This window comes from Synchiropus splendidus, chromosome 15, assembly GCF_027744825.2.
Source record: "Synchiropus splendidus isolate RoL2022-P1 chromosome 15, RoL_Sspl_1.0, whole genome shotgun sequence".
In the NCBI taxonomy this organism is placed as follows: Eukaryota; Metazoa; Chordata; class Actinopteri; order Syngnathiformes; family Callionymidae; genus Synchiropus; species Synchiropus splendidus.
Window position 1 is genome coordinate 10531762 of NC_071348.1, and position 288358 is coordinate 10820119.

Below are 288358 nucleotides of genomic sequence, written 5' to 3' on the forward strand. Positions count from 1 at the left end.
GTCTTTTTTTTTTTTTGACTCCAATACAGAATCCATATGCATTTTCAAGCTGGGCTTCTTGATTTTATTATTATCTTCTGGCCCGAGCTGACGCGGAACAAGTGGCCGCTACAGTAGGAGGTCGCTAATGTTTTCCTTTTTCAGTCACTTCTAAATCTGGACAACAATATGTCACCGTGCAGGCACACAGTGGGACTAAAGAAGCACCTGACTGCTGCCAACGACTCTCCTAAGAATGTGCACATGTCACCATAGCAGAGCACGCAGCACGACTCCATCCAGCATGTGTTAGTCGGGAAGCGTGTTTGCTAATTCAATTAGGCTCACTCTAGTCGATATCAAGTCGATAGAAAAACATGTCCGACTCGGTAGTGAGAATCTCAAATATCTGAAGCCAGTTGCCTCCCTCTGCCTTTTTATCGCCACACATTGTCCTGTGTTTGTGGTAAACACACACATGCCGACACACACAGCTGCCACCCAGGAACCAAAGCTTAACTGTCAAAAGTCTTAAGTTTCACAACTGAAGTCGATGCCATCTCTATTTGGCCCGCTGAGGCGGTAATGTCCGCTATCATCGCCCTTCAGAGATTAACAAAAATCCCACAATTGTTTTCCATACGGTGCGACAACAACAAAGCGCAGTTGTAATTTGGCGTCCAGCGGATGGTGTCTGACCACCGTCCGATTAATCCGGGCAGAAACAATGTTGCGACCGAGAAAGGGATTTCCAGCGTCTCACCTTCTCTCAGCATGCCCACAGCCAGACATTTCACAAATCGACATGCTTGGCAGGACTTCCTCCTCCGCTTGGTGATTTCACATTCATTGGACGCAGGGCAGCTGTATTCAATGTTACCTGAAGGAGAAACACACAGGAAATACTGAAACACAATTGGGTGCTATTGTTGAAACCACAGGTAGCTAATGGTTTAGAATACGCTATCAGACGCCTTACTGTGGCGTGTGAGCAAAATACAGTGGAATTATTTATTTATGTTGAGAGAAAATATACCACATTTAACATGCAAATAAAACCGCTTTTATATTGTAATCATTTCTGTATCTCTTTTTGTGCATTTAAAAAAATACACAGTGTTTTCAGTAATCGACAGCAATACATTTTTTTTATAAATTGAATGTACTCAGAGATGTTCGTGGCTGGTGAGTTGTTTCTGCCTTTATTTCTCTCTGAAATACAACATTTTAGAGACAAAAAAGCCACTGTAAATAGTTAAATAATAATCACACACTTCACCATAGTGTGTAAACATAATACAGTATTTATTTATTTCTAAAATCCTTTTATGTTTAGAGAAAATATGCAACATTTAAGTAAGTAAATGTAAGTGAGTAAGTAGATGAAACTGTATTTAAAAAACATCCAGAACTAGAAAACAAAACAACTTTTAATAAAGGTGAACGTGTTCATAGATGTTTACTGACCATTATTGCAATAAATAAATAAAATAAAACAAAATTATATGTATATCATTTTCGAGACAAAAATAGTAACTGTAAATAGTTAAATAATTATCACACTCTTCACCGTGGTGTGTAAACATAATACAGTATTTATTTATTTCTAAAATCCTTCTATGTTTAGAGAAAATATGCAACATTTAACTATGTAAATGTAAGTGAGTAAGTAGACAAAACTGTTTTTAAAAAACAGCCAGAACTAGAAAACAAAACAACTTTTAATAAAGGTGAACGTGTTCATAGATGTTTACTGACCATTATTGCAATAAATAAATAAAATAAGACAAAATTATATGTATATCATTTTCAAGACAAAAATAGTAACTGTAAATAGTTTAAAAATTATCACACTCTTCACCGTGGTGTGTGAACACAATACAGTGGAATTATTTATCTTTAAAATCCTTTTAAGTTTAGAGAAAACATTCATATTTTTATATGTAAACTAAACTATTTTTATGTTCATTGTGTATCTCTTTATGAGCATTTAAAAAACAAATAAAAGCAAGAGAAAACAAAAGAAAAAATGATGTTACGTTTTCAGTAATTTATAGCAATTCATTTTTGTTGTTTTCAACATTTTTTTTTAAAATAAAACGAATGTACTCTATTACTGTGTTGTTATTCATAGGCATAACAATTCAACTATCCCAAATTATACAGTCATGGTTTAACCAGAGTTTTGTAGTAAATAATAATGTTCTGTATATTTATTTAGTGTTGAAAAAAGACCCTCAAGCTACCTGCTGGTTCTGTTACCGTGCCAAACAGCTTGTGCGTCACGGTTTGTGTTGAATGGTGGGCGCTAGATTGAAGGGGTATTTGTGCTAAAAGAAGCTTAAAGGAACCTGGTGGTATCTTAAATAATGTCATTTTGTATCTCCTCCAGAAGACCTAAGCCAACCTGTTTCCTACTGTGAGTACCAGCGATGGAAGCCAAGTGAGCATGTTAAGCCCGGTGGAGGGGAGCCAGTCGCTCTCAGCTGCCGCGTTCGATCACAAACAGGACGTATCTGATGAGCCACTTACAAATCTCCGTCCAGTGTCTTTTATGTCTCAACACAACGTGTCCTGCCAGGTCCTTGACTAGGACACCGGCTTTAAAACACCTACAGTGCGCTTCATTGACTCCCGCTGCGTCGGCTTGCGGAGAATTAACACTTTCAGCAAGGTGTTATCTGAACCTCAAACATGTTGACTATACACACAACACGCGGCTGATAGCTTACAGACATTGCTAATAGGTATTTATTACAAAACCTTTCAAGCGGAGGGAAGCTGCGAACTGTGTTTATCCCACAACAAGAGATTTGTGTTTGTCTGTTTCTGGCAAAACAGGTTCCTGCAGTGTGTGGATAGGTGTGCGCTCCTACCCTGGATGGTTCTCTTGAAGAAAGCCTTGCAGGCTTCACAGGAGGCCACGCCATAGTGGTACCCCGAGGCAACGTCGCCGCACACCAGGCACAGCCGCTTCGCCACCGATCCGAGGATGAACTCACACTTTACCGGTCCCTCTTCTTCTTGGAACCGCCTTGGAATGACAAAGCAAATGAACCCAAAAATGCAATTGAAAGGGCGACTCAGACTTTCAACTCTCCTCTTTTCCCGATTGACTTGATTTTGTGCGGTCGTGCACATGGCCATGTTTAAAGGTTGGCTAAAAGAAGGGAGCAGTTGCCCACCTGTTTGCTACAGTGTTGCTGGTTAGCGCCGGCGTGTTCCCGTAGAGCCCTGGGGAGTCCAGCCCATTGCTGTGACCCTTGTTCAGAGGCCCAAAGCTGGAGTTAGTGTCTGAAGAAGAGCTGGCAGGACTGGGCTGAGCCGGGCTCACGTCGCCTTGAGAGCTGGGACTGGACGGCTCACGCTTGATGGAAGTGGGACAGGTGGGGTCTAGGCCCCTCACCGACATCCTGCCCAGAAGTCTGAGAGGAGGAGAGAGCAGAAATGAGGATCCATATTCATGATGGCGGGTCACCTTGCTGCGGTTATTAATATTAATGATGTGAGCCACGATTAGTTTTATAAGATCTGCTTCATTTGCCGCCGCTGTTTTGAGGTCGTACACAACCAAAGATAAAGATGCCTGGTCCTGGCTAGCCAGGGTCGCAGGTCAGTGGAGTGATACACCAATTTCTCATGGTACATCATCTTGAATACAAAGGTCTCTTGTGTTAGCAGTGTCTTTTTTTATTTTAGACAGAAAGAAGGCTGAGCAACAAAGAGGGAGGAAGAGAAGGACGTACCGAAGGAAGGAAGCGAGGGAGGATAAATGGAGATGGGGAAAGGAGGAACCAAAGAGGAGGGAAAATAGAAGAAGAACCCTGGTGGAATCAAATTTGAACTTCTGCTTGATGAATTATAGAAGATCAATTCTAGTCCAGGACGAAGTGCAGCAGGGTGATGCACAGCTGGAGATGGTTAATAATTGAAACTACAAGTTGTTTGTGAGTTTAGATTTCAGTCTCAAGCACTCTCGACCGAACCCCGACATGGACCCGAGGACGCCCAAATAAGCAGCAGCTCGCTTCCAAAAGCAGCTCCGTCACCGGTGCGTCCATCCGTCCGGCGGCTGTCCAAACAGCCGTTTGTGATTTCCAACATATGCAAAGCTTCTGTGTGATGCACTGCTTTGTTTTCAGAGGAGGAGTGAGCTTAAGCAAACGTAGGGAAATCTCCAAACCAGAGAGCAACCGCAACGTCCGCATCACGCCGCCGCCTTTTCTCACTTTACTGATCACAGTTCATCGCGAGAATGTGACCCAAAACTAGGGTCACTCGTCCTACAGTTCACCAAGCGTTTGTTTAAATCATTTTTTCAAGAAAATATGGACACAATCATATATATATATATATATATATATATATATCTCAAGAGATTTATCTTAAAATCACACACACAAGCAAATAAACACAAAATAATTCATGATTTTGTTCATATATTATTAAAAAGAATCAAAATATTTTTCAGCGCAAAGCCATCATGCTTTCCCCTCTTTCTATTTTCATGTGAATACCAGGTCTTCAGTTTCATTTGAGTGTCTACCTCATTGGACTTAAATGGCTTGTGAGCACAAGTGGAACGCACCATAAGAACAAGGAAGTGTGTTTTCTAATGATTTGGAAGTGAAGAAAAGCCATAGAAAGGTGGGCTGTTACACCTGCACGAGTCGGAAATGTAGTATTTTACAACACACCATCACATTGCATTGAAGGAAACATATTTTTAGCCGATGAGCTGAAACAAGTGCTTTAATATGATGGCAAACTTCATCTTATCATATTTTGTGAGAATCAATAAAGTCAATATCAGTATATATTATCGTCATAAATGGTCATTCCTGTAATATATACATATACTGTTTAAATATAAATCAGTCCAGACATTTTGGCTTCGGAACAGCTCCTCTGTCAGCACTCCGGAGGCGGCGGTGGAGAACAGTGAGCTCACAGCAATCTGATCTCCTCTCTCTCACACACACCTCCTGAAGACTCATTGTGTGCTCATGTGTGGATGTAAAAATAACAATCATCGGCAGATTCACGTGACGGGGAACACGTATGGCCACGGATATTCTCCGGCCCGCTGAAAGCATGTGTGTTCATTAACACCCTGACACATACTCGCGTGCAACTGTGTGTCGCCAGGCTAACTTTAAAAACTGTAGACTCCACGCACACACACATGCAGGGGTCTAATCTTGGCGAGCTGGGCTGGATGTCTGTTTCCTGCCATGTAAATCGAAGTTGTCTCAGCCACAAGCGATTTGGTAGGCAAAGAGTCTGGCTGCTTCTGACCACCGCCTGTGTAAACCATGGACACGGGCTGGTGACCCCTCTACATAGCCGCAGAGCCACAGACACTCAAGCCTGGACAAACCGACGACACCTAAAGATAACAAGACAACGGGATGAGGAGCTGATGGCACTGAGGCAGACCAGCGTCACATAGCAGCAAAAAAAGAAGCAAAATAAGTTTTTAAAAGTCCAATAAATTTAAGGTGTGGTGCTCACTTTGGGTGGAAATCATGAAACAAGGTTGAAGAGATGAGTCTTGTAAAGAGAGCTGAGCCAGAAGCTGTGACCAGGACCATTATTTTTACTTTCATCTGCACCATTTTAAATGCCAAAAAAGAGTGTCACGTTAATTCCTAGTGTTGAAACATGGGTTCATTTCATTTGTTTATTTAGAGTATTAAAGCATGTCTTTTTCTAGAACAAACTACACAACAATAAACCACAAAAAACAAATAACCAGACTCAATTCTATGTCAATAAACACAACAACAAATAATAAATACAATTACCCAACTGACTAGCAAACTGCCATGCAGAACAAACATGATAAATTGTAAAAAAAAAAAAAAAAAAAAGGAAATACATATAATGATAAATTATAACATTTTTAGAGGAGGCAAAGACGAAAGTGCCGACAGGGTGAAAAAGGTGGAGACAGCAGCAAAAGTAGGACATACAGTGGAAGGGAAGCAGTGAGACCTGCCACGATGTTTGGTTCAGAGACAGTAGCTCTGACAGTGTGACAGGAAGCAAGAGTTGAAGCTCTTGCCATTGAGAGTGACTGGAAAGGATCAGGTTAGAAAGCTGTGCACTTTATAGAGAAGTAGAGAAGAAGGTTAAAGTGAAGGAGGCCGACCACAAGCGAATGGCTTCACCTCAACAAATCACCAGCAACGTCGGAAGTCATGTAACAGATGAACCTACGTACGTGCTCGGCACATTGGAGTCAACACGACAACAAATGAATACATTAACTAATTATAAGAGGCATCAACAAATTACGGAACGCATCAACTAATTACCTAAGGAGGAACATAGTATTGATGTCGGCAGCAAATTACCTCACGCGGCAACAAATCATTAAACACGTAAACAAATCGGGAGTCATATAATTGCTGAACAAATTAGCAACGGAGAGGCGACGAAGCCGGTTATTAAACAGCCATCGACACCCGTTATTAACAGCGCAGCAATGCCACTGGTTAAAGAAGTGAAAAGGTTGCGATGGAATGGTGCAGGGGGGATGAAGTCAGGGGGAAGACCTCCGCTCCTCGACCAGAATTCCTTTTGTTGCTCAGAAACTTTGGTCCTTAGCACCTCAGGCTCCAGAACCTTCACCATCTCCCTTCCATGTTGTGATGCTTGTTTTCACCTTTACATTGTGTATGCAAAAATTTACCTAGAATCTCCTCGAGCATGTGTCCAACTCATGTTCCGGGGGCCAAAAATGGCCGGCCGAGTCATTTTGTGTGGCCCGTTATGAGCTGTAAATAAAATTAAATTGTAATTTAACGTGTGCTAAAAGCTAGATCCAATTCAGTTTTATAGCATAGGCATATCATTTTCACGCAAGGGAGGAAATTGGAAGCATGTTTCAGCTTTAAAGGAATAAAGATATGGGTCCCTTGATTCAGCTTTACAAAAGCTCGTCGCATCCCATTTAAAGCGGAGTTGCAAACAGAAACTAAATTCTCTATGTTTTAATCGCTTCTTCTTGATACTATCAAACAAGCAATAGAAAATCCCACGTATTGGTTCGACCCAATTTACCAAACTCTGTCAACAGGCTGCTAAAATACTCCGAATATTTAACTCTAGATTCAAGTGAAAACATTTTCCTTCATCTCTAATGGCGCTTCTGTTATCAGGTCCACTGTTCGATTTCTCTTTCCCCACCTTTTGGATCCGACCACCTCGACCGAATCCTTTCGACATGGATCTGAAGCAGCTCTTTAAGTTTCCGGCTGGCTGGATTAGCCAGCCTCCCTCCAAAGGAAACCAATTTCTTACGCTTGTATCCTTTATTTAAGACGACCCAGAGTTCCTGATGAACGGTTTGTTAGAGCAAACTAAGGCCGCTGTGATTCTCCAACCAATATCACGACCAATTCTCCCCACTTACACCTTCCTAAGACACCTTTTACTCCCGGCAAGGGCCGACTCGCTTCTCCTCGGGAATTCACTCTGCTTCCTGCTGAGAAGAGATGAACCCAAAAGCGCTGTATCTACCCTCTCCTTCCCCAGCATCATAAATTGACGCTCATTACGGTTCAGGATTAACCGAGTCTTTCTTCTTAGCTTCACTCTTTAGCAGACACCCCACCTCCTCCACAGCTGTCCTACCATGCTGCTTCTAAACGGGATGACTCTTAAGAGCTGGTCAAGGGATACAGTCGCGTTTGCTGCACCGCGAGCTTGTTAAGCACACAGAGTGAGGGTGTGTAACAGGAGCGAGTGGATTGATCACCCGACTCTGCGGATGAAAATATAGTTCCCTCATTGAAATTCACAAGGTGGAGTGGAGTGTTTGGCTTTTCTAATGAAATGGCATTAGAGTGCAGTGATCAGATGTGATGTGCTATTCACACTGACACATTACTAATCTACAAGTGCACATAAAAGCCCATCAACAGGACGACTAGTGCGGTGCAGATAAATCAGCGTGTGCTGGTGTCTCTGCGTCTTCATGTCTATGGGAGTACTCCCGCATATGTCCAGGAATGTGTGCGAATCTGCATAGGAGCAATGGACAGTTTCCTGTGGCCCAAGTGTGTGTGGCATGAGCGCATTTGTGAGTTTGAGCTTCAGTTTGTAGATGGATTTAGTTTCTATCTCTGTTGTGTGAGGTGTTTGTTCTAAGGGTTTTTGTGTATCTTCACGAGAAGTGTTTCGTCCTGTCTACAGTATATGCGATGCTTTTGTCAGGTTATATAAAAGTGTGTGATTTCATGTTGGTTGTGTTTGCCTTCTCAATTGGTGCCTATGTGTCAGGTGGGTTTGTGCAATTGGCCACAAGGGTTGTCAGTGTTTATGACCGTCTATGGAGGTGTGGTTTTGTGGTATATCTCTTTGACAGAGTGTCGGTGTGATGGTGGGTGTCTTTGCAGAGGCGCATGTCGGTGTGCGTGCCGCAGACGTGGCACGGAATGTCCATAAGCACGTGTTGCTTTGGTGTTGTTTAGCGCTTGCAGAGCGTGTGTTCTTGGGAGTACTCAAACTTATCAAACCTTCTCCCTCTTTTGTGTGCAAGTATCCAAAACAAGTGTAATTGCACCTCGGCAACAAAGACGCGCAAAAATGCCGAGCAGGGGGAGGCAGACGGATGGAGGGAGTGTGAAAGAGCCGAGCGGGGACAGACAGAAAGGGGCCGTCCTGCGGCTCATTAAGCTGCGGGTGAGAGACGGAAGCACTCACTTTCAAATGAGAGGAGTCATAATGCAGACAATGAAGGAGGAAGACCGGGGGAGGGAGGCGAGGGACGGGAGGAAAATAACAAGAATCTGTCAGCCGCTGATTTGTTGTCTTCTTCAGAACTTCACCTGAGGTGCTGGTTTTAGGTCAGCGGGGGTCCCCTCGTGGTTTGTTTCACTAAGCCACTCAGAGCTGAGCAGGGATCCACCCCGAGCCAGCAGTAAGAGTCTTAGTCGGGCTTTGGACCAAACTGTGAGCTGAGGTGCCTGTGGCTGGAGCCCAGCCCTTCAGCCAACAGGGATAGCGTGGCACGCAAGGGATCATCTGTGACCGCCGGAGCTTCGCCTCACGTTCTTTATCTGGTCGTCTGCGTCGCCACCAATGCTCCGACGTCTTCGGGCACCCGAAAAGTTTTCACAGCTCAACGCACCATACGGAGAACTATTTTGACATCATCTGCATCAGAGTGATGTCATCACAGTCACATTACTTCTCACCATTCTATTGTGTATTCTATTTGTGTGTCAGTCGCTGTTGGCATCTGTGAGGGTTGTCTACATCTCGTGTAATCCAATGGCATTGCCATCTGTTTTTATGATTGCACATTGTCTTTGTCTTCCTGTTAGCTGCAAGTTGTGCAATGCTTGTTGCTGCAGTCTTTTCTCTGTTGCGGATCATCCGTCAGTTGCTGCTGCTGCTTGTTGCACTGTATGTAATTATTGATCACAGAAGATGTGGGTCATTGTCCATCTGCGGATATTTCTCGCACTTGTCTGACAGAACACACCTCTCATGTGTGTTGATGTATCATGATGACATTCTCTTTTGCTGGTCTCATCCGTCACACGTCGCCGTTTTTGTCAGTTTTGGATCTCGGGTATTATTTTGTGGTTAACGCCGTGTCGTGTGTCTGTGTGTTGTCGTCATGGAAGAGACAGGTAAGGTAAACAGGAACTTCAATTTGTTTTTATTTTCCATGGCCGACTGCCGCTGCTCACGTCAGTTTGCGTGATTGTTTTGGAGTCTCCACCTATCGAGCGCCATCGCTGGAGTTTAACATCAAAGCTGCACGAACAAGAGGCGGACAAAGTGCAACAAAGAGATGGATTTTTAGATGAAATTGAAAGTACTTTCCACTGATCAACTGACAAACTAAAGGTATCACTACAACAAATGTAATAGAAAAAACAAAAATATGTATTCAAATTATTTCTGGTTTATAAAGTATCACAATTAATTAAAATGTATTGCACCTGCTTTCAATCAGGTTTTATTGAGTGCATTTTTATGATCTATGTTCATGCAGTAAGTCTATTACTGTATCAACAAGAAGCTGCTGTAAATACAGAATTTTAACAACAATCAAAAGAGTATAGCGACAGGAGTAAAGGAAAAAAATAGCCTTCTAAACGGAAATTGATCCAGTTATGGAAGTCAATAATGTGATTAATTATGAGTAATATATCACGTTGATAAATTGCAGCCAGGACAAGCACAAATGTGTCAGCAGCATATCAAAAAATTGTGTTTTGATTATCAATTTTCAACATCATAAGCTTCACCACAAAGCAAAAATAGTGTCACTATTGAGTGAAAGTGTCCTCAAATAAGAGCAAAAGAAGTTCCTCCATAATATCAGATGAGATGGTTCAGTACTTACTCAGTATCAGAGTGATAAGTGAAGCACTCCGGGAGGTACAGGTCCACTAAATCCATGTGCTCTCTGCCACCATGCTCTGAAGGAGAGAAAATGTTGTGTCTCTGTGTCCTCCTCACCTTCTCTGTCTCTTATCTTCTTTGTCACTTTCTCTCTATTCTGCCTCCAAACTTCATCTACTGGCCTTCCCTGTGCGCTGTCTCACTCTCAGCTGCTCTCATCGCCCCTCTGTCTGTCAGCCTGTCATTCACACCTCTCACTCGCTGCCCCAGGACACTGGAAAGCCTCTGAAAGTCCTGAGTGTTGTGACTAGCAGGGGTCTCCAAGCAAAGACTCAGGACTGTCCAGACACATGATTTGAATGGGCCTTCCCCCTCAACAGCTGAGCCGGCACGCCATTGGCTCGGCTCTCGGCCAATCAGAGGCTGCAGGACTGAGAGGCAGGTGGATGTAAGGAGTGGATGTTCTGGTCTGAGTGATATGACTAGAGAGGGCAATTTTTATATATATATAGTTGTCAATATGATAGCTGTAGAAGTGAATACATTTGAATACAAAAATAAATAAATAAAAAAAATAATATATATATATATGTGTGTGTGTGTGTGTCTTTTCTATATATATTATTATTATATTATTAATTACAACATAAAGAATTTATTTTAATTTAACAGTTTGCTCTCCAGACAACTGGGAACCTTTGTAAGTTCCTGGTCCACTGATCACACTGATGCACAAGATGCGTCACAGCTAGGATGGTAACAATATGTTTGCTTTTGTTCAGGGATGTTTGGCCAGGGTTTCCACTACTCTGTATGTACTTGAAATTCTTATACCACCTAAAAGAGCTTTAGTTTAAACTAGGTGATATAAAAACTTGAATATAGCCACCATTGTGATTTATTGAGCTGTTAACTGATGCAAAATAAACAATATTTTATCGTTTGAATCTATGTATGGGTCCATCGTTTGATTCAGGAATATACCAAATTCATTCAAATTGAAAAATGTGGCATCTTGTGGCAAAAATTCTTATACGACTGAACCCAATATGAATTTCAGTTAGCCCGATTTGAATACAAATTAATAAATGTTACAGCCCACTCTCAACCAAAAGGTCAGTCTCTGACTGGTTAACACTGAGTTTATGAACTGGAACAGAATTTGAATTTAAGTCTAGTTTGAGGCAGTATTGTACTTATACAACAATATAAGTACAAATTCATTATTTTCCTATAGATTTTACAATCTTTAAGATGCCTCACTTCAGAATCAGACCTCTCCCTCACAAGCTAGCACAGCCGGGTTTTATCAACCTGATCAGTACCTTTATGGGATCAGATGTCTCTAATGTAAAGCTTCCGCCCTTTAACCAGCATCACATGTGCGCGCTCAGATCGAGCGGCTATAAGTCCAATTGGGCACAGTAAAAAGACTTACTTCCCCCAGCAGCTTGATCAGCCTTATGCAACCTTTGGTCACTGCAACTTAATCCACTTGGACGGAGACACGCACGTGAATTGTTCTGCTCCATGCTGACATTTCCTAGACACCACTGGACATGCGCTTTTGTGTGTTTATTCTGGGTCGGGTGGAGACGACTGTCAGGGGTGATCTGTGACTGAAAGGTCGCTGCTCGCCGTCAAAAAGAAAACAAAATACAAAACAAAATTTTTCACTCACAGGTCCATGCTGGTGCGGCTCTGCTCTTTCAGACCCATTCGGTAATGTAACCATTGTAATGCGGAAATGAATGTCAAAAGGTTGTCATGCTCGGCTCAAACAGCGTTTTTGTTTGTGCACTCAATCAAAACCAGGATGTCTGGCGAGCCACTTAAAACAAAAGAATCCTCCAGAGTACTGCACGCGTCTCCGATATTTCATTCATTATGTGTATCTGCAGCAAGCCTTGTTGTCTCGAGAGAGCTACTCTGTCAGAGTCTGATTTAATAAACTTGTCGACTCAGCTTTAAATAACCGAGAAGTTGCCATTATGAAATTAGGGAGAGGACATTTAAAACTAATGTAATGATTTTGAGGTGAACATTTAAAATTCTTAATGGTCTTTGAACAGAGTAAAGAATAGAAAGCCCATTTGAGCAACAAACTTTTTTTTCAGGTGGGAATTTAAGAGAAGAAATTATAAATAAAAAGACTTTTGGCCTTTATTTTCAGAAGGAAACTATTTCCTCAATGTGTGTAGAATGCAGTGTAACATTTGCGAAATACTATCTCAAACTCCCAAATGTTTTCTTTGTGGCTAGTATACCGAGAGGGCAGCCACATTTGATGTATTATTCATATTATATTACATTATTTAAAGAAAATCAGTAATGCAATGGATGCCGAATGAATCAAAACTATACAAAAATATAGCCTTTAAATGGATCTTTGGGATACTATAACATACGTATATATACATATTTGTGATATACTGTGTTTCTGTATAGTTTTCATCCATTCCACACGTATGAAACTCAAGGTCTGGGGGCCGAATCTGGCCTGTTGGGTTATTTTATGTGGTCCATAAGGATGTAACACTGAAACAGTGTCTTCATTTTCTGTGTTCAGAAGAGGGTGCTCTTGATTTAAAAAAAAAGTTCCATTGAAATGATTGTTGAAATCTAAAGATTTTAGAGCAGAGAGTGCCACCTAGTGAGTTCTGCAAATGAGCACACTGTTTCATAAAGCCTCATCATGAAAATGAGTAGCATACTCAGTATAACTATCCAACAGAGGAGCATATACAGTAGCATTCAACATGTACATGCAATATTCTGTGTTGTACCACAAATGCAGCAGCATCTTAAAGTGTTTATATATTAAATACCCTAAATATTGATACAATATTGCGCAATATTTGAGCGCATTAATATCATACACCCGTACTTTTAGCAGCTAGGATTCACGCCCCTGACCACCTTACTATGGAAAAGGTATCTCAGAATACTGCAGGTTAACAGCCATGTGCTCTTTTCGACCCCCTGTTGGTTTCCAAAGCTAAAATTTGTTTTTAAATTTGAGGGTGTAATCACACTCAGCCCAGAAGCAGACAAACAGGATGGCGATCAGAAATATTTTCACACTGCTGCCGCGGAGCTCAATAACTGCTCGCTGGGGAAGCAGCCTGTAACGCTGCACCCAGCTGCCAGATATTGACCACACACCAGATGCTTTTACTTTCTTTGGAAGGCGACTAAAAGGGAGAGTGAATCAGGACTGAAAACAGAGTTTACGCTCAGACAAGCCTCCCCTCTTCCACTGTAACCCCCCACAGTTGAGACTCATCCAGCACCGGTCGGTGTAATCTGCTTAGTTTATGCCTGACTCACAGTCATCCATCAATTAGTGAGACAGAAGGGAAGACTATTGACACTGTGTGCAAACACCATTGTCTGGACCCTAAAAGCCTCACAAAAGACGGAGATGGAAGGAAAGAGTGGGGAAAAGAGAGAGACACAATTCCTGATAGCTTCCATCTTAATTCATCCAGTACACTTTTACCTCCTGAAATAGATGTCTGGAAGGTAAATGATACGCGGAAAATGGACTGACTGACTAAGTACACGGATCAGTTTCATTCTATTGATCAGCCCCGACTCTGCTCAGGGATCAGAGGTCACGCACCGGAGAAAGAAAGTCGCATCCATAATCTGTGTATTGTGAGAAACATTAGAAGGCCTCAGGGAGAGGCTTAAAGTGGCCCAAGCTTCGGGACTGACTGCTGCTATCCTCAGCAGGTCAATAGTCTCAGAATGGTTTTCATTTATCTGTGGATCAGGTTCTCTTGGGAGGGAGCGCCGACACGTGTGCGCTGGAATTAGTCAGAGCTCATTTTATGTATTCTCTGAAACGCTTGAAACCAAGGCTGAACACATCCATCTGTACTAGCGATAATATATCAATATAGGTCAATAACTTGTCTCTACTGCCCCCTAGTGGGGGTGAGTCAGATTAATAAGGATGATGGAAAATATCTCTCTTCAACTGAGAATCACCGCGCTGTCATCTGAGCACCTGGAGAAGCCCAACAAACCCGCAAACAGCGTAACGTGGATTAACACATCTACTCAACAAGATCGTTGGGATTAACCCGTCAGCCTCTGCTGACCTTTTCACCTGCCAGACAGTCAGCTGAGAGCCTACACAGTTATACAGCAGAAATCACCCTCTTTGAGTTATTAAATTGAGCATCTATCGAGACAACAATTCAAAATAATAGTTGCAAATATGTACAAGCCAGTATGGAAGTATGGATAGCAATAACACACCTATATATTATTTTAGTGTATCACATCATGCTTTCATGCCACAAATTAAATGCTTAATTTTTTTTTTCACACAAAAACAACATTTGAAATTGGTTATTTAATTGTGTTCATATTTGAGAAATTAGTACACAACGCTGACAGATATTGATATTTCAATACAATGTAGCTATTAATATTTGGCAAACAAAGACCGACGATAAGGATCTGAGGATACTGACTTAATGGAGAAGTGGCAGAGAAACTAGGTAGAAGAAGAACCGGTGAAAAAAGATTAGTTAAGCATGATTAAATTCCAGACTTCAAAATGAACCCTGATTTACATTTTGATTTTACAGTAATATACACTGTTGCATTCATTTTTAGTAGCTAGGCTTTACATAACAAACGCACCAACAGAGCGACGCAAAAGTTTTCTTCTTTGAGTAGATCTGCTTAATGTAATGTAATGTAATGGGGTGAAACAAAGAGGCACTTTATGAACGTCATAAAAGGAACTCAGTTTGGCGTAGCAGGAGCATTCTCATGGCGTTTGTAATCCCTGCAGATTATGGCTACGCTACATCACTCAGTGAAAGAGTGAAGTTTGAAAGCCTCCTGAAAGGCTACACAAACCGCTATTTTATGTAACAACAATTTATGATTTAACCAATTATTGTGAAGTAATGTTAGCATATTAGCATAGCATCATCACATACCATGCTACAATAGGTCAGATTGCATTTATCCTAAACTCAACCTCAATTTTAAGACACATTTTTTTTTACTGGGTCTTCATTAAAACAGTAATCTAATTCATTTAGAATGAATTAGAATGAATCGCTTATAATATTTGCGACCGCAAATTTAAGATGAATCTGTACACAGCAGCGTATACGTTTTATATTTTTATATATTTTTTGTCCCAGACCTATTTAAAGTACATCTTTTGAGTCTTCAAAATGATCTGTGATAAAAGAGTTGGCCATATTTCTTCTTGAATCAATAGTCGGACTCTGCTTCATCAAGTGAATCGCAAATTTTTGCTCAGCGTCTACAACAAGGTAAGGTGAGGTAAGGTAAGGTAACTTTATTGTCAAATATGCTACAGTACGAGACATATAGCATGGATGAAATATCTGTTCTCTCAGACCTGGACACGACATACAATCACAGACAAACATAAAGATCACAGACAGGAGGATACATGCAACAAAAAAAACAATGACTCATTAGTATTCAAACATGCGTGCAGACCTAAATTGTTTATCTAGAAATTGTGTCATTTATCGTCCTTAATTCAGACCCATCTGGTCTGTTTGAAAACTTCAGTTCTTTTCTGCCTTAAAAACACACACCTGGCTCTTCAACCTGCCTCAGGTGAGAAGCTGTGGGGACTGCACACATTAAGAAGACACACACACACACACACACGCACACACACGTGTAAAACTCAGCGTGTCAGCACCACACACACTCACTGCTGATGTCAGGAACTATCATCGACACACATACACACCGTCTATCTCATTTTTATCTCCACAGGTGGCAAAGTTAGGCCCCTGGCTCACTGTCAGCATGTCTGCAGCACACAAATCACAAACACACGCACACACACACTGGGACAAGCTATTATGGGAAGTTAGAAAATGTGCCCCGCCTTCATGAGATGGCCGTCTGGCTCTCCACCATCTTCCCGTGACCCTCCTCGCCGCTCGCTCCTCAGGTGAGTCCACAGACACCGCCCCACCTCCTGTTCCCTCTCACGCTTCTGATCATCAGCCTCACTGCTGTTCACATTCTCTCTTTTCAGGCGGAATTCAGAGCGTCCGAGTCCGAGGAGAAGACTCAGTAGCTTTTGTCTCTGAGAGGGTCTGTGTTGTTATTGCAGCGCAGCCAGACTGACTCACATGCTGCCACTCTACATTAAAACCGACCATCTAGAGTCGAGCAAAAATAACTTTTTTTGAAAAAAGTGAAAATCCAAAGTAAGGAACAGGGGCCACATGTGGCTCTTGGTATTTAGATTGTGACGTCAGAAACAACAAAAAACTAAAAATAATTTTCACTATTTCATTATTATTTGAACCATTACAACATTATGTCAGAAATTAATTTACCTTTTCAATTTATTTTCATTTTTGTCTCACAGCTATTAAATTATTTTGCAAATGCGCTACATAAAACACTTCCTCCACAAATATTCTGTCTTTTTAACCAAAACTATTGAGTCTGTTGAACATAAAATAAACATTTCTGAATATATATTCCTCTTCCTAATGAGAGCGATGTTGAGGGTAAAAATCTTGTTGTTGCAAGTAGTGTGTATGAGTAACTGTGCACACATGGCTGCAGTGACTGATGTTAAGGACATCAATACAAAACAATGGTGGAGTACATCGGCAGAATATGCTTACTTCCCTTAGCTATCAGTTTAATTTAGGCTTAAACAGTTTGTTTGAAATGTCTTTCCCAAAACAGACCTCAGTTTTTACTTTATTTTAACACATTGGTGCTTATTTTCCTTCATCTGCCTTGTCTTTTGTAATTACACTCAAACAATGACTCTGTTATAACTCTTCAGAGCTTGTACATTCTGACTTTATATTGTGGCCCCTTCAAAGATTGTGTTTATTTATTTGTTTCAATGAAACATTTAGCCCAGTATGGACACACAATTTAGTCTCAAATTGATAACCACATTAATATTGCAGATTATTGACTTTAAATGTTTCTGTTTACGCTGAGCTTCAATATTATTATTTGCAGCAGTAGAATCACTGCTGTGGTCAATCTTGTTATGCTGGTCAGAAAACGCAGACGCAAATGTACATGTTACTTTGTAAGCATTCTGAATGCAGTGGGATTTTTTTTTTTTGTGGAGGATAGATAAATAATAAAAAATAAATAAATAAAAACAAAAATGTACAAAAACAAACAAACATATTTTTTTTTAGAAAAATCTAAATATTGTTTTTTTTTTTTTTTACATTCACTCTGAAAATGTGTATTCAAATAAAGTTAATTTGTGTTTAGATATTGAGGTAATTTGTATCATTATTTTAAAACAATTTATTTGATTCAAGTTAAATAAATGTGAGTAAAAGTGAATTAGGAATTGATTGAAAAATAAATAATACAATTATTTTATTAAAAAGCACACCAGATTCTTCTTTTTTATATACATTTAATCTGAAAATATATCTGTATAATGAAAACTATTTATTAGAGCGTTCCAAAATATTTCTGAAAATGTCGTAGTAGTAGTAGTAGTAGTAGTAAGCAGAAATCTATACATTATGAAAGTACAAGCAAAGAGACTGAGGATGGGCCACTCTATAATGTATGAAATTATCTATCCAAATTCCAATCTTCCGCGTGAAATAAAGCGGGCCTCCTCGCCCCCCCTCACACCCCGCGCCTCCCCTCCTGCGGGACCACTGGGACTCTCCCAGTGACACCAACTCTCCTGTAACTAATGAACTCTCCAGCTAGACCTTCTGGTCAGCCTGCTCAGCACAGTCCAGTGGATCCCGGCCACGCCAAGGTACACCAGTCAAAATGTAATTTTCTGCAAGATTACACATGATAATGACTCGCTTTGGAGGGTCGCCATAAATGACTTCCAATTATAGGCGCATAACTATCGATCTGTCAACAGAGGCTCGCGCAGGAGGGTAGCGCTGGGACGCGGTGCTCCTCAACACACACACACACCGAAACTGCTCACAAAGTCCTGCCCGGGAAACTGAACTACTGCGGTCGCCAGCGGAGGCTTCACCTGGTCACACGCGAACCTGAGCACCACCAGCGCAAACAAACAAACAAAACAAGCCCTACTTCCGCTCGGTGACTTGCTGTCAGTTTCATCCACTGGCGGCTTCCTTCTCCAGCTGCAGTCAGTCTCAAGGACAAACGCTCTGCTCGCCTCCAGCTCTGTGATGCAGCAGCCGCGCGCGCGCGCACACACACACTCTGTCTCACACACACACACACACGCGCGCACTCGCAAGCACGCACGCAGACGTCAACACACACTTCTGCACAGCGTCTGGTTCAGAGCTGGGTTCACCTACCTGCTCGCTCGCGGGGGAGTCCTGGGAGAGAGAGCGCCAGACGGAAGAGGTGGGAGGAGAGCGGGGGGAGGCAGCCAGCGCGCGCTTATATGTGCAGAGGGAGGTGAGCGAGGGAGGGTGGAGGACACGCGGCGCTCCTGTATTCCCATAGATACAAGGGATGCGAGCGAGGGAGAGGGCGCGAGAGAGGGACGAGAGGAGGGCGGTGAGCGGGGGGGTCATATCTCAGCGGTGTTGACTCAGCATGGGAATGTGATGGGGACAGTGATAGTTCTGATGGGGTGGACTCGTCCTGCTGATGGAAAAGTTCTGCTGGGACCACAACTGGCTTCGCTGGAGCTTGCGGCAAAACAAGGCTGTCGAGCAATTGACTTGGAGGAAGTCAACGTTGGTTCAGAATTTCAATTTGGGAATTTATAAAACACAATTCTTCGGGAAATGAAGCGCAAATCTCAAACCTGGAAATAAAAGATGAGCTTCCAGCAAAGTCACATCCCAGGGGTGAGATTAAAAAAACAAACAAAAAAACAAACAAAAAAACAAGATAAAGAAGGTTATAGAACAGATTAGATTATTACGGGTTTTGTAAGTAAATGTCCGAATTTTTAGATACAATTCTATATTATGATTGTCTGTTTTCATCTTCTATAACTCATTATAACTAGCTTACACCGCAATTGCCATGATATTCATATGTCCAATATGGCTTCATTATTGTTGCATTACACAATTCAGTCAATATTACTTCTAAGCTAATATTATATATCAAGGCACCTTATTTATTTTTGTAAAAATAATCTGAACCTTAGACCATCAAAATTCAAATTCTAGTGAAAGAAAAAAAAATCAGTAAAACAAATAGATTTCAATAAATAAATAATAACAATAAACGAAATAATAACTAGTTGTTTGCAATGTTACCAGTCTTGCCTCGAAATCGAATGACTGAATGAATGTTAACATAAGATGTAACAATGCAGCTCCATCTTCAGTAGTTTAGATACTAATTTTACACTAAGAAAATGTTATAAATATGTATATGTGAACTAACATTTGGCAAGTACGCAAACACTGGAACACTGATGAAAACAAGTTCAAGTGTAATTGACATTTGTCTCTGTAGTGAGACCTGCAACATCTGCCAAGATTAACCAGAGCAGGGAGGATTTCGTCACGACTTCCTGTGTGGGCGGAGTCCGAGTTAGAGGCATCTCCACGGTGACCAACAACCTGCACTGATCCCCTTTAAAGTCAGCACCTGGACTGGCCCCAAAAACAAACAAACCAAGTAATAATTTGAGCTACAAAACAAAAGAAATGTGTGTCTAATCTATAAATATACGTTGGAGTTTAACAGGAAAAGTAACTTTAAGCATGATTTAGTAGAAATATATAATGTACAAATATTTATTTTTCCTGTTACAACATCAATTATATTGTCAAAAATGTATTTAAATTTGAATGTACATGCTGACATCTTTTAAAATAGGCTGAACAATAAGACCCTGTATCAAAACAGAAAAATATAGCTTGAAAAGAAAAAAAAAAAATGTTTCCAGGGTGAAGCTGCAACCTATCAGGGAAGTCATTCACCGCTCCATTTGTCCCTGTTCAATAAAATAAATGACAGTTAAGTGGATGCAACAAACAGAAGCACACAGTTGCTTTGAACCTTGGTTTGAATCAAGCGACCAGGTTGATTCAGCTGCAAATAGTTTTAATGTTTCTCTCTGAAGAGAGCCCTCAATGAAACAACAGGTAAAGTGACAGCAGTGAAACATCCGTCTAGATAATGTAGTACACTCAAACTAAAAAGCATAGCTAACCCACCAGTGTCTCAATAAAGGGGTCGCCCTTGTCTTTCATATTTCTAGTTGATAAACTCGAGAACAAAAAAACATCCTGTGGCTTTTCTGACAGAAGGATCCAGCGTCATGAGAACACAGTGCACCTTCACTTGCATTTGAGAGGAATCGAATTAAAATCTTGAGGTACAGCCTCTTCCTCGCCCCCGCGCTCTTGTGCAATATAACAAAATCATCAGTCATTCATGAACCGTCGTCTCGTCGTTGGCAGGTGGTCAACAGGAGAGCTGTTGATGTCTGAGGTAAAGGGGCTGCATGCCAGCTGAGAGCGCCAACGACGAGCAGAAAAACAATCTTTGCTCCACTTCAGTTCGTAGCGCGTCTTATGAAGAACACCGAGGGATTCCTTCCCAATATGGGAGAGCCGTTCCTCATGTCCCTCAGCGCCACTGTTGAATCTGCTAGAATGGAACCTTCAGAATCAGAGTCCTGAGTCTTTAGTTAAAACCTAAACCGGTGCCCTTCGGTCTCTGCGTGGCCCGGACGGGCTCGGTGATGCCTCTCCCCTCAGGGCCCAGGCCCATTCCCGGACTCCATCCCATGCTCTGCAGCATTCGGCTCCCCATGTTGCTCTCAGGGATGGGAGGGGCGTTCTCTCCAACCACTGCACAAGAGGGAAGCCACAGGTAATTAAACATGTGCTCAGGAAACACAACCACAGCTGTAAAATGCAGTTGACAGCGGCCAGTGTTCAAGGCTCAGTATGTTTTATTAGAATCTAAAAATGCAATATCCTATTTCATTCATTTCAAAAGCGTTAAGAATCGTTTAAATTTTTTTGTTTACTTTCATTTCTCATTTGTATTTTACCAGTAAGTGCTGCAAACATTACCATATTTCAATTCACTATTTATTATAAACTCAAGGTAAAATTTTTTATTTGAAATAAATATTTTTTGATAATTATATATTTTTTCACAATTTCTTATAGTGTTAAATGTGTTACAAAAAAGACAGGGGAAAGTAATTAAACTTAAACTAAAGGTAATAAATAAACAAATGATAAAAATATTTACGTATTTACTAAATATACGGTGCTATAAACAATAGCATCACATGCTGGAGGTGCAGACCAAATCATATTTGTAAATTTAACAAATATTAGGACTCAGGAAGCTTCATGAAGCAGTGTCCTGTTTTTTTTTTAGCTCTATTACTTTTGCCTTTTAAATTGACAGTGCAACCAGCAGAGCTCCAAAAATGAGGTTTCATGAAACTTCAACAGCAGTGATGGGCTTGTGAGGCTTCATGACACAGTGTCCTCATTAAACTGGCCTCCAGATGGCACTGTCTGCCCTGGATCTGAACAACCATTTCAATGGAATCTCATGTTTTTTAAACCAATCCTGTCACCTACTGATCTCTGAAAATGAGGACACTGTTTCATGAAGCCTCATCAGCCCATCACATGCTGTTGGACTGTGGATTGAACAAAAGGAAACTGTTTTCCAACATTCAAATATGGTTTGTGTTTTTTTTTTAATGGAAAGGTTTCTTGTCCAAGAAAGACTCTAAGGAGGAAAACAGACCATCACAACAATGACTTACGAGTCACATAAAACAGCCCAAGTGAAACACTTTGGACCACACCATATTAGCTGGATTACTTATCCCTGTCCCCAACACCCCAAATGCACGATAAATCCCTCAAACAGTTTGTCCTCTTTGCCTTTTCAGTCCGCCACACTTCCTCCTCAGCTTGACTCCGAGGCGCTTTGAGGTACGGCGTAATGCAATCATGTAATTGACTTGTGACATTTCAAGTTATCTGGCAGACTTTTCAAGAAACACCTTAGTGGCTGGGCAGTTCCTCAGTCTCATCCAGGAAGTTCAGGGTTCACAGAGAGTTCAGCTCTTTTTTAGCGCGGCTGTGTTAAATTACTAATCATGGCGCTTGAGTCAGACATGGTTTCCGGCTAAAATGTGAGCAGTTTAGACGTGTTGCTCAGGTGCAAAGGCCTACAACACCAAGCTGTGAAGGATGGCACTGTTAGACAACAGTTTGCTGACACGAACTGACATGTAGTGTAAGAGTGAAGCGTGGTATGGTATTGAAGTACAGCTCATGAATACATCTCAAATAAACTCCTTATACATCCGAGGTGCCTGAGATACCAATCATGTTTTCTATTTTCTGTATTCAAACTATTTTATTGATCAATAATCTCCATCTATTATCCAGGACTTCACATAAAATGTACTAGTTTATCCAAAAGATGAAAAATAAATCTGTAAAAACAACCTGCTTACGCTGGTTCACAGTTAATTTTAACATCATTTCGGTACATAGATCATTGGATTTGTAGGACTGAAAACAAATACAACAAATTAAGAGTACATTTAAAGTAATATTTAAATGCATTGAGAATATTGCAACGAACTCTCTGTCATGTACAACATGTTTATGTATTTTGATGTTGCTCAGACCTAGCATGGACATCTTGAATTTGTTTCCCTCTTGTTTTGTTTACCTACGACCAAAAAATAAATCGCTTTAGGCAGACAAAGTCCAGCCTTACAAATATGTAGACAGACTGACAGACTACCATCGTCCTAAACCTGCAAGTCCTCTATATCAGACTCAGTACAGATGTCAATCTCTCTCTTCTCAGCCTTCACAGAATAATTTAAAATATTCTATATTTTAAAGGCATCGACTGAATGCTAGACCAGCGTGAGTAGTTGATGGTGATTTGTATGAAGTGTATTTTATCTTTCATTTTTCATCAGTCATTGTTTAACTTTCATAATGATTTAATGTTATAGTACACGTATACTACATTATTATGGTTCATAACATTACACATTTCATACACTATAGAATGTTGGTACTCTTCTATCCAATTGCAACTGCTGTAATGTATCTACACATTAATAATGCAGGATAACAAATCATTTGATCAGACACAAGATCAGATGAGCATCCAAGTTTTGCAGGACTAACATATAACCTCAAGTGACTCAGAAGTCGGCGGCAAGTGAAGAAAAGGGATAATTATAATCAGAAAAGTGTCATGGTCGGGTTATTGGTACCCATATCAAAACAGACACCACCACAAAAAACTCTTAGTATATCATCCATCCTTCACTCCAACAGAAACTGCACTGGCGCTCTTCGCCCTCCTCCAGAAGCAACTGACCCTGCAGCATGAGTGCTGGTTTGGGGGGAGCGGGTAATACACAAGAGTAACTGGCTAAGAGCTAATCTCTGCTCTGACAGCATGACTACCAGCTGACACTTGTCCAACAAAGCTTAGAGAGGAAAATGGGGTTAAGAGCTAAATCAGGGTTTAATAAAATGTGAAGAGGAGGGAGGAGGGGTAATAACGCCAAGGATGAGAGAGTCTTCTCTCTGATGACCGCAAAAAAAAACTTGTTTGTGCAAAACAGTCTGCAGTGAAGTCTGCTGGTGGGAACATACAGAGAGGAGGAGAAAGAAAATGGAAATTTGGTCCAAAATCAGAGAGTCGGGTGCCAGATGGCTTGTGAGGTGCTGCTAGGTGTGTGTGTGTATGTGTGTGTGTAATACCTGAGGGTGCGGCAGAACCGAGGGGGGCAGCTTTTCGTCTACGCTTGACGTCCCCTGTACACAGTGAGCCGAGGTGACCGCTAGTTTGTCTGCAGAAACAGCCAAGTGGAACAAACGAGTGCAGAAGTTTAAAACCCACCTTGCTATTAGCAACAAATATTAATGCACCATTCTGTATCGCTCGCATAAGATGGATGGGAATGAAAGAGAGGAGGTTATGCAGCTCACCTATTGGCTGTTTTGGCTGAGCAGCTTCTCCGGTGTCCTCTGTCCGACCGAGAGTCCCAGTGCAACTTTATACAGAGAGGACAGACTTTTAACAGTCATAAATTAACAGGTCATTTCACCTGAAAAACAGCATCTGGGGAAAATGGAACTTGGGCACAAATTAAAAAAATTAAAATTAGAATAAATAAAAAAATCATAATAATAATACAAAAACCCAATGCAATAATTTAAATAAAACGCAAACTGGGAAAGTATAAAAATAAACTAATTAAATGAAAACAACAAAACTAAAGCGTAAAAAGGAAAGGATGAAAGTAAACACCTTGTTTATGATCCTCTAAACAATAAAGTAACATCAACGTTAATAAAACACAACATTACAAAATACCTGAAACACAACATTCAAACAAAAACCAAAGCATCTAAATGTCGATACTGCAACTGCAAACAAGGTAAAACTAAAACATAATGATTCAAAACTCAATGGCAAAACGACAAGGGCAAGAAATAAAAGCCTCTCACCTGTGCATGTTCTAGTCTAGTACCAGAACTGAACCACGGGCTGTGGAAATAGAGCATCCATTTGGATTACTGAATTCTCAACCACAACAGTAAGGATTTCTGCAAAAAAAAGGTAAAGAGATGACTCACTCGTCCTGGTTTTGTCGACCCAGTCTATCGTTAAAGCCTTGACTGGAGCTGCCCTGCAACCCGCCCTGAGAGGCTGACTGATGTCCCTGGACACGACTCAGTCGGGCCTGAAACCCTAAAGACATGAAAAACCATTTTATAATAGGACAATGAATTGGTAGTCGACATCAAAGCGTAGTCCATTTTCCAAATGTAATCCGAGCCAATGTGATTTAAAAGGAGAGGGTCCCCACACTGCTGCTATATCCACACACAGTAGTGGTCTGTTGAAACGGCCACAATTGGAAAATGAATGACACTCTGAGTCCTTCATATGTTAATACGGAATGTTATTTCACATTGTTACAGGCTCTGACATGTATGTGCTGAGGAGGACTGAAGTTGAGAGCCTTTCCTTGTTTATGTATTGTGTGCCATCTGCTGGTTAGGAAATAAGAGTGCAACAACAAATGTAAACTTCACCTCTGCGTGAACCGTGGCTCATGAGGGGGAAGGATCCAGTGAGAATGCTGTTGAACACAGGGTCAGCCAGATCCAGATCCTCAGAGCCAGTCTCCTTCTCCCACCACGGGATGACACCTGCTATTCCGCACGCTCCTCCTGGTCCTGCAGATGAACCCGGCTCTCCTTCGTAGAACCAGTCGCTCTGTTCGTCATCGCCTGGTGAAATAGAGCTAGGTTATCAGCAGCAAGTAGATAGATAGATAGATAAATACTTTATCTCCTAAGAGAAATTCCCAAGTAAAGAAGCACTCTGCACCATTGCTGAAAATGAACAAGTAATGATTTCAAATTCGATCTATCAAATGAAAAACATTTTTATCACATCTACAACCAACAACAAAAAACACACAAGAACAAATAGCTGATGCTTCATGTTTGGTTACAGCAACTCTACATGCGATGTAAGACTGTTGATTTCATTGTGTTGAAGCGTTTCATTGAGATGATCAGTTTTTACTTTGTTTTTAGGCACAGAGACACTAATCTATTGAGCGTCCGCCTTGCCTGAGGAGTCAAGTTAATTTGCCTTAATTGAATTGTACAAAAGGCACAAACAGAACTGAAGTCATTAAAGATATTTTCAGATACTTGAGTAGCAGACTGAGACGCCGCTGTTTTAATGTCCTTTAATTCATTTAAAGTTTCAGCTGTGCATCCAATTGGATCAGAAACGTTATTTTCTACTGAAACTTCCTGAAGGAGAGGATTTGCCATCTCAATATTAAACAAAGGTTTTGATGAAACATCAATTGAACTGGATTTTTGACAGAACCACAATGAGACGTTTCCTTAGATTAATATTCCTTACAGCAGAAACACTTGGAGATGAAAAGACATTTCTGAAATACCTTGCCTCCCCTCATCATTGGTGTAGAGACCTCCATCGCTGCTATTACTCACACTGCTAGTTTCACTGGGAAATAAAAAGAAAATAAAACTCAGTTTACAATATTAACCTTTAAAGTAAATTATCTTTATATATGTGTCAGGTTATCGTTGTAGCCTTTAATGCATTACCTGCAACACTGCAAGATTCAAAGATAAATTAAAAAACAGAAACACTAACCACCTGTCACTCATTTCCTCATCTGAGGCCTTTGGCTCCTCTAGCTCCATCTTGTCCTTGGCACCCTCTGTTGGAGAGGATATGGGCTCCTCACTTTCCACCACCACTCCTTCATCCGCAGCTTCCATACCCAGCCTGTGTGTAGCCAGTTTCCTCTTCTTGATCCTGCTCTTTCCCCCAACAGGGCCGACCGTGCTCCCTCCGCAAAGTTCCATAGCATTTCTGCTCTCCCCGGAGCACAGTCTAGTCAGTCTACCGCCAGGTCGGGCTTTGGGGACAGGTGGGGGCCCCAGCATGGTGGAGACAGGGGGCTCTGGTTCAGCTGGAGGGTCCACTGCCATGCGCTTGACCTTACGCCTCCGTCTAAGGCTGCGAGTACCCTCTGCAGAGCCTATCACACCAAGGTCATCTGGCCAGAGAGGCCGTTTGCCTCTGCCTATTTCAGATGACAGGGGAGTCCGACGTTTAGGGCCAAGCTGCTCATCTGAGTCGCTGTTATCCCGGCCGTGGTTGTTGGAGACGCCACCGGTTCCAGCACGATAATCCTTGCAAGAGAAACAAAACTGAGCTACAAGCAAGAATTTGATCATGAAATTTAATCCGTAAAATGAACCTGTATAGAACAAAATAGTTGCTGGGGGCAAGATATTATTCAAATAAATGTTAATAATAACAGCAGACTCATTGACATTACCCTGAGTAATTAGCGGATGCTAAATACACATATGACAATTTAATCCTGTAAGAAAATACGCTTCTGTTAAAAGAGACACGCGATATTTTTGGAACATCACGCTTCCATCAATCAGTTTGTACCTTGTGCTCCTCCACACTGGACTCAGAACCCTCACTAAGGTGTCCTGTCTCCCATGGCGGGTGCGGGTTGTCTGATCGCCGTTTCCTGCCTCGTCGTTTTCGGGCCTGTCTCTTAAGCAAACAGCCCACAGCCAGCGCATGGTCTCCTCCGTCACCAAAGCCACCGCGTGCAGCTTGCTCTGAGCTTTCCTCCAGTGCTGACACCAGGTCATGGACCAGTTCGTCCATTGTCCGGCGAAAGTGCCTGACAGAAGAGATATGACATTTGTGTTTCATTAGAAATAAAACTCAGAGTGCTGTTTACCAAGAAAGCACACCAACAAAGTTAACAATACGTTTTCAGCACTGTTTCATTCTATCAGGAAGTAAACATAAGGCAACTTATGTGTGCGATAACACATTAATACATGAAAGACAAACAGTCACCAGAGGAACAAACAGTTACAAAATTCTGAAATTGTTTTAAAACAAAACAAAGCCACGATTTAAAAAAAATTAATGGTGGACTTCAACAGTACTTAGAGGATTTGACAGAAATTAGTGACAATATATAAAAACCTAGCACGAGCTTAAATGTTAGTAGCTGTATAATTGAGGCCTCCGTTAAAGAATTCTAACAATGCAATCCATGATGGAAAAAACAATGGGAGGAGGGTGTGGAATTCATTGGTTTTAAATTTCAATGCACTCTGATACTACTTGTTTTTGTGAACTACATGACATATATGATCTTTTTTGCAAACCTGACAGTTAAACAGTTTTTTTGTTTTCTGTTCAGATTTGTTTTAAACTACTCACAATGCAAAACACTACAAATTCTTCACGCTACAGTCCCTCTTAAACCCATGCATTTGTTATGCATTTAAGCTATGCATTAGGCGAATTTGATTAATATGCTGTAATAAAGTATTATTACAAAAAGGTTGCATTTGATTAACGAGGTTGGCTTCGTTATTCGGTTCTGGTTTTATGTGAATACTATCTGTCGAACCTAAATGTGACCCTGATCAAAGCCATGAACGATGTTGGAAGACCACAAAATCACGACTGCAATGTATGACGTTAGTGGCGATACAAACAAGAAACTAATAATAGGTTATGATGAGTGGGCGCTACAGAATCACGCGTCAGGTTAGGCTTACGAGGTTTTCCAACATTTACATTAAAAAAAAAACTCCAAGTTTCGGAGAACGAAAACAAAAACGCTTTATTGTTATTAGCTTTCGAGCTAAATAATGCTAGAAGGCTCTTCCAAAACAAACGCTGAACTACGGCAACACGAAGTCGAATTTGTTTAAACTGTGGTTGAACAAAGCTTAGATTAAACTTGCCATTTCGTCGAATATATATTGTAAACATCAGACGACGAAACATACTGTTATTGAGGTTAACTGTGCTACTAGTCTGTTAGCATAGTTAGCTCAGGTTCTGCAGCCGGCTAATTCGGGTTAGTGATTCTACCGTTGTCAGAACAGTCATAACTTACCAGCCGGTTCCTGTTTTGCTTATTCTTTTTCTGTAAGCCGCACGGGACATTAAAGCCGTCAAATGCCGGATACTTTTAACCAGAAACAACGGGCAAACATTGATCCATCACATATACCATCCTCGCACAAAGCAAAAACAGAGTAGGGACCCTGAACGCAAGAGCAGGAGCGAGGTGCATTCACGAGCAGTAAGACAGGCGAATGTTGATGACGTTCCCAACTATTTAACTATTGTAATACTAGAACAACGCGTGTTTCGCAATGTTCAAATTACATTGCAATGACACAATGACTTTCATCTCGGTTAAATTGTACTGTATGGTATGCTCTTTACATCATTAATACTGTATAAAATAAAAATTATTTTTGCGTTAAGCAAATAATAATAATCTGAGATAGTGGATTATTTACTTATATAAGTATTTGGGTATTATTTTCAGTGGTAATGAAATGAGATAGTAGTTATTTATTTATTCATTTAAGCAATTTTTGCTTATCTATAAAATGTTAATATATTATAATTTCATCCTTGAATAATAATAATAATAATAATAATAATAATAATAATAATAATAATAATAATAATAATAATAATAATAATAATAATAATAAATGTGATGTTTATAAAGGCGTTCTTGGTTGTCAAAATATTTTTGGTGTCAAGTAGTGATCAATAATACAATAGAATATAATAATGTCAGTTATTGTCGCGGTATTTTAATGCATGTGTTTTTATTCTAAGTTGTCAAGGGTATAAGGAGGTTCAATGTAGAGACCATAGTGCTTGAAGTCGATGCATTGAAGTGCAATACTTTCCACGTTTCTCAATAAAGGAAAACTCTCACAGTCTCCATGATTCAGACACTAGATGGCAGTGTTGGCTCCGATGTAGTTCACGCAGGGTTAATGGTTTATAAACTCACCAACAGCAGTAACGTATTAATTTCCAGCGGCCACTGGAACACTCTCTGGGTACCAGTGTGACCTTATCCCCTGTGCAACCTGATCTTGTCTGAATGTCGTGAACACTCTACCAAGAGGTTAACAGCAACAACAGGTGTCCGTCCAGCAGACTTGAACTTCTCAGACACATGCAGACGCATGTTCCTGCCCAACATTAAATAGAGTTGCTGATCTCATTTGGGTTCAGGTGTGATGGTGTTTGTCTGTGTTCATGCTGAGGCGAGGTCCAATTTTGCTGCTTTCACGCATGCAGTTCTGACGGGTGCCCCCTTCCCTCCTCTCCTTTCTTTGAATGCCTAAGAGGGTAGATGATGACCGTTGCAGGACAGTGTCAAGTTTCTTACCAGGTAAAATTAGTAAGACACTGTCCTCTCACTCAGAGCAGTGGGACTGTTCACTGAGTGAAGACACGGGTTCTGGACTGTTCTTGTAGAGACGCGTTCTTGCTCATCTATCATTCAAAGAGAGTTAAAATAGGAATCTGTGGCAAGTCCCCTGCAAGATGGAATCATGACATCTACAGAGGAAGGAGAAGACTTAGATGAGGCTGTCGAGCAGTACGGCCCGGACACGACCTGGAGCTGGGTAAAGTGGGACTTCATTTTATAAAAGTAGACAGCGAGAGCAAGTGTATATGATTATCTAGAGTTAAATCTGAGCAGATTGTATATTATAAAAGTATGTCATGTTAAGAAGAAGTGGTGAGGAAATACTAGAAAATACTTATTGCTTTCAGTTTCAAATGAGCACATGCATCCTCTATTTTATTTTTATAGTTACAGTCTGGTTGTTTTCAGAATTTTTATAAACGGAATTTCTTGGTGCAGCCAGGGTGGAGGGGGTCTTTGGTTTTGTGGCATTCTCTTGACGCTGTTTCTCTGGACGATGTGGGCAGAAAAAAAGAGTCTCTAGTGTGGATCAGGGGAAAGTGTGGCCTGAGCCTCTTTGCTGTGGGTGCTGCCCCTGCGACCCAGTTTCAGATAAACAAAGGGAGGGAAGGAAAACATTTCATGTTCAACATTCTCAAATTTGATTACAACAACAACAATAATAATAATAGCGAGGCTCACAGTTTGCCAATTTTTACTTATGAACCACAGCAAACTGTTGCATGAATAGTGCAATAAAATGTGTATTTATATAGAAATTGGAAATCAATACAATTATTATTTTTTAAAATATATTTTTTTAATTCACACTCACTATCTTGGATGATAATTGTAGTGACCATTCTTACCTTTGAATGTAATATTTAACTACGGCTTCATCAAAAAGTAGTTATACTGTATGTTAATATCATAAACTGAATCAATAACAAGGTGAGTAATGATTCAGTATGCTTTCACAAGTTGTTTTGAATGCAATTTCCATTCATGTTTCTTTCACTCCAAACCAGTGACTCTCCTACTGTACCTTCCTCAGTAGTCGCTAAATAATTACATTGAATCTTATGACTGTCAGACCAGAGCAGGTTCAGCCAATCACAGGGCACAATATCAGCCAAGCGTGTAAGAAGATTATGTAATGAGTCTTGTCGCAGCAACAAGTCCCACTGAGTCACCTGGGCTTCCTGGGAAAGTGGGATTCTTGTTAGGATCAGGATCAAGAATGAAAAACAACCTGATATGGGGACAAGGTGTTAGATATGTGCTTCAAAATGGGCAGCAAAAGTTGCTAACATTGTGCTTTAAATCTACATTTTATTTAACAATTTCAGTTTAATATATTAAGAAGGTGAATAGTAGTTATTGTCATACTACTCAACAGATCTCATTCACACTATAAAAATTAAGCATTTTACACCACTGTCACTGCCAAGTTTTTGTGAAAAAAAACCTGCTGATCTATGTAAACTGTGTTAGTCTCAAAGCCTGTAGCAACATGTTCTGTCATTTCTCGTGACTGCATGTATATTTCATAAGTCAAGTCGGTTGAATAACCGTCTCAGCAGCTCATGATAAATATAGAGGTGTTACAAATCCAACAGTTGGGAGGTCGTTATGGCTTTAAAATGCCACTTTCAAAAAAGACACAGCTACTTTGGCGGCAATACGAGCGTCAAGTAAATAGAAAATGACCCATAGTAACTAAAAAGTTGAGGTTGTCTCGTGTTTAACCAACCTGTCTCTGTAGAGCTGCGATTGGCTGGACTGAGAGTGAGGCCATAGAGAGTCACTCCTCCAGGCAGAGGGAGTGCAAATATTGTAAGTCAACATTAGGAGTTGATTTACATCAAATCCCGCTCCTGAAGTGGAATTAAAAGCGCAGATATGTTTTCAGGTCTTCTCCAGCTGCCCCATTTTGAACTTCATGTTTTATGGTCCCTGTCTCTCCCTGGAAAAGCACCCTGTAATGACCCTATCAGATGGCAACAAGTGCCCCGAGATTACCTAATGCCACTGCTATAAAGTAGCCAAAGAGTTGATATAAATATCAAGTAGTTACCGGAGGGGTGTTACAACATTTCAAAACATGGTCGACAATACCGAAGCCACAACTTTAGCAGGCAAACAAAAATAAATTAGTGACCAAAATGTATTGCATTGTCAGGCGATCTTAAATATGCTGTATTTGCCTTCATTCACTGCCTCATTTGTTAACACAGAAACTCAACATTGTGTTTTAGTTGCGTTCAGATTTTCTAAAAATTTCCTGTAATGTTTCCCTATTAAGTCAAAGCAGTCACATGATTAATATTAGCATACATTCTGACTTTGTAAAACACAACAATACAATTGCATCACTGTAATAAATCAATTTCCATGATGGATTTCTCAGTCAATCCCTGCTGCTGACCTCTTCCTCACTTCTCCTGTGTGTGTGCGTGTTAGAGGAGCTCTGTGACCCTACCTTCTGTCTGATTGAGCTTATTGCACGTTGAATGTTATTATATTCTATATGTAAAATGCGCGCCGGGAAAAATTGATGGGTTAAAAAATAATTGCAGTGTGAATAGAAATGACACGGAAAATAACGCGGCATTCATTGTTACAAAATGATGTTAAATAAAGTAAAGAAAAGTAAAATCATCTGTGGTGTAAAAGAGAGAGTGATCGCCATCTACAATATGTATAGAGTCTCTTTATGTCTTGTTCATGTTACATTATATCAATATCTTGCCGGTGAAAAAACAGCTCCAACTGCAGAAATGACAGCATGATTGAAAATAATAATGATAATAATAATATAAAACAAGTCATGAAAAGTAAAGCATATTTTAGTTTCATAAGAATTTTTTTTTATCATTCTTTAAGCTCAAAAAGTTGCTACTTGTTTGGATGTGTTCATATGGAAGTGGGAATAAAAACCAAAAATAAGCCTAATATGCACCAATAATGGTTTGATTCTGATCATAAAAAGCATGTATGGGTGGAAGGTCTTTCTTGGGTGTCTTTTTACAATGCTACTGAATGGCACAGCAGACGAGGCCTTAAGGTCGGCTGCAGGGTCAGAGGTCAGTAGGTTAAAGAGGTAATGCCTCTAACTAAACACACCTCCCACTCACAGGGACAACTACAGTGCAAACAAGTACAGCCTCACCTCGCAGCTGATAGTCATTTTTGTTTTTACGGTCTACAAGAGTAACACTTAAGAAGGAAAAGCAGCTGTCTGCACTCTTCCTTGGCGTGAATGAAAAAGAGCAAGCTATTAAAGAGGTATCAAAAATAGTTTTCCATTAATATAGTAGACTGTTGGTGATGCAAGTTTAACGCAATACAACATTAAGAACGCTGCAAAATGTAAGTTTGGACAGGGGCGATTGTCGAAGGGGCAGTTGCAGTGCGACTCACACAAAGGGCTCCATACTCGGACACATGCATACAATGGTGTGTGCAGTAGCTGCACGTGAGACTGCCACAATATGGAGTACGTCAATTATTTGGGCTGCTGTGTGGGGGGAGCATTTTCCAGGAAAAAAAAAAGCACACACACACACACACACACACACCAGTAGTACACAAAGGCATGTGGTAATGTTCTGTCTATATACAACTGTCATGGTGATTTACATTCAAGGTTCTGAAGGCGGTGTTTTCCAAGGGCAGCAGACTTCAGTCAACCACTTCCTGCTCAACTGAGCACACACACCCCGACGCACACACATCACCGTTTCACATGCCTTGCAAGAATCGCATGTGGCAGCAGGGAGCCCTGTGATTGGTCAGAAAGATCAGCTCACTGCTCGGCCCTTCAAGCGCTGACGTCACACGTATTCTATAGCGCGAAGAGATAAGAGGAAAGAGATCATATTTCCCTCACCCGCGTTTTAAATCGAATGATTTAATCTGTCACCAGTACGGTGTTGATGTGTCAATATTTTCTGTATTGGTATTTTAAAGAGCGAAATAATTCATATTTAATCACATCTCCTTTTATTTTGCGCTACAAAATTCGTCCACAACCCAAGAATGAGTGGGAAACTATCACTATCGGAGTACACTATTAAGTTGAGTTAAGTCGCAAAAAGGTTACGAAAGTACGTAACAGTTGCCACATTTGCACATTTTCCTCAATGTGTTTAACAACACTACATCTCGATCCTGATTGGTCAGTGGGCGGGCTGTGACGTCACAGACCAAGCACTCAGTCTCCTTGGGCTCGTGGAAAGGGGGAGACACCAGGAGAAATGAACGTGGCTTCACATAAATAGTGGATTTAACCATAGTTTTTGCAGTATCCAGCTGAGGATTAGGGCTTTGAAAAGATTACCATCTCTGGTATCATGCCCCTTTTGCCTGTCATTCGCTGTTGAGGAGCCGTTCTTCTACGTAAACGCATCTTGGAGGTGAGAATGCATTTATTCTGTTTATTAAGGTAAATATTTAGTGGAGAATATACGTGTCATGGATAAACGGACGGAAATAAAACTTGCCTATATACGCTGACGTTTATTTAGTACGTGAAAGCTGTTGTACATTTATTGTGGTGCATGTTCTGTCACGTGTACGAGACCTTTCTACTAAACTATCAACGCATCTGTTTTTATTGCCCGACTATGGTTGTAAAGATATTAACCCCTGACTGTTGGTGCTGCATAAAAGACACTGCAATTCAGTCTACTATTTGACACTTAGCTTAAAGCAGCAGCTTGTATTGAACTTCTACTCGTGTGTTCTTCCTCTTTTTCATCTGCAAAATCTATTTTTGGTGGCTTTGCAGCATGTTTCGGACTAGAAAAGAACTTCTTTGATGTCCACTTGGCAGCTCTGTCACTCCACTCCGGGTGGAATTATTCATTTAAGATGATAACGACAAGGCAGTTGAAGATTCAGACTGGGGTTCTGTTGGCTTAGTAGCAACCCTTCTCTTCCCTCACTGCTAGAATTATTTCTGGGACCTCAGCCAAGCCAGTCAAGGCCTGACCCCTTACTTCCCACAATTAGACTGCTGTTGAGACCGAATAGTCTTTGCAGTTCTAAATAGTGATGCACTTTATTGAGACATTCTGGATGCACAGTTGCAATAACAAGGTCCAAAAGTCCACTTATTCTTGAGTACTTTAACTGTAAATATACGTGTGCTGTCGTAGCTTACGTGGGGGTCTTTTAAGTGAAACAGGATACACGAGTGAAAAAAGTACACGAGTGGAATGCAATATGAAAGGCTGTCATCTCAAGCATTGGTTTCTCTATCAAAACTGACTTCCATTGTATGTCTACACACAGTTCCCACATGTTCATGGATGTAAACAGGAACTAAATTTAGTGTCCAGACGCATCAAACTTTTAAACAAAGAAAAAATCATTCCTTTAGTCTTGAAACTGAAATATTAAGTTTAAGGGAAAAAGTACTTTGTGTGTGTCTTTGTTTGTTTACCTCGCATACATTACGACAAAGCTCGCAGCACAGTCTGTAGTCAACACTGAAATGATAACGTGTTATGTCATCATTCACAATGTGTTCATTGTTGGTAGTGCACACTGTACCGCAACACGTCAACATGCTTTGAGCTGATACTGTATCTGCTGCGTCTGTGTCACTTGAAAACATTTGTTTTAACATGTTTCTAAATATATCTTCCTTTGCTTTTGAAAATTGCAGATTCTTTTATGCTATAATAGTAAGCATACATTAGTTAAGGAGTTATTTTTGGATCAACTTTTACGTTCAGGATGCTCACGGTTCATTGTAACATTTTACCTTCACGTTTTGAATCATGAGACTCAGGGCTTCTCTCACCTTGCCTATGCGCATGACATCATCCTGTGCAAACTGGTTTGTCTGTTTTGCACAACAAAGGAAGAAATAAGACAAGACGAAATTTCCTGCTGAGAAGAATCCAGTTCCACGAAACCCTTTTAGACTGAAGTTTCGCCCTCTTTTACATATTCCTGCATGGGTTGTTGCAGTTCCGTTAGCTGTGGTCCCCACCCAGTTGGATTTGAATGATGACTCTTTAAAAGACAACAATGTCATCTGAGGATTGCGGAAACGTTCCCAATTCGTAATGAAGACTCCTACTAACTGCCTCAAGTAATACGTATCTTTTTTCTGTACCTTTCAAGCTTGTCATTTTGATCATGACCAAAGGTGAAGGTGGAGTTATGATTCCTTAAAAGTTTTTTTTAAAAGAGGCTTTTATGAGTTAAAATTGTTAGAATGGTAAACATATTTGTCAAAAACGAAACCAGTTCAAAATCATTTTTCATTGCTTGAAATGAAGTTTTAAGTGTGTAAATGCTTTGCTTGGAGCCTGCTTTTTTCATCGCTCAGAAATGTGCATTTTAAATCCTCCACAAGTAACGTTCCTCAAGATGGTTTGTAACCGAAAGCATGTATTATTTGACCAAAATATTTAGTGTAAAGTGTACTTATTTAGAATCTTTGCTTCAAAATGTTTCATATGACAGCAGTTTGGATCAAGCTGTGAAGTTATACAGAAGACAAAGTTTGTAACTGAATCCAAAAATTTGGATCCATGATGGAACAAATGAGGAAGGTGAAATTCTCAACAGGTTCTTCAAATACACCCCCTGACCACAGACACCCCTGTGTTAAGTTGAGCTGACCTTGATCTAGATTGTACTAATAGCTTGACGCCATTCCACTCAAGGAGACTTGTACACGTTCTCACGCCATGAGAATTGTGATTGAGAGGCAAAGGACTTTATTTAAGTCTCAGCCTGCATTTTCGTAATAAATATATAACTTGTTTAAGTATAGATTCTGTTTTAAAGATGCTAAATTCTCTTTTCTTCTTTTGTGTCTATGTACCTTCCCCTTCACTGCCCCGTCCCACAGACACGTCAGACCATGAACTACGTGGGTCAGTTGGCAGGACAGGTGTTTGTCCAGGTCAAAGAACTGTATCGAGGCCTCAATCCCGCCACCCTCTCAGGCTGCATTGACGTCATAGTTGTTAGGCAGCCTGATGGAACCCTCCAGTGTTCGCCCTTCCACGTCCGCTTTGGGAAGATGGGCGTCCTGCGATCCCGGGAGAAAGTGGTAAGAATATAAACCCACTGAACCCCCTGTTAAAGTTCATGCTCGACACTTACAGTTGTGCTTGGTTGGTTCTCACGCAGGTGGACATAGAGATCAATGGAGAGGCTGTGAATCTACATATGAAGCTGGGGGACAATGGAGAGGCTTTTTTTGTCCAGGAGACAGAAGATGACCAGGTACTAACTGGTTTACACTTTGATGTCGGTATCACTTATGTACATTCCAAAATGATGATTCATAGTAATAATGCATCATGAGAAAGAAAAAAAAAAATATTTTTTTTTAATTTGAATGAATTTGGTATATTACTGAATCAAATGATAGACCCATACATACATTTAAACAACCAAATATTGTTTATTTTGCATCAGTTTCGATGGTGGCTATATTCAAGTTTTTATATAACCTTATTTAAACTAAAGCTCTTGAAAATATTTGTAAGCATTTTATAAGAATTTCAAATACATTCAGAGTAGTGGAAACCCTGGCCATCGTGTAGCGAAAAACACTCTTTTTGTTGTTGTTATCATCTTAGCTGTGACGTGTATGCATATATATATATATATATATATATATATATATATATATATATATATATATATATATCACACTGATGCCCAAGATCTTAGCTGACTCCCTGTGCCGTCTTTTAAAACACATTAAGAGCTCCACCCTCACCAACCGTCCACTGGGCCGCTCCGCCCTTGCAGACACCTGACACCTCTCAAGATGAACTCTGTCTGAATCCCAAGCACCTCCCCGGGATCCTCTTCCTTGGTCCTAATTTACCACCGCAGACAACTGACACCCTCAGTCACCTGTCAGTCAGTGACCTAGGACTAAATGTCCTGAATATAATCTACAAATAAGCAGACATTAAGTGAGTGTACACTGACTGGTGGTTGTGTATAAATTGATTTATTTCACATTTCCCTCCTCCAATTGCAAGAGGAAATATCTATCCCTCGAATATCTTTTTTCTTTATCATAATTTACCCTAAATAAACTGTCTATTTTACTATCATTCAGCTTAGCTCATCATGACATGCTGACATTCTGATCAATGGATCTACCCGCCCCTTTGAACGATTCAAATCATAACAGCGTATTGGAAAAAAAAATCTGTGTGGTGTGGCAATAATCCCAGACACGCCCTTGTTTACAAGCCTGAAGCACTTCTCCGGCTCTTCCTACTCGCCCACACAGGCGTAGTAGCTTCAGAAATGGACATGTGTGTGCAGAGTTGGCAAAGGAGCCCGGAATTTCTTCCTTATGGCCAGACAACATTCTTCTGTTTGCTGCAGCGTGGACTTTCCTCAGCTGCCTGACCTACATTTAATTCACCATGTACATTAAATATACATTGGACTCCTGTCAGGAAGCGTACGCCATGATGGAATGAAGCTCTGTAGGCTCAAAATGTCCTTAGAGTATGAGCTAAAACAACAAAATGTCCTCTCACTTCATAAAAACCTTTTGTTTCCAAACTCATTGAGGCTGGTCATAACAAAGCAACATGTTCATAATCACATGGGAATGAGTACAGCTGCAGTGTAAACAAGCGCTGAACTCTAGTGACTCTCTGAGCTGGCGCTGAAAAGTCATGTGAGTGATTGATATCGACCATAGTGGAGTCAGATTCGCTTCTGTGAGCGCGGAGGAGGAGCAGGAGGACTGTTTGTCTGGATTCCTTTCTTGGAAATGGAAAACGTGAGCGAGTGTTGTCAAGCCACAGACCATAGATTGTTCCTATTTCTTCCCTCTTGGAGTCCTCTCATTACACATTCATTCGTATTCCCCTGAGTCGACAGAACTCCTGGAAAGTCTTCCCTCTTTCCTGGAAGGAAACATTCGGCTGGAACAGTGTTGCAATGGCTCACGCTTTTTTATCTTCAAACAGCTGAGGAGACTATCAGGCTGCACTTTGACAGTGCTTACATGCAGAGTACTCATTCTATTTGCATGTTTTCTTCGAAAGTTTGTTTCATAAAATGAACGTTAAAGTCACATACTGAGAAAATCAGTTGCTTATGTGTCATCACTGTGGTGTCAAATACCCCTCAGCTCTGGCTTGGGGGTTCAGAAAAGTTATGTTGCTGGAGGGGAGTTGCAAATCAGTTCTATTGTTTTCTGGTCACCAGCATGTGTGTTTAAAATATATGCTTCCAAAAGACACTGATGTTTTTGTGATTAAAATTAAAATTTATTTTATTTTAAACACAGGTCATAACCACAAAAAGTGAGTTCCAAAAAGAATAAACATGCAGAAATAAACAACAAATGTGAAAATAATTTATAACAAAGTTTTATTTCACCATTTATTTCAGATTTTCGGCATTCCTGGCATGTTATCTATAACCACAGTACTATGTATTAAAGCCACGTATTTAGCTTAATAATTCAATATCAAGACATTCGTCTTGTTCTAAGACACGAGGCAGAATTGTTTGTCGGTATGTGTGACCAGTATTGGACCAAAACAAACAACCATCTGCCAATAATAATCCATTTCATGGGTTTTTTTGGAGTCATTTTTTGGTCATGATTCAGTGGTGAGCAGCATTATAAAGCAAACTACTTCACAGTGTTCTGGTTCAGGTCCCATGCTCGCTAGCCCCGACTCTCCCTGACTGCTTTTCCCATTCAATTACAATTTTGTTGTGTCCTTTTTAGTAGCTACTGCAAGATAGTTGAATCAATTTGAGGACATTTTACAGAACGTTTGTAATCTCCTTGGTGAAATTGAATTTGTGATGTTGTCGTGTTCAACAATGTTTCTTTATTGTTGTGAAATTAAAGTAAATGTTGCGCTACATTCAGCAGTTATGTGGTGGCATAATGTGTCGGAAAATATTAAGATGTTTATTGGGTCAAAACTTAGTGCTTAATAATTATAATGTAATAAGAAGCAGGTTCCATTTTTTGCTCATCTGACTGTCTTCAACAGGAAGTGGTTCCTTCCTACCTGGCCACCTCTCCCATCCTATCAGACGGCGCCATGCTGTTGAACTCCTCTCTGATGGGGAAAAGCGCCGGAGCGACCATACAGACTTTGGGCTCAGCGGGCACCACCGGAGAGCCCGGCAGCAGTTTGATGAAGAAGAGAAGGAAGAGGAGGAGGAAAACCAGGCCAGACAGCATGAAGAGAGAAGACAGCGGAGACTACTCAGCAGACGAGGACATGTTCACGATAGACATCAGCTCGGATGAAGGCGCGGAGATGGAGGGCAGTAGGTGAGAGGAAAAGACAGGAAATGAGGGAGGAACTACTGAGTTGTTTCAGAGACACGTGAGCCGGGGCGACGTGCCACCACTGGGGAAGTGAGATAAACCGCATATAGCCTCACTCAAATGTGTTTTTGGGGAAGCGCTAATAGAATGCAGTAAGGCCTCCAGCACTGATTAGAAATCCAATTTCATATGGCAAGCAGTCCATTTTCACAATGATTATGCCCTGAGAAGTGAACGCAGAGGTTCGTGTGTGTGTGTGTGTGTGTGAAGCAACAGCGGCCACTGTGGACAGACTGGGCCAATAGAAAAGGATTAAACAAAAATAAGGGAGTTTTGACACTTCTAACTTAAAAATCTATGAGTTGATATTAGTTCCAAACATTTTTAATAAACTATCTTTGTCTCCGCTTGCTAATGCTACTTGTTCCTTGTTGCTGAACTTTTTTCAAATGATCATTTATTCAGGAAAGTGAGGCATATATCTTCACAATTGTTTTTGTTTGTCATTCAGGATGTTCTCTTTGGAAGCGCAGCAAGACGGCTCAGCCAGTGGTTCATTCCAACAGGGCGGCGTCTACACTCGCTCTGATGGAGAGTGGAGTCCAATACAGAGGTGATTCTCACAGTCAGATCAGACTGGGTAGTTGGGAGGTCATTTTTGTTTATAGAGTTGAAAGATAATAAATTATATTTTACTGGCATTTTAAATGCATTATCATGTTTTTTTACGATATATTTTGGTTAATAGATTGTGTTCGTATTTACTGAACTTCTACTTTTAACTTCCTTATATGTAGATGTTTTGATTTTTCTTAATTTTATTTATTAAAAATTGAACCAAACTATGCTTTAGTTTAACTACTCTTAAATATGTAATGTTATTATTATTATTATTAATATTATATTTTCACGATTCATCCATTGCTCAAATACTTTTTCACTTTCCAACCTCAACTATTTTGATGTGAGGTTAAAATACATTCTCATCCTAAGTTGCAGGGACACCTGGTGCTTAAACCTGGCATTGCAATCGAAAAAATATCACTACTGGACTATCCACTCAAGCTAAAAAATACTTATTTTGAAATGTATTGCTTTTTAAATGTTTATTTTTAACCCTCTTTTGTCTGGACTGAGCGGTATATAGTGACAGTGGATTGTTGCTGGTTCCTTCCTCAGCTCAGAGAACTCCCGTCCCACCTCACCTAAAAGCGACTCTGAACTCATGATGAAGCCAACTGAATCTGATGATCCAGCGATGCACTGGGCTTGGGGCGAACTTCCTCAGGCCGCCATTGTAAGCTAAACACAGTCCCCAAACGCACATGCACTTTATCCAACCCATTAACTCATGACATCTCCGTCAATCGTTTGTCTAGCCGTCCTTTCCTTCGGTGAAACCCGACTCTTCCCAAGTCTCCATCCCAGTGTCGGAGAGCACACACTTCCGAGTCATTTCTCACGAGAGCCGCTCCGACCACAGCGGAGGCTGCACTGAAATGTCCACCATGCGAATGCTGGACACCACGGTGGAGTCCATCGGTATGGAGTCCATGACCATAACCTCCGAGACACGGGTGACGACGGTCTCAGGTGGCGCCGCTTGCATGGTGTCAGATACCGAGGAGACTCGCGCCGCAAAGAGCGACTCTCCTTCCAAGAAAAAAGGTGATGCAACACATCAGTTGAGATCAGGTTTACGTCCATATTTGGGGGAATATACTGCTTAAGGTTGTCAAAGCTTACAAGTGCTACTGAAATGCACAAAATCTTTTCTTCATTTTATTTTTAACATTCATGAAAAATTTATTTGGGTATGTCTGGAATGATTTTAAGAATCTCATATAGAGCTCTGGTTTGTTTACATGTTGCTATGGCTTCTTCGCACCAGATAAAAGAAGCCGCCATCTTGGTTCGGATGGAATCTATCTTGATGACATCACAGGTCTGGAGCCAGAGGTTGCAGCCTTGTACTTCCCAAAGAGGTGCATTATTTTTCAAACCTAAAATCATCGCTTCTCTGACACTAGATGAATTAACAAAATATCATTCTCATAGCGATGGAAGTGCAGCACTTAGAAGCCTCTCGGACGCAGGACTCCACGGCGCGAGCCTGTCCCCGCAGTCGGTCAGCTCTGGAGGAGACAGTGGAGTGGACAGCTTCTCAGACCAAATGACTGACCTGCCATCCATTGCTATCTCTCTGTGTGGAGGGCTTTCCGACAACAGGGAGATCACCAACGGTTTGTTCCCTCCGTCGAAGCGCAAAAACAATAAATTACAAGTCTGTTTGTGTACTCACAGAACAGTTCCATGAGAAGATCATCTCATACCAGCAGTTCGTGGAAAACCCCTCAATCATTGATGACCCTAACTTGGTGGTGAAAATCGGCTCCAAGTAAGACATTCGAATTGAAGGAAAACCACTTTGTGTTGCTGTTTGGGAACAGGAGCGATAAGATACACTTTGTTCCACAGGTACTATAACTGGAGCACTGCTGCTCCCCTCATGCTGGCCATGCAAGCCTTCCAGAAACCTCTGCCAAAGGTACGACATGGATACACATCATGGTGATGATGTGTGGGCGTATCTAAACCAAATTTAGAAGAGTTGTGCTTGACAAGTCAGCAACCATACATCAGCAGTCAATGCTTTAAAATATAAGATTTATTGTGCTATTATCCAGCACATTTTAGGTCTTTATTAGACTTAGACTTTTGCACAAAAAACATATCATAATACCATGGCAATGAAATGTCTAAAGCTATATGTCCAAAAATAAATCAAAGATGAACAAATAAACAATTCATTATTAACCCTCTTCAAGATAAATGTAACTAATTTTCCCTCCTGTTTTTTTCCCTCATTCTAACTTCATCATTATTTCACTAGTCTTCCTGCTTCGGTTATGTTTACTCCACTGTGGAATTTCTTCTGTGTTGTCTGAGTGGGTTGCTGGGCTACAGCTCTGTATGTCCAGTCCTTTATTTACTTCTTTTCCATTCCCCTCCTTTCTTTAAGAAATTATGTGTTTTTTATTTAACTTTTACATTTTTTTTTCTTTTTGATTTGTGCGTCTCCTGCTGCAGGCTGCAGTTGAGAACATCATGAAGGAGAAGATGCCCAGAAAGGGAGGGAGATGGTGGTTCTCCTGGAGAGGCAGGAACAGCGGCTCCAAATCGGTAAGATTCATTCTCCAGTGGATCCAGATTTAATCTCAGAGCAATGGGTGAGAGTGATAAGTGGCATACACCTGTGGCATACAGGACTCCGTCTCTGGCCCTTCTGAGGAAGTCGGAGCCTTGACAAGCAGGTACGATTGATTTAGATCAATGTTCCTCTGGACTCCTGCTTCACTGCTCATGGGATTTTTAGAAACATTCCCGTCTGATTTCAGACTAAAAGATGAGTCGTCCTCAAGTGATGAAGATCACCGTTCAGCCTCGCAAACTGTCCAGTCAGAGCCAGGCTTCGCTACAGGGGGCGTGTCCTACAAGAAGACCCTGCGACTCACATCAGAGCAGCTGGTGAGGACTTTGTTAATACGTCTGAATATTATTACCGTGGGGCCAAATGAATGTTTATTTGTGTTGTGCAGGTTTCCCTGCAGCTGCAGGACGGTCCAAATGACATTGTGTTCAGTGTGACCACTCAGTACCAGGGAACCTGCCGATGCCAGGGCACCATTTATCTGTGGAACTGGGACGACAAGATCATCATCTCTGACATCGATGGAACCATCACCAGGTGCGTGTTTGGCGGCGTGTTTGGGTGTTTGCTGGTCAGCTGTTAACATGTATTTGATGTGACCAGGTCAGACACCCTCGGTCACATTCTGCCCACCCTGGGGAAGGACTGGACCCACCAAGGAATTGCACAGCTCTACCACAAAGTCAGCCAGTAAGCAGCAAAAAAAAAATCAATATTCAGAATTCATACATACATTTTCTTGAAAAATATTTTTGCTCTTTTACTCAGAAACGGCTACAAGTTCCTGTACTGCTCTGCCAGAGCCATCGGTATGGCAGACATGACCCGGGGTTACCTCCACTGGGTCAACGAGAGAGGAACCATGCTGCCTGTAGGACCAGTGCTGCTGAGTCCCAGCAGTCTCTTCTCAGCTCTGCACAGGTAGCGGAACAAGCCGGCTTTGCTTCAATATGAACTTCAATATAAAGGCTATTCATGGTTTGTCATGTGGTGTTTGTGGCAGGGAGGTTATCGAGAAGAAGCCAGAGAAGTTCAAGGTGGAGTGTCTGAACGATATCAAGAATCTCTTCTACCCCAACACTGAGCCTTTCTATGCAGCATTTGGAAACAGACCAACGGTAGGAACATGTTTTCACGTACTGTATAGAGCACCGTGATAACAAGTCATTATGCTCTCTACTGTAGTTATGATAACCCGACAATTATTGCATATTGCTTCCCTTTCAGCTAGTCATGAAGCTGAAGGAATTTTACGCAATGTTTATACATTTTTTTATTGAATAGAATTGCAAGTAGGATGCAATGCAATGTCCTCTGTTGTTGGCTAGAACAAAGTCATGTGCTCGGCCGGACTGGAGTCACAAAGAGGCTCTTTCAGGATATGGGGTCAAAACAGGAAGCAGTTGTACAAAATAAAAATAACAGGATGTGGAATTAATTCTTGCAAAGTAATCAAACTTGTCAAGCAGTGCAACTTTATCAGATTATTTACCTTTGGTTTTAACTGTACTTTGATGATTGATTCGTGATGTGCTTTTTATTCTGTACCGTAATTTCCAGACTATAGAGCGCACTGGAATATTAGCCACTAAAATTAAGCAGGAAAACAGATCTTGTTCCTACATAAGCCGTAGCGCTGTATAAGCGGCGGGTGCAGTGGTGCTGTCTGCACTGTAGAAAGGTCAGTGGTACCTGGCTTGAACATGCATGAGGATCACTTCTAAACTAGTTTGGAAAACTGTCATGATGGCTCAGGGGACCAGACCCAAGTGCTAAAATCGAGGACTACAGAAAACTTACACTCATTCATTGAACAAACAAAACTCAAACACGAACGCTCGAAGAAAACAAAGACTTTCTCACCAAAACCTGGAGCGAGAAAAACAGAATGAACAGAACACAGTGTGAGGTGGAAATCCACACACAAACACACACTGACACGCTGATCGGAGCATTAGACACACAGCAAAAACTGCACATTGATGCATGTCTCTATATGCCTTCAGGATGTCTACTCCTACAAAGAAGTTGGGGTGCCGCTGAACCGGATCTTCACAGTGAACCCTAAAGGAGAGCTGGTGCAGGAACATGCCAAGACCAACATCTCATCGTAAGTTCTCTTTGTTAGTGGCGATTTATTTTGGATCAGAACGTAATGACTGGAAACCTTCTCCCTCAGGTACGTCAGACTGGGTGAGGTGGTGGACCATGTGTTCCCTCTGAAGATGCGCTCCTCTTCCTCCGACTTCCCCTGCTCTGATACCTTCAGCCACTTCACATACTGGAGGGAGCAGCTCCCCCAAGTGGAGCATCAGGGAACTCCACTTCCACACACCTCTACCTCCAGCAGCTAGGACTGTTTAATGGCGGCTTGCATTTGAATGTGGTATTTGAGATCCGTGTGACCAGTAGAGCCCTCGATGCTGTACAGGTCCGGATGAGCACAAGCTGGCGCTAGCCTTTTTCGACTGTATGTATGCGAGTAAGAATGTGGCGAGGCAGCTTAGTGCACGTGTGAGCACATTGTTCTTGACAATATATGACAATTTAACAACTAAGAAATGCAATTTGTGCCAAGTCATCGTTGTAGAGTTTATTTTCATACAGTGTTTATAGGAAGTCAGCCAACTATTACTCAGCAATATGTAAAATTAGTGCAATGGTTCACATGAATGTTTGTGTCAAATATAATACGAGATATTTTTACTGGTGTGTTTTCAGAAATGTCTGATAAGAACTGTATTTATTGACAGAGAAAATTCAGAAAACACGACCAGAAAAATCCTTTAAAATCACTCTTTTCTGTATCTGAATGATTTATTTTTTTACAATTACACATCGCTAGATATGTTGTTGACAGCTGCCTTCTAATTTATTCATATACAGTAAACAGTATTTCTAAAACATATACCTCATAGACAGTGACTGATAAAACTACAAACTATTTCACGTATACACATGTATTCATGCATCAGTCGGATCTTTTCTCTACTCACAGATGAAAGGCATTGCAGTGTTGACAGAGAACTAGGGGGCAATGTGTTTTAGCAGCACCTCATACCATGCTGGCCTTTGAAATGTGTATTATCCTTCCAGTATTTGTAATTCTTTCTATGAAAGAGGTGAAGAGTTTCTTTTTATTTGTCAAATCACATCCACTTTTACTCCCTTTTGGTCGACCTGTTCACTGTAATTTAAATAAAAATGCCTTGCTATTAAATTGTCTACTGTTACGTTTTTTATGCTGTGTAAAGGTTTTAATAAATAGAAACACAGTTTGGTTTGAGAGTCCTTTGGTGTCTTTCTTACTGCCTGCTTTTGCTTTTAGTTTACTTATGAAAATACTCATTGGTATGTAAAATTTTAAATTTTGAAACTATAAATCTGACTACTTGGTCTGTGACTGTGTTAATAAATGATAGAGACTGTGTGTTAATAAATAACAAGAGATTAACTGCTAGATGTGATTGTGTCATAATAATTTATCTAAACAACAAATAGATTTAATAAAGTCGCCAGATTTGAAGACTGCAAACAGTCTGCTTCAGCCACAATTTAGTATGATAAAATAATGTACCTAGACACATACCTAAAAGACGTCTTTATATAGGAAACACAATCATACAGATACATAAAGAATATATTTGCTGTTGCGTGTTCGTTGTATAGTCATACTCCGGTTAGTTTTTCTGTAAATGAATGGGTTGTTTTCCCACTAGAGCGGTGTTTTCACGGTTCTCCTCCACCAGGATTGTCATGTAAATGAGCCGCGGGGTTACTGGAGGACGAACGTCTGCGCTTGGCTGAATGCAGGAGGAGTCTCCAGACCTGTTAAGGCCAGGCCTCTCTGCACGCTCCTGTGAGCCAACAGAACCGGAGCAAAGGAAAACGAAAGCTGTGGAAAAGCATCTAGTGCTTCCTGCATGAAATCATGCCGGGGACGGTAAGTTCTAGTCTTGTAAAGTTTCATAGTGTTATTCCTACATTATGACCTGCTTTCAGTAAGTTGCTTCATAGCAGCCGGTGTTAACTGGTCAGAGTGCAAAGCTTGCTGCTGATAAACCACTGAGATCGGGGCCACTGTGACCTGTTCACACACTTTTTTACACTCTAAACTGGAGATTTATACGTTTTTAAACATGCGCTTCTATTGTGATAACACCAGTGATACACCAGTGATGTAGAATTGGATAGAAAAAGTGATGACCCTTGTTATTTTATAACACTTCTCGATTTCTTCATTTTTCCATCCCAGCCTCATATTGCTTTCTTTTCCCCATGTGAAAACTCCTGAGGCTCTGATGGTTGTTTTGAAGGTTTCGTCTGGCTTTCTTTATCAGTAAAAGTCCTTGACTTTGCGTCTTGTTGAAACCCAACCTTCAGTTCTTGGAGTCCAGCTGCACTGGCTTGAACAGTGGTCAGTACTTTGTGGATCTTCTGGAGGAAAGGAGGAGCAGCAGTGACCTTGGCCATGCCCTTCGCACTTACAACCCCCAACCTTACAAAGACGCTTCATCCTGCTCCCCAGCGGAGATCAACGAAGCTGTGCTGGATTCACAGAACCTCCGATACGTCATGAAGGAGGTGAGGTAGTGTTCACTGGCCTGCAGCGTCATATTATATGGGACATAAACAATATATTTTTACATCAACATTCACTGAAGCCGGGACACAAAAGTCATGTGACTTTCAACTTCAACAATTTATTTATGGCAACAGACCAAGTCTACTTTTCGTCTTGTTCAGAGATTCACTCCTCGGGAGCTTTTGATACTTCAGTTCAAAAGTATGACTCTCAGTCCGTCTCTCTCCTCAGATTGCGGCAGAAACGGGTGTAGCAACGGAGGAGCTCAAAGTCTCTGCAAGAGGGATTTTGGAGGAAATGTCTCAGAATCTCCAGCTGCGCTGCATCCGGCTGATGGCCTTCACGCTCACTAAAGTCGTCAAGCGACTCTTCAGCAACATCTACATCAATATGGAGGGACTCAGCATGGTATCATTCATATTTTGGGACTCAACACATAGCGACACATGACTTCTGACCTATTAAAGAACTGTTGTTTTCACCAGCTGCAACAAGCCATTCAAGAGAGTCCAGTCATCCTGATGCCCAACCACAGGAGCTACGTGGACTTTTTAATCATCTCCTACATTCTGTTCACCTACGACCTCCCAGTTCCTGTCATCGCAGCAGGAATTCGCAAGTATCTACTCCATTAAAACAACGTGGTCTCTGAATCAGGACTCACTGTTTTCCTCCTTCAATCGTGAAGCTTTGGCAGGGATGAAGGTTGTGGGGGAGATCCTGCGTCGCTCTGGAGCTTTCTTCATACGCCGGGACATCGGCGCCGATAAGCTCTACTGGGCTGTGCTGTCCGAATACGTCAAGGTGTTGGTGCGGGTAAGGCGGGTTTATCATCTGAGCTGGAGCGAAACATGGTTAATACACTGTCATATCTCTGTTTTTAGAGAGGATGTGCTCCCCTTGAGTTTTACGTGGAAGGTTATCGGAGTCGAGCGCTGAAGTCTCTGACACCGAAACTGGGTGCGTGAAGCTACGAAAAAAAAAAAAAATCTTGGTTTTGTTTGGCTCGATCTAAGGATGGGGTAGTTTGTTGTTTGTTTTGTAGGAGTCGTAAAAGATGGCTGTAAGAATGTCTGTGAGAATGACACACTCACATTCATAACCATTCATAAAAGTTCTCACAAGGAGGTGTTTTCCCAAAAATTGGTCCTCTCTAATATAGATAAGCTAAATACACACACACCAGCCAATGTTTTTATGTTTTGTGGCAACATTTTATTTACTTTCATGCTTTCCCCGGCATCTCACTCTCAACCCTACCATCCAAAACAAATGGCTAGCCTCAACCAGAACTCTTAAATTTGAGTTATAATCACTTATATATATCCATGTACTACTATTATAATGTTATATATATATTATATATATATACATATGTAGAAATAAATAAAAAATAAAATAAAGTAACAAAAGTCTGAATCAAATTTGTTCATATATATATTTAACATTATTATAACATTACGCAAATATAACATTTTAATATATAAAAATTTCATTTGAAAAAAATGTATTCAATTTTCTTTGTATTTCGACAAATCGGTGTAAATTTGCATTACTCGTCTGTTACATTCATCATTTTTCAGACTCAGCTGACTGCTGCGTTGCTTGTTGTTTCTCAGTTGTGTCCCAGCAGGGGTGGAACCGTTCTAAACATGTGGCTTTTGAAAGCAGCGCTTCTCTTGAGAATGAGCCTCAGTTTGAGCCTCTTTATATTCCACTCCTGCTCTCTGACAGGAATGATGCACATGGTGCTGGAGCCCTTCTTCAAAGGGGAGGTGTATGACGTGACGCTGGTGCCCATCAGCATCAGCTACGACCGCGTCCTGGAGGAATCCCTGCTGGCTCATGAGCTACTGGGGGTCCCGAAACCTAAAGAGAGCACCAGAGTGCGTCGCTCACATGTATATGGTTGTGATGTTTTGAACTGACGCTCTTATGTTGGCCGGGCAGGGCCTGCTGAAGGCCACTGGAGTCTTGGAGGAAGACTACGGCTGCATGCATGTGACTTTCTGTCGCCCTCTCTCTGTCAGAGAGCTGTGTTATGGAAGGATCAGCCGCTGGCAGTACAACCTCACACCGAGGTTGGAAGTTTTTCATGTGTTAGAATCTGTTTAAATCACATCGGAAATGTAAAAGCCTGCGTCCTCTTTTGTGCTCTCACTGTAGAGATCTCCCTCAGAGGCCCTCTCTGGAGGCGCAGGCCTGTGTGAGCTGGTTGGCTCATCTGGTGCTTCGAACTCAGGAAGGCGCGTCTTGGATCAGCCCCTGGTCCCTCATGGCGCATGTGCTGCTGCAGACTCCCACCGCAGTCCTCGCTGGTGAGGGTCTGCCCTGGCACCAGCTGATGGAGAAGACCCTCTGGCTCAAGAAGCTGGCCCTGGATCTTGGAGCGCAGCTGAACTGGCCCGGTGGGTTTCAGGAAGGAATCATCCTTAGGTTTACTCTACTGAAAAATCATGAAAAAAAAAAACACTTTTAACACTTTTATTATTTTTTTAAATTATATTTCATACATGTTTCACTATTGGAAAATAGTTTTCTTATGTCCCACAAAGTCAATTGTAATCGCCACTATTTTTTAAACATTTTACATCTAATTTTAAGGACTTTTTTTGTACTGAATAGATCTAGAAATTATGATTTAACTCGTACCAACATTTTTTTAAATATATGTTTTTCCCATAAGAAAAATCTGAAGTGCAATTAAATGTTATCTTTTTTTTTTCTTGAATTGGCACTGCTACTTGGAAAGTAAATTCAAATATATAAGAGAATCAAAGCACATTTAAGAGGGGATTCATCTGGGATTCTCTCTATTCTGTGTAATTGTTATATGTGGAAATGTAGTGCAGAATCAGAAAGGCGTGATGTGGAGGAAGTTCTCTTCAGTGTTATACTGTCGCCCGTCCAGGAGAGGGCGCTAATCCACGAGTGTGAGTGAGTAGGGGAGCGCGTTCGGTCTTAGCCCACGCAGAGGTAGATCAGACAGATTAGATGAAGGTAAGCTGCCAGAAACCTTTGGAGGATTATTGCCGTCCTGACGTCGTCTCCTCAGAAGACCCCTCTAAACCATCTCACTTTACAACCTTTGACATCTATTCATTATGTGTGACACATTCCCCAGCGCAAGTCCCTGACTCTGAGGTCGTGACCTCCAGCTTGGCCCTTCACCACTCCACAGTTCAGCACAGAGCAGGGCACGTGTCCTTGGCTGCAGAGGAGGAGCCCACACCGAAGTGCCCAGCCAGCCCTGAGGAGCGGGTGATCCGGACCGCGGTGCCTTTGCTGATGTTGGCCTCGTACCGGAACCAGTCCATGCATGTGTTCGTCCGGCCTGCTCTGCTCGCCACGGCCATGCGGGTGACAGAGAGCACGAGGAGAGGCAAGTGACGCCACGCGCCAACAACCAGACAAATTCAGTCTTCTAACGTGGGCTGTTCCAGATGAGATCTTCGCCTTCTTCTGCTTCCTCCAGCATGTCTTCTCCGCAGAGTTCATCTTCATTCCTGGCCAAGCTTCGCAGGTGAGCTATGCTCTCAGAAAACCTCACAGATTCTGAAGAGCTTGTGGACATGAATGTTCATCTCCCTCTCAGGACTTCGACGAGGCCTGTCTTCTCCTGAAGAAATGTGCAGCTCTGGAGATCAAGGGTCAAGAACTTACTGTGTCAGACGCCGGTGGGGAGGTGTTGCACTTCCTGCGGTCACTTCTGCTGCCCTTCATCCAGTCTTATGAGGTGGCTTATTGATAAACCAGTATTAAGAAAAAATATATAATTGTTTTTATCTGTATCTTAAATACCTCTAAAAATGAAAAAGAAATATATATTTATATATTTTTTATTTATATATATATTTCTTATTCATTTTGGGACTATATATATCTATATCTATATCTATATCTATATCTATATCTATATCTATATCTATATACTTATATATATAATATACATATATGATGAAAGATACCTCTGAAATGTATTACAATTTGTTAATTTATTACATTTTATATTGTTAAAAAAAGAAATATACATAATATATATTTAAATAAAAATATTTTTAATAAAGATGAAAGTACTTCTAAAAAAGCATATATATATATATATATATATATGCTTTTTTGAAGTACTTAAAAAATTAAATAAAAAAATATACATACATATATAAACATTTTTAGTAAAGATGAAAGTACCTCTAAAAAAAGAAATAATACATCTATTATTTCTTTTTTTAGAGATATAATATAATATATTACATTTTGTATTGTTAAAAAGTGATCTATACATAATATATATATATACATTTTTTTTAAATAAAGTTGAAAGTACTTCTAAAAAAATCATATACAGTATATACATTTAAATAAATACAATAAAACAACAACAATAATTAGGAGGAAAATGCTTCCAAAAATGAAAATACCACAAAACAATAGTCGCGGAGTATTGTTTCCGACTGCCGACTGACCCACTTTTGGCTCCGCACCCAGCAGTTGAGAATCACTGTCTGAGCCCATCCATCAGTTAATGCTGTTGCCTCGTCCATGCATCATGTTGCGGCCCAGTTGAAGAGCAAGTCGCGAGCTCAACCAACCTTGAATCCCTCTGACACAGCGACAAGCTGTGTAAATGAAGGGAGGCAGAGTGGACGCGTCTTAGAGAGAAGCTCATCCGTCTCCCGCTCCTGAGTGTCAGTCTGAGTGATTGCCCTCATGTGCGGACGTCTGCTGGTCATGTCCCCTCATGGATAAAACGCATCTTGACGCTAGCTTGGGAATGTTTCCGTCGTCTGACCTGCTGTGAAACCACTAGTAGCTGTTGAAAACATGCTGTTGAGCGACAAAAAAGTCAGTCCTAAAGCATCCAACTAGTTTGAGCCCATGATGCTTAACTGGTTGCTTATTGACTTATTGGTCTTGAGAACTCATGTTGGTGTCCAGGTGATGTTGAGGTATCTGTGTGAAGGAGGAGGTCAGCAACTCTCCGACAAAACGCTGCTCCCTGCTGTGCGGAGTCTGGCGACGAAGCTCATCCTCTCCGGTAAGTCAAGACGGCGCCATGTGACTTCCACGCTCAAGCACCTGTCGCTGGTTCCTCCCAGGTGAGCTGGGCACGTACGAGGCGCTCTCATCCGACGCACACAAAAACGCCCTGTCGGCGCTGAGGCGGCTGGAGGCCGTGACAAAGCTGCGGCCGTGAGTAATGAGATTAGCTCCGGCAGTACCTGCGCCGCGGCACGATCACGGCCCTGATTTGTGATGGCAGGTCCGAGCGGAGTGAGTACAGGGTCGACACGTCGGCCGTCAGAAGAATTAGAGACGTGCTCTGTAAGTCTATAAAGTTTAAACCCTCTTTCCGGGCGAGTTAGCTGACATGTGCTCTCTCTTCCTGCAGCTGGGAAAATCCCCCCGCAGACTCTTCAGGCCGCACCTGACGCAAGACTGTAGTCTCTGCTAGAACCCGTCCACCTCCTGGATCCACCTGGATCCACCTCCTGACATAGCCATCAAACCTTTGCTAGCTATAAGCTAGTACGCTAGTGAGTCATAGACAGTTAGCCGAGGGCTGCAACCTTAGCGATTTCTTCCTTGTTATGTTAGCAATACTAGTGTCCCGTGGTTTTAAACACACAATTTCACCTTTGACCTTTAAAGCCTTATAGGCCCAGTCCAGACGAGACTGTCAGAGTTTAGCCAAGAGGAGTGTCGCGGTGACACCGGGTTGTAAGGAGATCTTCTTGAGATGGATTACAACCGATGTATATTTCAATTAAATTCAATATATGTTCAACAGACTGTCTTTTTTATTCTTTTAGAGAGAAGAGACTATGGATATCAACAATGAATGAGGAAAGTGAAACTTTGCTTTAAGAAGAAAAAAAAACTAGCCTTAGCTTGATGCTGTTTAAAGTCTGTGTTCGGCTCACGACGTGGACTCGGGTGAAAATCTCAGGACTGGTATTGATCCAAGGAGTATGAAGTGGATCAGGACGGAACATCATGGATAAAGAGGTCACGGGAGGGCAACCGGTGACCCGTACCCGTGTTCAAAGGGGTAGCAGCGAGGTCGAACTTGATCTTGCTGCTGGATTCCAGGGCATAAATCCTGCCTGCCTGGGGACTGAGGGCCAAAGTTCAATTTGGATGAGTCCACTTTTGATGGATGTATCGAGCTGTGTCGCCATCGCGTTTAAGGGGCTACATCTGCAGATCGGGATGTGCTTATGAGGCTTCATGAAACAGTGCCCTCATTTTTAGAGCTCAATAGGGGGTGCTGTTGGTTGAAAAATTATTTGAGGTTTCATTGAAACGGTTGTTCAAAACCTAACAGTTTAGAGCATAGAGTGCCATCTGGTGGCCTCTGGAAACAAGGACACCATTTCATGAAGCCTCATCATTCCATCACTAGCTTTAACCCAAGGATTTACACGTCCTCTGGCTGGATGCTAGCAGTAGGAAAATGAGCAAAGAGAAAGAAAATCCTGGGTTTTGAACTGAAACAGTCAATTGTTTTTCAACTTAAAAAAGCAGAGTGAAGCCCAGCAGTCTGCTTGAACGCCTCTCACCAATATACAAAAGACCTAGCAGATTCTCAAAGTCCTTTATTTTCAGAACATCCGTCAGTAAAATAATGCACCACAGACAGAAAAGGTTAGAAATCGCTTCCTTCAATGAACGACATGTGTTTGATTTGATTCCAGAGAGAGCAGCATCAGAACTCAGAGCCATCAACCCTTAACAGATAAAAGGCCTCTAAAGTATGGTCAGTAGTGATGCGTAGGTGAGGCTTCATGAAACAGTGCCCTGGTTTTCAGAGGCCACCAGATGGCACTTTCTGCTCTAAAATGTTTGAACTTGAAAACTCGCATCATTTCTAAAGCAAGAGCGCCATCTAGTAGCCTCTGAAAATTAGAACACTGTTTCATCGACCCTGCACTTCTGTTTCATGATGCCTCATCTAGCCATCACTAGTGGTCAGCAGGCGCCGGGACGATACCCACAACTATCTCGGTCAAAATGTAAGGAGTGTGTCGGATCCGTGTGGGTGTTTATCTGTAAACAGGTGGCACATCGACCTTGATGCGCAGGGCGCTGACGGGGTCTTGACAGAACACAGAGATGTATTCCAGCACTTTGGAATTCAGCTTCTTCTCGCCCTCCTTGGCCCGGAGCCGCTCCCTGTCCCATCGCTCCCTCTCGCCGTTCATCTGCGAAAACACGTTGACCTGGATCGTTCGTAGCGTGGCGGCTAGAATGTAGAATCCAGCCTGCATCAGGTGGCAGAAGGCGGAGCCCACGCTCAGCAGCGCCCCCATCAGGTTGGGCACCGTCTCGCACACCACGCACATCCCCTCCAGGAAGTGCAGGGCGCCTTTCCGGCCGAGCGGGTGGTCATGGTTCTGGTAGCTCTGCAGGCAGGGCGGCTGCTGGTACTTGTTGATCCAGTACCGAGTGCAGTCGACAAAGTGGGTGACCGCTCTGCGCAGCGGGAGCAGTGCCAGGTACAGGTGACAAGCAGCTTTGGTCAAGGCATGGAAGAGGAGTCGCAGCTCCAGCACGGCGTTGCCTGGGGATCAGAGAGTGACGGGGTCAGATAAAGTCTAATTTAACTCCGGAGCTAATGTCACCAGCCATTACAAACAACGTCTGCAACTGGATTACAGTCTCTTTAGGCCCTGTGGGAGCTGAGATCTCGCCCAAACACACGCAGGGATCCAGCCCGTTGCATAACTGAATATCACACAGGACCTTTGTGACACAACACAAACTATCATGACACATATCGTGTCTTAACCGCCCTACCATTCGGACTGAGTTAGCAAGGTCAAGAGGTCAGCAGAGCCTCAAACGCTCTGCTAAAGAAGGAACATTCGGCTGGTCTTCAGGCCTTTCCGTCTAACTAGCCCCTTGCTTCTTCCTCTTACCGTCGATGAAGCAAAAAATCCAGAGAAGGACAATGCTGGCTGCCAACCACGTCCACCAATCCATGTGGTCTCCTTCGGTCCTGCAGCCGGCACCAGAAAGAAAGCAAGGGACGGCAAGCTGTGATTTTTTTTTTTTAATCCAGGGAAGCCCCGCCCCTTCTTTACGCACTTAATTCCTGACATTAAGCAGGCCTTGCACCTCTAGGTGTCAACATGAGTTTAACCTAGTTCACCCTGAATCGTCTCACACCAGAGTTCCACTCCTCTCTGATCCTGAAACCCTCAGGGGAAGACTCATCTCCTCCTCATCTGGAGGTTTTCGCTTTACTTCCCCAGTCAAATCAAGAGCTCTTCTTACCGTCAATAAAGCAGAGAATCCAGATCATGAAAATCCAAGTCATCCAATCCATCTGGTCTGGAGTGCAGTCCACCTTGTTGCACGATGAGCTCGAGCCTGGTTTCAAATTCCGTCCTCATACTTTTGTGCAATTACAGTGAAGCGAAACCGAAGGTCAATGCAGCCAGTTTAACTGGATTAACACGTACATCAAAGAGGACACCGTCTCCCAGACTCACTGCCAGAACCAACGGGTTGTGTTGCAAAGACATGTTTTTAAACGCTTGTGCCAGAGACCCCATGTCTAGAAGGGGTCATGTTCAAGTGTGGCCAGAAATAGGTGGCAAGCGCACCCCCTGCTGTAAGCAACCAGAACTACAAATAAGTGTTCACTTATTCCTCTTCTTCTTCTTTCTCTTTGGGCTTCTCCCTTCAGGGGTGGCCACAGCGGATCATCTTCCTCCATCTCCCCCTGTCCTCTGCCTCCTCTTCTCTCAAACCTACAAACCTCATGTTCTCCTTCACCACCTCCATCAATCTCCTCTTTGGTCTTCCTCTCCACCTTCTGCCTGGCAGGTCCAACCTCAACATCTTCATCTACCAATGTACTGGCTCTCTCTCCTCTGTACATGTCCAAACCATCTCCATCTAGCCTCTCTGACTTGGTCTCCTAAACACCTGACCACATGTCCTGTCCCTCTGATCTACTGCTTCCTGATCCTATCCATCCTGCTCACTCCCAGAAAGAAGCTCAGCATCTTCATCTCTGCTACCTCCAGCTCTGCCTCCTGCCTTTTCCTCAGTGCCACTGTTTCCCAACCATACAACATTGCTGGCCTCACCACCCTTTTGGACACTTTCCCTTTCATCCTTGCCGACACCCTTTTGTCACACACCACACCTGACACTCTTCTCCAATGATTCCATCCTGCCTGCACCCGCTTCTTCACCTCTTTCTCACACACTCCATGACCATGGGCAGTTGAGCCTCAGTACTTCAACCCCCCCATCTTCTTCATCTCTGCATCCTGTAACTTCACCTGTCCACTTGGCTCCCTCTCATTCACACACATGTATTCCGTCTTTCTGCGGCTAACCTTCATTCCTGTCCTTTCTAAGTCACACCTCCACCTCTCTAACTTCCACTTGCTCCCTGCTCTCACCACAGATCACAATGTCATCAGCAAACATCATCGTCCAAGGGGCTTCTTGTCTAACCTCATCTGTCAACCTGTCCCTCACCATGGCAAACAAGAAGGGGCTCAGAGCTTGGCCTTGGTGCCTTCCCACCTCCACCTTGAACTCCTCTGTTCCACCTGCAGCACACCTCACCACTGTCTCACACCTGGCCCGCACCACTCCAGACTTCCTCAGACAATACCACAACTCTTCTCTTAGCGCATTCCAGGTCCACAAAGACTCAATTAAACTGCAAGGTTCAGAGACTTTATTGAATGGTGGTCTCGTTTTTGACGTCTGGTGCAGGACAGTGAAGAAAAAAACAGCATTTACCAGCTGCTTTGGAAGCACTGCACACATCAAGTTTGATCTCAAAAAGGGAAAAAAAGATGTAAAAATGTTTTAAATTTTCTGATTCTTTTCAACAATATTAACGTCTGCAGTTGGCATTGTGAATAGGCTCTATGGTGGAGCAGGAGTCTGATGCCAGCTCTCACTTGCTCGGCTCGTACAGCTGTAAGTCCAGTTTGACCCAAACTTCACCGGTGGGAACCTCGTGCAGGAGAAGGTGCCGGTTCGCTGCGCCTTTGCTCTCCATCTCCTTCTTAATGGTGGCCACCGGGACTTCGGTGCGGCCCAGAAAATCTGTTAAATCAGACCCAAAAATGTCTCCTCTGATGTTGCTGAAACGTGTGTACGCTTTGGTGTGTTTGGACTGACCGTCTGGCGAGAACTGGTCCTTCTCGAACACAGTGATACACAGGACGTCCTGGTACAGGTCTTTGATGAAGAACTGGCAGTTGAAGTTCCACTTGGGATTCAGGGTGTCGCTGATGGGCCGAGACGTGTAGCATTGCGCCCCCATCGTCAGCTCGCAGTACGGATTGCTCTTGCCTGCCGGGAAAAAGTGGTGAACGGGAACAGAACCATCGGCGTGTAAACACAGGTAAAATAAAGACGCACCATTGGGTTTGCACGCTTTCAGCTCCTTTGCTTCCGAGACCGTGACCAGTAGTCGGCCGATCCCGCTGGTTTTGAGGGAGCGAGCTGAAATGGAAACCATTAAGACTTGTCAATGTGTTTTTGATACCCTTTGATATAGTCTATTTTTCACCTTGGTAGGCCTTTTCTCTTCTCTTTTTCTCTGTCTCAATGAAATGTTCAGATGCCGACTTGATTTTCTGGACCCACGCTGCCCTGCTCAACAGTCAAGAACCTCCAGTCATATAGCTTCAAGACAGTTGTCCTTGCTACAATGGTGGTTTGTACCTTTCATTTAAAGTCTCCGTCTTGAGAGTGTAGACGCGATCGATGTGCGAGACATGGAATATCGGCTCGTCGCTGGACGGATCTGGAGGCATCTTCACCAATACTTCGTTCAGGAAGAGCGGCTACGATGAGAGAAGTCTAGTGAGGTGACGCCTGTCAAACATCCTCTGCCTCATACCGTTTTGTACATCTTCAGCATGATGTTGGTCTTGGGGCCGAACAGTTTGTCCGTTCCTGAGGAGGAGAAGGACTTTGCGCTGTGTGTGAGCAGCAGGAAGTCGCTGAAGAGGAAGGACCAGAGCTCCCGGCTGCTTTTGGTTTTGTAGAGGCGGCCGCTGTGCAGGAGCTTACGAGGCCCGAGGCAGTTGGTCAGCGAGTTGAAGACCAAGTGCTGGGAGAGGAGGAGATGAGGAAAGAAAGTATTATCAACTCTGAGCTAATGGAGTCATTCAAAAGTGAGCAGATTCACCTCGATAGCTCCCTCACACTGCACGTGGCTCTGAATCCACTCCAGTCGATCCGAGTTCTCCTTCTCCCGGACTCCCTCATTGACCTGAGAGCAGAGCTCCTCGGCTCGCTCCAGAGCTTCTCTGAGCGGGCCATGGTCTGCGTGGGTCTCCAGTGTGTGCTCCAGGATCTAATGTGGATGGAGAAAAGGAAAAAAAATCTCACTCGGAGTCACCCAGGAAAGTCCGACCTGTGTGATTGACAGACGTTTTTTATGAGGAGAGGGTAGCGTGTGATCCTCTGCATGGGCTTGAGGAGGAAACTGGACAGTGGCATTCCCTTGCAGCGGTAGTTAGTGGCGATCTTCTGCTGGGCCCAAGAGAAAAACGATGAACTGGTCACCCGACAGGGGCTTTAGCAAACCTCCCACCTTGAGAAAGTCCTTGAAATCCGGATGGCTGTGAGTTTTGCTTTGCAGCAGTGCGGCAGCGTTGAGTTGGCAGGAGCAGAACCGGATGTAAGGCTGCATGTGCGCCAGTTCGGAGGCCAGCAGATCCCCGATCAGTTGGACCGGCATGTTCTCTCCCCCGGTCTTCTTACGGACTCTGAGAGCTCTGGGGAGAAGAAGAGTCAGAAGAAGCCTTTAGGAGAGAGGGCAGCTCTTAGGAGGAGAGGATGAGGAAGATGATGATGAAGATGGAATAGAGGAAAAAGATACGGAGGGGTGAAAAGAAATCAGACGAAGAAGGTGAAGATGATGAGATGAGGAAGACGATGAAGATGACAATTATGAAGATGGGGTCGAAGAAGACAAGAAAGATGACAGAAGATGATGAAGACAAAGATGGCGAAGATGAAGACATTAAGCAAGGTGAGGACGCAGATGCTGAAGATCAAGACACCAAGGATGAAAAAGGTGATAAAGATGAGATGAAGAAAACAAGGAAGATGACTAAGAAGATTAAGAAGACAAAGGTGAGTAAGCTGAAAATAAAGATGAAGAAGAGAGAAAGATGTGAAGAGGAAGGTCAGGAAGACCAGGAAGATAAAGCTGGTAAAAAAACCACATGAAAATTGAAGAAAACAAAGATGAAGATGATTTCTATCTGCCAAGTGTTTGTAACTTAAGCACATCGACCTCCTGGTCACCCTCAGATCAAGAGGTTTGGGGTTAGCTGTGACTTAGCAAAGACGCCCCCCTTCCATTGCAACACAGTTCAGCTGTGAGCAGAGACGTGTTTGCTCACACGCAGATGAAAACATAGGGTATTTAAAAGTAGCTGAGGAGTTACAGGTTAAACCTTCAGTGACCCAGTCACCCAGTGGTCAGGACCTCACACCCTCCAGCCGTTTCTCAAGTGCCTACTTGAGCAGTTTGGTGTTGCACATGATGAGCTCCCTCCAGTTGACGAAGATCACTCCCATCTCTGCTTCGGTCAGGCGGCCGGACTCAGACATGGGCTTGTGGAACACCTGGACAGGAGCAGAAGGGAAACCCTCACGTCACTGGATGTTCTGTTGAAGATGCTTCTCTGAGGTAGAGTCGCGGGGACAGTAGCGTGACTAAGACTTCCCTCTCACCAGGAGGAGGACTACCTTGGTGTTCCCAAACCAGGGGGGGGCCACACCCAGCATACCTCACCAGGGATGATGCTGGCCGAATGAAGAGGTGCTCTACTCCAAGTCTCTCCTGGATGACTGAGTTACTCTCCCTCTTTATTAGGGGGTCTAGCCATAGCAAAGAGAGTAGGAATGAAGGTCCACCAGTAAATTCTGAATCTTTTGGCTCAGCTCTTTCATCTCCATGACAACCAAAGACACGACTGATCTCATGCTTGGTCTTCCCCTCACTTGAACACCTCCAATCTGGGCATTCAGACCTTCTCCAACCTCTTTCATCTCAAAGACTGTGCAACTTGTAAGCTACAGATATTTTTTGAATGACCTCAGGCAGTGACAAAACCACCTCAAGACCTGGACAACTTTCACACACAGTCACACAAGTGCTGCGATGAGGCTAAAACTTTTCATTACCCACCTAATTTCACCTATCAAAGCAAGGTTGAGATGTGTGTGTCGTTCACCTCCAGCACCAGCTCCAGATCCTCCACGTAGGTCTCCTCCGTCTGGATGAGCTCATGGATGTAGCCCTGCCGCTTCCTCTCCTGAGGAGTCATCGTGTCCAGGGTCATCAAGTCTGCACACCCTAACTCACACACACACACACACGCGAGAATGGCGTCACACAAACCGACACTGGAGACGCTACAGTGTTAAAATCTCCCTTTATTGTCCAGGCTGTGATTCGTATGTCCACTGAATGCACGGACAGGAGTGAGGCACGTCGTCGCTGCTGCGGCACACGGAGGGTCAGACGGGAAAGAAGCACCTCTTATGAGCGAGTGATTGCATAGTGAATGAGTGAAGTGGCTGGAGTGAGATCGATGGAAGACTCGGCCCTTCAAACGTGGCTTCGCTGTGTAACTGCGCTTGCTGGTAATATCGCAGTAGTCGGTTCGAGACGGGAACACAAGACGGATTGCCGTAAAGCAAGGCATATATTAGCAGCAGTTCAAGCAACAGTGAGAGTTCACAGTGTGTGTATCATTCTTCATTCATGAGGAACCTGGCAGCAAAACATGACTTTATTGTTAACTAACAAATATAGTGATGGACGCCACGCTAAACTCACTACTTTGCAGGTCCTGATGAGTTAGAAAAGTATTATCTGGAATTTAATCTAAAGTGAACACAGCAAATGATACACAGACTCTAAACGTTGGTCCGATGAGGTTAGAGAATCTTCAAACTACAGCAAACAAAACATCTGTTTCTTCACTCGCTGGTCGGAAACCTCAACATCAGAGTGCAGAACAGAAAGTTAGAAACAGGAAAAACATAGACATGAAATTGATGACAAAGGGAGCGCAGAAGATCCGAATCAAGAGAGGCGGAAAAGTGCAGTTCTGGGCCGTTCTTGCCAACTGCTGGGCTTCTGGTGGCAGCCAGAAGGGGTGAGGAAGAGGAGGAAGAGGAGGGGAAGAGAGGAAAGCCAGCGTTACTGTCCTACAGAGGAAACAAAAAAAAATGAGGCGGAGGAGAGGGAACGATGAGAGAGATGAAGGACAGATGAAGAGACATTAATAAAGCAGGAATATTAATGCCGACATGCTGTTGCATTAATAATGTACTTCTGAAAATGTAGTCAGTCGAGCAGGGGATCGATTTAAGAATTTCAGATGTTAATGAGTGACACCGGGAATAATTCCAACTCATTCCTGACTTGCTCTCCTCTCTGTTCACAGCACAATGTACTGGAAAGCTGCCGACTGTCAATGCTACTGTTGCATCTCTGTCATGAGGAAAAGACACTCAGGTTTCACTTCATACTAGACCATATGACACTGTTAGATAATAAAATTAAGTAAAATTACTGTCAACATTTTTACTTGTTCAAGTATTAAAAACATATGTGTGACCCAACGTGGACCCGTGAAACACTCACCCAGCCTCCCTCCTCAGTGACTTGAACAAAACAAGTTGGATTTAAGTGAATTTGTGATTATAGTGGAACACATAAAAATATGGGGAATGTTATTGAAATAATTTTGTAACTCAATGATTTGTGATCACTTTTTAGATACAGTTGACCATCTTGCCAAAATGTGGATTTTTTTTTCAGATTATTGCTATTTTTAAAAAAATAGTACCGGTATATTGAAAGTTCACAGTGGAATCACCATCCAGATTTTGGCAAAAAAAAAAGTCTGTTATAATCACTTGACTGTGACTTTACAGCACCAGTGGTGGTGCTTTTAATTCAACAAACAAATCATGGAATGGATTCAGTCTTGTCCCACGGTATTATGTCAGACTCCAGACTAAAGCAATACATTTCGACTCCATTATGTTATGTAACTTTGATTTATCATCTGAAGTGCTGCGTTAATCCTAGCCACATTGCACAATTAGTAAACTGTAAAAATAATATTTTTTTTAAATGGTTCTCAGCCATAGCAATGGACGAGTGACAAAAAACAAAATACTTATTATATAATAATAAGAATAATAATTCAATAATTAATTAGAAAATAAAAAAAAGTTTTATCAATGACCAATGTCTATATAAATTAGTTTTAAGAATATATTCAATAAATGGTCAATATAAAAAAATTATTAAATTACAGTTATAATATAATAAGGCGATAGGTTAGGTCTTTTACGGTAAATAAAAGGTCACTTCATGCTGGAAAATCTGGGCTGTATATTTTGCAGGCATTGCAGCAGCATTCATGACTGGAACACCTTCTGCTCGCACCCCAACTCTACGGGCGCGCCTGGAACCGACCAGCATCTCGTGTCCCGTGAGACTCTTTTTTTTGGTTAAATTTCACTTAATGTTAACGGGAAAACAGTTTAGAACTGAGCTACTGTGCATAGGACAAGGAAACCGGCAACATATCATGGGGCAGCACGTGTCAACGAAACACAATGTAGTCGACATGTATTACTTTGGGTGATTTCATTCGTACATAATGCGATGTTAACTGAGGTTCAAGGTCACCCGTGATTCTCAACAATTTCCAAAAACTCTTACCGTTGTCCGACCTGGGTAAGGACTCTACTGTACCTAAAGTGAACCAAGTCACGAAAGAAACATCATCACATTCCTTTTGTGTTCTCACTCTACTTCCCCCCGCAGGCAGTTTGTTTGCTGCAGAATGACTTTTGAGGAACTGAGTGAAGGTTTACTCACATTTCTGGCTGGGGTCGCACTCTGTGGTCATTTTAACATAGTTGGTGGGGAGCAGGCCTGTGACCCCATTGGTTTCCCCTTTCCACCAGTCAGCGTTGGTCTTGTCCAGGACGCTGATCAGCTGACCCTTGGAGAAGCTCAGCTCATCCTGATTCGCAGCCGTGTAGTCGTACATGGCTATCACTTGGCACACTGGGAGGAAGGAGGAAGACATGAGGAGCATCAGGGGAAAGGACCAGGGAAGTGACCCATCAAGTTTGACATCTGGTGGTGGTGAAGATACTAGATTTCCTCCTCCTCACTGACAGTATTTTATCTTATGAGCACAAGATTTTAAATTCCCATCACAGGCTCCACAACCCACAGTGGAGTCGAGACCTCTAGTTTCGGTTCCGGAGCAGTGACTGCGAACAATCACCTGGCAGAGGGGAAGGGGACGACTTGCTGCTGGAGGGGCCGAGGAGCTTGACGTGAGACGAATGGAACCAGCCGCGCTGACGCTTCTTACCACGGGCCTGGGGGAAAGAGAAACCGAGGTTATAAACATAACACTAATCTGAACAATTAATCACAAACTTCCTCCAGGTTTGCCCTCGGTAAACAAAGAAAATTTGAATCGCATCACTGATAAAAACTTGTATCCCCAAACACTATCACCCCATTGCGCTAATGAAGGACGAACCTGCAGTTCCCCCAGCCACCAGTCGGTGGAGTTCTTGGCCAGCACCACGATGAGCTGCCCAGGAGACAAATGCAGTTGATGCATCTTAGGGACGGAGGCGGTGATGGCCTGAGCGATCTCTGTGGACAGAACAGCATTACTGATGACTGAATCAACATCACTGCCTCGAGTCGAAAATATCAGTGAGTCCTCACCGGGTTTCTTGGGCGGAACACCGGGTCTTGAGATCTACATCGAATAATATATATATATTCAGTGGTGTGATTATAACATAAGCAGAAGAAGTCCAGCTCACCTCCGGCTCCACTGGTCTCACATAGTTGGAAGGGAATACGCCCACTTTGTCGCCGATGCAGCCTCGCCACCACTCTCCCTCCCGCTCCGTCACCATGACAACATCCCCCTCAACAAACGTCAGATCACCAGCTTCCGGGCTTTCATACGTGTACAAAGCCACATACTCTGTTTGGTGGGCAGAAAGCTTCGGATTTAACTCCGGGAGGAAGGTACTGAACACATTTGTGCTCACCTTCCAGCTGGACCAGGTCAGTCGAGTCTGAAGCGTCCAAGCTGGAAAAGGAGAAACTTGGATTTAGCAGCGGTGTAGTGGCTCAATGTATCTGTGAGTGTGTCGTACTCAATGGCGCCTCCTGGCTCCACAGTGACATAGCTTTTGGGAAACCACCCCTGGCTGCCGTTGAGCTGGCCCAACCACCAGTCATCCTTCTGCTGCAGCACGCTGACAACGTCGCCCTGTGAGAAGCTCAGCAGCGCGCTGATGCCGTCGCCCTCGCTGGAGGAGAAGCTGAGGTGCGTCTCTGAGGTTGGAGACCAGGGAGACACAGCCCGAGCCAACAGCGGAGACTGACAAACAAGCACAGAATGAATTGGATTTTAGAGCTCTGGCGGCTTCAAAGTCATTATCTCACTCAGAGGACTGCAGTCGGAGATACAGGAGCCACACAGAGGCAATGTGATTTCAGAGTGTCGACAAACCAAAGCGAGACCTGGCCAAGTCGAAGCCCACCAGACCACAGAAGCCACATTACATACCGACAATCACCTTGCAAATCTATTCACACAAGACCACAACTGAGAAAGACACAAGAGGTTCCAGTCGATGAGGCTGGCTAGCTCCAGCAGGGGAAGAAGACATTCAGAATTAGAGACACACAAGAGATACATGTGGGTTAATTAACAAGGTAGTTGTGCTTCTCCTACTCATTGCTTTATGTGACATAACAAGCTCTTCCATCCGTACCATCACTAGACACATACACTTGCACATTTCACTCTGTTAAAATGTTAGTTTAATGATACTTGTTCAGACAACAGAATTTTTATTTTGTCATCCTGAAAGAGTATAGTATTAGAGAAATATTGCATAAATAAATGTTAACAATACTACTACCACTACTACTACTGCTACTACTAATAATAATGTATCAGGAAAACAACAGCATTTTATGTCACAAAATTCATGCTTAAAAAAAAAAAAAAATCAAGTAATCAATTCTCACTCAACTGTCGACTGACTACTACCAGTTACTGTCCAGGTGCCTTTACGTTGTCTTGCTTTTTATTCTGGTAAGTATAGAATAAGTCACGAGAATAGTAACTGTTTTATACAGTCTGTATAATGCATTTCTATGGGTTTTGTCTACACATAGTATATATACATATACTATATTGACAGGCTTAAGTAAACTTCCATAACTAAATACAATTTTCATTGACTAAAACTGGACCAAAATAAGACGAACTATATGAAGACGAAAACAGTCATGCTTAGGCTTTTAGTTTGATTTACTGTCAATAATTTATTATATTTCTCAACTCATTATGGAGCTAATGAAGTCTATCCAGAGGTGTTATGTGAGAACCTAAAGAAAAAGCCTGGGTCTGTGACCCATTTTGGTGGAGAGAAAAACACTATAACAGGATGAAGCTGCAGGTCGAAGAGGTTCCAAGATGGCTAATACACACACCTGATTCTTTCAGAAATCTGTGGCAGTTTTATTAGTTTTGTTTGACATTTTTCCAGCCTCACTTTTCTTTTTGCAGCCAACATGACAAGCACGATCTCCTTCTTACCAGTGATGGTTCCGACCGGAGCAAAATACCGCTGTCACTTAGTGCGACTCCATCATGAACCCTACGAAACAGAGGAAATCCCATTGAATCTACAGTGAGGCAGGTTTAAACACTTGCTGCTCTGCGTTTACCCAGTGACCAGCAGCTGTGGTGGGCTGGCTGGTTCTCCCAATGACGGTGGAGCTGCGTCAGCAGAGTCGGGGGACGGGCATTTCTCTGCGTAACTTTGAGGGAACCAGCCCTTGTTTCCACGGTAACTCCCACACAACCAACCTGGTTCGCCGACACTCTGTTCATCCACCTGCACCGAAGAATCAAGGTTTCAAAAGTACAAGATGATGAGGTGGAGCAGAATCAAATAAGAACTCAAAACAGAAGCTCTTTTTCACAAAAACATCTTAGTCATCTGTGAAAACCCTAGTCAAGTGTGAAAATAACAATCTGGACCGTGTACTGCACCTCTATCAAACAGTCGGCATCGATGCTCAGCTCGTCCTTGTTGCGGGCCGTGAATGCGTACAGCGCTCTGTAAGTGGTCTGCTTGGTGGCCAGCAGAGGAAACAACACCAACTGCTGTACTCTTTTTTCAACTGCTTCCTTCCTCTTCTCCTCCTCCTCTTCTTTATTTCTCCGCCGTGCCTCCTCCTCTTCTTCTTCCCTCCTCTTTCTCTCCTCCAGCTCCTGCAGCTCTCGTCTCCTCCTCTCCTCCTCCTGTGCCTTCTCCTGAGCAGCCCGGAGTCGAGCCTGCGCCTCCCGCTCCTCCTCCTCCCTCTGGCGGGCTCTCTGCTCCTCCAGCAGCCTCCTCTGCCGTGCCTCCTCCTCTTCCTTCTCTCTCCTTTCCCGCTCTCGTTGTTCCTGCTCTCTCCGCTCTTGCTCCAATTTTGCTTGCCTGTGCAGACAATAACCCGCAACATTTAAAAATGTCTGCTCACTCACACACGTGTTCGACACGCTCACCTGGCCGCCTCCTCTTCCTCCCTCCGCTTCCTTTCCCTCTCCTCCTCACGGAGTAACTGCAGCTCCCGCAGCTTCTCCTCCTTCACTCTGTACAGGTCGTCCAGCACCGACTGCTGTTTCACCTGCTTCTCCCTCAGCTCCTGACGTGACATAGAAGTTGTGATGAGGCTTAACAGCACAGCTGCACCGCACAGCCAAATGATGATGATGAGTCTGAAGTGTTCGGACACATTCAATATCGCCATGGACTAAAAGGGGGGGGAAAATCAACATAAATGGCAACTTAAGACAGAAAAACAGAAGGACAGAGAGCAGTAATGATTACTGAGGGGGAGGGGAAAGCGATTACGCAGCATGAGATCGAGGGATGGAGAGGAAGGAGGATAACCTTGATGAGGAGGAAGAGCCGAGAGAGGCAGGCCAGCAGGGACAGAAGAGCCCGCAGGACACAGTCATCCATTTCCCCAAGCTACCAAGGGTTAGGAAAAATGAGGAGGGTGGAAACAACAGCAAGAGGGAGGAGTGTAGTATTGAGAATAAGGAAGAGGAAGCAGAGAGGAAAAACATCCGTGCAGCAGGAAGAAAAAGAAAAATAGAGAATAAGGGGTTAATGCTGTAAAAATGGAAAGTTAATATTAGGGATTATTTTCACTGTGGGATAGAAAGGAATTGACAAACCTCAGAACATTATCACAATAGCAACCACAATAAACTATATTTATTTTAAAATTTAACATAGGCTGTAGGAAAGACATGTTGCTGCACAAGTATAGGATTTAAAAGTGACTTAAGAAATGAATGAACCAGAGGAAAATAATCCAATAAGAGCAACTTGAAGCTTCAGATGAAAATAAATAAATATAAGACCAGAATTAAGAACATGAGAACATAGTAGGATATGTATGAAAAATACTACTACTACTACTACTAATAATAATAATAATAATGATAAATAAATACAATTATTTTCTGCCATGTTATAAGATAAATATCAATTAAATTTGAAACACAATCGTAATTTAGTTGGACGCTTGACAAAATAAAAATGTTGAAAATGTCCTTATTAAAATTGATCTTAAAAAAGTTGATGCTGTTACACATGAATGAAGTCGTGACAGCACCCAAAAGGTTTTATTCTGAAAACTTCAATGAGAAGAATAATCCAGTGTTTCCAAACTAGCTGTCCTTCACTGTGAGTGAGGCAACACTGACCTTCAGCTCCTTGTTGTACTGCTCCATTTCAGACAGTTTGTCAGTGGTTTCTCGCTCCAAAGTATCCAGCTGGTCTTTCAGTCTCCGACAGCTGACACCTTTTTCTGCCACGTTCCCATTCAGAGACGTCAGATTGACTGCAGGAAAGAATCACCAGTCAGAGAAATAAACTCCAAATGTTGACTGTTGCATGTTCTCTTCATCACCAGAGAATTTTTTCAGGTTCAGGTCCTGGAGCTTTTCAGCCAGTCTCTGCTGTTCTGGGACCAGTAGTGAGAGCTTCTTCTGCCAGTCCTGTGACAGAACATGCAGGTTATAGAAATATTGAATTCACCCCAGAAATAAAACATTTGTTTCCTTCATTCACATCAAACTGAAGCTGGAGGGTATTGATCTCTATGATCCGGGCGTCTCTCTTCTGATTGATCAGGTCCAGTTCCGACTTTTGAATCCGCCTCCTGCTTTTGGCATCGCGCAGGCGGTCTGAGATCAGCTTGTGCTTGTTTCCCTGTGAGAGGTCAAAGTGCTTATCCATTTGTATCGTCAATAATACAGAAAGCGTTAAGTGTACTTCAGTTTGTATGTATGATGTAATTGATGAATAAATATTGAATGACAATTATAATATCTAGCAAAAAAAATTACAGCATTGAATTATTGAATTATTTTACTCATAATCTGTCAATAAATTGCATGTGCAGTGAGCACAAGCGGACAGCAGGTGGCAGCAGCGCCAGTGAGCACCCATTTAAGAGAAGTGAAGAAGAGTCCAGCAGTTTTAGTAACAGCTCTGAAATGTTGGTAAATCCATATTTTGTCACCAAAGCCCCAAGAAAGTTGATTTATTACAGTGATTCAATAGGATATTGTGTTTTTAGAAGTCGTAATGTCTTGTTTTTGGCTGTTCTAACTGGTGCTTGGCGGGGTAATCGGCCCAATGGAAAACAATGGGGAAGCTAAAATCGATTTCATTTATCAAATTAATATGAAGGGCAAAAATGAATAAACCCAGTTGCAAAATGTATGGTACAGATGCAGGCTCACCACAGCCTCCAGTTCCAGCTCCAGGCTCCTCTTTCTGGCCCTGAGCTGAGAGATCTCCTCCTGCTCTCCATCCCTCCTCCGGCCCAGCTCCTCTCTCTTGTCCCGCTCCCATTGCTCCCTCAGCTGTCGCTCCAGCTCCTGCTTTGCTGCCTACAACAAAACATTGAGCCATCCATAGCCTATAATCATCCAAAGGTGAGTTGGTACCTCTTTCCTCTCCAGCTCCCTCAGCCTCTCCTCCTCCCTTTGTCTCTCCATCTCTCGCTGCCTCTCCAGGCGTCGTTCTTCCTCCAACCTTCTCTGGTTTTCCTTCTCCCTGGCTTCCCTTTCTCTGCGCTCTTGAGCCTCCCGCTCTTTTTTCTCTCTCCTCTCCCGCTCTTTTCTTTGCTCTTCCGCTAACGCCAGCCGGCGTTTCTCCAGCTCGGCGCTCCCTTTCGCAAAGTTTTCCTTCAGCTTGTCCTCGAAGGAGACTGGGAAGAGAAGAGGAGGATGACATGTCAAACAAAGGAGAAGAAATAAAGACAAATATCAAAAGCCTTTACCACCACTTTTACTCTTCTGCTGAAGCTCGATCTCAGCCGTCTCGATTAAACAAGGAGAGATATAAGGCCCACTCCCGTTGACCATCTCAGTGGACTTGCTCGGCGGTCTGAAAGAAGCAAATGATGGCTACCTCCTACCTTCCTCTCAATGAATCAGTGTCACTTGGTACCTCAGTGGAGGCGGGACCAGATCTTGAGGCAGTGTCAGCGGGAGAGGCCGGCCAGTTTTAGCCATGTCCACCAGGTGCATGGCCAGAATGAACTCATCAGCCCGAAGTTGACCGTCTTTGTCTACATCTGCCAGAGTCCTGAAAGACACATTAAAGAACTTAGAGATCTGAACAAATATAAGAAGTGTCAAGTGGGAAGTAAGAACAGACATTATCATACCACAAATGCAAATCAAAAAGTAAGTAAGTAGATGTTTAATATATAAAAAGAGTGGCATAGAGTAGCTAAACAGGCACTAAAACAATAAACCTTTGACAACATGAACACCACACACACTCACCATATGGTGGCGAGTTGAGTCTGGGTCAAGTTGGATGCAATCAGAGCATTTCTAACTTGAGGACCTGCAATACACAACAAAGATACATGAGAAAAGATGAAGGAGTATCTGCTGATGTTAACTGAAATGAAGCTGTGTCCACACTCAGGAGTAGCCCTGAGAAACTTCCTGTTTGCGTAAGCTGCTGTGTGTGCATGTGTCTGTGTGCACCTGACAAGTAGCCACTCATGAGTTTATCCAGCGTGTTGAACTGCTGCCGGTACTTGAGTCGAGAAGCTTGCGGGACGGCCCAGTCACTGGAGCCTGTTTTTGGGGAGTTGCTGGTCAATGACGTGGTGGATGAAGAGTTTGAACTGCAGAGACACAAAAAACGATATGACCTGAGAGAAAATGACACAATGATGACGTAATAGTTTCCTCTCTGGTGTTTGAACTTCTACTGCTAATTGGGCTGTGACTCCCTGCTGTTGTTTCCCGTCTGTTAATTAGCTTTAAAAATCGGAGCAGTGTTCAGAGACACAGACAGAAAATACATGTATTTGGAAAAATAACATTCACTTCAGAAGAAATACTTTTAATGTCGCTGTCCACTGTGTACTACAACACAAGACCAAAACAACGGACGGACAGACACACAGAAAGAGAGATATACATACATACATACATATCTGAGCGAGGTCAGGTTGTTATATCTGAACATTAAACCGTTCAAGACGATGACATGAGAAACTTCCCAAACCTGCTCAGAGTTGACACAAAACACCAGGAGCAGTATCAAGGATATTAGATACTTGGGTTGACTCCCACTGCTGCACTCTCAGATTCTTTCTTTGTTCTGCTAACCCCTCCCTGGAGGGGTCGAGTCCGGTGTCCGGACTGAAAATCTGCTTTACAGGTTAGTTTGAACCTGAAAACTGCTTTACTTTGAATGCTGACATCCATGACTGCCAACCTGTGGGCAGCCAGGGCCAAAATCGAAGGCTGAAATCCCACAGTGTAATACACTGTCTTCTATGACCTCACTTAGAAATAACTTCTGCAGCCTTCTCACTGTTTATGTCACTGAATGCATCCACTTCCTCTGGTTGCCCACCACACAATCTGATTTGACAATACCCTTCCTGCTGCCTCTCTAATCTAGCATTTCTATCTCAGTCGGCACTTGGCACCCTCTGCCCTTTCCTGTACATGAAACTTGATTTCTGTCTGCTTCATTTTCATTTTACTGCTAAATAAAAAGACCCTCATGGACATGCAACAGAGAGGATCAGGATTACTCTACCTGATTTAATCTCATTTTAATTCAAGAAGTTGTGACAATGTGCAATTTCAGATTTAAAAAAATGTCCCGTCATGTGAACTCTGGTCTTCACAGAAATGTTCTCAGACACAAAGGCAACGTGAGTTCAGAAAACCCACAGAATATTGATACAATGTCATTATTTTGTTCAGTTTTCATCCTGTTAGTTCTCCCTATCTTTAGGAAGCACCATGAGTGAGGTGTCCCTGAAGGCACCGCCAGAATACCCAGACTCGGATCTCACTTGTTTCCTACAGTCTTGCGGACAATTTTGTACAGGGATTTTTCACATTGAGACCACATCGAGGTTGCTTAAACTACTAAGTAATATTTGTAAAATACTTTACTAATCCATTTTTGTTGTTGTTATAGTTATGACTAAATGTTTTGAACTTGAAAAAAATACACATTTTGGATTGTTGTCGACCATGTACTGCAGCATGAGATCTCACTATAACAACTCAATTTAAACTTTTTTTTCTTATAGTAGTGATGTGGTTGGGTGTGTTGCGGTTTATCGCCGATGAAGTCACTGTCTCAAATATGTGTCTTCTATTTCCTTTCATTGTACAAAACTCCACACTCAACCCACTTAAATTGCACTGACGTGAGAATTAGTAGTTTTGTACCCAAAACAAGATCAAATTAACTGCATGAATACATCTATTTAGATCTATTTAGAAGCACGATTACATGTGATTAACCTGACCTGCTGGATCCAAGGTCAAGAAGGGAGTTGGCCTTGGAGACACTGTTTGGAGGGGAGAAAGTCATCGGAGATGAGAAGCCGGACAGAGGCAGAGCTGGAAAACACAGGAGGAGCAGAGACAGATTCAACATTTCTATCCCACTTGTGAGTGATTTCAGCTGTCATCACAGCACAGGAAGGAAACGATAAATCTCAAAAAGATGATGGTGTCAACCTCAGTGAATTCAGTTTAGAAATGCCCTCTCAGTCTTGACTGAAGCGGCGAGGTGACCTTTTGTCACGTGCTAATCTTATCTTTCATATTTTATAGAGTCAAAACAAAGCTTACCGCGACAAGGTCTTTGACATCAGGATATAAACCAAGCTATTGCCCCTCTGTAAAAGTGCTTGACATTGACACAAAGTCATAGACACATGTGAGGATTTCACAATGTAGACTGGGATAACTTACACTATATGTGAGGTATGTTGAATTTTAACAGCGCCATTGAAATCTGAAGGGATAAACTCTTGAAACTGGAAAGTGCTTAATATTAGTGAAAATATCTGTCGATGTTTTATGAGAATTATACTTTAATTTAAAGATTTCTACACAAGTTGCGGCTTGATAATGAACTCAAAACTGATAGGAAGAATAAAAATAATATTAATAAAAATATCCCTGTCATAAGATCAAAATGTAGTGCCTTTGCTAGAATCAATTAAAATCTCTTCCTTTAGATGTTTTTGGTAAAATACATCTTGAAATCAGCAGGAAAATCGTTTGGACAAATGCTTTTTTATCTCTATATATATGTTTTGCATCGCAATATACATTGTGCCGTATTACTTTTACGTGAGTAAGTACGTATTACACTGTTATGATTCAAAAGCACAAGCAGATACTGTATAATCAATACGGCTAAATACATAATCGAGATGTTTACTCTCTTCTACTCATGACAAAAGCATGTCAATGTTCAATGTAAGCCATAAACCAACCTGCATTGTTGGGTACAAGAGGTGACGTCAGGAGATTCATATTCCCATTTGGGAGTCCACAGTTGCCATAGGCAGGCATGAGAGGCAGAGTCATGGGCATCAGTGGTTGGACAGAGGGCATGGGGGAGTTAGCCGGGATGGGTGTTAGGATGGGCATGGAGGACATGGATGAATAACCGACTGTGAGGTTAGGCATAGAGCCCATCCCTAAGAAGGAGAGACACATGAACTGTTAGTTTCTACTGGGTTATTTCCATGTCTGACATCAACACAGGACCATCATAGAGGTTTGGGTGTTAGACAGCAAAACAATTTTCTGTGAGCGAAGAGTGACGCAAGAACAGGAGCAAGAAAACCCTCGGCTGTGAGCTCTGCAGAGGCTCATTTGAGTGACAGGTTACTGACGTGTGAAGAACAGCGCACACTGACCGGGCGTTTTTGCATGACACTTAATTATGAAAAGAGAAGGAATTAAGTAAAAGAAAAAAAGGATCAACAAAGCGTGAGGCAGAAAGCGTCACAACTTTTTACATACAACAACATGAATTCATGAAATAAATAATTGAAAAGGAAAAAAATTCCACCACGACAATAAAAGCTTAAAATATATCTGATTAAGCATGTATTGATTTTTTGATACATTTACTGTGAATATGGCTCATAAATACAAACTAAATAAATAAAAAACTTTTTACATTTTTTTGCAAATATCTTGGTAACAAAAACAATGATATAAAGGTCATTTTTCTATATCTTACTAATTGATTTTGAGGGACAGGAAATGATGCAGCTTTGCTTTGACCTTATGAGGGCCACATAAGTGAAGGCAAAAGACCACATGTGGCCCTTGGGCTGTACTTTGCTCACCTCTGCTCAAAGGCACAACTACACTACATGGCATTCTGCTCTTGAATCATCACTTTTAAACTCTCTTGCTGGTTCGAAAACTGCTGAATCAAGACTGTGGATGCCATAAAACCTGCTGTTAAAGCTTTGTTTTCGTTGACTGATCTAGCCTCCATGAGTCTCTTCCTCATATAGCAATAAATCACGTCGGTTTATTGAAGCTTTATAAGCGTATGTTATGAGCAAGCTGGGGACCAAAGTGAAGCTGAGACTGGGCAAGCAGGATGTTATTGTATTCTTGAAAACTGGCAGGTGGTGTGCAACATAACATCTGATAAGGTTGAGGTGAGGAACTGAGATATGATTTACCAAAACGCGCCGATGAAGAAATGTTGGAAGCAGAGTTGGACACAGGCTGCTGCTTCATTGCGATGGGCAGGACGGTGGGCAAGTTCCGTCCCTGCAGTGTGAGTTTAATAAGCTTCATGGCGATGGAGAACTCCAACCGGTCCATTTTTCCGTCGCTGTCCATGTCAGCCAGATTCCTGGTGCAGAAAAGAGGGTTGATTTGCAGGATGTGGTCGGACAGCTTTGAATTTCACAGACTTATTTACACATGCGAGTCCTCGCACTAATTTGAGAAACACTTTCGCCGCGCTTCTAAAGCAAACAGTATCCTGGGTGGGGCTGCATAAGGCGGAAATTGGAGCATAACAGGAAGGTCAAAGTTGACTTAAAGATCTCGAATATTTGCCCTTTTTTGTTTGACTTTAAGAAATAATTTAGCATAATGACATCCTGAGTGGCTGATTAATACTCACCAGATCTCTGCCAGGACAGACGCGGGGAGTCCAGACTGCAGGAAGAATTTCCTGGCTTGTTCCCCTGTAGATTAGGAATAGACGATATGCTACAGCTGGAGCGACCAGATGTCAGTAAACTGCATATGAACGCCTACCTGAGACATATCCAAGGATGGGGGAGAGGGTGTCGAACTGTTTGTCATGTTTGCCTCGCTCCTCTGGAGTGATGGACCACACACTAGCAGAGCCTACGATGCAGTAACAAAACATTTTTAGTTGGACAACTACTTGACCTTCAAACACCCGTCGTTTCATTTATTTATTTATTTATTTCCTTCCAGATTTTGCTGAAAGTTGACCAAGACGAATTATTATTTGAGAGAATGTTTCATTAACCAAGGCAGGGGAAAAAATTAAATAAAAATAATAATAATTAAAAAAAAAAAAAATATATATATATATATATATAGATAGATAGATAGATAGATAGATAGATAGATAGATAGATATGGGGAAAGTATGTATTTTTTCTTCATTATTTTCACCTTTCTATAGGATATTTGGTTACACTTCAGATTAGGGAACATACTTTACCATATAGAAACTACTTATTCATGGGTGCATTAGCAGCATATTAGCCAGCTAGCATCATGTTAAACCTGCCCATATTTTACATGGCAATATTAAAAGTAAATAAACAAGGGATTGTTCCCCAATCTAAAGTGTTTTGGTTTATTCCGTTATTACACTTAATTAATAGTTTGTTTTTTGAAAGAGTTTGGTTTTTGAGTGAGGGGGTAATTGACAGGATCAGAGAATGAAACCAGCGGTTAGATTGACATTTTTTTTTGTGTTAAATATTGGTAATTATTTATCCTGACTGAAGACACAGATATGAGTTTTGAGGAGTATAACTGGGTCGGAGCCCACAAAAATGTAACATTTATTATTTCATTTTTGAATCATTTTCACTGGATAAGAGATGATATTTAGGGAATCGACAACATATTTTATTGAAGGATGGAGATAGTGCTACTGCAAGATACAGCTCTCAGGTTGCTAATAAAACGTCCTTGAGAGACAGTGCAAAGATATCCATCATCATTTGTGAAAATTGCTTCTCAATTCCTGTCTTTCCAACGTAAATTAAGCCTCCCGCAGATAAAATCTTGTCTCACCGACTTCTGACCGTGATGAATTTATAAAAATGTCCTGTCAGCTTCTTCTACACCCCCGAATCCTGCCTACTTCAAGGTAAGTTCAGGCTAGATCATGAATTAAACATGGAGTCAGATGTGCCGAACCACATTCTGACTTGATTTCAAGAGACATTCTCTTGCAGATGATGTAAAGGCAGTTAAGCCAGAGCAGTAGAATAGTCAACTCGGGTGAAGAACGATTGATCGAAATAACAATCAAACCACAGGATTATGATGAGTCTGCAAAGCGGCGTGTATTTCTACACAGCTGAAAACCTACATCCACAAATATCTGAAAAGCAGAACCATTTGGCAGCATGCTGAGAACAATAAAACAATTGGAGCCAGCTAAAAACAGTTTGAGGATATTTGTGTGCTGGGATTGATCAGAGACGTCTTCCAGAACCAGCAGAAAAATCCATTCTTGTTTCAAGTGTGGAAGTATCAGCACCAGACTGACAATAAACAATCTTCAGACATGTGATCGGTTCAACTATGTTTGCATGACTCATTGGCTCAAAAACCTGTACCACCCGGGCCTTTTAGAACCGGTTTGAAGACCCCTGGACTGGAGAATCACGACATTATACAGGTACTTGGTCTGTACTCTTCATGTAGAGCTACTCATTGATATACTTCAATTTAACACACATTTAAAAATGCATATACACATCTAAACAAACGAAAAATAAATGATTTTTTTAAATCTGTTGATTTTATTCAAGTTAAATGTGCATGATATATTAAATTCCTATTAGTTATTAATACATTAGTAACAATAATAGAATAGAATAATAGAACTATATCCAGTTATACGAAAGTAATTAAATTAATATGATAATATTATTTATATTTAAATTAATTATTGTTATTTAGAACATTTGGGGACCATTTCTGGGTAAATTGCTGTTATGCTAAACAACAACTTGATGAATTATAGACTAATCTGCTGCTAACACAGTTAGCAACCATAAGATTATTTGTGGTAATATATGTTGCACCTACCGTGTGACAATATATACACATATGCTTGAGCTCCTTCCTTTCTTCCTTTGCTGAGGTAAACACAGATGAGCCCATTTTAAAATGGATACAAACAACAATGGCTCTGTAACCTGGAGCAGCTTTTGGATATCCGTGTGAAAACAGCCAAGCAACTCCTGAGCAGGTAGACGTGTCACCAGCGCTGAAGCATCTGTTAGTTCCTGACCTACTTCCTCTGGTTTTGTCAGCAAAGAAAACCACTGAAAGTAATTAATCATCTGCATGAGATGAGAGAATTCCTCACACCGTGTTGACAAACCAGATTTAGAAGCTAATGTAAGTGATATTTAGCACAGCACCACGGGGACGCCCAGCCAGCACGGCCACATCACACACACAGGCCAGACGGTTGATGCATCGGCCTGAAAGCTAGAGGAAGAAGTGGGGCAGCGCTAAGCTCCTTACACAGCTGTGGCAATACCGCGGACGGATAAAGTCCTTATTGTCCTGCGGGACATTTGGATTCATGGCCAACAATCGCACTGAAACCACACATGCCAAGTGCTCATCCTCAGTATGAGTTTGTGAACACGTTGTAGACGCTGACAGATCGCCAGAAGGGAGAGGATTCTGTCAGATTTTCTACACTTCATGGTCTCCAGCTTGATGGTGAGAGTAACGGACCGGTGTATTTAACTAAAACAGTCTTTCAAGTGGTGAGAAAGAGGGGATCCATTCTAAAGCAGGATCGCCGAGTAAGCTCAGGTAGAAAGTTATTATCATCTGATTGATGGCTTGATGTTCCCCAGCCAGAGTACAAATACATTCTGTCCTCATCCAGAGACTTGGAATGTAGATGTAGAATGAAAATTTACTCTGAACTTCAACGATGGACATGAGCGTTGATGGCAACACAAACACTTTTATCATTTAGTATGAAAGTAGAAGTAAAGGCCCTTGGGATTTGCTACCAGTTACCAATAGTTGAAGTCCAGTGCAGCTTATATATATTTTGTTCTTCATTTTAATGAATGCAGAGAAACCAAAATAAAGACAGCCAATCACAATGTGTCACGTGATGAAACACAACCAATGATGTATCCCTATGCCATCATCAGGGAACACCCCAAGTGGATCAGACAGGCAACAACACCGGTACTCCGACACCTGGCGGACATATTACGAAAGCCTATGTGTGCTAAGTTGTGTGTGGGTTCACACACCCAAAGTTTTGGGAGGTTTCAGTGTGGCATATAACAACAAAAAAAGCAACACCATTAAGACTGAGAAACCCAGGATTTTAACATTCCAACCGACTCTGGTTGCATCGAAGTGTCATCATGTGTAACCCTGACTAATGTTGGAGGTCGCAGTAAGGCAAAAACATAGGAGGCTTAGGATTATGACTCCGTATCACACCAACAGGAAATGAGTTTCCAACTGGTGGGTGCAGATAAAATTTTATGAAACACTGATAGAAATAGAAGTGGTGCTACCTTACAGCGATGCCTGCTGTTTTTGCCCAAATTCTCATTATGCGACTGCACAGAAATAAACCATCTCATAATGTGCATGATTCGTCGTCTCCTGAACTACAATACATTGCATACGATATACTTTATCTCCGTGCACAGCAACCCACAAAACAAACCACACAGGTCCTTCAGCCAATATTGGAAAACCAAAACACACAGAGAAAAATAAACTCCAGCATGCGCTCAAGGAAAAGACTCCTCAGAAGTCTCTCCTGTAAAGGCTTCAACACAGTAGATGACCTAATTTGTGACGCTGGTATCTGTTGTCTTGGTGCAGGACTGTGTTTAGGAGGCTCTGGAGTCCAACCTCTAGACACTTAGCGTCTCTCAGTCTACAGAGACGACCGCATTGCTGCTTCCTGAAGTGTTTGTAGATCAAATAGAAAGCATGCTGACGTCTAACAGCTAAAATAGATTCATATTCTCTTCAGCTCACTGTTTAAAAATAATCATTTTATTGCTGCAACATTGCGTTACAGTGAGAGATGATACAGCAAGCGTAATGAGCCCTTTTCTTGCAGTATATTTTCCCAGGTGAGCTGTCCAGATGAGGATGGTATCATTAGCCAAAAAACCAGCGAATGAAAGGTATCCACCAACACAGAACAGTGAGGCATTTCCCAATGGAAATAGTCAGACTTTAGTTTCATCATCCAAAAGGCATGTGCACACAGAACTGAAGGTGAGTCACTTCAGGCAGGTAATAAGATAGTAATGACATTAAAGTGGCTACAAAACAAACATAGTGTAATCAGCTTGCATTACGATGTAATTACTTAACAAATACAGGAGGGGGACTTAGGATTGGTGCAACAATATCGACTGATACAGCCTGAGAAAGCCAGCATGTCTTCTTCTTGTCTTGATTTTCGCATGTCCCTCCTCCTCCTCTTCATTTCTTTTTGTCATCCACCTTGTCTTCTACTCATTCTCCACCACTTACTCTTATTCTTTTCTTCGTCCTCCTCCTCTTCTTCTTCTTATTTGAAACCCAGTTGTAAATTACTTTCTTATTCTCCCCCTCTTCATTTCATTCTCATGCACTTCTTCGTCTCATCATCCTCTTCTTATCCAACTTATCTTCATCTTATCCTCCTCCACTTCCTTTTATTTCCTTCTTCTCATTCTCCTCTGCTTCCTCTTCTTCTGACCCCTCCTCTTCTTCCTCTCATCCTCGTGCTCTTCCTTTGTTAAGAATCATTGCACCCTGCTTGCACTTTCTTTTTCATCGTCATTGACCTCTGTCTATTACACTGTAACTACCTCCTCACCCAGAATCTTCACAGTGACCTTCCTACTTCCTGTGATCCTTTCATTTACACACACAGATATTCTGTCTGGCTTATACTGACGAGCAAAAGTCCTTTTGATAGTGATCACAGGCCATGTTACTTTACGATAAGAGGACCACAAATAAGTGAAAACTGAAAACTCAAAAAGACACACAAACTAAAAAGGACAAATAATTAAATGAGTCCCAGTTTAAAAGATCTTCCTGTCAGTTTAATACAGTTTCAGTCTTCCAGTTTATCTCTTTTCTAAAAGGCTTCCCACACACACGAGCAAAAACTATATGCTTTCATACGCACGCACACCCCACAGGCACGACTTAAACAGATTCCTCTTACCGTTCATGGCTGCAGGTGGAATAGCACTAGCAGCGAGGGAACTCCTCCACTGAGCTGCTTAGCTTACAGACATCTGCAGAGACAGAGATGTAAGTGAACACTACAGAGCGATGTGTGCGAGCCAGCTTGTATACAGATGTAAGCAGAGGAGGGAGTAATGATGTAAATAAACCGTCTCTATTCACAATGGCAGTTGGATGACAGAAAGAGGGAGGAGAATGAACAGAGAAAGACGGGAGACACGTTGGCAGAGAGTAGGAGGGATGCAGAGGAGAGAGGGGGAGCAGAAGCAGGGACAATACCGACAACACTGAAGGAGGCAGAATGACAGTGGCTGGACAAGGAGGCAGCGGTTCTCTCTCATTCACATCAGCCAGGAGGCTGCTACACAGTGGTGCATCTTTGCTCACTGTCACTTGAACACACAGCAGGCAAGAGGTGTCATTATTTAAAAATCATTTTATCTCCAGTTCTGCAGTGAAGCTTCCAAACTATTCCAAATATCTAAAAACACCATATTAGCTTGAACTCTTCTTTGAGTTGAATGCATTTTGAAGTTGACATCCATAGATTAATAATCCATGTGTTAGTTGGAATGCAATTCTCTGTTTAAAGTGGTGCATTGTCATTGATGGAGCCAGATGTAAAAAGCTCCACAGCTGAGAATGATTCAGCATCAAGCACCTGTTCTGGTTCCACCGAGGCGAGCTATTTCTGTTTGTCAACAAACACGCTTGTACCACTGCACATTTGGAGGGATCACTTATTTATGACAGAGATGGAAAGAGTATGACTCTCTCTGGAAGCTTTTACAGAAAACCATCCCACAAACAAACACTATATTAATTCAAAAATATTATAAAAATATATATATATATAAATTACCCGGCGCTACAAACTTATTTCAGTGTTGCTGAAAAAATGAAAACTGAAAAAAAAAAAAAAGGTAAAAAAATAAAGACATAGAGACCATAGAGAGAGAGAGAGAACACATATAAGAATCTTCAATGACCATGGCACAGGCCACAACTTTTACATTTGAATTAAACTGAGAAATAAAAACCCCAGCTAGTGGTAGTATAAATGAGCATCTCTTTTATTGAACTGATATTGTTATTTTGATCCTTCTGTGTTCTCAATGCATTAACAATTGGGTGTGAATCCATGCACTGCTTGTGTAATTTATTGCTTAGCGTCAGCACCAACTGTAGCCAAAGCAATCGATTGCAGCCCACCTGAAGAGATTACTCCGTAGCAACTCTGGAGCAGGGGTTGTCATACCTCTAGGGGTATATGAATGTACCCCTGGGCGTATGTGCAATTAAATTAAATTAAATTAAATTAAATTAAATTAAATTAAATTAAATTAATACTCACAAATTCCAGTTCACAAATCTATTTATAACTCATTTTTTCTTTTATTTTCATTATTTGTTCATTAATATTTTAGTTCTAAAATTGTATTTTTTTATTTAGAATAATTGGAGGAACATATCGAGAAGAATGTAATATTATGCTGATATACAGGCTAATAAATCCCTTTTTTTCCAACAAAAATGTTTTGAGTTATTTCACAAGGTGCACATAAAGCAAAACAAACAACAGGTAGCAAAGACATTGCACTAGAGAGCTACTGTATAATAGGCAGATAAATCTGTCCTGAGTCATGAAGTAACATTATATGACATAACACTTTAACTAGTCTCCAAATAAACCACAGAGCATCAATTAAATAAAATAAATTAATGCATGGATGCATCATAATAAAACAATGAATAGAGGTCAACCAATCCATTTATTCATTAAATGGCATCTATTTGGTAAAAGCAGGACAAAACACATATATTACTAGATTAACAACAGTAAAAAAGTGTGTCCCTTTCCAAATATGACACGCTCAGAACACTCCTCCCTGCAGTTTCTCTGTTATTCAATATTCCTGAAGCGTTTTCCATCTTCTATTTTAAAACCCGAACACAGATTTCCGCTCCCATCATCAGTCTCCAGGACTCTGATAGCTAACAAGCAATGTTTCCCTTGTCAGGTCTGGCCGCCGTTCCACCCATCAAACCTTAAAAAACCTTCCTCTCCTGGTCACTCCCTTTTTGCTCTCATCCATTTTTACCAGCCGCCTCCTTTGACTCCATCCTCACCCCTCTCCCTCTCCCTCTTTCCTCTATCACCACTGTGAACTCCTGCCGGTGCACGGGCCATGAGTTGTCGTATAAATCACCCACAACTCACATCGACACTGCCAATTACTTAAGAGCAATGAACCGCTCACAGAAGCACTTTGCCTGGCGATGCACTAGTATATGACCAGCTGTGTGTGGAAAGGGAGCAAACAACACACGCACAAACAAACTGTAATTACATTCAGTGGGAAACCATGAATGCAGAGCATGTAAAGGGAATCAGGAATCGCACAGGAGCAGTGATTCTGAACAGCAAATTTAAGATAGACAGCAAAACAGATGTAAAGACTGAACATTGAGGACAATATATTAGCACTAAAACTTCAGCTGTATTGGGCAAAATCAATGACACAAAGAAAACAAGAAAGAATATTTTTATTTTAATTGGGATATATAAAATATTATACACATATGTATTAGAAAACTATGTGAGGACCATCCTGCTGTCAAGTGTGTGTGATTACAAACATCTTTTTTAAAGCAGCCCCTGTTCAAACAAGTCATATCCGGGATTAAAATAAGACAGAATAAACACGGGACGGCCTGCAAATGAACGTTCCGCAATCCAAAGGTGGCTTGACTTTCGAAATAATCCATGCATTGCAGACTGAAGAAATATTCTGTGATGGCATGGAGCTCACTCAGGGCACTGAACACACCCTAGATATAAACATCAACCTTACTTTTTGCTAAGAAGATCACAGCTTCCGTAGCTTTAATGTCACAATGGTGGCATGAATCTACTAAAATGCTGGTCAGAGTCAGCTTCCAGGCTTGACCTTACATCCTTAACATACTTTATATCAGGGGTTCAAAAACTGCACCCCACCTTGAATATAATCTGCCAGAAGAAGCCAACGGGTTGTCAGCAGGAAACCCTCTATAGGTTTAGCAACTACAGAGACACAACTGGCAAGTTGAAGCAAACACCAGGTCAGAGACATAGCTTCAACAAAAGATTATAATATTTATATAGTATAAAATTTACCAACACAGTAAACACAGGGATGGACTAGCTTTGTCCAGCCTATTTAGCCGGTAAACAATTCTATTAATTGTCAACAACTATAAAAACAAGTCTAATTCGACCTCTGAGGGCATTTTCCTTTTCCTGATGCTTAGTGTGCACACATTTACTTGTTACTGGCCACAAGAAAATTTCACTTGATGGCATCATTGTCTAGTTTTTGGGAAAGCATGGCTGCCATCACAACTCAATGCACTCAACGCAAGCAAGGCGGGTCCAGTCGGTTATTTTGCCCCACTTTGGTGGTAGAAGGGTAAATGGCTCTCTATGAACCCGCTGCCGCAAATAAAGAGCAAGCGAATGAGACGTAAGTTGGACTGTTTCGGCGCCGCTCACCTCTAGCTAGCACCATCTATCCCGCAAAGTTGCACTCCTCCGTGCATGACGGGGGAAATTGAGCTGTTCTCCAGCCACGGATGGTGTGATGGTACCAGGCAGCAAGAGCCGCAGCATTATGGTACTTCAGTAGTGCGAAGCAGCTACATTTCGCAAAGCTTCCATGGAAAGTGGGAGCAAAAAAATATGGCATCTAATTTCAAACTCGCAAAAAGCATGAGGTACCGGGAATGTTTGTGTCATTGAAGACTGACCTGGAACTACAGAAGCGCCTTTTCAAATGCTGATAATATCTCAATGCTGGGCGCAGCAAAATTGTGCCATTCAAGCCATTGAATTACAGACAATTCTCAGACCTGGATAAATATTAAAAACACATATGAAATGTAAACACTTCATTAATGCTCAAGATTGAAAAGGGACTTAATATAATACAGGTCTATCATTACACAGCAATCCATTAGTTTCCTGCAGGTTGCTTTGACGGAAACCAAAATATCCGCCGGAACCTCAACGTTTAAAGGTATTAATAAGAGAATAGTTCTCTGCGACGCTCCGGGAAGCAGTTTTTACTTGAGAAGAAAGCGAATCAAAGAAGCTTTGACTCTGCCCTGCATGCTGATTGACACCTGTGTGCAACACACCGGGTCGGTCGGATGTGCGTATCAATGCATCAACTTGTGTGCGGGAGTGTGTCCACACACACTCCGTAAACAGAGGGGCACCCTGTTCCACTTGGCTTTGCAGAGGCTGAGAGGAGAAAAGAAGCCTGTGTGTGTGTGTGTGTGTGTCTGTCTGTGTGCTAGTCACAAGAGGAGTGAGAGAAATAGATACACAAACATGTAACCAGTCTCTGTTATAGAGCAGGTAAAGTGACTGTTTTTGAAAAGCTCATTCAGGTCATGCAACAATTCACCTTTTTACAAATAAAATGCTTAGTGAGCAGCCTTAGCTGCCACATTTAGGCAAAACTCACAACAACCTTTTGACTTCCTGTGTCATCACAATGAGTGTGTGTTATATAATTATGTTGCTCAACTGATGACATGTTGTAAAAGAACTTTGGGAGACTTCAGCAAAGATAAACCTCAGTCAATATGTGTGTCAGCGTCTCGCAGTACTATAAAATCACCACACAACTACCTAGATATAGGACATTGCATGACGTCATCACTGAGCAAGAGAAACTATGCACTAAATTTGTGCTTAAAAACTACAATTCCTCGCACATAATCAACAGTCACAACAGGGACTTTATATACTTACAGATATTGCTCAATAATAGCAGACAAAACAATGCTTACACAAGATAAACTCAACTGGCTAATGCTACTATTCTCAGAATAAGCTAATGCCAAAACAAATGTATTTTGCAATTTATTTCTTCTTCTTCTTTTTTTTTTTTTTAACCCAACATCAGTATTTACTTAAATATGAAAATAAAATCCAAAAGCAATTTCCAAAAATAAATAAAAGTAGTGACATCGGACTGAGAGATATTTCACGCAATATGTTTTTTTTTTATTATTAAAAGCGATTATTTATGAGAGTTGTCAGTCTTAATAGGACTAAAACATTCAGTGACAGATGCCAGATAAATTCGTGAACGAAGGACTGGGAGCTACTGCGGCGTTGTACCCTCGTGTCTCGCTGAATATGTCAAAATAAATCTCAATATTGCTACATTTCGCCTAGTTAAACAAGCAAGAACACAATGGCAGGTTGAAGATAGACTCGAAGGAGTCGTAAAAGCGAGATCTAGCGGTGAGCAGGTTTACCTGTTGCAGAGGGAGTGCGGCGGTGTTGAGACGTCCAGGATGGAAATTGTGTGTGTGGAGGAGGATCAGAACCAGCAGCAGGGAGGGCGTGGTCAGGAGCAGAGCTCGATCAAGTCACACAAAGGGTAAGCGTTTCCTTTAAATTGTTTCAAAATAAAGTAAATTCACCGGATATGAAATTGAGCGAAATGGGTCATAACACTCGCATGTTACAATGTTTTACCGTCATAAAGATATTTAAAACAATATATTATTTTCAGAGAGTTTGACTTATGTACCTAGTGATCTGAACTCAAAGCATATTACTGTGATATAAATGAAATTATTGAGCTTTGTCCTGTCGGTAAAACAAAGCACAAATTCAGTCATTAACTGTGTCAGTGTTTCAAAGTTGAATTTCAGTTCCAGTAATCATTAACATCAGTAATCATAAGTCAAGTGCAACAAATTCATTAGCAATTAGCTGTGAAATTGAGTGTTTATATGTATGTAGTTAATAATACATTGCATGTGCTTGTAATTGAAACAAAGGGGCAACAGGAAATGACTGATGCGGAACAATTTATTTCAGAAATCAGAAAACAATTTAAATACCAACAGAGCAGCTTATCAGCGCATTATTTTTAGGACCACTTTACTATTTCAAGTGCGTCACACTGTAGATTCTGATACGGATTAAACCATCTGCATAACGTGGTCAAAATAAATCCACAACCAAAACCCTTCTTAACAACAACTTTAAAGTTGAACTCAAGGATCTTCTGCATAACAATTTAATGCCCTAGGGGCGAAATAAAAACATTTAAACTGAGGGCTACTGCTCGATCATGTTTAGCATTCTGCTTTTTAATTCGGATGATCGGTTCAGAAGGCTCTGAAAAGCTGGTTGGGCATGTATCCCAGATGAAGGAAGGAGCTCTGGGCTTCTCTCTCCAGGTTGGCCAGCTCATGGACTGTTGGGGCCAGGACATCTACGTGACCTTTGTAGTTTCCCCCTGGACAAACCAAGTCAAAATTAGGAGACTGAGGGCAACCAGTTCAGCTAGTATTAACAAAGCATACCTCCTTGCGCCCTCCTCTGGCCGTACGTGACCTTTCCGTCAAACTCATCCACAGGTACTTTAATATCTGGCTCACACTGGGTAATGGTGCACTTCAAATGTTCCTCTATGCCAGATAGAAGCTGTGGAAAAAAAGGAAATCCTACTTCTCAAATATGCGCCAACATTAATGGCACAAAGCTGTTTTATAAAAGGGTTTTGCCCTCACCTCTTTCTCATTGTACCAGATGGTGCAGCCTCCATCTTCCTTCAGCCGAGTGTTGTAGCAGCCTCGACCTCGGTTTGGACAAACATGATACCACACCTGCACACAGGAAGTAGAGAGTCACTACATTTAGTGATGGCTTAATTTGAGCAGTCACATTTACAACAATTTAGAGGAACATTATGCTCATTACAGAGACATATGCAAAATAAAAATAACCAACTAAAAAAAAAAATGCAACCAGTAAAAACATAGTAGAGTCAAACACAGAGACACATGCTCAAAGGTATGAAACGAAACTCTAACTCTTCTAAACTCTAAATTGCAACAATTTCTCCCACAATTAATATTTTAAAAGTAAATAATGCACTGAGTTGTTCCACAGACCTTAGAGCAGTAACGCAAGTCAGAACTATTGAATGACTGCAAATGCAAAGTGATTTGTGATCCAGAACTTGCCTTGCTTTAATACTGCGATGCATCTTGACACTCTGGTAAGTACATGTTTAACCTGTGATTGCTCCAAGCTGCTGCTTGTTGCTCAACTTAAAATGATGATTTATTCAAACAAGCCATATTTTTACCGTCTTTAGTTCTGTACTCTTACACAGTGCATTCAATAAAGACAAAATATTCAAATTGTGGTGCATAAAACCATGTTTAACAATGTTAAAACCTTGCATAAATATTTTGTACACGTAACAAATAATTTAGGGCCAAACACAGACACTGGGGGACACCACAAGTAAAGCACCAGCAGGTTGAATAATAATAAGCTATAAAAAGTCAGAACCAAGTCTTTGAATCAGAGACAAATCGCCATCTCACAGGCGACCATGTAGCCGTGTGAGGAGAGGTAAAACAAAAACAGTTCAGTGTCTTCCACAAGGAGCAGAAGCTTGCATAAAGGGACGTTCATGAAGAAATCCGTTCTCCATTGTCAAACTTACCTTCTCTTTCTCCATTGCAACCAAGGAGATGGCCAAACCCATTCTACATTCAAGAGAAGACAAAGAATGGTATTAGATTACAACAGCAAACATTACTGGGATTAAGGCTGGGTAGTCTGATTATTAAGTTACTACACATTTGTATGTATATAACTTGCAAAATGACACCACAGAAGCCAGATCTTACAGTCTATATCAATATTAATCTTGCATAAAAGAGACCAGTAACTGCAGCAGAATGCTCTTTGAGCAAGTGTTAAGCGTCTGCCACAGGTAGTACATACATAAAAAAGATAGTTCAAGGTTCAAGTTCACCATCAACATGAACATACTGAACTAATGATGACAAACAAGCTTCAGTATTAAAACTGCCACTCAGGAGATATAGATAGAAAACACAATAAACAAAATGCACATATTTTTAATATTCAAAGCAAGAATAAGTGGAACCTTTCTGCTCTTCCCACTCGCCCAATACGATGGACGTAGTTCTGCTTCTCATCTGGCAAGGTCACGTTGATCACTGGAAGAAAATCGAGGCAACAACCAAGTTGATAAGTGATTAAAACCCAGCATGTGCAATAGAATGACTGAATAGCTCCTTACCGTATGGAACTCCGTGAATGTCGATTCCTCTGGCAGCAACGTCCGTACAGATCAGAAGTCTGACTTCTTTCCTCTTAAAAAGGGAGATATTTAATGATGAAAACAAAAGCAGCGTGTTATGAGGCTTTGTTACCTTGAAGCGATCCAAGTTGCTCTTCCGTTCTTGGGGTTTGCGATCACCATGGAGACAAACGCAGGAGAACTGGTGGTTCTTGCTGTTTGGACCTTTGTAGATGAAATCAAGTTGAGTAAGTGTATGTGAACAAGCTCACAGTTCTGTCTCCTACCTCCTCCTTGCTGGATAAAGTACTGCTCCATGTTGTCGCAGTCGATCTTTGTGCGGCAGAAAATAATGGCCTGGTCCATTTTGTGCTCCTTGATGGCTCTCACTGTGTATTCACCCTTCAACTTCTTGATAGCCTCAGACCACATTTCTGGGATTCAAAGACAACGTTTACGTTTAAGACTTAAGCACATGCAGAGAGAAGGGCTCACCTGAACTATTGGCACCTGGTCTGGTGTTGTCTTTGGCATGAACTTCATCTGTCTGTCACAGCAAAAGTTGATGAAATTATCATTGGAAGCACATGGCACTCCACCATCAAACATCTTCCACACTTACAGTGATGCTGTTCTTTCCGAGACTCTCCCACAGACGGTCCTTCTTTGGGTTGACAGGCACCACCACATGGTGGACTGTCTCGGGAACAGAGTCCTCACCTTTCAAGTCCACCCAGGTTGGGAAGTGCATGATGCGCTCGGACAGTTTCTTCACATCGAAGGAGTGCAGGGTGGCTGAGCACACGATCACCTTCACCCGAAGGATATTGTATTGAAGGATATCAAAATAGAAGCATTAGCATAACACAGCAAAGATATAAGAATTAAATTCAATTCATATTTACTTATTAGTCAACACTATTTATCATAAATCATAAATACGTATTTGCACACACACTTTATATCAAAATCACCTGCAGTCTTTTGCCATCTGAAGTAACCTGTGGGATTTGGTTATGGATCCTGTTAATGAAGTCTGTGTAGCCTGCTGACAGGAGACCATCCTGTAGGCACAGACACACAAAACAGAAGTACTTACTTACTTGACTTCTCCCCCTTAACTACAAAAGCACATTAAAGGACTTACACACTCATCCAGGACTAGAAAGCGAACTTGAGACAGACTGATCTTGCCGGTAGATATAAGGTCGTCCAGCCTGCCAGGAGTTCCCACCACAATGTCGACCTGGTGAAAACCGCAACACAATAAACTAGTATATGTTGACCTTCACTTTGTTCTCTGACACAGATATATCAGACATACCCCTTGCTCAAGTGCTGCCATTTGCTCCTTAGCAGCTACTCCACCGATCACTAGCAGCTCCCTGCAGCCACACAGCAAGGAAGCGTTATGATTATCGTGAAACAATTTATCCCCAGAACACCAAAGACTTGGGTCTTCAACTGCCAGGTGAAATATCTGATGAAGCATATTTAAGAAATGAAAGTAACATCCTTGATCTGACATTCAAATGCATAAGGAAAATAATAACTCATAAGGGCTGTGTAAAAGAAATACAAGTCAGAATGTGACTTTGGCAGACCTCAGAATATTGAATTAGATTCTACATGTTTATGAAAGCAACATGTAGAAGCAAGCAAGATAATGTCCCACCTGAGTTTAGGATTATCCACATATTTCTTAAAATTCGTCACATTGTTGAGAGTCTGCTCTGCCAGCTCCTTCGACGGCTCGATGATCAGAGCTTTGGGCGAGTTGGACGTTGCCTTCACTTGACTGACTTTGGCACTGCCTGCGACAGGGAAAAGGCATTTCACAATAAGCCAGGTAAAAAAAAACCCCACAAAACTCAATATGTCGTACCAGTTTGAGACGATTTGACCGCATGACCATCAGGACTTTTATCCAGGGCAACAAATCCAGTTTTAGGAGGATGTTTAAATTCTGTTCCTCCAAAGTTAAACTTCAGCTCGGCATTCTGACAGACAAATAAACATGAAGACTTTGCAAAACTATTTACAGTAGAAGTTAGCAAGCCAAGCAAGCCGTACCTTCAGCACACAGGAGGCAAAGAAAGCCTGATTCTTCAGTTGTTGTGGAATCTCAAATGCCAAACCCAAATCAATTCCTAAAAAGAGTAAATAAATGTTGTTGCTTTTTACACAGTACAGCGCAAATTCTACATTCTACAGTACCATTCTTTGAGAAGGAAATCTGGCTCTTGTCAAGGTCCAGATAGCAGCCGATCGTATCGTGCATTGTAAATTCCTGAGTAGAAGCATGGTATTGATGAGAGAGTTCCTTTAAACACAAGAGAATACAGTACGCAGCAACTCCTACCTCGCCGTAGCTGTCAAACTGCTTATTGTTGGACTTCTTTCCAGTTCCACCAAACCCAAATCCAAACTTATCCGTTCCTAATGAGATACATTTTTGGAGGCATAAAACAAGGTTGTCATTAGTGTTCATTCTGAAGTGGGTAGTAAGCAAATAAGGTGTCATACCCAAGTCAAGTGCTGCCTGGAGTGTGGACCAACCAACACGACAGAGTCCTTGGTCATGACAGCTCACTTCATAATAGTACTTCCCTGGACATACAAATCCCATATATTGTGACAGGAAAAAGCCACAGCAACTACCTTATAGTGCTAATATTAAAGGAAAAAAATATATGTGCTTATAGTGCATGGGCCTTATAAACATTGAACAAAATAAGATTCAGTTGAATGTTTTACTACCTCCCCAAATTATCAGCCAAATAAAAGTAAAAATATGGGCTGCATGAAACAAGACGTCTTAATTTTTTTCTCCACCTACATTTTAGAACAAAACCATGACAGTCGAAACTTTAAATTACACAGCAATAATAAACCACAAAGATATTATAACTTTAATTATAATGCCAACCTTTGGTGACTCCCTTAGTCGACCGGCAGCCGTGCCACTCTTTGAACTCTCTGCTTTGACAGCACAATCCATCAGGACCGATCGCTACAAAGATTCAAAAGGCAAACTTAATGCAGTATATCTGCACTTGCTCTCCCGTTGATCTGTTCATTTTCTTACCAAACGCTGGACTGCGGTCATATGGATTCATCTGCCAAGTGTTGAAGACTGATGAAGAAGGGGAAATTATGATTTGGAACATACAGATAGACAAATAAATGTTGAAATAAATTCAAATGATGACAAGCAAATTCTGAATCGACGCATGATGACGATACTCATAATTGCTCCACTGAGTTCTGTTATGAATTAAAGGATTGTCGTACTTGCTCCTCCTGTTTTGATGGAAGCTCTGCCCTTTTTACCCTCCTTTTGGTCACTTAGTGTTTCATACACAATCTGGATCACAGGAATACTGAAGGCCTGAGAACAGAAAGCAGTTTTTTTTAGGCATGAATAATCATGAAAACAAGGCATTATTTATGAAAGCAATGTGAGGGACTTACTCCTGTTTTACCACTTCCAGTTTCAGCAGCCTGGTGAGAAAGTAAACATCTTACACTCCATGGTTCAAAACATTGTCAAATCTCAGATTTTTTTTGATTATGTATAGTTAGTATAGTAGTTATTCTGATGAATGTAACAGTGATTAAGGCTTTTTATTATTGAAATGTACAATTAGTGGAGTTACTTTTTGCATTTATCAGGCAGAAAAAGAAACAGACACACATACCATGAGTACGTCTCCCCCACCAAGAATCAGGGGAATGGATTCTGCTTGAATGTCTGTCGGAAGCCTGAAAACGTTGACATTTTAATACAGAGGTAATGCATAATATAATCGTAGAATGTCACAACAAATACAAATAGCAACCAATTACTTCACATTTCGCCGCAATAAAACATAACCTTTTGTGAGGTCATTGCTAATAAAGATATTAAACATAACATTAATTGACAAGTACTCACAGCCAGTCCATTTCCTCAACCGCCTGAGCAATTTCGGGCATAACACCCATTTCTGAAGAACAAACACGATGATTATATTAAAATAAGTGTCATTCGGAAAAGGGAACTATAACTCGTATTGATCTTACCAGAAAACGCTGCCATGACGGCTACGAATGCAACCGGATGTGACAAGCCGACTGGGTGTGTTACTCCTATAATTGTCCGTTTGGCGTATATAGTTCCGCTTTGTTTAGGCTTGGAAAATAAGCTTTAAATTGTACGTGTTCACAAATATGTGAGCTACAAAACTCAACACAAATGTTGTGAATAACATCATACTACAAATATATATATATGAATCTTCTATTTCAATAAGTTCATTTATAGCTTGATTTTGTCCCACTTTGGACGCCGTAGTGTTTGACAGCTCATTCCGCCAACATGGCTGAAGAGAGCCTGATAGATGGAGAAGACGAAAACATTTTGTATGATTTACTTGTCATTACAGAATGGCCGCCGGAGGCTGACACCCAGGTGAGTCGGACGAGCTTTTGTTGAGTTGTTCCTCCACTGTGTCGATCTCTAGAGACCCCGTTTGTCAATGTACAGGCACAACGTCGCTAAGGGTCAAGACCGCTCAAAGCCACGTAGTACAGAAATATGTACACTTGAATTACACGTCTGTGAATGCACCTTTGGCATTTCGTCCCACCACTATTTCTATTCAAGTAGATTAGGAATTTCATCTTGGGGTATCACTTTTTGCAGCGTCATGTGTTTAATAGCCCTTTAAAGTTACATACGTTCGAAAATGTATTTTGCGTGCTTGGCATCAAGTGTTTACTGGACTACTAAGTTGTCGTATGTACGTTGCCATGTACTATTACTTTTATATTAATGATAAACAGTACATGTTTTGAAATGCAGTATTATAATTTCAGCTGCGAGGGAATAAAGAACATAACGGCTCGTTAATTGCCAAAGCTGTTTCAGGTAAGATGTTTTTTTTTATTCATTCAGTAATACTTTTTCCTAGTTTTTTTCAAGAGCAAATTAATATATATACATTTTATTATTGATATACTAATAGAATAACATTAAATAGCATGTAGACGTATTGTGACCATTTCAGACTTACAGTATATGTTGCATTAAACTGTAAAATTCTGTAGCCCTGTTGCAGATGTAATGCATTTCTCGACCATGAGGGGGCACTGCAGACTAAGACTATGGCAGCGTTCTAGCAAAGATTATGGTTATCCTCCTACTACTCATGCTTTAAAAAGCAGATATTTTGGGAATGAATATTTCAACATGCTTGTTCCCCCTGGTGCTGTGACGTAAATGGTTGTTTACTCACTATGAACCATGTATTTCAGGTCCATTTCGACTTATCCTCCATTATTTGTGGTACAGGTAAGGCATCCAACTAAATCATCTTCAGGCGGTGAAACACACAAAATAAAAATGTTGTAATGAATTTTCATACTGACAAATGAAGGACATTGAATCTAATCCTGTTGAGTGACACATTACAGTAATTGATATATCCAGGGTGAAATCCAAATGAATCAAGTATATGTGGTGCAGTGCGCGGCGTCTACCAGCAGAGATCAGTGTTTACGCATTGAAAAGCTTGTCTTGTTTAGAGCGTTTTTTTTTGTTCTAATAGCGTCTTTAAAATGTACCGTTTTAAGGCATATAGTATACTAGGTAACTAAAGCATTTCTCTGTCCTGGGATCTCTAAGGGATTGTTGATCTAAAGAAAACATTTCCATTCTTTACAACCTGAAAGCTTTGTCTTGAATAAGAGTATTATTGCTTCCGCACTGTCCCCTGAAGAAGTCAGTGTCACTCATGCACCCATCATTATTCAACTGGAAGGACTCGACTTGTCAGAAGTTGGACCAGAGTTCTGTTTTTTTGTCAAAGTGCAGAGTGTGTTTCTCTCCAGAATTAATTAAAAACTGCAGCAGCTGCCGCCGGTGTACCCAAAAGGTTAATGTAGTCTTTTTTCCGGGCGCTTCTGTTGTTTCACTGATATATTCTGTGTTAAATTGTGTAACTTTTAACATTTTTTTTGCTTTAAGATGCTGCTACCTAAAAGTACCTCCAAATTTCATTACAATTCTTTTCAACTTCATCATTCTTCTGTCTGGAACTACTTCTTTTCTTGTGTTGAAATGTTCCCCTCGCTGGTTTAACTGCTGCTCCTGTAAAGCTTTTTCTCACCTTCTGCCTCATTTTGTCTTCTTGCCTCTTGTGCAATGACTCTCTTCTTCTGTAATCTATCACCTGTTTCTCTAACTTTTTGCCGCCTCTACTGCTACTTCCCATTGTTTCCCTGCTTTTGCGTTCGTTCCCATTAACCCTTCACCTCCGGGGTTAATAGGAACCACCTTTGTTTTTCCCTTTCCTCCTCCTTCTGTAGATTTTGCCTCTGCTATTCTCTGTCTCTTTCCAATTCTCCCCCTCTAAATGTTCCTTCTCGAAATGTTTCAGCTTCAGTTTTTCTTTGATGCTGTTATTTAGAGGCTTTATTTTCATTATTTTGTATATCTCAAAGCTTGCGACTCTCATTTCAATGTTTATTTGCTCGGAAAAGTCATATGAAAACACCACTTAAACAAAAAAAGAATTTGGCCTCCACAGTCTGATCGAAAGGCTGTATTTCAAGGAAAGCTCCACGGCTGTCGACTTGCTCTGTATCTTGCTGTTGCTCTATACTTAATTTACATTTAATCCCAGCCAACCTTTCATTCCTTTTTCCAATTACCACAGTATTATCTGCGCTGTAAGTTGATCTCTTTCTGTTTGAATTCTGAATAATTTCAGAAGAATCCTTCTTTGAAAATACTATAAGCTCAGATGTTTTAATGAAAATGTCTGCTTGCTTGTTTATTTGCTTGTCTTCATGTTCTCAGTCTCTGCACGCACGTACAGTATAGTACTGTAATTTGTCAAATGATCTTCGTCACCCATCTGTCACTTTAACACCGAGATGAATCACGTCCTACCTGGTGCCTGGAGCTATTGCTGCGAAAGTCTGACAGTTTAACTTCCTGAAAACTGTTGAGCTGAATGATTAACGGCCCTGAAGATGGCACATTTTGTCTGACAATTCATTAGCTCACAGATGGTCAGACAGAAGCAGGAGGTGCAAGATAAATGACAATTGCAATTTTAAACAGAACCTTTCCCCTATGTTCCCCAAAGGTTGCAATTACCAGGTCATTAAAGTGACTCATTTTCTATGATAATGGCGGAGCTTTTTGTTTGGGACAGATTGTCTCACTGCTGGAAACCCTGCTAGAGAGTTAACAAGCGTTTGTCACCATAATATCCTCTGCCTAACACTATTAAATCCTTTTATAAGCGACACCTTCCGTGTAATTATGAGCTTTCCGTTCTAGCCGTTCAGCGGACGAATTAAATAATGTCAGTGCGTTGCCGACACCAACGTGATTTATTTTATAGTGGAACACAAAAATGGATGCTAACACTTGAGCTGATTTGCTAAAAGAGTGTGTGTAGTGAAACCCTTCAAGTCTCACGCTGAATAATGTCCTGATTTATGAAGACAACATTCAATGATTTGTGTGCAAAAATCAACACAGTCGTGAGGTTGAACTCGCAGCCACAATATAAACACAAATTGCATTTTACTTGGTGCAACATGGGTGAAATGAATAAGCCTTATTAAGTCAGCAGATAATTTTGGATCACATGGCTAAATATATCGTTTTTTTTCCCCTCACAAGCTTTGTGATTTGTCATCTAAATCCCTTCAGGAAGGAGGATTACTGACGATGCCGATTTCCATGGAAGCGTGATAGGAAGGGCAGATAGGGACAGTTTCATTAATTTCTCAGGAAATACGACTTGCACTTTGCTCGGGTTACAGAGATCAGAGTAATTCACTGAACATGTTAGCACTCAATGTTGTCCATAAAGCTGAGTGGAAGAGGAAGTCCCAGGGTCGCCAGGATTTTCCCCGTATTCATTTAGTTGCCGGTCCTTGCTGAGCTGGCTGGTTTGAAAAATACAATTAACTTTCAAATGTATTACTTGACATTGGCTTATTCATTGCAGCTACAGATCGAAACAATTAACGCTAGACCTGGCTGCATGCACGACTCTATTCCCCAGAGAAATTGACAGCGTTCCATAAAATGTCTGTTAAAGCTATTTACCAAGAATTTGTTTGCAGTTAGTGAATGAATTCATTGAAAGCCAACGCGAGGGTTTAATAAATAATCTTAGTCTGATCTAAATGTTCCTTCCTCTGCAAACAGTGCTGCTATAAGCTCAGAATTTGAATTAAATATGCTCACTATATACTGTGTTGCAGACTCGATGCATTTATTACTTAGCTGCCAAACACAAATGAATTTCTGTCTTTAAATATTATTTTCTTCATCTTTTGTCAATTCCCATCAGAGTTTCCGCAGCAAGTCTCCTCCATTTTAACCTATCTTCCTCATCTATCTACAGTCAAATCTCACTTCCTCTATTTCCTCTAAAAAAAATAAAATAAGAAAGCTACCTTCCTTTCCAACATTCTTCATCTAACATTCCCCCTGTCTGTCGTCTTCATGTGTCCAAGCCACCTGAGTGAGACCTCCCTAACTCTTGACCTTTGTGTACTGTCCTATAGAGCAGTGGTTCTTACCCTTTTTGAGGTCAGGGCCCACCTTTCCCAGAATAAATGGACCCGGGGCCCATTCTAGTAATAGAACTGATTTATTACTCTTGATTTCATTTGTGATCAATAACCATATATAATCTACTTTCACGTAAACAAACCAAAGCTTTGTGAAATCACATGAAACCGTGTGATTATTGCAAAGATATTTGTCATTGAAAAGTCCAACCAGCAGGAGAACCAGGTGCAAGTCAAATTCATAATATTTACGAAAGGAAAAAATGGAAAAAAATACACTTGATGCAAACTGTTGAGAAAATTGGAAAAACTGAATAAAATTGTCAATAAAAAAAATGTATAACAAAACCATGTCTTAATATCCTAAAATAAAAATATTTTATTTAAACTCCAAAGAAGATATAAGTAAAGTGAACATTTTATGGCGATATTTTCATTTACAAATACATTTTCAAAACTGTTTCAACGGGTGCTTTCATGAACAGTTTTTACTGTTGTGGGCGGCGGCATTACTTTATCAGTTTTTCTTTTCAAGAACTTCGCCATTGTTGATAACTATCACAGATTTGCAGCTGTCAGGTCAATTCAGAGAAACACTCACTCACTTCACTCTTTTGTCAGAGTATTTCGACACTTGTCTCCATCCTTATCAACTCACTACCTTTACTCCCTTACTTCGCACCAGCTCATCCTTACTCTCTACAGATCACCATATCACCAGCAAACATCATGGTCCATGGAGATTCCTCCCTCTTTTACTATTTTGTTCTTCTGATTATGTTTCGTAGTTTGGTGTCATCCATTGTGGAAAAACTGTTTTACTTTCCAGTACAGCTCTGTAAACACATGCTTGGCATGTGCTAGTCATCCAATTGCAATCATGTAAACATATTTCCGCTAGATAAATTTATTGAAGTAGATCTATATTGGTGAAGTTGGTTATTAAAAGTGGACATCCAACAGCAAAATATAGATTTAGCAGTGTTATTTTAATCATGTTGCACTGTCTCACTATTTATCATTTGATTTATCAAAGTGAGTGAATGCTGCCGTGTTTTGTAAACATTTCGTTTCTCATTTATCAAGAAAGACGCAAGTTATTAACTGTTTTGCTTTACTCCTCAGCCCCTCTAGCTCCTCTCTGCCTCCTGCTCTTCTCCGGCTGGCAAACAAGCAAATCAACTGGCAGTTGGTGCTCGCAAGGTGCTACAAAACACATCATGATCAATACTTGACTCACATTATCTCTTTGTGTCGTCCTTCATTTGTGCTCTTAACATCTGAAAGTCCAAAGGGAATTTTTAATTTGGATATCAGGTTGAGTGTGTGTTAGGTATTTGTTGTGCTTGATGTGCGGTTCCTGTTTTTTTTCCCTGTCTATCGAACACTTCTGTCTCATTTCACACCCTCTGAAACTGTTTTCTCCCTTCAGTCCATCCAATGATTATTGTGCCACAGGAGTCTTTTGTCTTGCCTTTATCTGTTTTCTGTCTAAATTACATACATATTGTTTTGTCTTTTCCCTCTCAAACTGGAGTGTTACGTTGGAACAGTCTATGAATTTCCTGAGACAGTCTTCAATGATAAAATTCAGCACTATAAAGTGAGGCATAAACACTATTTTTATATATATAATCAAAAGCAGAGGGACTTAAGGAAGGAGTGGGAGAGAGCAGAATCCCCAGTGAAAAGTAAGTCAGTACCTGACAGTGAGAAATGCCACTCGCCAGTGGCAAGCCCAAGGCTGTAATCTTGACTTTTGACCCCAAGAATGATGACGTGGGATGCCGGTTATTGGCCTCGATGAATTTTAGTTCTAGGTCCCAGATGACAAACCCAAATTAAAACAAGAGCCTGAATGTCTGAACTTTCTAAAACAATATATCGGCAAGTAAGTGAATTGATTCACCCATGCTTCTTCTCCCCTGTTAATGTGTCTTTTTTTTTGGCGGTTCCTGACCAATCTCTTGTTTTCCTTCGCAGTAATGGCAAGCTGCTGGCAGTGGTTCAGGACCAGTGTGTGGAGATTAGGTAATTACTGAACTCTACCCTGCAGTTTGAGGCGCTCCATTTGTGTGTGCCAGTGATAGAGGGCTTTTTAATTAATGGGGTGATTAATCACATCTCCCCTAAGAGGAGCAGCTCTCTCAGCGCGTACCCAAAGAATGTTGTTTTCTCCCTGTTTGAATTAGAGAGTAATGGGAACATTAGGAGGCTTTAATGCTCAAAACAAAACCTTAACACTGCCTGAGAATCTGGGTGTTATTGAATGGACCTTTTAAGAAGAACTTATTATTATTATTTTGGAAACACATTTTTATTCCAGTTCACAATCACAAACATTTTATCTGTAGCAATGAATTCAGTTAAAAAGACTAGTCAAGATCTTTCTGTTGTTGGCTAGTTCTCCAAGCAGAGGGGTACAGGAGTGAAGGGGGATGCATGGGGTCTCAGTACAATGGTGTGAGCTGAAATGAACTGCGTGTGCATGCAGGATGATGGGAAAAACCATGGGTTCACTGAGAAAGTGCAAGATGATGTGGGACAGCTGTTTGAAAACAAGTTAGTGCATGAGTTTATAGGGAAAAGTGAGTCTGAAAATGCTTATATTTCACTTGGAAGGCTAGCTAGGGTGTTGTTTCACATTTCTAAATGGGAGTAGCTGTTTCAAGTCTTACCACACCAGCTAAAAACACCTTAACTTTGGACTGATCAGTAGGATCCAAACGCAATAATAAAAGGTCAGGAGTGAAAGTTTGTTTTTGTGAAAACATATAGTCTATTATAACATCATATATCGTATAACGTATAACATCTCAGTTTGCATGTTTGTGTCCTTTGAGCAGTCAATAGATCAAAACTTTTAATCTCATTCGCCCTAAAGATGAGTTTACTCACGATTAATGGCAACTTAATCCCACATTTTATACCTGTACGAAATGGAACTTAGATTCTACTAACACATATATATATATATATATATATATATATATATATATATATATATATATATATATATATATATATATATATATATATATATATATATATATATATATATATATATATATATATATATATATATATATTTATAAAAAGAAATTGTAATTCACTAACTATAATAGAACTCGATGCTGTTTTAAAAACCTCTGCTTTTTGTTCTTGTTTTTGTTGTTAAACATGTGAAGGTCATATCTAGGGCTGAAACTTGTATCATTGTCATATCAAGATGTGAATTTTCATGATATTTATATCAGTAAAATATATATATTAATTCCCCCATGTATGTGTAGCTTCCCCAGAGGCAAACCCCAAGTTTGTGCTTACCCCAACTACAAACCTCATGTCCTGCTTGAGGTTGATTGACAGCTGAAGCCAGCCAATGGCAGGCATCCTACTTTCTACGTGCTTTTTGTATTACAAACCATTTTTATTTTTCTGGAAAAAAAACATGGTTTTCACTAAACCCATGCATTCTTGTATGGAGATGTCCTTGTCAAAACATGAATCGGTGCTGTCATACTTGGTTTAGAGAGTGAAGTTCATGGCTTACTGTATTTTCTCTTGCAATTTCGGATGCGAATGTTCACGAATCAAATTGTGGCTCAGCATAAAACACTAATGAGGCAAAGCAGAGAATCGCCCTCAGTCCATCTGTACATTCTGCATATGACACCGCGCCTCCTAAAATCAGCTTGTAATTCATTATTCTCCTCTTGTTAAATGTCAGAAGGCGAAGCAAAACACAGTCACCGACAGATGGTAAAAACAGGGTATAATATATTTTTAATATCCAACGCTATCCGCCTCAAACCAGTTAATATCTTTCCATAAATCGTGTATGTTACAAAGACAGGGACCAATATTGTCTCATTTTGAGCAGGAGTAATTATTTTCCGACACAAATCCAATTTCCTCTGAACACAGACAGAATATACACACTCAGCAATGCGCTGCGTTCAAGCCACGTGATTCTCAAAATCGAGCCAAATTGAAATGAAAATCAATAGCAATAAAACAGGTGTACAAATATGTCTTCCCACTCCAGGGACTGCTCCACTCCCGGCCTCCGAGCTGTAATTGTGAATTCCTGCCAATGTTTGACACCCGAAGTGAAAAGTCTCTTGCCCTGTTTTGATTGAAAACAATCATGTTCCTGCTCTCTGGTTCAGTGTTGTCAGCCTCTCTTGTTTCTCCCTTCTCCACGCGAGTCTTGTTTAATCACATTGTTATATAGCTTGGCCTCGTACCATTAGTTTGTGGGAGTGGGTGTTAAGTCAGCTCAAGGCCTTATCCTCTGAGCTCTGTTAAGTGCCTGTCTAAACTCAGCCCGCTCTCAAGGCCCAGTCTTCTTGATCCATTGAGGCACCGCAATTGGCATTCTATCAGACTTAGCCACCTTTTAACAGGTCACATAAGGATATACAGCCCTTTTTCCTATTCTTGCTGTCTCCTCTACAGGTCTGTGAGAGACGACTTTGGCTCCGTCATTGGAAAGTGCCAAGGTAAGTCATGCATCCACTCTGTTTGTCACTTTAAAGACATTGATTTGAACTTGTTTTGAGGTGGAATACATGGTCAATTCCAAGCGAGTTGACTACACAGTAAGTATTTGTTTAGGAGTGTTGTGTCTGTAACACAATAAATAAATAAATATCAATACATTTTAACCAGAACTAATGAGAGGTTGCCCAGTGAAACTCCTTCACCTTTAAGGTAACAGGTAACATTCTGTGCAGAATTGGCCTTTGAGTGAAATGCCCCTGTACGTTACTTTGGGGTGAGCTGTTCCTTTGAAAAGGCAATCCAATCTATGAGAATTTCTCTACTAAATTTGAGCGGAAGTGGCTTTGCATTCTTCAGTTTGCTGAAATAAAGGATTGCGCCTCTTAGTGTGATGACAGGAAATCGATATGTTATGCAGAGGACTGGTTCTTGCCTGAAGTGGGGAAGCCTTATAGACTTATAGATCGGAGACAAGGTCGGCGTCGTCTTGATGACTGTCACGTCCGATGCTAATCGGTGGTGGAGTCTATTGTTTTCCAGGTTCATGTTGGCAGCGGTTTTTGCTACCCCTGCTTAGTTAGAGGACAGAAAACCATCAGGTTTATGGTGGTGCTTTGTGTATGGAAATGTACATATGTTTCAAGTCAGATTTTGCCAGAGAATAAAGTTCTTGTCTTCTTCTGTACCGAAGCATTTGGCCCATCAGCCACAGTTTGGACACCGAATCTTCACATTTACACTCAGAAACAGACTCCGGATTGTATTTGAAAACGTAATATTGATGATCCCAGCTAATTGGAATGTGCAAGAGCGTGGCCGTGAATAACAACGTCGATAATCGCCCTCATCTCCCCCACTGCCTCATTGTGGCTGATGAAAAAGGAAACGTCTTGATGGCTTGATTAGCTTCTGAAATGGCCGGCTTTGTTGAATGTAATTGTTCTGTCCAAATAAGATTAGAGCCAGAGCTCTCAGTATTTGAAGACTGTTTTTTTAATTAACTTAGTCAAATGACGTATTTTGAACTTTAAAGTCTGACTGAATGCAGCAGTCTGTGGCCTTAAAATACCCAAGCTGCTGGTTTGATCATTTATTTTAACTCATTGTAACTTTGGGTTGAATCAAAATAAACTTGAGGGATGGAAGGAGGAGGATGCAAAGCTTAAGCGTAGAATCCTGCAATAACTCGATAAAATGTAGACTGTGTATGTATCCAAAAAGAAGAGGAGAAAATGTAAGGACCCATGAGGAAAAAAAAAAAGCTTATCCTGTAAGAACAGTTTGAGGTTCGCAAGACAAATGCTTTGCTTCTATGATGCCTTTTTACTGTTGAGATACACTGAAGCTTTGCCTTTTGGAACAGCATGGGAAGAATGTTGGGTTCAACAAAATCAGAAGAGAATGATTCCTCACTCCCTTAACAACTTCACATCACTTCAAAAGCAACTCACACTCAGCCCTGACACTGTACATGCTAAGCCTGAACTTGTGCCATAATCAGATCTCATGCTTAGAGTTCCACAATTTTGGCAGCATAACTAATGATAAAAATGCAGTTTTCTTTCCTGAATTCTGGCTATTTAAAAGGTTTATTTGTTGTAGTGGGGTTTGGATTCAGGTCTTTTGTCATGTTTTATATATATATATATATATATATATATATATATATATATATATATATATATATATATATATATATTTCTATTTTGACAAAGATGAAGTGAATGCGACAGTTTTAGAATAATAGTTTTCTGCTCAATTCAGCTCTTAACTGATTATGCATGTTGTAGGTTATAATTTTCCACTTCTTGTTTTGAACTTTATTAGTTCAAACACTGTTCTCTCTCACTTTCACTATGTTTGTTGGCTAGCTGCCATTGTGGACTGGAGCTCTAAAGGTCCGTGGTGTGGATAACAGTAGCCCCCGGGTCTGTGTAAACTCCAGCATCCCTCCCCCCTTTCTTTTCATTCCATTTCATCTCTATTTTTCATTTCAATTTTACTTCATTTCATTTCATGGAGATTTGTCCTAATGGATTTTGCTGTGATCCTGCCTTTAATGGCATTTGCTTTTAATGGAGGCGCGCACTGGTCTGGGTTCTTTTGTGTTTGCATTCTCATCATGTTCTACACTATTTTCAACACCCCCTGCGCCCCCTCCTCCTCCTACTGATCCGGAGAGTCGTCTCCTTCCCCCGTACATAATTCATAACTGTTGAGCCCTGATAAATGTGACTGCGTGGCTTTAGATAGAAGGCTGCTGTTGGGTCATCGGGCGCAAATCTCCCCAACTTACACCCCCGCCATCACTCAGAGGGAAAGGAGGATAAAAGAACAGTAGCATCCAATTTCCACCTCTCCAAAAGCCATCTATGTGGAAATGGAGCTCTTACAGCTGTAGAAAAAAACATGGTGTGTACAATTCATAACGGGAGCAAGATGGCAAAGGAAGCAGCGGGAGAGCAAGACGCAAAAAAGTACAAAAAAAAGAAAAAAACAAGAAAAAGGACAGAAGAGCCACTTGGTACCTATGGGTTTCATAATGACTACATGTTCCTGTCTTTTTTTCCCCTCAGCTGAGCTTCTCAAAGGTGTGTTAATTTTCTTCCTGAGGTGTATTCTTTGATACTCTGCCATTACAATTTAGGCAGCCATTATTCCTCTCAGTGGGTTCTGGATCCTTTGTTTGTCACTCCTCTCCTCCAGCATCTCATTCTGCAGTGCTTCCCACCACTTCCCTTTGTTCTTAATTTAAAATTCTAGTCATACAATAAGCATGGCCTCAGTTAGTTTGCCGTATTGCCCACCAGAGGTTGCAGCTGCATTTCGCAGCCAAGAAATCCAATACAGTAAATGCCTTTGGCGATGTGATGTCAACAAAACACAATGTCCTTTTATAACGTTATTGCTTTGGAGGCATATATTTTGTTTCACTTTGCTAGCCAAATCAGAGGGCATATCAAAGCTTTTACTGCCCACCGTTACACAGCCGATAAATGAAATATACAACTCAGCGTTCCGTTAAGGATTGTGCAATAAAGTTGTCCCACTTTCTGTTTATTGAGTCTTAAGATTATCAGGTATTTAAAGTGGAGCTAGGACCCGAGGCTGGTCTCCCTATCAGAGCCAGGCATGACAGTGAATTCTTGAGAAAGTGCCAGCAGGCAGTAATACGCTTTATCACAGCGGTATGGTTGGAGTCACAGCAGTGCTGAGCCAGCAGATTGGCCAACAGTCGCCTATACTTCAGTTCAAGATGGATTTATGATTTGCTCTCTCCCTCTGTTCACGAGGAGAATGCTCATAGATGGCCATGGTTTTCGAGAGACAATTATTGAGATGTATGACTCCGGCTAGCCTTTGTAGATGAATTGGATAGGTGTTTTGACACACTGTGCTGATATATATCACATTTGCTTTATCTTTTTTTTAATCTTCAATACCAAGGAGAGTTTCGTCCTTGTGATTAATACTACACTTTTTGCTGGTATAAATATCTGGCTGCCCTTTACTTGTTTGGTTGAGTCATGACCATTATTTGTCTGGTACAGTGCCAAGGGATCCAAACCCTCAATGGCGGAGGGTTGCCTGGAGCCATGACTGTGCACTCCTGGCCTTTGCCGACAGCACCGGTACTGTTCGACTGTTTGACCTCGTGGGCAGCGAGTTGTTCGTCATCCCACCGGTAAGCGCGTCTTTGTTTTAATTTATCTCCAACAACCCTATTAAGATTCTATCTCTTCTGCGTACATGATTGTATCGTTCAGTCCAAAGCAAATCAGGGCTGCCCTTTTCTGAACTGGCGATGGGATCTAGAAATCCAGTGTCAAGCTGAGGTTGTATCTACAGTATTTATCTTTCTTAAGATCTCTGTCTAGCACGTATTAAACTTTGCTGTTTTTTGGCGAGAACCAGAAGTAAAACCAGTAGGCTACTCAACATCTGCTGTTGATCAGAGGTCTTGAACTGATACACCGATATGGTTTGTGGTTTGATTCTTTTCAACCAAGGCTATCGACTGATCGGTTGGATCAAACCCACAGCGCCCCTTTTGTGGATCAGTTTGTGAACCCTGAACTTGATGCTTATTTGTTTGGAGAAACACAACCTTCTCCTCTAAGATGCCGAGAGAAGCTTAGCATATTTTTGTAAGGAAGATGGGCCAGACAAAATATAGATTTCACAAATTTGATTTTGATATTCTTGGTCTTTCTGTTGGGGTCATAGCATTGCACAAAACATAAAGGTCCATAATCTGTGAGCATTCAAGACAGCATTGCTTTGTAAAGCAAAAACAAAGGTCACTTACAAGGTCATTCTCCTTCTATACAGTAGAGTCCATCTCAGTGCAAGGCAGATATTTGATGTAATGAATGGTGCTTCAAAGGGTGGAATCATAAATTAGCAGGACACCTTCCACACCCGGAGCCTGAAACAGGAAGTTAACATTGTGCAAAGAAGCAGGTGTACCTTCTGCTTAAACTGGTTTGTTCTGTTAATATTGCATAGATAATTAAAGTATCGGAATCCATTTCAAGTGGTTGAATGCCTGACCAGCAAAGAAGGGATTTTATGATAGTTCAATGAAAGCGTAGACTTTTCTAAACTCATTTTCAATGGCTTTTCCAGGGACTGTTTTGAACAGTCAACGCCCATATCGTCTCCCTCTAGAGATGGTTGGGCTCAGCCATCGTTTTCTAGCTCCATCGAACAGGACACTTTGAGCTGCCTGTCACCTTTGAAGAGAATGTCTCACTGTCAGAAAACCCTCAGTGCTCCCCCCCCTGCTTTCAACTTCATCGCCTGCTGCTCTTTTTCCTGCCAGCCTTTCTCACGTCACCACTCTTAGCTCACATTGTCCTATTCTCTTTCCCTCTGTCTCCATCACCTCCTCTTTTTTTAATTTTTCAGCCGCCTGCTGCTCCTTCTGTCCTCACTTGATCTTCCATTCTTCTCCTTCTCTGCCCATCTTCATGTCTGTCTTTCAGCAGCTCTCTTTTGTGGTCCCTTCCCATGTCCATCTGTCATCCCCCACTCACTTTAATGCCCTCTGTGAGAGGCATCATATCATGCCTCTCACCCCGATCCATCATTTCCTCTGTTCGCGTATCTTGCTGCCCTGCTTGAGACGATAAGCACAGACGGTCGGCCCTCTACCCAGCCGCACTCATCCTTCAAACTCTGTGATCTGCACCCCTGTAGTGCAACAGTACTTTGTTATGCATTTACAGCATGTGCGGCTGTGCTTTTAAATCAGCACTTCTGCCCGCATGCTCTTCTGTTTCTCTTGTTTGTCACTGTTAAGTGCACTCGTCGTGACACGCAGCTATTTCTGGAGAAGCTGAGAAAAAAGTACATTCTGTATGACAGGAAGTCTGTTTCAATCGGAATAGAAAACCACGTCTTCTATTTCCCCCCTCATTTCTGATTCCTGCCTCCTGTTCTCGTTGGAATACTCATTACCTTTAACATGTTTAAGCAGGATCTTTGGTTATGTATGGGCCACACTATCCAAAATAATCAACTGCTTTGTTGCCTAAATCACAGCGTAGATGACCATTTTTTGTTCTTCATTTGATTTCAGAGTGTGAGCTTTCCTGGGGACTTCAGCTGCGCGGTCGCTGGATTAATCTTCCTGGAGTACACGGCCAGAGCTCAGTGGTCCGCTGAGTTACTTGTGATCACTTACGGAGGGGGACTCAAGAGCTACCTGGTCAGGTGAGAAGAAGAGCCGAATAAATGCAGTCAGCACGTCTACATAGTGCAATTGTGGCGTCATTTACCAGTACTTGGTTTAAAGAAAAAATGGGTAGGAAAAAAAAAATGCCAGATGTTGACAAAAATGAAAAATAGCCACAAACTTTGGAGCCTACATGCATCCAAAGGTACGCAGAAACTCACATCAGCTGAAGATGACGTTGCAAGACTTTTCTGGATGTGGGTTTTATTATGTACGTTTAAGATATCATGCGTATAATTGTATTTATTTTGGGTATCTAGCCTGTTAAGTAAATGATAATATTATTCAGTCTTTCCATATATATGTTATCTATTTACTTTTTCAAGTATGTTTGGATCATTTTTGGTACAAGACAAAATTGAGCACTTATGGGCTACTCTTTTTCACAGAAATCTGTAACAAGTAGAGTGTCTCTCCAAGTGCACTTACATTTCCTTTCTTGTCATCTGAATCAGTCCTCTACCATTTCAGACTTCTTTCATCTGGCACATCTGAAATGGCAGTTCACCGACTCTGACATTTGATATAATGTGTCGACTTTGATTTCAATCACTCCCCTTTACCTTCAACTGGCATTTCAAACCAGATCATGGTTCTATTTGACACTCACTGACAGTTTCATTCATTTCACCTCAAGTATTTGGAGGCTGGATTTAAGAACTTCACTCAGATTATTATGTCTTAAAGTATGGACTGCATCAAAGGGGCCTGAGTGAGAGTAATGTGCAACAGTATAGAGCATCTGAAGATCTTAATGGATATTACAGCTCTCTAAAGAATCAACTAATCTTGCATCAGGACATTTTTGTTTTTAATCCTAGAGAGATGTTTTGGATTTTTTTTCTTATCATCTGGTTATCTCTGAATAGTATAAGAAGTTTATCCATCACATTTCCTTTTTACATAAAATAAAATGAGTAAGGAACTAGTTCAATTTTCGCTTAGTTTTCGCTTAGAGCAAGAAGCGTTTGAACAGCGACAGGTGGTTGAGAAGGCCTAATAAAGATTTGATATCATGTGTATATGCTCTTGCTTGCAGTCCAGTTTAACCATATGAAATTGCTAGGTGTTGCTGAAGATGAGCCTTATTAGCTTTCCTTCCGTCTCCCAAACTCCACCTCAGGTGAGCTCCATGCTCATATAACCTGCCAGATGCAGAGACTTCCATTGAAATGGCTGCCTTTGTTTGAATATAGATTAATATATGTCTTTAAAGCTCTAAATGGAAGAATTATTTTGTTCTTATTTTGATGGTTAGAATGTGCCACTTGCTAGTTTGGGTATAAATCTATTTCAATGTCAGAGGGACTCTGACACTGATGAATACCAATTGTGCGTCCTGCCAATCCTGGCTCACATTTGATTCACAGGGTCTGATTGTCATTTATGCCTGCTGGAATAGACATTTATGTTTATTAATTTCTCTCTTAATTAATCCAAATATACCCTGCAGTTATGAAACAGTGGCTTGCTGATCCCCCCCGATGTGTGTGTGTGTGTGTGTAGGAGGTGTGGGGTTGATCATGTATGCATGCTGATTCTGCATCAGACTCCCCTTCACTTGCGCTTTCATGGACATGGCTTGCAAAACTGTCGGAGGGAAATATTTGATTTATTTTAGGTTTTGTACGATGGAAAACGCCATGTGATACAGACGATTTCAGGAAGATGAAAGTTGACACCTTCCTTTGAAGCGTGTGTGGTGAGAGTTTTGAAGCAATTAGGATGTGGGAGACGTTTGCTCCTGATTGGGTCGGAAAGTGCCGTCTTGTCTTTAAAAGGTTTGTTTGTCACTATGGCACATACATTCATCCTCCGTGGTGTGATTGCCTTCCAAATTTGTCCCTAAAACACTTTGAATTGACTCTGAAAGCACTTGCATGCTTCTAAAGGCGCCGTTTCAAATCTGTAGCATCCACTTCCTCCATTTCCTCAAATGACTGAGTAGCAATTTTCTCTTTCAAGCATTTTAAAATTGGATGTAGAAATTGCAGTCAAAGTTGTTTTGTTTTGGGTTTTTGGCTGTACATCGTGAGCTTTTTCCTGGAACCCTGCCTTACTAGCTATGTATTTTAAAGACCTGAAAGAGATGATGGTTGAATAATCATTCATTTATTATTCAGAATCTTACTCATCGATGCATATCTCTGTTGGCATCCATGCTTGAAAGCAGTGGAAAATATCAATTCATTTCTCCACCAGCAATTTAAAGCAACAGTTTTCTGAAGATTGCATATGCTCAGAGCAACTGTGCTTGGCTGAGTACAATTGGTGACTTCATGGTTGTTATGTTGACAAATTGTGGACCGCCTGTTTACCGTCTTACTAGTGATGGGTCGATGAGGTATCATGAAACAGTGTCCTAAATTTCAGAACCCTTGGTATATAAATCATGTGAGGTTTCATCAGAATGGTTGTTCAAATTTAAAGAGTTTAGAGCAGAGAGTGCCATCTTGTGCTCTCTGAAAATCCAAAGGCTGTTTCATGAAGCCTCATCTGCCCATCGCTAGCTCGAGTCCAAAGCAGACAGTGCTATCTTGTGGCCTCTGAAAATCAGAACGTGTCATGAAACTTCTTCAACCCATCACTACTAACTAGATAACAGATGATACAGTCATTTAAACCCCAGACTACTGACAAATTACCATCCAGTGAGATGGCAACACTGCATCGAAATCATTTGCGTAAAGTAAAATGCAGTATTTTCTCTCTGATAGGAACAGGTCCTTATTTTCCTGCCTTTCACCAGGTCTGTTAGCCTATTAAGTAGTGCAAATAAAGAAACAAGTACCGCAAGAAACGGCTCTCTATAAGACCATTAAAGACAGAGCATTGATCCGTAGTGTTTTTAGAGACATACAGAAGGAAAACTTTTCATTAGTGTCAACGGAATTGATTTGGCTTCTCAAATGCTGTAAGGAGGATTAAATGTGCACCATTTGACACAAGTAGGTGGAACAAACCAAGCAGATTAATGCGCACCAATGAATGTTGGTGGTTGGTTTGGCAGGCGGTCTAGAGTGCTTATGTGTGTGCTGAAAGGAGCATTTCTGCAAATGACAAACATGGCAGGGATGGGCATTTTAAGAAGTGCTGGCCTCCCCAAGTAGTGGGGTCATTTGTGTAGTCTTGTCAGATTATATTGATCTTGGGGTGTTTAATCAAAGGTCGATCATCAGCATGCCACTTCTGAATCCACCACAGTGGCTTAGTGATAGCCATTGGGGCAAAAAGGGTGGGTCCAAGGATCGATCCCTGTGGGACGCCTTTCTTGATAAGGAGTGCACTGAAACTAGCTCCGGTCAAGTCAATAGATGAGGCAAAAGCCTGAGCCAAATGTGTAAAAGTTGGAGCCAGTTCCAAAACTGAACATTATATTAGATATTTGGGCTTCAAGATGATCGGTTAGATGGCCATGAACTAGACTTTTCAAGATGGTCACCACAGACAAGTGGTTTGTTAGGATCCAATTTCTTTATTGAAATTCCCCTGAAAATCGCCTTGTGTTTTTTTGGCTACTACGTCAGCACATTTTTTTTTGTGTTGTTTATTTTGAATGATGAGATTGGATGAAATTGTGTTTCACCATTTGTTAGGAACACAGCAGCTTTCCCCTCACGAGGACGCCAATTAGTGAGCAACCTGTCACTATCTGAAGTTTCAGAACCTCAACAGAATTCAATTAGACCAGTGCCCCACACATGCTAGCATGCATTCACTTATTTGTGCTCATATAACCAGTCTTTATTAATACAGTATCATATATCAATATCTAACGCTGTCAATCTTTGCCATTAACAGGTACTGTAATGTGGTTTGATACATCTATTAACACCTCTGCATGTGTCAGTTGAAGACATTGTACTATGTCTGCACTCAGGTTAAGAGGGATTTGGACCCAACTAAAAGCTAGGGTGGTTGCATACTACTGACCACATCTTTCTTTCCTGGACAATGGCATTAGTGTTTGTTTTTTGGTAGGTTAGTTTTCTTTCCCAGACATATGTGAACTCTACACGTTTGTTCATTCTTGCTCTTTGCAATCCAGACATTAACAGGTGTATTTTCAATAACGTATTTCATCATTCCCTTTGTTATGTTTCCCAGCGTGGGGACCAATCAGAATTTCCAAGAAAACCACAGCTTCAGTTTCTCTTCACACTACTCTCATGGAATCACCTCGGCTATCTACCACCCTCATCATCGGTGAGTTGTTTTCAAGCTTCAGTTTCATATGGCTGTGTGGTTACATTTACATTCCCTCTGTTGCATATGTGGTACTTTTCTTTTACTGTAAAGCAGACCAAAACACGGCAAAGCTGAGCCAAGCCAAGCGGAGCTGCCATACTTCTGACAGTGTCTTTTTTTTTATCCTCCTGTTCTTTCCTCCATTGTCTGTTACTTCAGATGTTGTGTGGTTGACATAACTGTGTTGTTCTAAAGTAACCATACCCATTACCCATAGCAGAAAAAAATACTCCTAATAATGTTAGATTATCTATTATCTATTAGATTAGATTAAATGGCCATTTGACCAATGTTGCTTTTGTTTTTGTGCTATGCTATACTATGCTATGCTATTCTATTCTTGCATCTTGGCTTTTATACACTTGGACTTGCAGTGAGTTTCTGTGGAAAAAGCCAAACTAAAAAACAACCGAGTCAGCAAAAAAACAACAACAAAAAAAAAAAACCCAGTCATTTGTTTTTCATCTACAGTCTCCGATCAACCCTAAATTTCATATTTATGATTATTGCATTTGCTCTGCAGTCCTCTCTACCTCATGAGAAATCTAAATTGAAAAGTTGTAGATTTATGACTTACTTTTTTGGGGGAAAACAAGTATACGCTATGGTACCGTCAACAAGTTTGCAAATATGTATTACATTGATCACTGTGAGTCGACTGCATGGCACTTCCACAGTAGCAAACTGACAGAAAATTGTATTCAAGAGGAAATATAAAATTATGTTGAATTAGGATGTAAAAATGTAGATGTACTGTACTTTCTCACCCCAAAAATACATTTATGGCATCAGTGAATCACTACCAGTCATGTTGTGCCTGAAAAAGGGTCATGTTTTCCTCCAAAAAAATTTTGTTTTTTTGTTTTTTTTTCACTCTGTGTCTAATTTGGCTTCCTTTCTACCATGTTGCCTGCTCTCAGGTGCTCAGTTATGTGGCAGTAGCGTTCCACTCTGCTTAATGCAGCTCATTCAACACTATAATATAATTTACAGAAACAGATTAGTTGTGTTCTGGTCATAGGCAGTTGATTTTGTTGCTTATTTTTCTTACTGCTTCACGTTTGATAACTGTCGATGATGGTGTAGCTTAGCCCAAAGAAGTAAAAGTTTCAAGCAGTCACAGGATGAAATGTGTTTTCAGACCAAAAATATTGGCTTTAATATTCAGAAGACAATTTTGAGGGATCTGTACATTTTAAAGCTATTGTGGGCCACACAGTATGAATTAGTGGGCCAGATGTGGCCCCCGGGCCTTGACTTTGACTCTCATGGTCTATCTTATTCTGAGGTTCAAACCTCCCTCTAAATATTTGGGTTGTGTAGCATTGAAAAAAAAAGATGAATAGAAGATGGGCAATCCTGGCCAGAGATTTTTCAAGTGATTGTTATAACTTATGTTATAACAATTTAATAGTCGAAAGGAATATTAATGATGTCTTGGCATCTCAGGAGTGACACAAATTGGGCAGAGAAGTGACTCACTCTAAACACTTTTGGTTAATTACAGTATGTCTGCCTCTCATCCGTGGCCTCTGAGTCTTCACTGCATTTCCCAGTCTGCGGGAACCAGATTTGTTTTGGCCAGTGACGCTCAGCTTGGCAGCTAAATAGATTCTAGCTGGGACTGTCAAGTGTTGAGCGATGATTGAGCATCAGAAATGGAAGCAAGTGTAAAAAAAAAAAAAAAGTCTGAAATATGTGTGCAGATGTGGTAACAGATACTCAAAGTCTCCGCAGATGTGCTCATTATGACCCTGGCTTTGTATGAGCTCCCACAGTCACACACGTGTCTCCATGTCTGAGCGTATGCAGATCATGATTGTTGGATGGAGTCAAGCATCTGCTCTGTGAAGCTGTGATGATCAATGTTCAAAATGTAAAAAAAAAAAGAGGAATTCATTTCATTCAGTTCATTTTATTACTTTTGAAATTGAAGGTCCACTGACGATCACTAGGGGGCAGTGTTGAGCTGGAAAAGTTTGCTGAGATAGTCTTGTTTTGTCTGGATGCGACCTTGTTTGTTACACTCTGCCATGATTGCATGACATCCTGACGTACTGGTTTAATATGGGTTTGTTTTTAAGTTGACAATCTCTGTGTGTTAAAGGATGAGCTGATGGAAAATGTTGTTTACGTGCTCGGTGTCTAGATTGCTGCTGGTGGGGGGGTGCGAGTCAGGCGGTGACAGCACCTCAAAGGCCTCGTCATATGGCATCACAGCCTGGAGAGCTCTGTCTGGGTCACCACACTACAAACAGGTCACAAGCTACGAGGATGATATGAACATGGTGAGGCGACCACACGCATGTGAACATAAAAGACACTATCAAAACCTTTTCACATTTTTTAGAACCAGAAAAGAAGCTTCTTGAAGATCCCCAGCTTCAGGTTGTTTTCGAGGCAAGCAGATGAAAAGGTATGCACACTGAGCTTGTATTTTATCGATCCCTCCCTCTTTCAAGGACACATATCTACGTGTTCATAATATTGAGCTTTCACTGGTATAGGAATGAACATGCATGGCGATTCTCCTGCCAATATTTTCAACATGATCACAGCACAGTATGGATGACATTTCAAAATCCCACTCTAGTTGTAGATTCTGTTTCCAGAGAAATCTATTTTGTCCTGTACATAATTTGAGGAAAATTTGAAGAAAAATGCAGTTATGGGCTCCAATAAAGTTGAAAATTAATATCTTTTCAATCTTTATTTTTGCTGTACAATCAAGTTAATTATTATTGTGTTACTTTTAGTGGTCATTTGGGCCTCCTAACTATTCAAACTGAAACTGACATTGCACTGACATGCATTGTAGAACATCTCTTTTGTCACAGAAGGATCCTGTCTGACATGCTAAGTGTGTTTTCTTGTCACGTCAGGATGGTGTATTTCGTATGAGCCTGAGTCCCGACGGCACATTGTTGGCTGTTATCCACTTCTCTGGTCGTTTGTCTCTCTGGGATGTCCCCTCTCTGAAGCAGAGGGCAGCGTGGGACCAGGATCAGCAGGTTTTCTGCTCTCTTCCATAAAGATATTGAGCATACCCACCTGTTCAGTCTGTACTTGCAGTAATGTGTGTCTGTCTTTGTATATATTTGCACTGTTTTTATCAAGGATTGCCACTGTATTTTGCCTGTTCTTGGTTGATGCCTGTCTGACTGAGTTGGCCAGGATTAATTTTCTCTCTTTTTTTGGCTCCCTCTTCCCTCGTTCCTGCCCACAGCCTGGATTTGAGGAGATCAATCCGGAGTGGAAGACGTCGCTGGAGAGAAGGAAGAAAATAAAAGGTAGCTGCAGCCTGCAGGCTGAAGGAGGAACAAGTTTTTCTGCTGATACAGCCGAGCACACAGTACAATTTTATGATCTTTGACATGCTTTATCCACTGAATGACACAGTTATTTGGTCACACAGCAGCATTTTTTTTACTACTCTGGTTTGTCAGTCGGTGGATTTGTTTTCCAGTGGACCATATATTTGTCAGTTTAATGGCTGCACAGGTTTTCTCTGGCAGTTTGGGGGCAAATATAGTGACATCCTTGGCTGTTTGTGAAGCAGCAAGCTCACTAGTTTATAAGTTTGCTCGATTAAACAAGTGTGCTTCTTTCAAAGTTTTCCGAAAAACCAAACCATATAACACACTCAATGTAAATGATGATCTTCTATTATTGAAAACCATCTAGAGTGTGGTGTTTTTTTTTAGTGTTTACCTCCATTATGGAGGTCTACATCCGTTGTGTAAGGTTGAGCTCAAACGTCACGTGAACCACACGTGAATATCCTCTCTACTGTCCTCAGCACCCATCCTCCATCTCTCCTTCTCTCTCCATCTAGCACAGCCCTTGCACCACTGCCAAGCCATGCCTCAGACACTAAACTCCATCCTCTTCTTCAGCAAGCCCTTACTTTCTAGATTGATGCCCTCATTGACCTTGTGCCTCCCCTGGACTTCCTTGCTCTACTTCTCTTACCTGGTACAGGTCATTATCTCTAATTGGGTGTAGCCTCCCAGGACTGAGGGGTGACAGGCCCTGCCATGCATCGTCCCCAACAATGACCACACACACACAACTCATTTCCTCCATTAGCTTTTTCATGCTGTGTAGCATTATTACTTAGACAGACAGCACCTAATCCAGGACATAGAATGCTGTTTTCCTTTGCCATCACAGTTAAACTCCGAGACTGTTTTTTTTTTTATCTTTATTTCTCCCTGCTGGCAATTCTCGCCTGATATAAGTGCGCACATGCTGAGCAGATAAATGACAAGCTGCAGGATGTTTTCCATCATTTATAGTTTTGTCATGTCACTTCCCGCCTCCACTATTGACAGGCATGTCCAAGAATTTATACTTGTGACTTTGCAAAGTCAGATGAGCATTAAATGATGCTTGCTGAACCAAGATAAATTGCCAAAAGACTTTGGGACTGAAGACGGGAAGCAGTGAGGGACCAACATGTCACCTACATGCTGCTATAGCATGGTGTAATATATAGAAACATGACATATGAATCATGCTGATTTGGAGTATAATCTCTGCAACGATTATTTTCATCTCCTTTCTGTTATGCTTCTTAAACTCCCCAGAAAAGGAACAGTACTATCCACTAGTCGACGTGAGCTGGTGGAATGAAAACGTGCTGATTCTGGCTCGCTGCTCCGGCTCAGTCACAGTCTCTTCTGTCCGGACGCTCCGGAACCTCCTGGGCAAATCCTGCGAGTGGTTCGAGCCTTCTCCACGAGTGACACCTGCACATGATGGAGGATTCCTGAGTCTGGAGGTAAATACATTTTCATTTTCCATTATGCGTTTCAGTTTGACTTCCTGATGCAACGGTGTGCTGATGCTATATCTTCATGAACCTTAAAAGTGACTGGGATCGAATACTCATTTACAGCAGTCTGCAGGCTGCACAGGTTGCGAGCTGATTATGGTGTTGAAAGTAAAAGTACTTTATAAGTATATGAATATAACCTGTGTTTTGCGCAGGATACACCTGGACACTGTTCTTTATAGCTAATGAATATTTCACCAATAATGTATTCATAATTTTGCCAAAGTATGTGTGGCTTAACAGTTCATTACTCGTGGTTTGTAGCTTACACTTTCAGGTTTACACATACATGTAATGCCACAAAATGATGTTATATATCTTTCCTCCGCCATTTTTATGGATTATGCTTGTCCTCTGATGTCATCATTTAATGGTGCATGTTTGAACCTCGCTGGTTGTGTTTCTTGCCTGGTATCTCCAACATGTGAACTGTTTTCACCTGCTTCTCTCTTTAAACCATAGATCATGGCATGTCTGTCTACCGTCCTGTAAAGCTTTTATTTCACTCTAGCGCTCTCTTTACTCCTGACAGTCATTGTCGCCCACCAGCCTTCACTCTAATCTTCACCTCTGTCGATCTCTGTCTAGTACTGTCTTCACTAACTCAACTCCTAGTGTCTTCCTCGTCTGTTCCTTCTGCCTGCCTCTCATTTACACACATAAATACTATCGTAGTTCTGCTGACTCATTTTCACTCCAGCTCACCCGATCATGCAGCTCCTTACTGTCACTGCACGTCACTATATTATCCACAAACATCATGGTCCAGTCGCGTATTAAGTGCCACTGTACCACTGTCATGCTGTCCTCATACTTTTACTGCATAACCTCATAAAACATCCTCAAGACACACTGTGGTGAGCAATCTCAGCTTGAAACCATATGGCTGCTCTCTCTTTCCTACATCCTCATGATGTGACTTATCAACTTCATCCATCTATATCTCTCTTTCTCTTAAAGGAATAGGCAGTTGCATTCTATATACAAGACATCACTGGTGTATTAATTTCCCCAAGCAGAAATATTACCTTTAAAGTATTTGAATATGATAGATGTATTTATCAATAAAGCCTATAGTCAATCGAATGCTGTTTTTATTTCCTTTCTATTTTCACTTGACTTTTTGCACATTAGTGCTGCAGTTGAAGTAAATTGACGTCTTGCTTAGCAACTTCTTTTGAAAAGGTAGTGCAAATGAATGTAATTTTTCAGTGTCAATATAAAATAATTGCATTAAAATATATTTGTAAACATTTCCAATGCAAGCTTATGTCTCATTTGCATTCATGAGCAGTGTATTATTTAATGCTAACTGCCTCAAACTTCTTATACAAATACATGATATGCTCCAGCTGTAAGACTGCGTAGTAATGTGTGATGATGAAATTGGTTTCCTTGATTCTCCTTTCCCCACCAACCTCTACCACATCACCATTCTCTTTTATTTCACTTTTTATCTGATCGAATAGAAAGGAGTGTTCTTTACCAGGCAGATGCCAACTTGTGGGAAAGGTTTCATCAGCTCACTTCAGTGGGGATCGAAGCAGGGGGTGGGGACATCTCACAAGCTTTTTCCTCTAGAAGGCTTTGTGTGTGTGTGTGAAAAGACTGGGCGTTGTCTGAGTCTTTTATTCTCGAACAACATGACCTTGTGTGTTTATGATCATATGCTCCTCGCTCAGGGCGCATGATATTTCTTTGCCGCTGTCTTGTTTTAAGCAGCAAGGCAGGAGCATCTTTTTCATGTACCTCAAGTGTGTTTACCACCAAGATGTCAGTTGTTTTTTCCAAAGCGTTTCATGATTCATTTTTAATTCATCCCTTCCTGCAGGCTCTTTTGTGCAGAATCATTTATTTTTGGTCGGGGCATTTATGATTTTCAGTGCCATGCTTTTAAGGGTTTTCACTTGCTAAAAGCTAAAAAAGGAACTGAAGTTGATGCAAGAAATTGTCGCCAATACTTATGCTTTTATTACACCGCCTGCAGTGCGAGGTGAAGTTGGCCCAGAAACGTGGACGTCTGGAAAGCAACCCCGGAGCTGGTGATGAAGAGGAAGGAGATGATGGCGGTGAATCTGACTCGGACGACGAGTCGTCTGCCAAAGCTCGCTACTTTGGCTACATCAAGCAGGGCCTCTACTACGTTACGGAGATGGAGCGCTTCGCCCCGCCACGCAAGCGTCCACGCACTGTCATGAAGAACTACCGTCTGGTCAGTCTGAGATCCACCACACCTGAAGAACTGTACCAGAGGAAGGTAAGAACCGATATGAATGGTCCACATATTCATAAAAATGCACTTATCGTTCACCTTTCATACACTGGTGTCGATCAAACTTCTTTCCACGATCATATTGACATCAGAAAAAGTGAAAAGCGAGGGCATACCAATGCCACCTGAGTGCCTTGCACATCGATGGCCCCAAGTTGGGATTCTCCTAGTGGGGAAATTCCAGAGATAAAGTAGTGTGCTGGCATAGAAATTTCAGTCAAAAAGCATCCTAAAACATCCTATAATTAAATAAATAGACAGTTCATAAACAGTCTTTAGTTTCTCTGTTGAGTCTTTGTCTTACTAGTACTGTTACTGAAACGACCTTCAGATTTGTGACCTTTACTTGAGTAATTGTGAATGACATATTTCATAAGTCTGGACTTCAGTACACGTTAATGAGGAGATACAATGCTCTTGTTATTCTCTCTGGTGTTTGTTTTACAAGCTCTGAGTTCAGATGTTTTTCTGCGTAGAAAGATGGTTTGTGAGACTGATTTGTCCACTAAATTGGTTACTGTCTAAATAAGCCCTTTTGCCAGCTCAGTGAAAGTGTTTATTGTTTGTCTGCTGGCTGTGTACCAGAGTTTCTAAGTTGCTCAGACTCACTTCGAGGCCATTTCATATTCCCAAGGGTTTCTCTCTCTCTCAAATGCTAATTGCCACATTAGAAATATGGCTATTGTTAGGACTTGCTACAAATTGCAGCAAAGACAACAACATCCTTTATCATAAAGCAGAAGAATGGGGGCGTCGTCCCTCCGTGGTCCCAAGTTTGAGCATGCTTCATCAGTCATTTTTATGACCCATCATCATCAGGCTTCTTCATCACTGCCATCATCATTAGGTGCCATTAGTCATCACCATCAGTTAAAGCAGTGGAGAGTTTAAAAGTGATCTATCATTATTATCTCTCTGTTACACTTGGTGGCCGTGGCGTTTCCCCAGCTGCTGTGAATCTTTAGGGGTTGTTCTTTTATGTTTCCCTCTGACTCAATGGACAAGAACCTTGTGGAAGTCTGTCAGTTTGTTTGGGTCCATAGTTCGTGTTGCAATAAGTGATGCATGATGTTTTTCATCTTGTCCTTCAGAAAGTAAGACTGCTGCTGAAGTAGGCTACTGACAATGCATGCATAAATGATCTTTAAATGTTGCAGATGGAGAACACCAACACTTAAAAGTTGACAAGTTCACAGTTAGGACTGTGATTTTTTTTTTGTGGAAATGCTACTTCTGTACTGTATTAATGTAAACACTAGATGCACTGACTCATCAAAAGCCATGTAGTTTGCTTAGCGTGGAGGGTTTTTGAGTGCTCATTTGGGTCCTTCATGATGCCTCTTTCCAAGCAAATTAGCCTGGACATTACATTGAGGTTTTCAGTCTGAAGGTGAGCTAGGTGGTTTGACCTTGTCCGTTATATTAGCTGGGACCACTGAGGGCACGGAGCTCTTTTTGATGTCCTCCTACGAGAGCTTTTACTGCGTGGGGAACTCTGTGCCCTGGAGGAACCGAGTCTGCTAATATGTGAGCTTTGTACTCCTACACAGGATATTGATGGTCACTCTGTGTATGTGTAGCTGCATGTTCACTAACGCTGCATGAAACAGAATTTCAGTGATGCATAGAGTTAATCTGGTTTTACTCAGGTTTTTTATCTTATTTTTTTTGTCCTTTTTAACTACCGTAATTAAAGCTATTCTTAACTGTAATTGGTGAAGCCTTTTCTGTGGCCTGATCTTTAGAATGAGGGGCCTCTACATGGATTCTTTTTGTCATCTTGTTTTTGTTGGTTGCTGAGGTCGCCCATCACGCAATTGCAGACTGCAGACTTGGTTTTGAGGGGATTATCCTCAAAGCCAATGGCCACACAGACAAAACGGGAGATTTGACACTGATAAATATGCATTTTCTCTTTTAAAAATTCACTCATTTTTACATTCTGTCTTTGGTGACTCCCAATATTATTCATTTTTTCCCCCTTTCTTTGTGTGTCAGATGTCATCTCCTTTGTATTTTTTTCTTCCAAGTTGGCATTCTCACAATACAAGACCAAAATGTGGAACTATTCTGATTGACAATGATGAGGAAAATTCACGACCTCCTCTTTTCAAAAGAAAAAAAAAATGTTTGTCGCGCTTCACATTCAGCACAAGCACGTAAAAAATGGCTTCACTTTTCGTACTTTCTTCAATCTGAGTGAATTCTGATTTGCTAAAATGGTAATAGTCATTCTTCATTTTGTATTTTCAAACATAAATAGCGGTTTGGTTTAATCATTAAATCCATGTGAATCTTTTTTTTTTTTAATCTCCAGATTGACAACGAGGAATATGGTGAGGCGTTATCTCTCGCCCAAGCTTATAATCTGGATTCTGACCTTGTGTACCAGCGGCAATGGAGGAAAAGTACTGTCAGCATCGCCTCCATACAAGACTATCTGGTAATTTGCACAATTATTCAGTGTACTGTTAAAATGAATTTTAAAGCCACTGGCTGTAAACACCTTGAGCATTTGATGTTTTACGTGTGCGCTGGGATATAAAGGATGTGTAGTGGTGGGATGTGGTATAGCACAACCACCTTACTCTATTTCATGCCTCATTTTTTTCCAATTTGGAGCAAATTTTCACCCGTGCCCTTCCTAATGCTGTGTCATTTGATACTGTCATTCCTCCTAAATTCATTCCTTCTTCCGCCTCTGTAATTCAGAGCAAGATCCGCAAGCGTTCCTGGGTGTTGCATGAGTGCGTGGAGCGTGTCCCGGAGAATGTGGATGCTGCCAAAGAGCTGCTTCAGTATGGCTTGAAGGGCACTGACCTTGAAGCCCTCATAGCCATCGGGAACAGAGAAGATGGGGGCAGGTAGGTGACTGTGGGGGCAGCACTTTCTTATTTTTTTCTTGGCGTTTATTTGCCCATGTCCATCAGGTTTATTATGCCGGGAGACGTCGATCTGGAGGACCTTCCGTATGAAGACATCCTGTCTGGTGAGGATGAGGTGGAGATGAAGCGGGAGAAGGAGACTAGGAAGCGGCATGACCTGTTAGCCAAGGTTGACTTCAGCAGGTAATGATTGATAACATCAAAAATGTTCACGCTGGATAATAATATATCAATCTACTTGATTTGTTCGGCATTTGCTCAACGTTTTGAGGTCTATAAACCATTGATCTGTTGTGAATCTATGCAATTCCTAAGGCACATTTAAAGCCATTTTACCACCAAAAACACTTTGTAATGCTTGTGCCCTTCTTTGGTTTAAGGAAGGATTGGTCAGAAATATTTATAACAATAACTCCATCTATGATTACTCCTGCTTTTGGCACTTATCTTAGCGATTATAAACAAAAAAATACCAATAAAAAAGTTACGTCAACGAGGCGGCAGAGGTGCTGAAATGGATATCATTGGAATAAGGTCACATAGTGGAGGGGATCATGGAAGCTTGGGCAATAATGAGGTTGATGAGGGAAAGTGGGAGAACGTCTCTGTGGGGATTAGTGTGTAATTTATGCCTCTGTTGTTAAGAGCTCAGGGAAGACTAATGAAAAACCATTTAGCGATCGCTCATAAACACACAGGCATATTCCCCTGGAATATGAAACATTGTGGGACTTAATCAATATTTCTGCATATTATTCACTATTAATGGGATCCAATGTAAATAGAAGGAAATTAAAAACTCATTAGCATTCATTGCAAACATTGGAAGAGCAGGTATTTCAAGCTTCAGTGGCTGGATTTTGCGTTTCAATCGGTATTTCCACAACAGCAAGGCAAGCGAAGATCCATCCAGCACCAAAGTGAGGAAGATCGGGCTATTATTTGTTCGCCTAAATTTTGGAAGCAGATTTGTCACTGCATGTTTGAGAGTGTTCAAAATTTGATGATTGTACAGTTATAAAAGCCATGTGGTGCAAAGTCAACTTGTTGGCTTGAGGTGACCGCCTCGCAGACATCAGTCTCTAATTTGGGATGTTATCAAAGAAAATGACTGGGTAAAAGAGAGATAGAGCCTCAAAGCATTGTTCTTTGAAGTTGAAGTGAATCGGCCCTGTAATCGGACTCCCATGAGAATTTTTTATTTCAATAGAAGCCTTTGAGTTTGCGAGGAATTCACGGATTAAATACTGAAAAGCAGTGTGAAATAGTCAACAAAATGTTTTTTTGAAGGCCATGGGTCTGCGACTGCTTGTGCAGAGATTAAATGTTGCAATGCAAATCGAAGTTTTGAGTTCCGTTCTCATTTCACTCAGATGTAAATATGCCACACTATGAAAGATTGCTTTACTCTCAAAAGCCCTGCAACTGCACTTTAACTTTTAAAAGTGAAACATGTCTGAGTAAATCCTCTGCATCTACAGGAATTAAAATCTGTGATTGTCAAGTTCATTAGGCATGTTTGCGTCCAGTCCAAGTGTTTAGTATTCAGAGTGGTTCTTCCAGTTGGTCTTATGTATTTTGTACTTTAAAATGGAAGGAGAACCACCACTTTTTGTACATTTTTAATGCATTGCTTTCTTCAAGTTCTTTAATTCGTCTGCCAAATGACTTCTGGCATGACACACACTTCCCTAAAATATCTTTGAATTCATAATATATTTGTGTATGTGCGCGTAGGCGTTTGGGTGCAGCGGAGCCTCTTGCTGATGAATCTTCCCATGTTGCCTTGGGGCCTGCGGCAGAGGCCAGAGACAGATAATAATTGTCTTAATTTCTTTTTAACTACAGCACCATTATAAAAATGGCTTTGTATCGATCACATCTGCTTGGAGTGTGTCAGAGCGTGCGACGTGTTCGGATAAAGACTGAATGTCACATAGCGGTCGCCGTGGACTGAGTATGATTTATGTTGTTGTAGAGCTGTTATTTAACTGAATATGCTGCATTCACTTATCAATTTTGATTCTTTTCAGTAGCTACAGTTTGGAATCTCAAAATGCAAAGTAAGCATTTATGAAGACAAGTCAAGTGGCACTGAAACAAAATGTAATTCGCTATCAAATACACTCACTCCAATGCTAGTCCCTGAGAGTTTATGTAATTAAGAAGTGTTTCCCCCTGTGGTTTTGAAGAGACAAGTGTCTCACATTCATTGACATTTGACACCACGCTCATGAGTTGCATCCCCAAAATATAGAAGTCATAGATGTGAAGCAGCTAACGGTGACACTCTCCTCTGTTGATATGGGGCATCATTAACTTTAGTGCAGGATAATTTCCCACAACTATCTGGAGTTCGATCATTAGTTTGACCTTTATTTGAGAGACTCAAATTTAATACCACCCTCTCTCTCAGCGCTATTTACTACGGCAGTCATGCAGAGACCTGACTTTCATACTTGTCTCTCTAATATCATGACAATTTCATTTACTACGATAGAATGAGCTGAAATTTCTAATCCAGCCAGTGCTGAAATAAGCAACTTGAATGAGGGTATGTTTGTGCCATCCAAATAGGGAGAAATGGACTTCAATAATTTGCATTTTTAAGATATATTTTTTCTTAATATTAAATAGTTGAAATCAACAAATTATATTTTTAATGTAGATTTTAGTTGAATAAAAAAATAATGATGTAATTTTCTATTTTGTTTAAATTGAATCGCTGAATTAATTATTTGGATTTTTTAATTGTTGAAATGTTTCATTTATTGTTCATTTTCTTTCTTTATTTATGTATTATTATTTATTATTTAGAATATTTTCTTTAAAATTAGTTTTTGGTAGGAATAAGAATATACATCTCTAGGTGCATTTTCTTTTTCAAATTCAGCTATGAATTTGTATAAAAAAAATAATAGCTGCATTTTTGCATTTAAAAAAAATCAATTAATAAATCCAAGTTAAAAAAAAATCAATATGTGCAAATTCGAATTATTGATATCAACTGTACCACTGGAAATAAAAATAAAGAAATCCAACTGTTAAATATTGTAGCGAAGTTTCATGCACAAATATGCTCCCATGAATGTGCTGTCTTCTCATTGCACTTATGACTTATGACGAATAGTCCAGATGTTTCTGAAGCCTTCAATCATTCAGTAGTAAAACAGTCCCGTCCCACCACTGTCCCTGTGACCGATAAAACCAGGTAATGTACAGTGAGAACCTGGTTATCACCTTTAATCTAACCAGTCGCTTGGCAAATTTGGGCCTTCATTAGAGAGACTGTGGGTCACTGCCCGCTCTCATTTTAATACCTACTTCTTGTACCTCATTCACTTGTCCAGGTAAGATATGTCCCATTAAGCCACCTCCGCCGGATGTTCATATTTTTTATGCACTGGTTCAGGGTGGTTGCTTGTGTTACAGTTCCGGGCGATATGAGGGGACAGCTTTATTTTAAGCCATCTCTCATTCTTCTAGGTTTGCATCATTAAAATCCGCTGCAGGCATTCATAACTCTGCCTCTGACTCGCAACATACAGGAAGATGGGCATTACTTCAGGTGTGTGCGTCAGGACGATGAGGAATAGCAATGATTAGATGGCGGCTGCTGCTATGAGGGTTTCAGAAGGTTTGTTTATTTACTGCTCTAGATGTCTGTGGATAATTTGTCACTGCAGATGTGCTGTAACACAACCTCTATTCTTAGTTTGTGACGGTGACTTTTTCCTGGCAAAAAGTGGTAACAGGACATTAATAACTCAATATTATCTTCTGTTTTTCTCTCTTTAAGACTTCAATTCACATTCACCTTGACTAGCAACAGTCAAAATATTCAGTCTTTTTGTTATCAAACTAGATGCCAAAGGATGTTTTTTTCAGATTTACTTTCATTTAAAAGTACCTTAAGAAATGGCAAAATACAGACAGTAAATTTCGGACTATAGAGCGCACTGGAATATTAGTCACACCCACTAAATTTAAGATGGAAAATAGATACATAAGCCACACTGGTTCATACATAAGCTGCGGGTGCAGTGGTGCTGTCTGCGCTGTAGAAGTCAGTGGTGCACCCATCTTAAAAATGCATGTGGATCACTTCTAAACTAGTTTTGAAAACAAGGTCTAGTATCGAGACTGACTCATGAAACAAACTTGGCAATGTTCTGAACTTGAATCCTGAACTACTACCATCTTTTATCTACATTAAAGCGCTCAAAATGTTTTCGCCCGCGTGTCTCAAGTTCCAACACCACAAAACTAGATAAATAAAACGCCAGTGATTTCATCAGGTTGATGTGATGAGGCTCAATATTTTGGCAGCATGACACACTGTAGCCTGTAAAAATCCATACATTAGCTGCCTTGTTGAAAAAGTCACAGTGTTTGTGAGAAAAAAGTAGCAACTTATAGTCCACGAATACAGTGTATACTAGATCAGGTGTGTTAAACTCCAACAAACTTAATGAAAATATTCATCACAGTCCACCTCTTGGGCCCCAAAAATGTAAATATTTATTGGTACTCTGAGGTGAAAATGGCACATCAGCATACAATATCAGTCATGCATGAGGAAAAACTATTGAACAGCAAAGCTATAAAACTAGTGGGGATCTACTTTTTGGAGTGTTTTAAAATTAGTATTGTATTTCTTTTGAGCCAACTCTATGTTTTTAAAACTCTAGCTGGCCACTTATGGTAGGCTGGATTTGGCGCTCAGACCATGCATCCGACCTGTGATCTTGATCCCAAAGGAAGTACTTTAAGTTTGTATCCAATTCCTACAATGTGAACAAGTTAAACCTGAATCCAGAAGTAGAACAAGATTTTTGCCATGTACGTAACCTTTTGCGGTGACTCAATAAACCTTTAAAATATCTCTCCTCAAAATGTATATTGCATCTAGATAAAATGTTGTGTGATTTATTTCAGAGAGTCATGAACCATTTTCCGTGCTGATCTGAAATTCCATGTCTGTCGAGGATCATTATCTTTGGGATCCTAACAAATGTGTAGATGTGAGAGTGAAGTGATAACAGTTGATATGAATAAAAAAATATGCAAATTTGTACCCGGAGGTTATCACGACTTATTCCCGTTAAACACTTGATAAAGTGTTTTAATTATGCATGAGTCACCATTTATTGCGAGAGCAGATTCGTCGAACAACATGGCTGTTCTCAATTGATTTTTTTTGTGTGTGTGGCGTTTTGCCCACTGTCAATGAAAGCTGTGAGATTTCGGCAGTTTCGGAAAATAATACTGGACCTGAACTAAACTCCGATTGGCTCCAAAATGGAGTCCAATTACCATGCTGACATTCTGTTGTGGCTTTATGAATAGAACAAAATGCATTTCATTTGGCTGGAAAAGGCATGGCTAATATTCGTATTCCTGATATTGTTCACTTGTTAATTCCATTTGACACGGCATGAGGAGATTTTATTTCCAGTCACGTCTGTGGAAACATGCTTGTTTGGATCGCTGATGTTTATATCCATTAATAAGTCCAGTTATTTTTATATAATTGCCAATTACAATCTGAATATGGAGAATTTCTAGTGAAAGCAATGAGCATGAAGCAAAACCCACATGGTTTGACCCCAGTCATCTGCATCTTGTTTGTTCTGTTAAATTAAGTTGACTTGCATTACATTTATTAAAACTTCTCAAGCCTTTCTTTTTTTCATGTCAATAAAGTGATAATGGTGATTTATTAAGCATTGAGTTTAAATGTTTTATATAAAAATAATAGCATTCATTTATTGTTTAGTTTGTGTGCACACTTGATAGATATTGCTTTTGCAGCAGACGGTCAAAATCAGTTCTGCAGTTTCACTGGTTTTAAGGTGGTTAAATCATCCGTCATAGCCAGGTATTTGCTTTCAACATAAATCAATAAACCTGATCACTTTAGGGTGAGAACAACTGAAAGTTAAGTGATTGAATTTTAATAGCTGATCAGAGTGGATCCACCAATAGTGCAACTGAGGATAAGCTCATCAGTTTTATTGCTCGAAATTAAGGTGTCAACCAAATTAAATGCTGATTTCCAACATGGGTCCATTTTTCATTTGTTGAGGATTGTGCGAAAGCAAAAAATCTTTGATGACAAAGACATAGTAATAGACACCTGTGTCAATGTGCACTACATAGTAATGGACACGTGTTCAATGTGCAATAACCGTCTCTCTGGTGCAATAACCTATTTTAATCTAGTTTATTTTTGATTTTTTTTATTTTATTTTATTTTTACATTATTAGTATTATATATTTTTTTATTCTCTGTGTGATGCTCTTCCTGACTGTATGCCTTTTCTTGCCTCTGTTGCTGCTGGAAATGTAAATTTCCTGGAGGGAGTCATCCGAAAGGGATCAATAAAATCTAGTCTAAGTCTAAGCGCCTGCCAAAAGAGTAACAGGTTGGTATAGAAGGGCTCTTGAACGCTGCTCCTCATGTCAATTGCTGCACTGCTTTGCCCCTTTTCCTCTTGCTTAGCTCAACAGAGACAGTATACGGCAATACTTACCTCTGGTATGAACACTAAGCTGACAGCCTTTGATGTGCCAGAGAGTGTGTTGAGCCAGTGTTAATCTGTGTTAGACTGTGTTGAGGAACGCCGATCTGCCTCGATAGCACGCTCTATAATGAGGGATTAGGGATTAAAGGTGGCTGTCGAAGGGTCAGCTCCCAAGTGGTCACACCGCGGTTGATCCAGGCCAAGTTGATGTGATTTAAACTTGGCTTGAACATGATGAGTTAAGTGTCTCGTGCCTAATATATTGTTTTTATTTTTTTCAATTTTTGTGAGCAGATTGTGTGTTTATGATGACCATTTTTTTTTCTTCTAGGCCGCTGGTTTGTTCCTCATGAGGCACCTTGAATGATTTGTGTATGGGTCAATGACACCTGTGGTATATTCTGTATAGTACCCTGGTGTTTGTTTTCCAATTTATAGAGGTGTGATTAAATGACTTTGAAAATGGATTTGAGTCCTGGGGTGCACTCAGTCACTGCAGTGACAACAAACACACCATATATAACACCTAAAGGGTCCTGGTGGTTATAGGAACTTGATTTGTTGGCCCTAAAGAATAATTAGGTCAAGAAGGCGCAACGCTGGTGTTGTGATCTTCCGGTCCGAGCATTGTTATATGGGTCTCGGGTGGCCTACTGCGCAAGCTTGATTTGTAATGTTGCAATTCCACTGTGGTCAAAAGAGAGGTGCGTGTGTGTGTAGTGATTTTCATGTGTGAGCAGTAACATTCACTGAACCATGCTGATGAAAATCTTTGTGGCTCTGTAACCTGCTGTGATTGACTGGTTGAACCTGTTCTTGATTTTCCAACCGCAGTTGGTCTGAAAGGCTTCATTTACAGCACACGGTTCTGCTTTAAAAATACTGTACTTGTTTTTCTTGTTTTGGTTTGGATGTCTGGAGCACTTTGTGTTGAACAAAATATATTCTGGTTATCTGTTTATTACGGCTGCCGAGGATGTCATGTGATAGTTGGCATTGATCTGCCTGTCAATAGATACAGTGTATATAACTCCAAAATCATCAGATTTGATCAGATTTCAGATTGAAATTCTGCAAAGTCTGCATTCACAATTCCCTCTCTGGTCCTCATGTGGTTGGACTTCGGACTGCCATCTGCTGTCCCATTCAGCTCATTTGAATTTGATTATTGTTACTTCATTAAACATTTGAAATAAATGTTGTTCTTGAAGTTGATCCTTTCGTTGATACATGCAGTGCAAAAATAAGTCATAATAATCAAATCAAATGTCTGTAAGAAATGAAGAAAAATTACCTTAATATTTCCTGTTTAGCTAAATGAACTAAAGGAAGACGCAGTCTTCAAGGGCTTTCTCTGTGAATATAGCTCAATAAAATCCACTTATATTGTGTTTTCTCCATATTGCATTTGCAGGTTGACCCTGGAGCAGAAGGAATTGTGCCGGAGCCGACTCAAGCTCCTCTCCTATTTGGACCGCCTGGCAACATATGAGGTAACGCCTGCGTCACTGCAAAAACAATTAAGCCTTAGGCTATACTGGACTTAGCAAATATAGATAATTAAGTTGAATTAATGAGGACTTTGTGAGAATGTTTGTAATGATCTATTTTCCTTTTTTCTTTTAAAGAAAATGCCACTTCCAGAGACCATCATACTTAGATCCTTTTTGCTGTTGAGTGGAAACGTGTACACTGCTAAAACATTTAAATGCGACACAGCTATAAAGGGGCAAAACACCAAGGGATTAATAAATGTTCTGCTGTATATTTCCCACGTAACAGGATTTAAAGAAACTCATCTTTGGAAATGATTCCATTCTAAAAGAAAATGTTAACTTGGGGATTAATTGCAGACATATGGGCTGCTGGACTGCTACTGGAGGTAGTTCCTCCATTAATCTCAAATGTCATAACACTGTCACACTCTTAAATGCATCAGAGGGTAGATGAGATTTCTGTGCGATAGATATTCTGCTCACTCAAAATGACGCTGTTCTCTTGGCTCGGACATTGTCATGGTAACTGCAGATTTCTTTCCACCCCCCACGATTTTTTTTTTCTTGGTGTCTATGAATATGATATTAGGGTTTTTTATCATCCTGACTTGGGATGCCTGGGCCAGGATATGGCCCATTCAAATGCTATCAATCTGCCTCTCACACACACTCATCCTGGCAAAGTGCATGCCAAAGAGAATTTGCAACAAACAGACACACATAAATCCTTCGATGTTAAACAGGCAGGACAACAAACGATCCCTCCTGACAGTGGGCATGTGTGTGCTCAGTTACACACATTTAAATGGTCCTCAAATGGACCTGTGTCAAAAGCACAAGGCTAAACCTTGTTGACTTATCCTGCTTGTTATGTGCAGCGACAGCGTCTGCTATTCAGCTTTGTTTTGATTTTCTATTCACTCACATCAATTTTCTTCTCATGTGTGTTTTTTTTTACTCAGTCCACTTGATTTTATTCCAGGAGATCCTCGGAGGTCCTCATGCTGCTGAGCAGAAATACGATGCAGAATTTTTCAAGAAGTTCCGAAGTCAAAATATTGTTTTGTCAGCAAGGAACTACGCCAGGGTAAATATTTATTTTATTTTATTTTTTTAATCCACTATCTAGAGGTGGGTATATGAGCGTGTCACTCTTGCTGTACTGACACCGTCAAAACAATTAAAAAGGCTTTAAATCTAAGTCCCTGAATGAAGCGTGCATTTAGACAATAGCGCTCTTAAAATTTCGGTTCAAGAAAAATAAGTGCCTTACAAATATGGACCACACCCGTGCCTGTGATGTCATGGGTTGTGAGCACATGTCAGCTGTACTTAGACTCACTAACTGACTTCAAGGTGATCTGTTATGAATGTATTGCACTAAATACAGCACTCAAGTTTAGTTCAGATCAGAATAATATGAACTAAACTCACTTTAAATCATGTGTTTGTCACTGGATCTGGTCCAAGTTTGATTTAGTCGAGTAGCCTCGATCTGAAACCAACCTGGAATCTTGAATTAGGAATATGTTGTAGATTAAAATATTAACCCAATGTCCCTCACTTAGTGGAGCAGATGGCTCCTTAGTCTGTGGTCTGCCTTCATGCATCGTGCCGGTGTAGTCCATATCTCTTCTGTATCTGTAGCAAGCATCATTAATGGTGTTCATACTGCCACCTCAAGTTAGCAAATAGTATTAGTATTGGAAATAAACCCTAAAAGAAAACGAAATAAAAAAACGAAATAAACTGAGATCAAAAGGATGCCAACCTTTTCTCAGTGCTATGCCGCCGAAAACCGCTGTTAATGAAATAGTGCTCTTCCTCCGGCTTTCAACACAAGCTGTCAATGTAGCCATCACGAATGCAACCCATCCTAAATTCTGTCATCCTAAATGAAACCTACGATTCACTCTTGTTTTTCAGGAGAGCAACATGCAGGCGCTGGACATTCTGTTCACGTATCATGGCGCAGAACTCCTCCAGCACAGGCTGGCTATTCTTTACAACTTCCCAGAAACCACCTCTCCACACGAGTATACGGTCTTGCTGCCTGAGGCCTGGTGAGACAATGCATTCGCACTGCTTTAAGATTTATATATGTCTTACTACCCTGCTCATAAAAAGAAGGTTGTGTGGCCTCTTTCGTTTCACATAGTAAAAGTTGTAGCAAACTAAAATCCCTTATCCCTTGACTTGTTTAAGTGGATTGAAGGGCATTATTTTTATAGATTATTTCACTCAGATGTGAAGAAAATGTCTGTCTGTATTCATAATTTTGTTATTCTCATTAGACATTCATAAGATTCAGAAGTAAAAATAAGACTCACTACTCTGCTTGGTTCTTGATATAGCCTCACAGTAGGGGAATCCAGCTTACACTAACATCATTCTTTAGCATTTTTTCCCCATCATTTTGTGTGCTTCTTTTTCAAGTTTTGTCAGCTATTTCAAATTTTAGTGGCATATAATGATGCATGAATAAAGACACACTGGGCTCCATGGCACGGACCCTTTTGGACAAAAGGCGTGAACATGCAGTATATTAAAATCGTCCATAAGCCTTGTCCCTCCACACACTCTTATTCCACCATTGCTCCATTTTATTAGCCCTGAATGAGTTTGTATGGAGGTCAGGTGGCTGCGCCTCCGCAGTGCGCATCTATCATGGCTCTACTGCTGTGGGGCACTTTTCTATTTTCCCCAGCTCATGAGCATCAACTGCTGTTCCAACTGTGCACACTCCTGCAGGGCTCAAACCATCTGTTCTGAGTTACTTTTCAAAAAAAAAAAAAAAACATGGCATGGATAAATACTGTCTTGTAATATTAAAGGGGTTATTAATGGAACTGTTGAGGTTTCAATCTCACAAAGCTTGGAGGAAGTAATAATGTAGGGCCTGTGGTTTGGTTTCTACTTCTTCTGCCCGCTGTGCTCCGGTGATTTCCTTAGGCTAAAGCTGATTAGGGATGTGGGCGTGGAATAATTAATTCCTCCCATCGATATTTGAGCTCTTCACACTGGTGTGCGTTTTCCCACCTCTCTGCTGGCTCCCTGTTGCTACCAAGAGGGTATGAAAACACACGCAAGGATCAGGTTTGGAGACTGCTGTTTTGGGAGTGCTGCTGGGTAGTTGTCAGTTCCATTCATTCTAGTCTATGTCCTGGTCATTATCCATGAGAATATATATAAATATATATACAGGCATATTTGGTTTAAGTATAAATTGCTTGATGCCCCCCAATGAATAGATTTAAAGCTCAACAGCGCCCTGGTCTGCGACATTTGTCTTTGTTTTAGTCTAAAGACTATGGCAGTTACGGCCGAACCTTCCCCTGCCCTTTCGGTGATGACATAAATCACATTTGCGCTTGGAATATATTTTATGATTGGCTGCAATTTATGGCCATTTTACAGACTGCTGCAGCATGTGTGCACTCGCTTTTTAATTGCCGCAAAGCTACAGATGATTTGTAGCGCTGCTGTCTCCTTGAGTTTTACTGCAACATGACAGAGGGCTCTGTCAGCAGATAAAAGGACCAGAAAATATAAAATAATGCTTGAAATAAGGTCGAAGGCTTGAGGATCATGCAGTGCCTGAACTGTGCACTCATCACCAACTTTTTCAATGACTATTTAGATCAGGCAACATTTATTACCATAAATAAACCTCTTGTCTGTGTGTGTATTAGCAACATAGCCTGTTACATTAATCATTATAAAGTACTCAGAAGTGCCTTGTTCTTGCATCTGTTGCTCATGGAAGCCTCCGAGGCTAAAATCAACAGCCATACAGAATGCACTCCCATAGTTGCAAAACATTTTCTCAAAAATAAATAAATAATAAAATAAAAAGTTGTACACTCAAAATCAGAAGTAGCTAGTAGATTTTATTTTATATTTTTTACATCTTTCAATTGTCATCTGTTACTTTTTATTTTCCCCAAAGCAAAATATTATCCTCATTGTTTTTGTCCCTTCTTTTCATTTTTCTTAGAGAAACCTCTTGCTGTTGGTTTAATCTCCGTACTTTTCATTGCCTTCCCTGGTTTCTTGCGACACAAGCCATGTTACATTTAAAAGACCTATTTTCTAAATGAGAGATATTGTGGGAGTGTTGAGACATGGGTGCATGGGAGGGCAATATAAGGATCTTCAATTCAAAAACAAAATCAATTCTCCTTACATTGCCTCTGACAGTTCAAAACCACGGGTCTACTGATGTGCAGATATGAACAGGGGTTGTGATTTAACCAAAATCGGGGGCATCAATTTATTAACCCTCCTCCATTATTGCAGATAATAGATGTGTTCCAATTTTAAGAAGGTCAGGAGGGAACAGATGACAGGAGGATTTAGGGAGATTAGTTTGTTTGAGCAAGTTGAAATGTTGACACCTTGCTGTGTTTCGTTCCAGTGTGTGTCTTTGTGTGGGTGACTTCCAACCTCGTGATGATCGTTCTCTTATCGATTTGAGTGGTCTTGGTGATGGATTTAAAAGGATTGCTTCTTAATACAGCTTTGATGATCCTTCATCGTTCGTCTTCTGAAGAACTTTAATATCAAAAGTGCTGAAAAGCCCCCCACCTGCAGAAATGAATTCTTCTTTTTAAACAAGTAAACTTTGTGAGTCTTGGTTCAATAGCATTTCTTGCATTTGTCATTTGATATAGAGAAATGAAGGTTGTTATTTGAAATAAAAAGACATCACTGACAAAACTGTGATGACATATGATTTAATAACTGTCCTGCACGACTTAATTTTTCAGAAGTTTTGCCATTTCCGATCCTTCATAATGATGATGACTTACAAAATAAATAGTTCCCTGACAAACAATAATCATTAATGGAAAGATGAATGAATAAATGACAAAAAATGGATGTTTCTAAGGTTTTTATTAATCTGTATGACATTGTTTTACTTGGATTTTGGGGTCTTTATTATTGACGGTTAACACAGGCATATGTATTTGGGAATAAAAAGATAAGCATCAGTGAGAAAGCAAACAAAACTCAATGTATTGTCCCCTGATTCATGTGTCACGGTGCCAGTCACACAATAATACACAAATATAAGCTCTCAAATCAAATTTGTGACTCTTATCTCTCCTAAATCATTTGACTATTTTTAGTTTTCCTGACTGGACCTCTACTATTCTAGTTCAGGGTGACATCTAATGTCACTTTTTCATGAGAGCCAGTCACCTGAACAGGCTGTGTTCTTCCTGATGAGTGGAGTCAGAGAATCCCACCAGCGCCTGCTGAGATACACCACAGTCACGGAGCCTTTTTTCTCAAATGTGATTGTCCACTGTGTCAAAAACCTTCAACAACTCGATGAAAAACTTACAGTCCACTGCCTGTATAATGTTTAACAGCTTAGTTGTAGTATGGTGTCCCTTTGTATAGACTTACAGACTTGGAGACAGGATGTAATTTACTGCCTGAAAATCGTTGAGTTGGTTGAGTTATTTTGATTTGTTATTCAGAAATCATAGTGTTTTCTACTGTGAAACCCACTTTTTATTCAGTTATTTATTTTTCAAAACACCACTAAGTTCATTTTTCTATCATGATTTGAGTCCGAGCTTCTCATTGCCACTTGAGAACCACTGCCTTAGAGAGTTAACCATGAATCTAAATCGCATTCTTAATCATGAATGTATTTACAGCTTATCGTGTGTGTGGGATTGTGCAGCTATTGTTGAAACAGAACTGTAATCTCCCACTATACTACAATAACTCTTAACCAACCACTTGATTATGCTGAATCATTGTCCGACATCACCAGTGGAAGATACGACTGAGTCTGTGTGGTGTCATGGAATCCTTGTTCAGCCTCCTCTGTTACCGATGCTCCGTGTATTTATCTTGTCAGGCCGACACAATTTCCACAGACTTGTTCTTCACTTTAGTTTCCACATCACTCACCATTTATCAGACCTGCCATCCTCAAGGAGACAAACAGGAAAAGGGGAACTCCATGGACTTTCGTAAATCAAACTCCACAATGTTTACAACCGAAAGCCAGCTCTGATGCGGTTGTATTTACTCTGTCGCTTTGTTTCCTTCTACACTCTGCTGCGTTCAATCTTCTGCTGCCTTTTTATGGCTGCAGAACTTTTTTGTGCTTTATCACTGTGTTGGGTTTGAGACAGTAAATGACTCTGTTGATTTATCCGCGGCCATTATAGTGGGTGTTGTGAGTGCCACCTGGGGCTTGTGTTGTCACTGTAATATGTGTGTGTTCCCTAAGTCTGACCTTCCAACTCTAATCATCCGCTTATTTCCCTCAGTCTGGATAAAAAAGGTGAGCTGGGGCTGATTCCGTGGGATGAGCAGAGGCACAGAGAAACAGACTGGTGCGAGGCGGACGAGTGCAGGTAAGCAGAAAGGCCCCCATCACATCAAATGCCTTTATACTCATGAGCCCTGAAGCACAAACTGACAATGAAACTCTTAACTAACAAGGCTTCATTTGCTGAACAGTAGTTAGGGCACAAGTTTGATCATAAAACACTCTGTGACACAAAAGACCTTCACAGAGTTGTAACTGGATTTATTAAAATTCAAGCACCATATAAGCCAGATGCTTCCGCTGGCATCGTTGTGTGAAACAAAACATAAACGACAGCCTATTATCCAAATGTTAAACAGAGCCCCAACAAACTAATACCAAATCTGGCCGCACCGCCAAATGATCCCCGCTGCCTGCTTCTGTGGAAAGACCAGCTTCATTTACAATTTTATTTAGCACACTCTGCCTCCCTCCGTCCCTCCCGCTCCCCCTTTTATGGCCTTTCCCTGCAGAATCATATCAATAGGCTGTTGTCACGTACTTGACTCGGAATTGGGGAGTGGGAATTGCTTCAGTGATTGCTGCTGTGATGCAGTTCCAACCTCAAGCATAAGATCTGCTGTTATTATTTTGCATTGCCTCCATGTTCTTTTTACTTTTCACTTGTACGTTTTCGGGCTTGGATTTTCCCATCTCTCTGGCTTCTTCGCGTGCTTCCTGAGCATCTTTTCCTTCCATTCCTCTCCTTTTTTTCCTATTTTTTAATCTTCATTTCTCGCTTCTTTTGTTGTACTTCAGTCTCTCACGTCTCTTCTCCCACCACTTTTACGTTGTCTTCTTCTTCTTCATATGTTTTCTTCAGAGTAATTTCTCTTCTTTCCTTGCCTTCTGTTCTGATTTTTCTGGCTACTATTTCTTAAAGAAATTACAGAATCAAATGCACCCTACAAAAAAAAAAATCTTATCTCTGAAATGCACACAAGATGCCTTTAGTTTGGTCAGAACATACCTTAGTGTTAATAGAATTGGTGTCCTGATAACAGGGCTGCAGGCCAAATTAAAGTAAAGTTGTCTGTCTTATAATTCTCAATACATAACATTCTCACCAACATGCACTTTAATTCTTCTATTATTTTTGTTAAATTGTGCAAAATGTTGTGTACATTTTTGTGAGCTGCATCATACTAACAGCAGAGACCTTCATTATTTATATTACTAGGTATTTACAGGTAGTTTTTTTAATTGACTTGTATTCATTCCCACCTCTGCTTTGTTCCTCAGAAGCATGTTGGACCAGAACATGTTTGATGACGACAGCTTCTTGTACGAAGATTCCCCTGAACTGTTGAGGTTCCGCACGGCTGAGCCCTCCATCCATCTGCTGACTGACTGGTACCAGAGCCGAGCTCAGGACATGGACTTTTGCTCCAGACAGGTGAAGAAAATGTGTCTAGTTGCCACTCTCTATTGATGTTTTTATTATGTCTACGAATCATTCTACGACTTGGTGCGATATCAGTTTATAAAGACTCAATCACAATTGTGTTCATTTACATTGAGAATGGTACCTGTAAGTGTTTTTAGTTTTAGTTTTTGACACTCATGCCAAACTCCGTCAGTTGTCTGAAGCACTATATTGGTCTGGAAACTAAGTCAGTCTGTTTTATCTGGAAGTCAATGTCGTGTCAACTACTGGCACACATGCACACGCCTCTGTTCCTTTATTCTTCCTGATGCATTTTGTCCATTCCAATCCGAAAGATTTTAGGTTTATCACGAGGTAAAGTCTCCTGAATTACCTTGGATTAATAACATATTTTAAAATATTTTTTTTCTCCACAGCATTTCACATTATTTGTCCTTCCAAAACCTCAACCTTTCGTGAAGGTTCTGCCCTTGCTAAAGCATCACCTTCGTGCTGCCTGCTAGTCTTAAATAATTAACGTAGTGGAATCTTCTGCTTTGACATTATGTGCGCAGAGCAAATATTGCCAACCTCTGTCAGTCAAGGTTACTTTGATCATCATCTGTCGCAGTCACATGGGCCATAATCATATTTGCCATATGGACTTCTAATGAGGGGTAACCTGAGCTGCTATAATGTGTTCTTTAATGGTGTGACAGTGTCATAGGACCTGCTAGTTGCCTGCTAGTTCCACCCACACCGCTCCTGCTGCCCTCACCTCCTTCCTGAAAGCATCAAGGCTGATATATCTCTTGCACTTTTGTGGAAGGATTGACGAGGTATTTGCACCTCCACATTTCTCTCTTCTCACTCAGGGCATTGATGAGAAGGAAGGAAGATTTTTTTTTTTAAGACAACAAGGGAATCCTTCCTTTCATCATTCACAATAGTGAAAGTGAAAGGGTGTAAAATGAAGTCCATCTTAATCTTTAAGAATCACATCAACTTTTATTCTCTCCCTTGTTCCTGTTTTAATTAGACCCTCTCTTCTGTTACTTGAGCCAACATTTCCTGAAGCACCTTCTGGGACTACAGCTCACTCCTCGGTTCTCCCCTCTGTAACATCCTCTCCCTCACTTACACATGTATTCTTGAGTGGAGTGCCTGTCTTAGCCCTTTCATCTCAGTTGTTTTCCCATTCTCTCTATTTTCATGGAGGCAAAAGAACGGTGAGGTAATTTTATTGTCTTTAAACAACCACAAATTCACTATAACTACACAAAACACTCGAAAAAAGAAACATTCAAATTCTTCCGTCAGCTGTCGGGCTGGTTGGAGAAGTGTATGTCAACAACTAGATCACCTGTTTTTCTTGCTTCTTGCTTGCAGTGAAGTTTCTCACCAACCCTCCAAAGTCAGTCATGTCAGGGAGAGGTGCCTTTCCTATTGCTCACATGGGTGTTCAGCTTCCCCGTGGTCCCTTAACATCAACATTCATTGCTTGTCCTATATAAGACTTCAACTGAGCTGGGCTCCATTTCTTGCTGCTATACTGCCAAGCTCATCTCCAGGCTCTGTATCTTTATAATGTTGTACATGTATTTAGTGATATATTAGAAATAGATTTAGAAATAGAAGCAGAAGATGACACCTGAGGTTCATTGATGTGGTTAGTGTGATGGGTGTGACAAGGGCAGATTCGATAGGTCAAGGTGGAGGAGGTTGACTGGATGTGTCCGGGAATGCAGAAAGAAAAATAATGTGTCGTCAAATAAAATTTGACAAGGCCACAGCTCCACCAGGACAAAGAGAAGTCCATCCCTGCTAACCTTTAGATATGTTTTACTCTTGATCTTCAATTACATGCCACACTATGCCTCATGGATGTCTCCATGGTGATGAGACCTAGGACACATACGAAAGATGATGTCTGGCAGCGCCTTTGTATTCTCTCAGAAGGACTGGAGGGGTTTTCGACAGAAAGTCTGGGCCTCTTTGCTCCAGCTGCTGCCCTTGCGATTAATCTTTGTATACGCAGTTGAAGACAGCCTTAGTCCCTAGTAGTGATGTACTGATGAGACTTCATGAAACAATGTTCTCATTTTCAGAGCCCACTAGATGGCACTCTCTTCTCTGAAAAATAATTCCAAATTAAAACTGAATATTTTTAAATTTGGAAAATGAGGACACTGTTTCATGAAGCTTCATGAACCCTCTTTCTGTGTGGCATTAGTATGTTCCCTCCATGCTTGCATGGGGTCTACTCCAGATGAAATACACTTTATTTATATAACTAAATATAAGTAAGTTAATAGGGCCTTAAACTGTCACATGCTCTGAAATGTGTCTCACCTAATCATAAAAACTGCATTTTTGGCATGGAAAATGGATCTATTCAGTGGTTTGTAGGCACTGGTCGTGATGTTCTGGCTCTGATGTGCAAAATAAAAAAAAAAAAAAGGCTGCTGGACAGAAGAGCTCAAACACGGAAAGATACATAAACAACCTGAAAGACACATCTGGTATGAAAACTGGTTTGAAGTGGATGAAAGAGACAGTCAGGAAAGTGGGGAAGAAAACCAGGTTGAGTTGTGAGAACGTGAGGAGTGATGAAATAAGGGAGGAGGTAATTAAAACGTGTGAGACTTGAACATGTGAATTGTCTCTTGTTAGCAGTGAGCATATCTCAAGTGAGCAGGAAAAGGGAGTAATGGGAGGTGAACGGAAGGCGGGGGGATCTTCACTCACCGTCCGATCAATACACTTCACTATCTAATTGCACACGCTCTGACACGGGATGATTTGGGTCTTTATCTCTCCTGTTGAAAGTGTGTGCTTGAGAGCATGTCGTCCACATAAGGCGTGGCGGGAGATCACGTGGTCTTGGTTCCCCGCTTCCAGGTGAGGGCGTTTTCTCAAATAAGGAGGGAAAGTGATCATCACTTCAGAGCCGTGGCAGCTCCTGCAAATGATTGAGGAGCGTCCACAGGTGGCTGGGCATCGATTGGATGGCAGCGTGCCGGCGTATAGGTGGTCACTTATTGATCAGTTGGATGAAACTTCATTGATCGGTCTCGCAAGAAGTGCAACTCCTTTTGGTTTCTGTCACTGATGACCAACGATAGCACATAAGTAACACTGGAGTGCTGTCAATCGCTGGCTCTAGTAGGTTATTGTTTCCGTCCAGTCCTTCAGATGTGTAGTTTTGTCATCTCTTCATCATGACGTGACATCACAACAAGGCAATCGCCTTGATAATAGCAGAGAAAATGAAGAGAAGAAAAACAGTTTGTGTGGCTTGCACAGCTTTGGGACAGTATTGCATCAGAAAGCCGTAGTTTTTATATTGTCCGCAGTCTTTGCTTAATTAATGTCTGGAGCTGAATATGTGTTATCTAATTTCATCAGAATCTCGGGCTTCTTTGGGAGTTTGATGGGGCAGTTGTTAACCATGTCACAAAGAGTGGCTTTAAAATCCCGTGTTTACAGGCTGAAATGTGATGAGTGGAGTCTAAATAACAAGCCAGAAGTTGAAATGTAGTCAGGATCAGTTTGTAACTTTTGCTGTCAGTCAGACAGATAACCTCCTTGACGGAGGTAGTGGTGTCTTTTAGGGGCTGCTACTAGTGACCCCAATTGACAAGTCAACGCATGGCGAACTTGTTGTCATATGAAGTGTACAGCTTGGTGAACTTTTGTGATTATACCATTGTCAATAGTCTTTAGAAAATAGGAAAGAAATGTATGTAAAATGACGTCAACATTAGCTATGTATTGAACGCCATTGTATTCCCTCAGAAGGACTGGAGGAGATTTCTACAGAAAGTCTGGGCCTCTTTGCTCCCTCTGCTGCCCTTGCGATCCAACTTTGTGTATGCCGTGATGTGATAATGTGCAAACTGCAAACATTCAGTTGACTTGTCTGGTTGTTGCAGCCCTAGTGCCTTTTTATTTTTAGGAAATTAAATGGAAAGCAGTTGTGTCTGTGAATCAAACTCTTTCTGTGATCAATGAAAACTACTACTGCTAATCTAATTGTACTCAACATTCTGTAAAAAAAAAAAAAACAGCCTCGAAAAATGCTCCCTTTCCGTCTCAATTGCTATTTCTTTTTAGGGCCAGTCTTGGCCAAACACAGAGTTTCATTTTGATCATTTTAATTCTTTATTTAAAGTCACATCAAGCGCTGCCATCCCTCCATATGTAAGTATCGTAGCCCTTGTGTTGCTACGTAAATCTTACCTCATTTCTTTGAAAATATGTTTATATCTTGACAGCTTGTGGCTAGAACTCATGGGAACAAGTGTTCCCATGAGTTCTAGTCCAGTCATTACTTCATCAGTGCCAGTGACTCAGCAATAGAGCTGGACTTTCCCATGGCAAATAGGAATGAATGTGGATATACAACACTCTTGAATTTATATGATGGTAACACTGCAATTCTCCCATCCTAAATGATCCTGGGTCATTCTCTCACAGGTCTGTGTTCAAGTCTAGGAGGCAACATTGTGTACAAAAGGGTTCTAGAATGCAATAAAACATATGACACGGCAGTAAACAGAGAGTGGGAGGCACTTAGCTTCCTGTAATGACACATTTTTGTTTTTGTTTCGACGGGGATCACGATGAGGCACATGGAAAGAGAAGAGAGATTAATGTGTACGCTCTGAAACATTCTTCCACCATCTCTCCCCATAACTGGGACAAGAAAACCTTTCACTGACACTTTGTCTTCGAAACCATGCTTGTTTTTTTATTGTCAAAACTCTGATAGCTGAATGTTCTGTTCTCGTCAAAGAGAAAAAAGCACATTAGAACGCGCCGGCATCAAACGTAGAAGAAATTGGCAGATTGTTTCGCTTTTCTTAATGATGGTTTCATGTTGCTGCTTTTTTGTACGGCGAGCCAGTGAAGATATCCGAAGCTGTTCCAGTTCCATTGATGAATTATGGGATTTTTTTGTTTTTTAGTCAGTAGTTTGGGAGTGATATGTACTCAAAATCTCTGTAACAAAATCCTAGCTTTAATACAACTACAAATTTACTACTTTCATGTTGTGGAAATGGCACCGTTTGTAATGCTGAGCTAAAAAAACAAAAAAAACAAATTAAATCTCATTGGTCTTTAGGATGTAGAAGGGGAAAATGATTTAGCCGTTGAGCTCAAAACTCCTAGTATGGTGAATTTTGTGAAAAGTGAAAAGTACATTTCATACGCAATGTACAGCCATGGCCAAAAGTTTTGAGAATGACACAAATATTACATTTTCACAAAGTCTGTTTCTGTTTGCCAGATGTTTCTATGGTATAATGACATACACTTTGAAGCATTTCACAAGTATCAAAAGATTTTATTGAGAATGACATGCAATAGGTTAATATTTACAGTGTTGACCCTTCTTTTTCAAGACCTCTGCAATTCTCCCTGGCATGCTGTCCATCAACTTCTGAACCAAATCCTGACTGATGGCCGTCCATTCTTGCTTAGTCAATGCTTGGAGTTTGTCAGAATTTGTGGGTTTTTGATTGTCCACCCGCCACTTGAGGATTGACCACAAGTTCTCAATGGGATTAAGATCTGGAGAGTGTCCAAAATCTTAATGTTGTGTTCCCTAAGCCATTTTGTTATGACCATTCTTCATCACCAAATTGCCCCTGGATGGTCGGGAGAAGTTGCTCTCGGAGGACGTTCTGGTACCATTCTTTGTTCATCGCTGTGTTTTTAGGCGAGATTGTGAGAGAGCCCACTCCCTTGACAGAAGAGCAACCCCACACATGAATAGTCTCAGGATGCTTCACTGTTGGCATGAGACAAGACCGATGGTAGTGCTCACCTCGTCTTCTCCGAACAAGCCATCTTCCAGTTCTTGATAATCATATAGATGGTTGACTGAGGTGCAATCTTACTCGCTGCAATAAACTTCCCCGTTAGGCCCTTTTTGTGCAATGCAATGATGGCTGCATGTGTTTCCTTGCTGCCTACCATGACTAACAGATCAGGAACAATGGCACCATCTTCCAGTTCCAAGTGTCCAGTCACTCAATCATGAGAATCATCAACACCCATACCTGTGTTAATGTGTGTGACACCTGTGTGTCATTGAAATGATGTTAGCTGGTCCTTTTGTGGCAGGGCTGAAATTTGGTTTTAGTGATAAAATTCATTTTCAAGGCAAATGGGGACTATGAAAATAATTGCAGTTGAGTGGATCACTCCTCACAACATTCTGGAGTATATACAAATTTCCATTATAAAAACAGAAACTGCAGACTTTGTAAAAATGAACAGTTGTGTCATTCTCAAAACTTTTGGCTATGACTGTACATCTGTTCGAAATTATAACCACTTAATCAAACAGCTTTTGCAGTTTCCCAGCCAACGTTTGCTACCTTTATAACAACCTGTTATCTCCTAAGAAATTCTATTTTCATTTCTAATTATTACAGATTTGGTGTCGATGCTAATTAAACTTCTAAACCTTCGTGTTGAAACTAGTTAATATGGATTACTTTATTAGAAAACTGATAAGATCAACGGGCATGTGGCCAATTATCGAGTTTTATTCAATTCATTTTCTCTAATTTCCGTGTTGCAAATTAAAATGTAACAATCGCACAAAAACAAACCTGATTAGAAGTGTTCAGAATCTGGTCTTTTACCTCCAAAATACAAATCAAAAGGGCTCCACATTTGTGTTGTTTTTGTAGCCTCAATGGCAAATGAACCATTTCATGTTTTTTTTATTTTCTTTGTTGATAGGGATTTATATATATACAGCCGAAAAATATGACTTGAGTTCTTATGAAACTGTTCCAGGTGGACTGTGCCCTTTCTCTGGTGCGTCTCGGGAAAGAGCGGGAGATCCCGGGATTGGAGCTGCTCTGCGATGACTTGGTCACCATGGAAACACTTGTGTATGAGGCGTCATGTGACTTAAGTCTGACCCTGAGAGATTTGCAGCAGCACAGCAACATCGATAAGCTCCGCCTGCTAATGATGAATGTAAGTACATATCAAAATAAGTGATCGAATCACACCTCTCATGAAACTATATATCATAATTCAGTTCAAATTAGAACAGAACATTAGCTATAAGACTAATTTGATTGAACATAAGCTTTTCCTTTTTACGGAAGTATTAATTGAATCATTTGTTGTGATCTTAAATTATTAATGCCCTGCCCAGATGTAGATTTGGGGGCCAAGTTCCACCACCTCCTATAGCTTTTGGGGCATTGCTGTTGATGCTCCCAGTCTCTCTCAGATCAATCCCATTAAACAGTGTGAAGAGTTGCACTTTCAGAGGGTCCACTTTACCCCCTCAGTGTTGCTACAACCATAATTTGTTGCGAAACTCTTGGACAATTTTGAGCAAAATATCCTGTCACTTTCCTCTGTGATGTTTCTCTCATCCTTAGTTCTATCGCTACTTCCAAATTGGTCTCGAAATGGCAAAATAAAACAGCACAGGCGCTGTCTGCTGTTTTCATGTCAGACAGTGAATTGACTTTGAGTCAAAACTTTGATGCAGCTGCAGCTTGAGAGCTCTAAAAGCAGGTCTGTTTCGTGTAAAGTCACTTTCTCAAGCCCCAGAGGAGGACATGATACAGACTGTCCTCTGCATCGCCGCTAGTCAGTGCCGATGACAACCGCTGCCAGTAAGCTGGACCATGCAGGCAGCCAGTGAACACAGCTAACCACTCTAATACAAGCTTTTCTGACTGCTACTCCACATGGGCACAGTCACAGCATATGATTCTTGTCTGTGTTTACTCACTTTGCCAAGATTAAATCTCCCTTTTTTGTCTTTGTCTGACACTTTTATCAGTGTCCGCGTGGGTGAGTTTGTGTTCACCATCGGAATTTTTTTTTTTTTTTTATTGTTTTCTATTGTGTCATAGATCCTGATTCTGAGCTGTCAGACTTAGTGTCATATTCATTTCAGCACAACTGTTTAGGTTGACTCACATGCTAAATGTTCCTGGAAATCCGGTTGTGAAGTGGTCCAAAAAAATATCAATACAAGCCATAAAATAAAAGAGATCTGGAGCACATCCAGCATGAGCTTTAGATCCCTAGATGCAGATAAAGGAGATTACATTTGTTGGTTTTATGGTTGAAATATCCAGCTCTCAGACTTTCAACATAGTAAGGAAGTTAGTTCCCTGCTTCTTCAATGAACTCTGGTTGTGAACTCTTATGGTTGAGGGCTGTCATATAAGAAGTAATCACTGTAAACAGGTTGAAAGAAGTTGTGAGATTAGTCAAAATATTCAAACAAATGAAAATAAATGGAAAAAATACTAATGATTCAGATAATGTTAGGAGAAATGTGAGTAGGGCAGATTGAATTTGATGTAAAAAAGTAATTGATAAATACATTAACCAATAGTCAAATATATTTCAAAAATGGTACAATTGGTTAATAATAATAATAATAATAATAATTATTATTATTATTGTTGTTGTTATTATATAGAGTAATGAAAGGTAACAACTCAAATTAGGAAATAAAATTTGAAATGAACAAAATATCAATATAAAACATGTATGTTATCATGAAATGAATAATACAAAATTAAAATAAAAGATAAGAAGCTGAAACAAAAAAGTAGCCAATTTTCAGCTTCTTCCGGGTACAGAAAGGTTAAAAAAAAAAAAAAAAAAAAAAATAAAAAATTGCCATTTGCAGCCCAGGATCAGGAAACTTGCCCATATAAATAAACTTAAACAGTGAAGTTGAACCTAACCTTAACTTTAGTCATATTAAATTAAATGATTAACTTTTAGTTGTCTGTCCCGTCCCAAAAATAGGGCCTTGCAGCTTTTCGGTCGGTCAGTCCCACTTTGAAATATGTACACTTTTATGTTACACTCGTCTGAATATGATGGTACTCGGCCATGTAATTATAATTTGTAGCACCACAAATTCACTTCTGAATCATGTTTGAAAAGCAGTTTGTCTTGTTTCTGTTCTGATTCTGTCTTGTGTTGCTTTCCCCAGTCGAGCAGAAAGCGCTACGTTAAAGACGCCTTTCAATGGATGGTGCCATTCTTGCACCGCTGTGAGAGACAGGAAGAGGGCGCTGCTAAATCCTTGCTCCGAGAGTACCTGGCTGGCCTGGCTCAGCAGGACCTGACTCTGCCTCTCATCATCTTCCAGCACTCCAAACCGGATGTAAGATCATTGGCTGGTTTGTCTTAAAAAAAAAAAAAAAAAGAAATAAATACTGATGAATTCAGCATTGGTGGCAGAGAAAGCACAGAGATTTTTTTGTCCACTTTTTAAGTATCTTCTTGAAATGAGTCACACTCAAACAGACTTATGACTGCAGTGCCAGCAGAAGATCATCGCAGACCCCGACCAGCTCATGTCTGTTGCTCTGGACTGCATCTACGGCTGCGAGCGAGACGACCAGTTAAGCCTCTGCTACGACATCCTGGAATGTCTGCCACAGAGAGGATTTGGGTCAGTACACTGTCTGTGATTAGACACACTGTGGAACCTCCAGATGTGACCTTTAAATATCACTTTCCTTCATTAATTGGCTTTGAAACATACGAAACACCGACAGTGACCTCACTAACCTATCAAGCGCTTCCATCTCTGCAGTCTTTCTGAATATCCACAGGTTTTTCTGTCTCCATGAGTTTCTTTAGAGCGGAAAAATCAGTGCACCAAATAAACAGGCTCATTTAAAATCCATGTACTGCTTTTATGATAACTTTTTTTTCAGCAAGATCCTGTCAAACAGCACATTCATGTTTCTTTATTTAACTTGCAGTTTAAGGAATTATGTGGTTGACAGTCCCAATGTGGAAGGAGCGGACCGCGCAAAATCTGATTCAGGGCTGCTAGTGGCCTCTGGACCAGACTTTGGACATGCCTCATTTATTATTTTTTAGATCGAGACTTGAGATGGGAGATAGGAAAACATGCTCAACAAATGACTATTGATGAGCTGGGTCATGGGAGCAGCAGGTGGAACAGAGAGGCCCGGACCTCCTCTCTCCACGGACTAATCGTCCAGTGGGGAATACTGAGTTAGTCCAGCTAGCCAGAACACTTTTTCTCTCCAAACTATCCTGGGTCTGCCCCGGAAATCTGGACCTCACTTGGAGAGGCTTGAACACCTCCACTTAGGGAACGATTTCTCCTCCAGTTAAGTAACATGCGCATAGACCAGTTGGATGTTTGCCTCTGAATAAAGAGTGAAGGATCCATTTTACGGGTAGTTGAGTCTGACGCCACCAATTTTGGACCCCTCGCCAAGCAAGTGGATGCGCACAGCGATCATGAAGCTGCTGTACCAAACCTGATATCAATTCCAAACTCGCTCAATGTGCTGAATCTGTTCCAGTGATGGACAAACAATGCTTTTTTATTATCTCTTTATGCAACACTTCATTCATCTAAACCCAAGATCGACTCTTTTACTCCCTTCTATTATTTATCTTGGGGGAGTACAAGTCAACTCACTTTGACCTCATAACTGCCTATGGCTGCCTTTGATCCTCTGACCTATGAGATCAGTGCGGAGAGGAACCACCAGGTACTTTCCTGCTTTACTTTGATTAATAAGTGATGAAGCCTGACTGAGACTTAAATGTCACACAAGTTCATGATTCATGTGCAGAAGCCCAGCCGTGCCCTTGACTGATTACAAGACCTTCACCTAACTAAGTTCTTCTTTTATATTCCATTGGACGTCTGCTTCGATTGGTGGGTTGGAAGTGCAGTTTTAACATATAGGGAAGGTCAGATGCTTCTGTTATGAGACGCAGTCAGGCTGTACATGTTGGATTGTCAAATTACCCTGCTTTTTTATTATTATCATTTGTCTATACATCCATTTCCTGGAACATACCCAATGGCCTTTTGTTAGGTTGAATGAAGGTGAACACAGTTCTGGGTCACTCGGTTTATTTGGAGCAGCCAGTTAGTAAATTGGCTCTCTCATTACCCCTGACCCAAATCTCGGGGTCGGGAGGAACCTGGTGATCTGTCTTTGTTTAACTTGATCAAAAAATGAGTTAATAGCAATAATAGTAATTAAAAAAATGTTAATAGTGACATTGTAATTACATTACTTTCATTGGAACTTGTGAAAAATAAGAACTAAACTATTATTTTTCTAAGTTGTCTATAAGAGAGCATGCAGGAGTTTTATCACAGGCCGGCACCTGGCACCAGATCTGTGGCCACTGTGTGCTGGGAGAAAACAAGGCCAGGTGACTGCCCACTGTGGATGGCTCCAAATCATGTCCCAGGTTGGGCATCCCCTAGTGGGGAAACACCAGAGTTCACTTTTTCAGTCTTAAAAATAACATGACTTTCCCACAGAAATGTCCCATATATTTGGCTCACTTTTTTTTAAACGACAACAACAACAAACATTTGTTTTTAAATATATTTGCCAACATGTATTTAATTCTTGAAACTTTCTGATCAGATATTTAAAATATTTTGTCAATCTGCCGCATTTCGTTTTTTTTTCACATTATCTTCATGTTAGATCACTATTAGTATATTTATTATCAGCAGCGCTTGTCTAGATTAATTGATTCGGGAATTATGGCCATTAAAATTTTAGTGATGTATTTTTGTGTTTGCATTTCAACAACAACCAAAAAAAAAAACCCTCCATGCTCTCATGGAGAAAAAAGTCATTATTTTATTTCATCAAATGTCACAGATGCTGCTATTTTTGTGCCATTAAGAAGTGCCTTTGGTAAGCATCTGAAACGAATCTGCATTCATTCCCTACTTTGTTAAGTTCTCACTCTGGATCCTGAGAAGCGTTTCCTGCAGTATTTCCATTTGCAGGCTTTCACAGATCTGCTGTGTGTATTCCACACCTTCAACTCACTTCCCCCCAGAGTGATTACTCAGACTTACTGTTTTGGAAATTGCCTTTCCAGCTCAACATACGACTGATATCCTAAGTCTAAGACCTTATATTTGCGCCCTGTGCAGTTTAAAATTCATTTTTATTGCTTTTTGCCGTGTAAAAAATCTCATGTTTCAGCTAAGAATGTAATTGAGGTAGGTGGGGCTTCTAGACTGCTGCAAGGAGAGACTAAGACCTTTCGTGAACAGACCAGTGGGTAGAGATAGTGTGTGTTACAAAGAGGAAGCTGCCGTGTGCATGAAATCAGGGCACTACACTTGTTCGCTGTCACACACACACACACACACACACACACACACACACACAAGAAGATGTTTCATCGAGGTCAGTACTCTAGTGAGAGACAGGGCAGCCTGACCCGCAATCCTCCATGTTTTATTTTTAATTTTCTAAGAACCCTACAAATGATGGCCTACAGCTACACCTACACACAAAAAAATACTCAACACCGATAGACAAACAATGCTGTGCATCCAAACGTTTTCAAATATTTATGTCACATAAAAATTAAATATTTATTCAGACATTTAAATATGCATTTTCTTTATTCTCTCTCTGTTTGATTGACAGGCCTGAGAGTGATCGCACCGCCTCGCTTCACGACCGAGTCGACAAACTTGAGAAGCATCTCAGGTAAACTTCTTCAAATAAATCTGTGTTTATTTGTCTGTGGTTGCCTCCCACAGACTAAAAGCATACAGAGTTTAATTGACAGTGTGTCTACTTTGTCTCTGTGTGACTTGCAGAGTTCTGTTCAGGGTGTCCCTTGCCTCTCGCCCTATTTGGCTTGGACTAGGTAGAAGGACATGTTACTGTTTCGGAAATATAATTAGTAAAAATATTATTTCGTGTCATGAAAATGAAACATTGAATCATAAATTATTAACTATGACAATCTATATATTTTATATGAGGGTCTATTGGTGGCTTTGAATGTGCCCGCTGGAACACAGGCAAACTCATGCACCGTGGGCTGTTTGCACACACCACGTAAATATGTGTCCGCGGCTGTGCTTTTCCTCTTTCCTCCATCAATCACACTCCTTTACAGTTCCTGCCTATACCCATGTCCTCCCTCTTCCACACCACTCCTGTGCTCAGTTCTTCTCCCTGATGGAAGGGGGGGAGTGTGAGAGACTGAGAGACGCAGTTGGTTTTAACCCGTGGCACAGAAAATGCCTGAGGCTGCTGCAACTCCAAGGGATTGACAGTAGCTTTTTGATATAGTATGTGTGCATGTGTCATCGGTGTGTGCTTAAATGTGTGTTGATTTTAGTATTGCATTTTTTTTTTTTTTTAGCACTGAGGGGTTTTTACCAACATACTCAACATTATAGACTAAGAAATTTGCCAAGTTTGATAAATAATTAATAATAAAATAATAAAAGTGCTTTCCCACTGACAAAGTCCAATTCTGTATGATGTTCTATGTGTTGCTTTTATTTACTCTACAAACTATGTATTGGACTATTTGTTATTTAGCACAAATATTCATCAGTATTTTGAAAAATAAGTTTAGAGTTTTTATTTTTTTTCATTTTTTTTTGTACATCAGATTCTTCCACTGGAAATTAGTACTTTTTTTTCCCCAAAATATAAAATGTTAATAATCTAATATATGAATGTAAAATGTATTTTTTGTAAAATGTATGTAATTTTCTTTCTAAAGGTGTTTTAGTAGTTGTCAAAGACACATCAGAAAAAGCACATTTTCTTAACATGAATATAATTTTAGGTTTTGGTTTTCATGTCCAGACATTAACTCTGTCTAACTATCTTGAGGGAGATTGGTTTGTAGAATGTTAATATGCCAAACTAAAAGAATGAATGTTTATCTGAGTGCTTTGCTTTGCTTCTGCTGCGTTTCAGTCATTTGTTACCCAACATTCATTCAAATAATTTATTATCCGAGAAAAAAAGTATAGCTTTTCTTTACAATATGGTTCAGGCTTGTGTCTGCTTTCCTGTCAGAGGACTTGGAAGCTAAAACTGAATCATATTTGAACGTTGACCTTGACCTGATGGTGCGAAAGTGGAGGTCAGAAGATGCTGTAATCTCAATGAAATTTCTCTTGAGTTCACAAAAGGCCTGCACTTTCCTCGTATTCCCTTGCACCTGTTATGGGTGCTAATCAGATGCAGCAGAGAGTGAACATCTGTAGCGCCACGACCCTGTTGAGACTGAACGTGGGGAAAAAAAAATCTCACCTGCAACACACCCATTTATTAGCATAGCAGCACACCAATGAGTTGGCGGGTAGTTCATCATGTCCTCCTCTGTCTTTCCATTCACTTTCCCCATATGCGCTGTTGTTTGCAAATGACTCTTCTCTGTCAAAATAATGAACACCCCCTCTCTTAAAAGTCGTCATTTCGACTGCCTCTGGATTTTCTCAGGTTGTGTCTCCTGTTTATCTTTTCTCTTCTGATGTTTTGAACTCAGCCATTGTACTCCACACCTGAGAAGTTGATTAATGTTTTGAATAATGACCCATTCTGTGGCTACACGCTGAAATGCTCTGTGTTTCTCTTGTAGTGTGGTGGAGGTTTTAGAGAAACACGGTCTGCAGAAGCCAATTTTCTACGTGAGGAACAGCCAGAACAGCGAAGAGGAAGCTTACCAGCTCATGGTCAAACTTTGCCGCCACACAGGACGAAAGTAAACAATCTCCTTGTGCCCTAGCTTTCACACAAACTTCTCATGTTGTCATGTTGTTGTCTTAGAAACCCACCAGTGAGTGAGACACTTTGGAGAGGCCTGTTGCAGGATCTGCTGGACATACAGCAGACTGTTTATACCTGTGTGAAGCCAGAGAAGTGCCACCAGGTACTGTAATCCCCTCTCATCCTTGTTCATCTTCCTGCTGCTCTCACTGGTACTCTCATTCTAAAATAGCTTTTTGTGCATAATTTGTGTCCTCCTTCTTGACTGCTGCAGATCTTTGTGGAGTCCCTGCTGTGCTCCAGTCGCATAGAGAACGTTCGGCTGGCAGGGCAGCTCATGCATTGTTGTAAGGTATGTGTTATCGCTTTGGAGCGTTTGGCATATATTGCAGCATATTGAAAGCCTACCAATATGGCCTGTGATATTTTGCGTTCTCATGTCAATTCTATTGTTTTAAAATCTTGGTTCTTTGATGCGACGCAAATTCACACACCTCATGCTCATTACGAGTTTTAATACTATTCACCATATACCCGTCACCAGGCTAACCAGGACGTCCCTGTCAGTCTGTCTTTCCGTGGGAAGGGCTACGCTCTGAAGGTCCCCTACGAAAGCAGCGTCGAACTGGTGTTGGCTGCTGCCCGAGAATACTTCAACTCGTCGACAACGCTGACGGACCCGTGCATGGGTTTGGCAAGGTGAGAAATAACACTTCCAAGCTGGGAAAAAAAAGTGAGGAAGTAGTCGCTTTCGCTGCCGACAAATGTGAACCAGAGAAACAAAGCAAGAAAATTCACACTATGGGAAAAACACATATTGAAATTTTGAGTAAAAAAAATACACACACACAAGTACAAAGCATTTATTTTTCTGTAGAATGACTGATTATTTCACAATAGAAAATGGACTCATTCCACCTGAATTTCCCAGGCAGGTGCATTGGTTGGTGGTTCTGTCTTTTTTCCAATATGATTGTATTGGAATATAATTTAAATAAACTCATATATAGTAGTTAAACTCAGGTATAGATTCCAGGGATTTATTTTATTGTGAGAGGAGATTGTGTTTGTGTTTTCAAGGCAGACCAAGAATCAATAATGGAATTCAACCTTCTCTCCTCCACAACATTCCATGAAGTTGGTGTGTGTCTGTTCCCTGATCTCTGAACACGGAGGGAGGCCAGTTGGTGTCCAACCTTACAGTCTGTTAGTGGGGAAGTGGGGCAGTAATTGGGTCGTCACTCATTTATAGTAACTAACTCTCAGACACCCTTTCTCGCACCTCGCTTTGTGACCCTCCAAGCTTGTTTGCTTGTGTGTGTTGCACAGTGAATAGTCGATGAGGACTGGCTGTAGATATGAAATAAGATGGTTTTATCCATATACTACGACTACTGCTACTACACCTAATAATAATACATGCTTTAATAAAATAAACAATTCTGTGAATAAATAAATGTGGACATATAAAAGTGATATGTAGAGAATAAGTGTATGTATATGTATACATTTCAGAAATCATGCATAAATGTATAAAAAAAATAAAAAATATCTTTTTTCTGGTTCTCAATTTGTATTGATTTAATTATTTTATTTCATTTATTTTAGCTTTTAGCAAATCATTTATTTTCTTACTTATTTATAATTATGCCATTGTGTATCAAATTTGGTTTCCTTTTTTTCCACGAATAAATTGTAAAAATTGTACGAAAAATTTGTTACCATTGTTAAAGAAGCAATGTAATGCAACTTTTGTTAATGATGAAAAACCTCCCCTTTCCTTTTTTAGTCATCAACCATAAAGGTAATTTATTTCGTATTTATATTATTATTATTATTATTTATATTTTTAGTATTTATTTAGTAATTTGTCGCCATGGCATTTCATGATATGCAGTTCATTCTTTTTCTACCTTAAAATGGCTCTTCCTGTATTCACTGTGTCCTTCTTCCATGTTTTTATATGGCTTTGCATCAGTTAATTTGGGCAGCTTTCTCTTCACTCTCTTTTCACACACACACACACACACACACACACACACACACACACACACACACACACACACACACACACACACACACACACATATTCAACAGTCAGTCCAATGCATTAGCCCAGATTTTTTTTGTGTTTTTTTTTCCCACGTTTTTCTGCCTTTATTTCTACTGTAAAGAAATCTTGTTGTGTTGATAGACGGGGACACTTGGATGGTGCGAGCTCTCATCTGTTCCCAATCTGGAGCCAGTCTGTTTTTAAAGATGCTGGCTTTGTTTAGATGGTGTCACCACATGCGTCAGAAATTCATCAGTTTTCTCTGTGATTGTTGTTGTTTATCTTGTCACTGTTCCAAGAATAATTGAAGTGTCTCTGCATCCCAGAGATGAGAACGGTTTGGATTTACAACAGCCTCCGCCAACGAAGTTATGTTCTTGCGAGGATTTTTTTTTTTTTTTTTTTTGCAAAATAACTTGATACCAACTTTAATGAAATTTTTAAATGCTGTTGATGAACTGACAGGTGCTTAAATTTTACGCCGCTGCCGCCCCGTTGCCCATACCATACAATGCAAAAAATAAATAAAAAAATAGGATTGTGATATGATTTTATTCTTAATGAATTATAAATTCACCTGTCCATGAAAAATGGATTAGTTTTGAACAATTCTATTCACTTTACAAAATTCAATGTGTACGTGTAAATGCATCCATGATTATTTACAGCTTCTTATTTATCACGTTTTTCTCTGGTCTTTCTGTTATTGAAGGTAGCACACACATCTCCACACAAACGCATCGCGTCGTGCTACATATGCTAATAACTGGCTATAATCCTATTAAGCGTAATGAGTGCTGATTGTGTTGAAAGAGAGAACTCCCCAGTCGCCGATCCATCAAATGTGACGCCAACGTGGCAGTAGGACCATTCCAGTCGTCATTATGCATTAGCACATTATAGGAAATGAACACACTTGGACTTCAAGAGTGACTGTAGCAGACACTTGAGCTGGAAGTATGTGGCTGATAGCAATACGGGATGTGAGTCTCTTCCAAAAGATAATTCGATAAAACCCTTAAAAAATTTCAAAAAGGATCATGAGGCGAACGAATCTGGATCAGAACAAGCGATGAATGATGGGTGGACCCCAAAGCTATGGTCGTAAATGCTAATCTGTCCACTGAGGATATTGTGCAACACTATCGTCTTGTGCTCACAGTAAGGCTACAACTAACAAATGTTTTCATAGTCCACAAGCCCTTGGTATATGACGTCAATGGCCGATTTGTCTGTTTGTTGTGTTGTAAATAGTTTTAAAAAAAGAAAAATACATGAGTAAATTGTTGTAGACACGTTTATAGTGTTAAATGTTGTTCCAAACATATCAGTTGCTTGAAATGTGGTTTCATTTGGTCCTGCAGCCTCCATCATTTCTCTTCTTTGTGCAGATAGTGAGCTCGAAAGAGAGTGAATATGTTGTGACTCGTAGATGCGTCAAGCCGTTTGCATCTAATTTAATAGTTGACTATTTAGACTAGTTGTTGCAGCCCTTAGTTTCTAATAGTGTTGTAGTACTTGAGATCGGTCTTTGTTTCAAGACCACTTTTTTAGGGTCTCGGTCTGCGACTGAACAGAGAAAACTGTTCCACAATTGCATCTTATCTGGAGGATACCCAAACACCAATAAGGTGTCTGAAGACTGTCAAGCTTCAGTCTGGTGATGCTTGTTTCAGCTGACACCCAACTGGTTAACCAATGTGGTCTCGACCTCCGGATATCATGTCCCCATGCGGGATAATGTCTTGGTCTCAGTTGGTGTGGTCCAAGTTGTTTTGTGTTTTACCACAGCTCATTGATTTTCCTTGCAGGGCGTGTCTCCAGCTGATCACAGACTGTCCCCCTGCTGTTCAGGAAGAACTGGACCTCATCAGTGCCCTCAGCCAACTGGAAGACTTCAATGTCAACATCCTTCCCCTGCAAGGTTTGTTTACCGTCTGTATGTTCTGCATTCAAACTGCTGATTCAGAGGCGTAAAGAAGACCCTTCATCTTTCAGCCTTCCTTCCGTCCAAATTTCTTGTCTGTCTAAAGCTATAATTAGAAACAACATCTGCCTGGCGTCTTAATTAAGCCTTATATCTCTTGTTTCTTTCTGTGTGTCTGCGGGCTCTCTCTCGCAGTAACTTTATTTTCAGTTCAATATCTGAGTGGCAAAGATCGCTATTCTCCACCACGCTCTCTCTGACAATCCTCTGTCACTACTTTACTGTTGCACTTTCTAGGTAAAGCTCACAGCCGAAGGCAACCGCTGAGCCGGGTTGAGCCCTCACCTTGGCGCCGAGGTGTTGTTTGCCCTCTGGGCCGCGCACCCCTCATAGCCTCCGCCTTCATCAAGCTGACAGCACAAAGCGGTGTGACAGATCGCGCAATAAGCCCCACCTGGCTCCGCGCTTCCTTTCAATTACATATCTCAACGTTTTTCTCTTTCGCACAAAAACTTCCCCAGTGCCTCAACCCTCAGCCCCTTGTGCCCTGCTGTCTGCTCACATTACATTTACACCTCCCTTTTCTTCTTACCAGCAAGACAACGTGAGAACAGTTTTTTAAAGAAAGTAAAAGACGACTTCCACAAGACCAAAAAATGCACTGAAAGGGAAACAATTCAGCTTGTAAAAGAAAGTAATTGTGTGTTTTATTGCAGTGTTATACCCATTTTTTTTAGCTCAAGCCCAGTCTGACACCCACATTCTGAAGTGTCTCCCCACAATATTTTTTTTACAAATATCACGCTGTGGAAAGCCAAATATTCACCCTACTTTAGTGGAACGCCCCCCCTTGAGTGTTTTTGATGCTCTCGTTTGAAGTTTTAGCATAAGTAATATGTCTCCTGCAGCCCTCCTGCAGCACCTGAGGCAATGTTTCTCACACCGCAGTATTCCCTGCAGGCTCCGCCCTGAGTCATGCCATGCCAGCAAGGATGTCAGCAGGGCGCAGTAACACTGGAGGTGGAGGAATTCAGCAAGCCACAATGGAGGCTTTTCCTCTTGGTTTGGCGATAGTATTGTTTTTTGTGTGTGTTATCGATGGAGCTTTTCAGTTATAAGCTTCAGCCAAGCCAAATGTAGATGCTCCATCAAGACTGTTTTGTTACTGATATAAAATAAAACCACGATTAGTCAGTTTTAATGCTTGGGTACCCCAACATATTCAAATTGATTATGGACTTTGAACTGTCATGAACCCCACAATTTAAAATGTATTTTTTCTTCTGTGATTTTAAAAACCCACTGCAGTTGGACTTTTCTTTGGGGAGTATTTTACTGTACTTTAAAAGTGTAATAAGAGGATTTATAAATACTGCAATTGAATTCTAAATAATATATTGTGAATGTGCCGACTGAGCCGGTGATGTTGATGTATCCCTCAGCAATGTTTTGGAGTGTGCAGTTGGACTTCAAAATGTGCCTTGCTTTTCAGATCATCTGACTGCAGTGTAATTACTTTGAGAAATTCATCAGTATCTGATGAAACTTGTTCAGGATCAATTATTAACCAACAATATCTCCTGGCTTCTATCTCCCAGTGCGTATGCGGTCAGAAAGGCTGTCTCTCATTGAGGAGTGCATCACCCACTGCTCCACCGCCTTCAAGCAATCCGCTACTCTTCTCAACCTTGCGTCACTGCTTCGAGTTGCAGGTACCCTCGCCCTCCGAACCACACGCACCCACTTGTGGCCTCATTACGTCAATTTGTTTTTCAATATCGTGTCACAACTTTGTTTTGGGGGAGAAAGTGTTGAAAGCTGGTGGCAGTGTTGCTCTAAAGCTCGTGAGATTTAAGAGTGGATTTCCTCCCACATGAGCTTCACCCCAGCAAGCGTGGGGTACTTCTAGAGAGCGCTGACAGCTCAAGTACCGTTGGAAAGCCATCTCCACAAGTGCATGTGGTAAACAAAAACAATATTGAAGTGCATAATTTCCGATATCCTTTTTTTTATCGGAATTGAATCATTCTTTTCAGGTCACTACAAAGTGTCCTTTTTATGCTCTGATGGCATTAAAATGTAATAAATATATGAAGGAATATATACACTATGCTAAATTAAAGTGAATCCCAAAATGGTGCAATTCTTAAATACTATAAAAATTGACAGTGCTGTTTCGAATTTTTATTTTTATTTTTATTTTTATTTTTATTTAATTTCACCTCTGTTACGACGGCCTATTCTGGCATGTTCACCCTTAAGCTTAAAAAAACATCTCTCTTTCTCATTACAAATTGAAAACAAAAAAAACAAAAAAAGAAGGAAAAAGAAAAATTTTCTTTTCTATTGTATATTATTTTGCGGTAAGCTTCGGACTAACAACTTTATTTAACCACCATAAAGAGTAAATCAGTAACACCAAATTGAAAATCATGAATTATTTATTATTATTACAATATACTTGAGGGGCTGTAAAAAATAGAAGGACAGGTAATTTTTAAATGAAATGTTTCTTAAGTGTTACAGTATAAAATAGAAAAAAAAACTGTAATTAAGTCATGGCATTACATGTTATATATATTGTATGTTATTTATAAGAATATATTTCAGAGAGAAAAGAATGGAAGATAAGTGTAAACTTCTAGTTCAATTTGGAATTCAAATCGTAGTTGTGCTTTTGCTTGGATCTCACAGGGGCTGTGTGAAGGCAAAGAGCCGCATTTGGCCCCCAGGCCACGCCTTGCCTACCTCCGCCTCTACCAAACATTAATACATCAGACATTATCCAGACCTATTACAAGTAAAGCACGTGCAGAACAACAATCAGACTGACGCTCGCCGGCTGGCTCTTTTATTCTTGAGCTAGTCCTTTGATCTCTGCAGCACCTACACGCGTTGAACACTGGTTTTGATCAGTCTTCTTATGAACGGACCGTCCTATTTGTTTACAAAGCTCCCACACCGATGAAAAACGATGCTTCTTCACGTAATCTAGCCGACACTGGCCGAGAGAAATCACTCAAGAAAAACCAGACTGTAGTTTTTAATATTTCATTGTCTGCCGTAGAGTTGACTCTGCAGTAACCTCATTTATGGTAGACATGGATTAATATTTAGTGGGAGTCTGGTCTGCGCTCTGATGAATTCAGATTACCGACCATGCCCTTGATGTGCGTGATAGAGTTGCATTATGAGATTCATTTAATTCTTCACTGTCCGGCTTCAAGTGAAAAATGCCTGTTTGCGTTCTCAGGAGGTGACGAGGCTGCGAGGAAAGGTCAGGTGCTGACCCTGCTAGCAGAGCAAGCCCTCCAGTGCCTGGACTTCAAGGCGTCCTACATCCATTGCCAGGACCTCATGGCTGCAGGTTTGTTGTTGATGTTTGTCTTGCCATCTAATCACGGGAAAACAGCTCTTTCTTGCTGAGAGGTATTGAATTTAACCTTGTCTTCCTCTGTGGAACAACAAAAACAAAAACTTGTGATTGTTTTTCAATGTTTTTTTTTCAGGAGAATTAATTATCAACAGTTCTCTTTCTATTTCAACGGGAACATTACCTTTGTAATAACACTTAAGCAGAGCATCTCTGAGCCATGAAAATTAAATTCACAAACATTTACTTGTGATAGATAATGGTGAAATAACTCATTTATTTCCTTCAGTTATTACTCATAAGCTTTCGTTCAGCGGCGCTTTTATGTCAACTCTGCTCACATTACAAGGGAGTTGAACCAGATGCGCGATAAATTGCGTGTTCGTGTAGCCAGGCAGCAGCAATATGTGTGCTGATGATAGTGATGTTACACTTTATAGTTTTGCACTGGTATTTTTTCTTTTTTTTTAACTTAAGTTTTACTACCTGTGAAACATTTATATCCATGATAGGATTAATGTTTTGATAGAGTCCAGCTTGAAAATTTGTTCAGGTTGTCGCTTGTTGATGATGTCGCACACTGTCACACCATCGACAAGGATTCACTTGACAGTAACAGTATGGTCGATACAGTGTTCCTCTTTCTCTTACAAAGAGGTGTTTATAGATTAAATGAATGGATATTTTTTGTCCATTATATAGGTTAATACATGTTTGCAGATGACATTGTGATCTGTGGTGAGAGCAGGGAGCAAGTGGAAGTTAGAGAGGTGGAGGTGTGACTTAGAAAGGAGAGGAGTCAAGGTTGGCCGCAGTAAGACGGAATACATGTGTGTGAATGAGAGGGACCTAAGTGGACAGGTGAAGTTACAGGATGTAGAGATGAAGAAGATGGGGGGTTTGAAGTACTGAGGCTCAACTGCCCATGGCCATGGAGTTTTTGAGAAAGAGGTGAGGAAGCGGGTGCAGGCAGGATGGAATAATTGGAGAAAAGTGTCAGGTGTGGTGTGTAACAAAAGGGTGTCTGCGAGGATGAAAGGGAAAGTGTCCAAAACGGTGGTGAGGCCAGCAATGTTGTATGGTTTGGAAAGAGTGGCACTGAGGAAAAGAGAGGAGGCAGACCATCCTGGTCACTCCCAGAGAGAACCAGGTGTCAGGTGTTAAGGAGACAAAGTCAGAGAGGCTAGACTGAGATGACATACAGAGGAGAAGATAGCAAGTCCATTGGTCGGAAGATGTTGAGGTTGGAACTGCCAGGCAGAAGGTGGAGAGGAAGGCCAAAGAGGAGATTTATGGAGGTGGTGAAGGAGGACATGAGGTTTGTAGGTTTGAGAGAGGAGAGAGGGATATGGCGAAAGATGATCCGCTGTGGCCACCCCTGAAGAGAGAAGCCGAAAGAGAAAGAAGCTATAGGTTAATACATGAAAAGCTAGAATTTAAATATCTCCATCACATGGCCTCAGTAACACTCACTGTTTATGATGCTGAATAGAGCACCTGTGTTGTCCAAAAAAATATGCCCTTCGCTCAAGAGACTTCTTTTGTTGTGCCTCAATACTACTTGGTTTTTGCCCACATGGCTTTCCTGTGTGATGCTGGCGTGTGACCCGTTCACAGCGCTGTAGTCCAGTGACATTTTTGACTGGTCAGAACCTTGTTCCGTGAGAGTGCTAAATGTGAGTCACTGCAGTCAGTGGCTTTGTCATGTCCCCTTGTCATGTCCCCACAGGCTGCTGAAATAGTGCCCAAATGTGGCACTGGCCTCAGTGATATTAACTATTCAGCAAGCAATAAAGCCTGACTTTATTGCTTTATTAGTTATTGCTTTGAGAAGGTTAAGCCCGTTCTGTTTGCATAATCAATGTTGTCTTTATCAACAACATTGATTACTCAAATATAGCCTGTCGAGAGATTGAATACTAGACATACATTAATTTCTGAAAATAATGCGAATGATAATATTTTAAAAACTAGATGAGGGGATTTGTTCATTTATTTATTTATTTAAGTTTGAAAATGTTATCTAAGAACAGGACCACTTGTTTTGGAGTACGGTCAAGAGAAGACTGGTAAGATTGAATATTACTCAGAAATTTCACACTTAATGATTTAAAAAAGTCTCTTCAGATTTGGTCTTCACTAAAACAAAATAGAGTCTGCCTCAACTAAGTCAAGTCTGCGTATAAATGCAATTGATTCTGAGAAAAAGAAGAACGAAATAACTATTCAGTTTGAATAAAATTACTATGAGTTGTCTCATGATGATAATGCATGTATCATGATATAGTTTTTCACGTTTGAGGATCAAACCAAGATATTAATCTCCAGTTGAGCTGATCTCTGAGCAAATTTTGAGCCAGGAGTGACATTTTGTCATCAGGTTGTGTCGCTCATTGTAGTCATCAGTATCAGTGTACACAACTGAAAAATATGCCATCTCTGCCAGCGGAGGATGACTGTATAGATCTTTTTCAAATGATATATTAAGGTAATATCTCTGAGCTGCATTCATAACTGACATTTTTATCTCATAAGAAACATATTTGTTTTTTTTTTTTGTTTTTTTTTAATCAATAAACTGACTAGTTGCAGTGATGGCTGTTTGTATAAAACTGATGTCAGGGAGAAAAGAAATATCGTGTAATCTGATATGCAACAATGTGCCCCAAATGCGCTGGAATAATTGAATCTGTGATAGATCGGAGGTGCGTTGGTGTTTGTTTGTGTGAGGAGTCTGAAATGAAAGAAACCAAGTCGTGACAACTTGTCTATGTGGAGGATGTGGAAGTCTACATAAAAATTTGGTGAGCGTGCAAGCTTGCCCCTGAGACTATTGTCATTTTGAAGTGTCATATCTGATTTGCATATGTCTTGCAATGTTCATGTGCGATTCTTCAAGGAGCGTTTCCTTCTCATTTCGGGGTCTTTTAAAAGGATATTTGACCCCAGCGGAGCGCTATAGAACTATAGAAGAAGATATTTTCCAGTGCAGTCAAACAGCCAATAAAATAGTTCTGTTTTTTTTAGTTGACTTCTGAGGCTTGTAAATTCTGCTTGTTATTCTTCTACCCTCATTTCCAACACTGTCTGATCTCCCCACCAGGCTACAGTCCAGCATGGGATGTTTGCAGTCTGCTCGGTCAGTGTGAAGGCTTTGGCGACCTCGAGGCCCGACAGCAGCTGTTGGCCTTCTCGCTCACCCACTGTCCTCCAGACAACATCCACAGCCTCCTTGTGGCCTCCAGTGATCTACAGACTCAGGTTTTTGGTCTCTTTTTCTGCTCTTTGCTTTTTCAGACTTTACATAGCAACTCATCTTTCTCTGCCCTGTAGGTTCTGTACCAAGCAGTCAACTATCAAATGGAGCCTGTAACGGAAAGCGGACCAGGGGCAGATGAGGTGGACAACTCCAAGGTTTGTTTGGGTTCTTGTCTGTTCTTTATCCTCATGTAGCAATGTAAAAATTCCATTACAGCACAGGTGTGATGATATATATGTTTGTTGTTGATTGATTTTCATTTCTCACAATTTATTCTTGTTTTTTTCATGTTACTCCATTTTTGATGAAGTATGAATCTGTTACTGTTGTGATGCGTTATTGGTTTATTTATGCTTTCTTTCCTGTCTCTTTTACCAGCACCAGTTTTTTCAGATGCGTTGAGTGGCCGTTAATCTTTCATGAGATGGCTTCTATCCCTTTTAGCGCGGATTCTCATTTGAAGTGATCTCTTGTCATTTCAGTCCCTTTATGTTCCTACCTGCTCCTTGGCATTTCCCGAGCCTGTGGCCATGTTTACAGGCTTTTCTCCAATTTGATTCGCAACAAAGCACCTGGCTTTATCATGGCTTGCCCCTACTCACTCTGCGACCCTCACTCCCATGGTGCATGAAGTATTGATGACCGCCTCATAAATGGTTCACCCGAAACCATTCAACCCGAAAATGTGGTCTTTAGCCCCCTTATGGCTACAGTTATATACAGGTTCCTGGTTTTATTTTGATTGTGTGGCTGTAGAATTGTTGCAACATGGCTCCTTTTTTCCAAGATAAAGTACACATCCAATATTTATCTGCTGTCCAACATCACTGTTAGTTTATAAGACAAGTACTTGTGTTATTATGAACTTATTTTTCATTCCTGATACCTGATTCATTCCTTATATACATATTGCTTTGTGTGGTTTCAAGTGAGACTCATTCTTTATTATGTGAAACAAACGCAACTAGATGCAGCTTTTCTGCACTACTTGAACCAGTTACCAAAGCCCTCATGTTGCGTTCAAAAAGCAGGTCAGTCTGCCAGGGGCAGGTCTAAAGTTAGTGGAAAGTCACCATGGCTGATCACAGAGGCAGAATGGTACTCGTCATCTACCGTGGAAATATATTTAAAACAACAATAGATTTGCCCTTCCGCTCCTTCAGAGGCGTCTCAGCGGCGACAGGACTATCAAGATGGGTGTTGTGGTTGCACAACAATAGCACAATCTCCAGTTTAATGAATTTACCACTAATTGACTTTTAATTAAATATTGCAGAGGCAGTCGCCCTCATTATTTTTAGTTAGGAGTGAAATTGATTCGATCTATTGATCTCCTCCTTTGGGTCATAAAGCAACGTGTAATTAAGATGTGCTCAAGATTTGACTGAAGCAGCTTCATTAGCCAAGAAATTTAAAGTCTGGTAACTTAAATGACTAAGTTAGTCCGTTCTTTCAGGCACATCTACTTCATTTCCCTTTAAAATATCTGCAGTTTTTTTGTACTTTTATACCCATTGTACTGCCAGGTTCTCCTATTTCTTGTCGTTCAGGTAACATCCAAAAAACATCACATCAGACTTGTAAACAATACCTTTCCTCTGCTCATTCCAAAACTAAATCTGGCTGAGTGAGCGGCCTTGTGCATTTTATTTCCTCTTAAACTGTCTTTTTGATGTGGTGATTTATGATGAGTGAGGCTCTGGGCTGATGAGGCTTCATGAAACAGGTGGCGCTCTTTGTTTAAAAATGATATAAAGTATCATTGAAATGGCTGTTGAATTCCACGGATTTTAGAGCAGAGAGTGTGGACTCTTTAAAGAAGCCAATGTTTCATGAAGCCTCATGAGCACATCACTATTTACGATAATGTAACTACTGTAGTTTTATTGGACCTGTTTGATTCCCAACTCCAACTCAGTAGAAGGCTGTTTGATGAAGATGAGTTTCATCGGGCATGTTTTGGCAACTGCGTGACATGGCGGTCAAGCGATTTACTTTTTTTTCGCAATGCCAGCTGTTGTACTCTGTATTTTGTGTTGTTTAATGGGTCAGTGGTTTGTGCACACTGGCTCCTCCCCCTGTCCAATAGCAAAATTGTCCCCGGATGTGAGTGTTTTGTGTGCCAGTAGTTAGAATAGGGTCCCCACCCTTGTGACCCTGTAACGGAAGGAAGGGTCATGAGTGGGTCACACATATACACGTCCCTTCTGATAACCACAGTTATCAATTTAAATCTTCATGCGTCAGCGTTGCTCAGACAAGCCATACTTCAGCACAGACTGCTCTGTCACACTGGAATAATGCTGTTGTCACTTTTATTGGTCGGCTCGTTCTCTCATTGCCGTCGTCCGCTTTGCCCTCAGGCGTTTGCTGCTCCCACCGCGAGCGCTCCTGTGGGGACAGCCGGTGATTTGCTTCACAGGACAACAGCCAAAACCATGGAAGTGCTGACCACGACAGGAATGACCACCAAGGCTGTGCTGACCGCAGTCAGTGATCACCGCTGGTGGAAGGATTCGCTTAACTATCTTCGGCCATTGCATGTGAGTGGACGCCTGTAACAAGGAAGCCTATTAGGTCATTTCCAGGTGAAGAAGCGCAAGAAAACAGTGTCACCTGGCTACCCCTCCTCTGGCATTTCCCAAAACAGCCAATCAAAAGCTCATCTCCTGCATAATTGATCGTCCATTCATATTTTAATATCTGTTGCTCGCCAGCGGCTTGACTAGCCTAGCGGACGCCTGGCTTGAGATTGATGGTGTCTCTTGACTTGGTGCTGGAGTGGGTGGGCTGTGGAGATGGGTGGAGGGCTTGTCGAGGGAAGAGAAAAATGGCGAGGAAGTGAGGTGTAGGACAGTGAGAGATGACAGGGCTACGGGCATGTTTTTAAAGTTTAATGATGTTTTGATGGCTCCTCAGGGTCACGGCGCTGGAGACGCCAGCCGTGAAGGGGTGTGCGAGAACTCCAACCTGGAGCTTCAAGGCTGTAGCTCTTTTTATCAGGAACTTATTGATGATCCCTATGTAGACCCGGTAAGTGGCACAACACCACCTGACTTGAGTCATATTTTTTTTCTTCTTTTTCCATTCCTGTCATTTCTCTTCACTCCTACGGCTACTTTGTTAATTTGTTACCGAATATGCTCTAGTAGGCTCACGACTCAAGGCATTCAATTAGTTTCCTCCCTCAACCTGAGAATTAAAATTTCTGTTCCAAACAGCAAAATGATTGATTTAATGAAAAAGTAAAGTCACAGCCTCCAGCGATGTGCAACAACTATCCATTCAAGTTCAAGAACTAAGGATGAAAAATAGCTTTTAGTTAGTGGAACAGATGCACGCTCCAAGCCATCAGTCAGTGAAACAGTGTCCAAATTTTCAGAGCTCAGTAGGTGGCGCTCTCCGTTTAAAAAGTGATTTGAGGCTCCATTGAATTGTTTCTTCGAACCCAAGGGTTTTGGGGTATAGAGTACCATCTAGTGGGCTCAGAAAATGATGACATTGTTTCACACAGCCTCAACTGCCTATTCACTACTTACTTGTATTGACCCATTCCGTCTCATGAAGAATGGTGCCTCAGAACAGGAGGAGGAGTCTCATCCGAAGACTTGGTGCACCCAACCCAGTTACATAATTTGAAGTGATGGGAACTGAGCTGGCCTTTGATTGGTTAGTTTCCGCTCAGTGTTTTTTCATGTAAAGTACTATACAATTTACAATAGTTCAATGATGCCAAAATATATCTTTTTATTTTAACAATAATGTGAGTGACATAACATTCTAAACTAGGGGTACACTATTTGATCCCGAAATGGACGGACTTGGACTTTGCTCCGACCGCATTCAGTTGAACCTATCAGATGCTAAAACAAGCAGCGTCACACTGACAGTAGCTGTTTTTAATTTTATATTTGATGGATATATACTATATGTGTGATGGATTGGTTAATATATACAACAAACCTTTTTCATTCGACTTCAGTGTTTTAATAGCATGGTAACAAAAATAAAATATTTGTTTAAAATGGAGAACTATATGTGGTTGCCATATTTTTACTTTTCTTCTGGTTTTTCGTTTTGTTTTGCTTTAAAAATATTAAAGATGCATAAAAAAGATGGTATCGACTTTGAACTGATTTGAAATCTACATGTAAACGACTAATATAGCTGTAAGTAGAGAGAAAAAAAAGCCTATTTCACCAATTGGAAGTGGAGGCTGGTGAGTAGAAAACGAAAAGTCAGAGAAATAAAAGTATGACCTTTACGCCTACAAAACAGCCGCCTCTGGCTGTGACTTGCCTTGTCCTCAGAGACACAAATCATGCACCTAGCTACAAGACCGGACATGGGGGGGAAACAGAAAAGACCGATAGATCTCGACTCATGACATTTTAATGGTCCCTTCGAAATCCCTTCCAACTATAAATTTCCACTCCTCATCCATCTTCCTTCAACCGTCCACCAATAACAGCTCTCTTCGTCCGCCTGTCAGCGAGCAGGCTGATCAATGACATCGGTTTTCGCCTTAATAGCTTCAGTAGAGTTTGTTTGAAGGAAGGTGTGGCCTTTTTTTAGGGGGAATCTCAGAATGGATTGTGAGCAATTCATGTCATGTTCAAAGCTAAAGGCTTTAGTTTGATTAATTTGTGCACTCAATTGAACTGTCACACCTCCATCTCTATGTTGTTGTGATCATTCTTTTTGATCTGGTGTCTAATCGCCTTCTCCTCTCTGCTGCATTCAGAGTACTGATGTGTATTCTTCCTGCAAAGACGTGCCACCGGAGAACTTTGCAGAGGTGTTGTTGAGGACTGGCAAGTTGACAGAGGCCAAGACGGAGGGAGAAACTTTGTTCCCAGCAACAGAAGGTTTGTCTGTCCGTCCCTTTTAAATATCCTCAATTTAAATCTCAATTGAATTTTTGTGTTAACTAAGCTGCCCCGGGGTGTGAGTGTCGTTTTCTCAATGTGCCCTGCGATTGACCAGCGATTATGGCCAGAAACCCCTCTGTTTTGATCCTGCTCTTTGAGCTGCATTGCAGCTTTGGCTCGGTCCTCCAGGGTCTGATGGGTGTTGTACACTCCTGCATCTTTTATGAACGAACAGGTTGACATGTTGGTCAATGCGCTGTCTCTGAGGAGTTGTGGTATTTACAGAGTGCAGTTTGTTGCCATCTTCTTCCCACTACTCCCCCTGTACCTCCTCTCTTTGCTCCCCATCTGTCTAGCAGTGTGTTGGTAAGTAGTGGACAGGGGCACGGCATGCACAGAATAGCCCTACATTGATTCATTAATGAACACTCATGCAGCTCACTGCAACAGTAAATAACGGCGCATGACCGTGGCTATAGCAGAGAGATAGCATCGAGTCAAAACATCAAGGCCGTGCTGCGTGATGGATTGCAGCTGCCTGCCAAAATCAATGCTATGATAAAAATAAAGCTCCAGTTGGAGTTTTGAGCGATGATGCCCATGATGCACAAGAGTCACATCGGTACATGACAATTAGCTCACGCATAGTCAAGGAAGATCGCTGTGAAATGTGTCTCACTTAACAGGTCAGTATAGAATGACGTGTTGTGAAAGAGAAACAACACCCTGGCTATTGGCTGTCCTCATAAAAACACTGTCCTTTACGAATGTAAATAAGCTTCCTTCACCTTGGACAGGTACAGTATCTGTCTTTCTGTCTGTCTGTCTGTCTGTCTGTCTGTCTGTCTGTCTGTCTGTCTGTCTGTCTGTCTGTCTGTCTGTCTGTCTGTCTGTCTGTCTGTCTGTCTGTCTGTCTGTCTGTCTGTCTGTCCGTCCGTCTGTCCGACTGTTCTCCAAGTCCATTGCGTAGTCCTATGTAGCTCCTCCATAATGACTGAAGCTTGCCCACCTGAAGCCCACTATGCATGAGGTTTGATCTTTTTGGTGATGCTCTTCATCCGAAGGTCCTTTGGTGGGCAGAATGCCCCTTTCTCTGAAAAACATGACAGAATGGTCTTTGACTTGCCGTTTGCAAATCAGTGGGATTATTCTCCTCACCACTCAACACTCAACATTCCTCAATTCATACCTTTCATGCACCCCATTTTTATTCACTGATAGCTTTGCAAATCCTTTTTTTGAGTCTTCCAGGTTTTTTTTTTTTTGGCTAGCAGCACTATCACTCTTGTCATACTGCTCTCTGCATCCTCCACGGCCACGGTTTTGTACTCTAACTGAGCTTCGCCGTTAGATGCACGCTAAATCCAGCAAGACTTCTGCATGCTGTCCAACCCACAACAACTCTAATCCAGATTTGACTTGACCATCTGGCTCAGTATCCATATTGACCCTACAAAGCAGTGACCAACTCCTGAAAATCTGATGGCAAATGAGCGACAGATATTGACCATCATGCACTTTGCTGAACTCATCCCAACACGCAGGTCGTTGTGATCGGAATTCTTCCTCGACAAACACAGTCCATGTGTGTTTGGACTGCGATTAGGAGAGCGTAATATACCCTGTCTCTCTGGGCATCCTTTGTGGGAGTGTTGGGTGTTGTAACTGCTAATAGAGGGGATTAAGTCTCCACTATACTGTTCCCACAGTCTGCATAACTATAATAATTCTTGTTCAATGAGGTCTATCTGGCTTCTTCATGTGCTTTTTCTGTGGAAAATACAATTCTCAGCATCTGTGAGGTGTGGATAGCTATTAGCCCAGTGGCTCCAGAATAGCTGTTTGGACATGCCGTGGCACAGCAATTGGGCCACATGGAGAGGAACCAGATGACTCAAGTAATTCACCTTGTTTGATCCTGCACGCTATTCTCCTCTCGGAAACACCATGGGGAGGTGTAAGAAGGATGTCCAGGGCGCCTTACTTGCCCTGCTGCAGTGGATGGATGAATGAAGGGCCATGCTTCCATTTATAGCTCAATACTTCATAGACTGAACTTCGGCTGGACAATAATCAGTTGTTCTTTCAACTCTGCCAGCTCAGGTGAAAGAGTAATAAGTCACCGCCTCACCATTCTGCTTAAAAGTGGCCCCGATTTAGCTGACGCAGGAGCTCCACTGTGTGTGTTTGTGTGCACACAAAACTAGTGGATCAACCACACACACCGAAGCATACGCACCAACTTCTCTAGCTTATCGTTCCCTCTTTTTTTTTTCTTTCTCAATCCGGCAAGATTTCTGTGCGCTTTTAAGTCAGCGTTATCTGTTTCTCTCTTCTACTCACTCCGTCTTTGTAAGTCTGCGCGTGTGCATGTGTGTGTGTGTGTGTTTACCCCTCTGGTAATTCCTGCCCCGATCGTATCACTAGCTTTACAGAGGCGTGTAATCAGCTCATTCTGAGGTGTAGCTCATTGAAACCCGGAGGTTAGGAGAGGAGGGGAGTGAAAAACGAGTCAAGGGAAGAGGGTGGGCACTGTGCTTGAAAGAGCCGCTACAACTGTGTAAACTGCAGCATCATTCCTCCCAAGCAAATACACACCCAAGACTTCAAATCTTTGGAGAGTTTGATAGTATCTATATACATGCTTAAACGGCTAAAGAAATGGGGCCTGGGGGCATACCACATTTCTCTCTTCTGAAGAATTTTTTTCAACAAACACAGACAGCAGCTGTCATCCTTAAACTTTAGAAAGCAAAGTGATTGTCTCTGATCATATGTCTGGGTATGTTGTGGCCTCTGGGTTTGCAACGTGGGAAGAAAGCCATCATCTCGAGGCCTTAAGCTCTGTCTAGACTCCGAAATTCCATCAGCCTTCCCAACAACAAAAAGCAGTTACCATGCCCCAAATCCATAGATGTTGATAGAAACAATCCTGTGTTCTCAGTGTAGAAGCACCAAGACAAAAGCTCATCTTCCTGGTCGTGATTTAGGGCTTGCTGCAGGTGTAATTAATATATTTTTAGTTATCATGAAATAGAATGGTAAAAACTTCGGAAGCCACATCTGCACTGGCCTTCTCATTTTATCTAAGTGAAAGTGAGTCTCGCTCAGTGTCAACAGGTTTCTAGTCAGGGTGTAACTCTGCCTATGTTTTTAGTTTTTAGTTTTTTTTTAATTATTAATGTTATTATTATTATTATGACCAGACGTCCCATATACGTGCAGTATTTCTTAAAGTTTCAGAAAGTAAGATATAATCTCAATAGACCTGAACTTCTGCTGGATGTAACCTCAACTACTTCCTAGCCGAGTATTCTCCTGACTCCAGGGTTCATGTACAGTATATTGTACCATTTACATGGGATGCAAAAGTTTTTTTCTTTTTAAAGAATCATCGGATCATTGCCTTTCTAACTGTGTGGTAAAATTCCTATAGGAGGATGGTGTCAGTCAAATAGTGGGTAGCTCAGTGGGTGGAAGGTATGACTGTGGTGTTGAACATCAGGGGTTTGAATCCTGCTGTGGTAACCACTGTGGGCCCGTAGGCAAAGACCTTGGTGCTCATGCCGAGATCATTGTATGCAGGTCTGGAGGAATTTATCACCTTCAACAGAATATGGTGTGGTTTCACTGTAATACAGGTTTTCCGGTTCATCTACTGTATGGGTTCCTGCTGAAACATAAACCTTCCTGCCTAAATGCATCACATGTCTAGAAGTCATTCTGGGTGTATATTATGTATTTTTACCATTTTACTGTTTCAGTTCATAAATTACTGACTGATTTTACACATCCCCAGCGCAATAATCAAGTTGTTGTATAAGCCGTGGGGTCAGACCACAAGAAAAACATAGTGCCTTATTGTTTAGTCTGGAAATGACTTGCTTACATAATGTTAATGACGAGCAATTGTTATTAACAATTTTTAGTGACCATTCAAGGGCAAACTATTCAGGCTTAGCATGATGCAAATCAGTGCATTATAAAGGATAATTACAGGCTAATATGTTGCTAATACACATATGAATTACTGATTTTTTTATGGTAATATATCTCCCCGAAACTAAAGTGTAAGTGCAAAAGAACAAATCTGATTCAGCTTTCTCTTCAGTAATCTCAGTAATACATTTTTTTAAATGGTAAAGAGACATTATGGAGCCTCTGTATCAATCATATACCCCCAAGTCAATGTCTGTGTCTAAGTGAATTTAACATCTAACTGCACTGTAAGTTTCATCTGGGCAGCTCTTGTTAAAAGTTGGCATGCTCCGGAACTAGTGAATTATTCATGCTTTCCGTACTATGATCGGTACGCTCGCAGCTGCTCACGCTCCAAAATAACAGCAAGGCGTGCAAACAGAAGCGAGCAGATGGACACAACACGAGGGATTTTTATGACGCTTCTCGACCTTGTCTGTCGTTCGACTCCTATTTACACCTGTTTTCGGTGGAGTCTGAAGTGTGTTCGGACTGCCACTGTCATCAACATTCACCAAACGTAGGATGAGAGTCGTCCAAAAGCAGTGTGTCGGCCGTTAATCCTGAGTACTTAAATCCTTTCTTCCTTCTTGTGCTCTATCCCGCCATCCTCTCCAGTGTTGCTACAGCTGGCCAATGATGCATTTCCTCGGGACATGATGCTGGCACTGTCCTACTTACTCGCCCTGCCTCAGGTAGGTGGACACTGCACGCTCAACTTACACGAACCCTTCTGATATAAACCCTGCACTTACTTCCTGATTCTTTTTTTTTCGATTAGGAACTGAAACTTCATGATTATAAATAGCTCTATTTTTGGTCTGTCCTGACTTGGACCAATCTAGCCTTGATTTGTCCTTGAATGTCTTCAGACTTTTTCGTTCTTGTGTCTGTGGCTGCAGGTACTGGATGCCAATAAATGTTTTGAGAAACAATGCCACTCGGCCTTGTCCCTGCAGCTGGCCTCGTACTACTACTCACTGCAAATATACACCCGACTAATGCCTTGCTTCGAGGACAAAAACCATACTCTGTACCAGGTAAGTGTTCATAGTACACCCAAGGCCTGACAGAGGAGGAGGGGGGTTGTGTTGGAACTGTACCTGTATAATGCAACTTTTTATAGGGAATTTAAAACCAACTTCTGTGAAAGGTTGGCACCAATTTTCCTCTCTCATTAAACCATTTCTTGGCAGTTCACCCTGTCACACATGAGGGGGGAAAAAGATTTTTTGCCAGAGTTACTGGAAAGCAGTGGTGGCAGTGACTTCGAAAATGAATTTGTTTTATCAATGGTTTATTTAATTGTGTAGCTCATATGAGTCTGGAAAAAAAACTGAATTTGCCATTATGGCTGGGAGAAATGGGAATGTTGAGACCAATTCATCTCAATGTTTCAACTTTTGACTTGTGAATCAACCTCCAACTAGCAAAGCAAAGCAGAGCACCGACCTCTGTGCTCATGTCCACCCAGATTGTACTTTTTTAAACCCAATATATTGCTCTCCATTTATTGGAAATGTTGTTGGTGACAGTCAGATAAGTTGAACAGCATGAGGCAGTAGCATTCTGGAACTCCTATGTATGACACACACGGTTACATGACCTCCTTGTTGGAGGTTATAAATGTCCTGCCATTACTCTGTACTTTCATACCAAACACATCTTGGTGACACTAGTGCGACTCGCACAAGAGCGAACGTTGGTTTTCCTTCTGACCCTCCTTCTCAAATCCCATTTAAGAAAGCTCAATCTGTGAAGGGGCAGTCTTGCAACTACTATGGATGCAATGCAAACAAAGAGTGGGGCACCACTGTCTCTCAGTCCATCAGATCTTGTTGAAGAATTCTCAGTCTCTTCACGGTAAAATCTTGGCTCTGATTGGCTCATTTGTCACCCAAACTCGTCATTTGTTTGCATCTGTGGCTTAGTTCATGAGATGACGTTGCAAAGCCCATTGGAAACTTTATCTATACCATTTTGTAACCGACAAACAAGTCATCTTAACGGATGATAGAAGCCAGACTTCCGAATCATTACAACGGCAACTAAAATGGATAGTTTACCGGTAAAAAAAAAAATCAAAGGACAGAAAGAAAGAATAAAGCCTGTCAGGATGAGGTTCAAATATGGTTCACTTTGATAGGTTTGTGTGAAAACACGAGCGCTCGGAGTCTCCAGATTAAATATAATTGGCCTGCTAATTTGTTGAGTGGCTGACATAACTCACAACTGGGAGGCTACATGAAAGAACTCAAAGACAAACATTGGATGGACAAAAACACCAGCGTGAATAGAGGGGAGAGTGCTGGGTTGATTGGTGGCGAATAGGAAAAATTATTCTGACCTTTTCCGTTGAGTGGGCCGCGGCTCTCGTGGGTTTTTAGCCCGCTCAGGTAGAAGCTGGAAAAATGTAATAAAAGAGGAGGACAGGAAGAGAACCTGCTTAAGAAGTGTATGAGTGTATCCCCCCCCCTCTGCGTTCAAGGTCAGGAATGTGCACAAGCACGCTTTTGACGTTCCATGACCTCTGTCATCCTGTGAACCTCAAACACATTAATGCTATATACAGTAGCTTAAATGTTTGCTTCGTATAGAAAACATTTCATTCGAAGCGAGACGTCGCACTTTGGTGAATCTCTTGCGACTTTGCCGTGTCTGTGAAATATTTGCATACTGACTCCGTGACAGAGACCACTGTATTTATGGAAGTATCCACTCCGGTCATTTTCAAAAGTTTCAGATTCAGGCGGATAGCGAACACTGCACCCGACTCCATAACAATGACGGATCCGTGTCGTGGTTTCAAAGGCGAGCTCGCTGATATCAGCTAATCATGATCGGCGATCATCCCTAGTTTCAACTGCTTCAACAAATGGTCATCAGACTCCTTTAGATGCCACTGTACTCTAAAATCCCAAGTATTTCAATAAAACTTACCACTTTAATTTAACTGAGAGCGCCCCCCAGTGATCTCCAAAAATGAGGACACTGTTTCACGAAGCTTTATCAGCCTGTCCCTAGCTTTCTCCACAGCTGCATCCTGTAAAGGTATTGAGGTTGTAAATTCTTTTTTTTTTTTTCTTTTTTTATACGTAAATATTTACATAAACTGCAGTGTAAATGATTGTCCTGTAAGAAGCATATCTGTGTGGGATCCTGTGTGAGAGCCAGGGATTCCACTTGCCTGTCTAGCTTTGTTGAATTAAGAAAGGGTGTAATTGAGGAGCTTTTTCTGTTGAGTCATCTGAGTTGGCTGATTCACCAAGCGATGAAATATAATCTGCACTAAATCAGGATCCGGCAGAAAATCGTTCAGTCATGAAAAACTGCATGTTTAAATTGCGCCTATGGAATCCAGAAGCAATGCATGTGAGTGAGTCTGATTTAATGAAGTATCTTTCAGAGTCCACTAGTATAGGGCTTTTCTCAACATCCTTTATTTTCCTTCCTTTTCCTTTTATTTTAGATCAGCTGTTGGTGGCGTTTAGAAATAGACAACACTGTCTTTCTACTACAGTTCCCATTGGGTCTGTCTTCCCCTCGTGATGCCTCATCCCAAGTCTCATCTCAGCGTTGTGTACTTCAAACGTTCCTGTTGTTATTTTAGCAGCCGCAACTTGTCTTTTCTTACAGGGCGAACGCTGAACAGCGTTTGATGTATTATTTCCAGATATGTATGACATGTTGGAGTATGTGTTTCACCCGTCTAAGATTCTTACTCTTAGCAATGCAAATGAGGCTTGGGAATGAGGAACATGTTCCTTCGCCTAAGTGCGCGTCTTTTTCTGTCTGCGGCATGTCTTAAGCTCAGTCTCTATGTGTTGTGACGGTGGGTGGTTTAATTCTCGTCGTGTGCGCCGTGGCATCTTAAGCTGTCTCCAAATGTGCCCACTGGCTTCCTGAAGAGCGACACCGCCTCAATAACTCGCTCACTTTCAATTCTCTTGTCACTGTCTCATAATTTCATAGCCAAGCAATAAGACACCCAAGACTCCAGCCACTGAAGTCATTTAGTTGCAAATAGAAATGCATTTCTCTCAGGGTTTACTTGAGGTGCCTGTGTTTTTAAAGTCACTCTCCAATGAAGAGCTCTGTGGGTTTGGTGCCAGATAGAAAACTCGACAGACTGGCTTTTGGGCTACCTTTTGTTCACAATCTCCCGTTTAATGCCTGACTGCCTAGTTCTATTTTTTCCAATAATTTCTTACTAGTTTAGAACCATAACTCCCCTATGGTGAACCTGATCTTGAACATTCAAACACCACCTGAAAGCAGCAGTCAGCACTTGGACCACCCAAAGACAGATCAGTTTCAACTACACGTACAGAACATTAAGTTAAGGTTCCTCCTATCTGCGACAGATCCTGAGATGTGTGAGATTTGTCTGTATCTGAGAGCGTCTCTCGGCTTCAAATCGAACAAACACGCACCTTCAGCTGAAACACAACCACTGGACGTATTTTTTAATACAATTTAGCTTTTATTAGATTGGACTGCCATCTTTTTAAGCCATTTGATAGGGTGTACTTGTAGTTAATTTCCTCTCATAACAATGTCGACAATAATATTGTTTATCGTATTGACCTGCAAACTGCGTTATTGCAGCAGTCCTAACTGAAAGTTGGTTTCACACTGCAAAAAAGGACGTCTAAAAAAGATATATATGGTATATATGTACTTGAAACAAGTGTAAGAAAGACCAGCAAGATAATTTCTCCTGACTAGATTTCTTGAAATGAGAAGTTTCTGGGGGGTTTAATTTGAAAATTACTTAAAATGTAACTTTTGGCAGTCCAAAAATAAGTATAATGTACAAAATTTTGATATAAAATAGCGGAAAATATCTGCTTTTTAGAGGATTTTGCTTAGATTATAACTTTTAACAGCCCGAAAATAGGTGAAATATTTTTTTAGATTTATGAATTGCCACTTTGCTATGGCTCAACATGCTTGAAATAATGAATGAATTAAGCTACTTGAGTTTGTTACTTAACCTGAGAGATGTCAAAAGACATATTTTAACTGTTATTTACCTCATGATTTACTTCAAGATTTCTTGTCTATTATAGACAAAAAACAAGGTTACACTTCATTTAAGATTTTAGTGGAGTTGAACACCAGAAATATATACTTTTGAAATTATTTATTTTATTTTTTTATTGCTAAGAACCGCATAATATTGCAGTGCAGATAACGATCCATATGCTGTAACCATACCCATCTCTCTCAAGTTTTAACCTGTTAAGTTGAAAAATATTACTTTTTTCTGTGTTTAATGTCATAGTCAAAAATCCACTTGAATGCTCAATAACTGCTGTATTGATATTGAAACTGTGACTTCATAGAGAAAGAGACAAAATCTCTGATTGCACATTGTGTTTTTTATTCTGCAGCCATAGAATCAAAATAAACTCAATCCCAGACCTCAACTTTGGCATGCGCCATGACTGATATGAAGCACAGGTTTTTACTTGGAGAGGTCTTGAGATAACTTTATCAGCTCGGCGATACCTTGCCAATACCACTCCTCCACTTTATTTCAAGACCTGTAATTGATCTCACTTTGAGTACAAACAATCACGCTTCGCTCTCCGACAAGGAGTTTACTTTTCCATTTTTCCCACAGACATAATAAGCACTTTTTGATATGCTCATGCGGGAAGTTTTCATTATACCATTTCAAGTGTCGTTTGTGGAATGAAGTCGCTCTTTACCATAATTGCTCCACTGATGGTGTTTACCAAAAAAAAGCAAAGCAGCCATTTTTATATAAATGTTGGTGTTCATTCACCTGAGCGTTTTAATGTTCAGTTATTTCTATGCGACGCAGGCGTATGCATCACGCTCAATTGTGGCTGCCTATGTGCAGCCACTTTATTGTAATGTGCTGAGTGAAGAGATTGAACATTTTCTCCAGCGTCTACCTTCCTTGCTGAGAATATTGATCTGGCGCGCACACACAAACACTTATGCTCATGAATCATACACAATCTGCAATTGACTTTAAGGTGCGTCATGCAGAAAATCTGCCTCACTCCAGGGGCATCTCATTACAACGTTTCATTTTCAAGGAAAAACCCACAAATCATAGTTAGATATTCTTTTTTCCCTCTCTTTACAAACTTAAATGGGCTCGGCGAAATGGAACAGGTTGTTCTTTCTTAATATAAACTCATTTTTCCAGTGTTTCCTGAAGGCAAGGTGGATGTTTACTTGTGTGAGTCAGGTTTAACAGAATGCTATTAAAACATCCCCCTGGAGGGTAGAAGATGGAACCGAACAGTGCCTTAAGAATCCTCCAAACAAAAGTTATAGTAGTTGCACCTCCTTTAGCAACTTCAGCATTATTTCATGCATGCATTAAATAAATGTTAATTAAAACTGCAGATGAACATAATTTGTATATGGAAATACAACTTTTTAAACTCTGTCTTTTTCAAACCTTTTTGGCATGAGTGGTGAGTGAACCACAGCTTGGAAAAACAGGCCTGCCCTTTTTGTTTAACAGAGTGGAACTTTCACTTTAGGCGGTTCGATGTCATCTTTGACTTGCCTGCAGCAGCTGCTGCAGTCTCCAGTGTCATAAAAGTTTGCTTTGAATATCCTCTAGGCCCCAGAAAGTCCGGAGATGAGAGATTATATTTCTGAGAATATCCATCCATACACTCTGCCGAAGGGGTCACTATAGAGAAGTTATCCATGGCTCAAAAAACAGCACAGGAGGTCCCAGTTGAAGAAATGTCCTTATTTCCCTCATGTTGCTCAACAATGTTTCCTGTGGTAAATCTCGCTGACAAGATTTAAAAGAGGTGCCTCCACCCCAGTCTGCAAGTCCAGAGCTAGATCCAGACATCTTACTCTTGAGGCGCTATATATTGACTGTTCTCAGGTGGACTTTTCGTTCAAAAGTGACATGGAAGTCACCCCATGCCGGTAGTTGCACTATTTACTTCTGAGACCTTCATTTCACGAACAAATGGTTCTCATAAGGATAAAGGTGGGATACCTTATGGATGTTGGAGGTCCTCCCTCAGATGAGAGAGTTCAAGTTACTTTTTTCAGGACGAAGAAGAAAAAACATTTTTATCCCTCATCAATTTCTATTTCAAATTTTGGATATTGGCTAGTTACATGACTTGGTCTTGGTTTTCCGTCACTGAAGGATGAAGTACAGCACTGTGTTGCCTTTTGCCGTACAGTGACTCACTGAGGCCAATAAATCTCCTCAGAAAGGAGTGCTGATCAGCATGCCATCCCCTTTACATCCACACATCTCCAGTGCTGCCTGTGTTTATGCTGGTTCTGCAGTGTAATCACAAACAACAGCCGACCTTGGACCACCGTGCCAAGTCCCTGTTGTTAGATTGACTGGCATAATGAGTCAGACTGAATAACCTCATCACAGAAACTGCACTAACGATTTTGCTTCTTTGAACAAATCGTGCACTTGTACAAATTGCACCCTTGTAACACCATCATTAGAGGTGTATTCTCCCCCCTCTCCCCCCCGGGATCCCTGCGGAAGGGTCCCTATTAGCCAAATATGCTCTCTAAATGCAGCGTCGCAGTTGAGTGAGTGTGTTTAGAGTCGCAGCAGTCTCTAACCCCATCATTAGATGCACTGGCTTGACTTTGCTAAGTTACTCCTGGGCCTTTTGCTTGTCCTTTTGCTTGCGGTATATTTTGTCACTCAATGGGCAGCATGACCCTCAGCACCACCCTCTGCATTAATATAGTGATCGCTCTCTCTGTGAAGGAAAAAAAAGATGAAATGCTTTGTTTCTCGCGCTCTTACATTCCTCCTGATTAGGTGCACATTTTGTTTACACCATTTGCAGCGTAAGTGCTAATGAGGCCACGGGCTGTATAGCTAAGTGATAAGCACGACATAAATATAACTCATTAAGATCATTAGTGGCAAACTCTTCCAAGACGGGAGGCATGTTTGTTTCTGCGCAACCACCATGGATCCGCTCCACGTTCAGCGACACAGTGTGATAAATGAGGTTGAGCACTTTGTGTGCACGGAGGGAATCAAGTGCCTGTAACCATGATATGAACAGTTGAAACAGGATTTTAACTCATCGAAGGATTCCGATCTTTTGAGAAGGCACCGTCGTGGTCATCATGACTTATTTACTTATAGAGTTGCTTAAACCTCTCCCCTTTTTCCCCCTAATGTTCTGGACTAGTCATGGGCCGATGAGGCTTTATGAAACAGTGTCCACATTTTCTGATAACAATAGATGGCGCTCATCAACTTTCATTTCGAAAGGAAAAATTACAATTGTTCTCAAAACGTATTCCATAGCAAATCTGAAAAAAGGAAAAAAAACTGTTATTGTGAATTCATTTTTTGTTTCAAAAGCAAATTCCATTGCTGTACTAAATTATTAAAATTCTTATTATCCCATGTTTGAATTCTGAAACAAGAGGTTTCCCCCACAGAAAACATGAGGCTTTACTCCAGTGCAGCTTCAGTGAACTTTTAAGGTCCCCCCTTGTTTCCTTTGATTTCTTCTCCTATCTCTTGTGTCCCATCTGTTTCACATTTCAGCGACAAACTCCTCAAGTGACATTTACAAACACATGTAAACACACATGCTGAGAGTAGAGAAATACTCAATGATGCCAACACAAACTCCCACAAGGCTCCAGCAGCTACGATTAGCTTACCTAATTATGATCAACGAATGAACAATCTCACCCTGCGGGGCACCAATTTCCAAAATGCCAAAAACGCGAGTCATGTCGATGAGAAAGATGACATCCATAAATGCGTCGTACTTCCCCAAAAGCCTGAATCCAAATATAAACTCTGGTCTGTTTGGGGCTGAAAAGATTTATGGAATGACTTTACGTCGTGGCCATCAATCTTCCACGACTGCCCTCCCCTCCTGATCATTTTTGCCTATTTAAATCACATCCATTTTTTAAGTGACTCATTAGTCTGTCAGTGGAAGCAGTGGAAGTTTTTCATACCACACAGTTCAGAGCAACAGCAACTCAGCGTGTGACAGTGTTTAATGACACATTTGCATTTAGCCCTGATGTCCTCCAGTAATAAGAAATGAGCTTTTCATCTGAAGAAATATAGCACCTCACGACGCTGATCTTCATTCCTGTCTGGGACTCTGTTGACCTTCATCTATGGCCCTGAATATTGGGGCTTTATTTAACACGATATTTAACTCACCACTCTCCGTGTTGTTTACATCTATTCAGTACATCTGCCAGTAACTGGTTTAAACTCGGTAACTCGGCTGACGATAATTTTGAGTTCATATTTAACCCTTTCATTTCCATCTTTACCACGATAGAGCAAATCTATGACCTTTGAACTTAATATATGCATGTATAACTGTTGCATGGTCTTTAAATATAGTCAACACACACCAATGTATGCCGTGTCAGGTGCTTATGAATGGATTGTAGCTGCTTGAAGTTAAGCAAATGTGGATCCATGAGCGGCACTGCAAGCACTAAAAATGTTCTTAACAGTATAAGACGAAAATGCTTGTGCATATTGATAACTGTTTTAATGGACAGTAAGTAGACTTCAATTATTTCCAGGTGGGTATCCTAATGTTCATTGTATTTGTATCAATTGGTGTTGGCTCATGAGAGTTTTCATGAGTGCAATTGAAGTGTGTAGTATAGCATTTAAGTCTGCCGTGGGGAGTAATTACATTTGAAAGGTATAGGCCTGGAATGTTTTCTAATGTGATGCCGTCTGGGCTGTCGAGTCTTCTTTTGAAATTTAAATGTCAACGCTTTTTTTCACAGGCGGATCCGAAAGAGTTGATCCGACTGGTGACGCAGCACGTGTCCTCGTATTCCAACTGGCCAGAGGAGTTGCAGAAGCTGATCAGTCAGCTGAAGGTGTACAACGAACGGCTGACCGACTTCACCCAGGCCCAGGTCCTGCAGGGTTTGGGCAGAGGGGTGGACGTGCAGCGCTTCAGCTCCGATTCAGATTACAAGAAGGAGACCATCCTTGGACTGGCGGAGTGAGTGCGCACCAAAAATCTGCTAAAACACTGCCTAGTTTATTAGCTTAACCCCGGAGTGTGAAACTGGTCCTCAAAGAGCCGCAGTGAGTGCAGACATCATTTGAAATGATTTATTTTAGGGAACTTAACCCTAAGCTTTAATAATAAGGGAACTCAACTGGTCTGTTGTCCCTTGATTTACCAGGTGATTCGTGTCGCGTCATGAACCAGTGGTCATGTGATGTAGGGTGAGAACTCTTGGAGTCCCCTATGTGCGTAGGTACCTGGGTGCCACCCTAGCAAAGTATACCGGGCCATGTCCCACTGGAAGGTGACCCTGGGGTAGACTCACGACATAAACAGAAATATCTGTATCTTTCCCTTGTATCCACTATGTGGGCCCATTCAGTTCAATCAGGATCTACATCATTTGGTGACAGTTGTTAAACAGAACTAAAGCTAACTAGAAAAGCAATAATTGTATTGCCAGGTTTGAAGGTTGAATTTGAGATGGCCTTGGAAGTGTGCCATGTCTTATCGCTGTGACACTTGGTGGGACTTTTAAAGACACACAGTGAAGTGTTGTCATTTAAAAATAGAGCTTCTACCAGTGCCAGTGTTGGAGACACTGTGAAACTAATGCTTATAACTTCAATTTTTGGCGAGAGGATCTTCAGCAAACAAGTTGTTGTCATCAAATCTGATGGATTTTTCTTTCAACAAACGATACAGGTAGATCTCTTATGTCCCCCTCCTAGCCTTTTGACCCACACATGCTCTAATGGAAATGCCTCCATGGCTATACTGCATATACATTTGAGTGGGAGTGTTGTACACTGGGATGTAATTATTCTGTCTGTTTAGGACACTGGATGACAGCGTGTACAAGATCTCGGTGTCTCTGGCGAAGCGCTACGGTGTTCCTCTGTGGGAGGTCTACATGACTCACCTCGAGTTCCTCTTTACGGACAGCGGGTACGAGCACACTCACACGCCATATGCTGAACTTCCTGACCTCTATATGTGAATGCAAATTCTCTTCATGTATATTTGCAAACGTATGCGATTTGTCCTTTGATAAAATCAATAATTTCATCTGTGAAAGTAAGTAGATTGACACTGGGATTCACAATAATAAAAAATAAAGTTTGCTATTTAAAGGGATATTTAAGTGTTGATCTTGGGATCACAAATGAAGACATTGCGTTCATGGTCTTTGACATCTGAAATGCACAGTTTTACTCCATTAATTATTCAACATCCGACATCTGCCTTGCACTGGCTTTACAGGGTTCTTCATTTATTTATGATTCCAGTTTATACGACATCCATCTACGATTCTTAAATCAATGTTCATATTGTGGATGCTTCCAAGTCCAGAATATAGTATCGCTATATTTCACTGCCTTGACAGGGTCCTGAGATTTCAGCTAAAACACATACACACAGAGATGCGGCTGTTTTAAGAAGGCTGTAATTTATTGCTAAATGAGCCCATAAAGCATTTCCTTATATCTCAATGTGGCAGGGGGCATTCATCACTGACACGCACTACTGCTCTGAAGGCCTTCTATGAAAACATAGGACGATGCTGCACAAATATGTGACTGTGAAGTCAAATCAATTATTTGTTACCTGAATAACTGCTTTGCACTTATAAACACTGACTATCTTTCATCACCGGATGAAGAAAAGTCTCTATAAAGTGCTTGTTTATTTTCGCATATACACCAAAGATGGGTGGATGGTGAATATGAGGAGGATGATGCCGTCACAGTGTCCAAGCTCATACAATAAATTCAGTACAAAGTTTGTCCCCAAATAATGCATTATCAAGTCATGTTTTCGTGAGCACAGAAAAGCATATAGTCATCCACAAATATCAGAAAGTTATTTTTCAGTCACATTGATTTGACCTCACGTACAAAACAAAATCCCAAATTACCTAATCTGGTACCAAACAATCACCCCACATTTGAAACTTCACGGCTCAGAGCACTGCAATTTGCTTCCCAGGCCGCCGTCATCCGTGGCTCTTTCACCAGTCGTTCTTCATCTTCCAGCAGATCAATGTTTTTTTTTTCCGTGATGCGAGACAAATAATCCTCAGTGGCACATTTCCATCTGACTCATCCTCGAGATGTGTCTGGCTGTGAGCCTAATGAATGACGCTCGAAATATGTAGGACGAGGATTCGAGGCTTCATCTGAACGCTTAATTTTGTGACCTCATCCTTCACACGTAAAGTGTCTCTGCAGGCGATGAAGTTAACTTTGCCAGCCTCTTTCCGAACTTCAGTCTGTAGTCACGTGGTGCAGTTCTGTGACGCTGTAATTGTAACACAGCATATCTTTTTTTGCAGGATGCATCCATAATTAATTTAATCCCCCCAAAATTTGGGAAAGTGTTGGCTACCATTTACACTTACAAGCACTCCCAAGTAGTTGTGCTCCTAATTATTCCTACCTCTGTTTATGTCATAACATGGCACGTGGTGGGTCTTGATCTACTGCTCCAGTTTTTCACAATGCCATCCACCTCAATGAGATTGCTGAGAAGCAACCCCACAGTATTATGTTTCTCCCTCCCGTGCTGGACAGTTGGCATCATCTTCTTTGGTTTGAAAGCTTCATCCTTGCTTTGACAAATGTAAACAAATGTCTTTGGCTCCCGAGAGCATGATCTTTACGTCACCCGATTGAATTGACACCCACAACCGTCCACATCCAGGCAACCATTGCCGGAATAGTACCTCATTGGATGACATTGTCAAGTGCAACACTACATCCTTATACTCGGATCACATCGGCTCAATCAGCAAAGTTGTAATCCTAATCATACATCTGCAATAGTTGAGAAATAGCTTGAGAACAACCTGGTCAGTGGTTTGAAGTGGCCAAGCCAATGCCCTGACCTCAGCCCCATATGACATCTCTTGAGGGACCTGGTGATAATTTGAGTCTAGGGCTGTACCACAATCCCAGGGGAAGCATGACATTGAAAGGAGATTTTTCTGTTGTTTTTGTAGAGGTAGTCAATTGGGTCCTGTGGTGTTAATGGAGGACCATTAACAACTTAGAAGCACAACTGTATGTCCATTGACACAGTGAGAAGACGTCGGAAAATAGACTCCGAATTGCATAGAACAAACCATCCTCAATCCAATATATTCAGCCTTCAGTGTTGTATGTTGACGCATTCGCTTTTCAATTGAAGCATTATGTTCCGCGGCACATCCTGTGCAACGCAACGCATAAAAGAAAGACGGCGGTTTGGGCTGGGTAAGCCATCCTTGTATCATCCTGGTTTCAGTCACGGTGACTACCATCCTGTCAGTGAAGAAAGCTACTGAACGACTCCCCCGCACCTTGTAGGTAGCAGTGACATTGCAGGACACAACCTCTCTCCAAAAACAAGAAGAATCTGATACAAATATCTTTGGATTTTATTACTAGGATTCAGCATGCTTCTTCTGGGATTGAGGCCCTCGCCTGGGTTGTTTAGATAATTGAAAGTGCATGTTCCATACAACAAACAAAAATGGCTAAAATTTGTTTTCATCCGACTTCGCCGTGTCTGATTTTCGTACATCTGTTCATCATAACTGACTCATTCGACTGTGTCCACTTAGTTTATGTTGTTTAATTAGTACCAAGGCATGATACCATGAAGCACAACACATGTCACTCTTATATTCGATGCCACGTCCGTCTCCATTTAATCAATTTCCCACACTGCGTTGTTTCCACTTGGTGTTGAGAACCAGACATAAATGTCTCCAGAAGAGAACACAGCAATCCAGAACAACCTATTTTACTCATGATTTGATCTTGAAAGTGTAAAAAAAAAACCCCAACCACCTGATTCTAACTTTCATAAATCTAAACAACCATGTGAATAATAATCATCTTTGTTCCACCAAACCCCCCCTGAGGTTGTGTTTGTGCAATTATGTATGCTTCTGTATTTAACACTGTTAGATGCTTCGTTTAGTTTCTTTGGACATGGTGGAAGAGACATCTAACGGAATATGGTAATGTAAGATGGGGAGGAAGAAAAACGATGAGACAGTAGAGAAACACCAGCGCCAACAGGATTAAATCGTTTTCCCAACGCTCCGGCTTTTGAAATTAACAAGAACAGATTGTAATGAGAAGCTCCTCATATTACTTCCGCATGAGCATGAGCATGAGCACAACAGAGATAAAGTGGGAAGTTGTGTTGCGCAGCATTAAAGTGAGCGGCGGCAAAGCAACCATGTGCTGTTCCTCTTGTACTTTTTTTTTTCTTCCTTTGTTTAGCAGAAATGGGCAGTGGACACTAATTGAAAACTAGCAAGCAGTTGTAAACAAAACATGCAGTAACAGGTTGCAGAAGCTACAACCACCAGGTCAAGGTTTTAAGAGCTGTACTGCTGTGACTGCTCCTCCAAGGTTAAAAGATGTTTTTCTCGGGTTCTGAAAATGGGAGGTTATAGGAGTACCGAACTTGCTTACCTCATTCAGACCGTACACCCCAAATGCAAATTCAAGTCCAAGCACGGTTTTCATGGCACAGCTCCTTTATAGTGGCTCACTCATGCATTTTCAATGGCTTGAGGATGTTTCCATTTATAGTTATTGTATTTTTTTCTTCATCTTCAAATTCATATAAATGTTGCCAGGTCACTCACAAGTGTCAAGTTTGAAAACTACTAGAGGATACCTGTATGGTTTAATAGTCAATTAAAAACAAAGAACATGCAGCTAGTGGCCTTGTAAGTGAGACTACTAGGCTGCTCACACTAGAACCACCTGAATATTGCCCTTATAGGCCCCTTTGAGTCAGCCAACAGTCAGCAAGATTGCTAACACAATTGTTTCTGACAGCTTTAAAACCAACAGCATTTATTTGTGGAGTTATGTAAAGGCATTAGTAAACAGTTCCTGATGTTATCTCTGAGGGTCTATCTTGATCGTGTGAGAGTAGCTGATCTCATCAGCCTGTCAGCTGAACACCATCCACAGATGCTCTACAGTTATTAACTCAAAGAGACGTGCTGTTTTCTCTACGCATAAAAAGTTAGCAGTCACTGGCTTTCACAGTGTTTAGTGCTACAAAAAAACGCTGAACTCTGTGGTTCCTTCAGTCATTGAGGCAGTAATGTGATGAAATAATGATACCCCTGACTTTGATTTTCCAGACGTCTGTTCGTAGGTGCCCCTGTTGCAACACTGATTAGTGTAATTTAGATTATTGAGTTCATTGTGCTCCTACGTGGCAGTCGGCGGTTTATTGGCATCTCCTGGTTGCACTGATGGAGAGCCTGGAGGAAGCTGTTTGATGTCGTCCTATTCTGACAGATAAACAGACTTGTGGTGTGGCAAACACTCTCTGAAGACACCCTCAGATTGCTCGGAGACCTTTCTGTGACGACCTTCCTCAGCTTTCAGTTCGCCACGGCTGCCTTTATTGCTTTACTCATTTGACTTTTGTTTGCTGCTCACCCCTCTCTGGTTTTATAATCTCTCCTGCGGTTCCCTTTCACTTGCCCTCTCAATTTCTCCAGACTACTTGCTGCGTTTGGTTTCAGCGAGTGGCCATAACATGGCTTTAGTCGTCAGTGAACATTTAGCTAACAAAGAACTAGATTTACTCTCCCACCTGTCCCTTTCTTTCGTCTTCCAAATGTGTATCTTGAAAACACTCTCTGCCGTCCTTTATGAAATAGTCATTTATTTCAGGGGATGCATCTTTGTTGATGTCCTCACCAATCTGTTTGATATATCTCTGCTCATCTACTTCTAAAGAAATAGCTTTGCAACCATTTTGTTTTCGTGCTGGCCGTCCACCTTCATCGATTTTCTTTTGATTAAGCTTACTTTCATGTCACTTTTATGTGTTTTCAGCCACTGCGGCTGCAAAAACAACTTTCATCATAATCTGTTTCTTGCAGTTTTAGATAACAGAAAAATAAAGTGCCTTAGTTCTTGTCCAAAGTCTGAAGTGGTTCCTTGGCCACTGTTGACGGATTGTTCATTGCCAGGTTATTCTATCTATAAAGCTTGGTTGGGTGTGCTGTTTCAATTTTTAGTTAACTTTATTTTTTTATTAATGCTGCGGCTGTCAAAGTGAGACCACCAGGCTGCTCTCTCCCCAGAACTGCTAAAACCACCTGGATATTGTTCTTATTTAATTGGCTGGCAAACTGAATGAGTCCAAGACTGAACGTTTGTCAATGTAAATACATTGAACAGTTCAAGATAGATTTATCATCTCACTTTCAGTAAGCATATTATTGAGTTATTACCAGATCATAATGTTCAAAATTCCATATTAATTGTATGTCCCTTGTCCGTTTAAACTGTTATATAAAACTCATAGTAATGTAACTGACACATATTGACACACTGTTTGCCAGCTTTAACAATGGCATGGTGAGTATTAACTGCTTGGAGAAATGTAGACAGTGAAAACTGTCTATTCAAGAAAGGATGGACTGAAAAGTCAGCATCTATGCGTTGAATGTTGCAGTCATGCATGTTGCCTGACGGTGGCCCTTTGACTTGTTGAGAACTTTATTTATGGCCCTTTCAGATTTCTGTATGTGTATACCTGAATTAAGCATTTATCAAATTATTATATTAAAGAACTGAACTCAGATGTTGTTTCCAAGTGTCATTGTTCAGTCTATACTAAGTAATTCTTTTGTTGAGCAAGGACTGGCCTCACAAAATGTTCTTTTATGTACTCAACATTGATTTATATTTCCAGGTACTCACAACGCTTGTCCACTATTCACGTATATGATAGAGATTACGCTTATTAGTTAGAGTACAGCCATTATTTCTGCAACAAATGCATTCATGTTCTATAAATAAACTCACTGTGGCTTTCTCTCCTTCCTTCTCTCTCGCCCAGCTTGTCTACAAAAGATATAGAAGCCCGAAGCGTGTCCCTCGGCTTGTTTGACACATTGAAGAGTGACCCCCAGTCGTTCTACAGCCACATGAACAAATATGTTTTGCCCAGTGTGGCGGGAACAGACTTGAACCGCCTGCTCTACTACTATACCCTGCTGGACGCTGCAGGCTGCGAGCTGCACGTCTCAGCAACAATCAAACCAGAGACACACGTCAAACTGCTCAAGAAGCTTCGAGCTGTTGCCAATGGTGAGTCGAATGCATTTGTTGTCCAGCTACTGGGTTTGGGGTGGGTTTAGAAATGGCATGAGGCAAGCTCAACAAAGGTGCCATGTGTCGCATTAATATTTCTATTGTTCCTTTGTCAAATATGGAAATAAAACATTGGCTGTGAGCTTGACTCTAAATGGAGCTGCTATGGGAACAACGAGACAGCCATACTGCCCCTGGTCAGGTCAAGTGTGGGTGGTCTCTTCTTTTTCACCAGTCATGTCTGACTGACATTCGGCTGCTCTCTGATAGACAGGAATTACAATTGAAGATGGTCACTCATATGAATGAGCAATTCATCCAACTGAGGTTTTTGGGCTGTGTGCGTGAACTGGACGACCCATACTAAACTCACTGAAGCACAAAGAGAACACAAAGGGCTGAAACACAAACCGTATTCATTCCAGCAGGTTCCATTTTGACCCTTTGGGTGCCTGAATCTACTCGTTGAAATAGTCCACTTTGATGTCACTATTTCAAAAGGCTGTAGCAGGAAAACTGTTAGAGATGAAGGCATACTGTAACTGAGGAAAATCTTCAGTGTGGCCCCAAGTTTGGGAACATTCTTCCTCATCTCTGAATCAACAATGATGATGATGATAGTGATGAGGGCTGGGTTGCAGTCAAATTCAGATTTCCACTCTTGCTCTATGTAACACAGGCCCATTTGTTCTCCCTTTATTTACGAAATTGTACCCATCCGTCACACACGTTGCTGTCACTGCTCACATGCGTCATACTTTTTTTCGTGTTGGAATTGCTTTTCACCAATATATTCACCAGGGGGAGCTACTCACAGTCAACAGTTTATGACAATGACAAACTCCAAAACCAACATGGCGACTGTGGAAGAAAAATTGATGATATAGCTCTTGCACAAAAGAGGAAAACAGAGGCAGCATTGAAGGAGGCGGGGAGGCAGTTAAATATATGGCTTCGGGAGGACGGAGAAAACAGCCTCCCTTGTCTCCTCGAACCTGAACCGACGGATTTAAAACTTTATATTCTCCAAAACTTTGACAGAAGCACAACCATAAATATTGCTCAGATGGAAGTTACAGAAATCTGCCAGATGCTTGTGTAAAGTAGTGAGTACATCAGGCTTCACGTCCCCCATTGGCTCGTATAAATCCTGAAATGCTGCCTGTTACAATTTTGCAAATATGGCGCCCAAAGGGTTAATTATTAATATGATTTGTCTTGGTTGAAAGAGCATTTATCCCAATGAAACATGATTATTTGTACGACACACTGTGAATTTGGCTTGGTGTCGCATTGCAGCCTCATTTGCCTCCACTAAATCCTGCAGTTTCCCAACTACATTTTTTCTATTTTTGTTCTTCCACTTGTATATGTTCTAACCACTATAATTATTAAACAGACCGGAGTGGTTTGTTAAAATACATTGCAAAACTGTCAAAGAATCAATAGTCTTTCATATTGTATTGACAGCCGCCGTTGCTTTCAAGCAATTCTCAGCGTGAGATTTCATTATGTATAATAAGAATCTGATTACCACCTTGCAGACATGTACTGGGTTTGTTGAGTTCATTGTAGATAAATAAATGTTGTTGATGGCTGTTCCAAAATGTGGCGCAGGTGTAAATTGTCTAAGCATTGATTGGACGGGTTTTTTATTCATGATCCTAAAACCAACGCTTTAAATGAAGTTGATATTTTGTGTTATCGTCATATGACAGAGGGGCTTTCATCAGGACCTATAAAGGCTACATAAGACGATTAATGAATATGAATAATGAATAATGAATAATACAGATTATGAGCCTTAATTTCTGAAATGTATGCAAAATACAGTTTAGATCATGAAATATACATATACATATAAATACAGCCAGTGTGAGAAGTGAAATTGTTGACTCATTTTTAAAATTACTTTTTTAAATATGTGATTTTTCCTCATTTAATAAAATAAAAGTCCAAGTCCATTTGCTTACTAAACACAATTCTATTATCTATTGTCTATTTCATAATAAATAAACAATAACTTTCTCCTGAAATGAATCTTAGAGGTGTTTTTTTTTAGCTGTCTATATATTTACTCTCTCAAAAATGCCTCATTTTAATGATGATATGATTACATTTCCCAGCCAAGAGATGAAAAATAAAGAAATTATTTTCCTCCTCTGACAGGAATCCACACATTTGCAAACGTTGGCAAACGTACAATAATTTCTCTGTGAAGTGAAGATGAAACCGCCTGTAAAATCCTTGTTGCACACATGCTATCTTTTATCTCTGTCTCATCCTCTTTGATCGCTCATTTTTTTCCCCTATGCAGTTTAAGAAATAATGGAAATGAAACCGGCTCTCCTTGGGAAAGACAGAAGGAAGGCTTCCACTTTTGTATTCACGGTCAATCTGCCCGACAGCTCCACATATTAGCATCACAGTTGGACGCTGTTGCTGTGGCACCACCTTGCCAAGGACATTATGTCCAGGTGGCAACGTGTCACCAGTTCTGACTGGAGTGTTTAAAGTTTCTTGTGTGTGGAGGTGGTGTCATTTCCCGTTGAGGTTCACTAAAGATTAGCTGCTTTTACATGCCTCACTTCCTCCCGATCTGTTCCTGTTAACATTACAGCTTTTACCGCTATATAATGCTTTAAATCGCTGTCATATCAGCAGACAGTTTTAAAACAGAGGTGGGCATTTCATTTTCCTAGGGGGCCACTTAATAGGCTGTGACCGTCCTTGGGGGCCGTCACACCATAATCTAGAGGGACAGATGGAAGACTCATAAAACTTTATCTTTTTACTAAAATATTATACAACAAGGAGAATATTGGAGGGAGTAAAATATATTTTTGTATTATGCAGTTTTTCCACATTTTCTTCTCAAAATAGATCATAAAAACAGGCAGATCTTTTGACGTGTGAATTGCGTAGTAGCAAAATCATTTATACAATGATATGAAGAAGGATTTGAGCATATTTTATATCCGGATTGTTTATTTGGAGGGGGAAAAAATGACTGTATTAATGAAATTTCGGGCTCGTAATGTGAAGAAACCGTCCTCCTATTTTCGCTAAAATATTAACGTTGATTTATTGACGCTGCCATACATGCTGTTGATGTAGAAGCAGTTTATGAGTCAATTTGTCTCCAGTAGACGATGATGTCTGTCAGTCCTCCTGAGGGAGGGAATGTTGCTCTGATGTGAAGTGTGAGTGGAGTGGGTGAGGCTGGGGAGAGACATTGGAGGAGCGAGACAGAGAGTACATATGTAAGTGTGTGTAGCTCTCATCTGCAGTTTAAGTGTCCGTCTGGGCCTGTCTGAAAGTATTGTGTGTACATTAACTCTGTGTACTTTTGTGTCTGTGTGTGTGAGGGGGGATCAGGGGCTGCGTTGATAGAACCTTCCCCACTGGCACGACCAGTGTTTAATATTTAAAAGCCCAGACAGGCTGCGGTGTTGCCACAGTAATGCGTCTGTCTGAAAGCACTGAAGACCTAGAGCACACCATTACTGTCAACACACACACACAAGACTGCACACACAAGCAAAAGTCGAGGGTTGACATTCACCAAAACAGTACACCCTGTACACTTCCTCCTGCATGTTCGCACAGAAGCACAGCAGTCACATGTACTATCTGTTCTGTTCTATTTCATTTCAATAATAACGCGGTTGTTTAAGTTTTGTTCTGTGTCATTTGAGTAAGAACAAGCTGTTTACGCAATAACCAGAATCTTAACACTCATTCCTCTCAGGCTTGAACTACCGCAAACTGACGGACGAATCATCAGATCCGCTTCAGTCTCTCGAGCCGATCCTGACCAGTCAGAACGTGCTGTCCATTTCCAAACTGGCCAATCGGCTGCCCATACCTGGTGGCAGTGGGGCAACGGTCTCATCCAGTGCGGTCCATGCGACATGGATGAAGAAGCTGTTTTGGAAGGGAGATGCTCAGCTGCTGAAAAGACTGCCTGAAAGCGATCAAGACTTCTTGCATGCCTACGACACCTGCGCCAAGTTCCTGGAGCGACTGGTTCCTGCCGACGCCGTCGACTTCCTGGACCAGATCACTTTTTCCCAGGATGCTGTCGAGCATGTGAGTGAAAGGAATCACTGTTCCCTGTCCCTCCTCTCCATGCATCATAACATCACTTTATCTACAAACAACTTTTCTTGATTTCCCTATCTGCACTCTCCTCCACACCTCTTCACATTTGTCTTTATGCCCTGACAAATCCCTATATTATCTACTAACGTCATCATCCTCAGTCCATCAACATACTGCAACACAAGACCTGATATAATCCTGCCATCACCACCAAGTTATTTTATTTCATAATACATTGGGTTTCTGATCATGTATTTTTCATAAATTGCTCAAAGTTTTTGCCACCTACAGGAGGCAGGAGAGAGTCTGCGGCATCAAGTCCACAGCCGCTGCAACCAAACATTATTGTCTCATGACATAGACTGAGCAAATCCCATCTCTTCCTCAGTTATCTTCCTCTCTGATGCCTCAGGCTGCTTCCTGATTTCTTTGGCCACCTCTTAAGCCACATTTTAAATATATTACTCTGCTCCAATTTCCGTCACCCCAAAGCACATCCCAGGCTTGATTCATAAAATAAATAATAGAGTTGCACAGGAGAAGTCCGACTCATGACCTCAGTGTCCCGCGGATGACTCCCAGCGTGGCCGCCTCTCATCAGTAGCGTCTTTGTTTTGTGTACTGAGACACTACCTATTCTTCAGACTGTTTCTTTTGTCCGTTGGTCTCATGTGCTCTCTCTTGCTTTCAATTGATCGTGGCGCACCCCTCAGCCAATTAAACTCTCAATTCCCAGCAGGCATTGTTTCCCCACTGTGCTTTGTATCATGCAGATTTCCTCTCTCTGTTTTCATTTGAACTCTGGTTTAACTTGTACGTTTCCTTTCCACTTGAGCTGTCCTCCAATGTTTCCATGCTCTGAAACAAGAGCATCTCCAAATATTGAAGGCTGTTTTTGAAATTGAAACGTAAAAATGATTCACAATAATGGATCTTGTTGAGTCTTATTAATGTGATCATTTGTGTTGGACAATCTATTTTTTTGGTTCCACAAGCCTCCACTTGATAAAACAGTTGGTTATTACTACCTACTGCCTTTCCTGCATTAATATAGCCTGTAAAAACACGTCTGTGCTCTCAGGCTTCCTAGAGTGAGCAGACTAACCTCACCTCACAGCATATTGTGCCCATAGTTATAGGCAGAAGCAACAACTACCACTACAACAATTTACACCGCAACATCTGCTACGACAACAATTACCTTCCATTATGTCGTTGCCACTTCAATAACAATAACAACTGAAGCAGCTGCTATGTGTAACAACTACTAAAACTGCAGAGTCTGCGACTACTTTATGGACAACTAATTACTAAACCTAGTTGAAAAAAAAAAATGACTAATACCACTACTAATGCTTCTTTGCAGGACACATTTATACTTAGTAATAAGGGTGAGTATTGGCATGAACCTCACGGTATGATACGCATCACGATACATGGGTCACAATATGATAAAGCTTGATATCAGAATACTGTGTCATAAGTTTTCTCTATTCTTCATGGTTACCTAAAAGAAGTTGCACAGTATTACTATTACTCACTGGTTTACGCTTAACTTTAATGAGTAAGTCGTATTTTGCTATTAATAATATAATATACAATATTCTTTTTTTCTTGGAAGCACATCAATATTAAGAGAGGAAATATTGATATATTGCAGCACTGGGAATTTGTAAAGAAAAAAACCCAAATCCAAATACACTGTATTAATGTAGTTAACTCTTCATTCTGTACTTCAACTACATTGACATGCAAATCTGTCTGTCACCCTGAATTCTTGTGAACGATTCTGTGTGAATTTTTTTCATTTTAATTTATCTCATGTTAAAGACGTACCGAAAAAACTTTCGTTTTTTTTTTTTTTTTTAATATTCATATAAGTGATAGAGAGTATGTTTTCCCATTGAACACAAGATTTGATGGATCATTTTTGGATCATTATACTCACCCTAGAATTGCTCCAGAGTCCAATAAAGTCCAACCTAAAATGCCTCACCTGACATTTTCTGGTAACTAAAGAATTGCTACACCACTTCCCGCCCCAAGGTGACGTCCCCGACCCTTCCACATGCCTGACCTCAGCGCAGCCATAAGCCCCCAACCAGGAATTAATTTATTTTGCTCAAGGTGAAGTGAAGAGCCAGCAGGTCTGCTGCTTCCTCCCCAGACATATTGATCTGAAAACTCTTCAATGATCCATTGTTGTTCAACCTTCAGGTTATGTTCGAACCTTGCCCAAGGCTTAAACTGACACAACTCACTGCTGGTATGGACGTGAACACACTCATACATGGACACACTTTGACATCAGCTTGTCAGGAGACTCCAGAAAGTGTGCAGCATGTGTCTTGAGTTTTATTGACGCGGAGGTGGAAGCACGACATTGGGTTTTAAGCATCTCCTTGATGCCAAGTTAGTGGGCGATTCTTATCAGCGTCTGAGTGGGTCCACGGTAGGAAGTGAATGTTCTGTCAGCCTACGTGTCTCTCCTCGTGAATGGCTAACAGCTCCCATGAACAGAATCAATTTCACTGCTTTAGTAGCCAGGTTCTGTTCTCTCCACTCTTTTCCTCTCACTCCTGTATAAACCTGTCTCATCACAGATACATCTTCAAGGTGTTTATTCTTTACTGGGTTGTGGGGTGATATTTTAATTCTATTTTTAATAAATAATATGATCCATGTATTAGTTATTTTGTCCCTCACAACTGGCTCCTCATACATTTTGAAATAGCTTTTTTTAACTGCACAATCTCACTGTGTGTAACCTCATGCCCTTTTCTTTCCCTCCCTCTCTTGACATTACCCTCCATTCATCCTTTGTGTCTTATCTCTCGTGTGTTCAGCTCAGTGTCCCGGCGAGGTCAGAGGTGATAAAGCGAGCCAGCAAAGCCCTGCGCCAGCTTGCGGAGAAGAACAGGAAGAGAGGAGGAGGAGATGGAAGCGGGGCACAGGAAGGGCCCGACACTGCAGGGATGACTTTTGATGAGGCTCTCACACATTTGCAGCAGTCCCAAGCCCACCTGGACACCCTGAGCGATGACTTTATTGTGTCACTCAGAGAGAGCCAGCAGGTAGGACCTATCTGCTCATCTGCTCTGTCTCTCAAATCGTGAGATCTACTGTATGGTCTCTCTTTGTAGACCTGATGGATAATTGGTCTCTGCTCCCTATACCCACTTATCACTTGTATTACTGCTACTACTACTACTACTACTACTACTACTACTACTTCTACTTCTACTTTTACTACTACTACTACTACTACAACTACTACTAATAATAATACTAATAGTAGTAAGCGAGATGCCCAAGAAGCATCAACATCTGATGTAGTTGCAAAGTGACGATTAGTTTTTTTTTAGTGTAAGAGTTGTGCTACCTCTGCTACTGCAGGTACATCTACAATTACTACTGCTGCTATTACCACTGCTACTTCTACTACTGCTTGTGCTAGTAGTCTAACTGGTGCTTCTATTAATACTACTACTTTAATTTTCTACTACTCCTGCTATGGCTGCTACTACCACCACTGATGATATTGTTACTATTTCTTCCTAAATACTTTTAATCAGAATGTATTTATAATATTGAGTGTATTGTATCATTCCATATTAACATTATTTGGAACACGATTATTCTAAGGATTAACTATCATACCTGTCAATTCCAAGTGCTAACCAGAGTAATGTAACCTTTGATACCAATGCATCCTTTTCTACTCCTGCTGCTGCAACAGCAACAACAATATCTGTGTTTTATAAAACTATTCTGACCCCTACAATCACTTTGTAGAAGAAATAACTAAGATTGCTTCGTCGCCAACCACCACGCCACCATCGATACTACTTCATCCGACCTATTAATTCTGCTTACACAACAACCATTTCAACACATTTGAAAAGCTGGAATATTTCATCTCAAAGCCCAGGTGGCTGTTAGCTGTGTTGTCGGGTGATGCAGGTCGTTCAGGCCAGACAATTTCATTATCCGTGTTTTCAGAAAGAGGAATATCACAATCTCTGTTTGGAGATAGAGGGAGTGACAAATGCCCCCGTTTATAACACGAGGATTTGTGAAAGGTTAGTCTCATTAACCACCAATGTGAGGTTGAAACAAAATAAGAGAGAAGTCTGTGCTGAGTTCATTTTAAAGGGCATGGGACATGCTTTTAGAAGCTACCAGTTCCCAACATCTTTCTTTGGGTCTCAGCCATAATGTCTGTGTGCCTTATTTCCTGAGTGGATTTCTCATCCTCACTGGACCAGTCAAGGGTATATTATGTAAATCTCTGTGCTGCTGTCTCAAATGAGCCCCACTATATGACCAGATATGCTCCCCTTGCATGCCATTAAGCTAAGTCTCATCTTCATCTGTGAACGTATGTGCATGCAGAATGGTGTGAGGAGAGGGGAGGGTATGGTTTGGTGTTGCTATCTGACCGTGAAATACGTGGATAGTGGTCACTTTCCGACTCCCACTCTGAGTCAGCTAATGATATTTGGCCCTGTGGCCTGTTTCTCCCATGTACATAAAAAGCACCAGCACTTCTGTAATCGTATATCACGGAGATATAACTGCATTTGGTGCAATTACACGAGTTGGACTAAATGACTGTGGGATGGAATTAAACTAGCAATATATGCTAATAGCTATGTTGCAGATTCTGCTCAAAAAGAATCTCAATAACAGATAGAAATGACCACGAACAACAAACCGTCAAAAAAACAGACCAGCGGTATTTTTGATGCCCCTGAAAGCCAACCAATTGCAATAAAGTGGGCGTGGTCAGGGGAGGGGTTTTAGGAAGCCATTTGCCCTGTACTCAAGTCTTGAGATTTATTTAGTACTTGAATGAAAGAAATATATCAGAGTGGTCCACTGGGATCCAAAATCATTTTAAAAGGCCATGCAACGAGCAGACTGATTGTTTTTGGCGAAGGAAATGACTTTAATAGTCTTTTATGAAGCTGCCAAACTAATTAATGTGAGCTTATTTATACAGTCGGTACTCTAAAACAGCTTCTGCTTAACAGTTGATCAACTCTTCCTCCTCCTCTTCTTCCTACTATATCAAATACAACTGCTACTGTACTTTTACTACTACGACAAGAACTACTGTTCATGCTGTTACTACGACTTCTTCCTGTAATGCAACTCAAGGTGTTAATGCTACTGCAGTGACAGCGCCTTCACTTCTGCAACTAGCACTGCCATATTCTGCATTTTAATGGAAGAGTTGCTGTTCTAAATATGCTGTGAAGTGGGATTGAAATTAACTTCTTGTTGATCCAAGACTAGTTCTATTACAACTACTGTGACAGCAATCAAAGTATCTACAACTACTCCTAAACCTTCATGTTAATTTCATTTCTCACATGGACCCCTTAAATTAATTTAAAATACAGATCACTTTAGAGATGCATTGCCATGATGCTCCTGTCCTTGGTCCAGTTGTCTTCATTCTAAGACATTGCCTTTCCCAACAGAAGGAAACACTTTTGAATTTCAGGTGAAACAGGCCGTAAGTAGTGATGGATGAAATCTGGCATGGCTGCTATGGACTGGTTATGGGATAGCCCATCTCTTTCGCCTCCATGATTGAAAACATGACACAGTGTGGCTATTGTTGCTACCCACACTCGCAGTCAAAAAAAACAAATGGGCTGGCTGATTTTTATCCTTGGAGCGGGATCATGACGGGATACACTTAAAGAGGGGTGATAGATGGAAGGAGCCCTGTAGGATCTGTTTGGTTTTACTGTGGTCATTCATCAAGTATACGTGACCAGCTGCTGGGAATAGTCGTGAAAGCCACTGCGGACATCTTGACCTGTGATGAGGACAGAAAATTACACACTGCAGATACATCAAACGGCGCAGAGAAAAGCTGTGCTTGTCTTTTAAAATCATACACTGGTTTTCTCCCTCAGTCAGTTGCCAAAATCCCAGTTATAATGTGCAGAATCAATTGAACGCCTGTGATAGTTTGCGAGTGGTGAACATAGCCATTGTTCTTTTGCATGTTGTTCCAGCATTGTGATTTTCCCAAGTATTTCTCTTCCCTCCTTTGATTTCCTCATTCTTTTGTGCATTAGTTGGCTTTCAGCACACTCCTTTCCAGGTGCATCCAATGTAGTGCGGGGATATTATAAACCCCCTTTCGTGCTCTGCGTCAAAGTTTCCCCTGGAGCATCTCTTGCAACACCTGTTTCAGGAGGCGGCGAGCGTCGCCCATAACCATCTGAGAAACTGTAGAAATACATCATATTGGGCAATTTGTCTTGTCTGAATCCCAAATGCATTCATTCATCTCAACGCGGGACTTTCGCCACGCCTAACTTGTGCTTTAGCGTCTGATCATTTTTTAATAACGACTCCTCTTCATCTGGTGAAAGGACTCCCCACGCAGCCTTGCCGGAATGCGTTTCAGAGGCAAACTTGGCTGAGAGTCACAGTCCGATGAAACGCACGAGCGCTCTAGTCAGTGGAGCCAAAAATAATACTCTCATGAAAACCATCACTTGACTTAAACGGTTCTCTTCACTTTCTTTTCGATATCCTGGCTGTAGCTAATTCAAACATGTGATACTTTATGTGAATAACAACCACTCTTTAGCGTATTTGGAAATGTCGTGTTCAAGCATTATTATTGATGACAACCTCAAACACAGTCCAGTAAGGAAGTGAGACTGACTTTTTGCCAGTGCGTTGAGACATCCGTGGTGACGCCTAGTGAGTCTTCATTGTTACCTGATACTTGGCGATACGAGATACGACGCCATAATCTGAAATTACTCTACCTGGTCTGAAGATTTTGACCAATCATAAGCAAGGGGGCGGGGTTAGAGCCTGGCCAGAACTTGCCAGATTTTTTGTGGATGAGAACCATTGAGAGTCAGCCAGTTTTCCAAGCTTGCCTACATGCCACAAAGAAAGTTAGCTAGGCTTGTATATCTCTCTTATCTCAAGATATAAACTTTTGGTTATACTTAAGATCGGGGAACATATATGACCATAAATAAACTACTTATTGATATGTGTATTAGCAGCATATTACCCTGTAATTAAGTGCTGATAAATGTCTTCTACATCCTGTTATACCTGGAATGGTCACTGAAAGTTAACTCTAAACAACACCATGATGAATGATTATTAGCAGTGAATGAGCATGTAATTATCTTATTCATAGTTGACGTGTTCCCCAATCTTTTGTCTGAGAACTCATAACAAAACAGCCTATGACTAACCTCCAGAATGAGAGTTTCTGAAAAGACAACAGGCTCAAACAAAAGACAAGTCAAGGTGGTCATATCTGCCCTCGGGGCTAACGCCTGCTGAGAACAATCGATACGCTTGAATTGTTCTCGTGATACGCTGTAGCTTTTTCCTCTTCCTCATGTCCTCTGTCACTTTGACGAATCTCTTTCTCTCACAAATACTATTGAGAAACTTTGTTGGCAACTATTTCGACACCTGCTGTTTGTCACTGTCTCGTAAGCGTGGTGACTCCATCAAAATCCATCACTCTTATGTTAATGTGTATTACAGGAGCAGCTGCAGGGTTACAGTCATCTCTACGATTTGTCCCGATCTGAGAGGTCGAAAGTTCACAAGCTGGCAGTCACCATGGCAACTGATGGCCAGCCTCTGGAGTCTATCGAGAAGCTTCTGCGCGTGGCTGTTGGTCCACAGAACATGTCGGTCAAAAAGATTCTTCAATGTGCCGTGGAGAGCGTAGTGGCATCACTAAGGTATGTCCATTTTCCAAAAATGATCTAACCTAAGCTTACCCCTTACCTGTAACCAACATTTAGCTTTTTGTTTCAATTTTTGTTCCCCACTTGGTGGCTTTTTGTTGTTTTCACTATGGTGTCATGCTTCATTCACACTCAAGTCGTGAGTCAGCACACACTTTTTGAACAACACCCCTTAAGCTGCCAAGAAGAAAGCTGATTCTTGCCCCCTGCTGAGACACCGGTTGGCTGCCCCCTGCTACTCTCTCTTCTTCCTTAGCACAATGACTTGTGAGAAATAGATGGCAAATTGCTCAAGCTCAGATGATGTCTGTGATTCCAACTGGCTAGATGTAGAATACGATCTAATAAAGCCATCTGTGTCTGTAATAAATCTGTAGCTTTACAAGGGAGAACACAACAATGGGTGCATGACAACGCAGCATATTCTGACACCATAGGTTGCATGTGATGTAAAAAAAAAAATAGGGCTAGAATTAAGCCACGGGGTCTCCTTTCGCTCTATTTGCTCAATTGTATCATTTGATATGTATAATCCCGTTGCAAGAATCACCACATCTTGTGCTAATCTCGACCCCTCCTTTGGGGACATCACACTGGAGAGTAACCACCTGACTCCATTGAAACACCTATGCATAGACATACAACAAATGAAGGCTGACTTTGGAGTCAACATTGGATGCACAAGTTAACTTACTATAGTCACTGTTTGATGCCCTGCGAGTGAAAATGTGTTGGTTAACGGAGAGGCGTGCGTAATGTGCAAATCAACTTGAGGTTTTCACCAAATATATATTGAAAGTGAGACCATCAAGCTGCTTGTGTACTGACTGTAGTATGTTTGTGAATTGTGTATCTATCATGCCTGTTTTCCAAATATATCTGATGATAATGGGGCGTGTGATGCCTTGTGTTTGATTTCTGAGGCTGGACCGATGGATTTTTACCCTTGAGAATGATGCCCAAACAGAAATACATTTGTGGACAAGCTATTTTACAACTCAAAAGCCTGAACACAAAAGTCAACCGTTTTACTGCATCAGTCCATTTGACAGAATTTGGTCTGTGGTCAGTGAAGTTGCACCACGAACCTTAGTGTTTCGCTCAATTCATTAAAGTGCACTCAGTTAGCTGCGCTTTGCTTGAGAGCTGAAAAATGTTTCACACCTACTCATGTCTCCGGCCGTGTTTATTTCTCACGACTCTTGTCCTTGGGGATATTAACCGAAAAAGATGTCCCTGATGGACACATTCCAACCGCATGCCACATTTCTCAGGAATCACGGAATAATGAGACGGTGTGAAGAATATTTAAGGCCTCTGCCTAGTGTGATGGCACCAGAGCCTTCTGCTGGATCAAAAACCTTTGTGTCTTGCTCAGCATTGTGCTTGCCTCTCGCCCAGCCACTTGAAACTACATTCCTATGATGTGTCAAATTCTACATATCAAATGCAACTTGTGATATCTCTCCTTTTCCAAGCATATGCGATGGATTATGCAAAATATGCAGCATACATTTCTCTGTCTGTATATTTGGCCAGTTTGTGTTCAGCGTGTTGGTGTCGACTGTCAAAACAAATGTGTGAAGTGTTGGATTGAATGTGCAGCAGCTGCCTGTGGGAGTTGAGCACGCCGTGTTTTATTGGTGTCTTCCTGCGCCCTGTCTTCTGAAAAGAAAGAAGAGATGATTACCCCTGACATTTCTGCAGAGGCGATGGATTTTCTGTTGAACATGCTTCCATATTGAATAATTTAGCATTCAACAAGCACCGCTTGGCAATTAATTTCAAAATTATTTAACCATCAATTAGCCATATTCTTAAAGCACCGTTGCACTAATCGTGAATGATGGGTGAAGAATAATGATAGTAAATGTGTCGAAGTCTCCACACTGAATTAAGCAATGCGCACCCCAGAATGAACAGTATTTCACGGAAGGAAAAACAGAATATCAACAAGGGTGTAGGACAATTCTATTTAATTCCATAGTAGTATAAAAGATCCATGAGTTAGAATGTAATTCACATCATCATACATGGGTTTGTTTTTGCGAACCAGTTCTTTACTAGAGACCTCACACGACTTTATGAAAACACAGCTTCAAAATACCAAAGTCCATCTGAAAGAAGAGAACCAGAGTGGTAGTCCCCAGCATGTCTAACCCAGGCTCATGGTTGAAGTTTTTTGGGCTTCTCAGTACAAAAACAAAAAATAAAATAAATAAATAAATAAACAAACTTGCCAATGAAACTTGACAATGTCTTTATATATATTGTTTATTATGTCAGAAAATGAGTTAGAACACTGTACACCATGCTCCAACTGTCAGTGAAAGTGAAACCACCAGGCTACTCAGTCTACGCAGCCCAGTGAAACAGGCCTCTCAAATGGCAGAAAAACTAAATAATGCAAGTTCAGGAGTGACAGGTTTTTGTTAATGTCTGGAGATGGTTGAGATGTCTTGTCTAATTATTCATGGAATTTTAGTCTTCTGAGCTTGTCACAAAGTTGATTTTTTTTTCTTCATTCAAACAGTTGTTTAAAAGTCAACTGTAATATCAATTTACTGACACATGAAAGTTGAAACTTTGTGAACATATAAACTTAGCCAGCTGTATCGCTCAACAGAAAAATTTCTTTATTTATACTCCCTACAACCAGCACAAAACCCTCTTGATCATAAGTCAGAAGACTTATGCTTTTGAAGTTATCATGGTTAAAAAAAGTTATGTTCCTCCTTTTTTTGCTTAAGTAGTCATTCCTTTATCAGCCACATCTAATGTGGAAAACAAGACATATTTCTGTCACACAGTTGAAGCATCAATGGTCAAAGTGTGTGTGACATCAAATTCAGCATTGATGTACATCAAACTGTGGAGGATCTTAGTTTGTGTTTTCAATGTTTTACAGCTGTAGTGCTGTAAGGAATATTATATATATATATTTTAAAATGCAGAACAAAAAGAATGCATTTTGTATTTCTGCTGTAAAGTAAACCTGGTTTCCACAGTTTGCTTGTCCAGTGCTTGGAAGTGAAGTGTAAAGAGAAAACTCACTTAAAAGACCAATCTTCCGTTCACGCCGTTCTCCACGAAGACAGACCTTCCAGACAAAGTGAGATATCATCAGCTCGACTGATTAGCTCGATAAATAAGCGAGAATTGCCTTGATTATGTTCCTGCCTCATTTCCTGGCTCATTCTTGCAGCTCAATGGTGCGAAGTCAGATAGATGGCACCTGCGTCAACACATGCACCTTCCCTGATGATCAGGGCGATGACGCTTCCCTTTCTCCATCGCTGCTCCTGGCTGTTTTTTGGTTCATCGTCTATTTTATCATGAATGCAGCCTAATCCAGCTGTTCCCCTGTGGGTCTCACTCTGCTCCTGCTGCAGCACATCTGCACTGAAATATGTTGGGGATTTTACTCTGCATCCAGTCACACGAGGGTTCTCTTCACTCGCTTCTCTGCATATCATTTAGTTACACACAAGCTTTACTTTCGCATGAAGTGTAGGAGGGCTTCTTTCTGAACTGGATGCTTGGTGGGAATGAATGAGCCGGGCTTGTTTTTGGCTATCTCCACACACTCAGGCTGCCGCTGCAGGCGTACCTGAGCCTCACACTAATGGCCATCCTTTGTAACTGTCATAACTACTCAGTGTTTGCGTGTCAAAGTACTTTAAAGAAAAAAATAAAAAGTGGTGAAATGTAATAACAAAACCGCTGAGTCAACTTTCCCTTTCAGGCCAGATCATTTGTATGATCCGAACAGGACTGCGCTGTGTGTGCGTGTAACGGCCTCGGCGTATGTGTGTGATTGTACATAATCTGAGCGACAAAATGCAGTCGAGTCAGGGGAAATCACCCTTTTTTCCAATTATGTCTTTGTGAAAAATGGCCCCGCTATAATGTACACGCCGCATCAACACACACAGTGCAGCAGAAACAACAAGTATCCTGCAAACCAAACCACTGCTGAGGCTAAATTATGAATGTCTTTGTCATCGGCTAATGTGCTCCTCAGTCAACATTTAGAGAAGTGACTTAAATAGCATTGGCAACAAAGATGTCTAAAGGACTTCTGAGGAGGATTGATGATGGGATTTTTTCTCTCGTTTTTAATGTACGTATGCAATACAGCAGGAGCATCAGCTAAGGACCCATCAGACCGATCCATTTACCTATGGCCAGTCTACAACCATCAGGAGACTGAACCAACAATCTTCACTTTCTCCTGAAGTTATTTTCAGCCACCAAACTGACTTTCACTGCAAGTGTGTGTTTGTAATCTGTTTGTTTTGGAGGCGTGGCTGGATGGTGCACGTCACAAAAATGCCCTTCTTTCTACAGCTCAAATCCTGAGTGCACATATCAAACTTCAGTCTGGCCCACTGGTGCTTTGAATATGGATATAAATGTGTAGGCTCTCAAGCAGATTGATTTAAAAGTGCACAACAAATGTTGTGTTTAAGCGTCCTGTTTTTCATAACAAATTTCACAGCATAGAGATCGCAAATGTTGAACCATTGTTCTGGAAACTTCAGGAAATTTCGGAAAGAAAGAAAGAAAGGAAAGGCAGATGTGGGTCTGCACATTCCCTCATTTTGTTATGAGTGTGGGGTGAACTACGGAGATGCTTTATACAAAATTAAAAATTAAAGAAATACATGAAATGACAATTCTAGACGTCAACAATTATAATGACTGTGTTGTGTTAAACGTTTTTCTTTGATTGAGTTTCACATTATTCACATTAAAAAAGAATTTTATAGTAAATAATAAGTGGGCTGTTTTGAAACCGTCTAATCGTTGCTAGCATGAAGGCAGATGATTTGGAACTTCGGTTATAAATGCAACATGCATGCGATTTTATGTAAAATACACTTCAAGTACTGAGGTTTTTGTGCTGAAATCTGAACGACACGCTTTTCTCCTTTCTTTATTTCGATTTTGATGGAAATTAACACAGATTAAAATGTGGCTGTGAAATTTACAAGCTTTTTCCGACGCTTTAATCTGTAAAATCTTTTCTGTTTTGCATCAGTACAGTGTCATCTCCAAACATACCATAATAAACACCAAAATAAAACCGCAGTGCGATGTTCATGTTCCATTAGACATTCATTCATGCTGTAGCTCGGGAAGTTGATTAAGAAATTGGAAAGTCTGAAGATCTCTGATGATGTGCTTTGTTCTTCAGCGGGGACCCGGACAGTCTGATAAATTACCCGCAACCCCTCAGGGTCCTGGAGGCCATGGTGACTGCCGTGCACAACAATGTGCAGAAAGGGTAGGTCGCGAACGTTCACTGGGATGCATACAAACTACAGCTGTGTTTACTCTCCGGCCGGACAGACACGCTGTGATTTATTGTAGCCTGTGACAGCAGGTGTATATGATCTGTTTTTCTCGCCAATGCCATACGTCTTCTCTGTTCCTCTCCTAACCTCACTGCATTTGCTTTTATGTTGCCGTTATTCCGCAGTCAGTCCTCAAAATGTCAAGTGCTGCTTGTTAAATCAAACGCGCATTAACCAGTTCGCTAGCAAGTGAGAAGAAGAAACTCTGACTTGCTTCAATTCGATTTCTGACCGTTGAATATGCCTTTCAGTGACCACTCTGTGACCTCGGACGACCTTCTCGCCTGGCTGCGTCCCTTCTGCGGCAACTCGGAGCTGCCTGTGCGACCTCGGATCGAAGTCCTGCAGATCCTGGAGGGCAACTTCAGCCTCCAAGACAGCGACGTCCGTCTACTGCTGCTCTACAGAACTCAGGCTGTTCTGAAAGACAGACAGGTAACGGGCACACACCCAAACACACACGTGTATGTCCTCACAAGGATAGTGTTTTGTGAGGAAGTGGTCCCCACAAAGTAGGATAAACAAGGCCACTCACACGCACAGACACACACACATGATCATCAGACAGGCTCTTTTTTTAATAGATGTTTAGGACACGACATTTGAGGAATGACTTTAATCGCTCTGCTGAAGACCTCCTCTGAAGTGGGCTGCAGATGTCTGGATATATTATCGCACTTCTCCTCTGCAATTAAAACAAATGCACAGTTGGAAATGAAGAAGAAGCACTCAACATTTGCATTTGTGTCTGTGTGTGTGTGTTTTAAATATACTTTTATTCACACTTTTGTTTTGTGCTCTGCACGTTTTTGACACTGCTTAGTGGCTCTGTCTTACTAGTTACTGCTCTTATTTTAATGAAGTCCACTTTGAGCTCCTCCAGCACTTGATCTCAAATGTCCCCCTCCATTGATAATAAGAGACACATTCCCATAAATTCCCAATAATGAGTGAACGCTGCATGTTTAATATTTGTGTGATGGTTGTTGAAGGTGGAACTTGTAGTTGTGTGTTGCTCTCCCTGTTGCACTATATTGAAGTGTGACATGCTTATGTGTGTGCAGGATGTCACTGAAACTTGAAATCTTTATCGTGTCATTATTATATCAACGTAGTATAGTTTTGTTTATTTTCACTTGAAGGAAATGGATTTAGCCAAAATGGCTTTGAGTTCTTGACTTTAGTGTACAACTGAGCTTCTGTTGCAGTGGATACACAAGAGCCTCAGCTGGGGCACAAGACTTTGGCTCTGTGGGAAAAAAGTGGCTGTAAATTGAGTTTGGTTAAAGTCTTTATTTATGTAGTTGGTTAATCAGTGAGATTAAATGATTTTCTATAAAACTGAATTGATTTGAAGAGCAAATGTTAAAATAGTTTAATGAAATATTTTTTTGTAGATATACCCGTTTTAAGGCAAAAATTACATTACAAGTTATAAATATTCGCATCTTGTTTTATTTTGTATGACAATTTAAATGTGGCAGAGCAATGCGGTGTAATATGAAACTTTTTATTTTTATTTTTATTTTTATTTCGAGCTATCGAGCTATGACCATTAGAATGGTCTTTCAGTGCGGTTGTCCTGTTCTTTGAAGATGATGTGTGACCTGCTTCTGACCACCACCACAACCAGCCTCAGTTTCCGCATCATCCTTCTTGATGTAAACACTTCAAGCTCTTTCGATATTATTTCGATGTTTGTAAGACTCCATCAATCTTTCATGATGTCCTTTTATCTATTTCGGCTGTGTGTGTTTGTGTGTGTCCCGCTCTCTTGTGGACCGGGCCTTTGAGTAACAAGTCACATTAAGTTTCCTGACTGACTAATTAATGGCTCTAGCTAGTTAATTAATGTGTAAATGTATGCGCACCGCCGTGGGCCTTTGTCAGCTCAGGTAGACAGGTGTGTGGGCCCATACTCTTTAACTAATTAGGTGCACTACAGACATTCGGCAGGCCCTGATGAAACGACGCACACACACACACTTCTCTCTCTTAAGGGAGTGTACATCCAAGGGATCAGTTAATTAATCTTGTAAAATAATTCTCTGTGTAAGAGCGAAGCTCATTTCAGATGAAGTGCCCACTTTCTCTTGTCTCTCCCTGAGGTAACCAAAAGGCATTTGAATTTGAGGACTGGGTTTCTAGCGGCCAAACGTCTCATTTAACTTGCTACTACGTGGGTGCCGTTGGTGGCAAGAGGCGCTGCCTTCCATTATTTATCTGCTGTATATGATAACAATGGGAAAAAAAGTCATGTTTAACCTTGAGATGCTGCTGTGTTATTATGAACAATAGCGTTTGTGGTCTTTCAGAATATAGCTTCAAGCTGCTTTAGATATTTCCATAAATCAATACCCTAATGTAGCCAGTGAAACTTTTTTTCTTCATTCATTTCGCTTCATTAGATTCAAAATAATCGATCAGCGTGAGCAACTGAAAGGTCTCTCTCAGCAGTAATTATTTGTAGCTCATTAAAAGATGGTAATTATGGGATGCTGGCAGGCTTGACTGAAGCTGACAGGTCAAGCGGCAAACTCACGCACACAATGTGTCAACATTTCCGAACAATCGGAGAAAAGTTTGAATAAAATTGAAATTTCTAAGTGGGTGTTCTTGCCTCTAAATTATGTTGTTGTTCTGGTGGTGGCATTCTGTCAAGCGCTTGTTCGGAAATCCATGGCTTTAGAAATATTTCAGCTACCAAAAACTCTGTAATTAAACTGTATCCATGCATTCAATCTACTCCCATAAAGGTCCCACCAGTTTGGGGTTTCAGTGTACGTGAGAAATGGTCTATTTTTCAAAGAAATATTATATTATATAGTGGAAACAGGTTAGGGTTTGCGCAGCCTATTAGCAAGTGAAGTCTATCATGAATTCTGAATTCACCACCATGTCATCCAAAGCTGTTTACATGGCCCTTCCATGTGGCTGTTTTCTCCTCTGACGGAGTCATATGACAAGCGCGGTCAGACCCAAGCGGCGCACAGACAGAAGCTGCAAACACCCACAGCCTGTTTGCCTTTATGTCAAGAAGAAATGTGAGAGAAAAGCAAGTGTGAGGGAAGCCTTGATCTCTCAAATTAATCTGTTTGTTGTCTCTTTACCCCCTCCATCGTTCATTCACTCCTCCACTTATTTTGCACTGCTCTTTTTTTATTTATTCCATGACACGTGTCATCTATGGCTGATTTTTTTCATCACTCTCTGGCATGTGCTGTGGATTGGCAGCCTTTTTTATGTCGCCACCTCCATCATGCTTCCAAACCCCAGCTTTATTGTGGCTGCACATCAACACAAACAATCATAGATATATATTCAGTTTATGTATTGTTGTCCTTTAAATGCAGAAGCACCGTCCCCTTCTCTGAACACACATCTAAAATGAGGCATTAATTTTCCCAGGGCGAATGTTGACATTTAGCAAGTGGGCCGGAGGGTAGGTGAGCGAGGTTATGAGAGGTGAGGCCAAAGATAGATTTTGTGACTTCATCATGAGTGATTAGTCACAGCGTCCGGGTGTTAAAATGTCACCCCTGTCCGACGGCGGGGTCAGCGAGTGCGCCGGCGGGTGAAGTGCACAGCGGTCCGTCAAATATTTATTAATTACATTTCACACAGAAATGTGTGATGAACGTTGCAGGTTACTCTGCGGCCGAATGCTTCAGAAATGACTGCAAATACGTCAGAAAATATTCATTTTGGTTTGCAAAGCAGAAACAAGCTTGTAGATAATCGCCAGGCAAACCTTTCAGGCTATGAAAGCCATTTAATCTTGAGTTAAACCACTCTGAAACTTCGGTGAGAAAGCTTTGTTTTGATTTGTTGTTTTGGAGACTGACGGTACCTGAGTCTGTTTGGTCACACTCTGCTTTAGGCGGCATCTATCATGCATCATAAGGCATAAAGTTTTATAGAACATGTTTGGAATGTTCCACAAAGTTTATTAACTAAAACTAGTCGTACTCAAAACCACACTAGTACATACTCCTAGTTGAGACTTTTATGTTGTGTTAGTGCAACCAAATATTTTTCTCAGCTATGCTTATCAAAAATGTTGACATCTGATATTGGAAAGAAATAAAATGCAAAATTAAAAAAAAATGAAAGTAAATGAAAGAAAAAGCACCTGTGCACCAGGCTGGCTCACGTGCTCCAATTGAACTGTGAGTTTTGAAGCCATATCATAGTAACTTGTTGCCAACCAGATGACAAAAATGAAATGAAATGAAAAACCACTGTTATAGGTAAATTAGCAAAACATAAAATGAAGATCTATCTGTATCTGTATCTAGTTCAACTGTGACTTAGTAGTCACCTTGATCAACTTTGATTTTGGCTGTTGAGAAAGACGAGGTAGACAACTGAGCTGACTCTGGAAGCGTCTAATGCCATAGAAATTTTATTCATAGACTTTTATTATATGTAAAGTGAACCTGTATTTTCCAGAGAACATTGAGTCAAGGTCAAATCTCTTGATCTTGAAGGTAAAATGATGCTAAATATTGCCGGTGTGTTGAGGAGTCTGTCTTCATCAGCCTTAACTCCCATCTGTCCGTGTCATGGGTGGTTTCCCACGACTCTGTCTTGGATGTGAATGCACCTCGCAGTCTGTGCAATATGGCTGTTGAATGTTGCTCCAGCTTCCTATTTCTCGACATAATAAGTGCTGGGAATCAATATAGATCTATAGCTGGAACCAAAATTCACTGTATTCATTTCAAACACTCTCCCTTATCACGAAGCTGCTATTAGAAGGTGTTTAAAAATAAGCCAGAGAGACAGTGTCTCATTATGCGTTTTACTGCATGATATCGCGCTTTGAGTCAAGGTTGTCTCTGATCAGAAATACTCAGAAGCTCTTAACTTCCAGGCTCTAGCATGCACCATATCAGATGTTTTAGAATACGGCCAAATTTCTTGAAGAATAATGATAGAATTTAAGCAAAGGGATTTTTCAGACCAATATAAACCTGTTTTTTTCCCCTTAATAGGCACTTTATGGGCCAGTTTTCTAGCATCATTGCTAGCATTGGTCAAGGGAAATATTATTCTTAATGATCCTTTCTGTACCGCGCTTAAGCTCAATTTATACCTCAAACTTTTTGACACGAAACACTGTTTAAAAGCAGGCTTTGCTCAAGATTTTGATGTGCTTTCATTTCATTCTCACAGCCATTAATTGGCATCCCTTTTTTCCTGGTGAGCCGCAGCTACGGCTCAGTGGAGGCAATTCCAGCTCGAGCTGTTAAGAGACAGGGGTGACACCGTGGAACCCTGTTACCGGTCCACAGCAGGGCACACAGACAGCCGGTCACTGGGAATCACTCGTGTTATTTAGGTCATGATTTCACCTGAATATTCGGACAGCATGTGGACGCATATGAGCAAAACTTCTGAAGATATTTTACCCTTTTCACTATTTAAAACGGATTTGTTTTGAGGTTTTTATATGTGTAATTATCCTATGTTGACTTCATCTATGCATGGAGTTTTTCAAATTTTTATATATTTTCCATGTGTGATGGGGTGGAATCACAGCTGTGGGGTGTCCTCCCCGGTAACATGACATGTCCTTTACCTATTCTTTTATCTACGACTTTCATTTCTAACATTTGTGACTTTGCCTGACTTGACAAGTGAAAAACATTGCTGAGGTGCCGCAGCTTTACCTTTTTTTTTTAGACTGCTTTTTCATGAGTATTCTATCCATCGCTTTCCACCGCAAACAAAAACTTTATTTATGCTACTCTCATCGCCAAGAGAGAGAGACGATCATAATACCCTTTTATCTCAGTGGGCTTGCTGATGAGTCAGTCCAAAAAGGAACACTGGAGAGGAGGCAGTCCAATAAAATGAACTCAAAAAAAAAATGGGATTTGTAGAGAAGGGGAGAGAAGGACTCGAGATGATATAAGAAAAGAGCCTGAGGTGGTTGGAGTGGGCAGCACAGAGACAGACGAGAAGCAGGACAAATTCGGAGCTTAAGGCTGGACAGTCATGCACCATTATCTGTTGTTGCAGCCAATTCTGGATAGCATCATGGAAAAGTTTTCAAAAATGGACGCCACTCTATATCTACATCACCTCTGTGAAGTATTGGACCAGAGACTGTTGTGGAGAAACACAGCCTGGTGTGAGAAATAGCAATAAAGAAAAGGCCAAATGGAACAATTCATATATATAGAATTTGCAGTGTTTTCTTTTTAAATCTGATTTCACTGCAACAAAATCAAACCCTTACTTTTAAGATTTTGTCTATTATTGTCTATTGTAGTCGAGACCATCTGACACGTGGCAGATACCAGACCATTAAAATCCCTAGTCTAAAGCTCTGAGGGCCTAAGATGAAGACTGAGATTCAAGTTAATACAGGGCACAGAAGCATAAGTCTATTCACCATATAGACTCAGGCGTTTATTTATTGCTGCAAACCAAACTGGTGGATTTTTTTTTTTTATTAAGTCAAGAACTGTAATATTATCAATGGAATAAAATTGGTCTTGACCCGCAACAAGTGATGGGCTGATGAGGCTTTGTGAAACAGTGTCATCATTTTCTGAGCCCACTAGATGGCACTACCTGCTCTAAAATTCAATGAATCAATTCAATGAAGCCTCTCGCCATTTTTATACTGAGAGCGCCACCTACTGATCATGAGTACACATCATCCTTGCCAGTACTCCCTTCTCTCTCTTATCCCTTGTGGGGAGTTACACTGGTAAATGAAGCGCCCTTCTTGCCCTCTGGGATTGTCGTTTCGTTGCTCGCGTGGTAACTTTCTCCTTGGCCTTCCTCCCACCTTCAATATTCATCAGCTCTTGCACATGCTTTACATAATTAACAAACGGCCCGTTCCTCAGCTCGAATCACCTTCATGTTCCGATGCATTCAATGGCCTGCGTCATTTCCATGTTAATTCTCTTTAGTGTCTGTGTGATGTCAAGCAGGTGTGTGTGTGTGTCAGGATCACCTCTCCCTCACCCTTCACCCGCTCTCTCCTCTTAACCACTCACCCTGTTTCCTTTCTGCTGTCTTATCTGACTCTGGAGGCACATCATGTATGCTCTTCTAAGCGAGGCTGTATGTCAAATAACCAGGCACAAATGGAGGATGTTCTTGAAGATGCTTTTATTTGCCTCAAAGATGCACACTCCCCACCTGCACACGCATCAATATTCCACCGTCTCATGTTTAGTTTCACGTATTCGAGCCTTAATAAACTCCCTGCTGCCTCGCCGGGCACTGGCCTTTAAGCATGCGCTTCGCTTTTTGCTCTGCTTTATTATCTTCGCGCTGCCCTCTTTCATCATCAGCTGGCTTCTAAGCAACGTCGCTCTTCCTCTCTCCGTGTATAAAGTGTGCGACCTCTTCAACTTTATTCTTCCTATCGCTTGGGACATTAGCCAGAGCGGTCGATGAATATTGATGATGCTGTTCGTCGGTTGCTCAGTAAAGGCCAGACACAGGGATCTCTGCATCCCATAGCTCTAGTTTTACCCCCAGGCTCATATACTGACATCAAGTGACAGCTCGTCCCAACCCCCACCTCCACCCACTCCCCCTTCTCAACCTTTCGCTCGCAGGTCAAGGACTGAGATAATTGCGCAGTCAAAGGGAAGATAGCTAAGGAGATGTGTTAGTGAGCGACTGTAGCTCAGTTATAAATCATTTCTCTGACAGATGTAAAATATATTTGCTGCACCCAATACTTCATATGTCTGTAGGTCTGTGTCCTCTTGAGTGGCGCTATATATGCCAAGCTTGATGACTGAATACTATTTGTATGCGCTGAGATCCCAGATCTGTTGACTGTGTAGGCAACAGATCTGCTCTCGCTGCTGTTATGTTATGACAAGTGATAATTGAATGGTGGTTGTTTATCTTATTAGTGATTAGTGTTGAAAGAGTGACAAGAATTGCTTTCAAATCCATCACTTTTTTGTGGTTTGTGCTGCAACTCGGGGCACTGTAGATGTTCATTTTACACACCACCTTTCTTCAAGTGACAGACAGCCAGTGACATCACTCAGACCTTTTCTGGAGCGACACTCACTAAAGCTCCCTACATGAGCTTTTTTTTGTTTGTTTTTTTTTTGGCTGGCTAGAAAAGGTTTCGTTGATCTTAACCAACCCGTAATACATAATAGATGCACAAAATATCATATATAAATATCCCAATAATATATACATATATATAATATAAATGCAAGCTATATTTTAAACTGAATTATTGAATAATTCAGTTTATAATTACATTTTTTTTAAATAGGGAATGTCAAAATTACATGTATTTTAATATATTTTTATTATTAATATTATTTTTAAGAATCTCTTCAATTGGATTTATTTTTCCATTTGCTTTTGACTACAGCAGTCTAAATCTACAACCAGCTGCCCATTCATTTGTTGCTGTGCGTCATAACTTGACGTGGCTGAGTTTAAGCGCATCAATATTCTCAATTCTATTTGCAGTCTCCTTAAAAGGCGCATACTGAGAGCATTCTGTCAGCGCTATTGTGCTGCCGACCAAAGCCCGAGAAGACGTAATGTCTCCCCGACTTTGACAGAAGAATGGGAAATCTATTGGATTAGGTTCTATAAAATGTCCTTTCATTTCGTAAAAGGTTTCCGTTGATAATAGTTCCGTGGCTGCTTCATTGCACGCTAAAGGAAAAACCATGCTGTGTTTGCTGTTAGCAAGATAGCAGGCTTTTATTTGTTTATAGCTCCTGATATTTTGTGTATTAGCCCTTTAACTAGCTCCTCATCCAAAACTGTGTGGAAGTCTGTCAGAAGTTGATAACAAGACTGTCTGGTCTTTACAGCCAGCTATCGCTCCACTTTTTAATTTTGACTGATTGAGCTGTTGCGTGTCGCGATTCTCTGACGTGAAAGTAAAACCGTCTTCTATGCTCGGTCACATTTTACTTTGATTAATTGCATGCAAGCCTTCGTGTCAGCCTGATCGATCAATCACAGAGACGTATCACAGTCCTCACTGTTATCAATTCAGGTTACAAACTGCTTTGCAGTCTTCCACTTTATGATAAACAACACAGTCAATCTTTCTCTGTTGCTGAAGGTACGTCTAGACATGCACTTGTGTTGTGCATTCTTTTAGTAAATGTGTCTCATGAGTTATTATGTACAAAGTGGCACCTGTTTTACTGTACACTTGGCCATTCAACTGTGATTTAGTCCCTTTGAGTTGAAACTTTTTATCACTTTTTATTGACAATTGGAGCAGCTGTGTTCTTCACCAATTCATAATGAATCGTTTTTTTTGGTCAGTGCAGTTAAAATTTCTCAAATTAACCAGAATATTGTTTCACATTTTGCAATTTATTGCTTGACTGAAGGAGCCGTATGAAACTCCCGGGCGTTCTCCTTCGTCCTTCCATCTCAGCACTGCTGACTGTAAATAGTTTGGAGCAGGCACCCGTCGATCGCCATTAGACCCACTGAAGAGTGGAAGATTTTGATTTCAATCTTACTGGGTGAGACGCAGATTGAAGTGTAGCAGCAGGTGCAAATTGTGTCCTGTTGAAAAATGAGTTTTTTTTTTTCACATTTTTGCCTTTCAACACACTTGAAACAGTCTACCCAAGACACTAACATGAGTTTATAGATTCAACCTACTTTCAGTCGACTGAAAAGTCGATTATCAGTTGAAAAAAGTTGATATACCATTTAGTTCCCAGATTTATTAGCTAAATAAACATAATAATAATAAATTCAACATCTTCTCTGCACTGCTGTAATGAGGGTGTGACTGGTACTTTTTTCTCAGTTCTCATAGTTGCTCGCTTGAGCAGCTAGATTTTGTTATTTACCTCATTTTTTCCTCTCTTATTGCTACATGTAAATTTAAGCTTCTATCTTTTGTTGTTTATTCTTGGATTAGCATGTAAATATTGGAACTATTTTCGCCTCCAAATATTCTAGCGATGACTAATTATCTCCTTGGAATCTTTTTATTTATTTTTACAACAGCAAAAAAGTGTATATAGTCTATATAAGTCATACTTCCGCGTGCCACCTTCATGCGTGTGTGTTTGTGCATGTGCAGCCACACCTTTAAGAGCCACTTGGTGTGTTGAAAGCAGTGTGTTTAAAAGACCTCCATGCTGCTTTGATGTGCGAATACTTATTTATGGAGTGTATTCCTCCAGGAAAGAGCGCGACATATGGAGGAAATTATTTCACCGTAGTTTATTGAAACTCTCTGTTTCAGCTGCATTTGAATCTATCTGTATGCGTCCGCCTCTGTGTTGGCTTCCTGCTTGTGTTTAGGTGTGTTTGTCTGGGAAAGTCTCATGCCAGGATCTCTGGAGGCCGAACGGCCGACTGCACTTTCATCACTGTTGCCTCCTCCTTTTACACATACACACTCTTTTATGAAAGGAAAACCAATCATCCGCTGCTCTTTTATGCATCATCTCCATTTGTATCCCTTTGTGAGCTGTTCGTGCTGCTGTGTGTGTGCGTGTATTCTCAAAGCAGGGCCTAAGGACAGTTTTCATTTGCCCTCGAGCAACTTCGATCCATCTTCGTAACACCCTGATATGCACTGATTTTCCATTTGTATAGCCTCATATGCTGATGCCAGTGAAAGAATGATAGGAACACTTGATTCATGCTTTATTATGCTGGATGCCGCTCCTCTTTATTCAAGGCAGGATGGCAACTTATACTCTCCTAGTCTGAGTGCTCTTGTCTACCAAGCTGTGGATGTAGTCACCTAAGTGGGAACCACTTGCACTGCAGTAAAACAAGATGCTGATTCTAGTATAGACTGTTGCTTGCCTTAAGTATCAGAATATAGAACAGATCCTCTAATGCCCCAACTTTTTTCAATGGAACCTTGCCTTCTTCTCACTTCCCTCCATCCTGCGTGGCATTTTAGCTAAAAGCAGGGCCACTCCCTTTCACAGCTTGCGCGTGTGTATCATGTGGACGGCATAATTTAGTGGCGCTATTCCCCATGCCAGCGGGGACGAGTGAAAAAAGCCCAAGTGCTTTTGAAGCTTGAAATTGCAAGCGGTGAGAGCTTACAGCTTTTTTTTTTTCTTTGTGTTCGCTTTCATGCCTTTGTGTGTCCGCAGCTCTCCGTCACACAGGCCTGTTTTTAGAGAGGACCCTATTGTTTGTTGACCCCTTGATATCAGCGGGTGCAGCTGGCTGACATGAAACACTGTGTTGCCAATATGGACAGATCATGTCCACGTCTGTTTTTCCCTTTTCTGTGTGCAATAGACCACTCTCAATGTACACTCCAGACAGTCTCCATTTTCCTCGTATTTACTAATATAATGGTGCCTCTCTCCCTGCCACTTCATCTGTAGCGCCCCCAAGGTATTACGAGAACAGGTTACGACGTACTTTACAGTGAAGGTTTTCCTGTTCGACACACTTGGAGAACCTTTATTTTAACAGGGCGTCTTTATGAAGGGCATGGAAAAAGTGGGTCCCTTCCTAGTGTTTACAGCTAATGTTCCCTCAGCGTCGGTTTTCAGGGTGAGTTGATCAGGCAGTGGTGTCTTTATCAATCAACCTCTTTTCTGAGCTCACTTCAGTGTTGACATTGGGAGCCTTACATCATTTTGGCTTGCTGTCCATCCACTTCCTCCATAAAGTCAATGTGTTATATTTGACAACATTTTGGGAACATCCAGCTTGAAGATCTCTACTCCTTCTATCCATTGGATTGACGATGGTCCAGTGGTCTGCGCTGTAGCAAGAGTGAATCTGTTTTGATAATGTGGTCACATGTGACCACGCAAGATTTCAGGTCAGTGGTGGGACGTCTTGATGTGTGGGGTGTGCTGTTTTCAGATTATTGGGGTCTGTTTTCATATAAAAGGAGACATATTTTTTTTTGTTTCTTTCTTATTAAACTTTTCAAGGTCAACACTTTGTAATGGCTACTCCAGAACCTTGGCTTTGTTTTCCATGAGCGACTTTGTCTCCAGTTTAGCAGTGTGTTTCGAGTCATTGTCCATTTTGAAGACCCATTTTTGCCCAAACTTTCTCCTCCAGGCTGATAGCTTGAGATGATGATGCCATTTATTTTGATAAGTGCTGCAGTCCCTCCTGCTGCAAAACTCCCCCACAGCTTGATGCTGCCTCCACTGTACTGTACATACATCGGTTTTAGCCCTTTCCTCCAAATGCTTTTATTCATGGCTTAAAATGCAGATTTTGACTGAAGCCCACTCCAGTCCAGGACACAGAACCTTCCTGAGGCAGCGTGACAGCTGGGCATTCCCATGTTTTATTGTTCCTTTTGGATAATTGTTTGAACAGATGAATGTTGCAAGGCATTTGGAAATCACACCCAAGAATACTCTAATATCTTGGCTGTTGTGACACTGTGGCTGCAGATCATTCAGACAGGAAGTCAGTCGATCAAAGGAAGGTGGTGACCAGGAACTTTCAAAATAAAACACAGCAGTGGCGCGGGCACCAAGGTGGTAGTCGTCCTCACTTGATGCTTGATGCCAAGGAAGACGAGGAAAAGAGACAAAATGCAGACAAGACTGGATCAATAACGTATTCTTTCGCGAGTTTATTGTTCTCTCTAAGTGCCCTTAGTGCACCATCTTTTTTGGGCAATCCTCACATGATCGAGTGAAGAGTAGCATCCTGCCTCGGCAGATGCGCTTCTCCCGTGTGTTTCCGGCTGGACATGATGCATGGCGGGAAGCTTGGCGAAGCCGTGACCTTTAGAGACCTTTGGCGAATTTCACCACTTGAACTTAAAAAATGAAATGAATATATGAAACTCTTTGAATCGTAGTTGTGTGATTAATTACAAATGTATGGAAAAAATGGGAACTACATCAAATCCAGAATGAATTTGCCACACCAAAAAGTATTTTTACAGACAGCTGGTCTGTTGAAAGTAACTTCTGATCGTACCATTATACACTAAGCTGAAAGCCAGTTTGCTAAAGTGTATATTGTGCAGGACCCATGTTTTGACCTCTGCATATAAAGAACTGAGTGTGTGGTGACTAAAAAGTTAATGCACTAACAGCAGATGAAAAAAGCTAAGTGCTGTGGAAGATAATGTTGATGGACGCAGAGGTGGATGGAAGTGTTTTGATGAATATATTTATGTAAGCTCACTGTTTTAATTTGTCATCGCTTTCCTCGCTACATTTTAACTCACAGCTTCAACCTCCACCTCTCTGTCCTTTTGACCACTTATCAAAGGCAAGTGAGCGGAATTTATTATTTTCTTTTTTTAATCACCTGCCATTCTGTTTGAAAAACAAAAAACAAACTAAAATAAACACCTGACACCAGCACACTGTGGCACATTGAAAACACACTCTTACACCTACACAGGTAAGAAACAGGCTTTTTTCTCCTTGTAATAATGAATTTATGACTGACTGGGAAACAAAAGTGGGAGCAAAATTAGAAGTTCTGTTTAATTTGTCTTTTTCTAACTCTATTGTCTCTCTTCCATTGTTCTATTTAAAGACACCAGTGAGTGAGACAAAACAATGATTTGTTGGTCTGTGCTTTGCCCGTAGTTATTTGTTGAACTCATGAATCATAATTGAAAAAAAAAAACAGCGTTTTTATTTTTTCCAAGCCTTATTTTCTATATCATGAGCTATTTATATTTGAAAACAAAGAACTCTCTAGACTTGAGGCCCTGGTACGTTGTGCCATCACCTCAAGTTCTGCCGCCACCTGTGGTGGGGAAATTGTCTTCCTCAGGTGATAGCTTTCGTTGAATGCCTGGCTCTTCACTGACCAAGCCAGATGCGTCCCCGGTCATGTTTTTATTGCTTTTACTGGGTGCAGAAATCTTATACGGAGCAGCCATATTACAAACAGTAGATTGACATCACCGCAGTCCCAGTCGGTTTTCTGTCACTGCTAAAAAGATCCAACCCTCTGTAGACATGGTACGGTCCTTTAGATGCGATCTACCTCTCTCAAAGTCCAATTCATGTATCGACAAAGCCGATATTGCTGCAGGGTTTTACAAACGTGGATAACAATTTGAACACAATGACGTGTGATTCTTTTAAAGGTGTGAACTCGACTCAGCGCACTTTGAAGGTCACACTCGACAGAGAATACACAATGGGACACATAACCACAGTGGTCTAAATCGTGAAATCAGTCTGGCTTTTCTTACACTTATTTATTTATATATTTTGTTATTGATAAATCTTTGATCAGCTGGAAAATATTCCTAATGATGGATAAACAATGGTATTTAACAGACATTGGGGGAAGAATGGAGTGCAACTAAAATGTCTTATTAATGGCAAAACAGGAAAGAAAGACTCATCACAGTAGTCTCTTCTCAACCTTTGGCCATCTAATGATTTTATGCACTGGCGCGGTGGAGTTGATCTGTGAAGATTTTCCAGCCTAATTTGACAGTTCAATAAAACTTGAGCTCAAAGAAGCCTCGGAAGCAAGATAGGAATGTTGGATTCTCTTGCCTGCCTCTTAGACGGCATTTTTTAAAACAATTTTTAGTCATCAACCAATGAAGTACCGTTCTAGATTCAGTTAAATTATCTTATAATGTTAAGATGAATTTGTTTTAGTGCCTCATTCACAGTTGAATTCGAATTTGAAGACTCAATCTTCAAAAAGCAAGTGAAGAGTATATAAAAATAAAAAAAATTACAACTACAATTGAGGATGAAGAGGGACCCGTCTCTGCGTTGGCTCCGATTTGACAGGCTGTAGTTTCCCCCTCAGAAGTCAACTGCTTCTTGAACTGTTAAATAGCACCTCAGGCTGATGTTTGAGAGAAGTGTAATTACTTTTCTACCCCTGTTATCCCTGCTTCCTTTTTTTCTTTACTCACTCCTCCGACTGCGTTTTAATGGCGGTGAAATCCCCCACCAGCAGCTCTTTTGCCGTTTGCTTTGACGCAGCTTCATGTTTGTTTCTGCATTAAAAAAACTAAATTATTTGCCTTCCTTGCTGACTTTGACGCCTTTTTTTCCCCCCATCCAGTTCCAGATAGAAGACGTGGAGAATGAGGACAAAAGGTACACGCTCTTCATGGAGCTGCTGGAGACGGCGAGAAAGTGGCCAGACTTTCAGCTGCTCATTCTGCTCTTGCAAGCTTGGCCACCCATGGTGAAAGAAGACATGTGAGTGACTGTTTTTCCCTTCACCTCATTCTCCATGGTGATTGATACTCTCTGAGATCCATCCCTCAAGGCCACTTTCCTTAACTTCCTGAAGTCTACTTCAGAAGCTTGTTTTCAGGGCTCAGTCCTGGCTCTACATCTATGCAGTCCCAGACACAACAAACTGGATTTTGGATCTCTTACTTTACATCGCCAAGATAATGAGATTTTTTTTTATTTTTTTTTTACTAATTTGGCCTGCAGTAACTTTACTGTGGAATTGGTGGTTGCATCAACAAGCCTTGTTCGCCTACGACACTGCTCCAAAATTTAAGAAAAGAGCCATGAAACACAAAGCCAAGTGTACACTTAAAAAAGAAAAAAAAAAGAAGGCAAGTGGAAATAATGAGGTGAAGCTGGTGCTGATTCAGAGGGAGAGAGTGTGGAGGACCTTTTCAGAAGTGTCTAATAAAGTAGAAAGTCGTATTTCTATACCGTTTTCTCTGAATATAAACCTGGTAATTAACGAAACACAACACTGTCTCTCCAACTGTTTTCAATTATTACTGTGAAAATCCTTCTGTATATTTTGCTTGGATCTCATCAAAGATGTTTAGTAATCTTGAATATATTTCCCTGATATTAACTATGGAGAAGTGGCCGATGACTTCTGTATAGAGTACATCACAGATGCTGTGAGTTAGTGAAGGGGCTTTGTGAAACACTGTCATCATCTTCTTAGCCCACTAGGTGGCACTCTCTGCTCTAAAATCCTTGAGTTCGAAGAATGAAGCCTCACATCATTTTTTTAGACTGAGAGCGCCACCTACTAGGCAGGAAAGTTGTCTGAATTGTCGGGCATTTGCTGGGAGACGCTCATGGTTGCTGTCTGTACCGTGGGCTGTGGTGCTTAAATACCTTTGTTAAACCACAACTGAAATCATGTGAAATGATTGTAGTGGTGCAAAACATGTGTGGTGGTCTTGGACCCCAATATGTCTAATAGTATCAGAAATCCAGCAGAAATATGCAGGGTTTATTTCTATTTTTGAGATGCCAATTAATAATCACATTGTGGACAGCTTCTGATTGTTTATCATTTTACAGCTTCAGGTCTCATCTGTTGTTGTGGTAGGGATTTGTGTTTGGCCTATACAGTAAATGCTATTCTGCATGGTACATTTTTGCTTGGTTTTTGTCTTGTTATTGATTCATTTTTTTTATTATTGACTTAATATTTGTCTTAGTCAAGTGTTCAATACAGATTTTTTTCTGGAACCTGGGTTGTTATTTTGGGACCACAGTGCCTCAGCAACCAAGTGAAAGATGAAACAAAACAATATACTTTTGAGTGAGATATTTTTGGAAGCTTCCTGCTGAGAAGCTCGGGTTAAGATTGTCGGCCCCCACAAGTGGTGACATCTGAATAGTCCCGTCCCATCCCACTTCCATGCTGACCTTCTTTGACCAATCAAACAATGGCGCCATGGTCAGGAGGGGACTAGCTCTCAACTTACCATCACTAAAAGTGTATGCCTAGCCCTTTAATGTCCAACTCAACGGTTCCCCACAAAACGTTCAGTGTCTGTCTGAAGGTTGGTGATGGAGATCAAAAAGAGCATTTGTAATAGACTGCTGAGATTTCATTGTGTGAAGTCAGTGTTTTTCCCTGGCAGTGATCTATTCTGCTGCGGGAGAAAATGGGATTAGTTTTTGGGCATCACAGCTGCTTCAAGTTCATCCTCAAATTCCACAGACTTTGTGAGTTTACGGCTGAATTAAAACCACCACTGCTGGGACAGTCGGCTATGATCGCTTCTTTTTACACCACAGTGAGCTTCGGATTTAAACACAAACACAATTCTGAGTACAAACCGAGTTTGTGATTATGGATTAAGCTTTCTTTTTTTTCTTTTTCTCATCACTACACCCGTCCTCATTTCAGTCTGCAGAGGCAACACAGCATGCATGCATTAACTAAACTGAAGTCATTTTGGGATGTAGCTCATAAGCCAGAATGTTAAGCCTGAGCTGGGATCACTTTGCATTATATGTGCTGCTTTCCCCAGCTCACAGTGGGACAGTGAAACCTGAGCAACTTTTAAAAGTAGGTTGTCCAGAGTTTAGGTGGCTCCTAAGGCGGATTCGTTATGTAACCATAACTTTTTTAGGGATATAAACCGCTACTTTTTGGTGAGCGCGAGGATGCAACATAATGCGACAATGTCGTTTCTGTGTCATGACGGCTACCAGACAGATTCTTGCTGAAAACTTTCCTCGCTTGCCTCCAGTTGGTGGCAGTTTGTTGGACTGCTGGTCCCATCTGTTTGTCAGTGCTTGTATATCCAGTCTGCGCGGCTTATTAGGAGTTGGGTTGTGGAGGCAGCATCTTATAGACTCCCTCATCCCTGGCCACATTCCCTTATTTGGGAGGTTCCCAATTCACTGGCCAGAGTGGAGATGCAATCCCTCTTCCCGGTCCTGGGTTCTGCTCCATGAGCTTCTCACACTTCACCAGAGGGCAACCAGGAGGCATCTAGTCTGTGCAGAGAATTACTGGCTCTGCTCCGAGGCCTGGTGGATGTCGGATGTCATGACAAAAACAAATATGGAGCGGTAGAGCCTCAAAAATATCAACTCACGTCACAAGTTGACCAATCAGAAACCAGATTTTTGGGAAAATTCAACAAGATGTAGAAGTGAAGTTGAATAGAAGCTTATTGCAGGGAGGGGGAAGCTTCCCAAATCGAAGGAAACCACAAACATTTGTGTGCCAATAGCACAACAAGTACACAGCAAAGTGGCTTTCAGTGTCAACGTATGCATATGGAGCTCAAGGGGAAAAGCAGGAAACTTATTTGAGCTCTCTCATTCTTTCAGTTCATGATGAGGGTTGGCACAAAGACTCAAAGGAAAGCCTTCTGGCTCAGCGCTCACTACAGTGTTGCACCATTGTCCCCTCAGTCGCCATGGATTTATTCCCATCCTTTTGGCTCAGGTGTACAGGTCACACCAATCCAGCAAGTCAAAGCTAACAGGACCACATATTAAGTCTGCAGGCAAACTTTTCTAGATCAAGAAAAGTAATTGTAAATTCCTCGCCGGGGGAAAGTGTTATTTCTAAAATACAATGGGTCCTTTGTATTTCAGTGGATAAACCAAGCTAATAATTGCTTTCTTTCATAAGCACAAACCCGCACTGTTTGACAACAGAGACGGTTCAAAACCAAATATTTGGCGACAGCTAATGCAAAATTGTCTTCACAGGGGGAATTGTAGTCGCTTGTTCTTTTGTGGCTGACAAACCTCAGTTGTGGGGTTATTAAGAATTTTATTTTTATTAGGTGAGAAAAAAAATCCAATTTATCTGGTTTATAAAATGGCTGTCATTCGACTTGACATGTTAATCGAGCATTCCGGCCGTGTCAGCAGGTGACTTCCTGACCACAAGGAACGTGTCTCCATCCTTAAATGCTTCGGTGTATCCTGGGCAGCGTCTATGATCGATAGCCAGGGTTAAAGTACTCCGCCTCATTCACTGTATGAATATTTATGGCTTCCTTAACAGGCCTCAAAAATGTCATCCGAGTCCCCTCACACATATATATGAAGACCTTGGCCATTTGAACACCGAGCCCTAGTCGCTCTGTTAGAGGAGTTCTGATGCAACGCTGGCTTCCTGCCACGCTCATAAAAGGAATCATCTCTCAGTCAGCCCAGATCAAATTAGTCCTTCTCCCCCCGCACCACTAATATTAATAATAATCATCTCGGAATTGGATGGCAACACTGGTGTTCCATGGCCTTGAGTAAATAGATGAATTTACCTTGAAGGCAACGGCGCAGGGTTGATGAGCCCCTGAATGAGAGCGTAAACAAATTGATGCTTGTCATTGCTGGCAGCTGTCCCCTCCCTGGGGTCCGGCGTGGAGGTGTTTAATATTTGCTCATTCCCCCTCACACTCAACTTTTGAATGGCTGAGATAATAAATCATTGCAAGGTCATCGTCAAACCTCAGGATGATTCTCTCTGTGGTCATGTCACATTGTGTTCTAAATGGATGATGTTTGTGAGCGTTGGTGGGGAGGCGGTGTTTTCACCCGTGTTGGGTCACGGACACAGGGGCTATTAATGCGATTTGTCTTGATTTTATTATCCGTCACTCATCAGTTGGTGAGCTGTAGAAGAGCAGGGACTTCTATGTGTCAGCTCAGGACTGTAGTTTGTCATTTTTTTCAATGGACGGCAACAGTACAAGTGAAAACATGGTCGGCTTGAGGAAATGGTCTTAGAGAGGAACTGTACCTTTCACTTTGGCTCCGCCTGTGGTTTAACTGGACGCGACAGACAAAAGCACTTATTGTAGTGAGGGCCTTGGCAACCTTTCCATGACATATTAGTCAAGCCAAATTTTGATGATCCTGTTGCCTCCAAGCGGACTGGAGAGGAACTAGTGCATCCCTAAAATGAAACTCTCAACTGAGCTGGTTTGTGGCAAAGCTACCACCAACATATCCCTTTTTGTTACCTGCAGTACTTACACCCCTCACGTCTTTCTGTTTCTACAGAGCCAGGTCTGAGCGTAACCCTTGGGTGGTTCTTACTTCAGCCCTCCTGACCCACTGCTGGGAGCCTGAGGCGGAACCAGACCTGGGGCGGCAGATTGTGGCCATGGTGCGATCCCTCTACAAGACGAAGCACAAGCTTCCCCCTCAGGTAAAAACACTGTTGTGATCTTTATTTTGTGTTCTGTTGATGTTTAAATGCAAGTTCTGTGATGTGCTAGTATACTTTCCACTGCAGGAAAATTGAGACAAATACTTTAGAAGAAGAGTTTGAATTATCTAGCTTTGTTCAAATATCTTCTATGTCTGAGAATGGAATCTCTCCAGGTCATGGTCATTCATTATGGTGAAGTAATTCATTGCACAGTAAATATGAGTAGTCGACTTTATTTTTGGTTTGCGTGCAGCCTATTCATGGTTGGTTTGTGTCCTCCAGAGTGCGTGCGCCGGCTTGACAGAGGTTTTGTTCAGACTGATGGTCCAAACATGATCGAATTTAGCCGTTCCTGTAGGACAAGAAAAAAGGCTGAACCCTAGCAAACAAGAGATTGTTGATGTTGCTCCACAAATCAACCCAAAAATAAACAAGAAAACAAAAGGTACATTCATCTACTGAACAAAATTTAAAGCAAACACAAGACATTTCATCATCATCCGTAGGAAAATAGCTGACCAAGCTTGTTTGCACTCAGCATAACCCTACAACACGTTCCTCTTCCCCTCAGCTCCCTGTGCATCCCGTCTTGATACAGAAGCCTGAAGCTATTAGGCTTGTAACCCGCAGCGGTGTGTTTCACATCAGCCCAGTGCATTTTGTAACCCACGACTGGCGTGCGCTGCTCTTTGCAATCTGACGGTCTCTAATGCAATTCACAGCCCGCTGAGCAGCATGGATGTGCTGAGCTTAATGCCATTCTGTATGTGAAGCGCCAGCAAACTGTGATATTAGTTTAGCGCTAATGCTATTCAGTGTGAATAGGCCACTGTCTGCCTGCCTGTCTAATATTAGTGTGGGAGCGTTCAGGGGGGTGGAGGACGACGCGGGTTGACTCGGTTCTCAACAGCTTTAATTTGAATCTGCTGGAATGAAAGCGCCAGAGCATGCAGGAGTCAGATTGCATTGTGATGTCTGTATATTCGCAGACACACCGGTGGTCATGTTTGCCAGAGTCGCTTCACTATATGGGATTATTCTTGACACACATGGGGCAATAGTGCATGTTTTGGTGCGTTGGCGTTTCAAACTGATCAATGACCAACATGAATACATGATCCCCAACTGATTTGACAGTGGGTGATGCATGTTCTTTCATGCATTTGCACATTTTAAACACGACTTCTTCATCATGAAGAAGAAATGTAGGAGGTTGCTGTCATTCATATTGATAAAGGGCTTCCCCTCCCCACGCTGCCATGTTGACATTCCGCTAACTTTCAGCAACTTGAGGGGCGTGGCCAAGATGCTTTTGTCCCTAGAAACCAACAAATAGTGCATCAAGAGTCATCTACTACCATGTATGGAATGGAACACATTCTTTCTGTGGGTGGCCACAGTCATGCCAAAACACAGAAGGATAATTTTAAATACATTTCATGATGAAATTAAGCCATGAGATTATAGGCTTACAGTAAAACATGTGAATAGGATTTTAATAAGGAATTTCATTATGAGATATTTCCTCCGCGATATTTTATTTTTATTTTGAGAGTCAAAAATATTGTTAAAATTAGCATTATTAAATCTAAAAAAAAGGCATTATATTTACAGGTAAAACCATATTTTTTAAATTCTAAATATAACACATGTGGCCCTATTAAATGTCCAAAATATGCTGAAAAAAAGAAACAAAAACCTGAGGTGAATTGTCTTCTGAAAACGTGAAATATTGCGTATCTGTACTCATAGCAAAATTCCATTCCCTTACTAATTTATAAGTTTGATGACTGTTTTTCCCACTGTTTCAGACTCATTTTATCCGAAAAGGTTATTGTAACCCTAATGAATATGTCCTTGGTTGTTCCGTTTCTTACTCCAAAGTGCCTCCTTGAAGCCATCCAGTGTTGCCTCATCCCTTGACAACCGTATAACAATTCCCTTTTTTTTTTCTTCTTTAACAGTGTTTGCGACTGATAACTACGCTACTGCTCAAAAACCCACCGGCTCTGCAGCAGCCTGCGCTCAAACTGATGGCTGAGAGCGGCGATGATGAACTTCTGCAGCTGACTCTGGATCAGATCAACGGCATGAGCGAGGTGAGTGATCCAGGCAGACGTTTCAATTCAGAAATGGAGGGCAGTAGGAGCGACTGCTAATGATTCTTTTCTTGGTGACTCACGCCGTCGTCTCTTGAATTGCGTTTCATGCCACCCTTCCCGTTTTCAGTGATGTTGTTAGTCCTGCCTTTGAGTTGTGATTTTTCACCTTTGACATGATGTACACGCACCAGCGCTCCTGGCTGTGTTAAAACATGATGCAACAGAAGTCTGAAGGGAAGGAAAACTAGACGCTCAAACAAGACAGTCAAGTATTTGTACCACAGCGTCAGTTCATTATTCATACTCCAGTGCAGGAAGCATGGAAGCAACTACATGAGCACACAACTATAGTTTAGTAACCTGAAAACTTCCTAAAGGTCAGTACACCTGGCCACATATACTGAGCCTTTAATTTAGCTTCATATTAAAATGAATTCCACCTTCTCGATCAGCAGCGTGTGGGCCGCTCTCTGCAGCTCCCTGGTCAGATAAGCGATTGTTCCATGGCAGACCACTCAGACCCCGCAGACCCTCTTTTTGTTCTCCGATCAGATAGAAGTGACGGATCACTATTCAAGTTACTCTATTAAATAAAATCGCTGCGGGATCTGTCGACATGAGCAGCACCTCCACTTATCTGAAGGTTGGAGTGTTTGTGCAGAGCAGGAGGAACAAGATACGCAGGAGGACGGGGCTCGATACATGCAATGTAAACAGATAACGTAGAAGCCATCTTGGATCTTATGGAGTTGACCATGAGTGTTGCGAAATGTGCTCTTTTCCTGCCACTCCGTCTGTTATCCACTTCAAAATCACGCTTTAAGTGGTCTGATTAGAAATGTTTCTCCTGGAGTGTGTTGAATATATCACACAGTCGTTGTGGGAATACCTTTGCAATAATGCACTGGAAACAATTCTATATCGGAAAGCTTTCTACAGTAACTACGTGCCGGCTTTCAAAAGCCAACGATAGAGATCATTTTATTTCCTTATTAGTGTTTCAGCGGAGTCAAATTGGATGTCTTAATATTTGTTTTTGTAGTTTTTTTTTCAGGTGCTTTAACGATTTATTTTTATTTTTATTTTTATTTTTATTTTTATTTTTATTTTTATTTTTATTTTTATTTTTACATATCGCCCACTTGTGAGTTTGAACCACAGCAGAGATTTGGACTCTGCCGACACATGGTGCTAACACTAGTGATGCGTACTGTGTTAACTGTCTATTCTGTTTCTTCCCGCTCTTCAATTGATGTCGTGACCGTCTGCAACTAAACTTCGTATTCATTGACCAGTTGTGGCTCCTCTACATACAATTAATACCTTTACATTTTTTCCCCCACTTTGATGTCAAATGGGTGACCATTATGCAACATAGGAGCCAAGACAGTCAACAGTTCGCATGTCATCTCATTGGAGAGCTGCTAAATATTGATGCGATCCACTGACTGGGGTCTCAAGGTTAAACCAGTCATTGCCAGAATGGAGTCTTGAAACAAACACACTGGAAGCCAGTGAAGTGTGCGGACAAGTGTTTCAACAAATTGTTGGAATCACCGATCCACAGATTGTGAGGATGGAAGTGGATAAAAAAAGTCTCCAAATCCGATCTGAGAAATTTGACTAAGAATCAAAGTTAATCTAAAGTTCTAGTGCTTGAACTCAGCAGCAGGCCGTGAGGGGATCAGTGTCGTCTAACTGAAGGATCAGGAATAATTGATTCGGGTTCAGCTCTGGCGATCAGAAATTCTCCAAGTGTCGGCAGGAAGGCGTTAATAGACTGCACTTACTTTTCAATTACTGCAAGCCTTTCATTGTGCTTTGCTCTTTTGTCACAGTTTGCTTCACTGCGGCGTTCCAAACCAAATTAATTCTTCACTGAGGGAAAAAAAAAAAAAACAAGTGAAAGCTGTTTTTAAATGTCACTGTTAATTCACCTGACTTTTCTTCCCGAGTTCATCTGCCTCAGGTGAAGCTTGCTCCTAATGCGATGTAAGTGGATGAACTTTGCTCGTGATAGTGTGAAGCAACGCAACGCTGCGCTCCGTGTGAGTGGCAGGCGTTACCTCTTAATGCCACGTGTGTGTCTGCTCTCTGACACGCAGTACAACTCTTATTGGCGTCTCCTCTGACAAAACATCTTTTGTTGATAACTGTGATGCACCTGGGATTTATTTGAGACCAGATGAATTTGAATTTTGTTTTCAGTTCATATGGTCTTACTGTGAAAAGCCTTTCTTATCAGGGGAGGAATGTCGGTGGTCTCTTGCTGTGCGGTCCAGCGTTTTGATCTAGAGAGCAGATGACTGAACATTGATGGTTGAGTAACTTCTTATGTTTTCACACTTATGAATGTTGAAGTGCAGCTAAACTTCATGATGTATTTAATCTGCGAACGGCTTTGTAAAATACGATTTCAGCTTTAATAAGGAATCAAAAGTCTTTTATTATGCTCTTATATTTCTCCTCAGTTGCCGTTTTTCTAGAACTTCATTTAGATTTTCTTATGATGAAAACTGATGCCGGGATCATATCCCCCCAGGGGTGTTTTTTTCCAGTCAAACAAGCACATATTGATCAGCCATTCTCTTCTTGATGGGTCGGAACTAAATCCTGCTCCCACTCAGCCCTTCGTAGACCGGTTTGACACCCCTGGTTTAAGCTTAAACTCACGTTAAACCCAACAAATAATTTTGTTTTGTTTTTGGATTTCCGCTACAGGAAGATGTCCAAAACTTCTCTTCACTTCATGGCGTCCATACTCTGTTAATCCAGAGTTATTGAATGCGCTCTGGATTTGTTTGCGAGTTTATAACCCCTCTGTGAAGCCGACAATAATGGTTTTCCTATTGACAGTTGGGAAGTTCCCTTCTGGTCAGAGGAGAGTTCATCATCACTTTAAAGTCTCTCTGAAGAATCACACACACCTTGTTCATCTGCCAAGTGAAGTGAAGAAGAGGTGTGTGTTATTGAGCGACTGCCTTTCTCAGTCTGTGTATTTATAGGTTCCCTGTCAAATCGGACCTTATATAACCGACGTGTGATCATCAGAGACTCACAAATGTGTTTGCCATCAAGGTCACGTCATTGTGTGTCCGTGCAGTGAGTGCAAATTAATTCACCGATACTCCAATGGTTTCTTCTTCATCAACAGGCCAGAGAAGTGTGGAGGAGGTGTGGGCGCTTGGTCGATTGGTCAGGTGTTTAATTGTTTGTGATTTTCTAGCCGTGCACGGCATCAACTCACTGAGTGGATTCACTAAGAATATCAGAATCTTACTTTCAAATCACGCCTTTTGCTACCTGAAATAGCAGCATTTTTTTGCTCACATGAGTTGAAAGACACTCAGAAAGTTCCTGTTGTCGCTCGCTCCTCGATGGTTGTCCCTGAAGTCACCACTTGGTGTCCCAGAATGATGCAGAAGTGACTTGCCTTTCACACCTTTCACTCCATCCTGGCGCCTATGTAACATAGAATGCTGGCTCAACAATTGTATTCTGTCCATTTTCCATTGATTCCAATAAGCTCGTACTAAAATATGCTATGACGTTTTGTATATAAGAAGAGAAAAATAGCTGGTCATGTTCGTCAACCATTTAGGATCAGACTTGAAACAGAGTTTTGGAAAACATGACTCGTGGCTTCAGCTTCCTGTTACCATATAATGGCTACTGCGTGTACACAATTGCCAGAAATTGAATCTACCGTAGCAATTGACCGTGACGCATCCAAAAACAAACACCGTGCTGATCAATTAACACGGTCTGTTTTCGTCTTTGCCTCTCGTCTCGAAGTGTAGTGTCTGAAGTGGCACGTGGGTATTTTGCTTCAGCAGCACCATGTTGACACGTTTTTTATTTTGACGGTGAAAGAAACGAATAAACATGATATACTGTACACATTGTTTGGGAGGAGGCTGATTTCTGCAAAAAGCCAATAATTACCGGAATAATATCTTTTATATCTTTCTATTTTTGCATAAGAAATTATTGAGTTACGCATGGATAACTACCAAACCAAGTTAAGTGGGTTTGTCAACGGCTTTTGTGATGATAAACATGTTTGTTTGCAAACGTGCGTCACCACGTTTTGGCTTTTTTTTTTTTGCTTCTCGGTCTCCTCACTGTCACTTTCAATCATGTCAAGCAGTAAGTGAAGATGGTCTGTTGTGGTGTGTTTAGAAGCGCGCGCTGGCAAAGCCCAGGGACCGCGGAGATGATAGGATGAGGAAGGCTTACACTCCGAGATGGCTGTGTGTTGTCTGGCATTCCAAAGAAGCTTCATGATTTAAATGATAAAAGAAGGCACGGCCATGCATTATGTATTAGACATTGTACGTGTACGGTAATTCCAATTAAGCTTTCCATCGGGGTGCAGCTCAGGATGAGAGGGGAAGACGGAGAGGTTTACAAGAAATGAGGTACACGCAGGGTAAGATCGGAAAACAAGGGGGTGAAAAATTGACCCCACCAGTCAGGTAACACTCGGCGACCACTGAGCTGCAATGACGCCCCAGCTGCATCTGAAGTGTCGAGACAGCCAGGAAGGGGGTTGCACTTCTCATAGTCTCTGTTTGATGTCTGTTTCTCTCTTCTGAATTCTGTCTGTTGGCTCCACCTGTGAGCCCATTTACATTATTGCGCACACAGGCAGATACAAGACACAAGACGCCTCTTTGTTTTCCAGTCAGGGCTCAGAGGGAGAGTGCTGTTTTGCAGACTTGGAGAGGCTTTTAACCTCCACGTGCACAAAGCACACCTGATCCTTCGGAGCTGAGTGAAGTTTTGACGGGGAGACCTCTCAATGACCGATCACCATTGACTACTCCGGACATATCCGCCAGCAAAATAGAGCTGGAATCTTCTTTAGAATTTAATTCAACATTAACCATTATCAAGTTAGATGACCAATATAAAGGGGCATTTTCTCCACCATATGGGTGGAGGCTTGATCTGTACTTCCACTTAAATACCGCTTGGATTTGTTCATCCATTAGTCATCTCCCACTTATCATTGGGTCGCAGGGTGCATCTGATCCAGCTGAAATATATTACAGTCACGGTCGGTTGATTCAGTAGCAGCACCCAGATGTGATGGAACCATCCGTGCCGGGGCCGCAGAAGTTCGCTGCTCTGATATCAACATTCTCCCCCCATCTCCGTTCCTCCGCCACCCTGTCACATCTATTTGCAGCCCGGCTGTCAGTCCCACTGACTCCACGGCTCAAATCGGCTGTCTCTCTTGACTGTGTCAAGCTGTAATAGCCTGGAAGGTGTGTGTGTGTGTGCTGTCGTTTCCTTAATAAATCTGGAAAGGTATTCTATATTTATATGTCGCGGGAGTTTGTGGTGCCACCCGTACAGAAATGTGCCTTTTGGTGATGCCGAGCATGTCACAGCGCACAACAACATCCCCCAGTTTGTATGCTCTTCCTGCTTCTCAGTGAAACCCACTGGGATGTGAAAGTTTATGCATGAGGAGATCCCATCTGCGGGTGTGAGGCGTCGGCAGCTGCGACACCTGAAACTTTTTTTTAACATTGGCTTCTCTGGGTCTTGACCAGCTGAGCTGGCCCGCCTGTAGGCACCAGTCGCGCAGCACTCAAGGTGGCAGCACTCATTGCCGCTGCGCTCCACTGAAGGTGATTCCTGTGATTAGCACGACGCCAGGACAGATCAAGTCACATTTGGCTCACGGTGAAACTGAACCAGTTGTTTTGGTTTCCTTGATTATAGTGGACATCTCTGTCCGTTTGGATCCATTTTAGTGACCATGGTTACAAGACAGCCCAGAAAAGTATAGTCTTTGTGATACTAAGATGGGAATTTTAGCTTAGTCCGATATTCCACTTTCACGACTACTCAGATAGCTCAACTGAAGGCCCATCTATGCTCCCTTTACCAGTGAAATTGTAACCATCCGTTACAAACAGTGTGTTCTTTTCATTGGTATTGCTGTTCCCCAATATGCAGTATCCACGAGATATCCACCTCCAACTCCCAAACCAACATGGCGGCTTTGGAAGAAGTTATGATGATATACCTCTTGCACTAGAAAAGAAAAAGGAGGGTAGAAGGAGAATCGATACAGAATTTCCGCCATTGTTACGTCTTCATCAAGTCTCATTACAGCTACATATCGGGTAGCAATATGGAAACAGGTAGAAATATGGAGGAAATGAACGTAACGTTGAGCATAAATGGTCTGTCAGCCTGTGGGTAACAGTTCAACTTGACTTAGATCGGTCCAGGTGATCTGTGCTAGCTTCAACTGTGCCACAGCCAGTAAAACACAGTGGTGACACCTCAGGAAGAAATGACAAAATATCAATGTGCAACATTGTCTCCTTGGGTCTTTGACCTTCACTCATGTCCAGTTTTGGTCCTCAGCTCTCACACCCAAAGCATCAAATGCTTTTGCCTCTGTCTTTCCCAAAAGTGACACGCTGCCCACAGCACCCGGATTTCCAGAGGAAGGCGGAACATTGGCTTTAATTGAAAGCCTGCTTAGAGCTGACTTGGTATCACTCTGGGCCGCAAAAATGCGCTTGTAAATAGTTGCTGTTTGACACCTTGAGTTTGAGATGCGTTGCACGGGAACATTGCAGGACGTGATTTGTTGATTAAAGCCTTGACATCAGAGGACAGCGATATTCCTACTCATCATTCCGGGGCTGACTCACATCTAAAGCAAGGGCTCTGTTGTGTGAATGTTTTACAATGATATCAAAACTTAAAACCAGATCCAACTGTGCTTCTGACTTTATTATGAACTCCGGTTGTCGCAGACTTTTTCACACATACATGCTGTCATTCGAACAATACTGAGAAAACAGAGAAGAAACTGATGTTTTGGTTTTGGACCTGTTTATTTTGTGTTGTGTACCGACCTTCCTCTCAGACTCTCCACCACGCAGCCTGTTTCTACTTCACCGTGGTTTTCAACGTTGTTTGGCCCCATTATTGATAGGTGCTGGAACATCTAGGTCCAGGAGTGACAAATCCTGTTTAGGATACTTCAGAAATCTGTGTGATACATTTCAAGTTTTCCATGCAAGTAGTTAGCAGTATTTACTACTGTTCTCAGAGGAGATATAATTATCATCAAGATTCTCTGCAGTCGCTGCTGAACCGAGTCTGGAACAGAAATGAACTCTGGAGTTCACATCAGGCTTCAAGTTGCTCACCGTGTGCAGACTCAAGGTCGCGCAGCCACACCACCGGTTTAACTCTTCAATATAAATCTCCATCGGTGTCAGTGCAGACAGTCAGAAATTAGGAGACAAATGTTTGTTTTCTGGTCGCCGATTCTACTGCATCATCTATCTGTGGTATTTGTCGCACACTCAAGTGAATTTTGAGTTCAGTGAAATTAATTTGCATGTCGAGCGCTGACATTATGAAGCGAGACTGCTTTCAGAAAGGTCAGCCCACGGGATGTTGCTATGCTCGGTCACTGACATATTTTCAGTCGTTGTGTGTGTGTCGTTTCTTTGTTTCCTTTCTCCTCAATGCAGATATTCATGAATAGTTAGCCAATGAGAATGCAGTGTTTCTAGACTTGGCTTGAACAAGACTCCATATTTAAAATGGACAGCACTGGTCCCGCCGCAACTTTCAGATTCTCTTCAGCATTTATCGCGTAGCTTCAGACCTCAGTGTGATTCTCCCACCATTGTGTGGATGCCTTTACTTTCTTAGGAGTATTTCTGCGAGGGAATTACCACTGTTATCACCCTCCCAAAAAAAAGCAGCACAATTCTCAACATGCTTGGAAAGACAATCTATTATGACAACTGGCTGATGGTGTTTGTGTGTAGCGTTTAATTACTGTAACACAAATCACATGGCCCGAGTCTTGTCGTCTTAAAGTTTGGAATGTCGGTTCATCACGCGCCTTCAGCTACTGCAAACAGTTGGTGCACTTAAAAATGTAGCCGATGCTTTCAGCCGTCTGGTTTTCTTCTTCTCTGCGGAACGTTCTCAGAACTCCAGTTCCAGCTGTCTCTGTCTGTCTGCTCTTCTGTCAATTCTCCCTCTTAACCCGCAGGAGCAGCCGCAGTCATCTGCTTCCTCTCACTGGCTTTCCATCTCTTTCCTCAGCTTGTCATGATTCATCTGCTCGTGTACCCACATGGATGAGGGAAATTAAATTATTAGTCATGCGTGCTATACTGTATGTCGGAAACGCTTCGATGTCAAGTCGGACTTGTGTGACAATGTGCCAGCGGTTCCCTCCGTATGAATCTAGATTGTCATGCACGCCTCCCGATCAGGATGAAAGGTGCAGTGATGCGAGTGTGGGTTTGCGCTCCACTGACATGAGCATTACATGCCTGCCTCTGGTTCATCATGTGGCCTGGATGACATCTTTGCACCACCAGCGTTTGTGCCATAAAGAGACTTGCTTCTTTTGTTGTGGGTCAAATATGTCATCACTTCCCAGCTCTGACTGTGAGTCTCACTGGACATGTAACTGTGTTACCGTGATCCATTTCAAGCCTTAGCACTAAGACTGAGTTGGGTGGCGGTTGGGTATCACGCAGATCGCAAGATTCATTTCATTCATTTCTTCCTTCACATGGCCTCACTTCATGTACGACTCATACTCCAGAGTGGACAGTGTTTCTAAGGAACAAAATAACTTCTCCCTGCAAGGGGTGGGTTAAAGTTTGTGGAAAGTCAGCATGGCCGATTGGAGAGGCAGAATTGTAGCCCTGTTTCTACTGAAGATGGCACTGTTTTGGGGTCCAGCGGATCCGTCAGAGGAGCTAACAGTTCGGTGAATTCCAACAACCGTTACGATCAGCTTCTCTTCCATGTCACTTCTTCTTCTTCTGTAATTCGACTTGTCGCTTCAGATTTTGATGCGACAGATTTCTCCTGAATTTTTGTTGCTTGAATCCCGGTCGCCTGCTTTGTTTAGCCGCACGTAATCCCACCACAAGTCTATTTTTTCTCTCTTTTGTCACGTTGTTCACTCGTGATGTGAATGGGCCTTTAGGCTCCAGAATCAAATCAGAATGGACTTTGATATTTCGGCAAACATTGTATAGTGTCTGGGCGTATCAAAATAGCTTGCTGAAATAAGGAAATTGCATCGGGAATTTGCACTCTTTCAGTGTCTTCTCGTGGAGCTAAAAAAAGAGGGAACTTAAATATATTTTTTCACATTGAACTCAAGATCACTTCAACTACGAGAGACCTTCACTGTCCATTTACGGTTCAGTTCAACTTGACCTTCATTTAGTGTCCCTGTTTTAGATATATTTTTAATCCTCCATGTGCCACGAAGAGGAACGATCCGGTGTCAAGATTTTGGAGGCGATGATGAGAAACATATCCCGCTTCTTTTTCTCTTCTCCAGAGGCGACAACATGAGCTGCACATTTATAATTGATCCGCCTCGCCTCCAGAAATACCCCAACACTGACTCGGTCTAATGTGCGAGTGAGTGTGTTCGCAGTTATGCAAGCACTGGCAAACTCATCGCGGCTGTAAACGGGTGGAAGGGAGATGAGTCACGGATGACCTCTGTGAGTCCAGACACTCAGTCGTCCCTCGCTGTGGCCCTCGAAGCTCCCACAACTTCCTCTCTGCTGTTTGGATTTTCATTGACGGAAGCGGATGATTAAAATGCATCGGGAGGAGGGTGTGTTCCAGTGACTACCCAGCAGTGCAGGAGACACGTTCACCGAACAGCAAGTTGTGATATAGTTTGTCGCAGTATCTCACTGTTTTCTTAATTTTCCGCTTTGTGGAGTTGCAATGTTTTTTTTAGATGCTGATTCACTGAGCTGCATTAAGCGTAGCTTAAAGGTCCCACTCACAACTGCAGCAGCACTTTCACTATGGTGGATGTTTTCACTTACATTCATGAAGCCACTTGACGGAGCTTGCTGACAAGTGCATTACCTCATGTTTCGCCAGTTAAATAAACAGCTCTAGCTGCCACCACTTTAATAGCCATGTCGGCACTTCATTTGTATAAGAGACATGGCCTTTTCATTTCCATAATTAATTCAGTTTTATCAAGACTTTTTCTTTTCTTCAGCAGCACATTCTTCTTCCCCTATAGCTTTATTTACATAGAAGATGCCTTCTCATTTCAGCCACTTTGCTTCCACATTTAGTCACTTTGTAACTGCATATAATAACCATCGCCTTGTTTGTGTTTGTGTATGTGTCTCTTCCTTAACTCTGTTTGCATTAGTCAGTACATATCCACATGTCAGAGACATTTACTTGCACATGGAGATTTCTGGAGATTTCAATGCGTCTTTTAAGCATGTAGCTTATCTGCTGCTAATCCGTCTACAGACCTTGGCCTGCAAAAGTCTGCTCATAAATATATGAGGGAGAATGAAAAAAATATATTTAGCCTCAGTATTTTCAGAGTTAACGCCGCATTTTGCATTTCTGTTTTTTTGGTTACGTTCACGGCACATCCACTCTCTTAATGAGGAATACCAAAAAATTGACAATAAAAAATCACTATAATAAAGAACTGAATATCGGCAATATTAAATTTCAGTTATATATTTCATATAATATACAGTATATATTATGTATAAGAAGAGTCAACAGTTGCTCACATCTCCAACACTTTCTCCTGCTTCTCCTCCAGGAAACAGCCTCCTCCTGCGATGCCGAACTCTTGTCTGTACTTCTGGATGCCGGCCTCCTGGTGGGCTGCGTCTCCTCCACCCTCTACCCTTTGCTCAGCGCCCACATGCTGTCCAACCACCAGGAGGCAGGCTGGGATGTCGAGAAGGCCGCTGCCCAGCTGCTGGCTGCCGGCCATGGGCCCGAGGCCGGATCCCTGCTGCTGGCTCACCGTGGAACCCATCACGCCCTGTTCACCTTCAACTCAGCGCTGGCTGTGCTGAAGAAATGGCTGTGAGGAGGAAGAGGAAGCTGTTGGGATGGGATTGCTTCATCCAGAAGGTCATTTAAAATGTTATTTAGAAATTAAAAGAAAATAAATAAAGAGAGCGAGTGAACTGTCATGATAAAAAGTCAATGTTTTTAATTTCATCTGAATGAGCTAAGCCTTGAAAATATATTTTGAGCAACTCATTTTAGGCACTAAGCAGATGTGTTAACACTACAAAAGCACTTCAATCTTCTGCACAATTTCCCCATTTCGTCTTTCCATATGGCAAAGTCAGAGCTGGTCCATCTATATTCTGATTGGCTGGCACAGACCTCTGAAGTCAACAGAGCCTATCGCCATGATCCTTATGTTACGTTATCTTCTGGACCAGGTCTCCAGCCACCAAAATCAATGTTCTCTGAAGCGATTTAAGATCTTACTTCGTCCCTCCTGTCCATGATGTATCGACTGACATTTGTCTAGCTACTGTTGCTCAAACTATATTTTAATTTGCTCTGGAAAATGGCTCCGTAACATGAGCTATCACACTCCCTCCTGGCTACTGACAACACATGCCTGATCGGAAACATGCGTGTCTCTGTGTGCAAGTGAATATTTCGATCTTGTGTGTTTGGCGGCTGTTGTGTGGCGAGGTAATTTTGAGCGGCATCCAGGAAGTGGTGGGTGGATATTAGCCCATTGTTCCACAACAGGTTTGCTTCTTTATTGTCGCAGCGTTAAACAGGCTGCCGCTGCGCCTTTTGTTTTGCCCCTAATAATGTCTAATTAATTCCTTCCAAAACAAATTAGCCCCACTGTTGCCCCGCACTCCCTCTGTGTGTGTTTCTGTGTGTGTGTGCGCGTGGGAACACAGACAAATCATATGCAAAGCTAATAAGGAGGTGGGCATATGCGGATGGTTATATTGTTCCATGTTTCCTCCAGAACGTGAATAAAGATCTCAAATTTCATCTCTTTTTTTCCTGCTGTTTTTACAGCAACAGTGTTGTCGTGACTTTGTTTACGTATTTAATCCATCAGTCCATCTGTTGTGGGGTTGCTGTGGTAACAGTGTCATTAGTGCCAGTTGTCATTTATAGTCTCCTCTCTCTAGCTTGTCCAGGGTCTTCAGTGTCCTCTTCGAGATAACTACAACCTTCCACCACGGAGTTGGTGATAAGGAGGTTTGAGAATAAGACCAGGATTTCACAGTTTTGAGGCTAAATTTTGGGATACGAGTCTAAAGGTACTGTCATGGCTCGTCTATGAAGGTGGACCCAATTGCTAGGTTGATAAACAGAAAACAGGCGATAAATAACAAACCTGACTAAGGGGGACAACAAGAGATGCACTCGGAGTTAAGCTCACGAGGCAGAGTAAACAGAAAGCGCTCGGAGGTGGGTCATAATCTCATTAACACGAGGAATAAACTCAAAAGCAGGGAAACCGAAAAGGGAGCCGAGCCAATAACACTCACGCGCAACAAGAGCGGATCACAGAAACAAGAGGAACTAAGGAGGCAGCTGAGAAAAGTCGTCAAGCACGTAAGTAAAGAGAAAACAGGGCAACAGGAGAAGTGCGGATTCAAAGGAGTACGGAGTACCGTAAAATGCAAATCAACCATTTGGCCCCGCAAGCTGGAACTCGGGTGTAGATATCCTGGAAGCTGGATGAGAAGCTGCACGGCCATTAAGCTGGGGAAAACAAAGGAAACGGAAACGAGCAGACAATAACAAAATAAAAGCATGAGGTAAAAAAACAGAACATGACAGGTACCTTCTCACTTGGCATAACCTGTCACCCAACTCACACCCTAGCTTACCCGCTTCTCAAGTTGCGTGAGTTGGTCAAACTGCTGGGGGCGGGTCTAAAATGAGTTGTGCATACCAGCAACTGCTACATTCGCGTCCTTCAACTTGTCACCCCAAACATGTTGCTGGGCCTAGAGATGGGTTTTTCTTTAAACTAGGGCTGCCACTAGATTAAAAATGTAATCTCAGTTAATCCCACTAGAGGGAGTTAACTTGCGATTAATAGCAAATTACTCGTACATTTTATATCTATTCTCAATGTAAATTGAAGGAAAAAGGTAATGAGTTCAAGAGTTTCCAATAATGCATAGAATGCTATGTTACTGAGCATGTTGTTGAAACTTTTCAGATTATTCTAAAGAATGTTGGATCTCACGACAGCCCTACTTTATACTGCCATTGTAAATTCTGCATATTGATCTGCCGTCTTGACTTTTTGGGGACTTTGGGGACACAGCTGGTTTGCTCACCGGAAACCTGTGAAAGTAGCTCAAAAGTGCACCAATTTTGGTGTGAACGTAAGGAGAGAGTCAAATTCAACCAGGTACAGCAGGGGGAGAACATTGAGGTCATGTGACTGCAACACTAGAACTAGCCATTTTAATTGCTTGAGGCTAATTTAATCACAATATTATATGATGTTTTGTGAAAAGCTCTTGCGGGCCACTTGCAAAGACTTGGCCTGATTTGGTCCCCGAGTCTCAAGTTTGACGCATGTGCTGAGAAGGGTTACAAGGGGGAGGGACCCAGACAAGGTAAAGACAAGACCAGAAGGAGGAAAGAACAAAAAAAAAGAGTTGTGGAAGAACATTGGGTTTGGATGTGGAGAGGAGACACTTGACTGAAAACCCATATTTTTCAGGTTTAAAGATAGAAAACTATATAAAGAATTCTAAAGGTTAGACTTGAAACAGGACTTTGGAAGTGTCGAGAAAGAGACACCACCAGGATTTGAGTTAGAGATTTTACAGGTCAGGACTGAATGAGACCCCAGAAGGATTTTTAGACTTCCAGATCAATAGCATCGCTATGTTAGAGATACGACTTTTCCAGGTGTTGGACAATCCCTTGGCTGGCAAGGACGTGATGCTGCAACAGAACATGCAAGGTTGAAACTTACACAGCGGCAGACCCTTTCAAAGACGTGGTATAATTTAATACACCAGCCTCTTTCAGTTCCCTCGAATGGCAGCTCCTTTGGAGCAGAAAATCAATGGGCCGACTCTCGGGGGGGTTATTGATCAGACAATCACCTCTGCAGGTGGCTCTCGCTTCACAGGGTGCACTTAACTGAGATGATAGCGGTGGCTCGGCCCATCCTCGGCATTAAACAGTCGTCTCGTAGACGTCACCTGTGCCGCCTCCCTGACGCAAAACCGCCCTGTGGGGACCGTGATCAATCAACGACGAGTCATATTCCTGCAGGTCAGATCAAACCTGTCGTGTCCGTGTGAGTTTCAGACTAAATACAATTTACAGAACTTTGAAAATTGGAGGTAATGAGTGGAGTCACAGTGACTCATGGTCAGATGCTTTAATGCCTGCTGAGAACCAGGGACACCTCAGAGCCTCCTCTCACACTCTCACTTCCCAGAATTCCAGCTGGATAGTGGAGCTTCTCTCCACAGTTAGAGAGAGAGCTTTGTTTGGGGTAAACTACATTGCAGTGTTTGTACCACAAACTGTCCGTGCACATCAAAAATACTTCTGAATGACTTCCAAATGAGTTCTCTGTTTACTTTTCTTAGTATTTCCGGTGCTTTTTGCAGACGATGTGTTCTTTTTCTCTCTATCAAATTTGGTGGATATGTTCCAGGTTCTTGGAGTCTTGAATTAAAGTGTGTTCGACTTCAAAACTTTATCATTGGAAGCTAGTTAACATGCCCCTGGTGGAGCCCTGCTGGGCTTGTTCCACTGGGACTTGGCCTGAGGGGGACTCGGGCTCAGCAGGAGAGATGATGTTTCTCGGGGATGCCTCAGTGTTCCCTGATAGCAGGGGCACTTATACATTCCTGGCTGACAAGAAAACAGCCTAGGAAGCGCATGCCAACATCACGAAACCCCCCAACAAGTGGTCTGTCACTCCAAACACCATGTTGGTGTGAGACACCTTCACCGTCATTCAGACGGATTTAGACAGAGCTCCACAGTCAAGGACTGCGAAGAATTATGTTGTGAAATTGATCCACACCTGGTCATTGCTCGATATTTTTAATGCTTTTTAATGAAGGAAAAAAAAAAACACAGTAAAGGGAACAATTGCCTCCGGAGCTCACAAACACCACGCCGTCTCTTGCTAGTCACTCCTCGAGCCGGCACATCTTCCGTCTCCACGTCAGGTCCGCGCGCTCAGTGGTGCATTCAGTGACCACCCGAGAATCCGAAATAAAAAATAACAAATATATATATATTATTTACAGTGGAGATCATGCCCCTTTGACATTTTCTCACTAGGGTTTTTTGAGTTTAGCTCAGTTATTTTAGTACCTACTTCTGCCATTTCACTGCCATACGATCGGCCAATGGAGCTGTGCGTGTCATAAGGCCGTCCTCAGATTCTTCAGATTCATTGCGATTGAAAAAAGAAAGCCCAAACATTATTCATGTGGACGAACAGAAAGGTGCGGAGCGTCTGATGCCGAGCAGGTGGGTGGAGCCAACTGGAACAAAAAAAAATAATAATAATTTGCTCTGTTCAAAAAGAGGATGCTGGTTCTGCACTCACCAACTTTACCACACAGTTTTCACGCCGACTGCTTCCTGTTGAATGATTTTGAGTGATAGCTGCAAGACGGTAGAGCCACAACTCAACGCGATGTTTATTGCCGTCTGAATAGATTCATCAAACGTGAGCGCTGAAGCTCTCTTGAGGACATTTTTAATTACATCAAGTCGTCATTTGCGAAACGTTTTCTGTAAAGCACTTTGGCTGAGCAGCTCGGGGAAAAGTTTAATTAGAGAAGAAAGGCTCACGGCAGAGCCAGATGTGGGGGCCGCGTCCACCTCCGAGCTCCTGGCTGAACACTATGGTGACAACGCTGCACGCGCAAGAGAAGAAGTACAAGAGAAGAAGTTTCCCGCCGCAGCACTGCGCTTGAGCTGGTGGTTATATCTGAGCAGTGCATTTGAAAAATACATATTTTCAGGTCTCCGTGTGTGTTATTTAAACTCTTGCAGATGTATTGATAGATAAGCTTTTCTTCTTGCCACAAAAGCACATGTGACAGCAAATTGTTTCCGTTGTCTAAAGGGTTAAGCGTCTGAGTGGTTCTGCTTGTTTCCTCTAGAGTGCGTCAAACGGGTGGCAGAACTGGGCCGCGTGCGACGCCGATCAAAGAGGCGAGTTTTGGAAAACTTGAATAGATCAATTGATCAAATAAGTGGATTTGCATCCGAGACGTCTTGTCAGACATGATGGATTGTTACATTTAATAATTGATCAACATGGCGTGATCAACACGGAGAGATCTTACGGAGCAGCGGGGCCACGCAAAGTTTCTGTCGAGTGTGGGAGCAACTTTTAACAAAATTGCTCTGTGACTGAAAGGCGGTGATGTAACCCCAGTAGTTTGACTGCTCATCACAACTTTACGCCAGAAAGTAGGTTGCGCGATGTGTTCCGAGTGTCTGAGAGATAGTTATTAAAGAGTCTTGTGAAAGATGCATCGACATAAATCCAAGCGTGTGAGTGCATCTGTGTGCGTGGATTGTTAATTGCCCTGTATATAGGCTTCAGGAAAACAACCGAGTTTGTTTGCAGACATCCATTTTGTCAATAGAACCAGATGTTGAATCATTTTTACATCTCACACCAAGCACTGTCTGACGGCAAAATAGCGTGAGGGGTTCGGAAATTATCAGGATATTTTGATGGCACAAAGAACAGATGGATAGAGTCGTGAATGAGGATTTCACGGACTTAAAAAATAAAAAAGATTGTTGCGACCCAAAATGCCTGATTTTGTGGCAGATTAAAAAAAAAAAAATCATCATCATTTTTGGTTCTGAAAATACAGACTTTTACAACAAAACCAGTTTTTAAACTAAAAAAAGCTGCAACTGCAGTGATTTTAACAAAATATGCTTTATTGTATTAGTAGTAATTTAAAGGCAAAGAAAATAAATATTTTAATAAAACAAACAAAAAAGATGAATGAGTACATATTTTCATGATAATGTCTCCTGAGGAGCTTCCGAGGCGATAGCATGTAGTTTTTTGTACTGCAACTCTTCGCGAGGGCGGAGCCTGACGGACATTTGGATGGGCGGAACCTGGGAGGTAGAGGTGGAGAATGTTTGCGTGTGTGTGTGTTGGGAGTTGTTCCGTCCCATATAGTGTTCGGGTGATGGTGCGCTTTTGGTTCCGTCTATTGCACAAGTAAATACAGTGGTACCTCGGTTCTCAACCACAATCCGTTCCAGACGGCCGTTCGAGATTCAAATTGTTCAAAATGTGAATCGATTTTTCCCATTACAATGAATGAAAAAAGAAATACTGCGTTCCAAGCCTTAAAATAGACTTTTATAGGAGTGAATGTAGAGTGTCTGCTGCAGGTGCGCTGTTCCTCTATGTGTGTGGCCGCTGCATGTGGGAGGGGTTGCCGAGTGAGTGACGTCTCTCCAGAAGTGAAGAGGTGCCCGGTGCGTGTCCAGCTCTGAATGTGCGCTTCTGTGCAGTTTGGCTGTGACAAAGTCATAAACCAAGTAACGCTCTGTCCCAGACTCGCCTCATCCCTGTCCCAGCTCCAGCCCACAACAGGACATCAAACCCTGGAGTGTGCGCTCCAGCCTCGGAGGTGTGGAGAGCGAGCACCTCCCCTGTGACACTCTACCACGGTCCAGTGCGGAGACAGGAAAGGTTTTACACCTCAATATGAAGAAAAAACAGTCAGTAAATGTAGCTAACGGGACACGTCTGCATACAGAGGCTGCGTTATACACAATAACAAAGCGCGTCGTGGGTCAGCTGATCGGTCCGCGCACGTTATGGTTTTTCTGGGGGCGTTCAAGTTCTGGATTTTCGCTCGGAATCCAAAGCAAAAAAAATGTCGAAATTTTTGTTCGAACTCCGATTGGTTCGAATTCCGGGACGTTCAAAAACCGAGGTACCACTGTAATTTGTTCATTTATCAATTTATTCCGAATCGTTCAGGTCCGAATGTTCGCAATGTTTGTGGGTAAATATGAGCGTTGGACATGATGCAGCTGAAAAAAGAGAAACACATGACTCCTGTTCACTGACAACGCTATAACTGTGATGCGTTTAAAAATATGCAGGAAAGTTATGCAGGAATACAAACAACTCAAACGTGTGTGAAGCATCTGCGAACAACCAAATTGAATAATATCAGAAAACAAAATGGAAATGCTGGGATATAAACGCAATTTTATCTCAGCTCCATGTTCTGAGTGTTGTTCCCTCAAGTGTCTGCAACTCACGTCTGCTTTTCCATTGTGTTGATGCTGTTAACACAGATTTTCAGTTAATTCATATTTCCATCAAAAATAGTAAATGACTTATTAGATTAATGATGTTCCCTGCAACATCTCAACGGACTGAAGGGAACAGCTCAACCCTCAACTACTACAGGAGAAAATCCCAGCGTGTGTGCTGCGTCGCCATCAAGACTCCACTGTTTGTTTTTATATGTCGTTTTCCTGCCGAAGCTTCTCATCTGCGTCTCTGCAATCAGACGTCTATTCATGCACCTTACTTCGGCTGAATGAGGCAAATCACCTGCTTCACCAGACTCTGACACCTCCTGCTCCCACGCAGGGATAATAATGCCACCCTCACAGGCACATGTGGGAGAGGGACGCTGGTTATTAAAAGTTTAGTGGACAAGTTGACCAGGAATCCGCATCTATTGCTCAGCCAGCACCACTGTGTTGCTATGACTTTTCCTACACCACAACTGGCAGCTCCCTCCTCCCCCAAAAATTTGGGGGGGATGTGACAGAAGCTCCTGCCAAACAGACCTTGTTACTGAAGCAGGTGAGTGACCGCAGAAACGGCAACAAAAAAAGTGAATTAATTAAAAAAAAATTTAAGTGTGAACACCACTGTCGGAATCTAAATGATCAGCTGCTGGAATTGCTTTTAAGAGCCTGAGGATTTACACCAGGAATCCGACACTAAGATGCTGCTTCATACACACAGACTTTTATTCCAAATTTTAATGATACACTGCTGTGTATCATTTGGTGATGTCACTGTGAGTCAGATTTCTATGTTGGATTTGATGCTGAAAAACAGGATATAAATCAAACCCTTGCCAAATGATGATCCTGAGGGTTGATAGCAAACCTCTCACATGATTTCACGACTGGAATTGAGTGAACCGTCTGGCTATAATAACATGATCTCAGCTAAGCTAAAGGTTTTTCTGGGAAAATGTTCTACCTTTTTCATATTTGTTTTCTCCCGTGTGACTGCGTCCGGTTGTGTTGCTTATTTGTGAGTGTTGTTTATTGATCAGTGTGTCCTGGATTTCGTGTAAATGCGTGCGTGTATCCCTGTTTGGTGATTTGTTTTTGCTTTTGAAAAGACAGAAACTCAGCGAAAGATTGATGAAACTGAAATTTTGTACCATCCCAAAGTGCCTATAGCACTTTTGAGTCATATGAACATTATATATGTATCCATTGCATTCCAGCTGTAATTCACAATATATATTCAGAAGTATTTGATTTATAACTGAAAAAAAATAAATAAATAAAAAAACAAGAATAAAAGGCAAAAATGCCGCCACCTTTCTGTCACAGAAATCATAATAAGAGAGAAAAAAGATGGATTGGATTCATGGATGAAAAGTGTGTATCATCTGTTAAAAAAAGGCCAAAGTCTCCTTCAGCTAAGGCGCCATGGTACATGCTAAACAGTGCAGTGTGAGCCTGACTGGCAGCATGTGTTTTCCTCCCGACATGCTAGTAAACACCGCCGCTGTGAACGCCATGTTCCCCAGTGATGTATCAGCCTTTTCTCTTCCTCCTGACCAAAGTCAGCCTATATGGTCTGTGTGGGGAGTGTTGCCATGGCGACGGCGGTCCTGGCCATTCATTACCGAGCTGTCAGGACACCTGCCGGGAGAGACTAGCAGGTAGCCGCCAATGATGGCGAGCAATGTTTGTCTGCGTGAGGTCGATGAGGTTATTGGGGGAACTGTACGAATGAAACTCTAGATTCTTGAAGTCAGTAATTACCGTGTTATTATTTGTGTTGAATTTCCTGTTATTAACTAACAGCAAGCTACGTGAAAGCAGCTTGCTGCCATGTGACTTGAATGACTTTCCAAGCTGCTCATTGACCACCGCTGCAGATTTTGTTCATAGAGAGCAATGTGAGATGCTCTTCAGACTCCCTCCCTTCTTGTCGAGTCTTCGCCGTCACTGTGGCAACTGATTGCTTCATTCTCCTCTGGCTGGTGTCCCGAAGAAACACCTGTTGTGGCTGAGGCTCCGTCACGGTGGATGCTTTTCATTTTGTTCGCCATTATGCTCGATGGTCGGGAAGTTTTAGCCCGGAGCCAAGCAGACGTTCAGCTGGTGAACACTGGCAGGTGAACATTAACTCGTCATGTACTTCTTTATTCCTTAAACCCGCGGCAAATAGAGGATGCAGGGAAACCACCGAGCCGTTTACATGACTTTCACACACTCTCCAGTCTGAGTTCTGCTGGTTTATAGCTTCAAAGTTTGAGATGAAAAACTCACTCACACTACATTTTACCTAACAGAAAATAACTGAGAAGCGCTGACCTAAGGAAAAGTATTGATGGGCGGATGAAACAGTGTCCTCATTTTCAGTGGTCAGTAGGAGGCGCTCTTGGTTTCAAATAACATGAGGTTTCAGTGAAATGGTTTGTTGGGTTTCAGAGCAGATATCGCCATCTAGTGGGCTGTTAAACCAGGTCACTGTTTCATGAAGCCCCACCAGCCCACCACTAGCCAAACACTGCATGCATGCCCAGTAGCAGCCGTGGTAAGAGCCGGCAGGGTACGAGGGACGAGTCTCAGAGATGAAAGAGCTAGACTCTTGACTAACAGAGGCGCCACACTGAGCACCAGGAGCCCAAACCGGCAGCCTTCTGGGCTTTGAGATACTTCAGAAAAGGGAGGCTTAAACTGCGTGAGCTTGTTTTGGAAACACTTTGCAAAGGTGTAATCTCACGGCGAGAACTTCCTGCCTTCTAAATTTAGCTTCTTATCTCCGTTGTCGAACTATATGTGTTGTCGTATCTTGGTTTTGTGATGGGATTAATTGCCAGAGCGAGATCCATCTGGCAGCCGATGTTTATCTCCGGGGATATCAGTTTCCCTGCAGGATCCCACCTGATAGTTATTCAACGTGACTCCACATGGATTTGCATCTCCAGCTCCATGTGACCTCCTCATGAGGACTCGGCTGCTTCACGGCTAATAAATCTGCTTTAAAGGTCAAGGGCTGAGGACACGTCATGATTTCCCTTTTTCTCTTTATCCACATTGACGTTTGGATTTTGTTTTTTTGCATGATTAATATACAGAATGAAGTATGTGATGCTCCTGCTTTTATTATTGTTTTCAACATTTCATCTATCTATCTATCTATCTATCTATCTACCTGTCTATCTATCTATCTATCTATCTATCTATCTATCTATCTATCTATCTATCTATCTATCTATCTATCTATCTATCTATCTATCTATCTATCTGTCTATCTACCTGTCTATTTATCTATCTATCTATCTGTTTATCTGTCTATCTATCTACCTGTCTATCTATCTATCTATCTATCTATCTATCTATCTATCTATCTATCTATCTATCTATCTATCTATCTATCTATCTATCTATCTATCTATCTATCTATCTATCTATCTATCTATCTATCTATCTGTCTATCTACCTGTCTATTTATCTATCTATCTATCTGTTTATCTGTCTGTCTATCTATCTATCTATCTATCTGTCTGTCTGTCTATCTATCTATCTGTCTGTCTGTCTGTCTGTCTGTCTGTCTGTCTGTCTATCTATCTATCTATCTGTCTGTCTGTCTGTCTATCTGTCTATCTATCTATCTGTCTATCTGTCTGTTTATCCATCCATCCATCCATCCATCCATCCATCCATCCATCCATCTATCTATCTATCTATCTATCTATCTATCTATCTATCTATCTATCTATCTATCTATCTATCTATCTATCCATCCATCCATCCATCACAGTGGTTCAACTCGGACTGGGCCTTTCTAACTGATGCGACAGGAGACACTGTGGCCCGGAGTGTTCTTAATGTTTTGGCCCCTAGTGTGAATGAGTTGACCTCACTGCTGTTGCTCAGTTGACCATCCTCAGTTCTCCATGTCACTTGTAACCTGTGGATCTTAAGTCTGGCTTGACCTCCGACCCGCTAAAGTCCTGTCCGCTTCAGTCTCCACATTCCACCCCACAGAACGTGCCCACCGGTTCAGGGTACCTTGGTTCACCCTCAGGGCCCACGTCAGCAGATCTGACTCAGCGTCTGTGTCACATGTCAACATCCCAATATTCATTCCTCATACGTCCGCATGGCCGACTGAACCCGTCAGGGGCGCTTATTTCAGGAAACCAGGCGATCATAAATCGTTGCTGCGGCTGTCGCAGCCATCTCCGCTGACACGAATCCTCTTCCGTACGACTCCCCAGAGGTCGAGGGCTCCGTCCCTGGTCTGCTGTCAACTGCATGTATGCCTCCTGAGTTGAGATTGAGATGATGTTGCCTCAGCACTGAATATTCATACAATGTTGTAACCAGGACAAAGCCTGAAGCACCTGCGAGAGAAAGTGATATTCTCTGAAATGAAACATCCAAGTTCACTTCCTATAAAAAAAGACACCTGTTCATCAAGTCTACAAACAGTTTAGTTCAGGCGTAGTTTCCCGTCCTCGACGCTCTGCATCCTGTGTTCTCCAACCGCACAATTCACCGTCTGCCTCCTCGTTCTTAATCTGCAAGGCCACGTTCACAATAATATAAAAGCTTTCTATCAATTTGCACGTCCCATTTCACTGCCAGGGAAACTAAACACCGGCACCGCCTGGGTTGTTGTGTATCGCCGCCCTGATTGTGGAAAATAAGAAAAGAAGATGCAAGTAAATTGCCGTATTACTGTCAATTACAGGCAGAAGGGTTTATTTTTCAAGAACAAAGGCTCTTTTTTTTGTTGTTGTTTCTCAAGGCTGAAGGGAGATGGAGCCGGATGTGTTACTCTGAGTCACGCCGTGTTTTTAAAGGGCAGCCATGCCTCAACCAGGACTCAAACCTAAACCCAATTATAATGACTCAGTTTTTTAAGAACTTCACCCTCAAACTGAAGAATTGGTCCCCGCAAGGTAGGATGAACACACACATGCCGTCCACTTATGAGAAGGATCCATGAATCATATCAGAATGAAGCTCACCTCTTCCAAATATTGTGTATTTATGTCGGGGTTTGCATGACTTGCTGGTGCATCTGTGCGTCGACGGCCGCGTGAGCGCACGTGTTCTGAAAATTGCCCGCCAATCTGTGCGCACAGAGGTGATTAAACTTGTCAGTAGCGCGAGCGTTGTGTGTTTTTCGGCTCGGAACTCCGCTGTGTCTGCAGGAGGAGGGGAAACCGTGATGACTGTAATCATGTGACTGCCTTTCATTCAAGCCCAAATGCCGCGATGACATTTCCATTTGACGGAACGCTAAGCCAGCGTGTCGCGCTAACTTTTAATAGCCCGTCTTTCAGTTTCAAAAGTCGCTTGACATTTCTGACTGGTGTAGCTGGCGGCTGCGTTACCAGCTATTTGACTCTGTTTCCTTTGTGTGAATTTAGATTTCTCCAAACACAACAGCGTTCAGGAGAAAGTAGCGTCCTGGTTTAGTAGGTCCCGCCTACTGCTGCGATTGGTCGGGATCGCTCACCTGAATCTCTCACCTTGTCGTACATAGAATCAGAATCAGAATCAGAATTTAATTTATTGCCGTGGTCAGTGGGGAGCCCACCAACTAGGAAAGTGTTTTGGACTAAAGTGCTGACAGAAAAAATAAAATAAAATAAAATAAAATAAAATAACAAATTCACACATTGTTCACAAATTCAACAGTCTGATGGAAGAAGCTGTTCCTGTGACGGGAGGTTCTGGTCTGGATGGACTGTAGCCTCCTGCCAGAGGGAAGAGGAACAGTCCATGTCCAGGGTGAGAAGGGTCGGCTCTGATCCGACCTGCACGTCTCTGGGTCCTGGAGACATACAGGTCCTGAAGAGGTGGCAGGCTGCAACCCATCACCTTCTCAGCAGAACGTTCGATGCGCTGCAGTCTGCTCTTGTCCCTGGAGGTGGCACTGTTGTACCAGACGGTGATAGAGGAGGTGAGGATGGACTGGATGATGGCCGTGTAGAACTCCACCAGCAACTTCGTCGGCAGTGGTAGTTTTCGTAGCTGCCTCTGGAAGAACATTCTCTGCTGGGTCTTCCTGGTGAGGGACCTGATGGTTGGCTCCCATTTGAGGTCCTCAGTGATGGTGGTTTCTAGGACGCAGAAGGAGTCTACAATGGAAATGGGTAAACCAGCCAACATTTAACTGAGAGCGCCACCTACTGAGAAGTTGGAAAAACAGGATCGGGCTCCTTGCGGTTTCCAAATATTTGCATTTGGCCTGTTAAAAGGGAATTAGGTGTGCTCACACCTGAGTGTTTACTGTGGCATGGCCTTTGTTTGACCTTTATCTATCCAACACAGATTAACAACAATGTCCCGGGACACAGTCGGTCACCTGACCTGACGGATTTGTTTCTGCTACAAGTGCAAATGAAAGGAACACAGATGTGCTGCTACAGCTACAGAGTTTTTCTGCCTTATTGTTGGGACATGTATGACAGATATGTAACACAAAAACTACTATGAATAAGTCGTGAAGTGTCAAAAAAAGAAGCTAGTGGTGTTCAGTACACACTCTAGGAATAAACAAAAACAAAAATGAATGAGAGAAAAAAGGCAGGAAATGAATGAAGGGGGGTATCTGCAGCACTACTGAAGTGCAGTGGTTTATTTAAAGGGTTAAAACCTGTTCTGGAGCAGTCAGAGAGGAAACAGTTTCGAGGTTGGGCTGCATTAAAATAGGTTTCCACAGAACCAAATGACTTGAAATGTTGGTTTTGCTCCCCACTGGAGTCCCACGGGTCATTTATTTGGCCTTCACGTGGAAAACATTGGAAATGAATGCGACATGACTGGTTATATTTTGGTGTGCAACATGCACACAGACTGACACCAAGCTTCCCCAGTGTCTCTGAACCTTCATGATCGCTTCAACGGGATATTGACGGTTATGAATAATAAAACCAGGTTTCACTGAACAAAAGCCGCAAGGTCACAAAATTCATCAATCGCCTCTGGTGTTTTTGAGCCGTGGAAATTTTCAAGGTTGAACGCGTTATTGTTATTATTTTTTAGCTCTGCTGGGCGGTTGTCATCAGCAGTGGTATTTCCAGATGTCGAAGTTTAGATGAATTTAAATGCTCAAAACAGTTCATGCCAAATAGGAACCTTAAAATTAGGTATAGCGGAGTTACCATGTCGCAGTCACAGATCATATTTCCTGGAATATTATGGGTGATGAGTTCAGCCTCGAAACTGAGGCCGAAATGATGAAGGAATTCTATGCAGTGTTTCACCAAATGATAAAAATGGGCCATTCCACATTAAACAAACTGCATTTCACTGTGAGCAACATGTAAATTGATGCAGCGGCTTCAACTCTTATGGCCGCCATCATGGTCCTGTTGACATTCATTTAACAGTCAAAAAAAAATAAATAAAATAAAGAAACAAATGCAATGAGGTGATGAACTGTTGGTAAGGGTGAAATTATGTGTTAAAAAGTGTATTTAATTGCATTTTTAAAATTGTTCATGGGGATTTTCAATATAAATTGTGAACATGTCAAGATTTTCTATTATTTATGTATTTATTATTTATTTATTTTTCATCAAAATATATTTTAATAAAAATAAAAATAATAAAATGGCGCTGACTAATTTATTTGACATTAAATATTAATGTCAAATCCATGGATTCCAATTCTTACATCATGAGACCTTCATAAATCCAGCTCCACATGTGGCCCCACTTCACCAAGGTCCGCAGTGATGTCATCTTTACTGGACCTTGTCGACAAGTATTTTTCTGGACCTCCCAAATGACTGCATGAAGATCCTCCGTGTCTGAAGTCGGGAATTAAACTGTGCCAAAACCGCAATGATGTTTGGAACCGCCTACAAAGACCTTTCACCTCAGAGACCTCAGTCACTAAGGGAAACACCATCAGGTGTTAGGAACGTCTCACACGCGCCATAAAAGAAAAAAAATTTGACTTTATTGATGAGATCTGAGGAACTCTATTAAATATTCTGAAGAAGAAAGACCTCTAAAAGCATTTTGGAGTTGGAATATAATCCCGTCCCACACAACAAAACTCCTCTCTTTGGCTCACGCTCACCGTTGTGTCTGACAACTCGCACCATCTGAGGAGCCAGCTCCTCACAATTACCTATCATTGTGTTGTCACCATCCTATTACAGGCGCACGCAGGAGACGGCCTGACACTTTGTCAAGCTGGTGGGAGATAAGATGGCCATTTAGCAGCTGTTTGCTTTCCTATCCTCGGCCTGGATTTAATTACAGTGTGAAGGCTGCTCACAGGAGAAGCCTTGAATTCAACACCATCCGAGGAGGAGGGGAGGGGGACGTTCGACCGTCCTGTTTAAACAGAGGAGCCACGGCTAGATTTCCATGGTTGTGACGGAGGTTGACTCCCCTTGTCAGCAAGTCATAGCTGCAGTTCAAGCTGCAGTAAGGTACAGTCGGGGCGTATTGACCCACATGAATGGGTGACTTTAAAAGGCTGTTCAAAATGTAACTATATATATATATATATATATATATATATATGCTTTATCAGATGAAGGTATTTAGCTAGTTTTGGCTCAAATATACACTTAAAACTGATTTTTAATTCAAATTAATTCGCCTTTATTGCTTCTGCGTGCAGTGCACCCCAACTCAGGTGACTCGCCAGTAGAGGGCGCTATATTGTTGAGTGCCAACAACAACAAAAAAATCACTCTTGAAGTGTCGCTCATTTGGCAGAAATGGAGATTTATTTTTTGGAAATATTGACATCAAGTCTACTCATTATAATAAGCACATTTTCAGCAAAGAAAACAAGAACCTTCATAAATACATTTCCCGAGATAAATATTTAAATTTCAATAAATGTCATTTCAATGTCACTCCAAGTCCATGTAAACACCAGGATTTTAGGAGTCCAGCTTGGAGCCGTGAACCCTGAAATACAATATTTCAGAACTGGGTTTCATTGAAATTCTTGATGGATTAGATGTGTCATCTTGGCTCAGGTGAACAGAGCCAAGTGCTAAACTGCAGCTGGCTCACAGAAGACTCGACAAGGTTCATTTATGAACCACAAACAAGATAAGGGGGCACAGACAGGAAACTGAACTAAAACTAAAGACGTCGCCGCCAAAACGCGGAGCGAGGGAAACACTTACGGACGGGGAAAAACCTTCAACCGAAAAAAGGCAAATTACACACGAGGCCCAAACAATGAAAAACGCTTGGTGGTGGAAGACTCAAACACACATGTGAGGAAGAAAAAGCCAACAAGACAAAACAAGACGCAAGTACAGAAAAACTCTCACACAAAGCACAAACTGTCACAGGGCTCAGAAATGAGATGAGACTCAATTGCAGGAAGTAAGAGAGGCGAGGCGGTTAACAGAAGAACACAGCATTTAATAAACAAAAACGGCAGCCAACACAAACGGGACGCAGTCCAAAGTCCATGACAATAACTAAAGGAGTCTCCAACGGAGAATAAATGACGATCGAGGTCGAGAATTGTCCAAAGTCCAAACAAAGAGTTCACAAGGAAGATCGGGCACGAGGAGGAACAGGAACTAGAAAATGAGAAATCAAAGTCAGGATAAAACTTACAAAAATACTCAAGCGCAAGGCAGTCCAGGAGGAAAAATAGAGATCCAAATAATGACATGTTCAGCATACCACACATGAAAAACGTTCGCAATCTGCCGCTGCACTGTCATCCAGCTACTCCTTAAGTAGCTGTAGGAAATCAGGGGAAATGAGGTGCAGCTGCCACTCGTGCCCGATCTGTCAAGACACAAAGCACACACAGGAAACGGGGAAGTGTCCATACAAAATAAAAGCACAACAGGAGGGGACATGACACAAACGCTGATAGAAAAAGGCAGAAAATAAACTAGAAGGAAACTGAGGATGTGGCAGAAAAGGCACGCACAAGCACAAGTTTACAAAGAACGCTGAAGAACTAGATCTGGAGGGGAACTTTACTAGAGGACGTGGAGCAACCATCTGGCAGCACAGACTGGAACCTAGGTGTAGAAATCAGTGTTCCAGCTGCGGTGCTGTGAAGTTGGAGTGAACAAAGGAAACAGAAACCTCAGGCAGGAGAACAGGAAATAAAATGAAAGCACACAATAACCGAAACACGACAAGACTCAGGTGAATTGTTTCAAACCTTAAATTTAACCCAGAATAATGGCTCACTAGGTCAATAACAAAGTAATTACAATCTTTTCAGGAGAGCGCCGTTTATTTATTTGCCTCTCCGTCTGTGATAGCGCCGGTAAACAGAGTGAAATTTCCGCTTGAAAAAACAATAAGCAGCCTTCCCGATGTCGATGCGACGGCCATGATACCCTCTGACAGAGATGCTTTGTGTCTGCTCTTATCAGTCCACAGTGTCTCACCTCCCCTCTTGTAGCCGTGGTTTCATTAGAGTGGATCTATAGTTGCTCTTGCGCCTCTGGACTCGCCTCCTCTTTCTTCTACTATCAGTTGTTTGCCAGGTGGTGATTGTGTGAAAGCTGTCTGATTTATAGCAGCGCAGGGAGCTTCGCTGGACACCAGTGGTCCACCGAGGTTTCAGGAGACGAGTGTGTGTGTCTCATAGATACAGGCTGTCTGTGTGCTTGATGATATAGTGCAGTTGGCTTGGAGCAAGATGCGGATGTGTGGGGCTTTTCAGAGGCAGTTTTCTGTCAAAACCCTGCCTTTTCTCTGTGTTTATTTGTACTTGTTTAACAGTTGATCTTTTAATGTTCCATATCATTGGCTACTGTTCATCTTCAGCAGCTTGGATACTGTATGCAGTACTGTAGGCTGCAGAAGAGTCTGGAAAATGACCCAAAAGATGTGTCCTGAAGCACTAAACACCAAAGGCTTTCACATTGTGGAGAGTGTGTTTGATGCTCTTCACTTCAGAATGATGCATTTCTTGAAGCATGGATGGGCTGTGCTGAATGTTTGAACTGAACAATATAGCAATAGAGTATGTATTGTTCTTTAATCTTATCACATCGCAGTACAGGTGGGAGCAGGATGTTAGCAAAGGTCTTGGCCATATTATAGACCGACTCTCACTGACTAACAGTGAGTGTGCAGTCCTTTGGATCTGTTATATTCATATTTGTACAAAGGCAAGTATCATTTTTCATTCTTTACTTGATGTACATATTTTAATAGAAAATACCCATAGCTCTTTGCAGAATAATTCTATTTATTTATTTATGTTGTCACATTTACATTTATTTTTATACAAAAATTCTAAGGTGAAATATTGTCCCTCTATTTTACATTTACATTTTTTTACATCTCTTTATTTTTGAAAAAAAAATTCTATCTATTCTATCTATCCACACCCATTTAGTTTTTGACAAAATGTCTTCAGATTTTAATTAAGTGCATGTAATATTTTCTTAGGTTGAATCCATATTTATTTGTGTTATTTTAGAATAATAAGTGAGGAGCAGCACAGTGGTGTAGTGGTTGCTGCAGCCTCACAGCAGGTTCAGTCCAGGGTTTGAATTCAGCTCAACTTTTGGAGTGAACCTGGGTCCAGTTTGGAAGTTTGGGTTTCATCTGAGCACTCAGATTTCCTCCCATAATCCAAAACCACTCAGAGTTCATGTTCCCTGTTCAGGCTGTCCTCTGCCTCTCACACCAGTGGAACAAGTGGAAAGAATAAGTAGAAGAAAATGAAAGAGTGGATAAATTAACATTGTGTTTTGGGGCTGTGGGAAGAAATACTTTCAACACCATTTTTTTCAGAATTTTCCTCTCTCTTGGTTCTGTTTTATCCATTGTCTGGTGGACGCTTCTGAGCCCTTATGTTTTGTATTTTGACCCGATCATTTGCCCTGAGGTATTTGGACTCATTGTGTTTTAAATCTCTGTTTTGGACTTCTGCATTAAATTGTTCAACCTTGCATCAGCGGCAGATCGGTACTACAACACCCACATTTGGGCTCCGGCGTCTTGGGTGGTCGGTTAACTGCTGTGATGCAAAGTAAGATGATGGCTGCCTTGCCACTACTTTACCATTCAAGTACCAGTGCTTCCATGGTTTTTATCACGAATTGTGGAACGAAATATCTACTTTGATTCCGACCAAACATTCTCAGATTTGTGTATCCAGTATATTATATTCTCCATTTGACAAACTGAATTGAGGTTCTCTGTCTATCGATCTTAACAAGCCGGGAGTCCATCATCCCTGCTGTCAGACGGTTTCCCACCATCAGGCTTCTCCCCATTATATCAAGAACCAAAACTGTGGTTGGTTGCTAAGGTAACCAGTGCAGCATCGCTCCCAGGTGATTTCCAGGCGTCAGATTGAGGCTGGAATCTGTGTGAATTGGAGAAAGTGTATCCGTCACAGTGAATGAGCTGGGAAAAAGTGTGTAAGAAAAACTTGTTTTCCCAGTTTATTTCCAAGCATAACAGGTTATTAAAGCGTAAAAGTGGACCAGTTTTGATGTGGCAAAAAAATGCGAATGATGATCCTTCATGTCTCTGTTGCAGCAGAGGACCGCGCGCTGATGGAGGTTTGCCCTCATTGGATGCCAAAGCTACAACCCTCGCTCACTCAATAACCCCTGCTGTCTTCAGAGTTGAGGCGCAGGTTCTCTGCCCCTGATGGTTCACCTCTGTCATCCTCAGAGGGAGACAGTCAGCCATGTCTCCTGCAGATTCCCGGAGCTTGACAGTGATAAATGGAGGCTCAGCCGCACTAAAAGAAGAGCTGACAGCCTCAGTGGTAGCCTGGGCTAATGGCCCAGGTGTCACAGTCTGGTTCTCCTCTTGATGGAGTCTGGAATGTCCATTTTGGATTCTTTATTATATCTGCGTTACACCAAAGTCTCTAAGTAAATTAAGGGATGCAGTTTTGGACTTGGTCCCTCCTTCTCAATGGAGCGTGGATGTTTGTCAGCGATGCTCCACTGATGCCACATTTGTGTTGTGTGGGGCTACTTAAGAAACAGTGAGGCCTCATTCACATGCTATTTTTAGATCTGTATTGTTTATATGTTCACACACATTCAAGCGAGTGATTTGCATGTGAAGTCAATGATGAGCAGTAGCAAAATTTGTGAATAAGACAAAGACAGGGACGAGAATTGGGTTGTAGAAGCAGCTGATGAGGCTTCATGAAACAGTGTCCTCATTTTCAACCACTAGATGGCACTCTCTGCCCTGAAATCTTTAGATTTGAACAACCATTTCAATGAAACCTCATTTCATTTGTATGCCAATAGCGCCCTCTACTGAGCTCTGTAGACACTGTTTCATGAAGCCTCATCAGCCCATCACTAGGAAAAGAAATTCATCTGGGATTATGCTGGTAAACGCCCATAATCTAACAATGGGTTTAGCTCCTAGCCTGGATCTATATGTGGTCGTAACCTGGATCGGGGGGCGCTCACGTCTCTGATAATGGGAGGCCCCACCAGCACCGGAAAGGTCAACAGTTGAATGATATTGGAATTCACTCACCTCTGAAGGAGCTAATGGCCCCAAAGATGGTGGCGTGCATCTTTTTTCCTTTTAATATACATCCTCTCACCTGCCATGCTGAAGGTTCCACTGACTTTATACCTGTCCCCGACCACATTGACCTACTTTCTAACGCGTGACTTGACTTGAAACATTTTAACTGTTGGCGTAGACCAGAGGAGGGCGATTAAATTTCCTATAGGGCCACATTAGAAACTGTAACTGTTGTGAGGGGCCATCGTCAAAAGAAAGCCAGCCATGACTACAAAACATGACGCCATAATATCCAAAATATATACTTAAGTAACCAGGACAAAATGAACCTAAAAAGATTAAATGTAATTAAGGATATTAAGAAGTGTAAATATGTCATGACACCTATTGAAATTTTCCACTTTATACACACTTAATATGAATATAAATAAACATAACTATGGACCAGATAGATAGATAAGATAAAAAGGCAATTTATTTCAAAATATCTTGTATTCCTTCAGTGTATTTTGAGGAACAAGAAAAACACAAAAATGGCCAATGAAAAGAATATATATTTATATATATTTATATTTATATATTTACGGCTGACGTGGTGGTTACTAAAAAAAAAGGACAAAAAAAAAAACAAAAATTATCATCAGTTATAGTTTTAATCTGACGTCAAAGTGGCCACTAAAATACAGGCATCAGGTTGCATATGGCCCCCGGGCCACACTTTGCCAGGTCTGAGAGCCACACAAAGGCAAAAAGGTAGTGAAGAGACCTTCATACGGCGTCCAGAAAGCAGTCAGAGTCACACGTCCGGTGACAGCTCTCCGTCACTTTTGACCCCTCAGTAGAAACACAAGACGTGACCAAGGACTCCAGCTTTCTGAAGACAACCCACTGAGACAATACAGTTCCGACGGCGGCAGTGAAGCGAGGACTGAAAAGCAAAGCAGGACAAAAGCTGAAGCGCGTCGGCGAGCCATCAAGGACGAGCCAGATATTTTTTCATGCGCCACTGGCTCCTTGCAAAGTGTCAGTCTTGTAAACACGCACGTTGTCACAGATTACGTGGTTTGTCTCACACTAAAGTAAATGCTCTCCTCAGCGCGACTCTGTTTATGAGCGCTAATCCGCTGGGAAATCATGGCCGGATATACCCGCCAATGCACAAGTTTCCTCCCTTCCTTCCCGAGTATCAAAAACAACAGGATCACTTTTTGAATTTTGGCAAACATCTGTGTACTTCCAGCCAGAAAAACATCATTATTTATCTTATTAGTTGTCCGTCTTTTGATCGTCAGTCTGCTATTTGGCAGCAACTCAAGTGGAACAAAGTGCTCTTAATGGTTTATTTTAATGGCACCGTTTTTAGAAACCATCCTTTATCCGCTGAAACGGAGCGACTTCAAGACGTACGCAGGTTGAATAGGAGAAGGAAATTCAATCGCCGCTGATCTCTGGCGATCAAATCCCTTCTCAAGAAGAAGACTTTCTGGTTCAACACCTTTATTGGAATTCTGATCCACAGTCACCTTCAGCCACATGTCGCTCACTATACTGCAATATGAGAAGGTTCTTTTTTCATATGTTTGCATAGTTTAGGAAACAACAGAGTTCAGGTTGTAATATATGAAAATATATTTAAGTCCAGATTTATGATTTGTTGAAGACAGTGACATTTTCATGCCCCAATAGAATCATATTTAATGTATTATTTGGCATGAGGTGCTGAAAAACAGGTCTCTTGAGTTGAGTTTTTTTTCTAAAATTAATAATCACATTTTTGTGTGAAATTCAGAGCCACGGAAATGTTTATGAAGTGTTTCCCAACACCTCAGATGATGTTAAGCCAAGAGGACTCGAGGCTCACTCTGGAAAAAATGACAGTTTTAAGTCGCCATGTTGAAGTTTTTTTCGTTTTTTGTTTTTTGGCGCCATAGCTGATCAGTAGCAGAGTGACAGTGGGCATTAATCTGTTGCCCAATTGCTGTGACTGCTTTCTCTGGAGCTTGTTTTTTTCACATGAGCAATCCAAAGAACAATCCAGCTGAGTTAAAGACTGCTGGCTTTCGCCGCATCAATCAAAGGAAAACACAGCCTTCAGCACATATTAGATTTGGCCGAAGCGGAGTTTGTTTTCTGTCGTAAAAGAGGCTAGCGATTCCACAAACACAATCTTGAGACGCAAAATAACTCTTCAGGTTTTCATTTTGGCGGCCAGAGTTTCATTTGAGTGGAGAACTCTTCACTGAGGCGCTGAGTGTGTGGGCTAGAATCCAAGTCGAAAAAGTTTTTAGGAAGTATGAAAATAGAAATCGACATATTTATATTTATATATTTATATATTTACCGCTGAAGTGGTGGCAGTGGCGACTAAAAGGGGAAGAAAGAAAAAAAAAAAACAGAAAAATTCCAACAGTTATAGTTTTAGTTTGACGTCAAAAGGGCCACGAAAATACAGGCATCGGGCCGCACCCAGGTCTGGCCACGCAAAGGCCACCAAGTCAAAAAAGTTTTCAGGAAGTATGAAAACAGTCCAGAAACATGAGTTCGGTGGAGCAGGGAACCAGACAGTGATTATGGCAGTCAAGAGGGAGCGACTTTAGATACTTTACACCCAAAAAAAGACGCTGCTGCCAAACAGATTTAGATGAGGGGCAAATTCAGGATAAGGTCCTCTTCTTCGTCCTTGATGGGACCGGATGACATTACCCAGTGATGGATGGCCGCAGGCAGATGGTTCAGTCAATCACCTGCCAAGTCATTTTTAAAGGGCCTGTTTCCCGGATCATTCACAAGGACGGCGTTCCAGATGGTTCCCTGTTTTCCCGAACCATCTGGTTCATGGGGTCAGCAGGATAATCAGAGACAAGAGAGCCATCGCGGCGCCGACATACAAAGCCCTCTCACCAATGCCTCTGCGTTTCGATGGGTGTGATTTATACAACGCGCCGGTCCTGCTTGGCTCCTCCGTCTTGCCGGAGCACAAAAAAACACGCCGGCACAAATGAACTCACGAGGCCTGGCAATAGTTGCAAGTGAATCACGCTGTTAATTGTGCTCCTGCGACAGGTTGATGTTTGTTTTTTTTTCTTTTTTATCTCTCTCCGGCGCCCCAGCATTCTGTCTTTCTAAAAGACGGTGCCCAGCGGGAGGAAAAAAAAAAAAAGGAAACGCAGGATCATTCATCAGCAAAAGCAATTAACCGCCTCTGGCTGGTGGTGGTCGGCCAGGTATCCGCGGGTGAGATGGAGTGGCGGCGTTTACTCAGGAGATCACTGGCCTGATGTGACTTGTGACTTCAAATTCAAATGTCAGTAATCCATCCTGGACCCCCAGAATGCATAGCTCTAGAAAGATAGAAAGTACTGCCATAATGTGGGTTGTTTATTTGATCTTAGGCTTTAAGTCCGAGTCACCGCTTCCCAGCCAGTCCTCCATGTACACCACTTCTGCAGCCCTGTTGATGCTTAGTCCACTGTCTTCCGCATCAACCACTTCATCCTCTCACTCCTGACAGGCTCCATGTGAGGTTTAGCAAAGGTGATGTCACAACAGCCACCAAATACATGGCTGTTTTCAACATACATATGAGCGAGGGAAGAGTTCCAAGAACAGTAGTGAGATCAAAAAGTTTAAATATGTATGCAAATACCATAATGTCCAGACCAGAGCGCACTGGAATAGTAGACACTAAATTTTAGATGGAAAATAGATCTTGTTCATGCATAAGCCGTGAGTGCAGTGGTGCTGTCTGCGCTGTAAAAAGATCAGTGGTGCTTAAAACCCATGAGGATCACTTCTAAACTAGTTTTGAAAACAGGGTAAATAAATAAAAAGGTAAATAAAACGCCAGTGATTTCATTGGTTTGACATTTTCATGGACAGAGAGGAAACAGTGGTGTGTTGTGAGGCTTCACAAAACAGTGTCCTCTTTTTCAGAGCCCACCAGATGGCACTCCCTGCTCTAAACTCCTGGGGTTTTAACAGACATTTCAATGAAGCTTCACAATATTTTTCAACTGGGAGCGCCACCTACTGATCAAATGAGGACACTATTTCATGAACATCAGAGTACGGTGCTCATGTACCAACTAGGAGGCACTGTCGGAGCCAACAGTGACGTCAATAGTCCACAATGTCTGTAATCTGTTGTCAATAAAGTTACGAGAATGTAAAGTCAGTATAATTCTAGTAAATTACTGCGGTGATGTGATGTTTGTTTGTAACACGCTGAAGTCGTTGCCTTGAGGGAAGCAACTAACACTACAAAGAAGACATTTCTCTTGTTTCAGTTTGATGGTATGAAATGCTGTGAAATGTAAACGCACCATCTGTGTGCTGTCGATCCATATGTAAACCAACTGTTGGTTCAGTGCCAACACATCTGCCAGCGTCAACTTGTTGTTCCGCACACTTTTCCCGTCCTCAGCATCACTTCCGGATTCTGTCTTGTTTGTTTTTGTGATACTGTCTCATTTAGTGTGTGTACAGAGTCGACTTAAATAATGAAAGAGGATACAGTCTTCGTAATGGCTTCAAGGGAAAATGCCGTTGGAGAGGCGCCAGCTTCTATTTTAGCCTGTTGAAATAGACTTTTGGGAAGCGGAGAGCATTCTGCTGAGTCACGCTTTCACAAATAATGCCACGCCGTGTTTTCATGTGCAAATGAGAGTGTGTGTGATTTACTCATCCTAGATGTGTACGTGAGAGTGTGTGTGTGCATCCTTCACTGGGAAGGCAGAGGCGCTCTATTTTTGAGCTGCACGTAGCTCATCAATATTTCACCGCATCCCTTCCTTCTCTCTCTCCTGGCCATCAGAATACAGTTTTATCTATCCTCCACAACACACACTATTGAAGGGCCTGGCTGTCTGGCTGGCTCCAGTCCCGCAGGGAGCGAATGAGTTGTATGAGGAGATGTTAGAACCTGTCACTGCCAGATGTTTACAAACACGACTTTACCATTTATCTTTTATCAAATATTCCAGCACCGGCATCGTGACAGTGCCAGAAATAAGTGTTATTTTCTGCTGGAATTGGCCGTCAACTCCCAGGACTAAACCGTTTCAATCAAGCTTTTTTTTTTTCTTTTTAATATTCACTTTTAAAAGTCCTGGACGAGCACTTTTCAGTTTTCAGTTTTGTTCCCCTAAAAGTTTTGCCTTTGTCTCGACCACAAAACGGCTTCAGTCACGATTTTTTTTCTTCAATCGTGACTCCGTTTCTCAGCCCAAACTGGGTCAAGTATTGGCAGAGGTCTGTCATAGTGCTGTGGGGCCAAAGAAGTGAGTGTTGTTGTCGAGACCTCCTCAGACCAAGACTTTGTGGGGGGCAAGATTGAGTCAAGACGAAGACTCAGGAAGCGTGATGGAAAAAAAATGTCTGACTGTTGGTCAGTGCAAGTCACACTAGAATCACTTTTTCTCTTCTGTTTTAATCTTAAATCTTACAAGGTCAAATATATGCACTGAGCGAGGTCACAATAGAAGGGATACGTAGGTGCCAATATTTGTTCAAATGTAAGGTTTCATCTTTACTCATGAATTATATTATTTGTGATTAAAAATAATAAAAAAAATCATAGCCACTGTAATTAAAATAAAAATAAAAATTAAACCTACATTATAAGAAGAAACTGACCTTGAATATAACACTTCCTATTTTATTTTATTTTATTTTATTTTATTTCATTTTATTCGTCATGATGAAGCAGAACAAATGCTGCGCCGCTCAGTAACAACTCCTTTTTGTTCCCTTGAAAACTGGCCTCAGACTTCACCACGACAAGACTTAAGCTTTACAGTCTCATATCGTGGTTTCAACCACTAAATGCCTTGTCTTACTCCATCACGAACAGCCTGCTCAAGGGAGCAGATATGATCTCCACCTCCGAGACTCTTTGTCTTCCTCTTGTTGTCTGGCTGCTACAGCCATCAGCCACTGCTTTATTTCGTCTTCAGTCTCCGGGTCTGAAGTCGGTCGAAGTGATTTTCCTCTACAGCGGCAGCTGGCTTCCTTAAAAGTGCTCCCCTGTGGTTCGCATCACTGAAATAAGAAGCGAGTCTTAGATGTCCTTTTGGTTATTTTGTAGCTCCGGCGTTGCCCCTCCGGTCAAGGGTGGGTCAGTGGATGATGGAGATAGCAGTGGAACGCTGTGGAACCTCAGCCAACATGGTCTTCCCTTCCTGCAGTGTCAGTTCCAGCCGCCTCCTCAGCGCTAATGATAGCATGCAGACAGATGCAGACTGACCCCCTGGTGCGCAACATAATAGCTGCGCCGTCCCATGCTGATGAACCGGTCCGTTCTCAGTGAGTGTTTTGTGGAAAGAAGTGTTTAACCTTTGGATGGGCTGGTCTGCAGGGGGCTCTCTTCTAGATTGCTTCACCGTTTGTGTCCATTTAAGAGCATCCTGTTCGTGCAAAGCTGAGCGAGACGGAGCGTTCTTAATGCTTCACTGTAGAATTGCCCAATAAAATACACGGAAAATGCCTTTTAAAACAAAAATACATCTTTTCGCAGCTCAGGTTCTTTCATCTGCTGTCCTTGCTGCGACCCTGAAAGCTCTTTGGTTGAGAAGTTGAAGTAACACGGCGAAGGGAAGTCGAGTAAAGGTGGTTTTGCTGGAGAGAAAAGATTTCATCTGAACGCTAAAGTAACTTAAAAATATGAAGTTATTATTATCTAGAACTAGGTGTCATGATCCTGACAAGTGTCAGTGTGTCAATGATGAAGAGCGGCCAAATCATGGTGACCCCTAATGTCCCTTGACTGGACCTGAGGTCTAAAGAGTGCCTGTACTGGGGACAATTGCCCACTGTAGGTCAAAGGTGTCAAACCCAAACACACAAGGAGTCAAACTTTTAAGCATAGTTCAAGTTACCGGACCAACAAAACATGAATTTATTGAAGATTCTACAACTTTAATCGCAGAAATAACAGTGTAAACAAAGGTTTCTGAGCCCCAATATCCAGTTTTTCACGTAATTTAGCACTTCATTTTGAGCTGACACCACAGATTATAAACTTGAACCTTGAGTTTGCCCCTGGTTGTACTGAGGTTCTTCGGTGGGAGCAGTAGCAGGGAGAGCCACCGCAGAAGAATCAGCACCTCGCTGTGCATACAGACAGCTTTAGATCTTAGGTCAGCACATGTGCTCAGGTGTTTAGGAGACCAAGTCAGAGAGGCTAGATGGAGATGGTTTGGACATGTACAGAGGAGAGAGAGCCAGTACATTGGTAGATGAAGATGTTGAGGTTGGAACTGCCAGGCAGAAGGTGGAGAGGAAGGATTGACGGAGGTGGTGAAGGAGGACATGAGGTTTGTAGGTTTGAGAGAAGAGGAAGCAGAGGACATGGAGATGGAGGAGGATGATCCGCTGTGGCGACTCCTGAAGGGAGAAGCCCAAAGAGAAAGAAGAAGTGGCGGCTTCAGATCTTAGGTGAAGAATCTTCTCTTGCGTTTAATGTACTTCTATAGAAAAAGTACTAGAGATCGATTATCCTCTCTTGCTTTGGAGACGTCTGAATGCAGATCATCTCTTCACTTTCCTTTCTGAGCAGATGAATCAGTCGGATGTAAATGATCGCGTCCACTTCAGGAACAATGCTCGCATCAGAAAACAAAGGCAGCAGCTCTTGGTAAAGAATACTTGACACAGCCTTGGAATTGAAGCCAAAGTGAGACTCTCTGAAGGGAAACATACAGGTCTGTCTGGGTCTCACCAGCCCTGACAGAGTCCACAACAAAGAAGGTCTCAAACTGACTTCATCCTGGGCCTCCTGACCCACCTCTCACAAGATGGATGGACTTGATGGGAACCTCATACTTCACTACCAGATCAGACAGATTACACTTCTTCACTAATCCCCTGTCTTCATATGGGGTTCCACTTGCCGACTGACTCTCTTGGCTTGGCTTTGTCATGAGGTGCCCATAAGCCAAGGCTGGGGTCACTGGGTGGCATTTAATAAAGCAGAGGTTTCTCTAAGGTCAAGCAACATGTCCCACACTTCTCTTTGCATTCAGGTGAGTGAAGCATATGTGGCTCACATAAAAATATGACCGTGTATACAGTATACTGTATAGAGCTAGATCTGAACAGCCTTTTGACTAAAGGACGGCGGTTGTTTTTTTGTGTGATGCGGAAACAAGACTTTCTTATTAACTCTGGGGTCACTCCTGGATGTGTTGCTCTTCCTCCCCTGATATGTGTGCGTTTGTATTATTTACGTGAGGAGAGAGGTGTAATTACAGCTGACATTAGCTTCCATACGGGGCTTTAGTCGACCACACATGAGGAGCTTTATTTCATCTGACACTCTTTCCAGAAGTCATTTCTTTTGGCAATTTTCTGCTCGGTTTCATGTTCCATTACCAGACGATTATGCCTTTCCCAGCTTCTCCACGTGCTCTCTTTCAGAGAGCAGCCTCTGCACAAACATTGGTTGTTGGGTGGTGAATGGATCTGCCAGGAGCAGAGGCCAGTAGTTTAAAGCAACGGAACATGCTTTATTTACACAGAGTCGCAAATCAATACTGAATCAACTTTCACATTATACGCTACAGTAAGACCTGGGAGAAAAAGGTCCTTTTTCATTTCTCTCTCTGTCCTTTATATTTGAAGCAGACGCTTCAGAGATCTGCCACATTATTGTGGCGACTGAATGCAACTGAAGTATATATATATATATATATATATACTCCTCCACCTCCGATCCCGCTTCAGTAGACAAGATACTCTCCGTCTCCTAAAAGCTTCCATTTTGCCATCATTCCTCCAATTCCTTTTCTCATCAATATTTTATTCCCATTTTTAAGACGTTTTCAGATCAAGTGTTGACATCCTTGCTGGGAAAAAGCCTGTCAGAAGGCACAACTTCAACACTGGATCATCTACCTGAGCCATGACATCACATGTTTGAGTTTGACGCATGAGACAAATCTTCAAGGAAATCATCTGTTCAGTGTTGGAATATAGAACAGGATACGCAACAAGACACTGGAGCAGAAGATAGAGGAGAAGAAAAACCAGCCACAAGTCCAGTCCAGCTACTTCCCTCCCCACCCAACGGTACATCTGCTAAATGCGGCAGGTTCATCCAAGTGTCTTGGAAACCCACACCATGAAGCTTGGAGTTAAACTCCTTAATACTGTCCATGTTGCTCAGTGTTATAATGACTCGCGCAGCTTTGGCAGGTACAGTTTTAGATCTCCTTTGTTGTTGACAGTGTTAACACGGGTATCGGGTGGGTGAGCCAGCGGTGCTGTGTAGGACTGAATTAATCACCCGACACTCTCTCTGCTCCCTCCGCAAACAGCATTATTCATCTCATCCAGCCTGTCGACACGCCAAGTGATTCAAAGAGAACATTGATGTAACTCTGGAAAGAGACTGAAGAGAACAAACAGGGATATTGGAGTTTATTTTCTTTTTTTGAAAAGCGGATTTTGAAAGTGAGACTCCAACAAAATGTCAAAGGTTGTTGATGAGGCTTCATGAAACAGTGTCATCATTTTTCGAGCCCACTAGATTTTGCGCCAAAGTCCTTGGGTTTGAAGAACCAATTCACTGAAGCCTCATATCATTTTTAAACCGAGAGCGCCACCTACTGAGCTCTGAATACTGGGACACTGTTTCATGAAGCCTCATCAGCCCATCACGCGTCATGGAGCATCATTTTGTGATGGGAACATCTCGGCAGCAGGTGCGCAGTCGGAGTTATGTAACTGCTTTTATGTCCCAAATAACCCTAAGAGCACAAACATGGCTGACAGTGAGCAGCCTTGTGGGTGCTCAATTACAGGCGCAATATGTTACTACTACAGTTTGCTGCTGTGTTTTTCTCACAGTGGAGAGGAAATCCTCTGCTGCTGGGTGAATGGCAGGTTGCGAAGGCTACCATCACTCTTGTATTTCAGAGTACACACTTTCTTCCTTGGAAAAACTTTACTAAGGTTGAACTAAAAAAACTCCAGACGGCAGCATACGGCACTGAAAAGAAAACACTTCCTTGTATTTGTGCATTTGAAAATCACCACTTCAGTTCAGTACCTCACTGTAACTGGTCCATCTATACATAACACCTATTGATCTCCCTTCCTGTTTCCGTAAGCATGCGGCTCGTGGGCCATTTGCGGCCCACAGGCTGCCACCAGGTATCTGAATTTAGCACCGCCTCTTATAAGTGAATCCCAATGGCAGTCATGCAGGCTTCAACTAGAAGTGCCCACAGATGTTTTCACAGTCATTGCTCAGTGGATATAACCTGCATTTTTACGCTTGATTCCATGGTTACTATTCCACAGGAGGAGGATCCACCCAGCCCTCTAGCTGCCACTCCTATGTTGCTGAACGTCGGTCGGCCAGACGACAATGGATGACTCAATAAAACATGCACTTCTACTGACATAATCACAGCATCACTTAAAGGCTAATGTTACAGCACATATTAAGTATGGTAGGGGGCGCTCTTGCTATACAAATAATGCAAGGTTTCATTGAAATGGTTGCTGAAATCTAAATATTTAGTAGAGAGTGACATCTAGTGGGCTCTGCAAATGAGGACTGTTTCATGAAGCTTCATGACAAGTCACCTGCCTCTTTGTCAAGTGAGGAGTTGAGTTGCCTTCCGTATCACATGCCTCTGCCTGACTGAAGGCCTGACTTCTTCTGTATCTATGACGGGGAAACACCTGCTGTAGCACATATGCAGCCATAAACAGCAATATTGTGCTTCAAAGGGAGGGATGTTTGGGGTGGAAATAATGGAAAGTTAAAAATATCAGCTTTGATGGCGTAATTCTTGAAACATCAGGAGCTTGACCACCTGCTGTTAAATGACCTCAAGCAAGTGCTGACCCAGAGAGAAAAGAAAATGTCTGTTTTTCTCCCAAAGTTTTTCATCTGGAGATGAAAATATTCCGACTTGAATTCACAGCGGGAGAGGCGCGAGAGCGAAGGAGGAGAAACGTGGAAACCTTTCGTGGAAAAGCACTTGGGAATGTGAGATGACAAAGCGGTAAGAGAATGACATTTAGTGGGAGGTTAGAGGGAGCGGGGAGGAGGTGGAAGGCTCATGATGGTAACCTTTAGCTGTGACTTTTTAAGAAGGGTTAAAACCACTCCGATGGAGGAAAGAGTTGTGCTCACTGCGTCCCATTTATCAAAGTGTTGGGCCGGAGGTCCTCTTCATGCAGAGGAGAGGAGGAGGAGTGGGGTCGCACTTGACGCAAGACCAAGATGGGACTGCATCACCGATCAGAAATGGGAAAACCCCAGGAAGTGCCTGCTCTTCTGATCAGTCTTGGGTCAAGTCACTCACGACACAACTTATTTTTCTGGCACTTTTCTTTCCACTTTCACTTCAAAGATTTCTCTGTGTGAGGTTTGGGGGTCTTCAGTAGAACCTGCTCCAGCAGATCGATTCTTAAGACAGCAGTGATCAATTCCTGTTTTTTAATTTCACTGCTCTGCTGATGCTTCCTGTTTCATCCGGCCTCATGCCCTCCACCTATAAATCATAAACTCCCTCTGCTGCCTTGCAAGTGTCTTTGACCTTTCCCTCAAATATCTTGACTTTTGTTCATTGCACAGCTCATCACTAGCCAGTATTGCTCAAGCACCATTTCCGCTGCATCTGTTGTCTGTCCGTTTTTTTCTATCTTGTACCTCTGCAACCCCTGAACACCCCCCACCCCACCCCTTCTATAATGACAGTGGGAAAAGCCTGTGTGCGTGTGAGAGTCACCTTGGTGGTGTAGGCTCCTCTTCTGGATCCTCTGTGGGCTTTTCCCTTTGGAAATAAGCTCTCAAAAACATATATTTTTTTAACTCATATTAGCTGGTTTTCTGGCTTTTTTGAGTATCATATCGATGTGTGAAGAGGCACTGGTGACTGTTACATTGTAGACCATACCTGGGCAAAGTGTGGCCCAGGGGCCAAATGTAGCCCTTTGACTGTATTTGTGTGGCCCTCCTGGAGTCAGAGTAAAACTATAAATCTGACATTGTTGTTGTCTCTGACATTTTAGTCTTGTGCATTGTTTTTTTTTTTGTGTTCTGTTTATTTTAGGAGCATTTGTTGTCTCTTAAAATAAATCAGAATTGAAAGAAGATTTTGAAATGTATGAGACACATTGATAATCTTTAAATGGAATGTGGTTTAAATTTAAAAATACACAGCATTTTCCGTTTCTTTCAAAGCGTAATTTCATCATATATATATATATATATATATATATATATATATATATATATATATATATATATATATATATATATATATATATATATATTTTTTTTTTTTATGAAACCCCTTTTAGATTTGAATAAGCTGTAATATTTATCATTGACCGGGTCTGGGTCACATGTCACTGTGGTAAGTGAATTTGCTTATCATTGATGGGAATATTGGTGTGTTGAAGACAGCAAATGCGCTTCAGAGTTAGGATGTTACACCTCAGGATTCGCCTCAAGTTGAACACAACTTGATGATAAAATAAAAATAAAAAAAATCTAATCCAATTTGTATAAATGTTTTATCAGGATCAACCAGCTCATAATTTAGTCAAATTTTTCTGGAAACGCAGCAAAGCAGTGACTAGTTGAGACTTCAAAAGTGCACCCACAAGCAGGAAATGGCTAAACGTTCGGAAAGTTTTCTGTCAAACCTGATTTGAATGTGCAAATATCAAAAGCTCAGCGGGAAGGTCTGTGAAGTCGGGAGTAAATAGTGACTTGGTGTTTGTGGAGTGGCACAAACAGATAAATAAGAGTTCTTCGTTGGACATGTTGACAGCGTGTAAACAGCGGGTACAGAAAGGTAGATGCTCATCCCTGCGACATTTCAGCAGGATTAATATTTACACTATCATAAATCACAAGTACATATTTGGGACAGACAAATATGTTGCGTATTTTATGTATTATTTCCAAATATATCTTCGAATTTTCACTCATATTTATCTTCACTTTAATGTCTTGTGAGGATGTAATATATATATATATATATATATATATATATATATATATATATATATATATATATATATATATATATGTACCATCATCATAAGGTACGATAGGAGCCTTGCAGCGAGACAGTTGAGAGTTTGAGTCCAGCTTCAAACAACCCTGTGTTTAATGGGACCAATTTCTACTCTGTATTTGTATGTTGTTTGTTTGTTCTCTGCTTTCCTCCCATTGTCCAAGAATACACAGAGGTGAATTTAATTTTTTTTTTTCTACTTCAAATAGTAGCACATTTTCCTCCAACTGTAAGTTTCAACAACAATTCTTTCCAAGTTTACATCAATCTTGACACGACAACTTTGCAAGCATTCAAATGTTGGTTTAATCCGTGGAGTAATCCAGATTATCTCCTGAAAACTTGATTCTATATTGGCTCTGTGTTCAGGCGAGGTGAAATTTACTCTCACACCGGATTAAGGAGGCGTCCTCATCCTCTGCTGGAGCGAAAGAACACTCACCTATTGTGTAAACTGAGCTGTCTGTTTGCATGTCAGTTAAACCGGCTTCCTCACCTGCCGCCACTCGCACACCTGTCCCTGGGCGGGGAACTCCAACTGCTTAATCCTCTGTATATTCTGGTTTATTGTAGTGGGAAGCCTCGTGACTTATTCCCGGTGCAAAGGAGGCGAGCTGACAAAGTCAAGTCAAGCTAGGATGGTGGGGGCGTTGTGTCCCTGTGAGACCGCCAGTCTGGGCCATTAGGAAAAAGACTGTGGCGTGCCCACCTCATTTTAATTGACTTTGAGCGAGAGCATCAGCTAAATGGAAATGAAATGCAAATGTCACAAACGAAAATAGACGCCAACAGGTCGCCGACTATTTTCAGATAAGGCTTGTGTGCGGCGGTGTGTCTTGGCAGCGAGATTGTGTGGGTGGCTTGAGTCAAAACAGAGTTGTAGAGCTGGCGCTGGAGAGTCAGAGGGAGCCTCTCTGGTGGGTTTTTATGAGTTTTTGTGCAGCAGCGGAGGCGGTTGGTTTACGAGCCAGGCGCCGGTCAACACACCTGCTGTTGATGAGGCAACAGTGAGAATTAAACCACGGTATGTTTCGCTGTCCACCTTCGATTTTGAAGTCAGTCTGCAACCTTTATTTGGATCAGGAATCTCTACATTGAAGAGGTGGGAGGGGATTTTCTTGTGTTCGGTTGTGAGTTCAAATACAATAAGAGCTTTCAGGTTCGAAACAGGTTGAAGAAGGAATTGAAGAAGTTGCTTCCCAACTTATTAAAAAAAAAACAAAAAAAACCTTAGTGACTCAGTGAAGAAATGGATTCTCGAGAAGGATGAAAATAACTCACCATAGCCTTGTTTATGGGTAACAAACTGCGGTGTTAAACCAGAACCTCTGGTCCAAACACCATTGCTGCTCCATCTCCACTGAGACACAGCATTGTTTTTCGCAGCATTGTTGATGTAGCTGGAAGCATCCTTGAGCTGCGTTTTGTCCAGATGCACCCACCCACATACACGCTCACATCCACACGCTGAGGAAGCCCTTTGTGAATTAACAGATTCGCATCGGTGCACAGAGATTCCATGGCGATTCCCCTGTGTGTTTGTGTGCAAGATGTAGAATGATTTGGTTTGGTATGTTTGAGAAGCTTTAAGCGTAAAACCTTGTCGGAATTTCGCTCACATATACAGACAAAAAAAAAAGACCTTGTGCAGCATGACAGCGGTCGGAGTTTCCCTAGTAACAGCGTTTACTTCCACTCTGTCGCTGAGAGATACAGAGATACACATCCTATTGAATAAACATGTGCAGCTTATATGGAAACAGCACACACACACCCTCACACACACACCTCTCTTGGATTAAAAGCTGTTACCGATCCGCACCAGAGTCTCCTCCATCAATGTGGCATCTGCCTGGAGCGAGACCAGGAAGACGGGCTCTTAATGACGGCTGGCCCACTACCCTGGTTTCTCCAACTCACAGGGGGATGAGTGAAGCACACACTCTCACCCACCCACCTGGGGCAACCTCAATTTTGAACTGGAGGCCGCCGTGAAAACTAAACCAATGAGAAACAAAGGTGACGAAAATGTTACTTTAAAAAAAACGGCTCCATTTATGCTGAGAACAATGTGACAAAATTTTGACGATTTTTTAAAACTATTATTTAAAAAATAAATAAATAAATAAAATTCCACATTTTTTTAACTACAATTATTTTACTAAATGACGTGACTGTCCATCATCCGGGTTGTTAATGTTTTTTTAACCTTTTATTTAATTTCTGTCTTGATCTATTTTATTTCACAAGACACTTTACATTACTTTTACCTGTAAATGAGAAAAACATATAATAATAATAATAATAATAATAATAATAATAATAATAGTTACAATACAATAGTTTAAAAAGTTACAATAATCCATTATATGAAAAATAATGAATTTGATGATTAAAAATGAGTTAATTCATTGCAATATAGCCAATAAAAATGCATACATTTTTCATAGTTTCATAGTCAAAAAATACTCTAAACTAATGAGTGACTATAATTTCTACTAGTATGAATTTAGCAGTCACTTTGTTATGGAAAAATAGAAACAATATCATCTGAATAATATTTGCTACAAAGACGGGTGTTATAACGACAGGAATCCCAAAAATAAATCACTAAATCTCTCCTAATAAAGAAATTATTTATATCAACACGCAATAAGAATCATGTTATTCGTGAAATTCACAACATTAGCTATTAAACAACAGATTTAAAAAAAAAAAGATATTTAATCATAATAATAATGATAAATAGAAAATTCAAAAGCAGAAATAATGGTATGTTCTGAGTTCTGAGATTTGGGTTCACAGCTCTGTAGTTGATCTTGTAAGGACACATCTACATGCCAGGCAGGATTATTAGGGAGTTTTCTGACATGGGAAACATCTGCTCCGCGTATGATCACATGACTGTTTGAACTTTCTATAGTGACCTCAGCAGCAGCAGCAACAAGAGCAGCAGAAGCAGCAACACAGTGGATCCCTGCTGCTGCTCCTGCCTCCCTCACACACATACACACACTTCCCGTGACGTAAAGTCTTTGTCTACAGTCCGCTCAGCCATATCTAACCAAATCGCTGGAGGCTTTGTTATTTTTGTCAACACTGAGACAGATATGCCCTAAAATAGCGCTCACCAGCCAAATTGAAGTAGCCGACCTCCTTCACTGGAAATGATCAGGATGGATGGATTTTACATGAGAGATTATTATAAGTTACAGTGGCAGATCAAAATATTGAATACATTCTTCTGCTAGAACATTGATACTCCAGGATCCTTGTGGTCAGTGGTTCAATAAAAAACATCACATCAATGATTCTTGAAACTAAAGCACAATTTGACCTATATTTGATATTAACAACAACAATTTAGTGAAACAAATATCTCTTTATTAAATTTTTTGAGCCATTTTATGCCATCTGATGGAATGTTCGGCTCAAGCACAGCGGCTATGACGATGTCAGCATTATGTCCTTTGTTCTTTATGACTTAAAACGGATTCATGACGTTGCTCACCATGTAAACAAAGCCTGGTGCAGGTGAGTAAATGTCAAGTGACGCAACAACCCAGCAGAGTGGAAGAACTTGTTCGACGTGCAAACAGATGTGTGATGTCACTCAGTCAAGAGGCTGAACTCAGCCTGCAAGTTCAGTGAAGTTATGAGGAATAAAAAAAAAAAAAGAAACAGCGTTCATCAAGAAGGTACTGACCACTGCAGACCTGGATCCTCCTGCTATTGGTGCAGCAGATGCTTGCCATGAGCAGTGTGAAGCCACAATCAGAGGCGTCTCCCCTGTTTCCCTCTCAAATAAAAACTTTGATCTTCTGCAGACGACCAAGAATATGAACAAAGCATCCAAAGCCATTATTTACATTAATCTCAGCTTCAGTATTGTTTTGGGATCCCAAAACAATCTTGGGAACAATGGAGCAAAGATCATGTTTCTGTAGGCAACAGAGACAAAACATGAGTTTCAATCCTGTTTTTGAAGGTTAGCATCAATATCATGGTGAGCTGACTGGTTACATTAGCTCTAAATCCAATGATTATGATGTTTAAACTTCAAAGGATAAGTTCAAAGGCACTATTATTTGAGTGGACATCACAGTGGGGTAGTGGCCGGCGCTGCAGCCTCATAACAATGGAGTTGCATGTGCACGCTTGAGGGGTGTGGAGTGAAACGCTGCCACGTTCACGTCGCTATCAGAAATAATAGTAATCAGACAGATGTCCTTTGATGTTTCCTGCATATGTCAGTGTGGTTATGTTGAGCTCAATAGCAAATTCTCAGAGCCCCCCACCCCATTCTTGTGTGAGAGGCCCAACATTTCAAGGAAAACAACTCCATAATGAAGCGAGGAATAATATTGTGTCATACTTTTCTCAACAACACACACAAATCCATCCTGGAGCCGGACCCGAGATAATGCCTGGAAGAAATACGTCCCCTGGCAAAATCCTCGATCTCCCCATTGATCTCAGACCTCAGCCCTTACGCTGTCGCTCCTTGATCCAATATGGATTTTTCATCAAACCTTGATGCAGATGACCATTTTATTGCCTTCAAATGCGCTGCAGATATATGAAGTCTATTTAGCTGTAGGCAGGTCAGGAGGCACTGAAACATCAATAATTCATACAGCCCTGCAAGTACAGGAGCCGATGGTGAGTGGGAGATGAGCTGGTAACCATGACCACCCTCGCCTTTAAAGTGTGAACAAAATAACAACCAACCTTCGCAACCACAGCCACTGTGTTTTCTTATTTCAAACCTCCATTTATTTTCAATCCAAAAAGCAGGTCAGGTTTAAAGCCACTTAAATCAAATACAAAAATAAGGGAATAGAATCAATGAATACATTTGATAGTGCTGTGGAGCAACATGAAGCATTGTGGGAGAACAATACTCTGATATGGCGATAAGAGGGCGCTTGAACAAGCCAAATGCTTTGTTTAGGCAACGTTTGGATCCGTGTTTGTTCTGCTCAGTCCAGTTCTTAAAGCTAACAGTAAAAAAATAGAAGGGAGACTTCTCACCCCAGGTCCTCTCGTTCACCCCCCACACCCACCCCTGGTGTCGACCCCTTCAGTTCTCACCGTCTGGTCTGCTGCAGCACGCAAAGAAAGAAATCCATTCCCCCTTATTGGCGCAGCCTGGCGCGTAAAGGTCCGGTTTAAGACGCGCTCTGTGGTAATGGGGTTTCGGAAACAGTGAGGGGCGTTGTCTGTTTATATGGCTGCGCTCTCTCGGTATTTAAAGGAAAAGCCACCATGTGGTGCGGTCCAAACCCAACAGGTCCTCGGTGTGCTTGTATGCGTGTGCGCCAAAAAAACGGATGCGCGTCTGGAGTGGTGGAGGATGGTGGGGAGGATATCAAACAGAATCTGTCATCACTCCTTGTTCCCGTTAACCAAAGACAACTCTTTGAGAATTCCACTTGCGTCTACGCGTCTCCTCTCGCGGATCATGTCCTCCAGGCTCCGAAAGACCAGCGTGTGCACGCCGCTGCCAGACAGGTGCACTTTGAGAAAATACTGCTGCTCCGCCGAATGCGCCTCCCCGCCGGCTTTGAACTCCCGTTTCCCAAAGCGACACCAGGCTGCAAAACTTTCCGAGTTGGTCCAGCAGATCTCCCCGCTGTTCAGACCCAAGTGTCCCACTGCGTTCTGCATCACCAGATCCGGCGGCAGCGGTCGATATCGGTAGCGGTTGTTGACTATCCTCCCGTGGCGCCCGCTGCAGAGCTCAAGCAGGCTGTCTTTACGGATCTCCCCCTTGTGCAGATGTATGACCTGATCGTAGTGCTCGTAGATGACCCAGTGCGGCGGTTGCGCAGTGGCCACCAGCTCCACCAGGTCCCCCGGTTTGCACATACTCAGCAAACTTTTCCCCGAGTACACGTTCAAGTCCTCGGTCTCCCGGAGTTTGGAGAAGATGCATTCCTGTGAGCAGAAGGCTGTGTACTCCACCTCGCTGACCGTGAAGGGTCCATCCTCGGTCGGGCTATGGTCCTTGCTGTAGCCGCAGTCAGACGGAGTGCGGTCCTCCACCTCCTCCTCTTCGTCGGAGAAGAAGTAGGCGACACCGACCCGGAGCTCGTCTTTCTCCAGCCCGGACGGATCCCCCGTGGGCAGCTCGCTGTAGTTGAGGTGGGTGATCCGATCCAGTTGATTTCCCATCAATGCAAGGCAGAGGCATGGACTGCTGTGTCTGAGAGAGCAGAGGGAAACACACCGTTACGCGCACGTCAATAAAAACACCCATCAATTCAGCCCTTTGAGCTGAACGACTACACTAACGCAATCAATGATCCGCTGCCCCTTGCTCCCTTCACGTCCATTAGTCAATCATTCATTCCAGGGGAACGTGAAAGGACCGCGGGGTGGAAAGCCGCCGTGCGTCTTTACGCACAGACAGAGTGGAAAGCGGGCTACCTGTGCGCTCCCCTGGGTTACTGTTAAATATCCTGATGGTCCATCAGCGTAGTGGGGTGCCCACGTTCCCCTTCTCTCCACTCTCTCTTCACACTTGTCGCTCTTTCTTCTCCACGCACGCCGGCTCTCTTGTTCCTGCCACTTTCACTTCTCACGGCTCCGGCAGGTTTTTAAGTACCACGGAGAGCTCCGCCTCGGCAGGCGCGCCCCGCCCACAGCTCCGGTGACTGGTCCGTTGCAGCGGTTTCATTACCGAAAGACCAATAGAAAGCAGCGAGGAAAACGCCATTCACCGTGTCGCTCCAATCAGAAGGAGAGGACGGAGAGCGGCTGCGATAGGCGGCTGTTACTGAGGCATGGTTTTTGTTGTTAGAGAGCAGAGGAATTCTCTGTATCAACAACAGTCTGTGAGCCTCGAGATTAGGGGATCTAAAGCGGCTACAGACGCGTCATTAAAAATGTATCTAAAAAAAAAATGCGGATCAATGGTGATCCTGTGTCTGAATATTTTGCTCCTCAATTTCATATTCATGTTTTTATTGCAGGGGGAGGGGCTGGAGGTGGTTGTCTAAACACCACATCTGAGATGTATTTGCCTGTCTGTCTGCTGTTTTAGCAGTTCGGCTGAAGTCTCAGCCATGAAAAGTCTGTCTTGTGACACACAAGTCTGAATCATCCAAGGTCTCGGGGGCAGCAACCAGAGCAAAGAAGCCTGGACATTTCTCTCTTCTGAAGCCTCCAGCAGTTTTGGGGGAATACCGGGTCGCTCCCGGACCAGTTGTCTGGAGTACCGTCTAGGAGGAAAAGTGGATCTACTTTGAGTCTCTCCCAGGTGACGGAGCTCATGAAGCTGCGACCTTGTCATTTCAGTCACCACCAAAATCTCATGGCCATAAGTCAAAGTAGCTGTCAGCGCTTTGTTCAATATTCAGTGACTCCACTGTCTCCAGAATAACATTTCGAACGAAAAAAAAAAAAACAATACAAAAACAACAATTAAAAAAAACCAATCTTTTTATTGATCTATAGTTTCTTATCATTCCTTTTGGTTTTATGTAAATAATGTTTACATTTACAGACAGTTGAATCAACTGAACTGAGTCGGAGTTTTACAATTTTCAATAGATATCTGTTTTGAGGTCTCCACGGTGATGACATCATGTGACATCGCTGGCAGGGTCACCTGAGTACACTCTCCGCTCCTCTCGTATCCAGCACCTGGACAGGTTTGAAAGTGCAATACCAAAGTCTCTTTATAGGAAAAAAAACATAAGCACTGTGAAAACACAGTTTACATGGATCAAAAGGATGCGAACTCCACAAAAGGTCACAGGTCATAACACATTTTTTTCTCATAGTATGGCATCACAACCAACACTTGGCTGTTCCATTCCCTTTCTAAGTCCATGTGTGCAGCACACTTGCCTCTGGATCAGTAGTTAGACCACTGCTACAGCGGTGACACATTCAAAGTGACAGTCCCAGAATACTAATGGATTTCACCCGACAACAGACATAAAATAAGCAACACTTTTATTGTGCAGGCTCAACAACACTTCAACATCTTCCCTCTGCCGCCCAGAGCTGATCGTCATCTGGCCGTTTATATCAGAACTAGCTGTGCCAACTCAATGTTTTCTCTCTTTACGTCCTCATTGGAAATCAGTTTCTTTCCCCGGCAGCATCCTGAGAGCTCCTCCAAGCATCTATCTGATTCCCCCCCAGATGGCAGAGATAGCAGCTCCCCAGTTGCTGACACACATCAGGCCCTGCTTTTCTTTCTTTCTTTTTTTTTTTTGTTTCTGACAGGCAAAGCAAAAGAATAATTTTCACTGGGTGAGATATGATTGCGCAGGTTTAAACACACTCCCACACGCACAGAGGACAACGACACAAACAGTATTCCACATCACTGCGCGGTGTGTGTTCTTTGGTATATTTGCTCTCTGTTGCGAGGGCAGGGGGGGGAGAGAGGGGAGGGGGGTGCTGCTATCTGCACAGACATTCGTATAAGTGACACAAAAGATGCATTTCCTCAGTCCGTATGAGCAACCCAAAACATTTCCACTGAATCATAGGTCGGAAAGATTGAAGAAAGGCGTGTCTTACTTCCATAGTTATTATCTAAATCTGCTGCAAACATTTAGTCAGAAAACACTTGCACTTGAGTATGCAAGGGAGCAATTCCACTCCATCCATCACTGGTGTGTAACACTTTGTGATACACAGTAATGTGTGTTATTCTGCTCCGAGCACGCACACGGCGTGCGCTACTGACCGCCTCTATATTCCTCCACTGTGAGACATGTGCTACATTAAAGATGCAAGGCGCCATATGCTGTGCTCCAAGTAGCTTTCAGACAATCCATTTTACCATGTTTGAATGCATGGTAAAATAATACTTCATAAAATGATGTCATATTAAACACATTTTTTTAAATAAATATTTGAAAAAGTGATCCACATTTTCAGTGCTCAGTAGGTGGCGCTGTCAGGCTTAAAATTATGCTAAATTGTATAAAAAAATGAAAGATGAGCGTGCCCTCTGGTGGGCTCTGAAATTAGAACACTGTTTCATGAAGCTTCATAGGCTTTAAAATAGAATAGTTTACTATGAGTAATTACTGTATCATAAACTACCAATATACACAATACGTTGCTTATTGATGGCAGTATGTGTTCCTCAATTTTATGAGTAACTAAAACCTCAACCTTTGGAATTTCAAGCCTGAAGTACCATCTGAATCCACTACTCTTTTGAAGGATTCCTCGCACAGTGACAGAGCTTCTTTGCACCATACGTGTGTGACACACCACACTACTGCCACCCACTGTCCCATTGCACTCATTGCGGTTGATGATGTTTCAAAAGCTTAAAGAGGTAAAATAATTCCAGTGGTAAAATGCACGTGAAAAAAATGTTTTCAGAAATCAATAAATATGATTCTATTGCATCCTGCCTGTGGTGTGTCCCATCCAGGTCTGACTTGTGGTGCAGCTGCTTCCTCCCCACAATCATCCCCTTTCATGACAAAAATGTTGGGCGTGAACTGCACCCCACAAACAAAAATGGTTTCCGTTCCAACACCATCACTGACTTTGTATTGGTTGCTCCTGGATGCAGTCCAGCTTCCCTCTCAACTGTTCGATGACAGATTCCGATCCTCTTCATTAACCAATTGTGTATGTAAATACCCCTTTGCTATTATTGTTGTTTTAGGCTGCACAGATGGAGGCGCTCAGCATTGTCGACTGGCCTTTAAACACAACAGCGATGGCTTTGTGGGGTATCATTTCTTCAAGTGATAATGGTGTTTATAGAGACAGGACAGCTGGGGACATCAGTGCTCGCGCTTGGTTTCTCCACGTCATAAGCTTTTATAGACCCAAAAAGAAAAAGACCAACCCACAGCATAACATTGCATACGAGTGAATGCTATCATTTCAGTCGCACAATGTTGTCACGTGGTGGTGCTCTGCACACTGGCACGTGATTCGGTCCACTAGGTGGCACTTCTCCATGTTACTGTTTTATTTTTTTAAGTATTTTGAAACTTGACATGCAGCACAAAATGGCTTTGATAAATGTTTTTTATTTTAACGCCACTATTCTCTAAGCAATGTGAGGACTTGCCTAGCGCCTAAGACTCTGGTTCAACTCCAGGCGCTGACATATGGCATCAGCCTGTCCCTAGGAATCTTGTAATGCAAGTGGGGAGAAAATTGGAAAAGTCCAGTCTCAAAGTGTTCTTTTGCCAACGTGAATGATTGAATTGGCAACGTGTCTTGGTTTGTCACAAGCTTCAAAGCCACTCATCCCCTCTGGGCCAGTGTATCATCTCTGCTGTGCTTTGTTTTGCTTTGACCAAAGACACGTGGAGCAGCAGGACTGAAGATAGTGACATTCTACTGGTGGCATTAGTATCTTCGCTTCAAGAACTAACACAACAAGTTGCTTTCATTAGTGTTGAATTACTGTTGAGAACTGTGTATTAGATTAGATGACTGATTTATATTATTAATATTATTATATTATTATTATTTTTGACTCTCCAAGTCGCAGAATCAGTGGGGTCAGTGGGGATCTCAAATAGAAAAGTGCTTTGGAATGAAGTACTGTCATGATAAAATAAAATAAAATAAAATAAAATTGACGTTAACATCCGGTTTTACTCACTTTTTCGACAAAAAAAGATTGCGTTTCTGTATTTCCATCAGGATCTGAGGAGTGAATGTAGAGTATGATCATGATGTTAAGGTCTTCAAGCAGATTGACAGTGATATTTCAAAGCACTCGTGAAACAGCACTGATGCTTTTGAAGCAAAAAAAAAAAAGGATACAGAATAACTGGATGTGAGCGGCTGAGGAAAATATTAACCTTGCAAGCAGCCCACCGAGAGACACACTGAAACTGGTGAAACGATCACTCATTGACTTGTGTAAGTCCCAGTTTCATGGCCAGGAAAATGCTTTGCTAAGTAAATAATATTGAACTGAAAATGATTCTTTTGTTCTCAAGGATCAGGATGAGAAATGTTAAGTGGTCTACAACTGTTTTAAATACTATTGTGTGAGAATTAAATGTAGTATATAAATAAGACAAGGTAGAAAATAAAGATGCAAATGGGAGGAGATTTGTGAATGTGCTACGAGGTCCAGTTGTGACCTACTTTTGTATTTTAACCCTGATAGTATCTGCGCTCACACTTATATTACAGTACCCTGGCAACACATTATGTTCGAACACTAAAATGTTCACCGCATATGACTTTGACTGAGTTAAAAACTTCAGTGTAATAATGTATTTTGAGCTTTAATAAATAAAAAGTGATCATTTTGGAGCAAACCACTTTATTCCGGTCGAGAACCATGGCCTCAGACTTCGAGGTGCTGAACCTCATCCCGGCTGCGAACCGCCCCGATGAGGCCAGCAGAACAACATCGTCCGCAAATAGCAGAAATGAAATTCTGTGGTTCCCGAACTGGATCCCCTACGACCCCTGGCTACGCCTAGAAAATTTGGGAGACATACAGCATGAAATTGCTTCAGCAATGCCCTCATTGGTTACAGGATCCAGGACCTTACTATTGTGCAATATACATTCATTGCTCTTCTTCTTATTGTTATTATTATTAAAGATCAAAGGTGTCTGACTCATAGTTAAGTTAAACAGCTTTACATAACATTTTAAAGCCTTGTTGCGGAGCTGCCACATGAACTAGGACGAGTGGTTCTAGGGAGCACTGCTCCAGGTTAAGAGGATTCAATGGAATAAAACACTAGACGGTGACCTCAGCGATCTCTTTAAATCATGCTATTAGAAAAGTTTTCTTCCTGCCCTTGTCAGTGGTCCCTGACTCTCCATTGATATTCTGCGTGAAGGCGGCCGCTGTTTGCTGCGGATGGATAAAGCAACCATCAGTGCCGATGAAGCATCTCTTGTCCCAGAGCAGAAATGTGCCAACCTCAGCAGCTCCACCAGACAGTGTCGAGTGTGTGAGAGGGCGAGTGGGCGTGGCTTCGCCTGAGTTATAGACAGGGGTGTCAGGGAGGTCACACAGAGGTCACTAAAATGTTATACAGAAGCAATTTCGATTGTGCGGGACGCGTGCGCTGCAATATGATCACTGCCGTTAGAGCGCAATTGATCCATCTCTCATTGTGTTTTGGGGTCACGCCTCTGCCCACACTGATTGCTTCTGTTGATGTCTTGTCCTTTTCAGGGTCAGACGTTCTCACACTTTCACAGTCTGGATTTCACTGGGAATATTCCAAGCATAATTCATACTTTTCCGTAGATATGAAGTGAAATGAAGGCAAATAGTCTGTAGCAAACCTCAAAGAACATCAGACAAAAAACATGTATATTAACCAGTGATGGGCAGGTGAGGCTTCATGAAACAGTGTCCATGTTTTCAGAGCTCAGTAGGTGGCGCTCTCGCTTTAAAAATGATGTGAGGCTTCACTGAATTAGTTCCTTGAACCCAATGATTTTAGAGTAGATAGTGCCATCTAGTGGGCTCAGAAAATGATCATGAATACTCACCAGCCTCACTAATAATAACACAATACAATAGAACATATGAGAATAAAGTTATTTTTAGTATGTGTCAAAACTCCTCAGCTCATTTGAAGTGTTTTGTTTGTCGTCATTTGTTTGCTAACATTGAAAAAAATAAATATTGAAACAGAAGAACACACAACAATGGCGCTTCCTCTGCGTGTTACGGGAGTCAAACTGGATCACACAAGGGTCGCAGTTGCGTCCCAAACAATACATGACTCTTTGGTGTTTTTAAAAGGGAATAAGTAGTGATGGGACGACGAGGCTTCATGAAACAGTGTCCTCCTTTTCAGAGCCCACAAGATGGCACTGTCTGCTCTAAAATCTTGAGATTTGAACAACCATTTCAAAGAAACCTCACATTGTTTTTAAACAAACAGCGCCCTCTACTGAGCTCTAAAAATGAGGACACTGTTTCATGAAGCTTCAGCCCATCACTAGGAATAACAGTTGAAATACAGCGCACTCTCAGCTTCAACTTAGAGGCTATGTTTAGTATAAAGCAATGTAGAATACTGTACCCGCGTCTCCTTGAAGTACAAACATGCATCCAACTAGTGTTTTCCTGAAAAAAATGTTGCAGTTAGAAACCAATAGTCTGACAGGTATTGTGATCAACATGAACTTGAAGCATTGTGGAAGCCAAAGGGCACAAACGTGGACAAATAAATAAGTAAATAAATAAAATCAGCTACAGCATAAGGGGGCGCTACAGAGTTAAAAAGCTGGAAAAACCTTATAAACAATCAGAAATGGCAGGCTCTGATATTCTATGGTCTCAACTTAAAAGCTGCATTCAGATCAGTCACTTTCTCTTTCTCACTCGGGGGAATATGTGCTTCTGAACCTACCTTTATGCTTGTGAAGTGTTGACGCCAAGTGATTTCAAGGAACTAGCCAAAAGTTCCACAAGACAAAAACAAAAACAAAATGAAAGATCCTCAGATTGCAGGCAAATATTTACTGACCATCGGCCAAATATTCTTGTGTTGTTGTGCATCTGTTTCCAATAGAAAACAAATTGGAAAGAGTGCAGATTTTAGCGTTCGTGATGTCGCCAGCAACACAGCCCACCTCGCCTCCCATGAGGTGGGGAGTAAGACACGATGTCCCAGGAGCTCTCAGGCACTTCAGACATCAAATGGAATCTGAATCCCCCCACATGCCCCACTGAAAAAAAACAGAGCCTCATCACTGGAATATGATTTGTCATTTAAAATATAATGACGTGGATTAAATGAAAATGCAGAAATGACTTCTTTGGGGAGGATATTTGAGGGAGTCTGGGCGCAGAAAATATGAGAAAGTGCTGATGAGCATTAAACTCTGACAAGCCTCGGTAGACCTGCTAACTGCTTAGTGGATGACTGAGATGGTGCTTTCCAGCTGGCAGCGCCCACGTCTGTGTTTGTGTGTGTCCTCTGTGTGTGTGCGCTACAGCAAGCTGAATGTTATCTCCTGGAATTTTTTTTTTTTTTTTTAAAGCACATCCAAATCCACAGTGGAAGTTTGTGCTGTTCTAATATATAAGTAGTTTCCATGGCTGAGAATGCCATGAGGATTTGACTCAGGGGAGCGTCCCAGATGGTGGATGTGGCTTTTTATTAACCTTAATTCTTACCCTATTCATTCCCTAAACAGGCAGGTCCGACTCATGTATCCTTGTTAATAGACTGTGATCTGTATATCAATGTTCAGTACCATTTTTTTTTTTACCCTGCTAGTCAGTAGGGAGCAGGGACGTCCACACAATGTGACAAATTAGGAGTCAGAAATGTGAAAAACAAGAGCCGAACATCCTCATGAAACTGACTGGTGCAGGTGAGTTGTGATCACAAACGGAAACTACAAGAAAACAAAACGACTGAATGGGAAAACTCTGGAGCAGAGGGAAGGGCTGCTTCCAAGATGGCTGCTTGTAATGCAAACAATAATATTGTATAATATTGTGTATATTCGACTTCTAACTGTCTTTCTCTAAATTGGTCGAAAACATAATAATGTTTGATGCATATATATATATATATATATATGCTCATGCTGTCAACTACAATGCTAACAGTGGCTATCGCGAGCCAGCTGGAGGTGGCGCACACCTCATGTCGACAGGTTGTTAGTTCAATATTTGGTAAATATTGTTTGTCCCTGGTGATTTTCGCATTCCAAAGGTTTGCCTGCTATTAGTCCTAGTACTGAGCCTTTAGTCTCAGCAATTGATGACATTTCCAGGAAGTCAGAAGACTAGCATCTGCAACCTTAGCTACACAGTCAACCCTGTTTGAGAAGTTGCCTTCAAGCAACTTAGATTCAGAACACTCTTCTATTTACTCTTCTATTTATTATTTATTATTTTTGAAACCTCAAAAAAAAATCATCTAAAAAACGTTAAATATATTTATTTATTCATTATATTGAAGGAGTACAAGCTATATTGACTTTAGTCAAGAAAATTATTTCTCATAAAATAAGCAATCTATTTATGTATTGTGTTGAAAAAGTACTTGTTATATTGACTGTAGTCCAGACTCGTGAATTTGTTTTGCTTCTTAAAAAATCTCCTTGTCAGTGCAAAGGCGTGTCCCGCTAATCGCTGTTAGCAAAGTTATCTGGCGTTGGACGTGAAATGATTTCACTCCGGGTGTTCTGACTGAGGGACACTGAGTTCCCAGTGGGTGAGTCTTTTGTAGGGGAACACTGTTCCTCTCCAGGAAGGAGGGGGAGTGCGGCTTCAGCCGAGACG

At 41.6% G+C, this 288358-nt stretch overlaps 8 protein-coding genes across 10 annotated transcripts in view; 3 read left to right on the plus strand and 5 right to left on the minus strand.

The window, feature by feature from the left end:
- Positions 1-10691, minus strand: part of LOC128771919 (estrogen-related receptor gamma-like) — a 22735-nt gene extending 12044 nt beyond the window's left edge. Inside the window, exons 1-4 of the mRNA XM_053887795.1 lie at positions 10349-10691; positions 3165-3404; positions 2856-3013; positions 743-859 (exon numbers count right to left, since the gene is read on the minus strand). Of these exons, the coding sequence (XP_053743770.1) occupies positions 743-859; positions 2856-3013; positions 3165-3404; positions 10349-10404 (571 nt within the window). The 5' untranslated portion in view covers positions 10405-10691. The remainder of the gene's footprint in view (positions 1-742; positions 860-2855; positions 3014-3164; positions 3405-10348) is intronic.
- Positions 10692-20364: 9673 nt separating this feature from the next.
- On the minus strand, positions 20365-28994 carry gpatch2 (G patch domain containing 2). Of its 2 annotated transcripts, none has more exons than XM_053887848.1 (10): positions 28814-28994; positions 27328-27571; positions 26515-27056; positions 26294-26358; positions 25404-25601; positions 24942-25056; positions 24813-24852; positions 24291-24355; positions 24063-24151; positions 20365-21137 (listed from the first exon to the last, which is right to left on the minus strand). In XM_053887848.1, exons 1-10 carry the CDS (start codon positions 28861-28863, stop codon positions 20971-20973), a joined length of 1575 nt encoding a protein of 524 aa, XP_053743823.1. In that variant the 5' UTR covers positions 28864-28994; the 3' UTR covers positions 20365-20970. The 2 variants fall into 2 exon arrangements, with proteins under 2 accessions (XP_053743823.1, XP_053743822.1); XM_053887847.1 differs by having other exon boundaries at positions 26512-27056.
- Positions 28995-34016: 5022 nt separating this feature from the next.
- LOC128772137 (phosphatidate phosphatase LPIN1-like) lies at positions 34017-46924 on the plus strand. The gene is made up of 20 exons (XM_053888240.1): positions 34017-34563; positions 37020-37223; positions 37304-37399; positions 40171-40457; positions 40966-41067; positions 41634-41751; positions 41834-42122; positions 42346-42439; positions 42513-42697; positions 42759-42852; positions 42933-43002; positions 43545-43637; positions 43722-43768; positions 43853-43982; positions 44054-44202; positions 44269-44355; positions 44434-44586; positions 44669-44783; positions 45672-45775; positions 45845-46924. The coding sequence occupies exons 2-20, from the start codon at positions 37032-37034 to the stop codon at positions 46017-46019; spliced, it is 2580 nt and encodes an 859-aa protein (XP_053744215.1). The 5' UTR covers positions 34017-34563; positions 37020-37031; the 3' UTR covers positions 46020-46924.
- A 556-nt stretch (positions 46925-47480) lies between these two features.
- Positions 47481-54049, plus strand: gnpat2 (glyceronephosphate O-acyltransferase 2). Its single transcript, XM_053887139.1, has 16 exons — positions 47481-47608; positions 48049-48249; positions 48482-48658; positions 48736-48865; positions 48939-49066; positions 49135-49210; positions 49985-50136; positions 50201-50331; positions 50417-50658; positions 51375-51632; positions 51694-51773; positions 51846-51986; positions 53189-53288; positions 53350-53443; positions 53514-53575; positions 53643-54049. Exons 1-16 carry the CDS (start codon positions 47597-47599, stop codon positions 53693-53695), a joined length of 2037 nt encoding a protein of 678 aa, XP_053743114.1. The 5' UTR covers positions 47481-47596; the 3' UTR covers positions 53696-54049.
- A 4130-nt stretch (positions 54050-58179) lies between these two features.
- itsn2a (intersectin 2a) lies at positions 58180-86595 on the minus strand. Of its 2 annotated transcripts, XM_053887137.1 has the most exons (39): positions 86524-86595; positions 81188-81260; positions 75997-76089; positions 75860-75923; positions 75408-75583; positions 74193-74399; positions 73212-73305; positions 71413-71555; positions 71203-71266; positions 70862-70999; positions 70692-70798; positions 70357-70619; positions 70150-70299; positions 69473-69613; positions 69312-69399; positions 69106-69242; positions 68282-68362; positions 67894-68033; positions 67396-67825; positions 67068-67237; positions 66937-66997; positions 65480-65706; positions 65372-65412; positions 65138-65304; positions 65037-65070; positions 64843-64961; positions 64579-64675; positions 64161-64352; positions 61489-61610; positions 60771-60877; positions 59835-60018; positions 59672-59770; positions 59427-59594; positions 59136-59348; positions 58958-59079; positions 58803-58885; positions 58652-58735; positions 58409-58582; positions 58180-58333 (listed from the first exon to the last, which is right to left on the minus strand). In XM_053887137.1, exons 2-39 carry the CDS (start codon positions 81192-81194, stop codon positions 58182-58184), a joined length of 5139 nt encoding a protein of 1712 aa, XP_053743112.1. In that variant the 5' UTR covers positions 81195-81260; positions 86524-86595; the 3' UTR covers positions 58180-58181. The 2 variants fall into 2 exon arrangements, with proteins under 2 accessions (XP_053743112.1, XP_053743113.1); XM_053887138.1 differs by lacking the exon at positions 68282-68362.
- A 486-nt stretch (positions 86596-87081) lies between these two features.
- On the minus strand, positions 87082-93478 carry ddx1 (DEAD (Asp-Glu-Ala-Asp) box helicase 1). Its single transcript, XM_053886997.1, has 26 exons — positions 93411-93478; positions 93283-93334; positions 93047-93110; positions 92820-92849; positions 92640-92736; positions 92434-92481; positions 92275-92358; positions 91872-91955; positions 91708-91784; positions 91563-91635; positions 91419-91495; positions 91231-91345; positions 91021-91159; positions 90670-90730; positions 90493-90591; positions 90320-90409; positions 89968-90156; positions 89841-89892; positions 89633-89779; positions 89479-89570; positions 89346-89418; positions 89190-89262; positions 88740-88782; positions 87793-87888; positions 87586-87706; positions 87082-87518 (listed from the first exon to the last, which is right to left on the minus strand). The coding sequence occupies exons 1-26, from the start codon at positions 93424-93426 to the stop codon at positions 87388-87390; spliced, it is 2223 nt and encodes a 740-aa protein (XP_053742972.1). The 5' UTR covers positions 93427-93478; the 3' UTR covers positions 87082-87387.
- A 188-nt stretch (positions 93479-93666) lies between these two features.
- On the plus strand, positions 93667-240333 carry nbas (NBAS subunit of NRZ tethering complex). Its single transcript, XM_053886996.1, has 53 exons — positions 93667-93798; positions 94206-94257; positions 94644-94680; positions 99054-99131; positions 99912-99959; positions 102390-102433; positions 105986-106119; positions 108019-108152; positions 112282-112380; positions 114572-114710; positions 114773-114838; positions 115305-115433; positions 115649-115712; positions 117012-117205; positions 119247-119516; positions 121849-121974; positions 122244-122395; positions 122462-122599; positions 130358-130436; positions 131422-131526; positions 132366-132502; positions 136736-136822; positions 138019-138172; positions 144959-145144; positions 147147-147320; positions 147478-147611; positions 150625-150687; positions 152591-152713; positions 152779-152881; positions 152993-153070; positions 153263-153417; positions 156583-156695; positions 158297-158410; positions 159952-160065; positions 163175-163332; positions 163405-163485; positions 165694-165873; positions 166250-166363; positions 168075-168198; positions 172798-172874; positions 173082-173219; positions 181969-182192; positions 183039-183149; positions 189075-189325; positions 193080-193420; positions 196279-196506; positions 200984-201186; positions 206393-206482; positions 206804-206987; positions 221559-221698; positions 226247-226394; positions 228362-228496; positions 239127-240333. The coding sequence occupies exons 1-53, from the start codon at positions 93706-93708 to the stop codon at positions 239400-239402; spliced, it is 7119 nt and encodes a 2372-aa protein (XP_053742971.1). The 5' UTR covers positions 93667-93705; the 3' UTR covers positions 239403-240333.
- A 36199-nt stretch (positions 240334-276532) lies between these two features.
- Positions 276533-279690, minus strand: lratd1 (LRAT domain containing 1). Its single transcript, XM_053843538.1, has 2 exons — positions 279553-279690; positions 276533-279328 (listed from the first exon to the last, which is right to left on the minus strand). Exon 2 carries the CDS (start codon positions 279295-279297, stop codon positions 278509-278511), a length of 789 nt encoding a protein of 262 aa, XP_053699513.1. The 5' UTR covers positions 279298-279328; positions 279553-279690; the 3' UTR covers positions 276533-278508.
- Positions 279691-288358: the final 8668 nt, after the last annotated feature.

Bases quoted from the DNA above. Each gene is read 5' to 3' on its own strand.
- ddx1 (XM_053886997.1), bottom strand. The intron at 91,496-91,562 runs GTACTGTAGAAT...TACTCTTTTTAG, and splicing joins GATTTCCTTCTCAAAGAATG to GAATTGATTTGGGTTTGGCA. The intron at 89,419-89,478 runs GTAACAAAGCCT...TCCCTTTTTAAG, and splicing joins GCAACTTGGATCGCTTCAAG to AGGAAAGAAGTCAGACTTCT.
- lratd1 (XM_053843538.1), bottom strand. From the start codon at position 279,297: ATGGGAAATCAACTGGATCGGATCACCCACCTCAACTACAGCGAGCTG.
- gpatch2 (XM_053887847.1), bottom strand. From the start codon at position 28,863: ATGTCCCGTGCGGCTTACAGAAAAAGAATAAGCAAAACAGGAACCGGC. The intron at 24,853-24,941 runs GTGAGTCATCTC...CTATTTCCACAG, and splicing joins GGTCGACAAAACCAGGACGA to CCCGTGGTTCAGTTCTGGTA. The intron at 24,356-24,812 runs GTGAGAGGCTTT...CTCTGTATAAAG, and splicing joins CTAGACTAGAACATGCACAG to TTGCACTGGGACTCTCGGTC.
- itsn2a (XM_053887137.1), bottom strand. The intron at 67,238-67,395 runs GTGCAGTACACG...TCTTCGGTGCAG, and splicing joins ATGCCGACTGTTTGATAGAG to GTGGATGAACAGAGTGTCGG. The intron at 59,080-59,135 runs GTATGAGGCAGA...CTCTCATCGTAG, and splicing joins TGCTGAAGATGTACAAAACG to CCGCTCTTCCTGAACGAAGT.
- LOC128772137 (XM_053888240.1), top strand. From the start codon at position 37,032: ATGAACTACGTGGGTCAGTTGGCAGGACAGGTGTTTGTCCAGGTCAAA. The intron at 42,698-42,758 runs GTTTGTTCCCTC...GTGTACTCACAG, and splicing joins CAACAGGGAGATCACCAACG to AACAGTTCCATGAGAAGATC. The intron at 44,356-44,433 runs GTAAGCAGCAAA...TCTTTTACTCAG, and splicing joins CTCTACCACAAAGTCAGCCA to AAACGGCTACAAGTTCCTGT.
- nbas (XM_053886996.1), top strand. From the start codon at position 93,706: ATGGCTGAAGAGAGCCTGATAGATGGAGAAGACGAAAACATTTTGTAT. The intron at 158,411-159,951 runs GTACCCTCGCCC...TTGCGTTCTCAG, and splicing joins GTCACTGCTTCGAGTTGCAG to GAGGTGACGAGGCTGCGAGG. The intron at 189,326-193,079 runs GTGAGTCGAATG...CATTCCTCTCAG, and splicing joins GCTTCGAGCTGTTGCCAATG to GCTTGAACTACCGCAAACTG.
- gnpat2 (XM_053887139.1), top strand. The intron at 51,774-51,845 runs GTGAGCTATGCT...TCTCCCTCTCAG, and splicing joins TTCCTGGCCAAGCTTCGCAG to GACTTCGACGAGGCCTGTCT. The intron at 53,576-53,642 runs GTAAGTCTATAA...CTCTTCCTGCAG, and splicing joins AAGAATTAGAGACGTGCTCT to CTGGGAAAATCCCCCCGCAG.